We start from the raw sequence: 282,685 nt of genomic DNA on the forward strand, positions 1-282,685 counted from the left end.
GCAGCAGCCCAGTTTTAAGTGAGAGTTCCTTCAAGCCGACAGTCTGAAGTGGCTTAAAGGGAGGGAGGGCTACCACCCCCAGCACCAGAGCCAGATCCCAGGATGGCACTCTAGGGGGGCGGGGGGTTTTTAGTCTTCTCGCGCCTCTCAAAAATCTGATCACTATATTGTGTTTTCCCACTGAGCGCCCGTCAATAGCAGCGTGAAAGGCTGAGATAGCTGCAACATAAACCTTAAGCGTGGAGGGCATACTGCCGATGTCCATTCGTTGTTGCAGACAATTCAGAATGTCAGACACGGGGCAGTTTCCCGCAGTTTCCCAGGTTCGGTTCATTCCATCTCTCAAACACTGTCCATTTACAAGCGTACAGGCATCTCGTAGAAGGGGCTTGCGCCTCCGAAATCTTGTCCATCACACGGTGAGACAATGAACCCAGGTCTACCGGTTCCTGCACACCATCCACAGCTGAAGCTTCCACCATTCTGGGTTGGGGTGCCATATTGAGCCATCCGCCTGAGACAGGAGATCTCGTCTCAGCGGGATCGGCCACGGGGGAGCTGTTAGTATTTCCAGCAGATCAGGAAACCAAGGCCTGTTCAGCCAGTATGGAGCGACTAATAACACTGACGCCTTCTCCTCTCTGATTTTGTGCAACACTTGTGACAAAATCTTCAGCGGGGGAACGCATACAGACAGGCATTTGGCAACGGCATTGTGTGTGCGTCCCCACCTAGGGGAGAGCGTGACAGAGAGAAGAACAGAGGGCAATGTCGCGAACAGGTCTACCTCTGCTTTCCCGAACCGTTCCCAGATCAGCCTCACCGCCAAGCTTATTGGAGAGCCGGGGGGGCTGGGGGGTTGAATTGCACCACACTGCATGGTCGCCCACGTGCGGCTGTTGTCCCACCAGCGGCTCGCTGGAGGCTGTGGGACATTGCCCAGAGAAATCACAGAGGGCGATGTTCCTCTGGGCCCTAAGTGAATTCCTCGCAGTCCGGGCAGTCTGACCCGGTGAGTGCTGCCTCTGCATGGGACGAGGCTGTGGGACATTGCCCAGAGAAATCACAGAGGGCGATGTTCCTCCGGGCCCTAAGTGAATTCCTCGCAGTCCGGGCAGTCTGACCCGGTGAGTGCTGCCTCTGCATGGGACGAGACCGAGCGGCAACCTCCAGCTCTCTCTCGTGAAGCAAACAAGGAAGTGACTAAAACCACAATTCATCGACTGGCCGCTTGAGGCTGGCTGCAATAAATGCCCAACAAAAATGTTTAACACAACTTTACAGCGCCTGGTTCAAAAAATGATTTTGGTCTATATAGCTAATTTTGCCCTTCATGACAACTGTGAGGGGGGTGAATTTTTTTTTATAAATCATCCGTTTAAATTATATTAAGCCTTAAAGTTCTGCATAATTAAGGGCGTGGCCACATGAGTGACAGGTGGATTGCCGCTGCTGACACTGCTGCCGAGCTAGGTGGGCGTGGCTTCAGCAACCAGCTCTCGCCTTTTTGCCCCTTTTCGATTATCTGGGAGAGTCGCGCGGTGACGGACTACCAAGATGGCGACGGCCCGCTCTACACTCTTTGAGATTCCAAAATGCTCTTCAGGAGTCTACGGGTGACGTCACGGACACTACATCCATGTTTTTATACAGTCTATGGACGAGACCCAGGCAACGGATGCAGAACTCGTGGGTGTCCGGGGCCTCAATGGGTCCCGAACACAACGTGCAAACGTTTGACATGCTGGAACTCCGAGAGGGAAATCTGTCTTCTTGTGTCTTCTCTACAGCTGTCTTCAGTAGTATACGTGAAAGAGGAAGATTCTGAGTTTATGCTGCCAATACGGTGCATTATATAGTGGCGGGGCCCCGCCCCCATCTTGGCTGGCACTGGCCAGTGAGAGTTGCAACTTCACTGGCATTGTACATTTATTAGGTATTTATTTATTTTATGCACTAATCGGGTTATGTTAACAAGATACTTTTTGTAATGTATTGGCAAAAAAAAAAAGATTATTAAAAAAATTATAAATTTAAAATTTTATTATTAAAAATTATAATTTAAAAAACTAATGCAGCATATGTACAGCGTTAATATAGTAGGCAACATATGACCAAGAATGAAAAGCAGCAATTTTATATATTATATATATATATATATATATATATATATATATATATATATATATATATATATATATATATATATATATATAAAAGGAAGAAATAAACATTTTAAAAACAGAGGCAGAATGTTTTATTTGTCTTTACATCTTACATCTTTACATCTTGGTAAAAAAAAAAATACACCTTTATTAATTTTATTTCATTTCTTCTCGCTGGGTTAATTAAGCCTATATATAATATGCAATGCACAAAGTTTATATATATTTTATTTCATTTCTTCTCATATATATATATATATATATATATATAAACAAATACAGTTTCACACATGTTGTGGACGGCCACATTTCAGAGCAGGATCGATTGACTTCCGCTGCCTGATATTATTTCCAGGTCGTCGCTGCGTCATTTCCTTCTCTTCTTCAGGACTGTCTTCGGTAGAGGCAGGCCCAACGGTGAGCGGAGTAAAATCTCAATTCATCCTTTAACATTTCTATCGAAATACACTTTTCTCATTCCATGGCGATATATTAGTGTTCACTCTATTTAAATGCGCTGATATTGTGGCTCGTGGAGCGAAAAAAGAAGTGATATTTATTTATACCATCACACGGGGTCTGTACACGGCGGCCATTGGTGTGATGTGTGTGTGAAACTGAAGACAAATGTGTATTAAATACCACTCTGCTCGCTTTAACATTACAAAATAGACCTTTTATACTTAAACTAGACGATTTAGACTTTCAGACGCTTAATATAGCATTTTGTGTTGGGTGCTAGTTGCATGCGTTTTCCTTGATGCGCCGGTTAGTGTATGTTAACTTTAGATTTCTGCTGTAAGTTAAACGATAAAAGTGTATTATTTTTTGTTTTATCGCATGCTGTAATTAGCTCGTTTTTGTTGACATAATAGCTCTTTGGACAAGAGTTTAGCGCTGGCTAACATTGCTAATGTAACGTTATATGCTACATGTCAAAGTAGATTGCTTTGGTGTAAGATGCGAGTCATCTTGACTGTAACGTTACATAGAATGACTTCTTAGACTTTCTTAAATGTGGAAATGTGTATTATTTTAACCTCCGTTTCTTTCATCTGTGCATGTTGACTCTGTAGGCATCATGGTTCAACTCCGACCCCTCACCAAACCTAAAATCCTCAAGAAAAGGACCAAGAAGTTCATCCGACATCAGTCCGACCGCTATGTCAAGATCAAGGTAAGAATAGCAAGACGTTTTCTGAAGTCATGGTTTACAGGCTTTGAAAAGATGAGGAAGATAACATATGTTATTAGTTAATGTCGGAATTAAATAAAAAATCTCTCTATTTTCTAAAGCAAGTCATTCCAAGTTTTTAATGTTAGATGTTAGGATCACAAGTGTGTTTGTCTTATAAAAATCACTTATTTCTAAAACCTGTTTAACCAGGTTGTGCTGGGTTCAACTCTGTGAAAAACCTTTTTATTCAGTTATTTATAGCAGTTAAACCAAGTGTGATTTTCATTGTTTTTAGCAAAAATGCATTTAAATATATTTAAAATAGCAACAGAAGCTGGTATGCTGATAAAGTGCATGCTACAGATCTTGTGAAAAAATTTTCATGCATGTTTAATTTTGACCTCCTAATAATTTCTTGCCAACTTATTTATTTTTACTCAAATGTGCAGTAATTAGGAATGCCTGATTTTAGTTTGGTTTCACTGTGACTTCAAGTTGTACGGTATTTTGTGCTTTCAGCCACAAGTTGCCTTTTTATGAGTAGGCTACAGTGCGTTATCACTAATTATTTTCCATAATTGCTGGACAAATCATTGAAAGTCATCGACCAGAAAGCACACTTGTAGCACGTTCTCAGATCTTCTTGTATGGTTGTCAAATCCAACAACACTGCAAAACGTTTATTCATTATAAGAGATCAGATAAAGTAGTTCAATATTCTTTCCAACAAAGCACTCAGTCAATGTAGCTTTCAATTAAATCCGTGATCTAATATGAATGATCTCTCGGCAGAAAAACTGGAGGAAACCCAGAGGTATTGACAACAGAGTGCGCAGGCGCTTCAAGGGTCAGATGTTGATGCCCAACATCGGTTATGGAAGTAACAAGAAGACCAAACACATGCTGCCCTCTGGATTCAGGAAGTTCTTGGTCCACAATGTCAAGGAACTTGAAGTCCTCATGATGAGCAACAAGTAAGGCTTTTATATGTTGCCAGTTTTATACCTATAAATCCTTTGTATGTTTTAATGTGGTGGTTCTTCGTGGTCTTAGTAACATGTCACTAGTAGATTGTATTTGTTTAAAGCGGTTTGGACTGTCTGTATCTCTCTGATCATACCTGCTGAATTGCCCGTATTCATCTCAGGTGTTGAATTCAGAGAAATAGCATGGCGGAGGAAATACCCATTCCACCTCTAGCTCTTGTCATAGCCAGCAGGTGGAAGATATTCTGCGACAAGTGACTAGCGCTTGTATTTGGGTCTCCTCTTCTGATTCGAAGTCTGTGTAAATGGATAACTGGAGTTTTAATGCTCATTTAATATTGTTTTTGAATTAAGAATGCGATTTAATCTTGAGGTTGTTCTTTCTCTGTAGGTCCCATTGTGCAGAGATCGCCCACAATGTGTCTTCAAAGAACAGGAAGATCATTGTAGAGAGGGCCGCTCAGTTGGCCATTAAGGTCACAAACCCCAACGCCAGACTTCGCAGCGAGGAGAACGAATAATCTGGTTATCTTCTTGTCTTTTCAATAAAGTGAAAAAAGTGTTAACTACTCTTGTGTTTTGTGTGTCATTTATAGTGTAGATATGAGATTTGCAACCCTGTTAACTGCTCGCTTTGAATATCTCCATTCTATCACAGAGCTGTTTCAGAGCTGCATCCAAAAGCTGAAAATGTCTCTGCGGGCACGTGTGAATACACTGACTGTGTCACATCCTGTCTGCTGAGATATCTGATTGATTTTAAAGGCAGCTTCAGTGTATATCACAAAATCCTATGTGTTTGTGTGACAATTGAGTGAAAAATAAAAAACGGCATCTGAAAGCTGCAGTTGGTGAACAGTATTGTGGGAGTGAAAAATAAAAACGGCATCTGGAAGCTGCAGTTGGTTGAGAGTTTAGTATTGCAGTAAAAAAATATTCTCTTGGTTATCACCAAAGTTTTGTTGATCATTAAACTGTTATGCTGCCTTGAAGCTCATTTGAAATGTTTTTGGATATTCTTTGGTGTGCAAATGCTGCCTGATAATCGCATACACTCCCCCTGAGTAGGTACTTAACAGCCATTCATAAATCCTCTCCAGTTACCATGGAAATCATACTTTACAATCTTTTAGTGAGCTCCTCCCCCTTAGTGGGAGGTGTCATATTTCAAATGTATTATGGTCTTTTAGAATCAAAACTTTCATAATCTTGACAAAAAAACATATCGTTGGAAGGGTCTGAGTCTCAAGATTGCATGTTTGGATTGGTTATTTTTTCATAGACGTAATATTGAAAGAGAAATTGATACATTTGTGAATTCAGTGGGGTTTGGGTATAATGCCTAAACAAAATTGCATAGGAACCTCTTTTTTTTTTTTTTTTTTTTTTTTTATAATCTTAAGATTTGGTGCTGTAGACATATGGCTTTAATTTTATAGCAATTTTGGATTAAAACATTTGATAAAATATTTATTGTATATAAAATGAAGTACAGTACATTTTCTTTACAGTAAATTTAAACGTGTGTGTGTGTGTATGTATATGTGTATATATATATATATATATATATATATATATATATATATTAATCCCATGTAATGTATTGGACAGTTAATCATAATGTAATCCTTTCTAACATAACCTCACTGAAAATGCACTTAAATGTTATAGTGATCTTTCAGCCCTTCTTCAACATGGTTCAGAAATCCAAAGATGTCCAAACAGTCCAGGCAGCTGTCCAGCAGCAGGGTGTACATACATTCAAAAGCTGCCTTGCGGACGTCCCACCCATCATCTACTGTGTGCTTGAAGGGGCCCATCGTGATTAAACGCTCCATAATTTCAGTTTGTCAAATTTCACAAAGAATTTGAATTTTTTACTGTTTTTTTTTTTGTTTTTCATCAGTTTCCAATATTTTACACACAACAATTGTTTTATATAGCATTTTCTTGTGATTTTACCGCTCATAATTTGTATCTCTCTGACAAGGTCTTTTCTGATTTGTGTCTCGTATAGATGTGTGAGTCAGAAGTGATGTCAGAAGTCCACAGATCAGGGAGGGTTTGTTGTGGGCGGCTGAATTAAACATGACCAAAGCCACTCGCCGAACATTGAGGTCAGGATCCTGGAGTGTTTTCAGGAAGTCACCTAATAGCAGAATTACAAACTAGGCCATTAGTTCAAGGATTTAAGATAGTATCTACCATGCATTTACCTTTATATAAGTAAAAACATGCAGGTTACCAATGCATCCTTTGAGAAGTGAGTCTATGGGCATGGCGTGGTCTACGATGGTGAACTTCACTGCAGTTACAACTTCACTACGAGAAAAAGGAGACCCTGGAAGAACAATAAATATTGTTTATTGTTTTGATTTGCACAATTACACTGAACAAAATTATAAACGCAACCCTTTTGTTTTTGCCCCCATTTTTCATGAGCTGAACTCAAAGATCTAAGACTTTTTATATGTACACAAAAGGCCTATTTCTCTCAAATATTGTCCACAAATCTGTCTAAATCTGTTTTAGTGAGCACTCCTCCTTTGCCGAGATAATCCATCCACCTCACAGGTGTGGCATATCAAGATGCTGATTAGACAACATGATTATTACACAGGTGTGCCTTAGGCTGGCCACAATAAAATACCACTCTAAAATGTGCCACTCTTTGCTACATTTTAAGACTATATGTTTGAAACTAGCCCATTATCAAGTGAGTAAATTCAAGATAACATTTAATCGCTTATTACCCGAGGACAGTTGTTTTTTTTAGCCTTGGTAGGAGTTCAGATGGACTGACCAATGTGAGTTTCCCCAAACATTCGGCTACAATATTACTTTCACAGCGCTTGAACAGCAAAGCCCAGATGTTCTCCACATGAGGCTTGAGAGTGTCGGCTGACAGAGTGCTGATCATTTCTTTGAGGGAGTGTAGAAGCAGATTCTGTCTCTTCGGCTGGCTGATGATCTCCTTGAGCATGAATGGCAGATACTCCCCCAAAGCAAGAGATGCGGCAGACTTGACTTCCTCATTAGGAGAACCGAAGGCTCCCATTATGACTCCCTTCAGTTCCTTCTGCCCCTCAAAGTTCATTAACCTTCCAATTTCTTCAAGGCACAGCAATGAGAGAATTCTCACCGACTCGGAGGGTTTGGGGTTCTTAACCTCCTGAATACTGCACTTTATGGCGATGTAAAAATTAATACAGAAAGCTGAGCTTGATGAAGATCATAGTGCCTGGCTGGACACTGGAGAGGCTGGAACATATGACCTTTTTGTACAGTTTATAAATAGAGACGAGCGATATGTTTTTAATTTAACTTGCTTTGCTGTCATCTGCTGGACTCGATGTGAAATGCAGGGCGCGGATGGGAAACATTAAGCGGAACCTTTATTTCGTTCCACTCGGAGCGTTTAGCAGCGGGGACGCAGTCCGAACCGAGCGCTGTCTGCCACGTCGGAAATATTATCAGTAAATTCATTTCTGGAGCCCTGAAGAGCAACCCGGACACTTTCTGAAGATTTCAGTGGTGAAGGTGCTTGTTGGAGTGACATAATCAAATATGGTGAGCGGTGCATTATTGACTGGGCTTCGATTGTTCTCAGATATTTGTTTAAACCCGGTAGTTCTTGAGCTGATGAATGGAAAAATCTAAACAAATCCCCATTCTATAGTTTTACAGTAAATTAAGTGACCTGATGGAAATAAAACGCATTTTTAGTTATCAAAACTGTTTCTGAGATTAAAAGCAACTTTTTGTTGTGTAGTTGTGATTAGATTATCTTTATAAAACAGCTCTGATAATATAAAATTATTCGAGTTTATTCTGTCAAATATCTGAGTTACAGTATCTATGTGGCAGTATATGCAGAAAAATAAGACTTATTTTTGCAATCTATTTAAATATATATTATAAAATGTTCTAAATATTGAATGAGTCATGGCATATATTAGTATTTGTCAATTGAGTAAAATATTCAGTTTAGTTAACTACATGATTAAGAATTAAATAATAATAATAATGAAATTTAAAAAGTGATTAGTTGCATATACCTTTATACATGACTGTGTTTATTGAAATGTGTGGGTATTCAGATAAAATGCATGATAATATCACAAATTCTACTGATGTCAGTTAAATCTGACGCATAACTTTTCAAGCACGTCTGTGGTCTTGTGTCTTTCATTTTTGTTTCATTAATAAAGTGGGTGGCTCACATGAGGTGAGGATATGATCGTGAGTGTCTCCATCCGTTCTGTCTCCTTTCCCTCTACTGCATCTGTCCTAGCATTTTAACTCTGGTTTATCGTTGTGTTGCATCTTTTCCGGCGTTATGGATTTTTTTTGTTGTTGTCTGGCCACCTGCTCCTCTGATCGCTCTGTGAAGATCTTTGACGTCAAAAACGGAGGGCAGATCCTCGTGGCTGATCTGAGGGGGTGAGTAAAAGTTAATCTTGGGTGGTCTGTGGGTGTGAGTTGTTAATATTATGTGTTCAAATGTACAATTTTTTAAATTAAATATTAAAATATGTAAATATAGAGATGCATTAAAACAATGAAATGTGTTCTGTAATTATTTTTTCTTAAAGTAATTGCTTAAGTAAAAAAAAGTTGAAATAGATAAACAATTATACAGTTTTAAAGAAATATTTATATTTATGGATCTAAAAACTTAAGTAATTGTTTTTTAATTATTTTTTAAACCTACTTGTGCAGTTTTAGATTATACCAGTTTTATATCTACCAGTTGATTAAAATATTTAGTCTAGTTTATTATGTGATAAATAATTGTAAAATAAACTGATAGAATTTTGTTGAATTTTGATATTGAAAAAATAGTGTTCTCTGTTCTCTAACATCCTCCAAAAATTTTACTGTAAACAAATATGCATTACAACTGTTAAATATATTAAGTATTTTTCAATGAAGTATATGTTTTTTATTATTAAGTAGTTTTTCAAGTAAAAAAAAAACTAAATAGTTTGAAAAAAAAATAAAAATAAAAACAGTGGAATAATTATGTAAACACAGTTCAAAGTTTTTTCATTTAAAACAACCAAAAAGTGAAACAAACAATCAGTCAATAAATCTGCTTAAATTTATGTATTATATTTAGTGTTGTCAATCGATTAAAATATTGAACCCAGTAAATTAAATGATAAATAATTATTAAATAATAAATTGAAAAAATGTTTGCATGTTTCAGTGTTGTCAGAAAAAGTATATAAAATAAATTAACATAACAAAACTGTCTAATTCTGCTGTACATCAAAGGAATGGGAATGGGCATAGACATAAAACAAATACACATCTAATGATTAATTGCCCGAGGAATTCAAAGCCATTGTTTATAAATGAGCTTATAACAGAAATTTTAATCTAGAAAAACAACACATATATTTGTATTGGCTAAAAAAAAAAAAAAAAAAAAAAAAAAAAAAAAAAACTATTCAAAGATATGGCTGACAAAAGCATTTTTAGGGCATTAAAGAGAGTGTTTTTTTTCTGGTATCATTACAATACAATACAAAAAAAAAAAAAAATTTGACCTATCATAAATTAAAACTCTAGTTTAATGATGACTTATGATTAATAATTAATGTCTTCTTAGTTCTTCTTAGATTATTTTTAGTTCTTTTATTTGAATTCATTCGATCTCTTTGGGCAGTCATGAGGGTCCGGTGTGGCAGGGTGGTGTCGTGGTCTCACCATGTGTGGGGAAATATTGTGGTCTTGTTCTTATGAGAGGGGGGTGTTATTATGTGGGGGGGGGAGAGGGGCATGTGGGAAGATGTGTGTGTATACAGGGGACGAGTCTTCTCCGGTATTTTCGCTTTTAACTCTCGCATCAAACACTGTGACACAGAAGTGCATCCCGCTGTGGACAATCACACGTTTGTTCTCCTGTAGTGAACTCTGTTTGCTGGGGACCGTATGACTTCGGCTTGTTTCTGGCCTGTGGCAGCTCAGACGGTGCCATTTCAGTGTTGACCTGCTCTGGAGATGGACACTGGGATATTAAGAAGATCAACAATGCACATACAGTGAGTTTAGCCTTTATATGCCACCATAATATCTTAAAATACACCTCTACAGGGCTCTAATAATTATTTGATTATTACTATTACTACTATATACACAAGTTGTAGATTTTATATAAATGTGTATGTAATTTAATTTATTGTCGTTGTTATTATTATTATTACTGGTATTATTATTTTGAATAACCTCCCAAATGCATTCTAATAGCTTGTATAACAGTAATAGATTTTTTTTAAAACTAAAACCAGATTGTATCTGATCATTCATTAATGTGTAAAAGTGCAAAGATTTAAAGTTTTTGTATGTTTTTAATATGTTATTACTATATTTAACAAAATAACTTAAAAATAAATATGAATTTTGCTTAAAGTGTATATATACATGCATTCCCGGGTCCATTTTGACCCGTTGGAATGTGAGCTTATAAAACAGTCGTAGCTTAAACTGAAACCATATTGTATCAGATTAAAAAGTTCTCAATAATAAATGTTCAGAAATTTGCAGTTTTGGTGTTATTACTATGTTATTACCATGTATTTACTATGTTGTTATTACTATATTTAACCCCTTTTTAATTGAAACAGGTAAGGTTTTTGCACACTGAGTCTGTGATATTAGCATGTTTTTAATATGTTTTTATTATGTTGTTTTTTCTATATTTAAAAAAATTATTATTATTATTTTGCTTCTGTAATTTTTAGTCCGTTTTTCACATCCGTTGCGAGCATTTTGACTCTTGTGTGCAAGGTTTCTGTGAGTGTTGATGATGAATGTGAAAGCATACGAAAAATTCAGACTCAGTGTGCAAAGACCTTCAGAACTTAAACTTTCTGATTTTACAGTGAAATCTCGATGGTTAAAACTTTTGGTTACACTTTATTTTAAAGTATCCTTGTCACAGTGTAATTATACATTTAAGTACTGGGTAATATTAATTAACTACAAGGGGTGTGAAGAGTTATAGGGAGATGGTAAGTGTAAGGATTTAGTTGTGAGGTAATTTTTGGTTTTTTTGCATTACACTGGCCCTTTCACCAGTGGTATGTAATGTGATGTAAGGTATGTAAGATATTATGTTCACATCAGGCAAGTGGCCGCATAATAAGCGGGAAAATTACGCAGTGGTTTATTTATGGAGTGTTGAAGAATGATTTGAGGGTTTAACGCAGAATGTCACGGAATTTCTTATATTTTGAATTAATTAACCAAAAGTAGGTCATTACACTTAAATCAAATCACGATATGAACTAGTATCTGTAAATATAAAGCCGCAAAAGTTGTTTTAAATATGAATTCTGCATGTTCTGCCTGTCTCTGTTAATGAATGGCGCAGACATGCAGTTTACACACACACACACACTGAAGTGCGCATGACGGTCGCATGAAGATGTAAACACATGAACAACATCTACAGAACTGCTCTGAGAGTCACTTCATGAGCTTTTTACCATTTGATTTGAGTAAAACTAGCATCATATCACACAGAACTGTAAAGGTATTCATGGCAACCTGTCAAAATAAGTCCGGTTTGAAATGACGACAATAAAATGTACACAGCCTATTATTACTACTATGACGACGACTACTACTACTACTAAAACAAAACAAACATTATTTTAAAGGAATAATCACACAACATTTCTTCCATGTTTTCTTTTAATAGCAAATCCCCTTTGTTTGCCAAAGAATAAAGTTTTCTTAATTTGCAATAATTAAATGATGAAATTAATGTTATATGCCTTCATTTGATAACCACAAAAATGTAAACACACAACACAGAATTTCTGAGGGAAAAAAATGTCCAGTAAGGCTACTTTAAGAAAAAATAAAATGAATAAATTAAGTTGTGTTATGCATTCAAATAGTTATACATGCTAAAACACAGAATTTGGTAACAATAAAAAATATAAATAATATGCTAAGAAAAAAATAAAACATTTCATAGGGCCCTAAACTTGTAATTTTTGTTAAACTTTTAATAAATTGATGTGAAAATATATATATATATATGCTAAAATATATATATATATATATATATATATATATATATATACTATTAAAAAGGAGTTGAGAAAAATTAAATGGAAAAAAACTTATTTTTTTTTAACATGAATATCAGTATACTAAATAATAAACTTGACTGACTGCTACTTTAAATATTATTTGTGTTTTTTATTATTTATTTTTATGCATACTATATAATTTTGTGCAATTACTTGCCTGTCAGTTGAGTTTGTGGCAAAACCTTTTGCAGTGTTTACAAGTTTATACCTGCATAAAATGTATTAAAATAGATGTTTAATTTTATAAAGTAGAATCTGATTTCAAAATGCACCTACATTTTTTTGCATTTTGTGTTTTTCAGTTGAATAAAAGACAAATTTTCCCTATATATTTCATCTTGTCTCGTCTCTTGGGATAAGTGTCTCGTCACACCCCTATTAACTACATGTACTTACTATAAGGTTAGGGTTTGGCTTAGGGTTACTTGCATGTATTTATGCATAATTTCTTGTTATCATAATAGTAAGTACATGTAACGTGTAACAAAGACACCTAAAAATAAAGTGGTACCAATTTTTTTTTTTTTTTTTTTTTTTTCTCTTCAATATTTATCAGTGCTGATTGGACAATAAGGCTTTATAGACATGCAATATAGAGGCTTCAGCCAAGTGTAGTAGATGTCATACAAGACTGGCCCAGTTTGTTGTACTGCATCCTGTTATTTGAGTTTTTTTTTTAATGGTTTCTCTCTTCTCTGGCAGATCGGCTGTAACGCTGTGAGTTGGGCCCCAGCTGTTGTCCCAGGGAGTCTTATTGAGCAGCCAACAGGACAGAAGCCCAACTACATCAAGAGATTTGTGTCTGGGGGCTGTGACAATCTGGTCAAGCTGTGGAAGTGAGTGCAGCTCTTGTTTTATAGAGTACAGTGACGAGCACCTGCTGTCAGTTTTTACTGTCACACTTGGGCACCAATAGACCCATACAGAATTAAATAGAAAAAAATAAATGAAAATCAAATGTTATATTTACTCTGGATAATGTTAGTTTTTTATGTAATTATTTGGAAATAATTGAATAATGATCTCAAACTGTCCTTAAATGCTCTAAAACCCTCCAGTGTGGCTGAATTAAAACAATTCTACAAAGAAGAGTGGGCCAAAATTCCTCCACAGCGATGTGAAAGACTCATTGCAAGTTATCACAAACGCTTGATTGCAGTTGTTGCTGTGAAGGGTTGAACAACAAGTTATAAGAGTTAGGGGGCAAATACTTTTTCACGTAGGGCCAGGTAAGTTTGGACAGCTTTTTGCCCTTAATAAATTAAATCATCATTTCAAAACTGCTATTTGAATATATTCTAAAATGTATTCCTGTGATTAAAGCTGAATTTTCAGCATCATTACTCCAGTCTCTAGTGTCACATGGTCCTTCAGAAATCATTCTAATATGATGATTTAATGCTGAAGAAATATTTCTAAAAAAAAACATTATCCTAATCATTCCATACTTTGGGTTGTGTGTGTGTTCTCCATTTCCAAATATGATAAAATGCTAGATTCTTATTGAGCCAGTTATATTTGAAGTAATAAATCACCCTAAAGTCTACAAATATCTTTGAATTAAAACAGTGTTCTGACAATCCTGTTTTTCTTCACAGAGAAGAGGACGGCCAGTGGAAAGAGGATCAGAAGCTGGAGGCGCACAGTGATTGGGTGAGAGATGTTGGCTGGGCTCCTTCCATAGGTCTGCCGACCAGCACAATCGCCAGCTGCTCACAGGTGATCACAGCCAAATGCTTTACTCTAAATATTGTACCGTATGTCAATGTGAACAATAATTAATACATTCTAGTTTAATTAAATGAAATTGAATAAGTTTATTTTTCTTCTAAACTAAAAATGATATACATTCCTGGCAAACCCATGAGTTTGATTCCTTAGGAATGCTTTAACTATTAAAATGTATACCTTTTAATGTTATGGAAGTTGGATAAAAGTATATGGAATATGCATAAATGACTTATATTATATTGTTGTATTCCACTACAGGATGGTCGTGTGTTTATCTGGACGTGTGATGACCCAGCCGGCAACACCTGGACGGCCAAACTTCTGCACAAATTCAATGATGTGGTGTGGCACGTGAGCTGGTCCATCACAGGAAACATCCTGGCTGTGTCAGGAGGAGACAACAAAGTATGTGCTCTGTTATACCTTTCCAATGCCACCCTTGAGTCTGGATTTACCCTCAAACTACTTAAAATGGCTTTATTTAATTGTTAAATACAAATTCAGTCTTACTAAAAATATTTTATGACATCTATATGCTACTTGAAATGTAAGATATAATGTGTAGTTAATAGATCACACTAACATTAGGCTGCTTTTTGCCATACTTTGAGGTTGGTTCACTCTCCGGCTATGAAGCCGAGGAAGTAAATAATTAAATAAATTAGCACAATGTATCAGCAGTCTCACAGGCTGACAATAGGATGATATGACTACAGAGCATATTCCCCAACACTACTGGTAATAATAAGAAATGTTTCTTAATCAACATATTAGAAAGATTTCTGAAGGATCATGTGACACTGAAGACTGAAAATTCAGCTTTGCCATCACAGGAATAATTTACATTTTAAAATATATTCAAATAGAGAAGTTATTTTTAAACAGTGAAAATATTTCACAATATTATTGTACTGTAATTTCGATCAAATTAAAGCAACCTTGGTGAGCAGAGGAGACATCTGTCTAAAATATGGAAAGATTTTTTTTTTTTACTGTCCCCAAACTTTTGAATGGCAGTTTATATATAAATAAGAATATTTTATCATTTTATTTATCCACCAATATATTGTAATAATGAGCAATATTTACCTGAATATATTTTACGTGCTTGGTATTTTTACCTTTTATTACATGTTTATTACGTATTTTTAATGTAACGTTTTAAGTTAAAAAAAATGGTTAAACAGAACTAAAACTGCTTAAAAAAACAAAAAAACAATTTCCTTACTTGAATTTTAAAATAAACTTTAACTGAGAGAAAAGAAACTTCTTTCATCTAGTTGCCAAGGCAAACTTTCTCATTTTTGTTTAGGTTCAATGTAATATACTAAAATTAAAACTAAAAACTCATAAAAACTAAATAGACAAAAATGAAAAAAAGGACAAAAACATGTTACTAAATTAATTTACTATAGCTACTAAAATTTACAAAAAAATTTAAACTTTAATAAAATTTTAGCTAACTTACTAAAACTAGCTACTAAAATTTACTAAAAAAATACTAAAACTTCACTAAAATTGTAGCTCATTTACTAAAAGTAATGTAAAATAATAAAAACCGTAATAGTTTCTCAATAGTACTGAAATAACATTTTCTTATTAATGCTAACAAATGCTCTCATACTAAAGGCTGGATGTCCTCCAGAACGCTGTGCGCCAAACATGATTCATCCCGTCACCAACTAAAGGACAGGCCGTGAATGTTCTCTGACAAATTCATTGTGATTCATTCACTTTTCACCATGAAACTTATGTTGACAGTCTTTGGCTCTCGTCCCGTGGGATTACGGAGTGAAGATGCTCCGCTGAAGCATGTGGGCAGCTTACAGCACTGCATTTACCCAGCATCATTACTCATTTTACTGTGCCTGACTATTAAAGCACTCTCGGGTTCAGGAATTAATGACTGAGGTTAAGTCACCCAGCGCTCGGCCCAGCGCGAGGGAATCGGTCCTCGACGTCGCCGTTATTTAAATGAAGACTCTGGGCTGTTGCGCTTTCAGTGAGACGCTGTGCCTTGTAATTATTCACGATGGCGAGCGGCGGGTCGAGCCATTTACTCTCCGATGAAGGTGCCATTATCTGATGCATTTATAAAACAGACAGCTAAATGATGCAAAAGGGCTTTGAAAATAAGCGCAGGTTAAATACAGTCCTGACTAGGTGGTTCTAGGCAGCTAAAGCAGGCATGTTTTTTTTTTGTACTAATGATGTGTACACAGTCGCTCTTGAAGGTGTTTTCATTACCTTGTTTGCTTGCCAAAATTATCTGACCCCACCAAGATGAGCAAGATTGCGTCGCTGTCCCTGGAACAGGAAGACATGTTTGCTTTTTCCTAATGGCCTCTAACCTGACTAACCAGTCAGTTTAACACATCCTTTCTGAATAAAAGTATTTCTTTAAAAAAACATCCGAACAATAATGTATGCATTTACTCTGAAACTGCTTAAAATGGCTTTTCAAATCAACTTCTGTAGCAAATTTAATTAAAAATGCTTAAAGATCTAAATAAAGTATAGTAAAAATATATATTAAATATTGAAAAAAGATTATTCATATCCCCCAATATATTGTAATAACAAGTAGTTTACCCACAATTATTTTGATTGCATATTATTTTGGCTTTTTGTATATATGAAGTTTTCAATTAATTGATTCAAATTGACAGTTTGAACTCTTATTTTTTGAACTGAAGTTCAAAGCACTAATAGACAGTTTTAAAGAAATGGTTAACCTAAAAATGTAAATTTGCTGAAAATGTACTCGCCTTCAGACCATCCAAGATGTAGATGAGTTTGTTTCTTAATGGGAATGGATTTGGAGAAGTTCAGCATTTCATCACTTTCTCACCAATGGATGCTCTGCAGTGAATGGGTGCCGTCAGAATGAGAGTCCAAACAGCTGATAAATACATCACAATAATCCACACCACTCCAGTCCATCTTTTAAATCTAAAATATACATGTTTGTTAAGAAATGATGGACTGGAGCGGTGTGGAATATTATGATGTTTTGATCAGCTGTTTGGACTCTCATTCTGACGGCACCCATTCACTGCAGAGCATCCATTTCTAAGCAAGCAATGTAATGCTAAATTTCTCCAAATCTGTTCTGACGAAGAAACAAATTCGTCTACATCTTGGATGGCCTGAGGGTGAGTACATTTAAGCAAATTTTCTTTTTTGAGTGAACTATTTCAATAATAGATAATCAAATTTTAGTTAAAGTTTAATAACAAATAAAACTTTCACTTAAATTACTGTGATATTAACTGTAAATTTGACGTCTAACCTGCTGGTGTTTTTATAGGGATTGTTCAACCAAAATTGAAAAGCACGTCATTTACTATGCTTCCAAATGACTTTTGCGCATAGGTGACCCTGTGGAAGGAGTCAGTGGACGGACAGTGGGCTTGTATCAGTGACGTCAACAAAGGCCAGGGGGCCGTGACCTCCATCACAGACAACCAACAGAACGAGCAGTGAAGTCTGTCTCCGCTCTCACACCTTCAATCAGACATCTTTCTGCCCTCAAAGACTTTTCTTGAATGTTAAAAGTGCATCTCACCCCCAGACGGCGGAGCGGATATGAAATTTTGTTTTGGTTTTCAACCTTACCCTGATTTTTTTTTTTACATTGGTTCATTTCCAAACAGGATGTTTGAGCTGATTTGTAATATTTTTAATTCTCAACATGTCAATTATGTTGAGAAATGATTCATGGAGAAGTAAAAAAAAAGTTGATAAATGAAAGATGGTTTGATTATTTTTGGCTGGATGGACTTTAGTGTGTTTCAAGACCAACACTACCATCGAAGAATAAAGTTTTATATATTAAACTGTTGAGAAATGATTCTGAAGAATAAAGTTTTATATATTAAACTATAACTATATTTATTTTTTTTTTTTCTTATTTTTATTTTATTTTGTTGTGTATTTTACGAGGTGTCCAATTCGTACGACTTTGCTTGTACGTTTTTGTGTGATTTGTGGGGTAGGTTTAGGGGCGGAGTTAGGGGTGGTCCTTCGTATGAATTCCAATGAATTTGGCACCTCGTAAAATAAAATGCAAATTCGTACAATTTAAAAAAAAAAAAAAAAAATCAATCCACTCCTAAACCTAACCATAAAAGGTTGTATGGAAATATATAAATAAAAATTGTACAAATCCATACGAATTATCCACCAATTTGCCAAAACATAAAATAGCTACAAATTTGCATGAGAGCACTGGAATAAATGGTTGCAAACAGCGTTTCATGTGGACTTTGCAACATATTTCAAATTGCAATACCTGTAAAACAACCAAACCATGAGTGAAACGGTTGGCATCACCTGCAAAATCTGTCAAATAAACATGCCATCTAAACATCCAGTGTGAACGTGCTATGGCAGTTGTTTCCATTACTGTCATATTAAATTATGCCTCTGTTACAGATTTGGCAGAGTTGCCCAAGGGTTCAGGAGATCAGTACAGAGGCCTGCCAACCCTCCCTCAGCCTCCAGTTACGAGTTTGAATCTGGAATGGAGGGGAAATAAACTCCAAATGTGTTCCAGCCTCTCACAAGCGCAAGTGAAGTGTCACTTAGAATAATAGGTTGATTTATTGTTTTGAGAAATGCGTATTTTCACACATTGGGTTACACATCAGTTTAGCACTATTGGTTTGCAGTTCTGACAAGTTTCTTACTCGTTCTACAGGAGCCAAATCACTCATCTTCAGTACATTTCACCATTTTTTCATTACACAGTTCCCATTTTTCTTTTAGATTTTGTTGCTTCAATTACCAAATCAAAATTTGCCGTTAAAAGCCTAAAGTTTAAACCCTGTATTTTTTATACCATATTTTACATAACCGTAAATGAAGCACTGAACTTTTTTTTTGCATTGTGACATTATGTGTGTATTTATTAAGTTTTTTACTTCTAATTCTCATTCCTTTAATATTATTTTTTTATGTTAATAATGACAAAAAATTAATTAGCAATTTTTAAATAATAAAAATAATAAAAATATTTTAGATATACAATTTAATTAAATTATATTTAAAAAAGAATGAATTATATAATTAAAATTTCAAAAAGTTTGGGCAAGATGATTTCCACTTTTACTTTATTACATTAGGTCATGTGCTTCATTATCATTAAATCTGTATCATAATATATAACACATATTTTAAAATATATAAATTAATTGTTGATTAAAATGTATTATATAATTAAATTGTTCATAATTTATTTGTAACATTTGTTGTGCTACCTTTAAAGTGATATTAATTTTAAAAAGTAGTATTTTTAACTGTCTTAAGATGATGATAAAAAAAAATGCAAAGATGATTCTCACTTTTACTAGGAATGTGCTTCATGGTCATTAAAATGATATCACAATATATAACAAACACAATTTTCTTTATGCAGCAAAAATATATTATATATATAAAATATCTAATATTAATATTACAAGACAAATGTTTTATATAAATAGTTTTCAAATAAAACTAAATCATTAAAACATTTATTTTTAAATGTATTGCATTTAAACTGAAATTAGTACAAATATGTTGAAGACAGTAGGGGGTGTGCTTCATTCATTATATCACAATATATAACAAATAAAATGTATGCAAAATATAGTTTTATAATTTTAAAAAGTATTTCTCTTAAAATTTAAGAAAATTAATGTTTATCCAACTAAAACGTCAAAGGATCAAGGTACCATCTACACACCATACAGTACCGTGGAGTAAAATATGAAAACTAACTCGTGGTGTATGAATGTGCTATTTATTCAAGTAGCGTCTTAAACTGTTGGATGTGTACTTTTCCGAGCCCATCAGAAGGTAAGGGTTAATGTGTTTGCTGTGGCATATTGCGTGGATCTGAGCGCGTTCCGGCGGTCCACGCGTTCACACACTTTGGTGAGGCGGTGACACTCGTGAGTCATTTGCGCTCCGCTCTCAGGAGTGACAGCTGATGCCCGCTCATGGACCACTGCATGAACACCACAGGATCTGTCCACGATACACCTGACCACCGACACATCTCCGGCCGCGTACTCCCTATCCATCATCACCACAAACGAGCGTCTGTTTCCGGCTCTCTCCGAATAACGCATCACTCTTAGTTATTTGCCATGCCAAGCTGGAGGAGAAACCTGACTTTTTGCCTGCAGAGAATGCACGACGAAGGTAAGTGAATGGATTTCAGACTTATAAATCGAGTTGAGTGCGAATACGCTTATCGGTTCTAATGGTAAATGCGCAAATGAAGCTAATAGACGTCAGCTCTTTGAATTCACCACGAGTGACTGCGTTTGCTGCTCTGAACCCACGTGTTAATCAAGTGCTGTGTGTTTCCATGCTTTGTGTCTGTAATTATGTCTAAAATTATGTCTCAAGCAAAATCAGTTGTGCCCCAGGACATAGAGGTTCTCATCAATAAATGCTAGGTTCCTATTATGCAATACTTAATATACTGGATAAATGTTATATATATCTATCTATCTATCTATCTATATATCTTCTATGTTTTTTTCCTTGTAAAATATTTTCACAGTGAATTTTAAATAATTAAATTATTTTGATTTATGTGGATATTGCCCTTTTTGACAAAGCTATGTAAATTGTGTTGCATTGTCATATTACTTTATTAAAAAGTTTTTTTTTTAAACTTTTTATCCAATTTTTATTTCTGTAATGCCAGAAACTTTCTCATTCTTATTGTGGTAATGCCTCGATGAATCACAGCATCACACTAAAATGAGCACGTTGTGAATTTATATAATTTAACTATTATTTATATTGTCATTTGTCAGCCTCTAACATAAAAAACTGGCAATTTATAAAGAAATGTGTACGTTTTTTTTTTTCAAAGATATTTCAAACAAAACATATGCTATATTTACAGAATACAGATGTAATATTATTTCAAATTATTATTTTAATTGTTAATGTTTTCATAAATTATGAAGTTACTGATGAAGTCATAATTAATAATAAAGTTGAGTTTCAGGTTGACCAGAACCTTTTTATAAGTCTTGTATACTCTTTTTTTTTAAGTATAGTCTGACTTTAATTACAACACATTTATTTATTTATAAATTATAGAATTCACAAGGTATTGCATAACAGGAATGGCCCCCTTACATAATCTTGAGGTATTCCCGAGCTCCTATCTACTTTATAATGAGGTCCAAGGCAAAATGAGATGTGCCCCAGTACATAGCCTCGAGGTACTCACCTCAACACTTGGGTAAAATGATGTCAAATGAAAATTGATTTGTGCCCCAGTACATAACCCTGTGGAACTCCTCTGCATCTTGATCTACAGTGATGTTTAAGATATTGTAATACAGTTGCTGATGTGTTTTGAGTATTTTGAGAATGACTGAATGTTCATTGCCCAGGGAAGAAATTCTCGCTTAACTTGCCTCAACTTTTTCATCTTTTGTGCATAGAAGATCTCATGAATTGGTCATGCAGAGAGGTGAGAATGTCACATTCTAAAAAGAGGCGTTGTGTGAAGATTAAAACAGACTTTTAAAACAGAAGTTACTCACAATCAGTAAATTACATATATAGTTAATTAGCAACTCCATTATTCAGTGCTGACCAAACATGTTGCTGAAACACTCAGAAGAACAAGGAGAAAAATTGCATTTTTATTCTGTTTGTCTCTCATTCAGGAGCTAATCCTCTTTCCTTATCTGAATTTGAATTCCAAGACGTGAGATCCCATTAATCATAAGAACCGAGTTAAATTAGAATAGCGAGGATGAATTTGCAGTTTGCAGACAGTGTGTGTGTGCATTTGGAAGAAAGTTATAGCACTGATAGAGCATTGCCTGATCATATCTCGTAGTGGCTGCAGCAGTATATCTGGACAGATTCCCGTGTTTAGCTCAAGCAGAATTGATCGTAGCTGGATGAATGCTCAAGACCTTGAACTGAGTTCTGCACCCGGTTTTAGTCCTGTTGCTTTTTTAAAAAAAATATATTGTTGATCAGTTCTTCTGATCAATTATAATGCTTTATTACTTATGGTGTTGGACCATATGTAACGATCAGCCTTATCGGCCGAATTACCTGAATTTAAAATGGGGTCAGATTAAACTGTGCGAGGGATTTGAGTGTTTAAAAAGATGAGTCAAACATAAATAGTAAAAGTGAAAATCAAATATGTATTTTCAATGTTCATAAGAGACTTAAAACAACGCAATAAAACTAGTAATCCTAGGTTGTTAAAAGCAGCCGATAAGGCTGATCGTTACAGTTTTATTTTAAGTTATTTTATGTTAATATTATTATTATTTTTTAATTAATGTGGCTGTGTATGCTGTTGCCATTTGAAATGGCATTTCAGAAATATTCCCTCTGCCTCGTGTCTCAGAGCAGGATGAGGTCAGAGAGCAGAATGTTTATTTGCCCTCCGCTATAGAGCTGTCATCTTCCTCCTCCTATTTTTAGAAGGCTCTGGAATTGCATGTATGTTAAATATCAAAGGGTTGCCCCCTTTTGCTGAAGTTAGGTCCTAGCAAACATTGTTTGACAAATTAAAGAAAGATTGTATCGACAATAGTTTCTTGTACTGGCCGGATGTGAAAATGTGATTGTGAGGTTATACAGGGGCATCTAAAAAAAAAAATAGAATTTCGTGAAAAAGTTCATTTTTTTTCTTGTAACTTATTTCAAAAAGTGAAATTTTCATATATTCTAGATTCATTACATGTAAATTAAAACATTTCAAAGGTTTTTTTTTTTTTTTTTTTTTTTTTTGATTATTAGAGCTTACAGCTCATGGAAGTCAAAAATACAGTATCTCAAAATATTAGAATATTTATATTTGAGTTTCATTGAAGGAACATCCTCACAGTTTAAATTCCGGCTATCTCTTGTTTTTTAAAACCACAATAATGGGGAAGACTGCTGACTTGGCAGTGGTCCAGAAGACAATCATTGACACCCTCCACAAAGAGGGTAAGTCACAGAAGGTCTTTACTGAAAGGGGTGGCTGTTCACAGAGTGCTGTATCAAAGCATATTAAATGCAAAGTTGACTGGATAGAAGAAAATTGGGTAGGAAAAGGTGCACAAGCAACAGGGATGACTGCAAGCTTGCGAATACTGTCAAGCAAAACCACGCTTAGATGCCTTTAGGAGAAGGGCTACCAAGCCACTTCTGAAATGGAAACAACGTCAGAAGCATCTTACCTTGGCTAAGAAGAAAAAGAACTGGACTGTTACTAAGTGGTCCAAAGTCCTCTTTTCGGATAAAAGTAAATTTTGCATTTCATTTGGAAATCATGGTCTGGAGTCTGGAGGAAGACTGGAGAGGCACAGAATCCAAGCTGCTTGAAGTCCAGTGTGAAGTTTCCCAAGTCAGTGATGATTTGGGGTGCTGTGACGTCTATTGGTGTTGGTTCGTTTTGTTTTATCAAGTCCAAAGTCAACGCACCCATCTACCAGGAGATTTTGGAGCACTTTATGCTTCCATCTGCTGACAAGCTTTTTGGAGATTCTGATTTCATTTTCCAGCAGGACTTAGTACCTGCCCACAATACCAAAACCACTTCCAAGTGGTTTGCTGACCATGATATTACTTGATTGGCCAGCCAACATGCCTGACCTGAACCTCACAGTGAATCTATGGGATATTTTCAAGAGAAAGATGAGAAACAGTCGATCTAACAATCCAGACAAGCTGAAGGCTCAATAGTGACTCAGCAGTGCCACAGGCTGATCGCTTCCATTCCACACCTCACTGATGCTGGAGTTTGTGTTTAAGGAGGCCCGACTAAGTCCTGAGTGCATAAATGAACATACTTTAAAGAACTTGAACTTTTCTGTTTTGCAAATCCTTTTTGTGGTTTATCTTAGGAAATATTATAATATTTTGAGAGACTGGATTTTTGACTTTCATGAGCTGTAAGCTCTAATCATCAAAAAAAACAAAAAAAAAACCTTTTGAATATTTTTTACAAATTTACATAAGGAAAGATAAATTCACTTTGATTTCACACTTTACAAACCCCTCTATGAGTTCTGGAAAATATACTCATAAATCTTTGAAAAAATCATTTTAAGGTTTTTTTTTTTTTTTTATTGCATGAAATTCAATGCATGTAATGCAGTATACATAAGGCAAATGAACAAAATCTTAATTATCTTAACAAATAAGAGTATCCATGATGAAAAAAACGGAAAAATCCTTTAAAAATCTAATCTACAACACACGTCAAGTTCTTAGAAATGTACTCTTATTCATGTTGGTTTAGGTTTAGAAAAACTTTTATACCATTTTTAAGAAAAGTTTAAATTTAATGTAAAATATGTTTGTTCATTATTATTATTATTATTAAAATATGATGTTTTAATAGATAATACAAGAATAATTAATATATTGTGTAAATATATTAATATATTGTGTGCATTGTGTGCATCATATGGCTAACAAAAGATAACAAAGTTTTTTAAATAATAATAACAATAATATTTATTTATTTATTAATTTCAAACAAAAGTTATCTTTTTCAAATATTACAAATATTTTACCAAAACTGCTTTTATTATAAATAATAATAATAATAATAATAATGATGATGATGTTACATGTTTAATGTTTTGTTTTGTTTTTATTCAGCATTATATCAGTATAGGGCATTTTTACATTATGCTGCCCAAAATATCAAAATTCATTTTAGTTCAGAAACTTCAGCTCATCGTAGCAGAGGTGTATTCAGGTCATTTTACAGTGACCTATATGTGAATTTAATTAAAAAAACTGAATCATAGTCAAACCCCTGTATACAGTATATCTGCAAAACTGTTAAGTCTTGTGTAAATCTAGCTCCTGGTGAATCAAACCTGTATCACTGATTTAATTAACTTAATTATTAAAGTATCAAAAAGACTGAGGCCTTCAATCCACTACACACTCCAAACACACACCCCAAACTCCACTCAGGTTCATTTTAAGTTCTTCGTTTTTTTTTTTTTTTTTTTTTTTTATTTTCATCTTCTTTTTTGAGTATATATAGATATAGTGTTTTATTTTTGTATTATATTTTTTATACTTTTTAAATATCTCTGGGTTTTATATCCCACTCCTGTCAATTCACTGGTTTTACAAACGACACTAGCAGCAGCAGGCCTTCATCACATTAAAGTCCATGCTCAAACTGAAAACGCGTGCGCGGTCTTTAGAGGTTAAAAACTGCCCTCACGACACGGCACAACAAACCCACAACATCTCTTCAGCTCTCATCCTCAGAAGCACTTGATATTTCATTATAATCATATTCAGAGCTTCGGGAACGTTGCAGACTCTGGGGTATCATGGGAACAAGCAGATGCGTTAAAGAAGAGAGGTGTGGTTCGCTATCTTGTGAATGAAAATGACTAAATGCAATGAGTGATAGCTTGGCTCAGTACGCCTATTACGGTTAGCTGTTGACAAAACATTCCCAACAATGTTTAGATCATGTTCAAAATAGTTTTTGACAAATCTTCTACGATATATATTACCGAAGTGATTAAAATAAACTGTAACCCTACCTTAACCCTCATTCTTGATTTTGTTGGTCTTGTATTAAATCTAAGGATGCTGCTATTCTCATTAGACATGCTCATCCATGAAGCTCTCAAAGACTCAAATCTTTTATGCAGTTCACATAATCAGTTTGGCTGAACTAATAAACTGTAATGAGAATGTTTATGGTTCATTTTCTTTCCATGGGTGAAATATATTCATTTGGATAAAATGAGATCATTTCATGCATGTAAGCAAGAAACAAAACATCTTTTTATGACTTTTACCCTAAGGACTAAGAATTTCAAGCTTCAAAATGAAAAACAAAAATGAATATAAAGTAGTCCACATGATTTGTGCTTTAAATACGCTATAAGTGTTTTGAAGCTATACAAAAACTTTGTGTGAAAAAAAAAAACAGACCAAAATTAACATTATTATTGACCAAATAATTTTTTGAATCTGTATATTTTTTTTGTGAATCTGTTTATGCATTACACAAAACTGAATGATTCATTAACAAATCCAGTATTTAGGTATATATTCAAAAGAGAACCATTAAAGATAACTTTGTATTCTAAGTCTTTTGAAGGTACAAAAAACCTTGTGTGAAAGAACAGACCAAAATTAATGTAAAATCTAAAATTTATTTTTTTGAATCTGTATTTTTCTGTGAATCAGTTTATGCAGTTAACAAAACTGAATGATTCATTAATGAATCAGATTTATGACTATATTCCAAGTCTTTTAAAGCTATACAAAAATGTTGTGCAAAAGAAAAGGCCAACATTAAGGTCATTATTCACAAAAAATCATGACCAAATAATTTTTAATGTGTACTTTTAAGTGAATCAGTTTATGGATTTCACAAAATTGAATGAATCAACGAGTCTTGTTTTTAAAGATATATTCCAAGTCTTTTAAAGCTGAAAGATCAGACTGAAAGAACAAAATGAATGTCATTACTCACAGAAAAATTTGACTGAAGTGTTTTTGGAATCTGCATTTGTCATTTAATCATTTTATGCAGTTCACAAACCTAAATTATTCTTAAATGAATCTGCTTCTTGCAGATTTAACTCATTGAATCAGTCATCCAGTCCCAGTAGTTAATAGCTGACTGAATTAAATTCAGATCAATTCTAATTTAAATTACACTTTGCCTTCCATGGAAGAAAGACATGAGGATTAGTAAATGATCTTCATGAATTTTTTCGCATTGATGTTGGCCAGATTCTTCCTAATCATGGCTTTGTTTCAGCATGTGGCAAAGTGTTTTAGCTTGGCTGGTTTTTCCTGAGTGCAACATTTTGCCAGACTGTCCCACCGGCTTGTGTGCTTATGAAGCGTGTAACAGATCATCAAACAATTATTATTCCACATTAATTAATGTCACTTCCTTTTGTCATATGTTCATACTTCCCTTTAAGAGCATCATGGGAAGTGAGGGATATGTAAGACTCTAACCTCCAAACAGACTGTCTTGAATGTGGTTTTTGCCGTGTTAAGTGACATGCGTTCTAGCATCATTAGCCAGTCTTCATCTAGGTCACTCATTGGAATTGTGGGTAATGTAATTTGATGACTTACCCAAGCAGATAAATACAGCTTAGTTTTGAATCCGTTATGAAGTATAATATACAATGTCAGGAATGTTTATTTCCTGTCCTGATTCCCATGAGTGGTTTGGTGTGGTACTGTCAGTGTTTTGTGACAGTGAATGTGGCTCACTGTGACTCAACCTGCTTGGACTTGACATTGTGATGAGCGACACCGATGGCTGATCTACTGTGCCTTCATACGCACACTACCGGGCTTCCTTGGTTTTGCGCAGTAAAGCCTGCTGGGGCCTGTTTGCTCTGAGAGGCAGTGGCCTGTAAACGCAGCTGGCCAATGGGAGGGCATCTCCCGTGAAAGACAGTCTGCCGTTCATCACTTAGTGAGAGATGTGGGGTTCAGCTAGTTCACAAACATATGGCGGTGCTCTTTTACGATGACATCTGCAGCCGTTTATGATGAGTTGCAGCATTTAACCTTTAAAACGTTCTCACTGACAATTTGTTGCTTGCATTCTCTTCAGAAATAGATTGTTCTGTGATTTACAGTTAAACATCTTTTTATAAACTAGAATAATATCGTTCATAACTCCATGGGACATTTATTGCTGTATGGTGTCGAAGCCATGCAGAAAAACACAATTTCCTAACAGAGAGTTGAGATTAGCACATTAGCAGCTGTTGGTATATGCAGACATAGATATACATACATAGATGACTCATTAGCAGCTGTTTTTATGGGTGGCTATATATATGTTGTCCGTCATTCTGGAATGGTCAAAGACTGTCAAATATACATATATATATGCAAAAGACTTTGCTTAACTAACACAATACAACAAAACAAAGTCGTTAGATAATGCAACATTAAAAAGTTACCATTTTATAAATATTGAGTTAATAAATATAAGGTTAGCTTTAGTAGTACATTTTAACAGTAGCCTACTGTACATTGGACCATGTTTTTTTTATTTTGAGAAGTCATATTTTTGTGGACTTATGTTATAGATGCTATCTTTAAATGTAAATGGATTCAAGACGTCCTTAAATATAATTCGTTTTACTTTTATTGCATTAGTTTAAGTTCTAAGTTAAGTAAAAGTAGCCAAGTTCACAACACACACTCTCTCTCTGCAAAACCCCCACTCTACCTGAAAAAAAAATCACTTTCACAATCTTTAATTACAAGAAACTGTCTGATAGTTGACACAGATACTAAAGCTTGACACTTCCTACAGCTCAATACATTGGCCTCGGTTCATTTATCTGTGGAGATAAATGAAATAACTGGGAGAGTGTCTGCAATGACCAAAACCAATGTCAGGCTCAGACAATAAATGTCTACAAAACTAAATTTATGGACAGGCTATCTCCTCTAACTTTCGCTGGCACTATCACACTCTTAATCTTTCCTGCATTGGTCTGAGTGTGTACTTACAAAGGTAAGTTATTACCAACAAACTCTACATTTTTGGAAAACTTCACTCAGTTTTATCTTTAGTATAACTTTCAGATTTAAAGTTATGCTGTGCAATCTTTTGCACTGGAAAAAAGGCATTATTTCTTGTGTTGTATGAAAACAGTTTAATTTTTTAGTGGATTTGTTTAGAAGTTACATCGTCACGCCAGTATGTGGCGACAAATTACTGTCTAATGAATCATTGAATCATTCATTGAACTGATTAGTTAAAAATTTGCTGGACGGAAACATTTTATGGCACTGTTTACACTAGTGCGTTTTCATTTAAAAATGCTGGTTCTCGTCTACACTACGTTTCAGAAACAATCTCAGGCCACACTACACAACGAAAATCCATGTCACATGACTATTCATGCAGGTACAACCATAGAAATGTATAGATAGATTCCATATTGTTTAGATGGCGGACACATCTACGTGCATGGATCGGTCAAATGGGAAATCTACCTATACATATCTATGGGTACAACTAGGGTTGGGCGATGTCTACAAATTTGACATCGGACGATGTCTACAGTGAAACATCGCGATGGACAATAGGGGGAATCCTTATTAAGGGAAAACAACTAATGATTCCTTACACCGTGTCTATGATGCCGGCGCAACATTGTGTCTATCAGCCATTGGTCATTGTCTATTGCCCCAATCCTAGGTAACAATGAGCATAATGTTATTATTTACACGGTCATCAAGGATACACAAAGCAAATTTGGGCAGTCATGGCATCATTTTCAAAAGTCTCAGTTTTGTTTGGTTTACTCTAAAACGCAAACCCGAAGTTTTCAAACTAAAACGTTTTTAAAAGTCTCCATTTTTGAGTAGTGGAAACGACAGGCATAACCGTAGAGAAAGTTATGCGTTTTAAAATGAAAACACACTAGTGTAAACTAGCCTATGTGGTAAACTTTGAATTATTCTCTACACTGATTTGTTCAGAAAGCAGGTGACTGATTTAAAGGCACAGTATGTAATTTTTTTCACTGCTAGCGGGCACGTATTCAAAATAAACAAAGACCAGGTAGTGTAGTTCGATGACGCCATGACTGTGTGTGGAATCATGGGAGTTGTGGTCTTCATCCCCACAGCCGATGTTATAATGCTACTCTGTGTGGTTGTCACGGGTCTATTAAAATGCATAACATATTAAAGTGGCTTTGATGTTTCCATATCTTTTCTACAAAACAAAACTGGAACTCGAGGGTGTGTGACATCTTTGGCAGGCGACACAATGACACTATGCACACGGTCCGTGTCATTAGTTAAAATTGATTATTTCTCTGGATTTAAATATTCTTCGAAACATTTGAGATAAAGTACACAAGTCAGCTAAATATATAACACTGTTCTAGTGGTTTTTGGATACTTAATAAAAAAATCTTACATATTGTGCCTTTAAGCGAATCATTCACTGACACTGAACTGATTGAGTCGTTCAAAAACCCTGAAGACTTTTTTTTTTTTTTGTCTGCAAAACAAAATGACACATAACTGGCAACATTTTATCTAAAGTGTAAGTTACTCAGAATTTTATTGTATTTATTGGAGTTTTGTGTAAATTATTGCTTGATGAACATTGTTTGCATTAAGCGGAAAGTTTGGCTAAGCTACTCTTTTATTGTTATTTGTAAAACACTTTACACTGTTCATAGTCTTGTTCTTTTCAGAAACTCGCTGTGCTCATCTTCCTATCTCAACCCAAGGTCTACAGTGCTATTTAAATTTTGTTAAAGTAATTAATAAATGAAGTTGAAAGCTATCATTCACAGGGGGGTTTCCAATGCATTTATGAGGGTTTAACCCTCAATTGTCATTTGGGACAAATTTAGGTAAAATCACTTTTTTTTTCATAGTTTTCTTAATCTGAGAAGTTCAAGACTTGGCTACTTTTCGTAAGTTTGCCACCTGAACACACACACAAAAAAGAGGACTCAACTCAACAAAGTTAAGTGGTTGAAAAAAAAAAAAAAAATCCTTAATTTTTTTTTCTTTTTTTTTTGTTGTCCAATAAAAATCAATAAATCCAACACAATGCAGATCATACATACACTTAAATGAAGGTTCACTAGCTAGGACCACGCCACAAACAAGCTATGAACAAGTTAAGTTGAGTGTTGGGGAAGAGTAGAAAGAGGACAAAGGGGTAGAGGGAATGGGATGGTCAGGTTGATCAGGGCATCTAGAATTGATAGCTCAGAGAGACTCAGGGTGGGGGTACCGTCTCTATCATATATTTAGGCCTGATCGTTTGGGGTGTGGCCCTTAGGGTTTTTGATGTTTGGGGTTTAGTGTATTGTTTTATTTTTTTGTATGTTTTTTTTGGGTTTTGAGATGTTTTTGATATAACATAAAAGTATATGTTACTTTTAGAGTTAAAAAAAAAAAAACCTGCATAAATTGATAGTTGTTATTTTATCAAAGACAGTGAAATGACAAAAAAACAAACAAACAAACAAAAAAAAAGGGATCACAGCTGTGACCCTTCGTGCCCAAATTTGTCCACGAAGGACAAATTAAAGGCTGCCATACGAAGGATGCTTGAGGGTTAAGTAAAGGATGAAGATAAAGAGGACACTATAAATGTACACACTGTATCAGGAACAAATCGTGTAATTAGTGTTAACTACAGGAGATGCAAAGAGGGCAGACTGGACCTGAATGTTTCCAGTGCTACACTGCACTGTTAATGGCAGAGAATATTTGTGACCTTTATATTTTAATTTGCATGGGACATAGCTTATATAAATTTTAGATTTGCTTGTCTTTAATTAGCAGTTTAGTAATAGACTGTTATATTGCAAAGACTGATTAATGGTCCGACATTGTGTAAAACATGCATTTACACAACAAATATATAAAATTGTTGTATATCTTTATCAATATTAAATTGACTGGCAGCTTTGTGCTGTATATGTTGATTTGTTGTTGTTTATTGCATTTAAAGATATTATTTGTTTATTGACTGTTGAAGGTGGACGGGACCAAAAGTCTTTAAAAGCTATTACTGGCTTATTGACTGTTGTAGGTGCTATTTGTCCACATTAACGTGTCAATTTTGAATGCATTTCTTTTTTTTTTTTTTTTTTTTTTATGGAGACCTGCACATTGTGGCCATGTTAACGTGCCAGTTTTTGCAGCATTTCTGTGTATGGATTTTTTTTTTTTGCATGTTATGACAACAAATTTGAATGTGTCTCATTCTGGCCATTTTCAAACATGTTTTACATTATAACGCAGATTCATGTCTAGATTTAATTTAGACGTGGCTTTCTTTAATTTATTGTGGCATTGCTTTACTGATATCTACTGTGCTAAGTAAATTAATTAATGTTACAGTGTAAATTAAGACTTTTCTATCTGAGAAAACACGTTGAACTAAACAATTAAAAAGGACATGACACATCATGACATAAGACTGACATCACACACAATTACCTGCTACACATTTTCTGAAATGAACAAATATAATGTCTGATGTTTACATGCATGTATACCATCCGTCATAAATAAACATGACATCTGATGTGTTATATACATATATACCAGCTTACCTTTGCATCACATATGCAAATATAGTCTCAAATACAGCAGTTTCATTGGCTGCTAATGTCTAATGTATTTGGTCTTGGTGCAATAGATCTGCTACACTGCTGCTGCGGAAGAGCAAGTACCGAGACTTACTGCTGCCAATACATCGACAACACGCTGCTGTGAGCATGTACCAAATATTGCTGCTGCATTTTTGGGTGAACTATCCCTTTAAGTAAGAAATACTGCTTCTGTGGTAGCAGATCTATACAAGTGGAGCTGGGGAAAGTGAAGGGTTTCTGAAATGCGCTGCTACTGCTACCACAAACACTAGCCAAGTATTTGAATGTTTAGCAGCGAGCTTATTGTCTACCAATACAGGAGAGAACCAATCAGCTGTTCCATGTGATAATAATGTCATTATTTCATATTGAGTTAGATCTATCAGACTGCGCCATATATATATATATATATTACATATATAATTTTTTTTCATATATTTGAGTGAATTTCTAGAGAATGCTGTATTTAAAAATGTTGATCGAGTATTGTTATCAGCTTTTTGCTGTACAGGAAAATACACTCTGTTTAATAATAACTAATCAAACTTGTTGAAATTTTGTCTTTATTCAAGGTTTGTTTCTACTTGTGAAAAGTTTCCCACTTTTTTTAGTGCAATGGCAACCGTGTGTATAGGCTTTAGAACAATTGATACTTCCTTCTTATTCTGAAAAATGAGGCAGATGGCCATTAAGCAGTACAAAACTGCATGAACATGTCTTCAGCAGTTAGCAGTAGCTGTTTTAGTTTTCTAAAGCTAAACCTTGTGACTATTGTGGGTAATTCCACATATTTATTGCCATCATCTGGTTTCAAAGCATTTTTGCGGTCTGCCAACAGATGTTTTATGTAACCTGTTATTGTTAGCGTAGTCTGTTAGCTTAAACAGCCTTTTTAATAAACTGATTTGCAATTCTGTTTACGTGAATAAAATTTGTAAGATAAAGCAGTGTCAATAATAAAAAAATACTTTCAACTTTTAGGACTACACTAGAATACAGCCTCAATTCTAACAGAAAAAACAAAACACTTTGATTTAATTGTGTCTTTAGGAGGCATATTTCAGTGAATCCGATTAAAATAGCTTTTACTAAGATGTTAACCTCGGCTCTCAGTGCAGTAGTTTGAGTTCAGCAGTCTCATTATTGTGCCTTTTTGCCGTTTACTTCCCGCGTAATGGCCATTATTCAGTGTAATTCTGCCTTTCTAGATGACTTGCTTTGTGGCTCCAAGATACAAGATCAAGAAGAGGACCCACGACGCGTTCTGTCATTCTGGCTGCAGGGGCCTGTCGCTTTGAGTTTGAGGTCTGCGTATCATTTAAAAGAACATCCAACCTATTCTCATCTCTTCAGCACAAACCTTCAGTTTTCATACAGTCAAAGTCTTACACCTGACCCTCAAAAAAGACTCTGTGTGTAAGTCATATTTTATTGTTGCTGAAGATTATCTAACATTTAGATGTTTCAAACCAGTTTTATTCATTATGATGTCACAATATGCAGTGGTGTTTATATGAATTTTCAAGATACTCAAAAGAATACCTTCAGATAACTATGGTAACAGTGACTTCAAATATGTTAGATGTCCAAAAACACTACAGAATCCAAAAACCTCCACAGTATTACCATGGTCCAAAAATGATAAAACATGGTATCACCATTGTTCATGTATGGAAAACTATGGTAAAACCATGACAGATGTGCAAAAAAGTACTTTAAAATGTACTGAATGGTACTGAACTTCATGTACAATGGTATTTATGCAGTACTTCCAAAAATACTGTGATTATACCATGGTATATTTCCAAATTAATGTGGTAGTAGTAGAACAGTGGTGCAATGTCCAAAAATTCATTGTTGTACAGTGGTACTTTGTAGTAAGTGATGATATTTTCCAAAATAATAAAAAAAAAACACCATGGTATTACTATAGTAATATATTAAAGAAACCATGGTATCACCATGGTATATTTTGTAATTGTCTCAGTTGGCGAAATGTAGTAGATTTAGGATCTAACACAAATCATCCCATTTTATTCATGATGATGTCACCATGACTGAATCAATACTGTATCCATGTATGGTAAATAATGGTATTTATATGGTATTTTAAAATTACTATGGTACTACCATGGTAGATAAAAAAAGAAAAAAAAATATATATATGGTACAACAACCCCCCCCCCAACCTCCAAAAAAAAAAAAAAAAAAAAATATTACCATGGTACATGTCCAAAAATCATTGTAATACAATAGTATGTAATACATGTGGTATCACTATGGTAATGTATGAAAAACTATGGTAAAACCATGGTAGATGTGTTATTGTACCATAAATGATAATACTATGGTACTTCAAAATATACAATAGTGCTGAAATTCATGTACCATTGTGTTTATATGGTACTTCCAAATTTACCATAATTCTACCATGGTACATTTCCCAAACAATAGTGGTGGTACCATAGTGCATATTGTATGTGCCATGGTATTACCATCCAATAACACAATAATACTATGGTAATTTTTGGTTGTGTTTAATCTATGACACACATGTGTAAGTAATATTATTAGTCAAAATGTGATCATGTAGTGAATTCTGATGAGATTTAGAGGCCGAGCAGGTGTTTCCAGAAGACCACAGCACTCATGATTTTAAGTGTTCGTGATGGGTGCAAAGCTTCCATGCGGCCCAGTCGAGTGCGAAAGGATCTTTTCCCTCTCAACCTTTGACTCGAACTGGCAGATCTGTCTCATGTGTGCACTCACGCTTTCTTGATCTGCCCCTACGCCACACAAGTGGAACATGAGGAATCTGAATTATCGGTGTGATGATGTTTAAGAGAGATGTCTGTGGGGAGCTTTTCTCTTTTTTTGCGTGATGGTGGGCGGATGCTAAAGAGAGCTCTAGGGCAGGAGTAGCAGAGTCTCCACTCGCTGAGATGAAGAATATAATCCAAGATGAAAGCTTGTGTTGAGACTGCAAGCGTCTAACCCCATTCACTGTGCTGTGAAACTGGCAGGAGGCCACGGAAACTGCAGCAAAAGCATCTTTCTGTCTACGTAGCTTTCTTAGCTTAGCTGAAATGCACCGCTAGGCATTAGCATACTTTTGTGAAAGATGCAAGAGCATTTAGGGAGAGAAAAACCTGAGTTTTTAGCCTGATTACAGAGGTTTTTGTTTGCCACAGTCCAAAATGAAAACTCACAATGTGCAAATGCTAATAAATTAGCCTTTAGCAAGTACAAAACAGTTAGCATACTCTGCGCAAATACATAAATACAAATTCTTGCTACACAAGTTAATTTTTATGTTGTTGCTTTCCAAAACGTCAGACCGCAGTTCACAATCAACGCAAGTATGCGCTACTTCCTCAGTGTTACCACAAGGGGCATTATAACTTTAGCATAAAGTGTGTTTTTCTTTCTGTCATCTTTCATTTAAAGGCTGAGCAACATTCAACAGGATTTACGAAAATGTATGAATTAGATTGTAAATGTTCATACACCAATTTAGCAAAATGTAAAATAGTTTCGAATTTTCATGAATTTCTGTTGCAAGTTAAAGTTAAAGTTGACACAGAAGAGCGTAAGCTGTTTGCATTCAGTGGATATTCTCCTAAATGGCGCTACGGTGATGTGGAGAGACACAGAGGAGACAAATTGTTGAATAAAGTCGACTGAAGCTTTTACAGGTTTGGGACAACATGGGGGTAAGTGATTAATGACAAAATTTTCATTTTGGGGTGGAGTACCCCTTTAATGGCATAAGCATTTGAAGGGAACTTTATTGCCCCCTTGAGGCTATTTATTGCCACAATGGTACAACATTTTTTTATTTTGGAATTATTTATATTTTATTATAGAATTTATTAAAATGTTGAATTGTCTTTTTATTAATTTTTACGTGCTTTGTAATTTTTATTTCTATTTTGCATTTAATATAGTTTTATTTTATTTATTTTTTAGCAAATTCAGTACTTCATCTTAATTTTTTTCAGTTTATTTCTAATTTTTAAGTTTTGAATCTAATATTCATTTTATTTTATTTCCAAATATTTTATTTATTAGCTATTATAGTGTTAATTAACACTTGAAATCAGCTTTCTAGTAATTTTGTTCCATGCTATGATTTTTGTTCATTGTCAATATTTCTATTTTATTTTAAATATGTTTTTATTTCAGTTTTAGCAATTTTACTTCAACCTAAATAGATTTTTTTGGGGTGGTTTATTTGGAATTTTTAAGTTTTTAATCTAATATTTATTCATAATCGAGAATTTATAACATTTTATTTAAATTTATTTCAGTTAATTTTATTTAAGTTTATTTCTAATTTTTAAGTGTGTAATCTAATATTTATTTAATATTATTTCAGTTAACAAAAAAATAAATTTTTTTTTAGTAGTTTTAGTTAACAGTTACAACACTAGTAGTAACTTACCAGTAAAAATTGACACCCACCAATCGATCCAATCAATTTTTGATAATATTATAAAACATTATTTTTTTCATCACATTTGAGAAGTAAAACGGCTTGTGGATGGTTTCATGTTGACTTTCAGCCTCCAGAATGAAAATATATAATACTTATGTAATGACACAGTATCTTCCCCATAATTCCCATGATTACAGAGCCATCTCTCACCACGCCATATTAGACCTCTGGAAGATGGCAGATGATTGCTGTGAAGCATTCAGCTCTTTATGTGACCAATAGTGCTTGTCTGAGAAATCTATTTACTGTTACATCGATCACACTGAATTAAAGCTCCCGTCGTTTTCCTCACTCGTGGAAGTTTTTCCCAGCAGCAGTTTTTGCCCTGGATTGAGACAAACTGCAAGACAGAAAGGATTGGATTTCACTTGAGCCTTTCATAAATTATATTCTTTTATGTCTTTGCCTTTTTTTATACACTTCCCTTTTTTTCAACCAACAAAAGCTGCTTGACTATCTCCTCAGGGTTTAGCTGTGAGGGACTTGGCCTTCATGCCTATTGTTGCTTTTATCTCCCATCCCTTTGAATATGATAACCACACCCCAGTATAAAAAACTAGAAACACCTCACTGGGGAAATTTCTCACAGTTGGTAACTGCATTCAGTGCTGGTAGCAGTGTTTTATTTTTATTTTTTCATTTGTTTTATTTATTTATTTATTATTATTTTAATAACCCATAGAAAGACAGCTGTTTTTATGTCTGTAGTCTGGCACAGACCTTGTGAGGAAATGGTGTGAAAATTTTTATTTTATTTTTTAAATAAATTATTTTTCAAAGATGGCTTGTAGTATGACATTATATTTTATATAGTAAATAAATATTTACTATAAACTATTTACTATTTTAATATAAAATATTACTATATTTGATATGCCAAAACTAATATTCTTCTAAAAATGTATTATAATATTATAGGTGAATAGGACTATAATAAACGTACATATTAATTTGAATTATATTGTATATATAAAAATTGTACATATAAAAACAAATTATTAATATTATAAATGATTAATATTATAACAATGTTTGTAAACATTATAACAATGTTTTTATATGTTTATAATAAACATTTTTCATTTGTAATTTAAATATTTATAATTGTATTATCTAATTATCTGTAAATCACTGTAAACTGGTAAATATTTATCCCAGTAAGTAAAACATTAATATTATAAATGACAAATATTAAATAAATACTATATTTATAATATAATTATTAATATTTATAAATGTAACTTATAAAATACAGACGTAAGATATAACACCATAATGTAACAAAACATTCTAGAATATGCCTTTAATTTATAATTTAAATATTTGAAGTTTTATTATATATTGGCAATATATAAAATGTAAATTATTATACAATATAATTTTTTCTTTTAAATTATGATATAAAATAATGAAAATAAATGTTATAATATAATAGTAAAATATTTATTTAAATAATTAATTAAAAATATAAAAATATGTAATATTTAAAATATATCCTAACAATATCATTAATAATTATAATCTATTATAATTATGAGCTTTTCAAAAGAAACCTTTATAGTTGGTTTCAAAGGTGTTGCCATGCAGTAAACCTACCAAAGACCAAACAGCTCACACATTTTGCTCAGTCAGTAAGCTGAGGTTTGCCAGTGTCCTGCGTTTGAGATCAGATCTGATTGGCGTTATTGTCAGCTGTACCTGTGGTACCTTCAGCTCCAGTGGTGCTCGTGTGAACTCCGCTGGCCCACAGCTGCACAAACACGCATGACTGACGCCGGCCAGTGATTCACAGCGAGCATGTTAAACCAGATCTTCAGAGATCCGCCTCCACGAGGAGATCAGGCCGCTGTAGAAATAATGACCGTCTGTCAGGTTGATTATGGAAAGTGTTTGAGTGTGTTTTACAAGTGCACTCACATTATTTGTACAGAGTGATCATGAGTTCTCTGTGTGATACAGTGCAATTCACAGACAACATTAGCTACTAGAGCAATGCTATGCTGTTACTAGGTTTGGTTATACTAGAAGCGTGTACAAATTATAGCAAAAAATTCTTATTTAAAGGTGAATTTAACTATAAATAAGGTTCCTGGTGTATTTGCCGGATCTGGATTGGGTCTGTTCCAGCACAAATGAAGCCCTGCCTGCAGCTATATATATATATAGTTTTATAATCGTAAATATAATTGGTTTATAATTTTTTACGTTTTTTTTATAATGAACATGTTTTAAAAGTATGCATAATATTTATATTTATAATATTTAAGAATTAATAATCTATTGTATATTTACAATATATAACATATATTACTATTTATGTAATTACTATATGTCATGTGAAAGTACGTACATATGGCGATATTAAACTTGCACATTTCTATATATATTTTTATAGTTGTAAATGAAAAATGATAAAAATAGTAATGTACTTCAAACACACTACTACTATTAATATTATTATACATATATGATCACCGTTTACAAAGTATAAATAAATTTAAATAACATGTAAATGTACATAACATGTAATATAACATGCTATATATATATATATATATATATATATATATATATATATATATATATATATATATATATATATGATACTGATACCGATTATTAAGAATGATGATCAATATCTGCCGATATTGAATATCAAAATATTGCTGATATTGATAACAATAGTTTACTTAAGAAAAAATCTCTCCCAACTAATTTTAGAAACGATTCAGTAAGATCTACAAAAACTGTTATATTCGACTGCGATTCATTTTCAGATATAATAATCAACACTTAAATAAAAACTGAAATATCGGTATACAACTACAGCTGGACATCAGGTAGTTTTGTGTGTGTGTGTGTGTGTGTGTGTGTGTGTTTTATTCTGAGTGTAACACATTAAAACACATTAAAAACAGACAAGTCTGCTTTTAAATCCACATTCAATCCAGCAACCAACAGAGATAAAGCGCTCTCACTATCAGCTCCTAATGAAATTTCAAGAGGTGCGAGTGAAAAATAAAAGAAAGCTGCTTTTCTCTGGACAGCGGTGAACGGCTGCCGGCTCCTGATAGCGCTGACCAAACACTTATCAGCGTCTGCTGCATTATATCTCATACTTTCAATACAAATCCATACTAAAGTGTCACTTTAACAGACACAAGAACTAAGGCTGTGTTTCTCCTGTGAGAAATGAACAACGCGATTGATTTAAAGCTTCAGTGTGTGTCATTCATCCAACTATCAACAGCTTTCAGAAGTTTCTTCTTGCTTTCTAGAAGAAACAGCTGAAACCTTGTACCTCAATTATTCTGTAAACACTTCTGACTGGTGCTTAAGTGACTGCGTAGAATATTTATGTCATGTTAGTGATATTATTTTATTCATTGATTTTTAATGAGTTGTCATGTTGTACTAACAGTAGGTTGTGTATGTGATTCTTTCTCTAGGCTGAACTGTGTTCAAAGCATGTTTGACCTTTTAAAAGACTGAATTACAGACTTTGTTTTTACTGCGGCTCGTGTGTAAAATGGCAAGTCTGTCTTGCATGGCTGATTTTTTCTCTGCTTTTTTTAGGGTTGCTAAAACAAGCTGATTATTCGCCGGCTCGTTGTGAGATCAAATGATTCTGCTCATTCTCCAAGTGTGAAATTTACGTTCAACCTTTATACATCTAATTTTATCAGTCAGTTTTTTTTTTTTTACACATCCTGCAGCATTTCAATTCACATTGTTAGACACCATTAACATGTTTTTAGTTTTAGTTTTAGTTTTAGTTTTAGTTTATTTAGTTAAGTACATCAAGTAAAAAAAAAAAAAAAAAAACATTTAAATTAAAATTATTAGATTTTAATAAATATTTTTATAAGGAATTTTTTTTTTTTATTTATTTTTTTGTTTTATTTTAGAAAGGGTTTTGTAATTTTGTATTATTATTTTGAAATCATAATTTATTTATTTGTTTGTTTGTTTCTTGAGTAAACATTATGTAAAATGACCTAAAAAGGAATTTGGAATGGCTATTTATTTATTTATTTATTATTCTATTTCAAATAATACAAATATTTTTAATGATTTTAGAATTTGCTTAAAAATAATAACACTTCAATTCACTTATATAAATGAAATAATTAGTTTTATATATATGTATGTATTATATAAGCATCTTTCCTGAATCTGTTTATGTCATGTGATCATATCATCATATGTCAATCTGTTTTTCCTCACAGTCAATTCCAGCTTTATATTCTATCATCATTTCCCTCCTGATGTTATTTCCTCAGCCGAGCAACAGCCAATTATCTGTTTGCCAGTTTGCCGGGCCTCACAATTATTTTATTCAACTAATTGTTTGCATAATTTGGAAAGGCAATAAAAGCAATTTTCTCTCCCCCACTCCAGCTGTGATTTACACACTACAATCAGATCCAGCATTATCTGCTTTTGGCCTCAACTGATATCTCTGAATATTTAAAAGAGTGTGGTGTATATATGTCAAACTCTGTTCTGTGTATTGTGTTTGTTTCCCTCCCTCTTGTGACCATATTTGGATTTCCTGTTCCTGTCCTTGTTTAGTTCTAAGAGTTAAGCCCAGGAAGGCTCCTTTAATAATCTAGTTTACTCCTCGTTTAGTTCTAGTACTTAAGCCCTGTGTTTCCCTGTCTTTGGGGTCCGGTCTTGAATGTCATTCTGTGTTCCCAGCGTTCCCTGTGTTTGGAGCAATAAAGTCTGTGTTATTTAAAGAATTCCTTGTCTCCTCGTTCCCTGCTCAAGAGAAGCGTGACAGAAGACCGCACCAAACTGAAAGTGAGCGCCACCCCAACCAACCCCCCCAACCCACCCCCCCCCCATTTTGTTTTTCGTTTTTGAAAGTTTTTTGTCTTCCTGTGTCTCCCCGTGGCCATTGAGTTGGCCGCCACCCGATTTCTCGCCCTAGCCCACAGAGATCTCCCCTTGCTGGGGAGTTCTGTAAGCTCGGTAATGGATGACGCCATCCTTAATCAGCTGTTCTGGCTCGGGGCCAACTGCCATCACCCCGTGGACCTCCCAGACGCCACTGGGCTAAGTTGGAGGGAAGGTGTCTTCCGGTGTCTGGAAAGTGTCCGGTCCCTAGCCAGAACCAGCCTGCTGTCGTCCGCAGCTCACCCAAGCTCACCACCTGCTCATATGGCAAGACCAAAGGACGTTAATGTGGCAAGCCCAAAGGACGTTAATGTGGAAAGCCTAAATGACGTTAATGTGGCAAGCCTTCCAGCCCCAAAGCTCACTCCAGTGTCCGCTCCTCGAAAGCGCCTTCCAGAGTTCCCTCAAGTGTCCGCTCCTCCAGAGCTCACTCCAGTGTTGGCTCCAGTGTCGGCTCCAGCCCCAGAGCTTGCTCCAGTGTCAGCTCCAGCCCCAGAGTCTGCTCCAGTGTCGGCTCCAGCCCCAGAGCTCGCTCCAGTGTCGGCTCCAGCCCCAGAGCTCGCTCCAGTATCGGCTCCAGCCCCAGAGCCTGCTCCAGTGTCGGCTCCAGCCCCAAAGCTCGCTCCAGTGTCGGCTCCAGCCCCAAAGCTCGCTCCAGTGTCGGCTCCAGCCCCAGAGCTCGCTCCAGTGTCGGCTCCAGCCCCAGAGCCTGCTCCAGTGTCGGCTCCAGCCCCAGAGCTCGCTCCAGTGTCAGCTCCAGCCCCAGAGCTCGCTCCAGTGTCGGCTCCAGCCCCAGAGCCTGCTCCAGTGTCGGCCCCAGAGCTCGCTCCAGTGTCAGCTCCAGCCCCAGAGCTCGCTCCAGTGTCGGCTCCAGCCCCAGAGCCTGCTCCAGTGTCGGCCCCAGAGCTCGCTCCAGTGTCGGCTCCAGCCCCAGAGCCTGCTCCAGTGTCGGCCCCAGAGCTCGCTCCAGTGTTGGCTCCAGCCCCAGAGCTCGCTCCAGTGTCGGCTCCAGCCCCAGAGCCTGCTCCAGTGTCGGCTCCAGCTCCAAAAATTACTCCAATGCCAGCTCCTTGAAGGCGCCTTGCTGTGCCTGCTCCTCCAAAGCACCCTCCAGGACCAGCACTATGAAAGTGCTATCCTGATCCCCAGTTCAGCCCAGGAAGGGCTCCTGTTCCTGAGTTAAGCCCAGGGAGGGCTCCAGGCCCCGAGTACAGCCCCGTAAAATTCCCCCTGTATTTTCTCTTATGGGGTAGTAAGGCTCCAGCCATAGAGGCCGAGGCGGGGGCTGGGGCCGTGGACTTGGAGGCTCCTGCCGTAGAGGCTGAGGTGGGGGCTGGGGCCGTGGCCCAGGAGGCTGCTTTGCCATGGCTTCCCGAGTTCCCTGCTTCATCATGGCCTCCCTAGTCCATGGCCTCCTGAGTCCCCTGCTCCGCCATGGCGCCCCGAACGGGTTCCGCTCTAGAAGCCACTGTCCCGTGTCTGTCCTGATGGACCTCCAGGGCGCCCACCCCCCCTCCCCATTGGATGTTGTGAGGACACGCCTTCTGGAGGCGTGACAATATATGAAATAAAACAATCTATTACATTTTTCTTTCTTTTTTCCTCTTTACACTTTTTAAAAAGATGTTCCATAATTTATTTTTTTTCCTGTGGTGCAGCCAGTGAAAATGTCAGGAAAACTAAAGCTAGTAGAAAAAAATCTGTATATTTAACATGCATTATTATATGTCCAAACCATAGTGTCTAATTGGCTGGTTCTCATTTAAATGCAGTGACTCATTTCTCAGGTTTTGCGGTTGTAAAATCAGTTAATTAACATAAACATTAGCCGTGTTCTCAGATCAAACAGAAGGAAACGGCTGTGGAAAATCTATGCTAATGAATGAAATGACTTTGGGCAGGCTGCTTTCGCTTCTGTCATCATGTGTTCATGCCTTATGAATGCTGCTCAGGATCACTGTCCTGTTGCTCAACAAACTCTGAGCACAGCTTCATCTTTCCTTGTGAACTGCGTTCTGTTCACTGTCCTGCCAGCAGAGCTTCCAGTCCCAGGTCACAGGTCACTGACAGCTGTGCGATATTCAACATACATGCAGGATGTGTTAAAATAGTACAGCTCCGGTCCAAACACTGCTTTCAGTTCGCAACCTTTTTTTTGACCAACTTTTCAGTTTCCAAATTCTTACAATGACTTAAGAAGGGTCTCAAGGATTACTTTTACAAGTTAACATGTTTGATTAGGAATAGAATGCTAAACTCTAAAACTCTAAAATGATCTTGTATTTCAAGAAGTGTTGACCTTGACATCCATTCAGTAATCCTTTTTTTCTTCATATATCAAAATGAATTTTGAGATCAGCTGCTAATTGAGTCTACTTCATTAGAATTTTTACAATTGTTGTTTTGAAATCTGTTTAAAACACCAAGCTCATCAAAAAAGTTATTTATTTATTTTTTTGTTTGTTTGTTTGTTTGCTTGGTTGTTTGAGTAAACATTGTGTAAAATTATTTTAAAAGAAGTTTCAAGGACCATTCGCTCATTCATTCTCGTTCATTCATTCATTCAATCATTCGTTCATTCGTCCGTTCATTTGTTCGTTCGTTTGCTGAGTAAACGTGTAAAATACTTCGCTTATCAAAAAGAATATGGTAATGGCCATTTATTGTTATTATTATTTTTTATTGTTGTAGGCTTGCTTATTTGCTTGGTTGTTTATTGTTTAAACATTGTGCAAAATTATTTAAAAAGGAATTGGGAATGGCCATTTGTTTATTTATTTATTTGAGTATACATTGAATAAAATAGCAATCTTATTAAAAAGAGATTTGTAATGGTCCTTTATTTATTTGTTTGTTTGGTTGTTTATTGAGGAAACATTATGTAAAATTATTTAAAAGGGAATCTGTAATTAATCAATTTAATTATTTATTTATTTAACGGAGTATAAACATTGCATAAAACACTTACAGTAGCTTATAAAAAATGGAATGGCTTTTTAGTTAGTTTGTTAGTGAATTGAGTAAACATTGTGTAAAATAATAAACTTACTAACTAATTTACTAACTAAATAGTTATTGCCCTTTGCACTCAGGGCAGTTATGAAATGCTATCTAGGTAGGTGACTAACTAGGTTTTGAAAGATTTAGTGTACAAAAATGAGACATTGATTTGCATGCTTGCTAAATACTCTGGAGCAGCGAGGTCTAAAATATGTGATTATAAATGAAGGCATGTGATGAATTGAAAGATTCAATTCACCGTTAATGAACAGCTGATGGTCTTTTTTCACAGCAGACACTGCAAAATAAAATCAATTTCCCCTCCTTGTGTTATGGAGTATTACAACACCTTTATATATATATATATATATATATTAGCAGACACTGCAAAATAAAATCAATTTCCTATATATATATATATATATAATGGAGTATTACAACACCTTTATATATATATATATGTATATATTCACTGATGTTTTGTTCTTTCTCAAATCTTTAGATTGTGTTGATCTTTCTGAAGGTCTCGCTTATTTCACATGGATTGCATGAGCTTGGGTGTCTCTTATTGTGGACACTGATGTCCTCTAGTAGTTTTCTGTCCCCTTGAGGATGTTATGAGTGTAGATTGGATTTCCCATCAGCCTTAAATCTGTCAAACCAATCTCAAACCCCTTTTCACTCTTGTTCTCCCGTCTCTTGTTTCATGAATGGTTTAATCAATAAAGCTGCCCAACACAATGCCACATGGACTGTGTTATATTGCAATAGTTAGTTGGGTCATTATTTGTCCTGAATGAGGTGGAGCGCTGAAATTATAGGGTCACAAACGTCCCATTTACCATTGTTAGAGAAATGCAGGACTCTGCATGCATTAAATAAATTTCTAGACTCTAGACTGACTCTAGCACAAAAAAGGCCAAAAATGCATTTAATTTTATGCATTTGAAAGGTGGAACAATTGGCAAATTAATGTGTCCAAGATAAGAAAAAAAAAACATTACATTTTCAACAGAATAGTTACATTTTTGTTATTTTAAAAGTGTTGTGGCGTATCCATCAAACAAAAAGTCATATCACATATTCCCTGCAACTTGAACACATGCGAGTGAACATCTTAATCGCTATTGTGAATTTTTTTAAATAAATAATAATATGAAAAATATCATTTTAAATGTAAAATATTTTCAAGCTATTTACTGTATATACAAAATATAAAAATATATATTTTAAATATTGTAGATATAGATGTAAAGTATACAAAATATAACAAATTATTATTTACAAAGTATTTACAAGCTATTTATATTCAAAAATATTTTTTAAATATATATTTTCATGTATCTACAATATGTTAAGTATTTTAGAAAGAAATCATGAACTGTTATTTGCCAAATAATTCTAAGTTATTTATTTACAAATGTATATAGTATTTACAAAAATAAATAAAAATAAATAAAGACCAGAACTGTTTACAAAATATTTACAAGCTACTGTTTTTATATACAAATATATATTTTTAAATATATATTTTTATATATATACAATATGTGAAGTATTTTATTAAAAATAGCAAGGAAAATTATTTACAAAACAATTGCAAGCTATTTATAAAGAACTATAGATTTGTAAATATTAAAAAAAAAAAATTATATATCTACAATGTGTAAAGTATTTTATACAACATTTCACAAATTATTAAATGAGTATCATTGGTTTTTGGGACCACATGATAATTTACAACCTGAAATAATAATCTTGGCTTGTTATACAAAAGTGATATAAATATGATACTATGATTTCATTTCTTTCTTTTTTTTCATGTTTCTTCACTTTACTGCTTTTTTTTCTGAAAAATAATAAAAAAATATATAACTAAGCCAAACTATTTAACTATGTTTTCTTCTTTTTGTTCTTTTCATGATTTCTTTTACGGATTCTCCTCATTCTAATATCAGTTATACCACCCTGACACAATACTAACTTCAAGTCACCGTATGTATTGCATTTTAATGTATTTTCGAATGAATTAACAGATCTGGACAAAATTGTCATTGACCCAGTCAATTTTATTCATAGCAACCAACTATAAAGTTCATTTAAACGCATAGACTTATCAGAATGTGGTCCCTGGGAATCAAACCCATGACCTTTTGCGAACACAGTGTTCTATCAGAAAACTAACTATGGACACATGTTTAGATTTAGTTCTTAACCAGAAGACTGCAAATCCCTGGTTCAGATGTAAACTGTGTCTCTGGGCATCATCCGGTTTAGTCCAGCTTCTCACATTTTGCTGAACTCTCCTCAGTCTTTGGCTGCTTGCAGGTTTATACTGCTATTTTTGCCCACTGAGAGGATGTCTGGGTAATCCCTGCGTGCAAATACACACTTTGCGCTTTCAGTTTGTGAAATTAAATGCTGCTCTATGTGGAATTGTTCAGCTGGGAACAAACACACTCAGTCTGCCGTGTATTGAATGTTATTGTACAGCAGGGCCTGTCATTTAACCTAAAACAACATTTGCCCTCCAGGAGGAATCGCAAGAAATGCTGGGGGAAAAAAGCATACAGAACAAATACTACAAGGTTGCACCGAGTTCAAGGTGTTGTTTCTTTTTATATGCATCCACTGAAGTTTTTTCTTCCATACATTAGTGTTCACTGAGGTTTGCTCACCGCTGCTTGTCAGGATCCAGCTCGTCGCAGCAGATATGAAAGCGTTTGGACAGCAGCAGTGTCAGATCTGCTGAAGAAGGAAGACATCAGCCTGGGTTTTCACACTTTTCTCAGCAGAGCCACTGGAGCGCTTCTGTGCTGTATAGATCAGCATGACAGATTCAGCCTCCACCTACTGTTTCATTCAGTCTTGGTTTAGTATTAAATATATATACATACAGTAAACATACAAATTGTATTATATAATATACACAGAGTGGTGCTTGCAATAGCAGTTGCAGGGCACTTCAGAAACCCTTCTCCCTCCCCAGCTCCACCTGTCTAGATCTGATAGGGGTATATTGGATTTTTGTTGTTTGTTGTGGGTTGTTTTTTTTTTGTTTTTTTTGTATGTGCAGTATATGATTATTGTTCATGTTCACAGCAGCATGTCTGTGGTTATATTAGCATGTATTAGCAGCAGCAAAGCAGATATATTCTGCCAAGAGCAAACACATTAACATTTCCATGTATATTACCATGCTTATATATAAATGAGTATATGCATTAACCTCTGTACAATGCACACCTCTGACACTTTTTTTGAATGAAAACATTTTTCAACAAATATGACTTTTAGATAAGGAGGAAGTTTGTTTTATTTCTGATGTATTTCTTAGAAAACTGGAATTTAACTTTTTAAAACAGCTAGTTAGCGTTTAGCTTATGTCCTAGCCTGACAGGTACTGCCTATTGCTAGTCAGTTTCAAGTGTTATAAGGAGTATTACTTTTTAGCATTAGCTATATAATGGTTAATAATTTGTATCCATTGCTATGAACTTCATGAGACATATATTTCTTTAAAGTAAACATGTTTTTTTTGTAATTGGTTTGGATAATAGTATATTGTATTATTATCATAGATGATGAATTTGTTTTCTTTTTTTTTCATTTCATGAGGAGACTATAAACATTGACAGGTTAGCTGATGTGTTCACAGGAATAGAAAATAGATTCAAACACTGTCCAGCTAGCTACTCTAGTAAAAGTTAGCATGTTTATGCTATGCTAGTACTAGCACATGAAAAATTTGCATCTTCGCTGTGTCCTCATCTGTTTAATTTTAAGTCATGTACACATTTTTGGGGAGTGTAAGACAGCAGTGTGTTTGCAGAGCAGACAAGCGCATCTGATTGATTTATTTTGTCAAATCTGATGTGGATCAGCATTTTGTGTTTTTTAAATGCGAAAAATGCATTGTGTGTGAATGGCCCATAAATCTGTTTTAAAGGTGACAGCGGTCATATCTTAGACGACGTTTCCTTTCTTTCTCCCTGTAGGAATCCACCTAGCTGCTGAATTCCTCTCTCAGGACCTAAATAACCAAAATTGCTTGTATTTCTAACGTGAAATGTTGCTTTTGTAGGGCTGCTAATACCCTTAACCCTGCAGCCAGGCTTCTATTGCTGTATTTTACCTCATGTCTTTGAGGTGGTGAGCACTTATCACAGACGCTCACTGCTCCCCACCAAGTGTAATGGATTCTGCCTTCAGGATTAGACTCGGAAATATCTCAACAATACCTGGTAGGAGGCTGGTGCTTGGGCACAATTTTCTGTCCCCCCCATACAGTATATATATATATATATATATATATATATATTTGGGCACATATATATATATATATATATATATATATATATATATATATATATATATATATACAGCTATTTAAGTTACTTTAAGATGCATTAGTAAAAATGACATTTTTAGGGAAAGTCGTCTGGTAAAATGACAACTGAATTTTATTCACAAGGATTGGGGGCCAAAACAGCTAAATTATTTGCCACTTGTCTAATCTAATCATTTCATTTAATTAATTAATTCTTATTGCATACATGCTTCTTTTCAAATGAATCACATATGTGTTCTGATATTGATTCCATGTATGAATTATCCTTGAAATGCCTCACACTTATGCATACTCATATTCCCATATCTGCTTTAAATATGTTCAATATGACATGCTTTATTTAGAGACTTTTTATTAAATAGAAATTTGAATGCTAAAATAAGTCCAGGATGTTACTTCAACAGGCTAATTAATTTTTAATGAGCTGGGGTCCATTGTGAGTTCAGGTCAGTCCCGGAGGCCGTTTGTGTTACGCAAAACCCTGTCAGTCAACAGAAGCACCACCCCGACTGGCCAACAGAGGGAGCTCTTATGCTACACATGACATTAATCGTAGTGCTTTGAAATCATATGCATAAGTAATCATGAAGGTTACAGAGAAGGTTATATTAGTCTGTTTAGAGGCACGGATTAAAAAAGCAATTCAGAAATTGCTGCATTCACCTTTGTGAGTGAATCAAGGAGACTCTCCGGAATGAGATGTGCATCTGAACGCCAAGATTAATAGCACCTTTGAACCGTTACATTACAGCACCCAAAATAATCACGGCCGCGCGGCTAATCTCCAGTTTGATGAGTTCCTTTCTTAGCGGGAGAGAGAGAAACACAGATTACTCCACACTTGACTGCTCAGACACTCACTGCGGAGTGTACCAGCTGCTCGGCGTGTTTGTTTTCCTTGCTTTTATTGTTTGTTTCTGCTTTACCTGCAGTTGCAGTTTTGTTTGGTGCCACAGTGCATTATTTCCATTGCTATTTCTAATCTAATCATTTTATAGCTTCAAATGAGTGGACTTTTATTGCTTGCATTTGAGATCTCCATTGGTGCTTTTCAAGTTATAGTCTGTGATTGGATTCTTAGAAAGGACATAATAAGGTGCCAAAAGCTTCTGCATTAGATCAGATCTCTCTTTATATGATTATATTTAATTACTGAGCGCGTCTGTGTGATGGACCACTGAGCACGTCTGTGCGCAGGACACATGCATTCCTCTCGATTACAAAGCCCAGCAATCATTGCCATTACTTGCAGATGATACGGTCAGAAACAAGCTCTTCGATTGAAGCAGCTGATGGATTCCAGGGCCTTTTGGGCCTGTTCAAATTCCATTGCAATTTATTGGCATGACCACAAACAATTCAATAAAATAATAGAAAAAACATTATAACATAACTTAAACAGTGTAAACAGTGAAACAAATCTATTTCTTGGCATACATTTACTATAGTACATTTCAGCAATGATTCCTGTATTCTGTAAACACAAGGAACATTAATTAAGGGGATTTACAGCTGTCCCTCTAAAAACTTTTTAACCATATAATCCATATTATTTTAGCAGAATGTGCAGATGTGTATTTGTATACACATTTCAGAATTTACACTGGGTAACATCTGTTTTTCCTCCCAGCTGGATTTGAAATGTCATCTGTACTGATTAACCCAGAGAGAAAGTGTGTGTGTGTGTGTATAAATGTTTGAGGCTGTGACATTGTCCAGTGCATCAAGAGTCAGTGACCACAGAGTGGCGCTGTGCTCATATAAAAAGTAGCGTTTTCTATTGAGACACGTTTTATGACGTTTTTCTCTCATTATCTGTATGTTTGCACCCTCATTAAATGCTTCACTGGTTTCTGGGTCTGTTTCCATTGAGAGTATGTCAAATATATCTGATGGATTTAGAAAGCTGAATGATTCTGTTGGCTACAAAAGCCTCTACAGAATCTGTGTAATTTGTTTGGTAGCACAGGGTTTGCTGTGGCCTATTTCTTGCAAAAAAAAAAAAAAACCCTTTGTAATATTTGTTTTCATTAGTGATTATTTTGCCACAGTAAATGTTATGTTGGAATCTTTTCTTTGGAAAGAGAGACTAAATGCAGTTTGAAACTCACCCTTCAAATTGAGTTTGCTGTCTGCTGATCATTTTGGTGAATAAGGGTTTAGATTTTTATTTATTTATTTTTTAAAAAGTGTGGTTCTTTCAGATGTTTGCTAGAGGACATCGTTGAAAACTGGAGTCAGTCTTAATCCTCCTCATGTCCCACACGCCCTTGAAATGATGCATAACTTTTACTGATCTTAAAGTTTGATGTACAGATAGTGAAAAAAAAATATTCAGCTTGGTATGTGGTTAGTTTTGATCATATAAAAGGTATATATAATAATATGAATACATATTAATTAATAAATATTAATTAAGTTTGATGTTTTTAATAATTATTATTTTTTGTTTTTGTTTTGTTTTTATGATTTTTTTAAGTGGAATGCATGAAATTTGACCATATCAACACTCACAGTTTGTTTTTGTTAATGTGAAAGGTATATATGATGATATTAATATTTATTTATTTGTGAATATTTTTTAATATGTAATGCAAGAGTACCTTGGTATAAATTTATACTAACATCAGATGTCATGTTTATTCGTGATGTCCTAATGGTACACTGGTATGCACGTATGCAGACATTTGTTTATGAGGGAAAATACATCGGTACATTGCATGTGATGTAAGTCTAAGTTTAACATTCTTTCTCAGGTAGAAAAGTATGGAAGCCCTTTTCTGTCACTGAATAAAACTATTTCAAAAAGGTAATTGCGACTTTTTATCTCACAAATTGAGAGATATAAACTTACAATTGCTAGTTATAAAGTCAGAATTGCAAGATATGAACTCATAACTCTGATAAATGAAGCCAGAACATAGAGATATAAACTCACAATTCTGACTTTCTTTTCTTAGGATTGAATGATATAAAAGTTATAAAGTTGTTCATGAGTGAGATAAACTCAGAACTGCGAGAAAAAAACTCAGAATTTGAATGATATAAAAGTTATAAGTCATTCATGACCTCAGAATTATGAAACATAAACTTGCATTTCTGAGGGGGAAAAAGACATATGGGATATGTTCTCAGAGACAACTGATTTATTCTCAGGATTTTGTGAAAAAAAAAAAGCCAGAATTGCAAGTTTAAATTTCACAATCTCACTCATGCTGACTTTATAACTCGCAACTGTGAGTTTATATTACGTATTTCTGAGAAGAAAGAAATCTGAACTGTGAGTTTATCGCTCACAATTCTGAGAAAAAAATGTCAGAAGCCACCTTTTTTATTTTTTATTCAGTGGTGGAAATGGGCTTCCATTGAAAAGTCTCAATTTACATTTACATTAATTACATCAGCTACATTAATTAATTTAGTCTAGCACAGTAAAGCAATGCCGCAATAAACTAAATATATATATATATATATATATATATATATATATATAAAAAGTATTGTGAAAGAAACCCACAAAAAGAAACCCACAAAAAGGTGTACAACAGATAACAAAGAAATTCGCAGAATCCAAACTGATTTCAGTGATATTTCTAGTGATGTATAGCACCACCTGGATATATATATATAGCACCATATATATATATATATATATATATATATATATATATATATTATATGTTCAAACATGGCCACGTTTGACACGTTCAAATTAGTTTTGGCCCAGTCTGCCTTCCATAGTTCGACAATAAATTATGGCGAGTTAACACTGCACAATTTTAAAAGTCGTTGTATCACCGTTGTTTTCACATTGCACAACTATCTGGGGTATCATTCAGTTGCTGCTGTGTTCACATTTGCATGATGGATCGGCGACAGCAGGTTACACACTGCATGACTTTACAATAAGAAGAATCGCCAACAACTCTGTCTGGTCTGCAAACTACGTTTCACAACCAAATGCACGCGAGAAGTGATACGAAAATCATGCAAGATCACACTTATACTGTGGTCTATAACTCCTCTTGCTCTCTCATTGGCTATACTGTAGGTCATCGCCGATGTATTTTTCAGTCTGAACTCATTTCTCACAGCAGGAATTAGAATCACAGTTAGGTCCAGATATTTAGCATGGCAAATATTTCACAGGCATTGTCTATTCTCTCAGATAGCTTCTTTGATAATTCACAATGCGTGATTGTGACTCGCATGAACGAGCACTAATTTGCCTTCGATTTCGGGTACTTGTCGGAGATTTCGTAAAACCTGTTGGTAAGTGAAAATCAGGGCTAATATCATGCAGTGTGAACTTGGCTTTGGAATAATAAAACTGTAAAATTGTAAAACAACACTAATTTAAACAATCTTAAATTTACAGTAACAGAAGTTAAATTGATCTAATTATATTTCATGATTTCCCCACTCAGATGAAACTGTAAGAAAGCATCTAACATTGGGCTAATGAAATATAAGGTAATTAAATAAATTGACGCCAAGTAATGCAAGACAAGACTCAAGTCTCAAAATCTTACTTTGCATAGAGGCATCTGCTAAATGATTGCTGGCTTGCTTGTGTGAAATTAATCCTTTCAGACTTGACATTTCTATAATAATTTGACAGTCTGATGTTCAAATGTCTGGCATTATAAGCATTTCAGAAGTCCTGGCTTCCCTCACGTACAGGGAACGTCAATGTCCTTCAATATCCTGGTCCAATATTAGTCTGTTTAAAATAGCTCCATATTCATTTCCTGTTTATAACCCACAAATCTCCACTCCAAACAGCCGATATTAGAGACTCCATCCAGGTGGTGGTTTACATCACTAGAAATATCACTGAAATCGGTTTGGATTCTGCCAATTTCTTTGTTATCTGTTGTACACCTTTTTGTGGGTTTCTTTGCCATTATTCAAATAATCTAGCACTTTGCTACATGCTAGTCTGTTATTACACATCTGTGAGCACTTGGATAGAATATTTTAGTAAATGCACCAGACTTTATGTAGATAATCATAAGTCTGGACTGCAATCTAGCTGACTTCACCTCTTCAGCACTTTACTTTCGTGGGATATCACTGTGTAAATGCAATGATTAATTTATGAATCTCTAGTAAAGCCAGTGTCGTCTGTGCTGTGATGGAGTTCATATTAGAGGTCAGGCAAAAGCTCTTAAACCAGCACGGATCTATACAAAGGACAGCTGACTGGAATACTCACATCATTTAATAAACCTCATCCGGATGGATAGAGTACATTTGTTCCCGCTCACAGGCCACAGGAGTTGGAGTCTCGCTCATGCCGTTTTATGGTTCTGTTGCTTCTTTTTATTTTTTTCTTGGTTGCGCTCGTAATGGATTTCGGATTATTAATGAACCAGTATATACATTTACAGTACATTTACATTTATTCATTTATCAGACGATTTTTCCAAAGCGACTTACAAATGAGGAATACAAGCAATTCATCATAAAAAGGCAATAACACGAGAAGTGCTAGCAACAAAAAAGTTTCAAACATCCTTTAGAAGAGTACAGCTAGAACAAGGAGCAAATAGTAAAATAATAGGAAATTATTTTTTTATATACAATTATACTATATTATATATATATAAATGAAGAGTTCAGATGCAATAGCCTCTAAGTGCTGTTTGATTTTCTTCTAAAATAAGCATTTTTATCAGGCTCCTATGCTTATGTTCAGCTATTTCTCTTTAATTACATAGAAAATGACCTATATATTACCATTAGAGTAAAATTACTGAACCAAAACATGGAAGCCTGATAAAAATCCTAAATTTAGATGAAAATTTCAGATGGCACTTAGAGGCTTTTGCATCTGAACTTATTTACTGAACTGCTGTATAAAATCACATTTAAACTCTTGATATTCAGGACAAAATCAGCACTTGTGTGATATTGCTCTCTCGTTATTGCTCTCGCTGCTCATGTGATATCGCTTATGGCATGATATAAATATGAGACAAAAACACATACAGGGGCATTTTTGAACCAGTATATTGAATTTTAGGACATAATTGCATTTATGGAGTTGTTGCCCTGTATCATACTTGTTGTACAGGTTCTTGGGGGGACGATGCGTTAACTGCGTTAAAATATTTTATCACGTTATTTTTGTTATAACTAATTAATTAATGTGTTAAACTGACAGCCCTAGTAAAAAATTATTAGGCAATAATAAATGTTGTTGTCACATGACTTTTAGAAAATTATTTATCTTTAGATGTGTTTGATACTATTGTAGAAATGTTGGTGGAAGTTTGTTTATTTATTTATATTTAAGAAAAAAATCCTAATTTTACAACTAGAGTTTGATGTATCCAAAATGTAAAAATTATGATAAAATGTCTAATCATGATTATGATCATGAAGTCAAAATTACAAGATAAATTCTCATTATGAGATAAAAAAGTCAATATTTTGAGATACAAATTCATAGTTAGGATGAAAGTAAAAATAATGTTGTTTTTATGTAATAATTTAGACTTTTGATTGAATATAATTTTGACTGAATAATTTTGAACAGAATTTTTTTGATTTTTGCATATTTTTGCATATTTTCATGGATAAATTTGAGGTTTAAAATTTGAGAAGTTTAAATTTTGAATGTTAGTTTTTTTGAAATTAGTAATTTAATTATGTTATAAAAGTCAAAATCATAAGATAACGTCATTAAACAAGTTCAAATTACTATATATATATATTTTTAATGTAGTAATTATGACACTAATCTTTGACAAGAATTTGACTTCAAAACTTCACAATATAGAAGTTTATTTGGACTAGAATCCAAATAAAAAGCCATGATTAGGACAAAAAGTCATATGAGATAAAAAAAAATAATAATAAAAAAAATCATGAGATAAAAAGTCAAAATTATGAGACACAATGTCATATTTATGACAGAAGTTGAACTTCAGAATTAACTTTCTGTATTAACTGACTTCAATCTTATAATTTTTACTAGAATTAACACAATAAAATACACAATAAAATAATATTTTAACACTTTTTGCAAGACTAAAGCTTATGATACACAATAAAAATTGTTTTGTAATTTTGAAACCGTAATTTTGAAACAATAGTTCTCCTTACTGATGTTTCCTTGTTAAAAAAAACAAAACAAAAATATAAATTTTTTTCTAATTTTTAAAAAGTAATTTTTTTATTTGGCCAACTTTATTTGGTTGTGATGGAGCAGTCGTAATTAGTATAAAAATTTATATCACTTAAGAATATTGCAGTGGTTCATGATTAGTTCGCTCTTGGTTTATAATGGACTGAACAATGTCATTATTAAATATTTTCTATGTTGAATTTTGTTATTCTGAGGCTGACAGTCCAGGATGAAGGTAAAACAACAAAATACAGACACATGAAAAGTAGTGAAAATAAATAGTGAAGGCATATCAAAAAGTTTATAACAACAAAAAGTTTAATTGGTTTTATAAAATAAGCCCCAACAAGTAAACACATGTTAATAAAAAACATACACTTTTCTAGTCAGTTTAAATCCGGAACCCCTTTAATGTTAAGCAGGTTAAAGTTTGTCATTGTTTTTGCCTGAGCGATGCTATCAGACATAACTGAAGATGTCCTCTCAGCCGTGTCTCCTCATGGCAGTGACTCTGTGGGGAATAGTGTGTGGTTGAAGTCTCTTTGATTTAATGACAGTGCAACACTTGTGCAGTTCATAAACAGCTTTTTTTTTTCATGTGTCTGTTTATGTGTGTTGTCTGAGAGGTTAATTAGAATTTCCTCAGCCTACAGTTTCATCTCCAGGGTTTTACTCTTTAGCACAAAAACAAGACTCTTCTCAATAATTATGAGCACCATCAAAACAGGAACTAACACGGGAGAGGTTTGCCGGGTTTCCGAGCTTCCCATTAACAGTCTGTATTTTAAGTTTGTTTTTAAAAACCTTGTCATACACTCCGTAATTGCTGCTGAGGAAACTGAGATCAGTAGCTTGTCTTAACATTTCTGATACCTTCATTTTCCTTTATTTATGGGTCAATGATGTGCGGAGTCTAAATCTATTAATTTATTCGCTCATACATTATTCATACATCAAAAATAGAAGACATGAACTTGAATGTGTCTCTTGAATGATGCACATGTTTTTAATGTCTGATGTAGAGTACATTTTTGATATCTTTTGTGGGATATGCAGTAGTCAGAAACGTCAAGGTGGTGTAACCATAAAAAAAAGACAAGAAACTGTTTTAAGTAATCTACCATAATTATTTCTGATAATATTAATAGTTACTATTACTACTTCTACTACAAAATATTAAGAATATCATTAAATTAAATGTAAATAAATAAATAAATAAATAAATAACATTCTATTAACATATTGATCAAACTTAAATATATTTTCTATGTACAAATCTAAATATTTTTTAAAATATATATTTGGAATATATTTATATGATTTTTTGTAAATTGATTTAATCTGTTGTTGTTCTGATAATGATGATGATAATAATAATAATAATAATAATAATAATAATAATAATAATAATAATAATATGCAATAATGCATTAAATAAAAATTGTATTGAACATTTTATAATGGTTATTTAAAAAATGAATGACACTAATGTTAAGTTGCTACAACTTAATTGGAAATCACAAATTTCCATCAATAACTCACTCACTCGCTCGCTCACTTACTCAAATAAATAAAGAAATATCATTCTATTAGAATACTGAAATTGATTGAAATATATTTTCTAATTAATATTTACAGTAGAAACTGTGAGAAGTTTCAAAACAAACAAATAATAACAAAACATAAAACAAGTATAAAATAAATAAATAAATTGCAGAGTTGCATTGATATTTATATTTAAATATTTTGCTGGTTATCAACACCAAAGTAAAATTACATTTTAAGAAAATATTACAAATATAAAGCTAATATTGCATTTCCAAGATTTTTGCTGGTTACTCCAAAACCAAAGTAAACATTACATTTTAAGCAAATATTACACATTAAGGGCTAATATTGCATTCCCAAAATCTTGGCAAATGCATTTAAAACTAGCTTACTACATTTCTTTATTATATCACTATACATATTTGGCCCCCATAAAGTTCAAGCTAAATATCTGTGATCCTGATCTCGCAGTGCTGCAGACAGAGCGATTCCTGACAGATTGTTCAGCTGTGTGTGGCTTACAGAAGATTAACTCTCCTCACTGGCTCAAATCAATGTGTTTGCGCCCAAGTGGGTAATCTGTTGAACGCTATCATTCATATGCTGTGTGACAGCGCTTTTTTGTCAGCTCGATTTAGCTCTCCGCAGGGTTCAGGATCTGACACGATAGTTCCTCACATGGCACGTAAATCACAAAAAGCCAAATGACTTAAATTAACATGATGTAAAATCGATTTTGTCATCTATTTATGAAATGTTCGATGTTCTGCACTGTTAGTTTGAGATATGACTTGGTTGTTTGCAGGTTTCATGAGAGAATGGAAAGAAAATATGGATTAAACTGTTGCAGTAGTCTGGAGTAATATGTGTGTGTGTGTGTTTTAATTTTGGTGTTAAGCAGCAAGAGATTCTAAAGCACAGAAACACTGGGCCTGTTTCCCAGAGCAGATTCAAATGTTTCCACTGGAGGACTGCCATTAGTTTAGTCTAGGTCTAGGCTTAATCTCTGTCTCGAAAATTACTGTTAATTAAATCTGCTTCTGGGCAGAACAATTTTTAGACAAAAAATCATGTAAACCTCCCACTTGTCCAATTTTTCAGAAGGGAGTAATAATGAAGCATGTGGCATTTTCTGGTGCTCTCAGCCTTATCTTGGCAACAGCGTTCCTTGTGGAGTATTTGGGAGATGAATGTGGTGTATGCTATCTAGCTGACTCAGAAATTAAAACTTTATCATCATTTACTCACTTTTATGTTGTTACAAATCTGTATGACTTAGTTATTCCGCTGAAGACAAAAGGAGATATCTAGCAGATTGTCATAGCTGCTCTTTTCCATAAAATAAAAGTGGCTGTCAAGCTCAAAAAATGACAAAAGCACATCCAAATTTTGGCATGATGGGTTGAGTTACATTTATTGGATTTTTATTTTCCTCACAGGGATGGTTGGGTAACTATTGCAACCAGAATTTGTATGCCCCCTCATAAGTGGGCAGGGATGCCCTGCCAGCTGTAGCCTATCTATAGAAACGAGGAACTTGAACATTTTTTCAAAAACTTTCCTTTTGTGTTCAACAGAAGAAAGTAAGTCATACAGGTTTAGAAAGACACAAGGGTATGAAAAGACCATTTTTGCTGCATAAGGAAAAAAAGGTTTTGGTAAATCACATTTATGACATAAACCCCGAAATCATGAGATAAATCCCAGAAATTATGAGCTAAAACCCCAAAATTATGAGTTAAAACAGGAAATTATGAGATGAAACCCCAAAATTAAGAGATAAAAATGTGAAATTATGAGAGAAAAAATGAAATTATGAGATAAAACCCTCAAATTGAGTTGACAACCTGAAATGATGAGGTAACTAGAAACTGAAATCATTTATATTTACAGAGTCATACAAGTCTATAGAAGTATATACAAGTCAAAATGGTGGCAGAAATGTTGATTTTGTAATTATGACATTTATGAAAGTCAAAATTATAGGATAAAGGCATAATCATGACAATCAAATTTTTTAAACACATTTTGACTTTTTATGTAATAATTATGCCTTTTAATCTCAAAAATTTACTTTTTTATGCCATATAAATACACAATTATGAGATAAAAAGTCTGTTATGACAAAGTCGTAATTGTAACAAAATTTTGATAAAATATGTCATGTCAGCTCTTAAACTCTTATAGATTAAGACCTGGTATCTCATAATTTCTAGTTTTATAATTATTACATAAACCCCAAAATCAAGAGATAAAACACGGAAATTATGAGTTAAAAATTAGAAATTATGAGATAAACCCCCCCCCCCCAATTATGAGATACAAATATGAAATTATACGAGAGAAAAAGGGAAATTATGAGATAAAATCCCCAAATTTAGTTAAAAACCTGAAATTATGAGAATTGAGATCATTCATAGTTATGACATAATCAAAATGGTGACAGAAATGTTGATTATGTAATTATGAAGTTTAAATCAAAAGCCCTCTTTTTAAACAGTCCAAACTATAACAGTCAAAATTATAAGATAAAAAAGTCACAATTATTACAGTCGAAATTGACACATTTTGACTTTTATGTGACAATTATGCCTTTTAATCTAAAAAAAGAAAGACCTTTTATGGCATACAAAGACAAAATTATTAGATAAATAGTCTTTTATGACAAAGTTGACAGTCTAAATTGACACAATTTTTCAAACTAATTTTTTAAGTGTTGGTTTATGATTTTTTATATTTTTATTTTTATTTTTGTTTTCATAATTGTGACTTTCTCATCAACTTATTATTTGTTAATTATTTCTTAAAAAGACTTACTGTAATGTGTCATAGTTTCAACTTTTTTATCTCATAATTATGATTTCAAATCATGCTTTTTCTTACATGTTGAAAATGGGTTTCCATACAAGGCTGAGTAACTAAATTTTCTCTTAAAATTAAGTTCAAAACTTAAACACTTTGTTTCAGTTAAATTTAAGCTCAGTTGTGACACAAGTTTGATTACCAAATAAATAAATAAAAATCATGTATCATGGGATAAATCTGTAAATGCTAAAGTTCTCAGTTTTTTAGTATATTTTACTAAGATTTTACTATGAATAAATGGTTTCTATTTTAAGTCATATCCAAATTTTTAACTTTGTCATCATTAAAACAGAACACCATAAACTCTAAAACTAATTAAAATTATTATTTTAACATCCTTATAGCTCAGATAATACACCAATTTTAACAGGAGAATTCATCTAAATGCTTTTAAAATTCATTTTATAATTTTTGCATTTCTGCTTTTAAATACTCCAAAAATGAGCCCCATTCACTTCCAATATAAGCTTCTCTCTCTGAAAATACAAAATTAATTATTTTTATTATTTTTGTAATCAGCATTATACAACAAATGCTCTCAACTGAACTGAACCTGGAATATTCCTTAAAGCCCATCAGCAACATTTTTTTTCCTACTTGCAACGCCAGTTGTCCACCTCCGATCACAGAAACTTCATGCTTCTCTGATTACAGCTTCACTTTTAACTCTACCCATGTCCCATGCCAGCACGAGTCGCCCGTGTCTCTGCAGTGAAGCTGTTTAAAGTGACGCCCAGCTCCACAGCAAGGACACGGGCAAAGATGAGCGGCCCTTTCTGCAATTACCTAAGGAGGCTAACAGGAGCCAGCTGGAGGAACATCAAAGAGTGCTTGATCAGAGAAAGTGAGCTGCGTCGAGGTATCGAGGCTCTCAGCAGCCTTCACACTGCGCTAACATGAATAGAGCAAGTACTCATGGCCTCAAATATCTAGTCCCCACCTCCCAAGTGCACTAAATCAAAGTGCACACTTGTTCGCTCACTGTAGGATATGAGAGATTCGAGAGGACGGGAACCATCACACCGATGGTTTTAAACAGGAATATTTTAGTTTCGATGTCAGTGGAGTCATTGTAGCCTCTGGCTTATCTTAAGTTAGCATAGCAGGAACATGATGCTAATGAACGTTTTTTCTTGTTGGTGCTGATGTGTGTAATTTTTTTAGATGTTAAAACACTTTCTCCTAGGCTAGCTTAATGTACTGAGACAACTATAAATAAGACATGCATTAGGTTTACGTATGTAGTTCACTCTGGTTCTGTGCATTTTGGACTTATTGCGAAAATTAACACGCAAAATAAACTTAGTGGGGAAAAGTGAACTAACAGCTCTTGTTGAAACTGAGAAAGTTCATATTGTGACAGAATCACTATACTGTATATCACGTATCACTATGAAAGTTGTATTTTCTGATGTTCTGCAACAGTTAACAGGAAAAAATGACGTCTTTAAATTCTACTATAATGTTGACTGATTATATTTACTCATTTTATTCCAGAAATTGAAAAAAAAAATTCTATTTATAAAATCATTTATCACTTATTCTAAATTTAGTAACAGAGGCATCAGTGTCAGTATTGGTACTGATGTTACTTGCCTTCATTAGTAAAAAAAGATGCCATTAAACAAATATGTACAATACCATTTTTTATGTTCTTTCTACATTAATTCAGAGATTTAGTGTGACAATATATTTTGGATTACAAATTTTTAATGTTAGGTGTGATTAATTGTGGTTATAAAAGAAAAATGTGTCATTAGTTTATTGGCAGTGCTAAAATATAATGTATTATTAATTGAAAAATAAAGTGGGTGGTGCCTCCTTGCCAGTTGTAACTATGGAAAAGAGCATCCTGAACATTTTTCAAAAGTTCTCCTATTGTGTTCCACAGAAGATAAAAAGTCCAGGTTCCAGGTTTGGAATGAAACACAAAAAGAAAATGTCTTAGGTAAATCATATTTATGACATAAAAATACATATTTATTAGATAAAAATAACAAAAAACTTGAAGTTTAAGATCAAGTAGACTTCCTCAAGCCAGCCCCTTACAGGTAAGTTCCCTAAGAATGGAATGAGACACTGCGTCCTCTAGTCTCCTCGCCATGCTTCGGATGTAAGCTTTAGACGAAGAAGCGGATGACATGTTCTCCCGGTGCCCTTTTATACTGTGGTTGTGCCAGTAATGATGTTATAGGCTGTCGGCTGGCCAATGTCATTGTTGTGTTTAGATGTATGCTTCAGACACCGGTCTCATCGAAGGCGTTCCCCAAAGCTAACTATAGAGAATGCAGTTTGAGTTTCACCTTCTCAGGGAACCATGGTTACATATTTAATTGCAGTTAATTACAGAAAAATATGTGATTAATTAGTTAATGTCATTTTTGAGAACATAAAGTTTGGCACCTCAAAAAATGAAAATGATCTCTGTGATATGTGTGTGTGTGTATGGATCATATATATATATAGTATTTTATAAGCGTGTTCACAACTTTAAGAGATTCTGGCTAAAAAACATTGTTTATATCTTTGCACAACTCATAATTACCACTTGTAAACTCTGACTTTTATTACTTGGATTACACAGATTTATTTTGCTGTCAGTAATATTTAATAGAAGTTAATAGAAACATAATTAAGAAAAGCTAGAATGTCTGGGTTTTCATCTAGTAATTACAGTTACATGGAATGAACGCATGATTTGAATTGTGACAAATGTCTTTGTGTATGCAGTAGTTATAAAATATATTTAGTTTTATGATAAATATTCTTTATATAATAACAGTAATAATACAAAAAACTTAGCCAAACTCGTTTTTTATTAAATACATGTTATCATAGTTCATCATAGAAGAGGTGCATATAGTGTGTTTGTCATGAAAATAAAGCCTTTTTTTCTTTATATATATATATATATATATATATATATATATATATATATATATGTATATAGTTGAATAGATATGGATTAAAGAAAACAGTGTTATATAATATAAAACCTCCATTCAAACTTTTGAGCTGTTCATTCTGAGATTTACTGCCACCATTAGGAGACCATACTTGACCAGTTGGGATTTTCATCAACCTGATATTTAATTGTTGCATTCATTATTAAGTCAGTGCCTTCATTGTAGAGGTATTGCTGACCTTAAATCGTTTTCATAATCAAGTATTTGCCATAATTACCTCATTATCTCATTCGCACCTTCATCTGTTTTTGGATACATAAGCACTTATGGATGTAAGTGATATACTCATGTGACATTTTGGGTATTGCCGATATAGCATTCAAAATGTAATGTCGACACGAGTCATCAATGGTCCAGACATAAAATGCGTTGCAGTCTTATAACTCTTTGACATCTTACCCAGGAGGCACAGCAAATTAAAGCTTCTTCGTCTATGTGGATTAATTATTAATCCACTAGCATTATAACTTGTATCTGTACAAGAGGAGTATTGGGAGTGATTCTTAGTCAGTAATGCGTGATTGTAGAAAAGTTGCCTTAGCCTATTTTGTATTTTTTTTTTTTTTTTTTATCTGACTTTAAAAACAAGTGTTGTTTTCTTTTTTGAGAGAGTTTATACATACTAAGTGTACAAAACCATATGAATCATTCACAACAGACTTCAAACAACATCTCCTCTCGCACAAAAATTCAACAAACTTTCAAGTGTAAGTTGACAGACCGGGGCTGAATTTTCTACTGCTCCTAAAAACAACGATTTTGATTTCACCACCCAGTGCTTTATATATTTATTTTGTTTTAAAACTTGGAGTCGTAGCAATGCTAAAATATTTCTGTGTTGCACCACATTTCTGCAAGTGTAACTCCTGTAGTGCTAATGAGATGGTACAGACTAATGTATCTGTGTATTTGTGGATTCTCTTGTTCCTTTTAGTGTGAGTAAGTACTTTAGTCTGATAACGGCCACATACACACTGTAAAGCTTCAGGAATGACAACCACATTTAAATATGGGAGTGAATCCTCTAAATTATTGTTTCACAAAACTCATTCTTTTGCGATAAATTTTGCGTATTAGCGGTAACTACTATTTTTAATCAAAGTAACATTACAGTGATCAGTGTCTGGTTATTATTTAATCAAAGTAACATTACAGTGATCAGTGTCTGGTTATTGTTTTTTTTTTTTCTGGAAAGTTTCTTTGCTTTTCAGACTGTCGTAGGATTGTTATGTAGACTTATTATAAGTGATCCTTATGAAAGGGATAGTTGGCTTAATAAAGGCCTTCTGAAATGAAGCGATGTGTTTTTGTAAGAAAAATATCCATATTTAAAACTTCATTTTTGCAACCTGCATTTTTGGGCTTATAAAACGATCCAGCTTAGGGAGTTAATGAAGTTGGCATATTTTGGTATGTGGCTTATTCTCAAGATAACACATTTGGATTTAAGTTTATTATGAGCATGTTCTTATTTTATGCTGTTTTATAACAAGATCTGGCAACAATAATAAGTCAAAACGTGCCTTATTTGCTTTAATAGTTTGCACTGTGCATAAAGAAGATAGCGACAACTCCAATACGAGTTAAAATACGTCATTTACAATTTCTTGTTCAGTTTGGTTCTGTACACACTGCATAGAATTTTTCAGGACTCAATTCAGTTGTAGAATGTGGTTGTCACTCATGTAAATTACAGAACTGTGTGTGTACAGAATTATCAACCAAATTTAGCCATTGTGTGCATGTGGCCAATGTTGCACCTCAGAAAACAAATTAGATAAACAGAGCTGCTTTATATTAAGGAACGGGCAGTCTTGCAAGGGATCGCCATGTTTGAGGGTCCATGACAAAATTTCGAAAACCTCTTGAATAAGATGAGATGAGTTACATCCAGAGGTTTAAAGCTTGGTGTTTGCTCAGCTCCTTTCCCTGAAAGGAAAAGCAACAGTGATATTTGCCCCACTGTGGGCGCCACATTGGGATGCATGACCAGCCACTGGACAGGTGACCTTACATATTTTTATAACTGAATAAACAGCTTTACAGTGATATTTATTGTAATTGGAGCTCTTTCTTGGTTGCTCAACAGGCATATTTTGGTGTACCAGGTGGGAAGTACCTGTAAAATAATGCATTATTTTTTAATCAGCACTGTGACACTGAAGATCTGTATGTAAATGTAACTTGCCTGCCTTAATCAGAGGTCAGTATTTACATATAAATAGAATATGCAAAAGTAAATGTGGCTTGACATTATGCGGAGGCACAGATTTAATAGCATAATAAACAACTCGCACAATGAGGGAACAGAAACAGGCCTCAAACACCAGAGTGCTTCAGGACCGCAGATTAAAGGCTATTTGTACATGCCAAACCTTGTTTTCAAAGTTTTTTATACTATCTTAATCTCTTAAATTGAACTGTCCGTGACTCTATATGTAGCTACATCAACTTCTAAAATATGTTTATTATCTAAAGCTGCAGTCCGTAAGTTTTGCCTCTGTTTGAAACCTGCAATTGCAGTTATTTGCGGAATTATCATCTTTATGTGGGTTGTGCATCTGCACGGCTTCTCAGTGTGGATGAATCAAATGTTTTGAGAAGTATGTGTGGCTGCCAGTCTCTGCACCATGTGGATATTCACTGTACTTGGAAGTATGACCCAAATAAGAATTTTCACCAGAAAATTTCATCTGAACAAGTAAGTAACATGTCTGCCACTTTTGTTCTGACCAACTGAGAAAAAAAAAAACACATTACAATACTGTACATTGCGCTATGGTGATTAAATCTAATGATCGCTTAGCTCATATCATATCAAACCATGCAAATTATTACTACTCTTATACTTTGTTCTCAAAATCTTAACGTTAACAACATCATCATTGCTTGTATTTAGTGTGTATTAGCGTTACCTGTAGACTACTGGTGACCACAGGTGAATCTCAAGTTGTCACTGATGATTGTCATATTGATTTTTCTGGATTACAATATGCCATCAAAATGATGAGTTTATTTATTCTAGCTGCTGTGAGAAAAGGCCATTAGATTGATTCTCAACAGTAAGCTTGTAATAATGTTTTCTAATTTGAGTGGTTTTCGCAGGAAATACAATCATGCCATCTTTCGTCTTAGCGTCATTACGGCATATGTGTAAACATAAAGAAAGAGTCCCGGCTAGTAGGCTGTATCGCACGTGAGGATGCTGCAGGTGGAGGATCACTAAGATATGAAAATAGTTTTGAACACTTGCTGGTTATGTACTTTACATTGAGTTTATTTTGGTTATTTTTTCTAATGATAGATTTTATAGTATGATGCTTTAAGCTACTGTGTTGTGTTTTAAGCCCCAAAACATGCTCTATCCCAAACTTTTCTAGCTATGCAAGCTTGATTTCATGTCTTGTTGCTTTCCAAGTATTTCAGACAACAATTAATAAGTGATGTAAGTATGAGCTGCAATCTTAACATTCTTGCTACTATAGCTTTAGTGGTTTTATGTAAACTGTTTTCTTTTAGAGTCAATTTTAGGTTTCAGGTCAAGTACTGTCATGCAGGGGCAACATTTTGAAGAAATCTTACATGGTAAGATATAACACACTGAATAACACACTTTGTGTGCAATGTGCATTAAACAGTTAGTAAACTGACTGTGGGTGGGAATACTGTTCATACATTTATCTCTATTTATTTGATAGCCTGTTTAATTGTTTATTATGTATGGTTTCTGCTTTCTTGCTACCCAGCAGCCTCATTAAATCATCCTTCTGTGACATTATCTGCAACATGTATCATACAAAGGTCAAAGCGGGACACAACGCTTATATTAAAAGGGGTTCATTTGAAGCCATGATGATTAAATTTGATTTAGTACACTAGCTAGTCATTTAAACGGCCTTTAACATCAGGTTATAAAGGAAGAAGACACTGCACGAGATCCTCATGGGAACTTCATCCTAATTCCTGCTGTGCAGTGCAGGAAGCAAAGAAATGTAGCATAGGGGAAAATGCTCTTTGCCATGGTGAATGACTTCTAGTGGATTAGTGCGACTTCAGCACTGAATAACAAGTCAGCAAGTTTACAGAGCTGGTGGCAACAAGAAACACATTTGACATTAAAAATTAACTTTCATTTGAATTGCATAGAAGCACTGTGGTGATTTTATGCAGCATTTTATTTCCATGAATTTATCTCCACAGATAAAACCCTATGAGCATTATTGTCGGATTAATGATGTTGCCTTCATCCAAAATGCAGGGACTGGAAACATCTCCACTGGAACAATAACTCCAGATTTCAAAACTCAAGACAGTGGCGGTTAAATTATCCTAAACATACATGTTAAGTTATCAGTGTCTTTTTTCTTGTTTTTTTTTTTTTTTAATCAGAGCATTTAAAAAAAATTGACTTGAGGATACAGCTTTTTTTCCACACTTGATTCCTGTAGAGTTTGCATTAGCATGTTGCTAAGTTAATAATGTAAATTAGTGTCAGCCAATATTAAGATTGTAAATCAATCTTTTCCTATAAATTGAAACTTTTAAGTATGTTAATATTGACTGGGAGTAGTTTCCCATACTAAAGCACGGCTAAAGATATATCTGTCTATCTTTAAGCCTAAATTAAACAGAAAACCTGATTTGAACAATAACATTACCTTTCCTTTGGAAAAGCCTTTGAGCCTTGAGCATGTCTATCATGCCTTGAAATTGGTTTGGGACGGAGTCTATATATCAGTGTGGATTTTGTGTCAAAATCTATGTCAGGTTTACACAAAGATTTAGAAACTCTGAGAAAGACAAATATACCACAAGCTGTACTTTTTATTACAAGTTACAAGCAGATGGGGAGTTGTTATCTGAATCATGATGGAAGAAGTTCATTATGAAAAAGTTCTTCAGGGAATTGCCCACCTAGACAACATTTTAGGCACCATGGGCGTAGTGTTCTCCATCACAAAGGCTGCTCTAAACAACAAAGAGACCAATTATATTGCTACATTTTACCCAAAATCAAAGGCGTAATTACATGTATTCTTTGTGGAATGGCAATCCCAGAATGCATTGCAACAAGTTCATTGAACAGTCCAAAATGATTGACGGATTGAAGGGTATGAATAAAATAAATTTGATGTAATTAAAAGTTAATTATTTTATACAATATTTATGTTTTTGGTGCTTACTTGCATATTCAGCTATTAGCATAGCAATAGGCTATCATTAGATTAGTGTGGTTGGTGGAAAAGCACAATTTATGCATGAAAATGACTACAAACATTAGAGTACTGAGCTGGTAGATCAGCAATTGCAAACATACTGTAATTCAATCAGTTAAATGGATTCAGCTTTCCAGTTATATGGATAGTTCACCCAAAAATGAAAATTCTGTCATTAATTACTCACTCTCATGTCGTTCTAAACCCGTAAGACCTTCGTTCTTCTTCAGAACACAAATTAAGATATTTTTAATGGATTTTTTTTTTTTTTTTTAGGTTTTTAAGGTTGAACCACTGATGTCACATTGACTATTTTAACAATGTCCTTACTTCCTTTCTGGGCCTTGAACATTTGCATCAGTTGCGTTGTTGTCTATGCAGGGTCAGAAAGCTCTTGGATTTCATCAAAAAATATCTTAAATTGTGTTATGAAGATGAACTAAAGTCTTATGGGTTTGGAACGACATGAGGGTGAATAATTAATGACAGAATTTTTATTTTTGGGTGAACTATCCCTTTAACCTTGCTAAATGGTGGATTATTGGGCTCAGACTATTGAAATCAATTGTGAGTGTTAGCTCCATGTTAACATGACAATTAATTCTACTCTAATTAATTGTGAATGGTAGTTCATCTTGTTGCATGAAGTGTGTGGATGAGGATGACTTAACTTTGCTTAACAATAAGTATTGAGCTGTTAGCTTAGCAAAAAGCTAACCAGACATTCTATTGGAATTACTTGTAACTGTTAGTCGATCGTGTGGTTGCATGAAGAGTGCCATTTATGTGTGCATGAGAATGACTGTCAAGGTTACTGAACGTTAGAGTATTAAACTTTTAGCTTAGCAGCAAGCTAACATTATTTTAGTGAATTTTTTCCGAAATCAGCTAGTTGATCATGTGCGAGAGAATAGCTGTTAATGTTATTTCCTAAGAAGAGCTTTTTAAATCAGTTGCTTATAGGTTAAATTATACGCTATGTGGACAGTAGACATTCACACAGTTTACTAGGATTTGGAATGACATGAGGGTGAGTTTTTAATGACAGAAATTTCATTTTTGAGTGAACTATCCCTTTAACATTGCTTAATGGTGGAGTATTGGGCTGTTAGCTTAGCAACATGCTAAAAACTTACTATTAAAATAAACTGTGAATGTTAGTCGTGTTGTTACACCATTTTAGTTAGCACCATTCATGTATGAATGAGAATGGCTGTTGAGTTTACTTAATGTTAGAGTGCTGAACTTAGCTTAGCTACATGCTAACATGAGATTCTACAGGAATTGTGGAACTTTTAGCTTCACAGAAAGCTAACATTAGATTCTTCTGAAATCAATTGTGAATGCTAGGCAATCATGTGCAAGAGAATAACCATTAACACTGTTTCCTAAAAAAGAGCTTTCTAAATCAGTTGTTTATAAGGATACATTGGATGCTTCAAATGTAGACAGTAGACATTGGTGTGGTTTACTAGGGTTTGGAACAGACATGTTTTGAGTTTTGCCTTTTAGAGAAGCTTTTATTTATCTGGGTTGTGGGGTGACATGGACCTAATCAGAGATAGTCTTGGGGGAATTTGATGATCAAACACACACACACACACACACACACACACACACACACACACACACACACACACACACACACACACACACACACACTTCCACAACTCTATATCTTACTCCTCCAATATGCCAAAGGGAATCACTTTGACTGGTCTTCTTTAGTTTGGTGCTAGTTATGTGTGTGTGTGCGGGCTGACTGACTGATCCCATTTTTACCCAGCTCAGATGTAGCCATACAGACGCTCTCTCTCTTTCTCGCTTCCATTTCTTCTCCATCTCTCTCTGTCAGGGATGAAAAGGAACCACATTATCTTTCCTCAGCACACAGTTGACCCAGTTAAAACTCTGAAAGTATGACAATTTAAGAAAACTGTTGAACTCCATTCCCCTCCTTACTTTAGCGAGCATATGGGAACTCCACAGGAACATGGCAACTATTTAAAGGTAGTTTATGACTGAAATGACACATATCAGATGATATTTTCAAGGACTGGTTGACTGTGTTGTCCCTGGGTGTACTGTCTGCATTGAGCAACTCCTTATAGAATATTGACCTAGAAATAGATTCGGTCAAAAAATACAAAATACAAAACGATCTGTCTTCATTTACTCACCTTCATAATATTCTAAACCCATATTATTTAACATTTTCTATGGAAGAATGTTCATGCTGCTCTTTTCCTTGTAGTGGAAGTGAATAGGGACTGATGTTGTAAAATAGGACAATAAATCTCCATAAACGCATTAACTATAATGGGAAAATAAAATAGAATAAAAAATAATAATAATAAAAAAAGAGTTTAAAACACACCCTAAGTTCTCGGAAAAGTAGTTTTGTTTTAACACATTAAAAAAGAGACATGATTAAAAATGTCCTGCTGGTTTAACCGTTAAATAATTTTCCTTAAAATTAAAATACATGTGAGTGTTCAAATCTTTTTTATTACCTACATATATTTTTAAAGGTATGATTCTCAAGGATTTTTTTGGTGAATTATTAATTCCACATATATCATTTGCAAATATGTTTTTGGGGAGTTGCACCACATGACATTTTATAGCCAGAAATAATCTCCCCAAAAAAATGATAAAAATGTCTTGTATTTTAAGGGATTTTCTATAATGTATTTCTTATGTGTGCGTTTTTTTTTATATATATTTGAACATTACTTTTTTATTGAGGCTCTACACAGTGGTTGGACCACGTGACTGATTTTGTGGACAAAAAGAATATTCAGATATGAAGCGGTGAAAAGGTTTGGTTAAGAATTTCTGTTTCAGGAATAACATTTTAATCTTTTAATGAGGCTTTTGTCTTCATTTTGATATTAGGACACTTTTATCATCCTGACATTTCTGACTTTATGCAAAATACTCAGGTGCTTGTATCTATCTTAATTTTTTCCTTTACAATATCAGTAAACCCAATGAACTCCCATTTTCCATGCATGCAAACTGTTTCATTTGATGAACACGGCTGCTCATGTCCTAGATTTCCAGATCAGTCCTTCTTGCCGAGAAAGAACTCCGTGAGACAGGTGAACTCAAAGGAAACAGTTGCTCAGCAGAATGGAGTTTTAAAAAGTGATTTTCAAGCATTTAATCAGTGTTCCACTTTTCAAACCGATTTCAGCTGCCACGCTTAGCAGTCGTGTTAAAACGTTCACAGTTTCCAGCGTCTGAGCCAATGTCTGGGTTAGTGCTGCAGTAATTAGCCTAAGGACACAGAGGAAATAGATTTAAAGGGATAGTTCACTCAGAAATAATGATAAAGTCATCATATTCTCACCCTAGTGTCACTCTGTGCGATATTTTGTCCCTCTTCTAATGAACACAAGGGAGAAGGCAGCATATTCAGGGTACTCTTTTTGAAAGAAACTTTGACAATACAATTAGATGGGAATTCTGGAAGTTAAGCTCTAACAGGGACAAAAAAAGTACCATAAAAGTTATCCATATGATAAATTTAACAAGCTTGACAAGCTACTCATTTAAAGCAGTTAAACTGTAGACATATACCTAAAATAGTTATCTAGAAGCTAACAAAATCAGATAACAGCTATTTAATGGGGCAATGGATTTTAAACACAACTGTGAAATGTGATCATTTATATCAGAGCAGTATTTGTGGTGTAAAAACTTTGAGAGTTTTTTGAATGATTCTTGAAAAAATCAGAATAAGAATATAACTTATATTAACAAATAGCGATGAACAGAAGCTTACAACTAAATATTTTGCTCTAGAAAGCAACAAAATGGCAGCATTTTTCAATTCAAACTAAATCAAATGAATTGATTCACTAAAAAGAATCAGCTTTTTCCTACTACACAAGTTAGAAATTTTTTGGAAGATATACTTAATTGTGTTTTGTAAAGATGTATTTATAATACGATGTAGTACTTGTAGTATGATGTAGTTAGCCGAAGTACTGTCACACTACTAAAAATGTATACAGAGCATTGCTACCTTTGGTTGGTTACTTCCCAGCACTACTACTGTATCTATGCATGAGTGTGTGTGAGTCTTCATAATCAGGCTTGTTGAGGTTTTCGCCTCATGTTAGCAGTTTGAGATGCTATTTGCTAGCTGTGTCATCTCTTCATTAAGTGCAGAGGGAAATGTTATTCTCTATGAAGTTGATTCCTCAACAAAATTTCTTCTTTGTGAATAATTTATCAAAAACTTGAGTTTCAGCTAACAGTTCTGAAAAGTTTTAACTACTGTATGTAAGGCAGAGTTCGCCAAGCAAATGTAAGCCCAGTTGAAAAAAACAGCATATGCTAGTAAGGTATGTTTTGAAACATGATTGCTGGTTTCAGCTGGTCATGAGCTGGTTTAAGTTGGTCCTTAGCTGGTTGTGTGCTGGTCATAAGCTGGTTCTAAGCAACTAGCTCCTGCTCAGGACCAGCTTAGGACCAGCACATGACCATCTTAAACTAGCTCATGACCAGCACTTGACCAGCATAAACTAGCTCATGACCAGCACTTGACCAGCATAAACCAGCTCATGACCAGCTAAGGACCAGCTTGAACTAGCTCAAACCAGCAGCCATGCTTCAAAACATACCTAACCAGCATATGCTGTTTTTTTTCAACACAAGATGTTTAGAAAACCGACAGTAACATAGAAACTTCTACAATATGTTTGGTGTGTTTTCTCTTTCAGGTAATCATGTGATATAACACCTACAGAAATAAAAGAGTACACTTTGAATGTAGTTAAGTTGTACTATAGTAATGGAGGTAAAAATCTTCATTACTCTAGTACTTTACCTTCAAAAACCTGTCTTGCCAAGGTCATCTAAACTCTCAAGAACCGTTTGAACAGACATCAACAAGTAAATTTGATAAAATATGATTTTGAAAGTGGACAATGACAAAAAACCTAGATATAATCCATTTTAAAAGTGTCCATCTGGTTTTCGACTCCTCAACAGGATGTAATTTCCTGACCGATTTGATTTTTGTTCCCCGCTATGTTTTATTTTTGAAGGAAAGTAGGTAATGAACTCTTCCTGTACATGTGCAGCCTCTTTGTCGGATTAGCGCAATGTCCTGTGGGTGTTTCCACGGCCTCTGGAGAACATAATGATGTTAATACTTAATTTAAAGAGCTTTCTTTTCTCCTTTCCTTCTTCTTCTGTGTGGGAGGGATGCAGAGCGAACAGCTGTGTAGAGACTCGCAATGTGGCATTTCCTTGAGAGAAGATTTTCCCAAAAAGTCTTAAAGGGAATTACGAGGAGATTAACGCCTTCTCGGGCAACATCAACAAACATTTGTTTGTTAGGGCAGCTGCCAACATCATTGCGTTTCTTGGCAATCAGCAACACCATTTTGTGGGTAGTTAATTTTACACTCAATGGTATGAGTTTGAGGAAGGAACTTTCTGTTTGACCAAGCAATGGAGGACAGCGATATCATCAACCCGACCCTTTTTTGTCTGTTTTAAAAACCTTAACTATAAAGCGTATTGTAAATGATGGATGGCAGGTGTGCTACAACAGATCAACAGAAAATAGCAACTGAAAAATTGAGTTTGAGATTAATCTAGTGTCCACTAGGTGTGGGTGATATACCGGTAGACATGATTAACCGGCAGAAATTTGTCAACCGGTAGAGATTTTGGACTATCGTCTATATGGTGGTTACACAGTCATGTGACATTGCTGTGCTATATGGTCTCAAAAACATATAGTTTGCATGCATTTTTTAAGCATTGTGTATTAAAAACAAGTGATTTTAAGCCATTGAAACACAATCAGTAGCAAAAGAGAACTCATTTCACTAAATGCATGCATTTTCTGAGAGTGTCTTAGTGTTACTGAGTGCTGTCAAAAGAGATGTGCGAGGTCATAGAAGATCTATGGAGTTATTTTTGCCACTTTATTGGCCTTGAACGATTCAGTATACACACTTGTCTATGTCCGAAGGCCAGTATCGGCAAGTATACTTGTAAGCACAGTAATTTTGGTTTTAAGTGAACGCAAACAGCTGAGAAAGAAAACATGTGAAACAGTATGTTGGATCCGGGCAGCTCCTAAAGTGACAGCAGTCTAATATTCCTGCTCTCTGCCATTTATGTAGAAATGCTAATTAAATGTCACTGTTACGGTCAGTGATTTTTGCCCTCCAAATTATGGCGTATAATTAACTTAACATACTGTTTTTCACCTACTATATAGTAGGGAAGTATGCATAATTAAATGCAGGGCCTGTTTCTTTTTAACATAGCCAGCAGACCAACAAAATCATAATATGCTACTTGATAATGCTACCTACTGTTATGTAGCAGCAGGTGACAGAGTGATGTTCTCACTCTAGACAGCATTTGATTGGCTGATGATCCACTTCATCATTGATATTTGTCTTTTTTTCCCAAGACAATGACCTCTGTCAACTTTTAGCTGTACGTTAGCACATATAGATGGCATCAAAGCTAACAGACACAGTCTAAAATATAAAAAAAACTCCAATTAGATCTCTTCAAGTAGTCAAGGTGGATCTACCTTTATGTGTGGCCACCTCACAGCTCTCAGTCCACCCTCCATCCTAAGGTTAACCCTCCCCAATTTTTCCCAATTCTAATGAGGTATTATTAGCTGATTAGAGAGGACCCTCGTGAAAAAGATGAAAGGTAGAGTGAGCGAGTCGGAGAGAGCAAGCTGGATAGAGGGAGGGAGGTAAAAAAAGATCAACTCACTGCTAGTTGTGCTGTGGAAGCAGTGGGATAAAGCTTAACAGTGAGAGAGACAGGCAAACTGGGATATATTTCTATTTATTTCCCCCCTCTGTTCCCGTTCCTTGGCTTGTTGCAAAGAAGCAAGAAAAAAAAAAAATCATACGAAAACAGATGTAAATTTAGCATCCTAGCAGCCAGAGTGTCTCCTCTACGCGCTCGTTCAGAAGACTCTCCGTGTCTAATGTGACACATTGGGGTGGAATCGTGGGACACTCGGTCACGCAGAACTAAGGGAAGGATGGATAGAGTGAACCGGGTTTTAAACATCGTAAGACAGATGTCTCCCAGGAAAAGGGAAAGAGGGTCTCATTGGGAGGCGGAGAGCCCGGAGACCTGCGAGGAGAGTCTGTGCTCTCTCAGCCTTTGCATCAGCGGTAAGACCACCCCTGGCAAACTTTCTCTCTCGCTCTGTCTCTCGCTCCGTCTCCCCCTCCTCCCACTCTAATCCTTTTTTCATTACTGCTTTGTGGGTTTGATATTAACTTTGACCTGTGGTGTTCGCCACATACACTGAGGAGAACAAAATGCTCTCTCTCTCTTTTTTCCGTCAGTGTGGCTTCAGTTATCATCTTGTTTCCTCTGAGGGGAAGAGCGATTGAATTAATGGTGAAACTCTTGAACTTAATGTGGAGGACGCAGTTTCTCAATCCTAATGTTGTTCTTGAAGAATTGATTTTGTATTAGGCTTTTAAATATTTGATGAAATGGATGTTTCCGTGAGGCACAATCGCAATTTTCGACTTTCATTTATCGGCTCAACTGATCATCCTTCATTCTACAGCTTTGATTTGGTAGGGGCTTCAGAGATCAGTGAAGCTTCACCAATATTAATTGAGTAAAGATCATAACTCTTCATTGAGTTATGACTAGCATGAGTAATGTCTGTTTTAACAGGAGCACTGACCGGTGCATTATTATCTACAGGTATTTAGAGGACACTTAAGTTTGTACAGTTGATTTTGTGTTAGAAATTGATTGGAGAACTGAATCTTTCCTTCTACATCACCTTTTATCTCATGTGATGAAAGTTTCAATTGGGTTTCAATTCATAGACATGATTGTAACATCTCTCTTGTTGTTGTTGTTTTTTTATGTTAATTTTAAAGTTTTTAACATCTGGTTAAAAGCATTTTTCTTCCAAAAATAAAGATTCTATCCTTTACTCATGTTATTTCCACACCTGTATGACTTACCTTTTTTTCTGTAAAACATAAATGTAGATATTTTGAAAAGTATTTTTTTCTTCTTTGTGCATACAATGAAAGTTAATGGAGTCCACTCAATGTTGTTTTGGACCCCACTGACTTTCATTACTTAGACAAAAACAGCCAAAACATTCTTCCAAATATCTTCTTATGTGTTAGACAGTAGAAAGAAAGTCAAACAGGATTAGAACAACATGAGGGTGATTAAATGATGATGGAAATTTCGTTTTAGGTGAACAATTCCTTTAACTAGGACTACCAATGGTTTGCAAATAAAATGTAAGGGGATTTTTTCTAAGAAGGAATGTATTTGCATGCTTTTTTTCTGTTGTATTAGCACCCTATTCATTAAAATAATTGTAAAATTATACAAAATATATATATATATATATATATATATATATATATATATATATATATATATATATATATTGTTTAGTTATATGGTAACAGCAAAATAATGTAATAGCAAACAATTCACCCACAAAAAAAGTTCAGAATTGAGAGATTTAAATAGAGTATTACTGTACATGATGTAATGTCAGAAAACTCATAATTGCAAGAAAAAGTCAGAATTGTGAGATATAAACTCAGATTTACTAGATATATACTCAGAATTTTGCAAGATATAGGCCTAAACTCAGGACTGTAAAAAAGACAACAACAAAAAAAGTCAGATGTAAATTCAGAATTGTGAGGAAAAAAAAAAAAGAGTAAAAACTACGAGATATAAACTCATAATTACAAAATGTAAACTCAGAATTATTAGAAAGTAGAATGGCATGATGTAAACTAAGAAATGCAAGATAAAAAAATCAGAATTTTGAGATATAAGCTCAGAATTACTAGATATAAACTCAGAATTGAAGAAAAAAGTCTGATGTAAACTCAGAATTGATCACATGTAAAATGAGATATAAACTCAGAATTGCGAGATATAAACTCAGATCTGCAAAATGTAAATTCAGAATTGTGAGAAAGAAGAATTGTAAGATATAAATTCAAAATTAAATGAAAACAGTCAGAAATTTGAAATATAAACTCAGAATTACGAGATATTTTTTCAGGATTGCGAGAAAAATTGTGAGATGTAAACTTAAAATTACATGACAAAGTCAGAATTGCGATATGTAAACTCAGAATTGCAGGATATAAATTCAGAATTGTGAAATGTAAACTCAGAACTGCAAAAAAGTAGAGAAAAAGTAGAGAAAAAATGTAATTGTAATACAAACTCAGAATTGTGAAAAAGCAGAATTGCAAAATACAAACTCAGAATTGCATGAACAAAGTAAATATTGAAAAATAAAAATCTTGCGAGAAAGTTTAGAACTGTGAGAAAATCAAAATTGCGAGATTTAAACTCAGAATTCTATTTCTCACAATATTTATCTTGCAATTCAGTTTATTTATTTATTTATTTATTTTTTCTTAGAATTATGAGAAACAGTCTGAATTGTGAAATAAAAAGTTGCAGTTACCTTTGTGTTATTTTTATTCTGTGGCAGAAATGGACCTCCATACTTTTTTGTTTTTAAAGCACAGTCTATTATAGGCCTAATTATAGGCCCATTAAAAATAAATTGTTTGTATCTCTTTTTGTTTTTAACTCTTGTTGCATATTCCAACACAATCCCAAGAATTGCAAATGCTCCAGATGATGCAATCTCGCGTTTCTTCAGACAACATCAGATATGTTACATCTCGAGCAGTTTTTAAATATTTCATCTTCCATTCACTGCAGGAAGACTACATTGCTTTACATGTGATATATTATTTAAAACCTGGCAGAATATACTCTCAGATGCATTCGCGAGAAGCCCTACGTCTTTAATGAGGCATCTCACGTTTACACACAGGGGAGGCTGTCTCGCGCCCTGCGACACTCTGTAATTACAAGCAAAACTGTATTATTAGGTATCACTATTATATCATTGCTCAGTGTTACACTGTGTCTGTTCCAGAGTCACAGCATCCTGAAATAGCAGTGAATTATTCCGATGAGAATTATGTATCAAACTGGAACGCATTTTAATGCCTTGTGTACAAGCTTCCAGTCAGGCCTGCTTTGATTCGATGCTGATTATGTTGTTGCTGTTCTGCGCTATAGCTGTAAATGTTGGTGTGTCGTAGCACTGTGTTTTAAAAAGCCTCCAGTGTGCCAGTCGATGTGCCGATCGGCTCAGACTATGTTAAAATATATTGTGTTACAGGCAGCCAAAGTGACTCGATTTCTTGTAACTTGGATGATGTCGGTGTGACAAGAAAGAACGAACGATGGGCTCCAGCTTGGGTGCTAAATATACTCCATCTCTCTGAACAAACACCGAGTGCACCTGGGAACTGTTCCCTAACCGTAGAAAAGGAGAGCCGTGAGAGGTAGAGAGACTCGCAAAGAGAGCCTTTGTTCTGCTTTTGTGTTCAGAGTCTTCTGGATTTACATTTTTGATGTTAGCTGAGCCCTTAAGCCCCGCCTTAAAATGTTACTGACCAATCCTGAATTAGCAACTGTTGCGTTCCGCCATTTAATGATCAAACAGAATGCAGAATTAGAATTTAACCAGGAGAATGCATAATTGAATGAAATTCACAAAAATCCCTGTAACTAATACAGACATTCACAAGTTTACAATATATATAAAAAACATGAGATTATAAAAATGTGTTTAAATTATGTGATATACTTTCATAAATGTATTAATAGTAACTGATAAACAAATATTGTGAAATATTGTTGCAGTTTTAAATAAATGCTTACTATTTGAATATATTTTTAAACTGTCATTTATTCCTGTGATATAAGCTGAATTTTCAGCATCATTACTCCAGTCTTCAGTGTCACATGATCCTTCAGAAATCATTCTAATATGCTGACTTGCTGCTCAAGAAACATTTATTTTTATTATTATTATTATCAATTTTCAAAACAGTTGATGCTTCATTTTTATTTATTTATTTTTTTTCAGAAAATGTGATCAATTATTTTCAGGATCTGTGAATAGAAAGTTGAAAAGGATAGTATTTATTTGAAATAGTAATCTTTTGTAACATTAGAAATGTATTTACTGCAACTTTTGATTAATTTAATGCACCCTAGCTGAATAAAAGTATTAATTTCTTTAAAAAAAGAAAGAAAAGAAAGATATTTATTAATAAAGGACTTAATAATATTAAAGATGCTATTTCAAATTTTCCTTTCTCGTTGGAGTGTTACAAGCTCTTGGTGCATAAAAAGTTGCAAAGACTAAAGTCTTAAATCCAAAGAGATATTCTTTATAAAAGTTAACACTCGTCCACGCCCTCCTAAAATGCCTCGTTCTAATACGCCCCCACATCTCTACGTCACTGTGTGGGAAGATTTGCATAACGCCACCCAGATGTTCACGCAAAGAAAGAAAGCATACCTTTTATTCTCCACCTGCCGCACTGTTCTCAAGCCGCCCGCCCGCAAATACACAAAATAATGTTCTTTTTAGCAGCATCATATGACCCCTTTAACAGCAGTTATATGGTGAAAGAACACTTTATTTCCCAGAATTCTCTAATTTACAATAATGTCAAAATGCAGCCAGTGAACATGAAGCAGCTTATTAGATGGAAATGTAAGATTATGTGGGTTGTTTAATGATTTTATTGATTGAATGCGTATTGTTGTTGTGTTGGACTGCTTTTGCTCCAAGGTAAGTTTATTTTACTAACTTAACATATACAGTATATTGATTCAGGTTATTATGTGAAAACGTTCACAGCACCATAATGAAAGTGTTAGGAACAGCTCTGTTATCTTACAGTAATACAGTAATGTTATCAACCGTAATAACGGTCAAATGAGGCTTGTCTCTTTTCAGTCGACTTTGAGGAGCGTTTGATACTAATTTGCAGCCTCCACAGTTTTTAATCTCGTTACTGAGTAATTTAACAGTTCCTGTAGAGAAATGGCAGATAAAAATGCTTTGGCAATGTCACACTTCATTCCAGCCTGTCTTACAGCTTTTTTTTATTAACACCGTATTAGTTTATTTTATAGAAAATCTCCAGTTCATTCCTGTATGTGTTTATTTTTTTATTTTTTTATTTTTTGGTGCATGATGATGTATGGTGCTTAAAACTGAACTGTATTTTAACTTTTATATTTTAAAAACATTCAAATATGTTACATTACATTAGTAAAATAATGATTATTGTTATTAAAAGATGATATAAAAAAACTACATTCATATATGTTACGTTACTTCAGTTAAATTATTAAAAGATGTTTTAAAAATATTTCCAGTGTGTTCTGAAGGCAAACTTTATGTTTTCTTGCACTGCAGTGGATTTGTGTTCCTTTTGTTCATGGTCTCAGCTGTACATTTGACTAGTTCTTCAGGTCAATGATCCTGTGAATTCATGCAGCAAAGAAAACAATATGAGACCAGGGACTCTTGGGAAGCCAGAGGCCGATATGACATGAATCCAATGTCGCCTTTTGACCTTTGAAGTTTTTGAATTTGTGTCAGTGTGACTTTGTACCCTCGTAGTGGGTGACCATGTGTTTTTTTTCCTCTCATATAGCCACAAAAACACAATGTATAATACAATCCACTCCACACAGTATCCTGAATATTTTATGAGCGCTACACATCGAGAAAAGACAACACTGCTTCTGTAGCCTCATCTTTCAGGCATGTCATTGTATCCATCACACAGCACAGAACATCCACATTCTGCAAAAAAAAAAAAAAAAAAAAAAAAAAAAAAAAAAAACAGCAGGATTCTGATGCATCATGGGAATGGCGAAGGCGTCTGAAAGATTTGTGGGAAGAAATCAGAACAAATTTGATTTTACAGCAAATGTAGAAAGATGAATGCTAGTTGCAATTTAGAGCTGCAGGAAAATAAGTAATCCTGTTTTATATAGCTCTGCTGTATTATAATATTATATTAGATCTGATTTATTTTACAGGTAAGGAGGTTTTGATCAGGTTTAAGATGAGGCAAGATGTTTCTTTATTGCTAGGAGGTTGCTCTTTCATACCTCAGGAGACTCTGAATTCTCAGTTATTGAAATTTCATCTACGACTCAGGACTTTCTCCTGAAATGCCTGTCTAGGAGAAACTAAAATGGAACTTGAATAGGAAATATTTGTGTTTAAATGGAAATCTGTGGCGTTTAATTCCAGATTTTGGAATTTGAGCGCAGTTTGAGAGACCTCTTGATTAAAAACCTCAGGAATTGTGCCACCTCAGTTGCCTTTGTGCCCAAAATGGAGCCAAAAATGGCAAGAATGTGTCATCTCTTACCAACCGTGAATAGACCTTCATTTGCAAGTACTTAACTTAATTCAATCCTAACCAGTCATATCCAGCTTGTGTCGACTGAAATTAGGTCAGGGTACATGTGTTTTTTTTTCACTCTTCCTTTCTCTCTAGCTTTGATTCACGTATTTCAACCATAATTTTGTATATTCCGTGGCCTTGAGTTCCTCGTTTTATAAAAAGTGAATGCATCAGCTGCTTAATGAAATCCGCAGAAGTGCGATAATGGAATGTTCGCCATATTTAATGAAGCCACTTTTGAATATTCATAGCTTGCAGAATTATTCTCCTGTTCCCCTGTGCTTTTTATGTTGCTTATCCATTAAATTATAAAACTTAAAAGAACGAAAATCAATGGACTTAATGTCTGTTGGATTTTTGGTCATCTGTACTTCTCAGATATAAAAATATAGTGTTATAGCCATTGAGATATATATATATATATAGATATATATTGATATATATATACACAGTTTATAGGAAAATATGCATGCACTGACACATTATTTAGTTGATTACTGCTCTTCTTTGTTTTCCAAGATACATCTTTAGGCCAATAGGGGGCGCCAAACGACTATTATAAAGTGATTCATTGAGTCATTCATTCAAGCTATTTCTTCAAAACGCTGATCAATTAAGGGATTAAACATTATGTGACTGTCTTTATGATTGATTCATTAAATCATTCACTTAAATGTCAAAAACATGGATTCATTCAGGGACGCTTTCTGTGTTGCCCTGAGATGCACTACAGACCCAATTTTTTTTTATTTTTTATTTATTATTTTCATGAAGCAAAAGTAAAATTGCATTAAAAAAAAAAACTTAAAAAACAACAACAACAATATATTAAAAGTTTATAGCAAAATATTTATACACTGACACATTATTTAGTTGATAAATGCTCTTCTTTGCTTGCATGCTTTTCTGAGGTACATCTTTATGCCAATAGGTGGCGCCAAGCGACTGTCTTTATAAGTCATTATAAAGTTATTCATTGAGTCATTCATTTTCAAACCATTAGTTCAAATCACTGATTCATTCGGGGATTAAACATTAGGCTATGTGACAGTCTTTATGAATGATTCTTTGAATTTACTTAAATGTTCAAAAACACTGATTCATTCAGGAACGCTTACTGTGTGTTGCTCTGAGATGCACTACAGACCCAGTTGTGACTTTGTTTGAAAATATTTTCATCAGTGAAGCAAAAGTAATAATGCATATAAAAATATAACTTGAAAAAACAATATATTAGAAGTTTATAACCAAATATTCATACACTGACACATTATTTAGATGATAAATGCTCTTCTTTGTTTGCGCGTTTAAGCTTTTCTAAGGTACATTTTTATGCCAATAGGTGGCACCAAGCGACTGCCTTTATAAGTCATTATACAGTTACTCATTGAGTCATTAATTTTCAATCCTTTGTCTTTGTTGTCTTTATTGTCTTTATGAATGATTCATTGAATCATTTACTTAAATGTTCAAAAACACTGATTCATTCAGGAAAGCTTACAGTGTGTTGCCCTGAGATGCGCTAAAGACCTGTTGTGACTTTGGAAAATGTTTGGAAATAGTTTCGTCGGTGGAGCAATAGTAATATTGCATACGAATGTAATTCAATCAGCAATAACTTCTTGTGGTGTTTACGGAAGCATATGCCCTGTAGTCATTAATACTGTCTTGAAATTTGTTTGTGTAGTGATATTTGTATATTTACCTCAGGAACCCTAAAATTGATTTGTGTTCACCTCAGAAACTATTGATTTGTATGTTTACTTCAAGAGCTCGAATGCTGTGCCCTATAAATTTATTATTCCTTCCATTTGAGATACAATTCTTATATATATATATATATATATATATATATATATATATATATATATATATATATAATTATTTTAATATAGGATATTTAGATGTGTCCCTGCGTTTCAGAGATGTCAACATTGACAACCAACAAATGACACCCATTTTCATTTTATACATTAGTTGTATATTTCTTCATAGAATTAACAGATTAAAACTAGCTTATGTGACCACTTTTTTTTAAACTAATCTGAAAATCTGCACCGTTGCTACTTTTGAAAGTTTGTTGGAGGAACACAGCGGCTTCGTTCTTCTACTTACAACTTGTTCCCTGAGCGATAAGTGTGAGCTGCGGGAAGTGCGAAACAGGATTACAGGTTCCTGCTAGTAAAAGAAGCCTCCTGTCATCTCTCCTCTTTCACTCTTGAATAAAATGCCACAAAGCTGCAAGGACTCGATGAAAAGGCAGCTCGAGAAGCTTGGAAATCGAATGTCCTTTGTCATTTGCCATGTTGCGTAGCAGTTCTTTTTAATCACTTTTGATTTCTTTAGGTTTTGAGGTTTGAGGCCTTAAAAAGAATGCAGTGTGCATTCGGTTCTTGTAACAACTCTCTGACCTTAATTGTCTCTTGTGATGCAATATAAGAAGATATCAGCACTTTAAATCTAGAGTTTAGTGCCCTGATATGCAGAGATAAATCACTGAAGTGATATTATTGTAGCTTTGAAATGAACCCTATTCGTATGTCATGGCTCATTTGCGGCAGTCTTGAGCGTTGACTTTAATATCACTTTTTTTTCTGTGATATTTTGAGTTAATTTATACACAATGGCATAATCAGTGGCTTAAAAAATAATTAAACTTTGAGCACGTTTATGTTCCTTTTACGGTACAGTATGTTTATTAAATTAAACATGTATTATTATTATTACAATTCATTACAATATTTTAATGTAAAAAAAAAAAAAAAATTGGCCACAATTAAAACTGGAAAACATTCTCCCAAGCCTGTTTATAATCATGTTCCTGTATTTTACTTCACTGTAGGCATGTTTGTTGAGGTGTGGGCAATGTTGGAGTTGTGCCACACTTATTGATTTGAATTTTGAGATTAACTGTATGTTTACCGTATGAGTACTAGCTTCTTTTGTATCATTCTTCAGTGTTAGTGCAGAGTTATTGCTAAGGTTTACTGGTGCAGATTTATTCCGTTCTCATCTACTGAACTTCATAGCTCCTTTAAAGAGATCCTCTGTGGTTTCATTCCCAAGTTTCCTTATTCCCACAGAATTTTAAATTGATGACCTTTACGAATAACTTTTTTTTTTTTTTATAATTGTACCAAAAGTACAAGTAGAGACACTACATTTCTCAGTTTTTAATGGTTAGTAGTTAGCGATTAGTGCAAACAAATTCTACAGGGCTATTTTAATGTCACACTGTTTATAGTATTTGAAAGTCTGATTCATTCTAGTGAATCAGTTTATCCTAAACTACTCTCTGATGTGCAGTATTGGAAAGTTTGATTCATTCTAGTGAATCAGTTTGTTTTAAACTACTCTCTCGTTTATGTATTACTGGAAAGTTTGATTCATTTTGGTTGGTTTGTTCAGTTGGTTAATTTAGATAAACTAGGATATTCAAAAGGAAATCACTGATTCAGAGGCTTTTTGTTATCATCTACTGAACTTTGTAGCCATTTCAAAGTGTCTTGGTGTAATATAACTTCCCTTTCCTAATAATTGAACCAGCTGTGTTCTATCACAACACTTGCAGTGTTGGAAGTAATTAAAAGTATAGAGACAATACAGTTTTTTTTTACTAGCTTTACCAGTAATGAGCTACTTTTGCAAGGACTACTGTTTAGTGCAACATCACTATTTTATTATCTTTTTGAATATAGTGTTTCAGTGTCTGATTCATTCTAGTGAATCGTTTTTTGTGATTTTGTGTTTTTGGAAAGTTTGAGTTTCAGTGTTTGATCTGTTTATATTGAATAAGTTTATATTAATTGTTTTAAAGTTTGATTTGTTTCAGTTGATTCTTCTGGATATTTCAACTGTCTGATTCATAGCTGGTTTATCTTAAATGGCTCTCTTATGTGTAGTATTGGAGATTTTGATTAATTCTATTGCATCGGTTCAGCGTTCCCCTATGTGTTGTTGGAAAGTTAGATTCATTTTGATTGACCAGTTTGTTCAGTAGGTTTGTTTGGATAGTTGTAAATTAACAGATTCAAAAAGGAATCACTGATTCAGTGACATTTCAGGTCTTCATTTATATTAAAATACTTAGTTCATTTTATTTTTCTTGTAGTTAGTGTAAAATGTATTAATATATCAATGGAATTAATTGGTTTAAAACTCTCTTTGTTTTTGTGCAAAAAATGGTTTTTATTTTATATTTGAAAAGATATTGCTACCTTAAGTAGCTTCGCTGTTAGTTACTCTTTGTTAGCAGCTTGCAGTGTTGCTAACTAATAGCTTGATGATAGTTTAACTGACACCTTTATCTACCCACATGAATGAACTTTCTTTTTTTATTAGCAGTTACACAATACGCCCATCAGCCTCTAAAATGCACCCAAGAAGATGAAGATGCGACTTGCGCTTCTTCTAGTTGTCAAATTCCTTGTGATCCAGTCTCAAAGTGTTGTTTGTATGAAATACGTTTTGACACTTTCAAAGCTTCAAAGTCTTCTTCGCTGAAGCTTTGTTGCACTATCCAAAAAAATGCCAAAACAGTTTCTCATAATCATTCCTGTCATAAATATTGTAGCATCTTGGTGCTCTGTTGGACAGACAGATGTTGACTTCATTCCCCATTCATTCTTTTATGTTTTTCTTCTCAATCTTTTGAATACTCTTTGCAAAAAGGATCACTTTCAAAGAAGCGCCTGTACAAAACACTGGGATCTTCCTTTAGGCTCCAGGTCTCTGTTTGTCTTTCTGTGGTGTAAAGTACAGAATCCCACAAGTCTCTTTTGTCGTGGCTGCAGGGAGCGAGTAGCCAGAAGCTCGGATCAAAGAGTCATGATTCACCCACCGCGAGAGAGATCCAGCTCTTGTACATGACTGATCTCTGCTCAGATGTTCAACTTTTGTGAAGGGAATTCAATAAAACAGCCGACAGCATGAACAAACAGAGTCTGAATGGGCGGCAATGTGTTGATCAGTTGGAGGCGGTTGAAGTCTCCCTTTTTAATTATTTTCTGATGTTCCTTAGGATTCCTCACTTCCAGTTGTTAATGACGGCAGTTCGGAGTGTATCAATAATTCTCGCATTTCCAGAATGTATTATAGAAGCAACAGATTGGTGTCTAATTGCAGTTTCATGGAGTTGCGTCAGAGCTTTTAGCTCAAGGATAAATGAAGATGGGAATTTGAACAAATGAGTGGAGAACCTGAATATGAATCGAGTGAAGAGAAGAATGGAGCTTCCTGATTGACAGCTTTACAGAAAAAAAGCAGTGCCATCATCCAGCTTAATTTAGTTCAAGTTTTTCTCAATCGATGGTGTCAGTCAATGTGGTCTTATCAACAATTTACTGAAAGTTTTGTCATGACAACTCTCAAAGAGAGTTTAGCATGGTAATGTACATGGTAAAGTTAATGTGTTTGGTCTTGGCAGAATAGATCTGCTACTCTGCTGCTGCTACTATTACACCCATAGACATGCTGCTGTGAGCATTTAGAAAATACTGCTGCTGCACATATGACATATATGAAACAACCCCCATATATAACAAACATGAAATCACCCTGTAGCAGATCTAGACAGGTGGAGCTGGGGCGGAGGAGCGTTTCTGAAGCGTGCTTCAATTGAATTTTGTTTTAAACCAAGACACTACAGGCAGAAACTTGTTTGGCCTTTCATAATCTGTTGTTTCAGATTAGTTGAAAGAAATAAACTTTTAAGTGTTTATTTTGTTTTACTTTATCTGTATTGTAAGGCCCATTTTCTCAAAATGAGTTATTTTTTTTCTCCTACACTGAACCAGCAATCTCCACTTTAGTAGAACTTACAAACACCAACCTCTATCTCTCTCTCTCTCTGACTGGTGACAGTATTTTCTGATCTATGGAGTAATAAAAATCCAATCTGTAAAAACAACAACAACAACAAAAAACCTTTGACTAATATGTCAACAAAATAAAAAAGTTTTGAACCTGGAGTTATACAATATTAAGATTTCTGTTCTGAAAATGTATGCAAATTAGTGCATAGTTAAATAACGTCTTAGAAAACGTTTAGAACATATGTATGTATGTGTGTGTGTGTGTGTGTATATATATATATATATATATATATATATATATATATATAGGTGTAATTGATTTATTAACTATTATTTTATATAACATTTAGTTAATTCATCAAAATATTCTAAGTGCAGTATCTAATACTTATTATGCTTGTTTATACATAATTAACTCTATGAAACCGATCAATTGTGGCCAGACTGAAAATAAGCTTCTTTTTTAAACTTCCCCACACAACTTTCCCCCAAAATCAGCTTTGGCCAATCATAGATCAATGTCAGGAAGCCACAGTGACATTCACCTTAGCTCCTCCATATCATTACCAAACAGACTTTCTCCATTAGGTCTGATAGCCGATAGTCTCAGCACTGAAGCAAGACCTGTAGCAGCATGACGGTCCTCCTACCACTGCATCCTTGCTGCAGAGACGTGGGCTGAACTGCCATCCTCATTATCCAAATGATGCTGCATCTGTTTCAGGATCTGGAGTAAAGTATTGTTTCTTGTGTTCTTATTGTTTATTGTGTACAGTGTGATGGTTTGAACATAGTGTACAAGACCAGTGCCTCAAGAAAAGTGGAAGAGATAAAGCAAGTGTAAAAGTTGGGAAGCAGACAAAGAGAAATATGCACAAAAGGACTAACAACACTGTGATTATTGCAATTGCAAACACTTTATTTTTTGGTCATTAAGTTCCTAAATACATGATCTTTTATTGTCTGACAGTGCTCACATTTTAAAGGGGTCATATGATGCTGCTAAAAAGAACATTATTTTGTGTATTTGGTGTAATGGAATGTTTTTATGCAGTTTAAGGTTCAAAAAACACATTATTTTCCACATACTGTACATTATTGTTTCTCCTCTTTGCCCCGCCTTCTGAAACACATAGTTTTCTTTTGTTTTTTTTACAAAGCTCAACGTTCTGAAAAGTGAGGTGTGCTCTGATTGGCCAGCTATCCAGTGCATTGTGTGCATTGTGTCGAATGCCTCAAGTGTGTGACCATACTGTGATGTGTGTCCCAGTCAGAACACCCGGTGAGACAAGACAAAAACAATAAAAACCCATTTCAAAAGAGCCATTTGTTGCATCCAGTGGTGACATAATTATGGATTATAATGGCTTATACTGTGTTTTTAAGCATAAAACCACATCTGCATTTGTGATCGGAGAAACGACAAACAACAAGTGCTACTCTTCACCAGCGGTTCTATTTTTAAGTTTTTTTGCAATAAAGTTCTGCATATTTTGCACGTCTCTCTTTGTTAACACACCTGATTCCAATAATCAGTTCCCATTGACATGGTCCCTACACAGTGTTCATTGCTCCCTACTCCCTGAGCAGGGGAAATCTGTTGAAGTTTACTTCACTCCGGAACATTCATTCACGGATTTGCGCTGCGCAACGTCTTCACACCTGGACAAGTGTGACATCATATACCTCTGTAAATAAATACAATTTACTGTAAATTCACATCCCGCACATTTCAATGCACTTTGAATGGAACATATACGCTTGCTTCAAACTGGAATCATGGCAGAATATCCTGTGATGTCCACTTCGCAGAGCACTTGCGTTCAAATAGAACAAACGTCTGAAGTCATAAGAGAAACATTTGAAATGTGCAGAGCGGGGGGCGCGAGGACTGGAATTGAGAACTGCTGCTCTACACTGCCCAAAACTCACGTTTGAATCATCAGTGGCAAAACCTTTACATATGTAAACGTACTTACAGACTGTGAGTCAGAACAGCCGGCATTGTAGTTTACTCTCCCAGGATCGGGAAACAAGGTTACGCCTTCTTTTGTTTGCGTGAACATGACATGTGGGGGCGTGTTAGAATGAGCCATTTTATGGGGGTGTGGTTGACTTAACTTTTATAAAGAATATCTCTTTGGGTTTGAGACTTTAGTCTTTGCAACTTTACAGATCTTCTTTATGCACCAAGAGCTTGTAACACTCCAAAGAGAAAGAAAAACTTGAAATCGCATCATATGACCCCTTTAATAGCACAATTTAAACTAACACAAATAGAGTAGTTTTAGAGTTTAAAAATAGTTCATTTAAATGATTCCTGTGAATCAGTTCAAACTCTCCTTTTAACAGAACCAGAATCTTCCTTCACATTTAAGTGAAACAAAGAAAAGGCACAAATATTTCAATGTTAGAGACAATCATGGTTACCTTAAAACAAAAAACTTTGTTTTCTACAATTCATGAATCTTTCTAGTGTAAAAAATTATAGTGTAAATGTTTAGTTTTATTATGTTTTTTTTTTTTTTTATGCCATTTCAGAAAAAAATAAATATTGAGATATACTGTATCGCTTAGGTCTACTGTAATTCAGACAGAGAAGAAATGTTCAAATACCAGGAAAGCATACACATGCTTTATTAGTGGTTGAATCATTTTCTATTTGGCAACTTTATTATGTAGCACAGAATAGGCCTGAATGCTGCTATTCTGGAAATGGCCTAGTTTTTGGTCTGTTTTTTTTTTTCTTACGGTGGGCAGTAAGTATGCATTTTAATCAGTTTACAAGTAAATTACACAGCGAGCCCAGAGATCCAAATGTTCGCATTTCTTTGAGCAAAAAGAAGAAAGAGCAGAAATCGTTAAATTTTAGAGGGCAAAACGGGTTAACACAGACCTGTGGAAACAGGTGAAATCTGTGAAACAATAGTATTAAAAAAAAGTATATCTTATTAGCAGGAAAACTTATCAGCAGTTAACGCACTTACAGATGGAAATGTGATGCATTTACCTTACAGTTAAAACAAAAACATGATTATTAATGTATCACAGCTTGTATGTAATACCTCTTGTTGAAATGATTATGAAAATAATTTACATGGTTTACATTTCATACAAGTGATTAATTTACTTTTCTTTCATTTATATTGTTTGTCAAGTATTGCACTCGCAGGAGAGGTATAATTAATTATTAACTGAAGGACTGTGTTATATAATGGTTTATTTTTTTTTTTTTCATAAAGTGATATAAACAGGGCCATCACTTTCATAAAACAGTGAGAGAAGTGGGTGTACTGACAGCAAAATCTTTCAAAGACAATTTGCTTTCATAACTGACGTACGACACTTATTCTTTTTCTCATTCAATTGCACTTTCTAAAGAACAACTTCAGGAATTGTCTGATGTAATCTGCCTTAAATTCATCTTTGGTTTGCTGTTGTGAATTGTTGCTCTACAAGATCTTATCTTATCTTATCTTATCTTCTTATCTTATCTTATCTTATCTTATCTTATCTTATCTTATCTTATCTTATCTTATCTTATCTTATCTGGGTCACACATCCAGATCTGAGGGAATAAATTTCATCTAAATAATTTTGTATATTATGCTTGGATAATCAAACGTATTTTAACATCAGCTTTATATAAGAGGGCTGTACATGCATTATATTTCAATTCATTGGCCAAGCATTTGCATCTGCATTTACGTACTTGTGGGAAGTACTATGCTTTTGTATTGCCTGAAGCTTTTAACTGACTGGAAGTGCATCATAGGCAATGATGTTTTTAACTCTTTGCAGCATCTAGATGAAGCAGATCCAGTTTTCCTTAATAATGAGGCACAAGAGAAGTCTTAGTGTCTGGAATGGTAATGGTTTTGCTCAGAACATCCCATTGCAAATAATGGCTGTGGTCAAGTTGATTGATTAGCTGCTGTTTGTAGAGAAGTGCAATGGCTTAACTGTGGTAGTCTGTGAACTTAAGCTTTTATCTTAAAAATAAATATTTGGGCATTTGTGTTGATGAGCATAATGGAATTAAGTGTGCTGCCTTAAGATGATAGAACATATCTACTGACATCCACCATTTAGTTCTCACTTCTCAGTTTAGCATATGGTGTAAAAATTTAAACCAACTCTACATTACAAATCAATAGTAATGCAACATTAAAACTGAATGTCTGAGCTTGATGCGATGAAATATCAATTAATCATTATTTTTAATGTCTCATAAGCCATGGCTTTATTGCTTTACATTATGCATGAGTATGCAAATGAAATGTGTTTGATATATTGCATGAAAATGTGTATCTGGACTTGTAATGTGTAAGGTTTCAGGTAGGCACCGTACATCAAAAGGCAATGTGAATATGGGGTTCCATAGCCAGCTCATTAATGTTTTATTAAGAAGCACCAAAAAATGTACATTCATTAAATATGAAGAACTGTGTGGTGTGTTTTATGTGTACTGTAGTTGCTTAGAATGAGGAAACAATGAAAGGAAATTCTGAAAATTAAAGGTGAGAAACTTTAGTAATAAGCACTATAGTATCACAATATGTAGTTAATATACAATATGGAGTTAATTAACGTGTCACTGAATACACCATGCTACATGAACTCATGTTGTTTGATTAGTTTATTTTGCCAGTTAATCTTGGTGATCATTGTCTCTTCTAAATTTGAAGTACGTCCTGTGTGAAATCTATGTAAATCCCAAATCATACCTTCCGTGCTCCAGAATTTAATTGGGCCAAGTACAGAGCCCAGGGGAACTCCTTAAATCATGATTAAAAGTCATGCGTCTCTGGGTAGCATTTTATTTTAGAACCTGTCAGTATTCAGAAATATCACTCTACTAATAAAGGGAGATTCTGGTTTACAACAATTGTAGTTAGCAACTTGTATGCCGTGCTTATATTTAGCACAGTGCAAGGAAGTGTACGTTTGTGTATCCACAAAGTGCAGTTACTTTCAGCCCTACCCCATACATCTATACCGCACTGCTTCACTTATTAGGAGTATTATGAAGTTGATGCATTGTGTGGAGTATTGTGATCATCCCTTAACCACAACTGTATTACATAGAGCGATAAACTCAGCTCTGCTGTGATTAATTATAGCGGAATTCCAATAAGGGAAAAGAAAGGAGTAATTCTATTCAATTCCCAAAAGCTTTTCATGGTTACCAGCTGAGCTAGAAAGACAAAATGATAGAGACATATAAAGAGTGATCAAGAGTGCAAAAAAAACGATGATGGGCAAGCAGTGCACTGGAGGAATTGAGTGGAAAAAAAGGAGAAGAATACTGCAAAAGGAGGGAGTGATGCCGGGAAAGGTGAGGAGTTATAAATATTGATTACCGTTCTTGTACCGATCCAAAGACATGACAAGGTAGCACTCAGGTGCAAGGTGTTCTTTGGCAAGAACGCGAAACAACTCGTTTGTTCCCAGGCTCGTTTTTTTACTCCCTCACTCGCTCTGTCATTCTGACAGATGCCGCCTTGCCTGAGAGCGCCACAACTTTCCTCAGCTAGGATGGGGATGTAACGTGTAGAGAGGTAGAGAATGAGAAATTGCCTTTTCTTGTTTCGTCTCCCAGCCTTTGTGGAGTGGCGGACTGCTCCTGAGAGTGCCATGTGACTACTTCCACAGTGCTTTGGAGCTATTTTCCCCCTCTCCCTCTCTTTTTTCCTTCCAACGATGAGTCGCTGAAGAGGAGAGGAGGTGGAAAGAGGAGGATATGTTTTCCGTTTCGCTCAAGTGCCGGATGGGGGTCATCAGACGCAGGATCAAGGGTATTGTGCAATGCACCACTTTCACACAAGTTTTTGGGATGGGGGTCGAAACCTTTCCAAGTGTTGGGAGGGGGGTGAGTCTCGGGATTAGTGTGTAATTAGGATGTGTGATTAACTCTGTGTTGTGTATGTAATCTTGCCTTGTCCACTGATTTTTGAAACTTGATAAGGAAAGGTCAGGCTTGTCTAGAATGCTTTGTTTTTGAGAACCTGGAAAGCCAGGCTGTTTGCTAAAGTCGAATGTGAACATCCTTTTAAAATCCAAGGAAGGGGATGTTGGTACTGTATGTGCTTGAGTTGCGTTTGCCGTATTGATAAACCTCTCTAAGGTTTATTTTTTATTTTTTTCTAAATGAGTGGCTTATTTTTTTTATTATCTCGTTAAATTATTATTACATTCTGAACATCAAGTGTGGCAAAATGTTTATCATTGCTTTTCATTAATGTTTCATTACAGCAAGTGATATTTTTAGACTAGAATTAAAAGGCCATCACACTTCTTTAAAGTGACATTAGTGGCACAATTTTGCAGATGGGTGTGATTTACTGCATATATTTGACTGCAAAACTTGAAAGTGTTTTGATAAAATTGTATCTTTTTTTAGTTTTGTTGTACTCATCCACTTTATATTTGCCTTCACTGCAACACATATATACTATTTATATATAGTTGGCTATGTACAGTTCACTTATAGTTCTTCAAAATGCATAGATGTGATCTTAAATTTACCAGGCCTGTTAAAAACTCGAAATAATCTTAGTTTTGTGGTAAAATTGTCTCTTTTATTACCTCATCAATCACTTATTTTGACAGAACTGCAAAAATACTCATATATAGTTGGCTATATAATTGTGAAGTTCACTTTGTTGTGATCTTAAATTTACCAGGCCTATTAAAAACTAGGAAGCATCTTAGTGCTGTGATTTAAAAAAGAAAAAGAAAAAAGATACTAGGAAGCATCTTAGTGTTGTGATTTAAATATATATATATATATATATATTGTTGTTGTTGTACTCATTAACTCATCAACCATGTTATTTTGGCAGAGCTGCAGCAAATACATACTTTTTATTTATAGCTGCCTATATAGCTGTGTACGGATCACTTATAGTACTCAAAAAGGCATAAACAACTCATGGTTGTGATCTTAAATTTAACAGGCCCAGGCAGATATCAAGCCGATAAGTTTGACACTTCTTCTAAACCAACCGTTTAGAAGAGCTCGTTTTTATGCATCTCGGGATCTCTAGCCTTAAGCTAGTTTGCAAGAAATCAATAAAGCATTGCCTACAAAAGTTCAAGACTGTAGAAGCAACATCAGCCGTTGATGGCAAGCTTGTGTGTGGGGGTGCTGATAGTTTCAGTGCTCTGGTCCTTGGCGGAAGTTCAAGTTTACATGTTCAAGTATCAATGGTGGGTGATACACATGAGGTTTCCTATTCTTTCCTTGGGCCTTCAGCATTTTTTTTTCTGCTTTGCATAATCCATTGTTTCTTCGAAAATGTGTCTTAGAGATATTTTATTCTCAAGTTGCAGTCATTCCTCCAACTGACACAACATACAGTATCTTTATTCAAAAGAATCCCACTTGGCCATCTAGTCATATATAGAGAAACAGATTTGGAAAGCTGGGAAGAGTACACCTTGAATATACAATTATAATGTGACTAATGATGTAATGGCAACAAAAAAGGTGGGAAAGTCTTTACATTAAAGGTGCCATAGAATGCATTGATACAATATTTTAAATTGTACTCTGATGTCCCCAGAGTGTGTATGTGAAGTTTTATCTCAAAATACCACACAGATTATTTTTTATAGCTTGTTGAAATTGCCACTTTCAGGGTATGAGCCAAAATGCTCTGTTTTTTGTGTTGTTCCCTTTAAATAAAAATGAGCTGGTTCTCCCGCCTCCCTTTTCAGAAGAGTGTGGAACTTCAAGAGTTCATGCTCGCGGACATACAGGTGTTACGGTTTAACTGGTGGTGACCATGTTACTGACCTCACATTGCTTCCAAACACAATTTTTAACTACCGCATTCCTATTCACGATCATTCTGGTAGCACGTGAAGGCAGCATTAGAGAAAACAGGCAGAGACAACGGTAGCTTTAGCAACATTAGCCTTAAAGAGAGCCAAGAAGCTCTTTTGGAAAGCAAAATATGATGCGGGATGCTTACTTTGTCTGGAGTCTGGACGTTTGCGCACGAAGCGTTAGTATCGATCCCTCTTTCAGAAGCAATCTTTGCACAACTCCAGCGCTGAACTGACCCTTGTTTGTGAGGCAGTCCAGTGTAAAATGTAAGCACAAACTTATAGGACTTTTCCGTTTTTTTCCGGGACATTTCCTTCAAAAAATTAAATGTAACCACCGTGTCCTCAGCGGCCTATGGAGACTCCTATGTTCGTTGGTGCATCCCAACACAGGACACTTTTAATGGCTCTTTGGCGCTGATATTGTACCTCCAGCAGCTACAGCAAGAAAACAGTAATGGCGGACCCCTGCTTCTCACTCAGGGCTGTGTATATGCTAATAGGTCAGAGACCGTCACAAATGGGCGGGACTTTCCCGAGTATGACATCATAGTAGTGAGAAACCTGGAACTGCTCATGTGGAGGGACTGTTTATGATTTATTGGGATTATAAAACAATGAGTGGCTGGATTTTTACCATTATAGGCTGGTTATTTTCACACATTGCAGCCACACAACTGTGTTCAAACAACTTATAAAAGTGATTTTTGCATTCTATGGCACCTTTAAACCAAAATAACGAATCTGTTTCCAGTGTTCAAGTGGACGAATGATTGTTGAAGGGAATTTCATGTATTGGAACCAATTGGGCCTTTATTTCTCATATGATTTGTTGTGACAACATCTCTTTCCTATGCTTTGTATATACATGCTTTGTCCAAGCTTATGGAAATCGTACAACTTTGCAGTAGATTATTCTAGGTTTATATGTCAATTTATATCTACTAGCTTCATAAAGACTATCTAGAGAAGACTGGAAGTTTAATATGAGAGGACTGATCAGCTGTGACAGCTTTATTGGATTTATATATGGAGGGGTGGGCTCAGGAAAAGCTTGATAAAAATGCTGAGACTAGACTGACTGCACTGGAGATTTCAAGCTGAAAATCAACTTCTCACTCAGTTTAACTATGCAACCAAGATAGTAACTGAAAGCAGCAGGCCGTAGACTTGCAATTATATTAGAGTGGCTTTTTTTTAGCTTTGTGTAACTGATATCCTATTCACATTCTTTGAGCAGATACTCGTCACATTGATTATATTATGGCTTTATTTTTCAATATAGAAACCGTTGTAACTGTTTAGACATTTAAAAAAATAAATCTAATTACTTAATGACCACACAGTAATCTATTTAACCACATTTTTTTTGGGGGGGGGGTGTGGGGGGGTGTCTTTTATCACACAGGAAATCAGCTAGGACTTCTGGGCGAATGCAAGATCACACTGCTAATTTTCTATCCTTCTTTCTTTCTTTCTTTCTTTGTCTTTTCCATTTAAAACATGAACATTTCTTAAAGTTTAACTGAAGCAGAATTGTGTATGGTGACATTGCATATTTTAAAACACATTATTTTAATAACATGTATTTCTTGTTTTATGCAAAAATTTAAATGTAACAAATTTTGTTAGATTAATGCTTCAAATAAGAAACTTTGTTTGTGGGGTGACATCTTTCAAGATATATTCTTTGAAAATTTGAAATTAAACATAATTTTTCATTTACATTTTTAATTCTCAAATGAATATGTCTTGTTTTAAACTTTTGTGCTGTGCTGAAAAATGCCTTAACCTAATTTAGTGTTCCTAGTCAAAAATGACTGACCTTTTAAAAATTGATTGCAAATCTCACATTATGCTATATTATAATCAAACATTGATTTCAATCTTTTTGTCAACTTTTTGTTTTCTTTCAGGTAGCACAGGTTTTGTATTTATTTTTGGAACTGACTGATCGTAGGCCTCACTGATCTGAACTTATGCACTTTGAGTTTTTGAGTGAAAAATGATTTTCAATCATCATTATTTTTTGTAGCATTATGATTATGATCAAAAACAAATATAAAACTTGTGCTAATTCAAAGAAAACAAGTTAATAATTCAATATTTGGTAAGAAAATAGCATAAAGATAAATTAATAAACTTTTTTTTGTAGGCCACTCATTGAAAGATAGATAGATAGATAGATAGATAGATAGATAGATAGATAGAGATGACTTACCGTATGACTTAATTTATAACTTTTTTAATTTGTTTTTGCGCCAGTTTTTCATATCAAATTTTTGCCTTTATTAGCAAAAGCTCTATGAGGCAAAGAAGAACAGATCAAAGAAAAGCATGGTTGTGAAAAGAATTGAACATGGCCTCCGTCCCGACTGACTGACCTCTCATCCCAATAATATGAGAATGGAGGATGAAAGTACATTTAAAGTTTGAAATTGTAAAGATTTACATGGCTATGTTGTTAGTGCTAGAATTCTGAGCAGCGACTGATTGAAGAAGATGGAATAAGAGGCAGATTAAAGCGAGGAGATGAAAGATGGACGTGACATTGTGTTGGATGTTCATTTCTAAGTGGTTCACAAGAGACATTACATCTTTTCCACAAAAGGACGTATATGTTTAGGGTGTTTGCTTGGCAAGGTGCTTTGAGAAAATGAAAGCTACAAGGCCCCGGCTAATGAGTACAAACAAAAGTTCTTCCTTTTGATCCATGTCACAAGTCGCTAGGATAGAGGATGTTGCCAGATGGGGGTGATTTAATGCTTTCTCGCACATGCATTATTTGACTACCTGGAATGCTTTAGGGACCTCGCTCACTTTTATTCACTCACCACTGTGCAAGTTTTTCTGCTAAGGGAGTGTATGCAGGGCAAAAAGATTGCAGAGCATTGTTTGAAGATGTTATTGTTTACATTAATCACAAGGTGCATTTGACTTTGACATTGGTTTGTTGTGTCTACCTAAAGTTTGTGGATTGGAAAGTTTGAAAACAAAGTCTTGGACTGTGAAAGAGCTCAAAAGATTTATGCTTTTCGTTATAAGTCATAAGCGTAACAAATCCTTTGACTGCAAGTTTAATTGTCTGTAGTCACAGAGAGTCTATATTCAAAGGATCTTTTGTATTTTGTAGTTCTAAGTTAATATGAAAACATTTCAGTGAATTAAATCATGTCCCAGACCTTTTTTTTAAATACTTAGTCAAGAGTTGAGATAGTGTTTTCATTAAATTGCAAATGGGAGTTGTAAATATGTTTTCCTTATGGCTAGAAGCCAACAGCTGGGCTCTTTTATGTGTTTATCAAAGTAAATGATTTTAGCACAGAAAACGTATTTAGCACAGAGAAGTACTATTTGCTGTAGCAATTATTTTTAATGATATTGTTGTCAGTGTGGCAATGGTGTTGGCCCAGGGCAAGGCTTAACAAGAGTAAGGAAATTACTCTTTTTGGTGGCAAAAGTGTAAAAAGCTCACATGCTAGCAAGCCTTTTTCAGAGCAGAACTTTTTTGCATTTTTTAACCAAATGAAATGGTAACACGAGATTAAATGTGCAACACAGAATATACTGTAGATAGTAAACCAGAGACAATGTGAGGAGGAAACAGATCATTAAAAAAAAAAGTATATTGAGTCTAAATATATTGGCAGGCAACAGGACATTTTATCTCGTCCATGTAAAATTATGTTGTTGTTTTTTTAGTGTGAATTTAGCTAAAGAAGCAGTCAATTTGCCATTTTTGTCTGTTTATTGGTGATTTGAAGTGAATTATGAATGAATGTGATCTAAAATACATTTTATAATATATTTAATCACAATTAACATGCAATTAAGTGTCTGAAAACATTCCATTAAGTTTGTACTTAATGGGAAGGGATAGTTTACCTTAAAATTTTAATTCTGTCATGTCCATCCAAACCAGTATTCATAATTCTACTGTGGAACACAATAAAAGATATTTACAGTAGAAAAAATGTTTTGGTTACCACAGACTTCCATTGTATGTACAAGTATATATTTGAGAAAGAAGTACAATTTAGCATGTATTACAGAAATAATATATTTTGTTGAAGTCTTAAAGTATATCCTTTAATATAATATTTTCGTAAGAAGTGCTAAATTGTACTTTTTTTCACAATGGTTAAAGGGTTAAATTTCACGCAAAAATAATTTACTCACCCTCATGTTCTTCCAAACATCTGTGACTTTCTTTTTCCATAAGGGACAAGGACAAATTCTGACACTAGATCTTGTCACTGAATTTGTTCACAGCAGAGTTCACAACTGATCTGATTCTCAAGTTCAAATCACTGACCCAGTGATTTGTTTGCAGCGACAAACACAGTCATCCAAATTCTCATTTTGTGTTCCACAGAAGAAAGAAAGGTTTGGAATGATATGAGTAAATTATGCCAAAAGTTTCGTTTTAGGGTGACTTATACTTAAGTTCCTTCGTAAACTATTCCTAAGTCTTTGATTTGTGTTCTGAGAGGACAAGGTTGGCGGTCATTACGGAATCACGACTTCATAATTAGGAATATTAATTGGATTTAAATGAAGATAATGAAATCGCCTTCCTTACAGGATCATAATTCATTCCACGGTGGCCCACAATGCTAACAACCTGAGCTGCCTCGTGTTGTCCCTTTCGGCTTTTAAATTATGCCTCTACTTGGCAGCCTTTCAGAGAAGTCTCCCTATTTTGCTTCCCTCATTTTAAAACACCCCTTAGTCCGATCAGTTTCTTCATGCTCATTTGCTATGTCCATCCCTTTTCTGGTGCAGCCCACTTGTCTGCTCTCAAGAGGCCATGATGGTGCATTCAGTTAATCAGCGCTGTGTCTGGGCTGCTCACTGGCGCTGAATACTGAGAGGATGGTGGCATGTGTCCCGTGTGCTGATATGAGCTCCAGCATTCGAGAGATACGAAGCGAGAGCATGCCATATCTCAACATGCTGAGATGCCTATCAGACCTCCTCTCTGTGCTGAGGTTCATTTGAAGCTCTGCTTGGCATCCTGAGGCGGATCTGTATTGATCTGGCTTTGTTTGGCTCCATTTGAGAGGCAGGAAAGTGAATGAGGTTTGGCAGAGTAGCAGAGTCTGCCGATCTGATAGACTGAGGAAACTGATGAGGTTTGCATATTGCAGTGACCAGGTGCCAGGATTCTAAACCCTTACCATGTTTTATTATCTTCCATATTTGGAAACTTTACATTTAGCCTAGACCACAGGTCTCCAGTCCTGGTCCTGAAGGGCCACTGTACTGAAGAGTTTTGCACTAACCACAATTAAACAAACATGAACCAACATATTCAAGGTCTTCAAGGTTACTAAAAGGTATGTTGGGACAAATTGGAGCTAAACCCTGCATAACTTTGGCCCTCCAGGACCAGGATTGGACATCCCTGGCCTATACCAAGCTGTTACTAAAGGCAACATACTGTACCTTGGGGTCTCAAATCTACCTCAGACAGATTGAGAAACTCGATTACAAAATGGATAGCTGTGGACTGTAGGCTAGTCATCGCATTATGTTCAGTGACATAGAAAAAGGAAAATATATGGACTTCTAAAGCCACATTGGTGACCAAATGTATTTTTAATTCTTTACTTGTCTCAGCAATTGAAAAAAATATTCAAGCACTGTAAAAGGTTTTGCCTCAAACTCAACCGACTGGCTTCTCTCCTGTATGAGTGACATGAGTCTCTTCAGACCTTAAAACCAGTGCTTAATTTGAGCCGGATCCTGTTCCAGAAAAAGATTTTGGATTTTTGCTTTCTGTATTTGTTTGTATAGATCCGGCATTAACAAGTGCATTAGATCATGACAGTGCGTGCGTTATGTATTGGTCCTCTACATATTCAGTGTAATAATACTAGAAAATACCAAATAAAGTGGAATATTAAAATGTATAAACATTATAAATAATATATTCATAGCTATACGTTAGTTCCCCTCATTCCAGAACAGGTCATTTAAATGTAACGGTATTCAGAACAGGACAAGAATGAAAAAAAAAATATATATATGTAAAGCTAAATAAATCAAAACAAAGCGAAACAAAGTACCAGGTGTTCGCTCACGTAGCTCATTTGGCACAAATCGAAATGTTTCCATATTCCTATTCATTTGAATGTTAAACTTTTATTTTTATTTATAATATAGACTAGACTTTGTACTTCACGCGCATTCCTATATCGATGGAAAAATTATCCTCTTCACATGAGCTATTTGCCTGGCATAACAGCAGAGTGTTCTATTTAAATTGACCAGTGTTACATTGTATATGTTTGGTTGACTGTATTTTATTTTGATCATGAACAGACTGCAATGTCAAGTTTGAATTGCTAGAATATGTGGTGTGTGAGTGTGTGTTTGTGTGCGCGCACACAAGGTGCTGGCGCGATCGAACAGCTGAAAGCAAAATTTTTTGTTTTTTGTATTAGAGTTAGGAGTAGGTTGTGTGTTTGTGTTAGAGAAAGAAGGTTTGTGGTTTTGTAGAATAGATGTTTGTGTGAACCTGTTTTAAATCTGTTAATTATAAGTCAGATGTAGTCCGCATATTTATATAGTGTAGTTATCTATATATATATATATATTATATATATATATATATATATATATATATATTTTAAATAATGCTGGTGACAGAAAACCTGTGCCCTGGTTTGTAGTTATGTCCATGCTGAAACATGTGAACAATGCTCTTATCGTTGAGGCATCACCGATTAGTGACGCCATTTTCAGTGTTGGTCACAGCTCCTTTTAACTGCTGTTTTGGACCCGGCAATTATTAATTTACAAATTAAGCACTGCTTAACACTATACATGAATTATAAGCTTCTAGAACTTCTGTGTGACCTCCTAACTGAACCCCTTTCCAGAAATTGAACATAGAAATAAAAACAGTTTAATGAAAAAAAAAAAAAAATAATAATAATAATAATAATTCTTAGTTTTAAGTACAAACAATGAGAGCAAAAAAAACAGCATATCATTTAATCATACCCATAATATTTTTAAACTAATAACAGGCCTGCTTTAAAAAATAGGAATGATGAGAATAAATATTTTGTTTGTTAATTTACGGTTTTGGACAAAATCGTTTCAGTGCACTGAAATCTCTAACCAAAGTGCCCAAATTCAGGGTACATTTTCTCTTTGTGTTTTTGAGAAATTTTGTGTAGAGATGACAACGTTGTCAAAAAGATCCCTATTCACACAGATCTTGGAAAGCAACTAAAAATGCTGTAATATCCATGTCAGGCCAGTAGTTGGTGGTGACTTGTAAAGAAATGCAATAATGGTATTGTTTTCGAAAAATTGCACTTTGAAATCAGTTTTCAGAAGTTTGCAGTTTCAGGCCCCCAAAATGCTGCTGTCATGAACATAAACAGGTCAAATGCATACAAAGTTTTTAGTAAAATGCTCTTGTGTAAAAAGCCACTTTTACAGAATTACTTAAATTTTAGTTTCTTTTTTTCTTTTAACAAAACCTAAAGTTAAATGAAAGCTAAAGCTATATTAAAATGTATAATTTTGCCGTTCTGTAAAGATGTCTGTTGGTTCATCACAGTTTTTGTTCGGCACTTATGGAACAGGATTTCCTAGCAGTCTTGGGGAGAAACAGTGCAATGGTACTAACTATTTTTTTAATTTTTTAATCGTTTGATGGATTTATTTTAAATTTATATTTGAGTTTTCTTTTTTTTGTTATTTAATGTAACAGAAATGAATTCTCTGGATAAAAAGTTTTTGGCTGTACTTCCTCCAGTGACTTTCCCTCCCTCTGCGCATGCAGTCAATCATATAAATGGATCGGTATTCAAATTAGCCTAGCTTATCATTTTAAAAGACAGGTTTATGCCTTTTCATTATAGCCATGAATGTCATTTCAAATATATTGCTGGAGTAAATTCAAGCCCTCATTTTAGGGATGGCACCTCAAATACACACATCAAATGTCTCATTTTTATTATTCATAATTCAGGGCTGCTGAGTTTCTCCTGACATGTGTGCACTCTTACTGCCCTCTACTGATTAATACCTGTCATACAATATTTATGGCTCTTCCTCAAAGACTTATTTCTGGAAAGACTGCATCAAATTTGGGTCAAAATAGTCTCAAAATTAATATACTGACAAAATAGGATTCACAAATGCATAATGGGATTCATAAATGCCTATTTGTGTATTGCTTTGATGTTTTGAGACTTTTCTGACAGGTTTTTTGATATAAGGTAAATGCGGATAGCATTTAGACAGCTACATTCTCCATTTAATCTCATTGTTATCTAAAATTGAGATATTTAATATCTCTTTTTTCAGGTTAAGACACGGTAGCTGCTTATTTATTCATAGACCACATAACACAATGGTTCTCCCGCACCATTTAGAGGGTAAATGAAAGTTCTTTAACCTGTTTGATGGTTGTTGAACCGCGATTATATGTCAGTGACAGACGCAGGAGGTTAAGTGTGTCACGAATCACTGAACAAACAATATCAAAGTGGCTGAAGTTGAAGGCAAACTGAGAGCGAATTCGAACGGGTTATAAAAACACTGTGCTGTCAAAGATCCAAAATACATCAGCTTTTATGATTGTCCTCTCATCTAGCTGAAGCAATAATGCTATCATGCAAGGTTGATGCTAATAAACATCAGCATATTACTGTGGCTTCCAGGTCCAAATGACCAAAGTGGCTGTTGATGGGCCTGCCAGACCTGAATCTGTTTGCTCTTGCAGTGCCATTACAAGCCATTACGACAGATTTACCTTCCCTCTGGTGCTCTTACAATAGATCTGTATAAAACTTTACATAGATTTCATCCTAAATGTGTGCATAGGCACAAAAGCTAGATTTTGGGTATGTATAAAAGTTTTTAGATTTATAAAGCCATGCGTGCACCAGAAACTGCGCAAAATTCCCTTTCACGAGTTCGCCTTGCAGATAATAATGCGAGAAGAATAGTATGAGTATTTGGCGTGCTGTCTGGGAAGAGGGCTCCGAGGTTGGTAATTCTTGCCCAAACACAGAGTGCTCCCCCGGTAGGAATGGGTCGACGGTGAGGAGTCGGGGTGGTGGAGGGATGCTGAAAGACTAAAGAGAATGGTATGGCTGCTATGATTACAGTATTTATAGTGGTTCTCTCTCTCTTGGTGGTTGGATAGATAATGTAATTACTGATAGTGAACTGACCGGATGGATTATCTCCACATGCTCCTCCTGAAATTTGTTAAACATAACTTGTAATACCCAGTCAGCGGAAGATTGTGCGTACATGAATCTCCACCCCGTCTCCTCCCCGAAATAGCCATTTAGGGAGCATACAACGCTTAGTTTTAATATGCATAACTTCATCTGCATATCATTTCCATGCATATTCCCATCCACGTGACACAATGTTTAACACAGTTACATTACATTACATAAATTAGGAAAATATGAGATACGGATTATAAATGCGTTTTGAGACATCAGCATTCTAATTTCTGCAATTTTCCTATAAGTTAAACATATTTTAGAATGTTTATAGCCTATATTTTTATTGAAAGAGATAGGCCTTATTTTTTTGCAGTGTAAATGCTGTCTGACTCGTCAGTAACAAAATATTTTGAAAATAAAACGCCTATATCTTACAGTTTCCTTCAAATTTGATCTTTTTTTTTTTTTTTAGAGAAGGCAATATTTCAGTACTTTGCGATGAGTTCAGTGAAGCAATTACATCAAGGACATTGACTACAATATACTAGATTTCATTTAATACTAAGTATATTTGCTGATAATAATTTATCTAACCTAAAATGTGACTATTTTAGTTAATATTGGTGTGCGCTTTTGTAAGTTTACTACTTATTGAATTAGCAACACGCTAACATCATTGTTAGGTTGGAAACATGGCAATATTATTCTATTAAAATCACCTTTTGACCAAGCGTTTTGTGCATTTTGGATTGTCAGGATTATGTTTACATCCAACTTAAATATCTAAAGTTCTCCCTACAGAAGAAAATCAAATAAAACCAGTCTAAGCTTTATGAGTCTTTATGGTCTTTATGTGGACTTTGAGACTGGTCATAGCTAGTTTTTCTTTAGCTGATCAGGCTAAGAGACCAGCTGACTAACTAGCTAAACCCAGCTGAACAGTTTAGTCAGGCTTGGAATACTTTGGTATTTATGGTATTAGCTGTTTTTAATATTTTTGATGTCATTTCTGCAAGCTGTTTTTAATCTTTATGCTATCATTTCTGCACAACATGCTAACAGACTTTTGAATTACGCTTGAATCGAGTGTTGCAGTTTTTGTTGGTAGAAACATGCTAAAATCAGACATTTTGAACCAGGTTTGAATCAAGACTTCTGTGTTTTTCACATATCTTAGTAAAGTTAACATCAATTTTTATTCAAATTAGTTTGTCAAACGAGTTTTGCATTGCTATCTTAGCAAAATGCTAACATCTAACTTTACTGAAATTGCTTTTGAAATGAGTGTTTTGTGCATTTTGTGTTAGCTTAGCAGCTGACAAAACTATTAATCACCCTTGATCTGACAAACAAATAATCACCCTTCTATTCCAGTTTTAACATCTAACATCAAACTTTACTTTAGCTTAGCAGCTGACGAAATTTTTGATCATTTTTTATTTGTTGGGCAACATGCTATCACTTCCCTTCTTCACTTTCAAATCATCAGCTGTGCATTTTGCATTTTTAAAATTTGTGTGTTTTGTTTTAACATTTAGCATCTGTTTAACAGTTTTGACATCATGCAATCAAGTGTTCTCTGCACTTTGCATTTGGGTGGACAGAGTTCAGGGAGTGAATTTTGAGGGAGGATGGCATTTCATTTCCAATTGGTTAGGTTTATTAAGAAATTAAAGTGATTTCTATATTTTATCCATTTAAAAGACTATGAAAGCGATCCCAGTTCTGCATATAAACCTAGCGCGATATATTAGTGTCTATGGTTAGCTGCGCAATGCCGTCTTTTGTGATTGGTCATAATGTCTGCATTATAACAAACAAAGTGTAGAGACGATGTAAATAATAGATTCAGTGTGCAGTGTGGAGAACTTCATTAATTAAAATGGACAGCTTGTGTGATCATGATGAACTAAGACAAGTGACCGCTTTTAATGATTATAAAGGGAGTTTGCAAATGTGAACTTACAGTTTTATACATTTTTTATTTTATACAGAAGTAAATATTAAGTGACTTTTAGGAACACTGCTGTCTGATTGTGCTTTATTCCATCAACAAATATAGTTTCAAACAAAGTCACAGATGATCCGCTGCACATGTCCAAGCAAACACAGCAGTGTTTCGTTTATGAATGAATCTGCGTTTTTGAGCAAATCTAGTGAGTCAATGATTCAATGACCCATTCATAAAGAGAGTCACTTGCTTCGTTCCTAAATGAATCAGCCGTTTGAACAAATCAACTGAATGAATGATTCAGTGATAAAGACAGTGACTTGCTGCCACCTACTGGCAGTTTCAGTTTTATTTTTAAAGTATAAATGGAGTCATTTAAATTGTTTAATATTTCTATATTTAAAACATTAATTTCATAACATTGTTATTATGAAATGCATCAATGCCACCTCCGAGTCTTGTCAAAAAGTCTCTAAATAGTCCATAATGCCACATTTTGTGCTCTTCTGTGCCGTGCAAAGATGATGCTGATTTCATTTGACTAGTAACTTATTCTTCCTGAATGTAGCTTAATATTTTAATTTAATTTATTAATTAAAATTTTTGATAAAAGTTTATCAATCTAATATTTTTAGCACAAAAGATGACATTTAATAAAATTAGAGTCATTACAATGGTAAAAAAATAAATAAAATACTTTAAGGAGTCAAATATTGCCTGTATTAGGAAGGATAATTTCTGTTATTGATTAGAAGGTGTTCCCTTAATTTATTTTAAGTAAGAACACAAGTGCTCCTGAAAAGAAATGTAAGCGTAGAGCCCTTAAGAATATAATGTTACCTTTCAAAAACTAATTGCAAACAAGAGTTATCTAATAAATACATTCTACAAACGTTCATGCAAATGATAAAACTGTGCTTGATTGAGTTTTTCATAAAAAGTGAGCTCCTTTCTGAAAACAGATGGCTTATGATTACTATTAGTGATTTTGAAGATGAAATTGTGTATAACTCATTATAAAAATATTTATTTTAGTTGCATATGTTGAGTTTTGATATTTGGATGGGTCATCGCATGGGCTTGTTTTTGGGATATTTTTGATTGGCCTTTGGATTGGTTTTGTTACATAGACCCAGTAGGGTGTACTGGGATATATTCCACCAGGATTCTCCAGCAAAGCAAACAGTATTTAAATCACATCTGAATCTTCTGTGCACTTCCTGTGAGGAGTGCTATTGTGTGGCGTGTGCTTCCTATGTAGAGTGTTTTAATTAATTTACTTAAGGTTTTCGTTAGCATGTACCTGCCTATGTACAGTAGGTATCTCATTTGATTTTAGAACAAAGCTTGTCCAAACTGTAGCTTATTCTGACCAACCCTAATGAAAATGCCAGCACTGTCGCCAGTGTTGTACTGTATTTTAGCATCCATATCAGGTTTCTAAACTAGCAAACCTCCTGTGGTCCCTTTGAAGTTCAATCACAAAACCTTTAGAAATCCAGTAATAAGTTTTTATTGTAGCAAACAACAGATTTAGATTAGCCATTTTGCAAAAGCCTTTGCCACTTTTGTCTGCATTGCACATCAAGTGGTCCATGAACAATCCTTGGGAAGCTTGTTAAGCTGGGTCTGAAGCATAGGCTACAATAGATCTGAAACTTTTTGTTCAGTTTCTTCTCGTTGCAGAGGTGACATAAAACAAGAGACAATTCCACCTTGAGCGTGTGGCCATGTGATGTGTGAAGCTCAACACAGCCCAGGTTTTTCTCTATGTGAAAGCGATATGCTTGTGTCCCGGTGGATGGGAGCAATCAGGATGTTGCAGGAACAAGTGAGCGCTCCAGAGAGGAGCTGATCAAAGCGCCTTCTCTTTCCCCGCCGCCGTCTTGTTGACTCGCGATGACACAAGCACAGACTGATGAATATTTGATCCCATCCGGGGTTGCACTTGACACAACTAGCGCAAACCCAAAGAGCAGTTCGCGACTATCGGTGACCGCATTTGTTAATATCTGTTTTAATGGGGGGTTCAGCGAGGGAAAGCAAGGGGGATACGAAAATGTCCTATTTGTTTATTGATGCCTTCTGCACCATATTCAGGCTTTACAAAGCAAGATCTATATTTTAGAGCCACAGTGTTGTATGCTAACAATGCTGCATTAGTAAAACATGCAACTAGAGTTGTGGCCTTATTCCTTAGAATTCTTCCTTAATGCAGAATGAAATGTTGTTCTTTTTAGTGTGGCGCATATGTTATAATGCAGCAAAAAATAAAAATAGCTTTGGTGTGTGGGCGAAACAATTTTGAATTCAGATCGTGTCTTATATTATGAGCCCTGCACATTTTATGCAGAAGAAACATATGAGATTTTGTGGACATTAATTGATAATTAGTACCCACCACTTTGTTACGAATTCCCTAGTTTTAGGTCAATTCTAACTATGTTGTACTAATTTGTTTCCTCATTTTTGGCCACGATTTCCAAAAACAAGGGAACAAATCAATACAATGTGGCCACAATTTACAAAAACGAGGGAATTAATCAGTACATCGTGGCCACAATTTACTAACATGAGGGAACGAATTAGTACAACGTGGCCACGATTTACAAAAACAAGGAAATTCATTACTACAACGTGGCCACGATTTACTTAAACATGGAAAAAAATCAGTAAAATGTGGAAAAAATTTGTTAAATGTGGGGAGTGTTTCAGTAGAACATGGTCACTATTTAATAAAATGAGGGAACAAATCAGTAAAACAACTAGGATTAACAAAAATGAGGGAACGGATCAGTACAATGTTACAAGGAATTTAAAAAATGAGCGAATGAATCAGTACAATGTGGCCATGATTTACAAAAAATAGGAAACGATTCAGTTCGTGTGGCCACAATTTACTAAAACAAAGGAGTGAATCAGTAGAACATGGTCACTATTTAATAAAATGAGGGAACAAATCAGTAAAACATGACTAGGATTAACAAAAATGAGGGAACAGATCAGTACAATGTTACAAGTAATTTCAAAAATGAGCGAATGAATCAGTACAATGTGGCCATGATTTACAAAAATGAGTTACAAATTCAGTGCAACGTGGCCACAATTTACAAAAACGAGGTAACGAATCAATACAATGTGACCGTGATTTACAAAAACAAGGGAACAAATCAATACAACGTGGCCACAATTAACTAAAACAAAGGAGTGAATCAGTAGCGTCTACTTCATACAATGTAGAAATAGTTTTGTCTAAAATATTGAGGGGCTTGACTAGTTTCATTTTTAAAAGGAGAACACCCTGACCATCATACGTTTTCAAAATTTTATTTGCAATGAGGTGTTTTTCACAGCATTTCCTACATAATTTCTCAAAATTTGTAAAACTAAAATGAATTGAAAGTCGGCTCCTTTCATCATATATTATTATAACCATTTGCCAGTGATTTGCACAGTACAGCAATTTTACAGCACACCCATTTATAGCAGAAAGACAATAGCCTTTCAATGGACCTCTATCACTCTCAAGTATTAGCACTCATTTCGTCTCTCAGCAATCTTCTCACAGCAGTGCAGGGCTATTGCCTTTAGTGCTCTATATCCTCAGGGTGGATTAGACAAATTTAATTCCCCCATACTGTTCCCACGAGGAAGCTTTCAGCTCCGGCCAGAGGAAGACCAATAAAGCGTGGGTATGAGAGTTCAGAGGTAATGTCTGCTAGAATGGACAGAGCTGTTAAAAAGCAAATACAAATGCGTTCACATCTCTAGCTGTAAGTATAAGCAACAGTGATAGTGACACTCGCTTTAGCACTGCTAATAATGGTGATCTGATTTTACAATCAAAGTTGCTTTTTTGCAATCATTTATTTGACACAAATAGTCAGAAATGCATTAATGTGCATAATAGTATCTACAGTGAATAAAATGAAAAATCTAGTGTCAGGTTCTTAATGCAGTGTTTGTGTTAATGTTGAATTCTTTTATGGGTTTGAAAAAGATAATGTAAGAAAAGATTTAGTTTAATGTCTAAATGATATAATGTGAATGTAATGTGGTGTCACCATCAGTAAATAAGTACACACAGCTTAGTCATTGTTTTATATATAAACTCATTATTATGTAATCCGTAAAGATGCATTTCTTTCAAACGCGCATCCAATGATGAGATGGTGAGTCAGGATCATCAACATGTCATAGTCATGGTAATTTTTGCGGCAAGCTTTAGGCCTATTTAGCACGCTCATGTCACGTTGCTGTGCGCCATGGTCACGAAAACTCATCATTTGCGTGTGTTTTTAAGCATTGTGGTTTAAAAACAAGTGATTTAAGCCATTGAAACACAAAAAACAGCACTATGTGCACTAGCTGTCTGTTTCTGAGAATAACTTTCATGATTTGCCTGCTTCAGTTTTCTCGACATCAATACAGCAGGGTTAAGATCTGGACTTACAGTAACTTGGCTTTTCCACAACCCTCCATTTCTCAGGTCATTGTCTTATTTCAAGCTTGACTTAAGGCTCAACCATCATAACAAATGCTCTTGGATTCAAATTGGCCAAAAGCTGACCTTTTTGATCAAAAGTTTACAATAAAAGTGGAACTTTTGACTTTGACCAGTACACAGCCACTCATATTCCCATCAGGAAGCCAGTTTTCTATATTGTAAAGAAGTTTTGACACTGATACTCTGTCATTACGTTCCAAACAGAACTGGTTGAGGCGGACGGAGTGAGAGTGTGTTAGTGATGAACAGATGCAGTAATGCTATTAATTCACAAACACGTCCACCCTGTGGCTTCTCTCTTTGGCTGTGAGCTGAATTAATAGTTTTGTCATGTAATTTTCCACACACATAATAGCTCGCTGAAGATCACACGCACGCTGCTCCCCATTGCTTCAGAGTCCCGAGGCTGTGAAATGACGCTGTGCTGTATCAGTATTATTGGCTGTGTATGAAGTCTCTGTATCACACTGACACTTTGATGTCTTTTAAATATCTCACTACATCTCTCCCACTGGAAATCCTTCTGGATATGATGCATGTGAACTTCCTGCTTAATACAAACTTTTGTTTTTATTTACTACCATCTGTTTAATAACACTCAACACGTGTTCTTATATAACGTGTCTGAAAAATACTAGAATGCTTGAACCTAATACAAGTTAGAAGCGTAGCAAAAAACAAACAAAAAAAAAGTTTTATATCTTAGTAATGTAATATATGTACACACTGATATATAAAAGCTTGGTGTATGTAAGATTTCTTGTTGTCAATAAATGTGACACATTACAAGTAACATGAGTAACGTAATCAGATTACTTTTTAAAGTAACTAGTAAAGTAATGCATTACTTTATCGAAATATCAGAGTTACTTTTTTCAAATAAGTAATGCAAGTTACTTTGTTTTCCCATTTATTCACGGATACCTCTCCTGTCGCCATGTTGAGAGAAATTGGGAGTGAGTGCAAAGGCATTTCCTTCACCCTGACGCTTATTAATTTCACTTTTAGTGTGAAAGAGTACTTAGAGTTGCCAAAAATATAACTTTCGGGGTTTTAATATAAAAAAGCATGCCAAACATGCGATGCATTACTTGAAAAAGGTAACTAAGTATCGAAATTAGTAACTTTTTTTATGGAGTAAGGCGATATTGTAGTGCACTGATACTCAAAAAGGCTTCATTTGTTTGTTATAAAATACAGTACTATTGTGAAATATTATTGCAATTCACAATATAGTTTTTGTTTTGATAAATCTTAAAATGTAATTTATTCATGTGATGGTAAAGCTGAATTTTCAGCATCAATACTCCAGTTTTCAGTGTCACATGATCCTTCAGAAATTATTCTAATATGCTAATTAGGTACTCAAGAAACAGTTCTGATTATTATTTTTAATATAATTATCAATTTTAGAAAACCGTGATCCAATTTTTCCCTCAGGATTCTTTGATGAATGGAAAGTTCAAAAGAGCAGAATTTATCTGAAGGGTTTCTAACATTATACATTATAACAAACAAACAAACAAACAATAAATAAATACATACATGCATAAATAAATTTAAAATAAATAAAATTAAAATTAATAAATAAGTAGTAGTGTTTAGTAAAATAAATGAATAAATGTATTAAAATAAGTAAATTAACTATTATTGTTGTTGTTTTTGTTTACATCTTTTTTGTTGTTTTTACATACATTTTTTCATCACTAGAGAAAATCAAATTCAGATTTAGAGCCTAAGTCTGATCATAACATTATGTAAACTATTCATTGTGAACTCCGATCCCCAGCTCCAAATGTTTGCTGAGTGTGTCCCAGTGAATACAGCAGTGTTAACAGATCAGACACTGTTTGTCTAAATAAAGTGCCTCTCTCTGGAGATCTACAGATGCTCTCATACTGTCTTACTGCAAACCTGGAGCTGCTGGGAGTTGTTGTTGCTCTTAGCTTTATGGTAGCATGTTATTGAATGTTTTACAGTATGCACATTTTGATGCCTGTGATGCACAAAATTACCATTAAAATTTGAATATCTTTGTTATGTATTTATTAAAAATCTTTAAATATTATATACATTCGTTTATTTTTAAGTATTCATTTGTTTTCCATCATATTTCCCCTGGAGTTCACAGAATCAATTAAGTTAAGGTTTCCTGCACTAAACAATGTGACCATTTTCTAGTCTCTTTCTGCCCCATAATGAAAAAGACCTGTAACTTTCAATTCTTATTAAAGTGAAGTGAAAGCTGTGCAAGTGGCTCTTCTCTCTAGAGTCAAACATTTGCTCGACTTAAACTCTTTAACTTCTCAAACCACTTATTTCTGAATCACATTTGGACTACTGATGAAATTAAAGTCATCATATCAGAGACCCCGGCTTGCGGGATAAAAGCCTCAGTCTATCCATGATCCTCTTGTTTCATATTATAAAGAGACTGGCGCTGCATGTTAAAACGCTGACACAGTAACTTGTAATGATTCTTGGCTTCTCTGGGAATAATTGTTTCTGCACAGGAAACTACAAGAGCCTGATTCAGGAAGAAAATGACAGGCCTATTGTATTTAAAGCAGTGTCTTATAGTAATAATTCAAATTTAACTTTGTTACTATCTATCTATCTATCTATCTATCTATCTGCCTGATTCAGGAAAAAAATGACAGACCTATTGTATCACTATAATAATAATAATAATAATAATAATAATAATAGTATAATAATTGTAGTAGTATATTTAAGTATTTATATTTTTTTTAATTGTGATATATTTGTTTATTTTATAAGTAATTTTATTTTTTATAACAACAATAATAATGATAATAGAAACTACAGTTGCAGTATTTATAAAATATGAAAAATACAAAAATAAATTCTTATTTAGAAATTTAGTTATTCTTAAAATATATACTTTTTTATACATATTTTTTCTAATATTATATTTTTTTTATTATTTTGTTGTTTTTTTTTATTTTTATATTATATATAATAAAATCATTAATATGTAATTTTTATTTTTTTTGTTTTTTTTTATTTTTTAAATTTTTATTTATTTATTATTATTATTATTATTATTATTATTATTATTATTATTATTAGTGTTATTATTATTGTTACTACAACTACTACTTCTACTACTACAACTACTACTACTACTGGATAATAAGTAATAAGCAGTTTGAATTTGAAAAGCGTGACTTGTATAGTATACATCATCCACTGTTCATATAAGGGTTGTGTGGGTGATTCATTAAAGTGCTGAGGTGGTTTCACTAGGGTCTTTGTGCTTAGATTGGATTGTTCACAGAAATCGGTGCAGTTTTACAATTTCATAACAGCAGAAATCCCCTCATGTGTCTGAATAGCCCAGCACGATTTCTGCAAGGAGATTACAAAATGATATAGCAGTCTGTACATCCACACATTTCAGACCACGACTGTTAGACATGGTAGACGAAATGTGTCTTTCTTTGAATGACTGTCTGAGAGTCATGAAACTAAAAGATTAATTTAATAAAAGTTTAATTTTTGATATTTGAGGTTTTGTTTTTTGTTGGGTAATGTGATGTTGTTTTGTGTATTTTTTTTTTTTGTATTTGTTTTTTTGTTTAACTGTTCCTCCTCTATGCCTCGCCTTTATGAAACGCATAGATTTTCACAAAGCGAGATTGGCCAGCTATCCAGTGTGTTGTGATTGGCTGAATACCTCAAGTGAGTGACGGAAATGTTACACCCCTTACTGTACTGTGATGGTGTGTGTTCCATGTTATTTATGTTACTCCAGTAAAACTTATTACAAATGAGGCATTTGTTTCATCCAGTGGAGTCTACTCTCCCAGGACATAAAATATGCTGCACACATCTGAATATTTGGGTTGAACTATTCTTGAAAAGTGTTGTAAAAAGCACCGATTTCCACTTTTGGAAGGCCAAACAAATTAGTTTCATTTTCACAACGAAACACAGCGTCTCCACGACATGGCGGCAGCAACAATACTACAGCGAGAATAAAAGTACTGTCTTCTTTCTTTGCGTGAACATTTGGGCGGCATTATGCAAATCTTCCCACACAGTGACATAGAGATGTGGGGCGTGTTAGAACGATGAGTTTTAGGAGGGTGTGGATGAGTTTTAACTTTTATAAAGAATATTTTTTTTGGGGTTTGAGACTTTAGTCTTTGCAACTTTAGGGATCTTATCTATTCACGAACAGCTTGTAACACTCCAAAGAGAAAGGAAAACTTGAAATAGCATCATATGACCCCTTTAATTGTAATGCTGACATTGCCAATTTTGCCCACACCACTTTTTGAAATAAACAGGTGTGAATCTACAGTTGTGATGATGTTGTTGCCAATTTTGCCCACACCACTTTTTGAATATATATTAGGGATTAGGGCTGTCAATTATCTAATTAATCACACCCATTTTCTGTGATTAATCACACACTTCATGAAATTACGCACAGACCATTTATCTTGTTTCAAATGTTTATTTTGTCATCATTTGCTATATCCAGCAAAGTAAACCAAAAGATTAAAGGGTGATTCTCAAAAATCTGTGTTTTCTGAAACAGAGACAATCATTATGACAGAGCTCTGCAATCTCTGATGTAATCAGCCTGGTTTCCTTTTTATTAGCACTGTTTTGGACGGACTGTTTGAGCGCATTCGCTTTCTGGATCATTGGACTGAAAACTTACCCGGAGTTTAGGGGCTTAAAATGATCTGATCGAAAGCAGAGAAGCAAAATTGGGTTAAGGGTTAGAACAGAAATTGTGCTTCAGTAATTTTGCTTTAACTGCGTTAAATTATTTTAACGTTTTAGGTATTGTTTGTTTAATTGCATGGGATGATATATTTTATGTATTTGGTTTGTTATTGTTTTATCTTTGTATTTTTAATTTAGTAATAGTTTTCATTTATATTGTAATTGAAATAGTTACACTACACTCTTAAAAATAAAGGTGCTTCAAAAGGTTCTTCAAGCGATGCCATAGAAGAACCATTTTTAGTTCCACAAAGAACCTTTTGTGAAACAGAAATTTTCTTCAGATGTTAAAGGTTCTTTATGGAACCATTTAGACAAAAAGGTTCTTCTATTGCATCGTGAAGCACCTTTATTTTTAAGAGTGTATTTATTACATTTTAAATACGGTAACTTGTTATCTGTAACCTATTACATTTCCAAAGTAACCTTCCCAACACTGAGTTGTTGTTTTTACTTTTTTTGCTTAAACATTACTCCATGTACAGCATTTCAGATGTGTTGAATACCTCAAAAGATAAAAGGAGAAAAAAATGACTCCATTCAAAGTTGCAAGTCAACAATTCCAATACCACTCAAGTAAACCGTTTACACAACACTATTTTCAACTATAAATGGAAAACATGTTATGTGTTTTGGCCATTCATTTTCACGACAGTGGAGATTTGGGTCCTTAAAAAACACAAACTTTTGGGTTTCAAAGTGAAAGTTTTTCATAAAGATACTATTATCATCTCGGTGGAAACAACAAAAACGGTGATATTGTTTATGCGCATTAAATGTTAATTTTATAGCTGTATCTAGTATTACTTTACAAACTGACATCGCCAACTACTGGCCTGGCATGAATAATGCAGCATTTTAAGTTATTTTCAGTGAACGGTGTGCACTGGAATTTTTGACAAAGCCTGTAAGCAAAATTTTTCAAAAACGCAACAGGACAAAAACTGTTTTTAGTACACAGTTGTCATGCCAACACCCAGTACCCAGGAGTAAAGTTTAAACTATTTTCAAATTTAAATTTCTTGCACGATTTTAAAGTTCATAATGATGTAATTATGTATACAGATGCATCACTTTATCATAATCTTTGTGCTTACATTTTCTTAACTTTTCAGATAACATTTTTTGTTTGTTTTTGCTTTAATTGTATCTGATTAAGCAAAATCATTTATATGCACAAGATTGTATGTAGCCAACACACACACACACCCTAAAACATCACCATATAAATCAGTTTAGCAAAAAGCCACCATGAATCATTTTTACAGTAAATTGTATCAATATTAAAACTTTCATAAAAACCATCTTCATTGTGCTAATTACATTTATTTGCAGATTTGCTCAAATGAACTCATTTTTCATCAGCCCTGATGCAATGCTGGTCCAAAAATCTATCAGACGTCTGTAGACGAGACACTGTTTTTGTGTGTAGGTGCAAAAGAGCAGTCAAAACCCAAAACCGACACTTGTGTAAACCCCTTATCTTCAGGTTTATTCAGGAAGGCAGCAGTTTGAGGGCAGAGAGAAAAAAGGGGGAGAAAAAACTAGGGCATCAAAAGTCCCGAAGGCTTTGAGCATACATTTTGCATTTATTAATCACAGCGAGTGTGAGCGGAGGAGAGAGAGAGATGGAGAGATGGTGACTTCACATAAAATTACGGTTAATAACGACTAATGATTACTGCTCAGATGAGTAATTTAAAAAGACAAAGGCCGAAACGTCTAGCAGTATCATCGCATGTCACGCTCACGGATATAGGGTCGTTATTTATCCCAGATCTTTGATTTTGACATTGATTGACAGCAAAAAGTACCTTGTTGGCTCACAGACGAGACGGAGCTGGGAAGACGCACTAGATACGGAGCAAAGCAGCAGTCAGGGAATATTTCCCGAGCCGAAGGAAAGGAGAAGGACTATGCTCTTCCTACAGGCTATCCTGAGGAAAAGGATACTCAGAGGTACCCAGATTCTTTTAAAGTGTTAATTGCAATCAAAGACTTTCTTTCATCACCATCTAATGTTCGATTCAGGCATTGCATGGTAGTAGCCTTCTCAAAAAAATGCAGTTTAAAGCGTGAAGTTGATGTCTTGGGTCATTTTAATATGTTTATGCACAGGTCTTCAAGTGCGTGTCCGTTTCGGATGCTTGTGCTTGTTGTAAATGTGATTATGAGTTTATGATAATACAATCTGGCAACCACAAATAAGGCATATCCCTCCTGCGGAGGGCTGGGATTTCTCTGGAGTCGGGTGGACATTGGATGCACCTTGGATTGGGATATTTAGAGATGAGTTTATGTAAATAGCTAGTTAAAATCCTGATATGTAATTAGTATGTATACTCATCCTATTTATGTATTTGTATGAATGTGTAGATTGTGTTTGTCTTGGAGAATGTGCGTTCATTTGTTTGTTTGGTCTTTGTGGGAAGGTTTGTTTTTCTTCTTAGTCACTCAGCCCAGATCTGTGTTTATTGTCACATTCACGCTACTGTTAGTCTTATGGATGAAATGTGATGAAATATTTATGAGACACTGATCACAGCTTTAAAATGCGTGTGAGGTTCAGTCAACAGGAGGAATCTGCCACCTGTTGGCGGACAAACAAATGGACACGCTGTATGAAGTCCTCGTGTGTCCTGTCTTGAGCTGTCAGTCTTCATGATCTTGAAGAGTGAAGGTTTATCTTTGTTGTTTTGATTTAATTTTGTTATTTTATATTGTGTTTTATGTTGTTTTGCTTTCATTTTGTTGTTTTATATTGTGTTATATGTTCTTTTGCTTTCATTTTGTTGTTTTATATTATGTTTTATGCTGTTTTGTGCTTTATTTTGTTGTTTTATATTGTTTTGTTTTATGTTTTATTTTGTTGTTTTCTGTTTGGTTTTATATTGCAATTGTGAAAGGAATTTTTGAAAGTTTTTTTTTATGCACTTGGCACTTTTAATGGCACTTGGTTTCATATATTGTAGTCTAAGGCATTCACACATTTTAGTTTAAATGTCTGATCTTTCTTTCTCTCTGAAAATATCCTAAATTGTTCTTGTTTTGTTTTAATTTTGTTATTTTATATTGTGTTTTATGTTGTTTTGCTTTCATTTTGTTGTTTTATATTGAGTTTTATGTTTTGCTTTAATTTTGTTTAATATTGTGTTATATGCTGTTTTGTGCTTTATTTTGTTGTTTTATATTGTTTTTTTATTTATTTTTTTCTGTTTGGCTTTATATTGTTTGTTTTTCTATTTCAATTGTCAAATGTATCTGTGAAAGGTTTTCTATGCACTTGGCACTTTTAATGGCACTTGGTTTCATATATTGTAGTCTAAGGCATTCAGACATTTTAGTTTATACTGTATGTATGATCTTTCTTTCTCTCTGAAAACATCCTATATTGTTCATGCATAGTATGCAGTATTTACAATATTTTGACATTAGCACTTAATTTGGTTTTGTTTTTACTTGTTCATTTTTGTTTTGCAATTGTAAACCCAAACAAACATGTTTTTGATAAAGGTTGTTTTTTAAAACCACTTGGCGCTTTTAATGAAATTAAAAAGCATGTTTATAGTATAATGTTCATGGTTACTACATATTGGAATGATACCTAAAAAATAAAAATGGACAAAACCATTTTCAGTAAAATATTTTGACATTTATTTATTTGCTTGTTTGTTGTTTTGTTTTATATATTTATCTTTATTTGTATTTATTTATTTATTTTATTTTTTTGTGTGTTTTTACTTTTTGTTTTGCAATTCTAAAACCAAACCAAAGTCTTTTTTTTTTTTTTTTTTTTTTTTTTTTTTTATATTACTGGCCACTTTTAATTGCATTATATGCATGCATACTATATTATTCATGCATAGTATGTACAATATATGTGCATATTGGAATGACACCTAAATGAAAAACCTTTCAATTAAATATATGAGACCAAAAATATTTTCAGTAAAATATTTTTTTACATTAGTGCTTCAGTTTGTTTTGTTTGATGTAATTATTTAGTGTTTTTGTTTGTTTTGTTTTTGTTTTTATATGTTTTACATGTTTGTTTTCTTTTCTTTTCTTTTGCAACTCTGAAACCAAACACACTTTTTTGTAAAAGGTTTTTTTTTTTTTTTTTTTTTTTTTTTAAGACACTGGATGCTTTTAATGGCATTACTTGTATATATACTACATCGTTAATGGCTAGTATATACATGTCCATACTGAAACAAAGCTTATATGAAAACCCCTTAAAAAACGGCATCTAAAACACTTTCAGTAAAATATTTTGACATAGTGCTTTGTTTGAATTATCACCTACGTTCAGGTGGTTGATGATGACAACCTGCCGACTACAGCAGACAATTTATCATAATCCTAAAATGACTTTGACCTGTTTTTGAAGACAGCGTCTGTCATGATTTATATTGTTTTACTGTCACATTTATAGCGGAGCACAAAGCATCTTTTGTTCTGCAACATTTAATACATTGTCAGTTATTTGCTTAAGTTTATGGAATATTAGTAGCAATATGTGTTAATTTAGTTATATTTTAAGTTAATTTTAGGTTCAATTTGTCAATTCACAAGACAGAAACTGCATTTTGGCTCAGTGCTACACTACAGAAAGGCAGAAAGATATGCTCTGCTTTTATCTTCCACATTCACAAGCTCCAGATGCCTTGTATTCTCCACACACATTTTCTCTTTGTTAGCTAAGGCTTCGACTGCATCCTGCTTTAATTTGCACGGATATGTGACGGCACCTGCTACTGTCACGTAGCTGCAAGAGGGCAGCGTATGCGTCTTTGTTCACGCTAGATGTTCACGCTTTTTTCCCTAAGAGCAATGAAAAGAAATAATGAACTCCCATTTGTGAGTCAGGTGTGCATGCAATTGTTTCAGAAGTGCAAGAACTGTCAAGAGCAGCATGGTTATGATTAATTAGAAAATGCATAGGATTGCACTTCTGTAGATATGCTGCTGCTTCGGAGTATAAATCTCCTGTCGTGGAGTATTTCATATGGGAATACAGTGCGATATAGTTAATGCCCATCAGCTACACTTTGTATGCACATCTTTCCTTTTCGTACAAGATGCTGAAGCAGCATCTCTCTTTCTCTCTCTCTCTTGCTTTGATGCCGCTTTCGAAATGAAAACAGCGGCTGATTTGTGGAAAATACTTGGAAAATTAATTTGTTTCCCTGGTTTTGTCATTAAAACCAGCCTGTGGGGCATTCGTTTTTAATTAGTTAATTTTTCATTGTTTGAGTTTCTGTTTACCCTCGTAAGGCCCCCCGTCCTGAGATGCGGTTTATGCACACAGTTCTTTACAGCTTTAACATCTGTACTATCTGTGCCTAAATACTAGAAAAACTCTGTCTAGCATTTGATGGATAGGAGTATAAGGCTCTATTTCCTTGCAATAGCTCATCTCCCTCTGAGCCCAAAGAGATATTTGTTGACTGTTGAATGTGTAAATATGATAATTAGTGACAAAATATGACAAATAATGTATGTTAAATTGTCACATAAATTATATAATCAAAGCTGCTCTTTTGTAAAAGTACACTACAACATACTTATAATGTATGTGTGTGCGTGCATGAAGCATTTTTTTAAGAACAGTAAAAAAGATTTTTAGCTGAATCCATGGTCCTTGGTCATTTGTGATAGCAAGCCAATAGCTGCTGTTTTTTAAGAATACAAAAAACATAAACAGGCAATACAAAATTTATACCCATGGGTCCTGACAATATACTGAGGTCTTATGGAGTGAAATGATCAGTCTGTGCAAGAATCTGAACATTATTTACACACCTATTAAAGGGATAGTTCACCCAAAAATGAAAATTCTGTCATTAATTATTTACCCTCATGTGGTTCCAAACTATGTCCGGTAGGGCTGCCCAATATTGAAAAAAACTCACATTGTAATATTTTGTTTTTCTGCCATATATACTGCGATATGAGAAAAAAAAGAAAAAATCTCTATTTGAATAATAATAATATTAATAATAATAAAAATAATCAATGATTGGGTTGATTTTGTAGGTGAGTAAATCAGCATTGAAAGTAAACACATTGCAAGCATAGATAGATATAATAGTACAAAGATACAAATCGAATAAGCAGTGCTTTATATTTTTTTTTTCAGGCAAGTCTAACAGTATTCAGGTACAGAAATTGAATAATCAAATGTAAAATAACACTGCATAGTCTTCACTGTATAAATTAAATCTATTAAAACTGTGTTAAAGCTACAAAAGTGATTCTGTGTGTTTTGTTGTTTGATTAACATTCATGACAAAGAAAGCAACAGGAACATTAAACTGCTGTGAACCAACACACTGTTACACGGCCATTTTCTTTCTCAATTGTTTACCTTGTGAACAACTGGGTTTACAAGAATACTTGCAGACACATGCATTTTGACAATTTTGCATGTATGTATCATTTCAGGCACAAATAGGAATTTAGATTCAGATTCAGAATGATGGTCAAAACATACAGTAGATGGGCAGACAAATGTTTTTTGGTAATTTTGCATTTCCTGGATTATCATTTCATTTGGTAAAGTTAAGCAATTTTAATTTATATAATGATTAATGTTTGATACGTTATTTTACATATGCATCTGCTTACACATGCGATTGCTTTTTTCTGTGTCTTCTTTGCCGTGTTTTGATCCTGACATTCAATGCTCTTTCACAAGATGCCTAATAGCGCTTCCTACTGTACGCGAAAACATGGAAAGTCAGAAAATTCCATCAATGGCGGGGAAAGAGTTAAGGATAACCATGTTTTGATTATCTAGAAGACATTGTGTGATATGCTTTTGAAACTGCAATACAAACAAATATATGTATGTGATCATGTGAAAACAGAGTTTTACCACACTCAAACAGTGAGGGATTTGCACAACACCATTTTCAACTAAAAACCAAAAACGTTTTTTTTTTTTTCTATTTAATTACACGAAAATGGTGTTTTGGGGACCTGAATACTTTCGAAAACCGGTTTCAAAGAGCATGTTTTTTGAAAACAATACCATTATCGTCTCCATGTAAATTATGAAAACACAAATTTGTGAAAATGGTGATGTCATGCGCATGCTTAAAACTGTTCACCAAGCTTACGATAAAATTTCATATTTGAAATCACCAATGAAATTTGACAACAACTGTCTCATAAATTTTTTTTATTTTGCTCAAATAGTGTTAAAAAACTTCTGACGTCACTTATCAGAACGCTGACTGTTTCTATAGCAATCGGGACTTCTAACAGCAGCTGCAGTGATGCGCTGACTTTACTGATTAGCGATTGGCTCTTTTATTTAGAGGGCGTGGCTTCTTTCGATAGAGCGGTCTTATTGAGTGTTGCATTTTCCCCATTCAAAACTATATGAGTGACACGTCTTTTTTTTACAAAGAGATCGCCAACTGTCATACTAATACTCCATTTTTAGTTGTTTTCGCGGATCCATGTGAACAGTGATAGTTTTGAGAATGTTTTCTTCTGTATGCAAAACTTTACAAAAACTCAAAGGAAAACTTGCTAGTTTTTTTTTTATGTTACCTGAGTTTAGTAGTACAGATGTCTGAAGGGAACTCTATCGCCCCCTTGACTATGGAGGTTTGTTGGTGCCACAGTAAGGCAAAAACTGTAACATACTTAAAGTGCGGTAACATTTGTGTTTTAATTTGCATATGGCTAGCTTTAATCCTGTCAAAGATGAAACAAGCAGGGTAAATAACTCTCACAAAGCCTGTGGCATGAATTAACCTGATATGGTCATTGTGTGTTTTGTTGTATTTGTTAGGGTTATTTATTTACTTATATAAGTAATTAATTTATTACTAGCCCTATTTAGCTCTTTGGTGAAAGAAGAGCATTTGCAGAGCAGCAGGTTTGCTAACACAGTGAATCTGTAGTAAGCACTGCCTTTGATCCTGAAAGCTGTAGGTTGTAGCTGTAGTCTTTTAAAAATGCTTGTATTGTAGAAAAGAGACACGCTCGGGGTCTAAATTACCCGTTAGATACGTTAAATTGGAGGAAAAGGTATTGATCTCTGAAATGCCTACAAGAACAAATTTCTAATACAGTAGCCTGCACTCTGTCATTAAATTGGCCTCGAGGAGTGACCTAGATTGATGAATCATTATGTTTTAGATGCAGTGTTGTACTTTTCATATTTAGGGCTTGGGGTGTTGTGTAATACTGAAACTTTTCCAGACTAGCATAACATTCACAAGACTTTTAAAAGCCTTACAGTGTATTCATGGTAATCACTTTATTATTATGCACTCTTTTTTTTTCAGTTCAGCTGACAATTGAAGTCAACATAAAATTAAAATAGAATATATTTACAGTATTTTAAAGTTAATCCCTGTCCTACACTTTCCCCTCACACAGTACTCAAAAGTAAAAGGTTACAGGTTACTTTGTCTAAGTTTGCTTTGCTTTGTGTGCACGCATTTTTATTTTTACTTATTAACCAACTTATTATTTTGTTTTGTCTTTTGTTTGGTTTGCTTTTGTTTTGTTTTGTCCAAGCACGTTGCTTCTGTCCTTTTTTATTTTTTTAGTTTTTTTTTGTTTGGTTCTGTTCTGCGTTTTGTTATTAATTTGACTAAGCACATTGTCCCATCTTATTATTTAGTTTTGTCTTATTTGGTTTGTATCATTCTGTTTTATTTTATTTTTATCTTGTTTTTACTTAGATTAAGCAAATTGCCCCCACTTAGATTTGTATTTTGTTTGGTTTGCTTTGTTTAGTTTAGTTTACTTTGACTAAGCACATTGCCCCACCCTATTATTTATTTATTTAGGAGGGGTGGGGTGTTTTTTACTTTGATTATGCAGTGTCTTATTATTATTATTTAATCTTTTGTTTTATATATTTAGTTAGTTAGTATTTAAATGTTTAAGTATGCACATAGTGTGTGCTGTGAATGTTTGTGGATAAGGTTCAAGTACTCATCCCTCAGGTGGTTTCACAGCAGGCTTCATCTGCCAAACTTCAGTTGCTCTGATATGCAGCTTTAAAAAGCCAGATTTCATGAGCTCACATCTGAAGTCTTTCCCTCACCGCATGTGATTGTGGTCAATCACTCCAAAAGGAATAGCAAATGTCTGGAAGCACTGGTGAGAGCAAGACCTTGAAAATACAAAGTTCAGTTAAGGTTTCATAGTAGCAGAATACACAGATGCACTGCTGAGATTCATCATTGTTCAGTATTTATTAGGGCCGTTGAGCAATTAAAACATTTGAATCAGTTTAATTACATGTTTTTCTGATAAATTAAATCACATTACTTCTACATGATTGGGGGATGTTGTTTTTGTGAGAATTTTTTATATTTTGGGATTTTTTTTATATATTTTTTAAAAAATGTGGGGAGTTTTAGATATTCATTTCAGATTTGATTAGAGTTCTATAGAGTGAATAGGTATCCTATATATTGTATAGAACATAGTATTCAGATTTTGCTTTAGATGCTATGCCAGCTTCTATTTTTTAACCTAAAAATATACATCTGGGAAATTAACTAAACAAGTGGCACTGTCATGACACACCTGAAAGGATTCTTGCACTTAAGAGATCAAAATGCTTATTACACAGTATGCTGCCAAGAGTCAAACTAAATTAGCTCACATTAGTGGAAATTAGGGTTTCATTTTGTTTCTGAACATGAAGTCTGGTGTGAACGCAAGAGTTAGAAAAATATGAGTCAATTGTTCGAATAATTTATAATCAGTTCATGCATCATTAACTTACTCCTTTTGGCCACAGTATTAAATCTTGTAATTAACATCTGTTATATATAGCAGTTGTAGCTCTTCCCTGCACTGGTTGCCGTGCTAATTAATTTTTGCCCGATTCCGCAGGAGATTAATTAAAATTTTATTGGTGATCATTCTTGCATGCTGGAAGAGCCGCATCGATGTGAGAATCTTTTATGAACTCCACGAGTTTCAGGAAGGGAATGTGAGTTTCAGTATAACTGTGACACATGACTAATGGAGAGAAGGTTGCACTTAGTTGTTTTAAAGTATCTGTTCATCCAAAAACTAATATTCTGTCATAATTTACTCACTCTCATGTAGGCCCAAACCTGTATAACTTACTTTCTTCTCTTCTTCACTGATGTCACATGGGCTATTTTATCAAAGACCTTGCTACGTTTCTGAATCTGGGAACATTTCAGTTGTGTTGCTCTCTATGCAGGATCAGAAAGCTCTCAGATTTCATCAAAAATATCTTATTTTGTGTTCTGAAGATGAACGAAGGGCTTACGGGTTTGGAAGGACATGAGGGTGAGTAATTAATGACAGAATTTTCATTTTTGGGTGAACTAACCCTTTAAGTTAGAGAGAAGTTAACCTCAACATGTGAACAGCAACACACATTGCATTGTGGTGTTTTCTGGTGTTGGAGCTAACTGTTGTTTAATGCACTCAGTATCCAAAATTGTTTGTTATTGGCAGCTAGATTCTTACTGCAGCATATTACTGCAATCATTGAGTTCCAGCAGCCTTCAGGGACCTAATATCTGGAAGAGCTTTCAAGCTAATGCCTTCGTACAGGTTAGTGGCTATGTTTAGCATTGACAGAAATTTAGGATTGGCACTAAGTTTTCTAAAAAAAAAAAAAAAAAATATGTGTTACCTCCTGTTGACCTCCTGAACAGCTTTGCCCTACATGTAGTTTGCTGATGTGAAGCTCATTTCCCCAAAGAGCAAAGATACTAAAGCCCTTTAGCTGTTTTCTAGCTAAAAATGCTAAGCAACAAGGTTTAGTCATTGCCTATTTTTTTTATTTTCAGGGAGAGACGTACAAAACAACATGGAGAAGGAAAGTGAAAATGTTTAAAGCTGTGGAGACGCGTGTGCTGCCTGCCCTCAATGTGTCAGGTTGTTGTATGATATCAGCACAGAGGCGAGAGATTCAACAACAGCTTTAATTTAACGGAATAAGAGGGAAACATGGGAAAAAGAGCGTAGCAGCTTTTGGGGATACATTTGCATTTCAAGTGCAGGTTTGAAACGTAGTAACATGCTGCTTGTCTTAATGGCTGATTCTTCATTCTCAAATGTGTAAAGTTATTAAACCACAGGACTCACGATTGTGGTGTACACTTAGGAACAAGTGCAACTGAATAGATAAATATCCCATGATGCTTTGCTGCCTTTCTTTTGTGAAAATGTCGTGAAACCCATGAAATTATTTGGTCTGTTTTCCAGGAAGACAAAGATTGTAAATTTCCTCTCAGTTTTAAATAAAGTTTATTAGAATACGTTTTACAAGAAAATACTTCTTCAGTTTAATGTGACTTGCCATTTTTCACATTTTTCTTTACAGACAGAAAAAAAAACTTTTAACAGACCACACCAAAATGAAATTAAGCAAAAATGTAGCAAATTCAAGTCTTGATAACCAAATCACTGTCAAATCTGTCTCTTTGATAAACAAATTGCTGTTTATGGGACTGCCTTAAACTGTTAATTTACCAATTTATCAAATAGCTTTTGTAAAAATCCTTTGTTATTGCATCATTAACATTCAGCATGCTAATTTATTCAAACCTAAACCAGAAAGGTTGACATAATTTGTACGTTTTTCTGCAGGGCCCAGAATTGATCTCTACGGCACTTCAAAGTGAATCCACTAATCAAGTTTGACTGTATTAATTGCCATTTAATTATCTTTTGCATCATCAAAGAGCCTCAAATAGGAGTCATTATCAAAGATGTAATAAACTAGTTCATTTAACAGTCTCTAAGTTACAGCAGCCATTTCATTTGAGAAAAAAAAAAAAAAGCCTGATAGCAAACACAGACACTCATGTCCCTGATGTAACATGCTTCAAACGCCGCCTCAAAAAGACTGTCAGAAAGTTAGCTAACATGCCATGAGTAATTAAACAGCACAGCCACTGAGTAATTATACAGTACATTATGTAGCAATTCAACTGATGTTCTCTATTACAAATCATTTTTAAGAGGTTATTAAAAAATCGTAAGTGCATTGACACTTTTATGAGCTTTATATAAGCAATGTGTGGTGAAAAAGCAATCTGTATCACCCACTTCTAGTTTATCTTGTATTCTGCCCCACTTCTCTATATCCTGTATGTTTTTCTGCTATTCTTTGATGGATGGCAGACCATCTGATGATAATCCTCAGCCACATCAAACGTTTGCATCGAGGTGAAGGAATTGTGCCAGGAGAGATATTCATCGCATTAGATCTAAAAACTGAATTTGGCACACCAATAAATCAAAATAAAATCTCGACTTCCCAGATAACGTAGTATTTCAGGAGTGTTGTGTAACCGATTGAGGAACCTAGATTGTTTTAGACTAGAATTCAGTCTTAATAATCGAAAACCGGGATGCAAGAGGAATTTAATGATACTCTGCTGATAAAGAGGTTTGTTTGTATGGTTGTTTTAGTGGTTGTGCGAATTTATGGACTTGCATTTTAAATCCCTTTAAAGACCCATTAAATGGTTGGACAAACTCATTTTCTTTATGAAAAAGGACATTAATAATAAACGCTCTAATTGCAGTAAACCAATGTGCAAATCATTTTATGTTCATGCTACAGAAAATAACCAATAAATTTGCCTTTGTAGAAAAAAAAATGTATTTAAAAATGAAACAAAATAAATATAAATAATATATTTTAATGAAACGTGTGTAAAATTAGTTTGTGATAAAACGTGAACATTTTTAGTTAGCTTGCAAACCATTCATCATACTACTGTAGCTTAGCATACTGTTAGCATAGTATTCTAGCTTAGCCTGTATCAATGTGCTATTTTGATGAGGTCTTTAAAAAATGCATGCATCCTGTTTTGGAGTCATTATCAGTGTACTCCAAGGCATCATGGGATAGTGATTGCCAGTTTGTCACAGAAGTATTGCCTGAAATATTTAGACGTTCACCAACCCAAGGCTGGAGCATAATCCGAGACCACCTGGAACAAAAACCCCATTCACATTCCGATTGGGACTTGATGTTCTCCATGGAGCGAGTTTGGGCACAATGCAGTTTTGATTTGGTATTAAATTTTAAAAGCACCATTTCAGAAGAATGGTAAGACTGAGAACATAACCTTTCCTGATTACTTAGAGTAAAATCCTACTGGCATTTTAACTGTGGTTTTACCACAAACAAATTACATACATACAATGAACTTTTTTGTATGCTCTGATAGACACCGATACCCCCAAGAAGTTTCCAGCAATTTCATTCCTGACCATCCTCTGTTGTTAGAGGTTTTTACCTCTGTTTAATGTAAATTTGTTCATGGATACAAGGTTTTAATTTTATATGCTGCCAGTATTGTACAATTCTGCTTCAGTTAATTCCTGAAATGCAAAAGAGACTGATATACATGGGCAGATGGAGAAAAATTGAGTTTATTAGTCATTGGTGTCAGAGGGGCATGATAGGTCGTGGGGTGCAAAGAGGAAAGAGGGGCAGAGCGCTGATTCAGCGTCACTTTGGGAAGCGACTGAAAAGGACGGAGTAGCGGTTTGTAGCTGGAGCTGCTTGGTGTCATTGTTGGTATCCGTCTAAAAGGGGTCCCGAGGGAGACGGAGAGGGAAATAATGCCCACTTCTTTTTTTTAAAAAACTTGTTTTCAGGCACATAACTGTTGAGTGTCCCCATCAGTTGTTTTACACTGTTTTATACTTTGATTTGAAATCACATAGGCTACTTTAAAAGGTTTTTTTATTTGGTTGTTTTTAACTGTTATATACTTTTTTTGTTTTTTTGTTTTACACTGTTTATACTTTGATTTGAAATCACATAGGCTACTTTAAAAGTCTCTTTTTTTGAGAGTGGGGTCTTTTAAATTATACTGAAGGGTAGTTTCTGGAAATGGTGTTGTGTTCTCGTGACTTATGGTAAATTAACTTAAAGGTAAATAAATCTTAGTAATATTATTTGATATATCTTACAATGTTAAGTGTGTAATTCCTTGGATATATATATATATATATATATATATATATATATATATATATATATATATATATATATATCACACATTATATATATAATAATCCACTATTTTCCATAATTCATATTACTTTAAACTGCTGTTCCATTGCTGAACTTTTCCATTGTTTTTGGATATAAACGTGCTAGACAGACACGTTTGACTGTTGCGCTCAAGTCTTGAGTTTGCAGGGTTTTTTTCATTCTGCTGCCCTGCATCTTGAGTTTTTAAACACAAAAACGTGTTGTGTGATATGCTACTTAGTAGTGTTTTCTAACATGTTCTATCCATTTTCAGAGAAAATGTATTGTGGTTCAACCCTGTTATCCTGTAATATTTATCCCTTTTAAAATAATTATTTGATCTTTCTGAAATTGTGCGTCTTTTTGATCACATGGTTTAAATAGATGATGTTTTATTTTGCAGTCTTCGTTTTTGCAGTCTTTATTAATATTTAGGTACGGTTACACTTATGCACTCAAGAGTTCAACTCTTTTATGGCAAAAAATAAAAATAAAATAAATAATAATAAATAATAAAATTAGATAAATACACAAAAATAAACTGTAAATGTGATGTGATATAATGCGATAAAGTAATTTTTAATACATTTATTAAACGTTATTACACTGATGTTCAACCCTGTAATACAACTGAAAAGTTATTTATTCAATTAAATAAATAAACTTGGCTGAGAGCCATAGGTAATTGGATTTTTATAATATTGGGTGTTATTTGGCGGCTACGAGTGTGATATTACGTTTATACAACAGTTCGATGGAATGAGTTAAAGAGTGTTAAATACATAAAAAATAACAACGGAGTGTCTTTAAAAGCCCTATTCTGTGTAAATACTTCCTTCTGCCACGGATTCAAATCTAAAGTTTGACAGTTTAACAGTTGAGCCCAAGCCTCCATTACTAATTTGAAAATGTCACTTTAGAACTAGTAATGAAGGATCATTGAGTTGTTTCATTAAAAGCTTATTGTATTAGTAAAAGCAGTGTATTATGTGTAGTAGAGTTTTATAAGAGACAGATTGACTGAGTAAGTTTGATTACCTGCATCTGATCCAGCATTCATTCTTCATATCAATCTCATATTCACAATTAATTTGAATGTCTGATAGGCTTGTACTATCCTTTCATCTGCTCAGGGTGATTCCTGCACTGCTCTGTGCATTTGTTGGCTGCATAAAAGTTGATTTTGAAATAAATAAATTCATAAATAACTTCCTTGCTCAAAACTGTGCTTTAGTATTTTTCAATTTAAATGTCTTTACTGACGACTCGCAAAACAGTCTCTTGTCGCCATCTAATAGTAGAACAAAGTAACTAAAATCACCATCATGAACACACATACACAGTTTTCTAATACTAAATACTACAATTATAAAATATTTATGTATTTATTCATTTCCCACATTCTATAGTTATTTAGATAACAATCAAAAACATATATTCACATATCAGCACAACTAACAACACAACATGCATACAGACATTGTGCTTTTACACTTTGTACATATAAACAAAAACAAGAAACAGAAAATAACATCAGTAAATCACAAGCAAAACCTGACACCTGACATATATATATATGTATATATATATATATATATATATATATATATATATATATATATATATATATATATATATATATATATGTGACCAAAACATAGGCTAATGTAGTAGGGGACTGCTTACATCTTGTACAGGTGGGGTCAACAGAGGGATACATCATTGCCAGCTTGGTCTTGGAAAGATGAAGTCTATGTAAAACTTTATATTGAATAAGGCTGTGTCTAAATGATCCATGGATTCTATATATAGCCTCATTCCTCTCCTCGTCCGTCAGGCAGATATTAAGGTCCAGTTGCCAGGAGTCTCTTTGTGCAGTTATAGAAGTGGATAATAATGATACAAGTTTTGTATATAAGCCAGAGATGGTTCCTCTTTGTTCTGGCTCGTCAGGAAAAAGTTGATCAAAAGTCTAGATTGAGAGTCTGGACCCATCGGCAAGGGTGAAAATAGAAGAGCTGAAAGCGAGGAAGGAAGGCAGGCTGAGGATTCCCTCTAGACCCAATCCGGTACATGATTTATGTAATGTGAACCTTGCCAATAAGTCAGAGCTCTTAAGTTACAAGCTACTGCAGGTCATCTGCATATAGTGATAGTTTGTGCTCTCTGTCCCCCCTAGATATACCCTGGATATCTGAGGCTGACCTCAGCAAAATGGCTGAAGGTTCAATCGCCACTGCAAATAATAAGGGGGACAGAGGGCAACCCTGTCTAGTTTTCGTATACAAAGGAAAATATTGTGAACTAGTGTTGTCTGTAATAACAGAAGAGAAGGGAGAAGCATAAGAGTTTTACCCAAGTCAAAAAAATTGGACCAAACACCAAATCTCTCTGAAAAGATAGCTCCACTCCACTCTGTCAAAGGCTTTTTCCAGCGACTAGAGATATAAAAAATTCCAGTATATACTTATTTGAGTCAGGAGAATAAATAATATCAAATACTCTGCGTAAATTCAAGATATTTAATAAACAAAAACAACAGCCATCATTAAAGTTGCTAGGTGATTCAGTGAAAAGTACAAAGGCAGCGCTCTGATATGCAGCACTGAAATTTTGCCAAAACTATTTGCTCTGGAACAAATAATAAATTAATGAGACCAAAGACTGCCCATTAGATTTACCCAAAACGAAATATATCTCATGTTTAACCACTATAGAGACACCAGAGCCAGCAGTTAATTCCATAAGATCTGGCCGGGGTGAGGTGCTCTCTGGCGGCTTCATGAGCGCTGAACGACTGCTGACATCCTGGAGCTTATGTCTCTGTAAACGTCGAAACAAAATTTCAAATAGACTTTATCTTTAATAACAAGCTGCGTATTTGAACTCCAAACAAGTACATTCTTGCCTAAAATTCTCTTAAAACTGTTGTATATATTATATTATATTATATTATATTATATTATATTATATTATATATGGCTATTCAAAATGTATTGTTATAGGGTTGAAATAAATTGGGCTTCAAAATGTATGGATGCATTTTTTTATTTTTTTTTTTTTATTTGTTGTTACAGGGTTGAAATAATGTAGGTTTCAGTTACATTTTGGTTATTTATCAACTCCACAAGTATATAAACTTTATAAGTATGGAAATTCAAGTTGTATGGTAACAGGGTTGAAATAATGTAGTTAGGACTTAGTTGCATGTGCTAAAATATTGGTAACTATGGGGTAATTAGATTTTATTAGGTTCCAGCAACGTTAGTGTTTTGTAATCAGTAGAATTACTTATCAAACAACTGCACATATTCATATTTTATAATGTACTTTGCAAGACATTTTAAGATTGAAAAAAAAATCGAGTAACTGTTTCCTGATACTACAAGCCTGAGGTGGGCAAACAATTTTTTTTTTTTTTTTTTGAAAGCTCAGCAGTAACCTTCTCATGTGAAATTAAAATAATTGACATTCGAATCTGCGTTTTTTATTTCTTCTTAAAAACGACCCAGAGACAATACCCAGAAGATAACAGAGAAGACGTCCGCTCGTTTCTCCTTCAAGCCGAGCATTTTTAGCTGTCTTTTACATCCAGCAGAATGAATTGCTCTCATTCAGCTCAGAGATTTACAGCCATGTGAAGCAAATCAAAGGGGAAACCAAAAATCTGTAGGGGAGGAGGAACCGTACAGCCCCGCATGGCAAAAAGACAGCTTGCATAGAGTTAGAAGAGAGAGAGAGTGTGTGTGTGTATCTTCACACACACACAAACACACACACAGAGTCGAAGTGTGTGACCAGACAGGGGGGGCGCTTGCTTCTGTTGCTCTCAGAGCTGCGCTTCTGTCTCTCGGTTGGAGTGTATGTGTGTGTTTGAATCAAGCACGCCAACATGCTCTGTGGGCTACGGAGAGAAGTCAAGACCAGTTTTGGTGAGAATAGCTCTTTATTGGATTTAGGATTGGTTGATTAAAAGTGGATCTTTTAGTTTTATAATGGAGAGATGTGTTTGATTCTCTGCGTAGGGAAATCTGACAGACGTGACGTGAAGTTCAGCCAAAGTTTGCTTGTCAAGATGTTCGGTTTGATCTTGTTATTTGGACTGGGTTGGTTTTTCTTCAGTGTCTTAAAGTTTAATGGCTGTTTGTGTTGTAAGAACTAATGAATGACATTCAGGAATTGTGAGACTGAAGCTGAATATATGATGTGTTGTATATTGTGTTTTTGGAGATATTGTCAGTTTTATACATGCTGTTATTTTTTTTTCCATTTACTGTAATGGTATAACTTACATATTTTATCTTTTAAGTAATGTGTGCTATAACAAAGTACTGTAGTATTACCATGTTTTTTTGGATATGGTACAATGGTAAACACCATGGAACCTGTTTAAACATTTTCAGGTCATTCCATTCCAAAGTTGAAAGAAAGACATAAACATGTTTTCCCCTCTCCCAAATTAGCATTACAAATACAAATACAAAAAAAAAAAACAAGATTTTTAAAGTACAAAAAAAAAAAAAAAAAAATTGGTTGCTTTTAATAAAAATATATCTAATTTAATTATTTTTAAGCATTAAATATTATTATAATTTTAATTAATGTAGCATTTGATAAACAAACAAGCAAATAAATACATAAATTTTAATATTATTTTTTAAAGAAATATATGATCATATTACAGCCATAATCATCATCATGGTAGTAATTATTGTAAATTATGCTTTTAATGTATGCAGATTTTAATGAAATACATTTTTATAAATTTTAAAATAATAATAATAATAATAATTATTATTATTATTATTATTATATCATGATCATCATCATCATAAGATCATCATAATCATTGTTGTGTTTGTTGTGTTTGCATTTACTGTATGCCTTATTTAATTCAATAATTTTATACATTAATTATTATAATTATTATTAATGTAGCATTTAATTAAAAATCAAATACATAAACAAATACATTTAAAAATAATTATGCTTTTAATATATGCAGATTTTAATAAAATATTTTCTTAATTAAAAAAAATGTATAATTATAAGAATAGTATTATTATAATTATTATTAATAATTAATGTCAAAGAAGTAAAATATTAACATTGGGAGAAAAAAATATTGTTGCAAAAATAGTCACTAAAATAATGAAATAATTTTCTTTCTTTTCTTGCAAAATATAAGTTTTTTATCTTTTAATTTAGTTTTGGAGTGAAATTAAATTGAACATATAATTTTACATATAAATTTGAACATTTTTTTCTTTGAAGTACTTGCAGTGCCATGTAAATTCCCTGGTATTTGAACTCTGTAATCATCTAGTACCATGGTATTTCTATTTGTCACATCACTGTACCACATTACCACCAAAGCACTTTATGTAAAAAGTGTATAATGTGTGTGACTTCTTTCCTAAAGCTGCTGTTACTATGGCAATGAGAGGTCATAAATATCGAATGCATAAAGCGGTCTGACTCAGTCTCCATATGTTATAATTGCTGTTTCATGCGTTTAAATCGACATACAGTAACATGTATGTAGATACCCACTGTGATATTTTTTTGCTGCTTGTGAATGACACAGTGTTTGAAGATGAAAACCGTATTTATGGGCTTCACTGAGTGAGTCAGGGACTCTGATCTAATGAAGAGGAGCAGAGGAAGCCGTCACGCAACAGAGCTCAGTCTAATGTTCTCCCAGCGGGGGCCACGACTGTGTGTGTGTGTGTGTGTGTGTGTGTGTGTGTGTGTGTGTTAGTAATGATGCTCAGACACTAGCTGAGATTGAGAGATCTTATCATCTATAAGCATGCTTTGCTTTACTTGCTACTATTATGTACTACGCAACAGTTTTTCAGTTCTACACACACACACACACACACACACACTACAGCCAGGTTATGTTCTCCCATAATCCTGTCAACAATTACAATCCTGTAAAACACCTCGACATCATTCAGTCTGACACCATCTGCATGTTTTATGGGCTTAAGCTATTTATCTTCGCATTTTTTTTTCTTTGAGCGCAAAGTTTCAGAATGTGTTGATGGTAAAATTTATAAAATTAATATTTTTTTTTTTTTTTTTTTTTTTTTTTGCAATTAACTTGCTAAATAGTTTGTATAAGTGATCAAATCCAATAGCATTACCATACTTTTTTTTTGTTAAATATTGTGATTTGTCTTTTAGCACCTTCTCAAATTGAATAGAAACATAAAGCAAAGCAAATTCAGTGCATCTAAAAGCAAGCAAGTTTAAAAAGCCCAACCAAATTACAATGTACAATAATAATAATAATAATAATAATAATAATAATTATAATAATAATAATAATAATAATAATAATTTAATTGTTTAATAAATTTAACTTAATATTTAATGAATTATTATTTAAATGAATATATTTATAATAAATAAATATATTTAATGGTTTGGCTCACAGCACCTTTATAAATTATAATAATAATAATAATAAAAAAAACATCTGATGCACATTTTTTATTCATCATTTTGTCGAAGTAAAAGTAAAAATTATTGTTGGTGCCAATAGCCTTGTGGGCAGAGCACTGTTGTGCTTCGGCTGTCCTGAGTTTGAGTCCCAGCTCGGGACTACTGTTCTATCAAATAAAGGCAAAAAAAAAAAAAAAAAAAAAAAAAAAAACTTGCTCCATCTCCTCAACTTACTGTATACAATCGTAAATATTGTACAAACATCCCAATCATTTATAAAATATATTTTGAGTAGTGCTGTCAAATGATTAATCGCGATTAATCGCATCTAAAAAAAATAAAAATAAATTGTTTACATATATATATGTGTGTGTGTGTGTGTATACTGTGTATATTTATTAAATATATGTAAATACAAACACATCTATGCATATATTTAAGAAAAATATGTTGTTTACATATTAAATGTATTTATATATCATATAAATGATATGAATATAAATATATAAATGCATATACATATTTTCAAAATATATAGTGTATGTGTGTGTATTTATATATACATAAATATACACAGTACACTCACATACATTATATAAACAAAAAAAAACTTTTATTTTGGATGTGATTAATCATGATTAATCGTTTGACTAGAAGGTGAGAAAATGATGTGGGGTAAAAAAAAAAAATATTTTTTTATTTTTATTTTACCAAATTTTGGCAATCTCAAAATGGCCACTTCCATGAGGAGACCCACTATATGTTAAACAAAACATTTTTAAAGCTATTTCTGATACAAGTTCAATCTGTGTATTGTGAATATGTTGTATGTATGATCAAGTCATGATCCATTAAATTCTATAATAAAAGATGTTGTAATAGCAGGCGTTAGCGAGATAAAACAATTAATTTTTGGCTTGTCATGTGATCTCAAAATGGCCACCACCATGAGGAGACCCACTATGTGTAAAACAAAAAAACTTTAATTTAAGCTTTTTCTGATAAAACTTGAATCTTGAAACCAAGGTACTCTTTATTTCTATACTTTCAATCAAACGGAACCCAAAATCACACCATTCGTTGAAAATAATCAACCTTCATCAGTAACAACACGTTTAAGTTGTAAAAACACAATTAATGTACTTGCTTCTTACTGTTATTATTTATCAAACATTTTCCTTTTCTGAAAAGTGCATCCAAACGGCAAGCAAGTTTTTCAAACATATACAGCCAGACATTTGATTGTGCCCAATAACGCTGAATATACATGATAACTTCAATCAAATAATCCATATTTAAGCGTCTCAGTCCACTTGAACAAACAAAGATTACGCCAACAGCCACCTTTCTCTGCCGCCCACACAACACGACTTCTAATGTGTAGGAGCACAGCGTCCTCCTTTGCTGTCTTTCCTGTGACTAATCTTCCATTTACATCGCTGGCATTTTCAAACCGCTCATTATACTAATTGTGCCTTGTTTGTCCAGATGCTGCATTGCTTGTTGCGTTGAGTTATTCAGGGGAAAGTGAGTTATGGCCATTGAAGGTGGAATAGGTGTAATTATATGTTTTCGAAGTATAGCTCTTTAAATAATAATGGGCGTAATCATTGCATATTTGTAGCGCTGTGAATTGCTTTGCAACTTTGGCAAGTAATGACAAGTTTGATGTGAAAAGATGAAGCAAGTGTTAAACGTGCCTTGAATTAGAATGCTTTGTCTCACAAGAAACCTCAGGGAGAATGATCTATAATTTGTTGCTCAATTAATAGTCTAAGAAACTCCCGGTGAACATGAAATGAGCTTTGTGACAAGAAGACAGTGTTCTTGGATTAGAAAAGCTCTGTGATTTTCAGGAATTAATACATTTGTTACTAGCAATGAGTCATTGTAATGTAATTCTACTATAATTACAAGTCTTTTGAGCTACAGTACATAATAGTGTCTCACCAATATATTAATATAATACTAAAATATAATAAATAAAACACTAATGTATTGTTTTAAAATTTGAGTTTCGTTCTCCATTCTAAACAATGGTCGGAAATCATAAGATTAATCACAAATTCTATTTAATTCTTAATTAATTCTATTCTAAGTTAATCAATATTTTTATATAGTATTTTACACATTTTACATGCACGGATCACCCAAAATCAATTCATCTTAGTCATTTAATTTCCATTGTTATTTTTCTTCTTTTACTTTTATACATACTAAAATATGGATATAAATAGAAATTTATTCATATAATGATAGAATTTTATTTATTTTATTTTTTTATTATTTGGTTTTTTATATCATCTTTGTTGTAATAAATGAGATTGGTCAAAAGTAATCCAAAAGTAGTCTGATGATATTACCTATAATGTATAATGTAATGGATTACGTTACTAACTACAATTTTTGTCATGTAATTTGGAATCAGTAACAGACTTTAATTTTCAAGTAAACCCAGCTATGTATATATATATATATATATATATATATATATATATATATATATATGTATATATATATATATATATATATGTGTGTGTATGTATGTATGTATATATATATTGTATATATATATATATATATATATATATATATATATATATATGCTGTATATATGTGTGTGTATATATATATATATATATATATATATATATTATATATATGTGTATATATATGTATATATATATATATATATATATATATATATATAAATCAATTGATCTATACAAGCATGATCTCTTCAGCTTAGTCTTTTCAATATCACAAAATATAAAATAGGAGAACTGGACAGATGTTGTTAACACCACAGGGGTTTGCTTGTACCTCTCTGGCCATCCACTATGTCCTGATGACAGGTTGTTAGTCTGTCCGTTTAAATTTGCTGTGAATTATTTGTCATGTCTCGAGGGTGGGAATGCATTACATCTCCTGTGGTGAGCGGGAGACAGCCAGAAGGAAGGTTCAGGGGTTAACATGCTGAAATTTGTTCCCTGTTAGACTTCCTACACCCATGTTGTCAAACGAATAGCGCGAGCTGTCTGACATGACATTATACCAGTCTAGGAAGGGGAAAAACATGCATCTACCTTTTTGCCAGGGCAATTTAGCCTGTTCTCTTGGAGATTTACAACAGCATTACATCCTGTCACATCAAATAGGTCCTACCAATTCTTGAAGTATGGGAGAAAACATGTCCCGAAATGTTACCTTTTTGTTAGTTTTGAGGATAGTAACTTTCCCATTTGATCTCCAGAATGTAAATTTGAATAATAATTAGAATACTGATTTAATTATTACAAAATATGAAGCTGTAACAAGGTACTATAATAGACTTGCAATTAATACCGGTAGACTTTGATGGTAATATGTTGCTAAGCAAATCACTCTAAGATGCACTAATAAGCAAAGCATGCACACATATTGGGCAAACTTTGACTCCCAGTTTCTAAATCGACTCCAAAAGAGAATGATGTTCATAACTCCCTGATAATAAAACAAAAATACATACATAGCACACATGAATATGAAATGTGATGTTAGCATATTGCTATGCTAACAGTGTAGTATTCTTAGTATGTAGCGCACAAATTTTGGATAAATATCGAGTCATAGTCTACATGTAGAATTTCTCTTGAAGCGCACAGGAGATTCAACTTTCAATTGATTCTAATATGGTTAGCATGTTGCTATGTTAACAATGTGATATTATAAACATCATAGCACACATAAATATTATTAATTGATTCCAGTGGAGTTTAAAGTTAGCATGTTGCTAAGCTAACGATGCATTACATAGCCTAATATGTAGCACACACAAATATCTATCATGAAGCACACAATAACTGCAGCTCTTTACTGATCCAGTATTGCGTGATGTTAGCATGTTGCTAAACTAATGACTCAGTGCTCTAATATACAACAAAAATATTTATGTTAGCATCTTGCTAAGATAATGACACTCTAATATGCTGGATACACGAATTTCAGGTAAATACTGAGACATTCTAAAAGTTCCGCTCATTCATCTCTTAATTGTTTACAATTTGGTTTGCTGTTAGAATGTTGCTAAGCTAACAACATAGTACTCTAGAGAGCATATAAATTTACAAATTACAGAAATATCAGGTAAAATGGTCTATATGCTGCTATTTTTCAGTATTGTGATGTCCACTATATTAAATGTATGTTTTCACTGAACTTGTTGCAGTGCATCATGGGATACACTATAATAAACACAAGCAATGCTCTTTTGTAGATTGGCAAAAACAAAACATGAGGTTGAAAAAGCGAGCTGTCAAATGTTATCTTTGTAGGCAGCACCATCAAATCTTCACTTTTCACTCTTGCAATGCTAATTAGCATGTTTGCGTTGAAAGCCATCCTATTTGTTTAGTCTAAAGCACGTCCGGTGCATATTTAAAAGCAACAGCTGTGCACACATGAAAGAACGTGATTGGCAGCTGTGAGGCTTAATGGTGTACTTTAAAGTACCGGTTTGGGTTAATGTACCTGCAAATATTGCTAAATGCTATTGCATTGCATTAAACAAATGGATATTTACAAAAAAAAAAAAAAAAAAACAGTGGCGGGTTGAGTGCTTTCAAAGGCAATTAACCCTTTTACCAAGTAGCCTTCCATCAAGATTTTGGTTTTCAGAAAGCTTCAAGAGTATAATAATCACAAGGTTTGGATCATTACCTACTTGTGACTAAATATACTAGAAGTACTGTTATTCAAGGAACATCTCTCTGAACTTAAAATGACCCAACTCCCTAAACCCAAATCGGTCCGGAAAACTTCCAGTCCCATTACATTCATGCCTGGAAACCCTGAAAAATCCTTTTAACACATCGCCCCACAGTGTCAATGCACATAATGACAATGCCCCATGGTGCCGCTCGCAGGGCAAACTGCATTGGTGTTTGTGCAGATGTGCTTTGATCTAAAATGCTGGTTTCTACTCACCTCCACATGGTTTCAAAGAACATTAATTTCGGAGGCCAAGACATAAGTGCAGTACCTTGCTGCCGTGATGTTCCTGAACACACGCGCCCCCGCCAGTACAGTTTCAGCTCCCTGAGAGCGTCGCTGAACGAGACCCTGGATGATTACGGTGGTTACCCATGACAGTGATTTAAAAGCCTTTTCTAGTGTTTAAACAACCAAGTGCTGCTATTTCATAGTCATTTCATAGCTTTTTTCTTTTCTTTTTTAAATTATATTGTTGGCCTTTGAGTGTAGTCAGCTATAATATGAACTTTATGCTTATGTCTGGTGTAGGTATGGTGTTCTGTGGGTTGTTTACGGTTGCCAAGCAATCTTGAAAACCATGCCACATTTATATGTGGAAGAAAAGATCTAAGGGAATGTTAAATATAAATATTGCACTTACAAGAAATAGAGTTTAAGACTGAACTTGCATCTTATGTCACCACGTCATGTGCATGACATGGCATTGTTTTTATTCAGTTAAGTGCAAAAATGCATTCTGTGTGAATGGCTTCTTGTGTTTGTTTTGCAGTGTACAGTTGCCTTGCATCACTGATGCCACATTTATACATGGTTCAAAGGATCTAAAGAAATGTGAATTATAATGTCGCAATTACAAACAGTTTAACACTTTAATGGGATAGTTTGCCCAGAAATGAAAATTTGCAGTTCATTTACTCACCCTCAGGCCATCCAAGATGTAGGTGACGTTTTCTTAATTAAAACAGAAAATAAGTTTTTAGCTGAAACTGTGGTCCTTGGTGATTCATAAAATGCATGTAAAAGACTACCGTCACTTTGAGAGTCAAAAAAAGCAACACAAGTAAAACAAAATGAACACCCGTGATTAATACAAAATTATATGTTGAGGACTTATAAAGTGAAACAATTGGTCTGTGCAAGAAACTGGACATTAGTTACAACATCATTACCTTTAAATTCAGAGCCTAAGGAAAATGGGGCAATCTGATTTTTTCAGGAAAATGATTTTTTTTTTGTTTATTTATTTTTTTTGTTTATTTTAGTTATTTGTTTGTTATCTATCTAAAGTATATAAAGTGAATGAACTAGTCTTAATCAACTCACCTTTTTACATAAACCATAAGAAACCATAAAAACTTTCATTTTGTCCCTTCAATCGAGTGCTTGGTTCACGCATGCACATATACCCGGCTCAGTGGTCCAATGGTCTTTGGTCCAAGTTGGAACTGTTTCCTCAGTTCAGTGACTGTTGGAAAAACCATAGCACTGAATGAGTCTGCAAAAACCAGCATCATTGGATTATATACACCATATTGGCTCATTTCAAGTCACAGTGACTGTCAGGCATATGAAAATGCGTTTTGATTGAGTAAATTGTACATATGTGCTGCTTAAAGGGTTACTCCACCGCAAAATGGAAATTTTGTCATTAATCACTTTCCCCCATTTTGTTCCAAATCCATAAAAGCTTCGTTCGTCTTCGGAACACAATTTAAGATATTTTGGATGAAAACCGGTAGGCTTGAGAATGTCCCATAGTCTGCCAAATAAATAACAGTGTCAAGGTCCAGAAAAGTATGAAAAGCATCATCAGAATAGTCCATCTGTCATCAGTGATTCAACTGTAACGTTATGAAGCAACAAGAATACTTTTGTACACGAAGAGAACAAAAATAATGACTTTATTCAACAATTTGTCTCCTCTGTGTCTCTCCAAATCAGCGTAGCGCCATTTTGGCAATTCTGAGCAGTACGCAGCCACCTGCGTATGGGACAAATTCTATTGGACAGTCTATGGGACAGTCCCAAGCCTACCGGTTTTCATCCAAAATATCTTTAATTGTTTTTTCGAAGACGAACAAAGCTTTTACGGGTTTGGAACGACATGGGGGTAAGCGAATAATGACAAAATTTTCATTTTGCGATGGAATATCCCTTTAAGCTGCAAACTGTTTCAGACACTTCAGTCTGATTTGATGTACTTGTTCATCCAGTTCACTAAAAAGAACCGGTTCAAAAAATTATTTGTTTATGAACCAGACATCACTCTGAACCATTTGCCTGAGGCTCAAATTACAGATAATAATGTTGCAAATAATGTTCAATTTCTTGCACAGACTGATCGTTTTGCTTCATAAGACCTCAATATGTCATCAAGAGCCATGGGTAGTGATTTTGTGTTATTTGGTTTGCTTTTTTGACGTTCAATGTGACAGTAGTTGCTGACTTGTATTTTATGAATCACTACGGATATGTTTGACCATCAACATTCTAAAAAGCAGTGCTCAAGTTAACTTAAAAAAAATTATGTATACTTTCTTAATGATGTCATGTGATCGATTGTACCCTCTACAAGAGAAGCCTTTGTATGTAAATGTATTTGTAGATTTGCATTAAGTTTGCAAGATTAGCTACAATTGTGTGTGTGTGTGCGTTTTGTTGCCGTTTCTTGGGAAGTTTAAGAGTGTGAAGTGTGTGTGTGTTTGCAATCAGTCCGTCTTGCCCATATCCCAATTTGCAGGTTCCTTTTACTTGTAAAGCTTTTGGCTGTTTGGTGCTGATAATGGGTAGTAATTACTGGAGGACATGTGCTGGAGACTCGCGCTCTCTCAGATTATAGCAACTGTATCTTCAGCTTAATTAGAGCCATTCATTTGAGCAGTTTGCCTTACAAAAAAAAAAAAAGAGTGGCTAAAGGTGTTTGTGCTGAATAGCCTGCATTCACAATAGTCTTTGAATAGAAAATGTTCTGGTCTATCATGATCTGCATATTGTTATAGAAATGTAGTATTGTGTTCTATAATGTGCATTTATTAGTTGTGCTAGTTGAGTGACTATTATTATTATTATTATTATTATATTATTATTTACTTATTTATTTCCTATGTTATCACTGCCAACTGTAGTATTTTTTTATTTATTTAAAGCTTCAGTTTCCTTCCAGGCCCTTGAGGTGAAGCTAGGATTATTTTTTTATTTTATTTTATTTACCTATTTTTGTGCAGTGGCACTTCGGTGCATGACAAAAACAGATGATTCTGTGCTTTGCTAGTTAGGTACCCGTCACAGCTAAATCGCTTCCTTTGATAGGTGACTCGTGAAGGTTTCCAAAACCCTCGAGCAAGCGGATTAGACGAATGCTGCTCATCACAGTGAATGCCGATATGCTGGAGTTTTCTGCCAGCTGGGAGGGAGTTTCGTTGGTTTGGTCTTGTGCTAGAGCTGGAGGCTAATCCCACCGTTGAGCCCTGTCAGTAATAGCTTTCAAAAACACAACAATAAACACTTTAGATTGCTCCCTGCAGACTGTCCTCGCATTCTCACGAAGGCATGCTCATTTTTTAGCACTTGTCTGCTCTCATTCTGTCCTCCCTTAGCGAGTGGCAAAAGGTATTTTATTCTGTTTTTATTTGGTTTGGTCACACGACATGTCACATCAGGGAATTTATGATTGCAGGAGCTTGAATATATTACTGCATTGTCCTAGTGATGTTGTGTTTTGAAGCATGCATTTCACGAACAAACAGTCAAAACAGAACAGACTTTAGTTTGAATTGTATTTACTGGTTTTTGCTAAGGCTTATGGATTTGAATAAGCATGTAATTTAGGTACAGAAACGATTTGTGAAAGATATACAACAGACTTAAGTTACAGGAGGGAATACAACAATCTAGAGACCTAATTGAGATTTGAGTTTTGGCTTCTTTGACATGGACCATTAATTAAGCAAAAAAAGCAGTGTAGTGTTGTGCTAATCATGCTAAAAACTCATCGGAAACCAATAAAAGCAATATAATAAAGTGTTAATCATGCTAGAACTCTTCAGAGACATAAAAAATGTATGGTGCATAGTAATGTGTGCTTTAATGTTATAAGAAAATCATAAAAATATTATATGTGCTGATTTTTATTGTGATTATTATGATTAAAAGAATTGATATTTGTTTTTAATTCTAAAAGCCATCAGTAACCCATAAAATCATTATAGTAATGTGCTAATCATGTTAAAAATATATCAGAACGAAGCCCATAAAAACAGTTATTTGCTAATCATGCTAACACCTCAGAAACACACAGTATAGTAATAGTAATATGCTAATCATGTATAGTATAGTAATATGCTCATGTTAGAAACTCCTTATAAACCTGTTAACTCAATATAATAATGTGTTAAAGTCTGTGTGAACCGGAAGTTTGGGACCGATTTTACTTCCGTATTTTGACGTACTTCCGAGAGAAACGGAATATTGAATGAGGAAAGCAGAGGGCATGTTTTTTCCTCAACGCACTGTCAACGCTCACAGGGCACTGACAGTTGGAGGGGCGTGCTTATGCTTATGCCTTAGGTCAGACTGATGTCATCACAGAGGGTCCGTCGTTTTAGAGGGGAGGAGCATTCTCAGATTTCTATTAAAGATTATGAAGGCAAACTATTTTTTTTGTGGGTTGACTTGCACGGATGAATTGTTCACCACAAAAATAGCAATGTGCGCTAACAAAATAAATATAGTCAATTTTAATTCAAGTGTACTTTAATCATGCTAAAACTCCTCAGAAACACATAAAAAGTTACATGCTAATTATGCTAAAAATACTCAGAAAACAGTATAGTAATGTGCTAATCATGCTAAAATGCCTCAGAAAACCATAAAATCAGTACTAATGTGCCAGTCATGCTAAAAACTCCTCAGAAACCCATAAAAGCATTATAGTAATGTGCTAATCATGCTAACATTTAATCAGAAACCCATAAAAGCTGAATAGTATTGTGCTAATTATGCTAAAATCTACTCAGAAACCCATAAAAACATTATAGTAATTTGATGATGTATATGCTGTAATTTGATAATAATGCTATAAAAGTTATTTAGTATTGTGCTAATCATGCTAAAATCTCCTCAGAATCCCATAAAAGCATTATAGTAATGTGCTAATCATGCTAAAAATCTCCTCAGAAACACATAAAATCAGTATAGTAATGTGCTAATCATGCTGAAAACAATTCAGGAAAAAAAGCATTTTTGTTATGTGCTAATCATGCTAAAATTTCATCAGAAACCCATAAAAGCCATATAGTATTGTGCTAATCATGCTAAAATCTCCTCAGAATCCCATAAAAGCATTATAGTAATGTGTTAATCATGCTGAAAACAACTTAGAAAAAAAAAAAATTTAGTTATGTGCTAATCATAAAATGCCTCAGAGAACGATAAAATCAGTTATTAAGGCCTATGCATATAGTCTCAGAAAACTCATAAAAAAAAAACCCATCAGAACACCTTAACAATATAACTACATGCTAAACATGCTAAATGAGTAATCAGTTCCTGAGAACATTATTGTCATAATATACAGTTGTTCCAGCTGTAGTGTTGCAGAAATAGAAACAGTTTCTTAAATGGAGTCACCTGTCGCTCATCACGTATTGTCATTGCAGCTAGTTACCCTGCTGAAAAAAAAACAACTAAAACCAGCCTAAGCTGGTGGGCTGGTCTTAGCTGGTTTAAGCTGGAAGTAGCTGGCTAGGCTGGTCAAGTTGGTGGCGTTGCATCTGATTAGGACATGGTGTAATGGTGTAAAAAAAAAATATGTTATTTTAATTTATATTTTATGTTATCTTGTCATGAACCCTCCGAAAATAACAACATGAAAAATATGCTAAACATGCTAAAGCTCCTCAGAACGCCCATAACAACATGCTAAAACCAGAACACACAGACAACCATATAGCAATGTGCTAATCATGCTAAGAGCACACGTCTCTCTTCACACATTCATAAATTCTTTAGAAAAAGTTAGCGTCTATATTTTAACATGGTAACAAGCTGATATCGTTAAGGGTAAATATGTTACAAGTAAGGTTGTAGTTAAATCAGTATCAGGTTCAGTTGAAAAGTAGACAGGAAGTTTCTGGCTTTCGTATCAGCTCGCACTATGTACAGCATTATGGGCAAGTTGTATCTGCTATAAGAAAATATCCTCATAACTGCTGCTGGAAGACTCTTATCTCCTCACCGCCTAACATAGCATAACCTCAGTCAGGTGATGGTATCTTTAGAGCCATCACTCTTACCTGCTGCCAGATCCTTCATTCACTGCAGGTTCTCTTCATCATAATGTGTTTCGGTTTGTACAATACTCAATATATTGTATAATCCATACCACTCAGCCTACTCAGTTAAAAAAGTATCTAATATAAACATGTGATTTCATTCCCAGATGTTTACTTTCACAAACATAACCGACTGTGTTTTTGTAACTTGTGCGTGTTTTTAACATAAACTCGCGTGTGAAAGAGAACTTAGTACTCACGTGCCATGTGCAGCCACTTTCCATATACGTGCGACAGATGTTTGCACTCAGAAAACTGTCTATCAGAAGTTTAAACTAATATGGCTTCAAAAACACACGATTTCAACGCGATAGACATGGTAATCAAAACCAAACAGATGTTTAGTTACGAGCTGTAATGGCGCAGCTCTATTCTTGAAAAGGGGGCGGGGAGCAGCAGCTCATTTGCATTTAAAGAGACATGCTCAAATACAGCATGTTTCTGCTTCCACTCAAAATAGGCAATTTCAAAATGATATAATAAATGATCTGTGGGGTATTTTGAGCTGAGACTTCACAGACACATTCTGGGGACACCTTAGAATTATATTACATATTGTAAAAAGGGACATTATAGGTCCCCTTTAAGTAAGATTTTGTGGATGATGAACCAAACTTTTCCACTCGATGATATACGATATACAGGGACTCTTGATTTCCATTTATTGTTTAAGTATTCTGAACTATATATATATATATAGTTTTATATATATATATATTAATATATATATATATATATATATATATATATATAAGATATATATATATATATATATATATATATATACACATGTGTGTATGTATGTATGTATGTATTTATGAAATAGACATCCTATTCAGAAATAGTTTGAGCAGCAACTTTAATATTTGATTTGAATTCAATTTCTAAAACACATAAAAACATACATATAGAATATGAGTTTGTTTGGCACCACATCACAAATGGAGAATTTATCATATTTGAATATATAAATTTGTCTTTTCTTTTAAAAACTGTCCCCAAATATAAAAACTAGAGTCGGAAACCTTTCAAATGATATATAGTTTGTCAAGATTACTTTAGGTTTAGACCAAGATATTATCATAAAAATAAGGTTTAATCTCAAACATTCCACATGTGTGGGGGAGGGGCAGTCAAAAATATTGGTTAAAAACATAACGTTTTATTTTTAGATGAACTAATCCTTAAAGACTTTTCTTTGATTTAAAGGAAACACAAGCAGAAGTTTATGAGCTTATTAGTATAATAACAATGGCAGCAACAGGTGTTACCTTCTTTTGGCTGAATACATTAATAGTGTTTGTCCTGCTGGCGTGAAAAGATGAAGTGAATTGTGCCAAGCGTAAGGAAGCTCCAGAGACGCTTAGTGCTGATGAGCCCAGTGCACATGGGAAAAATCCTAATTTATGTAGAAACTTTGAGGAAATGAAACTATGCTGCTCATGAATATTTTATCCGCTCCAAATGAAGCATATGCACTCAGTCATCTAGCTTGACAGAAAACAATCCGAAAGACGTTTGTCACCCAAACGTTTTCTATAAAGAATGATGGTGTTTCTGTGATTATTACTGTCAATAGATGACAAATCCTCATTAGCATGTCTCTCTGGATGCTAATACTCTCTGCACTCAATGACACAGTTCATCTGTCTATGAATACAGAGGTGATAGAGGTGTAATACAATCTATTTAATAAGAATAAATGCGTTTATGCTATATTTTTGTTATTTAATAATATATAAAGAAAGAAAGAAAGATATAATATAATACAATATAAATAAGGAGAATGTGCTTATATATTTAATGATTTTTATGATTACCATATGATTATCTATCTATCTATCTATCTATCTGATACAATGTATTGCCCTGTAATGTTATATATTGTATTTTTTTTATTATTAAACTGTATGCAAGTTTAATAGTTTATAGATTAAATGTTATTTCATGGCATTTTAATAATAATAATAATAATAATAATAATAATAATAATAATAATAATGAAATATATCAGCACATATTTATTTATATTGTATTAAATTAGTATTTCACAGTAATAGTCTTTTTTTTTTTTTTTAGTTTTGTTTTGTTTTTAGTTTTTTTTTTTTTATTATTATAGTACAATTCGTATTTAAATTTGCTAATATTAAAGCCAGTTCAAAAATATTAACATAATATACAGTACACTTTACATTTTTTAATTATATTTTACTGTCAATGCAATTATTTATTTATTACAATTTTTATTGATGTGTTTTTCTATAAATGTAGTAAAAATTAGGGTGTATGTGTATAATATTAATTTTCACAATGCAAAAATAATGGTTCCAAAAATAAGCATCCTTCAAGTTTGTTTATTTATTAATTTTTTTATTATTATTATTTGTGTGTGTGTGTCCAAGCCCACTCTTGACAGGTTTTGTGGGACTCACTCACCAGTAGTGTTTTATGTGAAAGTACATAATTTGACTACAGCTGACATCGCGATTAGGTTGGACTGCTTTCTCTAAGGTCTTTTTATTGTTTCTCTTGTCCTGCAGATGATGGGCCGTACTCTAAGGGGAACAAGGATTCAATGGGGCCAGACAACTCCCTCACATCCAGAAGACAAAGCATCCCAGGTACGCTGACTCTCTTTCTATGTTGTCTGTTTGTGCCCACACAAATCCTCCCAGCTCTGCTCCTTCAGTGTCTTTTGATCTGGGGGATCGTGTCTGTCTTTCCCCATTGGGGATGTTTGAGTTCTTCTTGCCACATTGGTTTGGATGGCTGTTTGAGATGGAGAACGCTGGGGGTTTGTGGGTGTTGTTACAGCTTTATCCAGATGTTTCCAGCGGTTCTCGAGAAGTGTCTGTCTGAGTCATTCTGCTAGCTGGAGGCGCTTGCTGATCCAAGACCTCTTTCTTCTTTAAATCTAATTGGATTAGCTGAGTCAACTCAAAGTGTGACTTTGGAAAAGTTTCAAAATGACGTCTTAAAGCAGAACAGACATTTTCAAAGGTTATTTTACATTTGACTTGTGTTTCAGTTTCATTAAACTATTTTTTTAATGCAGCTTATTTGATACATGAATCTTCTTAATACAAAACTAATGCTATGTGTATATTTTTAACTCTATATGTGTGTTTTGATGTGTATTTGTTTATATGTGTCACGGTGTCTGTTCTGTGTCTCCCTGGGTGGCCACTAGAGGTCTCACTTCCCCTTATCGTCACCCCACCTTAGAACTGCATTTCCCATAGTCTTGTCTGTTTCATCACTGCTCATTGCACTCAGCTGTCCGTGGTTATTAATCATTGCACTCAGCCTATTCCCCGTTAGCATTGTCATTTCCCTGTGTATAAATACCCCGGTTGTTCTGTCATTGTCACGGAGTCCTTGTTGAATGTCACCCTGTGTTTTCCTGGTTCCCTGGTTTCTCGTGTTTCTGGATGTTGTTGTCTATGTTTCTTGTTTTGGACGGATTACCTGGATTTTGACCTTTGCCTGGATGTTTTCTGATTTTGGATCACCCCAATAAACATACTGCTTTTGGATCTACCTGTCTGTGTGCGTGTCGTGACATTATTTATATGTATTTTATTTGTTTTTTTTTATCTCTATATGTGTGTTTTGATGTGTATTTGTTTTGGAGAAAGTAATCTCTTATGCTCATCAAAACTGCATTCATTTCCTCAAAACTACAGTAAAAATATTGTGAAATATTAACATAAAAATGAATAAAAACTTTAAAATAACTGCATTTATTTGAAACATTTTGAAACATTATTCATTTAATTAATTATCAATTTAATTTATCCTTGCTGAATAAAAGTATTAATTTTCTTTAGAAAAAAATAGTTATCTTTAATTTACTTAAATCAAGTTAAGATGTTATCTGCATATATATATATATATATATATATATATATATATATATATATATATATATATAGCCATTTTTAAATTAAACTAGCCAGAGCATTTATATAAAGAAACATACAAGAGTTTCTGTTTCAATATAATATAATATAATATAATATAATATAATTCTTTCATAGAAAATGTTAGTAAAACTGAATTGGCAGATTGAGGCATTTTCAGAATTGATTTTATGGGAATTATTATAAAAGTTTGAAAAGACGGAGTTGATTGTGTGCGTTCGGTCCATTACATTTTTACTTGTGGAAAACATTTTAGTTCCAAGCTGTTCACATTTAAACCCACACAGACATTGGCATGATTAGATTAGACTCTGTGAGAGATTTCGTGACACAGCTGGATTCCAGAAGAAAGTGTAGCATCACAATTTCTGCTGCACTACTGGTGTGTGATAGATGTTTTCTTTCATGTGCCTCTTGGTTTGGATTTTATGTTTAAGAATTCATATAATAACAGCATGAATCGAAGATTAGATGTGGTGTAGCATTTATAAGCAATTTTCAGCTTTCGTAAGATAGAGAATTCATAAAATTTCTCATCTTTAGTTAGATGGGAGTAAGTTTAGCTCATTTGCATATCCAATATAATATCTGAGACCATCTGAGTGATGGAGGTTGAGTGCCATAATAACATGCTGCCGACTTCTGTCTCTTGTGTGTGTGCGTGTGTGTGTGTGTGTGTTTGTCGGTTGTGTTATGGCCTGGAACTGCGTGGGGTTACATTGGTTGAGCTGATTAAGAAGGAAGGAAGCACTTTAGGTCTCACCATCTCGGGCGGAACAGACAAGGACGGCAAACCACGCGTCTCCAACCTGCGGCCGGGTGGACTGGCGGCTAGGTGAGGACTGGAGCTGAAGTCATCAATGCAACCTCACAAATTCATAACTCATTAGCTGTATCAGACAATCAGAGAATGACAAAGTTGTCACCTGACATCTCAGAAAAATCTAAGAAACAAACAAAGTAGGTTAGGTTGGGTTTTGTGTTTAAATTTTGGATGTGATAATCTTTGCTAAATGTGGAATTTTGTGGGTGTGTTGTTTTTTAATGATGAAGTACAACTTAAAATTGTTTAATTAACTTAAATTATTTTACAAACATGTTTTTGAGCATTGTTTGCATTAGCTAAAATGCAGGTAGAAGAAAACTGACAGACATACTTGACCTGAAAAAAAAACAAAAAAACTTACCTTAGCAGATAGTTTATGTTAATGCTCACTAATGTGGCAATGCGTACTTGTTGAGTTTTGTTGCAAACTTAACATTAGTGTTTAGCATTAGCATTTTTGAGTTACTGTAGCAGTAACAAGCCTAAATACTTAAGTTGTTGACAGAATTGTTAATTTGGTTAGCTAACTTACCCAACAAGATTCAGACTGTTATTCTGCAATTACATTAGCTGACCTGAAAGAGAAAACTGACCACAGAAGCAGCTAATTTATGCTAATGCTCTCTAATGCAGTAATGTTTTTCGCACTAGTTTTTCGCATTATCGTTTTTTTGTGTGTGTTAGTGCTGCAGTAACAAGCCTCAATACTTGTTGTCAATAGAATGACTTTCAAATATCTCCCTTGTGAAAATTAACCATGGTTTTAATACAGTAAAAGTGTAGTAACTTTGTATTTTGTTGTATTGATTACCATTTGTATAATCACAATTTTACCGCAAATACCATGGTTAGTGTAGCAAAACCATGGTTAATTTGTGGTTATCATTGTTTATATAGTTTATATAGTAGCCATGTTTTTTGGTTTTATTTGTAGTAAAACTATGGTTAATTTTTATAAGGGCTGTGATACTTAGCGATACCCATTAAGGTAGCTAGCTATAAGATAAAATATGGTTGTGGCTAGAAGGGATATAGCTATGGCTGGAAGCAGTGCAATATCTCGCCAGATGGACAGGAAGAAAGTGAAAGAAAAATTAAAATAAATTTAATGAACAGACAGCTAGCGAACTAATCAGCCTACGTTGTGGCAAAATCCTTTGAACCAATCTCTTAAAATCTCGCCGGATGGACAGGAAAAAATTAAACGGACAGTGAAGAAGACAATTAGTGAACTAGATTTTGCAAGACTTGCTTTTATTTTTATAGCGGTATCCATTCTAGCTATAACCCTTCAACGATTTAACTAGCTAGCGAATTTCTTCAGCAAGATTTAAACAGTTGTTCTGCCATTACAATCGCTGACCTAAAGAGAAAACTGACCATAGAGGCATCTCATTTATGCTAATGTTTACTTATGTAACATCCTGTACTTGTTGAGTTATGTTACATACTTAATGTTTTGTTAAATTACTAATTTTGTGTTACTGTGGTGGTAACAAACCTTAACATTCAAGTGGTCGATAGAATTCAATTATTTATGTACAGTGTACCTTCAAATATTTATGCTATTAGTTAGCTTTAAGTTAAACATTGCAATAATTGAACTAGCTATAGCTAACATGCTTAGCAAGATTCAAACTGTTCTTCTGCTATTACAGTTGAATAGAGAGAAAACTGACCATAGAAACACTTAATTCATGCTAATGGTGTGTGCACAAAATTTGCGTCACGTTACTTGTCGCGAATAAAAACATAAAAACAAAAAAATCCATTATCTGATACAACCGGATGTGTCAATAAGCTTTTTGCTGATTTTTGCCGACAACACATCATTAAAATTTTCTGCTCAAGTTTAAATTTTTTGGTTTGCGTGGAAGACACGATTGAGGTAAATATAATGTGTTTGCGTTGAACACATCACACAATTTACGCCATTCGTGTCACTGATTGCAAATTTGCATCTTTGCATTCAATTTATATGCAATCTACTCACTCAAATAATTAAATTTGCTTTTGGTGTGCACACACCATAATGCTAGTGAATGTAGCAACACATATATGTTGCTTTACGTTACTTAGCATTGGCATTACTGTTTTTGTGCTACTTTGGTAGTAACAAAGCATCAATGCTCAAGTGGTCAATAGAATTACCTTAAAACATTTGTGTTATATTTAATTTGCTGTACTGCCTTTACAGTAGTTGAACAAAAAAAAAATATTCACATTAGAAACAGCTAATTTATGCAACACATTCTGTTGCATTATAACATTCTGGATTGCAACAGTGCATAAAACACTGTTTGTAGGTACAGTAAGTTGTGAGCCTTAGAAATCTGATAAATTGTCGTTAAATTTATTTTTCCTCATACTCACTTTTGATTAAACTAATTTCTGTGATGTGAAAGTTTTACCATCTTCAGTTGTTTCTTCTTTCCTTGTGGCTGGTATGAGGATGTTATGGAGCGCATCTGGGCTGATGACATATTTTTGTCAGGCATCATTGTGCTAGCTCATGTACGCCCAGAGGACAAAAGGAAATAAATAGCATTCATTTGTCTAATTAGCATCTAAATGAGCATATTTATACTCCCTGTGGGGTGTTCAACAACAGAAAAGGAGTTCTCTCTTTGCATTTACTTTCCATTCAAAATATAATTATGTTTTCTATGTTTTTGACCATTGATGGAATTCTTCTCTGGACCTTCATATGTTATCTTGTTATTTTCTCTACATTAAATGTTGAATGCCAAAAAAAACGAATTTCATTAAACATTGGAAAAGCCAACTTTTACATTGTTCCAAAAATATAGTGTGCCAGATATTAGCTAAACTGTTTAATTACTCTAATTTCAGTAATTACATGATTGAGTTACATTTCAATGTGTCTCAGGAGCGATCAGCTCAACGTGGGCGACTACATCAAGTCAGTCAATGGGATCAACCTGACCAAGCTGCGTCACGACGAGATCATCAGTCTGCTAAAAAACGTAGGCGAGCGTGTCGTGCTGGAAGTGGAGTATGAACTGCCTTCACCTGGTAGGAAGTTGAGTATTATGACTTTTGCCTGTCTTGTGGCATGTTCCTGTCAGTGTAACCCCAGTCTGAGCCAATCTCAGACCTCATGAGTGAATATCATCGTGAAAATGTCTTTTCGTCAGTAAGTCCACTTCAGTTTGTGTACTGTTTATAAAATTATACACAGTAATGGAGAATGCATGAATGCATGTTGAAAGCTGCTGTGTATCATTTTGGGATGTTTAAAGGGGTCATATGATGCGATTTCAATTTCTCCTTTCTCTTTGGAGTGTTAAAAGCTCTTGGTGCAGGAAGAAGATCTGTAAAGCTGCAAAGAGTGAAGTCACAAATCCAAAGAGATATTCTTTATCAAAGTTAAGACTCTGTCACGCCCCCCTAAAACGACTCATTCAAACACACCCCCACATATCTACGTCACTATGTTGAAATATCTGCGTAATGCCGCCCAAATGTTCACGCAAAGAAAGAAGGCATGAATTCAGTAAACCCAGTTAGCTGTGTGTATCTAGTCAAAAGCATGAAGCTCACGATTATAGAAAGGGGCATTACATTTCCGATGAGTGCTTGTGGTGTTCCGCCAATCACAATGCACTGGGTCAGTTGGCCAATAAGAGCAGACTGCGCTTGTCAGAAGGAGGGACTTTGTAGAAAACGACACATTTGAGAGAGGCGGGCATAGAGGACCTACAATAATGTACAGTATTTAAAAAAATAATGGGTATTTTTGTATTCTGTTACACCAAATACACAAAATAATGATCTTTAAAAAAGCATCATATGACCCCTTTAAAATACTTTCTCCGATTTCAACAGAGACATCTAAAAGTAAGCCAGTCGGTTATTTTGCAAAGTTGTTAAAGTATTACTCTTGGTTTGAGTGGCAGACATATAAACATTAGCTTTACCAATTTACCAACATGTGATCCTTAAAAACCTCTTGCAATAGTTTTGATGAATGCAACACCATGATATCAGCAATGTGTTTCACATTCTCATAAGCAATTTGCTGCTTAACTACTATGGTGTGTGTTTCCTAAAAGTTTTGTTAGCTAACTGGTCACAATTCTAATTGAACTCTATTGGTAACAATGGAATTAACTAGCTAGTCACATTTGTTTTCCAAAACCATAGTATCTTAACCACAGGTCAAGAGCTGTTGTATCAATCACACAGCTTGTTTCTGAATGTTATTTGGAACACCAAATCTTTATACTATGTTGGTAATGATGTAACTTGCAACCGTAGTTGGCTAATACTAACAAGAAACTATGCTTCTAACCGCAGTTCTAGAATTGTAGTTCAATCCAAACAACTTTGCGAATGTTTGTTGAAACTGTTAATTTCGGGAATCAGTGAATTGTTGAACTATGTAGGTAACAACTACATTTGCGCCCATAGTTGGCTAATAATAACAAGAAACTATGCTTCTAAACACAGTTCAAGAGCTCACCATACAAGTTTTCGAAGTTCATGTCGATGTTGCATCTATGATATTGAAAAATAGCAATTTGTAAAACTATGCTGGTAATGTCCATATTTGTGACCATAGTTAGCTAATACTAACGAGAAACTCAGCTTCTAACCACAGGTTGAGAGCTGTACCTTCAACCGCACAACTTTATGATGCTGTTTACGAATGTTTGATGGAACTATGATTACGGAAAACAGCAAATCATAAAACTATGTTGGTAATGACCGAATTTGCGACCATAGTTAGCTAACATTAACAAGAAACTCTGCTTATAACCACAGGTCGAGACGTAGTTCCAACCTCAAAGCTTTGCAATGCTGTTTGTGAATGTTCTTTGGAGCTATGATTTCAGGAAACATCAAATCATAGAGCTATGTTGGTAATGACCAAATGTGCAATCGTTGTTAGCCAATACCAACAAGAACCTATGCTTCCAATAACAGGACCAGAGCTGTAGTTCCAACCACACAACTTTATGATGCTGTTTACGAATGTTCGTTGGAACTATGGTTACTGAAACAGCAAATGATAGAAATATGTTGGAAACTACTGAATTTGTGATTGTATACTAATAGAGCTGTAGCTCCAACAACACAGCTTTGCGACGCTGTTTGCGAGTGTTCATTGGAACTATGTTTTTTGTAACAGAATAATTTAGTATGGTAGTAATGATGGAAGTTGTGACCATAGTTAGCTAATACTAACAAGAGAATATGCTTCTAACCAGAGGTCAAGAGCTGTAGTTCCAACCACGCAGCTTTGTGATGCTGTTTGCAAATGTTTGTTGGAACTATGATTTTGGGAAATAGCAAATCATGCAACTTTATGGATAACAACCAAACTTTTGACCAACTTTTGGGAAACTCACCCCAGGCTGAATTATTGGCAGATGTTTGGTCAGTTGCAAATTGTTGTCACTTTACCAGCTGGTACTCTTTAAAGCTTGTATGAAATCATCCAAAATTGTAAACCTTGTAAACAAATAAGCATTTTTTTTTTTTTTTTTATACATTTTACAAAATGTGTTGAACATTTTCCAGACATTTCTAGATATCACATTGCCATTGACCAAAAAAAAAAAAAAAAAGAATTGACCTCTATAAAATTGACATCCGCACTCTCTGATTATAATGGATCGAGGTGATTGTCTCTCATTGGCTCAGTTTGGCATTGTGATATATTGCAATCGTTAGCCAATCTATCTTGTGCATGGCAGATAAATTGTCTGTTTTATAAGCTCAGTGTTTCTGGCTGACCTTCTGCTGAATGTCAGTTTGCATCTGGGTTTATTTATCTGATTGTCCACCAGAACTGGCCACTCGCCCAGTAAAAGGTGCTGATTTAGAGATGCTATTGCCTCTCTCCTGTCTCTGTTGTCCCTCTTAGCGCCAGACAGTACCTCAGGTGTTATTTCCAAGACAATCGAGATCTGTTTGCAGAAAGAGGGCAACAGCTTCGGCTTTGTTATGCGAGGTGAGTTTGAGTTTGTTGCCACTCATTTTATTTTATTCATTTATTTTACTTGTATTTGCAATATTTCTAAAATCAAATGGTTGCAGATTTAACTACAGACTACAGCATTTTAAATATGTGTTATAATATAGGTGGATCCCATGAGGACTGGCACAGATCTCGTCCTTTGGTGGTCACACATGTCCGACCTGGTGGTCCTGCTGACAGGTAATGCAGAACTCAAAATGAAGCACTTTAAGTTTCCCTCTCAGCTTAGATGGCTAGCTAATATTCTTAGTTTTAGGATTCTCCGTGCCTTTCTTACCAACCACTGTTCCCTACTTATATCAGCATCACACAACCTGTCTGGAGAGAGAACATTTTCAATAAAACCCCTTTGATGTTAGAGACAAAGGCTGCCTTGATTGATGGGTGGAAATTGTATACATTGTCTTTCTTGAAGGCCCCCATACGTTTCATGAAGAAAATATATTGCTCTCAAACAGGTCCTCTTACATGTAACATTAATCATTAGTGTGGAATATCAAGAGTATTTTAAAGAAGCTGACTACCTAGGCAGAATATTAAGGCATCAACCATGTTGCCTTAAAAATACCAAAAATTCATCCAGTATGGTGGATGAAGTGAGATTGTTGTTTAATGCAGTGGACTAAATGCACAAACATATTTTGAAAGCTTAAACATATTAATTTAAAATTATTTACAAAGTTACTCTATAAGAAGGTAACATTTTACAAAAATAAGTTTAATTTGTTCAAATTAGTTAACTGCTTTGTTAACATGTACTATCAATGCACTATCAAAATACTTCTAAAATGTTTATTAATAATAATGTTGATTTCAACATCTGCAAAACATTTAAGTTAAAAAGTACTTTTAACATACTTTAGTGCAATGTGAACTAGCTTTAACATTTTTACTTACATTAACAAAGGATCATAAATACTGTAAAAACGTATTGCTCATCGTTAGTTCATGTTTGTTAAAGGATTATTTAATGCTAATAAATGAGACCTTATTGTGAAATGTTACTGAAATGGTAGTGTAAATTCTGTTGAAAATATGTCTGTAATTTTGTCGTGACAAATGTGGTTTTCCAATTCATACTCGATTTCTAGATGTGCTATACATAAGTCACATTTATATAGAACATTTTGAAAAAATAAAAGGTCGTTAAGATTTGTAAAAATGTTTTTGAAAGAAGTTTACATTTTTTAAATGTAAAGAAATTTTAATATTTTAAAATGTCATTTATTCCTGTGATGGAAAAGCTGAATTCTAATTATTAAAGAAACATTCCCTATTATCACAGTAGAAAACAGCTGTTCTGTTTAATATTTTTGTGGAAACTAAAATACTTTTTAGGATTCTTTGATGAAAAGAAAATTCCATCTTTACTGTCACTTCTGATCAATTTAATGAATAATTTCTGAATAAAAGTATTAAATTTATAAATTGTACTATTGTGTGATCTTGTGCAGGGAAGGGACCCTAAAAGCAGGCGATCGGATCTTAAGTGTGGATGGTGTGGTTTTACACAGTGCCCCTCTGAGCGATGCTCTTACAGTACTGACTCAGTGTGGCCAGGAGGCCCTGTTCCAGATCGAGTACGATGTCTCCATCATGGGTGAGTTACTTCAGTTGCACCTGTTTCATATGTTGACAGTATGAAAATTCCACATGTCCCAGTGGATTAACATGCCATTTGTTTTGTATGATGCGATTTGAAAGGAAATGATGAATTAACCCTCATAATGCCTTCTAAATCTGTATACAGTTTTCACATTCTAGGTCTGTTGGTATCTGAACAATCGTTATTTTATAAAACAGTCCAAAAGGTTTTTTTTTTTTTTTTTTTTGCATCAGATCAGTGATTTCAAATGAATGAATGAAAGTGAAACAACATTTTTATTACATTTTTATTAAATACAAAATGTGAAATTATTTAACTACACATGAACCACACACACACAAAAAGCTAAATATTCTAAACACTTATGTTTTCAGTGTTGATGAGAAATTTTATTTAAATATATCATTGTATGTATTTTATAACAACATATGCTCTGAGAATTACCCGTATTAATTCTATTGGAATGAATAAAATTAAATTCCTTTGAATTTATAACTCATAATTGATTGAAAACAGTCCAAATTTGTGAAACATATATAAATCATATATTTTAAGCGCATAATTTTTACTCTGAAAAGTAAAATTTACTTGACTCGCATAAGCTTTTTTATTGGAAGTAAAAAAAAAAAAAAAAAAAACTTGATGCATTTTTCATGTTGCAATAGTTCGTCAGTAAGCCTTTATATTCATGCTTATCAGCAAGGTTAAATATATTTTATAACGTTTTTTGACACTGAGTAACTCCGTAGATAATTTTACAAAAATATTTTTGACACCAATTGTATTCCATACATACCCGGGTAATAACCAAGTAAAATACTGTAAAAAATCTGAAAATGAATAAGTAAATAAAATAATTAAGTGTATTTTGAGGGTCTTATACAAAGCATTTACAAAGTTTCGATTTCATTTCTGAAAACTATTTTTCAGTAGAATTTTTTTATGTATCTTTTCTAGGGGATAATCAAATTACTTAAGCATTTATAGAGTGCTTGTCCATTTGTAGAAATTCTCCAGAAACACAGCGCTTCTCTTCTGAGATCTCTGCTATGTTTAACCATCTTCACTGTTTCATCTGGATGAACAGCAGGTTGTTGACCTTCAAGAGTGGAGAAACTACTCTCACGCATTTACCAATGCTGTTAAGCTAATTTATGCTAGCTACGATTAGCATAACGCCCACTGTTGTTCTCCTTGTAGAGTTAACGAGGTTGTATCCTAAGAAAAAAGAGGTTTGAAATAAACTTTTAATGCACAAAACGTCCAAAAAGACTCTTTATTGAATGTACTGTAAGCTGCAGAAAGGATCCATTTAGAAATCACAGCGTAACAATGCTATGCTTGTCTGTCCTTATCACCTGCCCTCAGACTCGGTGACAAACGCTTCAGGTCCTCTGCTGGTAGAGATTGCCAAGGCGCCCGGAGCCAGTCTAGGAATCACTCTGACCACTGCCATGCACAGGAACAAACAGGCCATCGTCATCGACAAGATCAAGCCCGCCAGTGTGGTGGACAGGTACACACTCAATGAGCCTCTGTCATCAAACACCAGCACAACAGTACAATTGTGAAACAACAATTTTCTCACACAAACTGCTTGGAAAAACAACCAAAATTGCATATTTTCATGAAAAATATCACAAATTATTGAGCATTTTCATAGGATTTCTGCAAAAACAAACGTTTTGTCACTGATACCATTTTGTAAAATGACTTTGTTATATTTGACACGTCCCACCTTTATGACAGTTCTAGCAGTTCTCTGTTTGTGTCTCAGGTCTGGAGCGTTACACGTGGGTGATCATATCCTGTCTATAGATGGCACCAGCACAGAGCACTGCTCCGTCCTGGAGGCCACGCAGCTGCTGGCCAGCACTACTGATCAGACCAAACTAGAGATCCTCCCCGCACACCAAACACGCCTGCCCGGGAAACCCCAGGACACTGGTGAGAAACACCAACATGTGGAGACTGCTGCGCTTTTCCAGACATGGATTAGGCTTAATCTGAGACATCAGATGGTTGAATCTGATCTTGGAACGGATCTAAGTGTCTGGAAAAGCTCCTGTGTCTGGAAAGCTGTCTGTGAATTATTATTATTATTTTATTTATTGTTTTATACAAGGGTGATACAGAGTCATACAAGTGTCCTGGTCTCATAGTGTACTAAAGCATAATTTGGCATAAAGTAAAAAATATATTAAATACTATTTAATTAAATGTTTTTAAAAATATATAGTTTATATAAAAAAAAATACTATGAACCAGTGTTAATTTCGTTGTATTGTTGTATTTCGCCGTAATTTTGGTCAACAACATTTTTTTTCACCAACGAACACCAGATGATAACAAACTAAAACTCGTTCTGAATGACAAATACTATGACGAAAATCTATTGACATTTTTGTCAACGAATAAAATGAGATGAAAATGTTAGGGAGGGATGATTTGGGAAGAGATTCATTCAGAACGAATATCTGCTGTGTAGTTAGGAGGTTAGATGCGGACATATGAACCGGCGAGACATAAGCTAAAATACACTTGCTGCACGTCGCATAAAACTTTTTAAAAATGTCAATATGTGGGAGTAAGAGAAGAGCAGACATATGGATAAATTTGACAAAGCATGAGAGAACTCTTTTGTGTTGAATGAATGGAAAAATTGTGATACACACAAAAACTCTTTTGTGTTGAGTGTTTTGAGTTTTTACAAATATTATTATGTCGAGTAAACAGCAGGGAGAACATGTATCAGTACATTGCAACCTAGGGGTGTCGAAATTAACCGTTTCTTCGATGCATCGCGATGCAGATGAGGATGATTCGGTATTGGTTTAGTAATAGACCATAACTGATTATAACGTACTGACGCTTTTCTGATGTTATTTGTTGCATACGTGCTTTGTCGCGGCAGCATACTTTAGGCGTGTTCACACACACTCAAATACGCAGAGGGGTAGTTATGGGCAAATGAACTCTCGTGAAGGAATGAGGCTTTCCTCTGACTGTTTCGAAACATTTAAATCTTAGAGTGTCTCGAATACAGCGCCATGTGGTGGTTAATAAAAAAATAAATCAGCCAAAAGCCTGTGAAAGACGCTCAGTAGAATGAAGCTTCTACCACATATTCCACAGATCGATTCAAGTTACGTGCACAAATAAAAGCCTAACAGTGTGTGTGTTTGTGTTTGTTGAATTTCTGTCTCTGATAAATTAATTTGCCTATTAAACTGTGCAATTTAATACCAGTGCGAATATCAATTTGATGAATTAGAAGAATAATGTACACATGAATTGCGTATGACAAAATATTGAATTTTTCTGAAATAATTTGTATTCTTCATATATCTGACTGCTTGTATTTATTGACAAAATTGTATAAATGTGAAGTAAAAGGATGCAGTGCATCATCAATGCATTATGATGCATCGTGATATCGAATTGAACTGAATCGATGACATGATAATCGTAACCGAACCGAACCATGAGACCAGTGTAGGTTCACACCCCTTTTGCAACCATTGCATCCGTGCATTCGGTTTTAAAGGGATAGCAGCCTAATTTAGTTGCTATTGTCCGAGAGATTGATGTTAATCAAGAAACAAAAGAAAGACAGAAAATCACTTTCACACCCCTATTGCAACCATTTAGTAGCCCTGAAGATTAATCTAAATTTATTTATAGAAATAAATATGTCTGCTTGAAAGAATTAAGAATATGGTAAACAAATTGTTATAAAGAATGCATAATTAGTCTATACAACCATTGGTATTTCATTGAAAAGAGACCATGTTTTTGTTCTTTATAAGAATTGGTTTTATTTAATTTTAACATAAAGGCATGTTGTGTGTCACCACAGTTAAATTGGTGTCCATCATGATAAAACATTAATATTAAACCTATATAATGAGTTTGGAAATTTTAGAGAAATGCTTACTAAATGCATTACACTGTTACTTAACCCATTAGATTTAGTCGACTAAAATCTTATGATATTTAATCGACTAAAACTAAATATCATTTTAGTCAAAAGACCATTACTAAAACAAATTCAAAATTTGCTGTCAAAATGAACACTGCTATGAACATCTAAGAAACTTTCATCAAAATCATGGCCAATTGTAAAATATGTCATGTGGTACAACTGCCTAATATACCATATTTCTATTTATCAATTAATAATTCATGATGTTTAAAAATAATGATTAAGATCTTTATATGTTTTCAGGGTGTGAAAAAAACTAAACCTTTTTGCTGTTTATTTGTTGGTTACATTACAGTATTTTAAGAGTCAGTTCATTTGTTGAGAATTTCTTGAATTGTTTTTTTATATAAAAATATAATAGAAAATATTACATAATGTTATAAGATGTATTCAAGGTGTAAATAATTTTATCACCTTTTTACTTGATGGTTACACCATATGATATGAGTCATTTCAATTCATCGTTGAAAATTTGTTGATCTTGGTACATGCACTTTAATTTTTAATTTTTTTTTTATGAATCTTAAAAACAGTATTATTTCACTGCAAATAAGTAAGAAAAAAATGAATAAATAAAATAATAATAAATTATAATCAGTAGGGCTGCCCCCTAATAGTCGACTAATCGTTGGTCAACCAAAATATTATTAGTCGCTTAGTCACAGAAAAAAAAATTAAAAATTATAATAAATAAATCCACAGGCGAAGTCACGCAGTGCGTAACGGACAGATCATTAACGGTTAGTCTTTCGTAATACAGTACAATGGGCAGGAGGTCATAAGAGCTCTCGTATATTTTTTTTAGATCTAATATGTGTTTTATTATGTGATATGTGTGTGTGGTATTTTAGAATTTTTATGTGGGCTCAATCTAATGTTAACCTTGAAAATATGCACTATTCTGTGTCTGTGTGGAGTTTGGAGCTGAACAGTTGTGTGGAGGCGCCATTGTGCTCTCTTACTCCTAAAATACTCTGCGCTTTTGTAAAATAATGAAAGTAAACAGGATGCGCTTTTTACCGTCTCGGTCTCTGTGAACTTGGGCACAAAACTCTGTGTATATTGTGTATGCCTTACAGACATAAAAAATATATCTATAGAGAGTGAAATGTCTACTTTCAAATGAATCAATTCAAATGGAAAACAAATATTCTCAGATTCTATAATCCGTATGAAACAAGGTGCATCACTACTGCGGAGATGACGAGTCAGTGTCGCCGACTTCATCTCTTAAGCCAAAAATAAAGAAAGCACTTGTTTATCAAATTATTAAAATGTTAATGTAGTCTCCTTACTATTTTTCCCTGATACCTTCATAATCATTAGCTTCTGCCGGTGTGCTGTGGCAAGCTTTATGCGTGTGCTTTAGCACTTATAGGCTATGTATGCTATTAAAGGCCCATTATAATTATTTCAATGGTTTATTAACAAGTCGACTAATACTTAAAATGAATAACTGCTAGTTGACCAGAAAAATCCTTAGTCGAGGGCAGCCCTAATAATCATCAAGTGAGTTTATTCTTAAAACAAGAGCATCTATTTATCATGTTGGGTTGGGTAAGTTAGTTATGATTTATTTTTTTTTTAATTTTGTTTATTGTTAATTGTTTTTTTTTTTATTATGCATAAACTCACTTGATTTTGAACATTTTTTCAGAAAACAAGTCTTAATGAGTGCCATTTTACTTTATTTTATCTTGATTTAATAATGTTTAAATACTTGTACTGTAAAACAAGACAAGAGTACTGAAGAAGAAAATCACTTTTTTGCAATGTTGTCCTTGAGCAAATCAGTTCATTATGGTTGTGGAGTACCATGTAAATCCAAAGGAGGTCATAATGATCTCTCTCTAATTATAGCGACATAAACTTCACATGTATCCTCTTCGGATGCACAAATGAGGACGAAAAAACATGGATGGCGAGACTGCTCTGTCATCTCATCTGCTGTCATCTCATTTAATTAGCTTCTCGTTCTGCTTGATGTCGCCCCAGGAGCTTTAGACCACAGGACAGATTTAATCACGGAGACCTGCTCACCCTAGAAAACCATCAGACAGCGGCTTGATATCAAACCGAGACGTGGTGGACGCAGACCCAGATTGGTTATTTTCAGCCCCGTTTATATGCAAATGCAGGAGATGAACAGATGTCCGACCGTGCAGAGCGCATTGCACTAAAAGCCTAAATTAGTAGCCTGCATGAGCTCTCGGACTGTTTGCAGCGAGAATCTAATCAATAGCTTATTATCATCGAGCGTATAAACATTTTCTATAATTGCATGACTTTATGGATACACCCAATGATTGGGCGACTCCAATTATAGAAGATGCTGAAACTTTAAATGGTTGTTTTTAACTTGACTTTGAAGTTGTTACATGTGAGTGTACACATCTGAATTTAGGCCATTTATGATGTAGATGAGTTTCTCTCTTCATCAGATTTGGAGAAATGTAGCATTGCATCAATTGCTCACTGATAGATCCTTTTCAGTGAATGGGTGCCGTCAGAATGAGAGTCCAAACAGCTGATTAAAACATCACAGTAATCCACTCCAGTCCATCAATTAATGGAGTTTTTATGAAGTGAAATGCTGTGTATTTGTAAAACATCCATCCAAGACTATAATTTCTGGCCAAAATATGAGGTATAATCCATAATAACGCCTCATCCAGTGATTAAGTCCATCCCCAGTTGTTCTCTCACATCAAAATTCACCATAATATTTTTGTTTAAAGCTGTTTTGAACTGTTTTTGCTTGATCTGTACATATTTCACCCCGGATTCAGTCAAAACGACTTTTCCACTTGAGGAAGCAATAATATGGACTATGAAGTTGAAACTGAAGGTAAAACGACTAAATTAAGTTTTTTTTTTTTTTTTTTTTTTTTTTTACTAACATGCATATTTTCACTTTAGAATATGTTAATTGATGGACTGGAGTGGATTACTTGTGGATTATTGTGATGTTTTTATCAGCTGTTTGGACTCTCATTCTGACGGCACCCATTCACTGCAGAGGATTCTTTAGTGAGCAAGTGATGGAATGCTACATTCCTTCAAATCTGTTCTGATAAAGAATTAAACCCATCTTTTGAATGGCCTGAGGGTGAATTTTCAGAAAATTTGCATTTTTGGGATTTTATATTGCACATCCCACTTTGGATAGAACACAGAATCTAATCACTAGCGTATTATCATTAGTTATGTTTCCATCACCCTGTTTTTATGCACATTTTGAAGTATCACAGCAGAAACGAGTTAAGAAATCTCAAAAAAAAAAAAAAAAAACAATACAAAAAGAGTTTTTATGCTTGTTTGAAATGGTTTTTCACATTTGTGAAAAAAGGGTTCATGCGAATAATGGGAGATATGCAAAATATTTCTGTCTAATAATTATTTCCAAATGTTTTATCTGATATTCCAATTTTGCACTTTAGTTAAATTGGTAGCTTTGGATGGAAATCCAGCTATTGAGCATATAAACATTCTCTTCATGGATGCACTCAATGACTGGGCAACTCCAATTATAGAAGGCATTGAAACTTCAGATGGATGTTTTTATGTTGACTTTGAAGTTCTTGCTATTTCTGGTTCTGCAATCAACCAGAACCCTAGATGCCCATCAATTTCTATCTAGTCCAATTTTTGCTCCACTTCTGTCACCATGACTGTGCCTGTGGAATTAAATTATGTGTACCAAAACTTTAAACCCGACAAGATGGCCTCTTGAATTCCATGCATTGCTCGCATACATCGTAAACAGAGTTTATGATGCCATTAAAGCCCTGACACCCAGATTTTTGGGCATAGGAACAAACGTCCCTAATGGATACGGACAAGTGAAGTGGTTTAGTTTTTCAGCATCTGAGCTGTCCTGCTGAAATATCACATGGCACTATATAGGTCATTCCCTGCCGCGCTGAGAACCCGAGAGAGGAGGTGGAAGGCTGTAATGATAGAAAAACATATTTGCGAGTGTGAACTTTCAGCCCCGGCAGGACCTCAATCAAGAATTGACACCCACTCGCGGTGCCGTGTCAATAATACATAGAAACTTCACCCAGGAAATAAATGGAGTTTGATATTTTGCTATATGACTCCTACATTTTTGATTTAGATTTTCTATATGCAAATGTTGTAGCTGACCTTGTTAGGGAAAGAAAAGAAAGTATGTCTGGTAACAAGCTCATTTGGGATTGCCGTCTTTGAGATCCAGGGATTTAAAGTGAGGAAGAACAGAACATGTACATTTTATTATATTTGCATATTTGGTAGATATTTTTATCCAAAGCAACACTGATATCACATAACAAGTTTGAAGTTAGCACTTAGATTTGTGCTTGCCATTTATTGTGTGCATTATGACCTGAAAAAAAGGGTTTTGTGACAGTTTCTTAGAAATGGAATAACTGCATTCACAATGGCTTTACATGGTTTTGAAAAACAACAAAAAGTTTGCATTTAAACACTTTTTAAAGTGCACATTTTTTATATGTTTCAAGAAGTTTTTTTTTTTTAACCTATGATGTAACAACCTGAAATGACTTTGCCTTTTTCATACAGAAGACAATTTATAATATTTTAATAGATATATTTACCTCTGTTAGACATAATTTCCTGTTTTATAGAAATTATGTGAAAAAAAGACACAATTATGTGATATATTCACACTTACAAGAAATAACTTTTTACAAGAAAAGACACAATTATGAGAAATAATTGCAATATTATTTTGAAAAAAATGCTGCAGTTATGAAATATAGTTGCAATTACAACAATAATGTCATAATTATGAGATATAGTTGCAATTATGAGAAATAAAGTCTCATCTATGGGAAATGAAGTCACAGTTACAAGAGACTGTATTTAAAATTGCAATAAATTAATTACAGTTATAACAACTGCAGCATTGTTTCTTATGATTAAGACTTTTTTCTCATAGTTGCGACTTTATGGGAAAAGTCACAGAAATCTCTAAGACATAATTTCCTTTTTATATTTTTCCAAACTTTTACGATATTTCGTCAAAATTTCACTGCATACATTTTTTTAAATATATATTTGTATACAAATATTTACTGTATATACAAATATTTGTAATATTTTATTAGAATTTCTGTAGCTCAAACAATAGAGCATGTATTTTTTTTAATAATAAAATAATAGTAATACAAGTTTATGTCGTTTTACTTTTAATCAGTCTATGTAGGAAATGAATTTTTAATGTATTTCTGAATACATTAATCATTTTATGTCACTGACCCATGTTCCACATCCAACATCGGATGGAACACGGCAAGATGGTAGTCTAGATTTTTTAAGATGATTTATTTATTTGTATAGTATGTATTCTGCGATACAGAATTAAACTACATAAAATTTATTACCAAATTAGCCCAAACCACTGCAAATAACCTTAGCGTCAGTCACCTGCTGGTTCAGTAAATGACGTGGTCTTAAAAAAGCAGTATTGTAATCTCCTTACTCAAATTAAGCTCCCGTCACATCAGCCTGTGTGGGAGACTTTACCGTCATCGTTCCTGGTGTTCTCAATTCCTACATCAAGAGACAGAGTTGTGTTTCTTAGAGACATAGCAGACGAGCTTAGCATAAGCCACGAGAAAGAGGGATTTAGCACTCAAACGTTAGAAGATGCCTCATTGGTGCTCAGACGAACAGATAGTAGTATTTAACCTGGCTTGTGAAAATCTGTCTGAAAGTGGCATTTCTTAACATCTTGTCACATTCTGTGTGGCAAAAATACAAACATAACGCTAATAGAATGCTAATATGTGCAGAAGTTTAAAGGTTTGTTTAGTAATGTACCAAAGATTAAAAAAGTAGTCAGTAGACTTCATTAAAACCTTAAAGTGTAACCACACACTCTCGGAGTGTTTTAAAGCTTCTTATGGTTTTCCAGAGATGGGGGAGGGTAAAGCTAAGCTACGTTAAAGCTAAGTTGTTGAATGTCATATTACTTAGTTAGGGCATTTCACATTTTTAATACCCTGCTGGAAAATCCCAAGTTGGTCCTAATATGTGGAACATGGCAGCTGGTTGTTGATGGTCTACACAGGTAAACCACCTTGGACCATCAACAAACCAGATTGGCAGTTTTTGGAAAGTGGTAACTGGTTAACCAGCTAATGACCAACTTGGACCAGCTAGAATCTAGTTTCAAGCTTGAGGGTTTTCCAGCAAGGTAAAGAATTGCATCTGTCTTATATGCTAAGCTTGTTAGTTCCAGTGATAAGCTCAAACATCTTTATTATTATCTGTAGAGACTTTGTGTTTTATGTATTTTATGTATACAGTTGTATGAATTGTATAGAAATATGTTTCCGATTCAGATAAACAAATAAAAAGATGATAAAATTAAAGATAATATATTAAAATAAGAATAGTCACACATTACAAAAAAAATTAGCATGCAGTTGTAAGAAATGACAATTATGTATGAGATCTAAAATCACAATTGTTAAATATAAAACCTGTAATCACGAGAAATTAAGAGGTCTTTACGAGATTTGAGATTTAAATCATATTTAAATGAGATGTAGTCACAATTGAGAAATAAAGTCGCAATTACGAGAAATAATGTTGCAATTGTCATAAATAATGTTGTAATTATGAGATGGTTGCAATTATGAGAAATAATTTCAGAATTATTAGAAATCATGTTGCAATTATGAGAAATAATGAAGTTATAAGATGTAGTCGCTATTATGAGAAATTATGAGCAATTATGAGATAGTTGAAATTATGAGAAATAATGTTGCAATTATGAGCATTACGAAATACGTTACTCACAATTACAAGAAATATAACAGTTGTAATAAGAACGCAATTACAAAGAATGGGGGGGGGGGTGTTCAGCTTGTTCAGCTTGTTCTGTTAAAAACAGTAGAAATTAAGTCACTGTTACAAAATAGTTGCAGTTACAAGAAATGGTGACGAAATTATGAGAAATGAAGCCACACTTACAAGATACTGTAGTCACAAAGATGTCATTATGACAAATGAAGTCAGCCACAAGATGAAGTTGCAATTACAGCAAATAAAGTCACAGTTACAAAATAGTCGCAAATTACGAGAAAATAAATACAGTTAATACTATTCCCAATTATGTGAAGAAAAAAAAATCCTATTACGTGAATAAAAGTCTCAATTACAAGTAATGAGATATAAAATTACAGTTTTGTATTGCATTTGTGAGACAAAGTCAGAATTATAATATTCAACCTATGTTTTGTTAATAATGTCGCAGTTTATGGTAATATTAATAGATTTCATATTTGTTTTTCTATTACTATTGCCTGATAAACAATTTTGACCTTGCATTGCGTCAACCCTTGATGTCCAGAATCTGCTTCCTAAAGCAAAACCAGTAGCGAACCACTACCCTGTAATGAATTACTTGTTTTAAGTGTGCTTGTTTAATTTATTAAAATAGTTTTACTGTCTTTTAAATTCAGTCTTTTGCTCCTGTCAGACCTACTGCATTATGAGTGCTTGGAGATACTGCAGAACAAATGAGAACAAGCACTTGCACGCACACAGAGGCACTCAATTATACGGCCTGCCTCTAGCAGCAGGACTTCATTAGCCTGTTTGCTGATGAGCTTCCTCGTTGTTTTGCATGCACAATCATTTTCCATAGACCAGTATTAGAGACGGATATTATCACTCGAATGTGACTTCAACAGACCCTCAAGACTCCAAATGATGGATTTTCAGTGTTTAAATGAGGATTAATGTGAACAATATAGAGAGAAAGCCACACAGAGAGAGAGAGAGAGAGAGAGAGAGAGAGTCTCTCTCTCTGTGTGTGTGTGTGTGTGTGTGTGTGTGTGTGTGTGTGTGTATTTTATATAAAAATGTATAGGTCTTTTGCATTTTGTTATTTATTCTGAGAGGCATGTAATTAATATCTCAATTTAGTAATTAATTTTCTGTGTTTAGTGAAAATTCAGAAAAGTGACCACCCGCACTGCTGGGACCCCTGTGTGAACTACTGCCATTCTCAACATCCTGGTCACTGTAAGACATCGACATGGACCTCTACTTCCAGTAACCCATCCAGCTCTCAGGATTACTGCAAATGTACATACAGTTCATAATTTTTACACTATTAGCATGCTATATATATATATAACTATATATATATATAGTTTCATGACTGGGCATTTCACATCAGGAAGAAAATGTTCCTCATGAAGATTTTGTTCATTTTTAAGTTGATTGTAAAAATTCAAGCAAATTGTCCATGATGATATCCAGTCATTAAAATTGGACTACACATATTTACATGAGGACAAAAAGAGTTTGCCAAATTTTGCTTGTGTTCAAGTTGGTCATGCAAATTCGCACAAATATTGCAAACAATATTTAGTATTTTAAATATGACTCTACACAATTGGGAGTTTTGCATAAGGGAGAAAATGTTCACATTGAAATATTGCAACTGCTATCATTTAAATGTCATTTAAATAGGAGTGTGCATGATTAGGAGTTTAGCATGAGGCCGAAAAAGTTTCCCTTGTAGATTTTGCCTGTGTTGAAGTTGGTCAAGCAAAATTTCACCTGTGCGTCATACATCACTACAGTATTGACAATAGTACTGACCTTTTTTTGCACTGAAATTTCAATAAATATCACTTATATGACCCCAATTTTATTCTACCCTTTTTTAGCATTTTTCTTATCCTGGGTTTCCTGCACCAAAATGCCGTTTTTACTGACCAAGTCCCATTTTCTTCAGATAATCTAACTCTCTAGTTGAAGTCATCCATCTTCATTTACAAGTAAAATAGCATTATGTTAATATGGAATATTGTTCTTAATCCAGACATCCACCTCCCAGGGGTTGCCTCCAAATCCAATATAACGTCCACTTAAATAACAAATGCTTAGTGCATAGATCTGCAAAGACTAGCAAGGGACCAACAGAATATGGATCATTAACCTGCAGTGAGCCACTCAGTCTTTTGGACCATTGCCATCTCTTTGATTTAGATTTTTTTTTAAATGCAGTTACACTGCCTGACTTTCTCTCTCCTTTCCTCTATTCTCTCTAGCGGTAGTCTGCACTAACTTCTCTCCTGGGTCCACTACCACATCAGGCATGACCAGCCAGGGTTCGAGCACGCTGCCCCGGGCCGCTCCTCCCATGAGCCCACGGAACTCCATGCTAAAGAGACGACAAAGGAAAAAAGAGCACAAAAGCTCCTGTAGGTGACTGGATGGGTTTTCAGTTTGACATGGTCTAAAAGCATCTTAATGCATTTCATGACATATCATAAGTGACGGATTTAATGGTTCATTAAATGAAGTTCCAAATGTAGGATTGGGAAGAGCCTAATCATTCAGTCATGTCATCATAACAAGTAAGAGGCAATCATTGCTCCATCCCATGGACAATTCTTTCAGCATCTTTCCACCTCCCTATCGATCCTCTATCGCTGTTATTCTCCCTCTGTGTAGTACCACAATGGGGGGTTGAACTCGGAGCTCAAGCCGAGGCTCGGGTTCGAGCTTCTGTTGAGGAAAGCAAGCCAAGTTTATTAAAAATTAACTATTAAGTCTGGATGGGCGCGCAAACTTGTGAAAGTGACGTTGGGGAGATCATACTGATGACGGCACCACAAAGTTGTAATTAGTTGAAGATGCATAGCTAATGTTGCATTGTATTATTCGTTTTTTTTTTCTTTCTTTTTTTACCTAAACCAATTTATTTATTATCTTCAGAGTTAGGTGTTAGCATGTTTTCTTGGATTTTTTATAGGTTTTGGGAAAAAGTTTCACTTTTAGGGGCCATTCACACAGAATTTGTTTGACCGTTGCCATCACATCTTGTGTCTTTTGCAGCATCTCACACATAATGTGGAGTTCAAAACAAACAAACAAATAACACTTTCTTTGTGAACAGGCCTTTAATGGATTAAAAAAAAAACCAGTTTTATACATTTCTGATATCTCTGTGGTGATTTTTCTCTCTGTTTAGCTGTGTCTTTAGCCTCAAGTTCTGTGGGCCCTGGTGGTCAGATCATCCACACAGAGTCCAGTGAGGTCACTCTGAGAGGAGACCCTCTAAATGGGTTTGGGGTTCAGCTGCAAGGTGGAATATTTGCGACAGAGACCCTCTCTGCACCCCCTCTTATCCGCTTCATAGAGCCGGACAGCTCGGCCGAAAGGTACGTCCCAAATGTTAACTCAACCATGTACACAAAACACAGCCATCCATGCTCACTCAAGCACATATAAACACTATAAGGTGCCACAATGGACAGAAATTCCATTGAAAATGCAAGCAGATCTTGTAACGATATCAGTATTTTTTTTTAATTTATGCCTTATGACAGAGTCAGCGTACACTCACACTTGAAAATGATCAAGCTGGATGTGATACTACCTCCGAATCTGGGTCAACGCTCAGCAGAAAAATCACGCCTTTTATCAGTGAGGTTTAAGAAAGAGACTTTCATTTTTAATTTAAGAGGTTGAAATGTGTCTTTGTCTCACTTTGTGCTCTTAAAGGGAGGGGAATGTTTAGAAAGGGTCTCCGAAACAAAAGTCAGTCTGCTGGAAAGACAAATGAAAAAAAGAATCTCTTTAACATCTCAAATGCTTTTTCCTAGACAGCAATGAGATTAAATGGAAAGCAGATGGATCCTAATTGTTTTTATTTTTTATTTATTTTTTTCTGTGATAATTGTTTTTGTTATTTTTTTTCCCATCTAGAGTTTCACAAGAGCTCTCAATAATGTCTGAAAGTGCTCTTGCCAAGATACCAAAGATAACTATAGCGTTAAACTTTCATGTCAAAAATGGTCTCATTTTTGTCTCTTTTTTGGGAGAATTGTAGAAGAACCAACTGAAACTAAGTTGTCACGTCAGTTGCTTTGCTAACTTTGCTAACATTTGGTAGTACAGCTCTAACTGTCTCATTTGGGTCTCGTTTTCTTTGTCCAAAATGGAAGTTGATACAAAAGTGCTACATCAGCTGTTTGGCACACTTTGTTAACATTTGTTTTTTTTTTTTACTATAGCTCTAAACTCTTACTGTACAGTTTGTCAACGATTTTCTCATGGGTCTTTTTGCATTTGTCCAAATAAATTGTAGGAAGCTAAATTGCTAAGGTGTCATTTCAGTTGTTTTGCTAACATTTGGCTAGCATTTTGCTAACTATAGCTGTTCTTACTGTATGTCATCAGCTGGGTCTCTTTTTATTTGAGATTCTTTTTATTTTTATCTTAAACATCTGAGACTAAGTTGGTCCAGTCACACACTCTTTCCTATCTGTGTTGAGCTGTGTTGTACTGTGGCAGTGTGTGACATTTGTGGTGTTTGGGCATGTCAGGTCAGTTTTTCTCTTTCATACACACATGGTTTCCCACAGTGACACTGGGCTTGCGTATAGAAAGTTTGTGAAGTTTTTGGTTTTTTGTAATTTATGTTCTTTTTTTGTTGTTGTGTTTGATAAAAATCAGTTTTCAGTCAGACTTTTGACTATTGGCGTGAAGTCTGGTCCACTTTGCACATTATTTTGGCCAGGAACAGCACATTTAAAAGCACTGTACACCTGAAAATTTAAATTATGTCATCATTTATGAATGTTGGAAACCAAACTGTTGATGATTGCTATTGGCTTCCATATTATGGAAATAAATAATATGGAAGTCAATGGCTAATGTCAACTGTTTGGTTACCAACATTCTTCAAAATATCTTCTGCAAAAAGAAATTCATACAGATGTGAAACAACTTGGTGAGTAAATGATGACAAGTTTCATCTTTGGCGGAACTATCCATTTAAGGGGTGTTTGGACTGACAGTGATTTAGTCGCTGGATGAAGGGAGTTTTTTAGTCCTTCTGTCTTGTTTTGATCGACAGGTGTGGGCTTCTCCAGGTTGGAGACAGAGTCTTATCCATCAACGGAATTCCTACAGAAGACGGAACGCTGGAAGAGGCCAATCAGCTGCTCCGGGATGCTGCTCTGGCCAATAAGGTCACGCTAGAGATTGAGTTTGATGTAGCAGGTTAGTGAGATTTCACGTTCACCACCAAGCTCTTAAAGCACAAAATTCTGTGTTTTCCACCAGGAGTTCCTAAGACATGAATTTGTCATGGTATTTTAAGGTTTTATAAGTATTTAATTAAAAAGCTGTTGCAGTTGTGTTTGTACTCGATCATAATGTTGTTTTTGTTGCATGGCCAGAATCTGTTGTGCCTAGCAGTGGAACATTCCATGTGAAGCTGCAGAAGAAACGAGGAGTGGAACTGGGCATCACAATCAGTGGTAAGACCTCGCTGTTAATTTGCAGTGGCTTAGTTTTGACATCAAGGGTCTGGGGATCATCTTCATTTAGTTTAGTCAACATTACAACATATTTTGGTAAGAACTGCCCTATCTAAAAAAAAAAAAAAAACCTATCTACTCAGGCATAACAACTCACAATAACCTGCAAATGACTTTAACCTGCAAAACACTTTGACTTTACAAATGACTTTTTTTTTTTGCTAATAAATTTAATGTTAACATCCGCACTTGCCACCATCACACATAATGTTTCCTGGTGATTTGGACAATAATCTGATTCATTAATCATAATTATAGCCAAGCAATGGTTTGTGGTAATAGATTAAAGGTATGCAAGGTAATCTTGTATTATTGTAATATTTACAAATATATCTTAAAAATAATGTTCAAAAATAAAACTGTTCAAAGTTAAACCAAGTCACTTTGATGCTACTTTGTTTTAATAATAATAATAATGATAATGATAATAATATGCATACACACTGCTGATCAAAAGTTTGAAAAAATAAATAAATAATTGTTTTTATGTTTATAAATGGTTGTTTTTGTTTTTTTGAAAGTATCTTATGAATCAGTAATATTGTTGCATTTGCTTAATTATTAGTATTTTAAATAACTGTTTATATGTAATTAATAAATAATTGATATATATATATATATATATATATAATATATATATATATATATATATGTATGAAAAAATACTATATATAATATAAATGTGCAAGATAAATTAATAACAGTAATATAAGCAAAGTGTTACAGTTTTGATGGCTTGTGTCATTTAAGGTAAATGTATGCAAGTTCACTTTAGGATTACTCATTTGCATTTATGTTTAATGGGTAGTCGTATCACGTATTGGAAAAACTGCAGGATTTTTACTTTTGCTTTCCTGATCTGTTATCATCCCCCCAAAAAACATTTAAGCCATTCCATCTGAATGTTTTTTGGGGGAGATTTTAATATCCCTCTCTCCCTGGCCTATTTTACCATTCTCGGTTTCGCTTCTCGAACCTGCCAAGATGCAGTTAAACTTTATATCCCCAAATGCACGGAAAATAAACCAACACAAATGTTTTGACATCCACTCAGGTCATTAAACACATCTGCGTATGGGTTTTCCTGACGGAGCATGTCCGTATGCAGACCACCCGATACGGGGCGTCCCATCTCGTGCGTGTCATAGAGTTAACATTAGCCCTGATCAACACAGCCTCATTTTTCTGAGGAAGTGTTTACGCGGCTCTGGCAGGCTTTCCGTGGGCGTGTTTACTTGAGCTCTTGGGCCTGTCTGGCTTCTTTCCATCTGACGTTCCTCTAAAGCTTCTTTGTGGCATAAACACTGAGGGATCATGGGCCATTAAACTTGTATTAGACTTGCATGAGGGCTGATATGAATCACAGGCTTTGGATTTGTACCACATTCACTCCATCCATCAGTGAAAAGACTCTTGACCATTTCTGTAAGATTCACTGCTTGAGTGTTTGAGAACAGTTCTTAACTTATCCTTCAGACGTCTGAAACATCTTAAAATGCTCTGCTTGGTGTGTACTAATGTGTACAAGAAACTTTGAGTGGAAGAAAAAGAGCTGAAATCAGATTTGAACTAAATCTCATGCAGCAGCAACAAAGCTCAACTGTTCTGACAGTATATTAATTGAAATTTTATATATTTATTATACTATATTCATAAATATATATATATTTTTTTCAGTTTAACACATTAAAATTATTAGTTTTTCAGTTTAACACATTAAAATTATTTAATGTCTTTTTTTTTTGTTTGGAGGATTTGGATTTATTTTCAGTCGCAGAACGTCTTTATGACCACATCAAACCAGAGACGTTTCAGACGCGCGGTGTCGTTTCAGACGCGCGCTCCACTTCACTTTACAGTTGCACGCACGTGCTACTTATTAGATTGTGCTACCAGCATCAAATTTTGAGGTTTAAGGCTTTGTCCATAACTACCCTTAAATCAATGCAAATATATTTTTGGTAGCACATTCTGATAGGTAGCATGTTCCATCGGCATATATAAACGTTATGTTATGTGGGATTAATTGTGATTAATTTCAATTTTTTTATCGATTGACAACACTAATATATATATATATACTTATAAAAGACACACTGCCACTGGATGCTGGGAGTTTTTACACTTGTTATTGAATTCTACTCTTAAAATGTTTTATTCCATCTGCGCAAAATATTCTCTCTGAACGTCTGGCTCACGCTCTTGCTGGATCCAGATAAGAGTTTCCATTTTTCCCTTGAAACCGTGTTTGTGGGGGTGTGTTTTAGTGTGTGTGTTTGTGTGTGTGTGTGTGTGATATGCTGAAACACTTTACTCTTGATGTGTTTTCCCATCTTTCTACAGCCAGTAAGAAACCAGGAGAGCCTCTTATCATATCTGACATTAAAAAAGGCAGCATAGCACACAGGTATGAACAAACACTTAACAACACTGGCACAAACACTTAGGAATGCAAAGGTTTATGAGCCTATTAATATGCTTTCTTTATTTTAAAATATTTCAAATCTTTTACTAACCTTTTTATATTATTATTATTCATTTTTGCATTACATATAAAATGTTTTTACTCTTAGAAATACAAATTCTTATATTTATTTGTATACAATTATTTTGCCCCTTAGTAATACAAATATTCATTTTATTTTACTTTACTGTTTTGCCTTTTAAAATATAAATTCTATTTTCTGTATGTTAATGTTTTTGCTGATCTAAATATAAATCCTTTATATATATATATATATATATATATATATATATATATATATATATATATATATATATATATATATATATATATATATATATATACTATATCATAACAACTTTTATTTTTTATTATATTATTTTATTTCTAAAATAAATCTGTTTATTGTATTTGTTAAATATACAATTTTATATTTTGCATTATTTTACTACATTTATCTGTATATAATTTTTTTTATGTTGTTTATAATTTATTATATTTCAATTTTTTTTCCTAACCCTAAAATCCCATGTTTGTTATCCTCCTATATATATATATAATATATATATATATATATATATATATATATATATATATATATATATATATATATATATATATATATATATATAATTTTTTATTATTTTATTCATTTTTCTATTTTCTGTATGTTGATGTTTTTGCTGATCGAAATATAAATATGAGTTTTTTAATTTTTTAATTTTGTTTTTTATATTTTGTTTTTTTTTTTTTTTTACTTTTAATGGTTATATATTTATGATTTTTGTTTTTGTAATATAATGTAGGGTGTGTGTTTGTAATTTTATGTTTTGGTGTATAGCTAAGTAGATATGTGCTTTCTTTTTGCGCTTTTTCTTTTAATATAAAATCAATATTTTATAACCAAAACTATATATATATAAATATTCTAGAATACGCTTATATTCTTGTTTTTGTCTTTTAGAAATATAAATACCTTTTCTTGTTTGTTGAATAACCTATTTGCAGCTTTGTGTTGCAGAAAGTCAAGGACACACTTAGTTGTAGGCTCACTCTACAGATGTGTTCAGTGTTTGTATGTGAGACTGAAGCGCGTTTCATGCTTTCTTCCTGCAGAACAGGAACTCTGGAGCCTGGAGACAAGCTGCTGGCCATAGATAACATCCGTCTGGAGAACTGCTCCATGGAGGACGCCGTCCAGATCCTCCAGCAGAGCGAAGACCTGCTCAAACTCAAAATCCGCAAGGATGAGGACAACTCAGGTGTGTGTGTGTGTGTGTGTGTGTGTGTGTGTGTGTGTGTGTGTGTGTGTGTGTGTGTGTGTGACCTGCAGTCCAGCTTCAGAACATGTCAAGAACTTGTGAAGGTCCTGTTTCATATTCAAAAGGAAAAAAAAAGAAACAGGACATTGTATCATATAGGGGGCATTATTTTGCATTGTGATATTATTTTCCTCCCATTATTTGCTCAATTCTTATTACTGTAATCCATTCGTATGTTTTGGAGTTTTGAGTCTCTGTCGATATCTCAATATTCTCTAATGATCTTCATTTGAGATTCATGCTGTTATAATTCATTAATGAATCTTTTTAAATAATATAGTACATTATTATCCTGATTACATACATTGCATAGAAAATGTTCACCGTTTCTATAAATAGGTTTCTTTATGCAAAATACTGTTTTAGAGTAGCTTTGATTTATTTATCTTTATATATGGTTATTTTAGACATATAAATCCTTTTTTATTTTAGAATTTATCATCATAAAGTTTTAACATGTTTTGCATACATCATTACATTTTTAGAAATTATAATTCCAAATGATAAAGATTAAAACAAGATTTAATATATATAATCATATCAAAATCAATCAGTCAATGTTTCAATCTAAATTGAAAATCATATTGAAAGCATGTCAGTGTGTAATTCAGCATCTGACCGCCAGGTGTCAGTATATTACAGCATATCTACTGCAAATGCCAAACGCAACCATAATGACAAATAAATCCTGTCAATCAAACAATGGCCACACCTACTCATTCTTTATTATTACTATTTTCCACATTGAGAACAATAGTAAACCATTAAAAACTATAAAAAATAAAAAAAAATACACAAAATGAGAATTACATAGTAACTATTTTATTTAATTTTTTTCTGTTTTTCTGTTATGAGGGTAAAACACAGTCTGAGGTCAGAGCAGCAGATGAATCGAAGCGTCTTATCGTTGCTTTGAAATGAAAAGGTCTTTGTTTTACCTGTTTTGCAGCTCCAAGAGCGAATCAAGAGAAGATGTAAACACTGAGCTCTTCTGTTCGCAATGTTAAATTATTCATTGGATATTCATAATATGTTGAAATGAATGCGTGTCAGTTGAATCTAGTGTCCTCAGGATGACGTGTGACAGCAGAAGTGTGTCCTCTGTCCAGACGAGCAGGAGTCATCCGGCTCCATCATCTACACGGTGGAGCTGAAGCGCTACGGCGGCCCGCTAGGCATCACCATCTCCGGCACCGAGGAGCCCTTTGACCCCATCATCATCTCAGGCCTGACCAAGAGGGGTCTCGCTGAGAGGTGAGCCACGGGTCACACTGATGGACCCTAAACCTCCCCATACGGGACGCCAAACACACCAGAAGTTACAGAGCTCAATCAACCTAATCTCACCAGCACGGCTCAGAGCACTCTTCCTGATTCATCACTGCTCGGCAGTGACATTTTTGCACTGTTTTGTCTACATTTAGTGTGTTTGGCCTCCCATACCCACATGTGTCCTCCTCAGCTGCCCTCAAACTAGATACACACATGCTGCCCTCTCTCTTTCTGTCTCTTAGAATTAATTACATAATTAACAATGGCAATAACAACAACAACAATAACAACAACAATAATAATAATAATAATAAGGGTAATTCAGATATATTAAATATTTTTATGTGAATAAAACCCAGTCTATTTGGAATTATTGATTACTCATAATTAACAGTGGTATATAATAATAATAATAATAATAATTATTATTATTATTATTATTATGTAAAATAAAAATAATAATCAGGGTATTTAAGCTACATTTATTTTTTATGTTAATAAAATCAGTCAATTTGGAATTATTGATTACGCATAATTAACAGTAGTAGTAGTAATAATAATAATAATAATAATAATAATAATAATAATAATAATAATAATAATGGTATTTATGATCATTTTCATATTTTTTTTTGTGTATATTTGAAGTTTTTATGTGATTATTGGTTGTTAATATTTTATTGTTGTTTTTATTATTAATAGTTCTTTATCTTAAACTTTACTTTCACTTATTATTATATTATTATTATTATTATTATTATTATTATTATTATTATTATTATTATTATTATTATTAAGGTAATTAAGTCATACTAAATATTTTCATTTGAATAGAATACTTAAATTTAGATGAAATTATTATTATTAATAATAATGTTTGTGTAATAGCATGTTATTATCATTGTTATGCTTAATTAAATATTGTTATAACTAGTTATTATAAATATTGCTATAAATAGTTCAAAGGATAATAGTTTAGTCAGTCATATTAAATATTTTTGCTTAAAAACATTATTATTATTATTATTATTATTATTATTATATAGCACACAGGTCATAATGGTTTTATGAATGGTTTTTGTCAGTAGTTGATGTTGAGAGCCCTGCTGGAGATTTATACTCATAACTGTGTCCAGTTTGGTTTGCAAAGAAAAGCGGCGTCTGTGATTCTAAAATTATATGCCAGGTTCTCATAAGTGGGTTATTACATTTATTTGCTGATCCTGATAAAAGGAGGTCTTCTGTATGATTTTTAAATTAGGTATTCTGTATGAATTGAACATTAAAGAATATATGCAAAAAAAAAAAAAACCACTGAGGCCAAACATGCAAGCTCCAAATACACAATCCTTCAAAGTGCACTCAGAAATACACAGTTGTTTCTTCAGTTACGGACACTCTGTGTCTTCGGTGTCGATTTTGAAAGTCTGCTTTAAGAAGGTTTTTTTTCCACAGCTGAAGAAGCACCGAAGAGTTTATGATTGTGTGGTTGTTGTCTGTTCTCACAGGACTGGAGCCATTCATGTTGGCGATCGTATTCTGGCCATCAACAGTGTCAGTCTGAAGGGGAAGCCGCTCAGTGAAGCCATACACCTGCTGCAGATGGCAGGAGAAACCGTCACCCTCAAGATCAAGAAACAGACCGACAGTACGTCTCACCATACACTACTGTACACACCTGATGCTCTTACAACAGCCCTGCTTGTCTTTAGGGGTTATGCAAACAATAATTATAAGTTAACTATTTTTATTTAATATATTTTAATATATTTAATGTTTGAATGTTTTTATATAGTTTAATATAATGGATTTTTTAATTTAATTTTATTTTTTTGGGGTCTTCTGGTTGTTTAATAAGATAAATTAAGATATAAGGTAAATAATATAAATGAATTTTAATAAATATAATTAGAAAATCATTAAGTAGATTAGTAGTAGTATTAGTAGTAGTGTTGTTATTACCATTCATATTATTATTGTTATAAAAATATTAATTGATTACTAAAAGTAGGACTACTATTTGATAAAATACTGTATTAGTGAAAGTATTTGGTCCCCATAATTTTTAATAACTATAATTAAAAATTCAGGTTTTATTAAAATAGAAATTGTTTGACTACTTATAATTATCAGTAGTAATAAACAAACAAACAAACAAAAAAACAAGTGTGTGTGTGTGTGTATATTATATTAGTGTATTATATTATATTATATTATATTATATTAGTGAACAGTTTCACCCAATAAATTGTAATAAATATAACGAAATATAGTTTAGATAATTTCTATACATTTTCTGTACATTGATATTAATTATAATTAATAATATAATTAATTATAAGTAATTATATGAATTGGGGCAAAATGTTTTTACTAATAGAGTAGCTTTCAATCATCAAAATATCAAAGTATTTATTTAGTCATCATAATCATAAGAAGTTTTAATTAATCAAAAAAAACAACAACAAAAAAAAAAAACCCTGACTTATTGCCTAAATGATCTGTATTAACAATATAATCAAGACATTTACCATTTTACACATTATACTTTTTTTTTATGCATGCAAATTTGTGTAACACTTTATTTTAAGGTGTTCTTCTTACAGTGTAATTATACATTTATGTACTGAGTAATAAACTACATGTACAGTACACTATTGTTAGGATTAGGGTTACTAGCATGTAATTATGCATAACTAATTGTTGCTATAATAGTAAGTACATGTAACATGTAACAAGGACACCTTAAAATAAAGTGTTACCCTAATCTGTTTCCACATGAACCTGTTGTTATTCTGTGAACATCATATTTGATTCCCCTCCAGCAGCAGATGATAAGAACGATCTGGATAATGAGCTCAGCGATAACGAGGACGACATGACCGACTCGCAGAAGACCAATAAACTGTCGGACATTTATTCCACCACTATCCCCAGTGTGGATTCGGCCATGGAGTCGTGGGACGGCTCGGGAATCGACGGCGGTTACAGCAGCCAAGGTGAGTTCAGTCTTCTCACGCCGGGCCGATATTCGTTTCATCTGCTGACAGACTCAGAGTCAAACATGTGACCTGATGCTCCTCCGGGTGCCTACACCCATCAGGCCGCTGGGATTGCGCTACACCCTCACGAGTGGCGTAACAGCAAGCAGAGGAACAGCACGCCTCCTCCGTCCCGCCGCAAGAACTACCCCTTCAGTGACGGAGGATTCAGTGAGGACGACTGGGACAAAGCTGCCGGGTGAGACGGGCGCTGCACACAAGCCTGAAACCTGAAGCGTTTTCAGTGTTCTTCTTGGACATTACAACTATTAAAAATTTTCGATGATCGAAATGAAGCTGAAAAAAAATAAAAATATTTGATGAAAAACTTAAAGTTAATTGAACTTTTATAAATAATAAAAAATATATATTTTTTAATACAGTTTTTATTTTATTTTTTGGTCAAGAAAAAAATTCAAGGTCAAAGTATTATACTAAAATGACCAAAACTTTGAAAGCTAATTGAAATATTTAAGAAATTATGAAAAATTATTAAAAACTACACATAAAAATTGCTAAAACTTAAATATTTTAGCGTAAATATATTTTTACAATTTTGTATATTCTAGTCATATAAAGAAATATTTGGTGTTAATCTTTTTTTTTCTTTTCTTTTTTTTATTCACACTAAATCAGTTTTATAAATAGTTGATTAAAAGCAGAGTCAATTATTGGTGTATATAATTTTCTTAGTTCCTCTTCCAATCTTTAGTTTAACATAATTAATCTAACATTCTTATTTTTCTTTCATCAACAAATTTGTGATTCATAAAATATCTATGTAGCACATCTTGGTCACATACAAGAAAAACTTTTATAGAAAAGTCCAGCTGTTTGCTTAGTGATAGGAAGCAAAAAAAAAAAAAAAAAATGATATATATATATATATAAATACAGTATATACATATATGTATGTATGAGTGTGTGTGTGTATATATGTGTATATTATTTAACATTGTCATCAAAGGAATAAGTTACATTTTAAAATATATTCAATTAGTATTTTGCTGTATTTAGGATCAAATAAATGCAGGCTTGGTGAGCAGAAGAGACAAACTTTAGACTGGTAGTATATATATATATATACTGTTAATTATGCTAAAAAAATTGTTAATAACAATTCAGATTATCAATAAATAATATAATAGTATATGAATAATACTAAATCAACACTGATTGTTATATTTAAATGACTGTGGTAACTGCTTACAGCTTTTACAGTTTAACGCTCAAATTTTCTGTCTGTATGTACAGCTTTGTAGATCCTAGCAGTCTTTCAAAACACCAGCAACCAACAGCAACGGCTGTTTGAATAAAATGTGACATTATTATTATTTTTTTTAAATGCATTATTTGAATTAATACTTGATAAATCACCACTCATGAGTCTTAATGTAATAGCAGTTCCTCAGGCCTTCAGTTTCTGTCAGGATGCTCCTCTCCCAGCTGAAGTGCCTCAGGCCTCACTGGCTGTAATGTGTGCGTCTGCTGCAGATACAGCAGCCAGCCGCATGCAGACGGCCTCATGATGGAGCAGGAGGACAGTTTCTGGTGCCAGGCCCTGGAAGACCTGGAGACCTGCGGCCAGTCCGAGCTCCTGCGCGAGATCGAGGTAAACCGCTGCGATGACGAGAACATCTTCAATCATCTCACGGGTTAGATAGAAGTGAACAAATAAGAGGAATGATAGCGTTTCTCTGTAGAAAAAGGTTGAAAGTTTGCACTTGCAGTGTGATGATGATGTCAATATCAGTTATGTAAGAAACATTTGATGCTTTAAACACAATCACAAATTTATTAAATATCATGCATTTATATGTTAATGGACCTTTTTTACATTTCAAGAAGTGGAAGTCGTGAGACTTGGGCAAACTTCTGTAGTTATGAATGGAAACTACTGCAAATATTGGTTTTGAGTTCCTGTTTGATCCGATAGCAATAGATAAAATCCACAATAGCATTTCTATGACCTTCTAAATCAAGAAATATATATATACGTATAGTATATATGCATATATATATATATATATATATATATATATTTATAATATTTATACGACTATTCTTTGTTATTTTACTTTATTTGTTATATATATATATATATATATATATATATATATATATAACAAATAAAATATTTAAAAAACATATAAATATTAATTAAATAATGAAAAACTTAAACTTATTTCAAACTTATTTCATATTTTTGTTTGTTGAAGTACTAAAATTCTGGGGGAAAAATAAAGCTAGGCAGAAATATTTCAAAGTAACTAAAACTAATAAAAATGATAAAGCTCATAACAAAATTACTAAAAAAATAAAATTAAAATGAAATCTATATATATATATATATATATATATATATATATATATATATATATATATAAAGTTTGATTTTATATCAATATTTTAATGTATGTTTTATATACATTTTTTACATGTCTGTATATCTAGTCAAATAAATTCTATTTGAATTATTGGTATTGGCAGAACTTTTTGTAAAAAAAAAATTTCTTTTCTTCCATTTATTCTAAAACAATCTCATTTATGTTTAAACATTTTAATTTAGAAAACAAACAATTAATTATTATGTTTTAATTCCATCTCCATCATACTTATATATCTCAAAGTTGATCTGTCATTTTAAATGAAAAGAATAAAGAAAAAGTGTATAAAATTGTTATACCGTATCAGTCACCAACAATAGAAAAAAAGGTAACATATTTTTGTACTTTTTATAGAAAAGTCTTGTTGTTTGCTTAAAGGAAGGATGAAAATTTAAAAACATTGTTTTTTTATAATTAAACTTGAGATGATGTATTTTTTGTCTTAAGATCTGTTAATTAAAACAATAATAATAATAACAAATAAATAAAATGCACGTGCTTAATAGAATGACTCAAAAGCTCTTTGGAGTTCAGCGGTTGAGCAATGCTGTACAGTCCCAGTAAATAATGGCAGATTGTGTTAGTCTGCCGCATCCTCCACAACCAAGCACTCAAATCTGGCCTGCAAGTTGAGGAATTGTTCCGTGAAAGTACAGCCTGTGTTTGTACCCTTACCTTATTTACATAATTCCTGTAGTGAGTCAAGTGCTAAAACACCACAGACAGCGAATGCAAATACACACCACCACCAGCATTCGCAGGTCGTTCTTGTGAATTCCCTTTTTTAAGTTGGAAATCCCAAATCACCAATCACTACACTCACACCACAAAATCACATAAAAAGTTTCTGCATACTGACTGATGGCTCATTTCACGCCTGCTTGCTCAAAACAATGAGCTCTGTTCTTACACAACCAACCGAGGAGAGTTACGAAAGCACGGGGAAGTGTTTTTATCAGATGTTTGATGACACTGTCTAGCGAGGTCAGCCATGGATGACATGTTTCTTCATCGATACTTGACTTTCTGTTTTCCGTGGAACACAAAAGGATATGTTTTGCCTCCTTTCAGTAGTGAATGACAGTATTATAGCAGTGAATCGGGTTTTCTGAAGCCGCAAGGTAGCTTTATGGGTGCAGCTTACTGAAATTGAAATATAATTGTCATGTTTCCACACTTCACTTCCACGTTTATTCAGATATGCAGTGGTTAAACAAGTCGTTACAGGTTCCATGTCAGTATTTTCGTACAAATAAATAAATATAAATATAAATAAACCCCCAATATAAATATTTTAAAGTATTCATATTCATATAAATTCTATTTGAAATATTTGGTATTTTTTGTCATTTTTATGGAAAAGAGCAGCCAGGACATTCTACACAATGTCTCTTTTTGTGCTGTACAGAATAAAGCGAGTCATACAGGCTTGGGACGACACGAACACTATATTAAAAGATTATTGGAGTATATTTTACAAGAAAAACACAATTTTAGTCTTTCTACTTATAAAATTTACAGTTCAATTTTTCCATGTGTTTCTTACCATTTCTTTGTAATAGTGAAATTTACACTCAGTTTCTAAATGAAAAGTAGTTTCCACACATCTTTTTTTCAGTGAAGGTGAACTTATTTAAATATATTTTACATTTTTTATTAAAATTTTTATTAAACTTGCAGTAGTTTTTGACATTTGTAGTATTTTGCTTGTTTTGTAGTTTTTATGGTTTTTCCATTTATTTCAATTTTAGTGTATTGTAGCACTTAAATTGTACCCTATCAACTAACCAAAGTTTAGCTAACTAGTTTATATATATTTGCCACAAAAAAAAAGAAAAGAAAAAAAAAAGAAAATGCTTTTTCACTCAAAAACAGAGGTGTTGCAATGCTGGGAGGACAAAGGCGAGATAAGGCGGATTCAAAGGGAGTATAAAGTTTAATAACTAAAAGCAAAGTAAACACTGGTAAATCAGGAAACACACGTAAGCTCAGATCAATGAGGCCTATGGTCAACCAGTTCCAAAAAGAAACACAAAGCCTGTGCTAATTCGAAGAAGTGACAAAAAGACTAAATTAAAAAGTTGGTGATAATATACTGTAGCTTAATGAGAGATTTACAAGCAATATTTAAAAGACCAGTCATTTTTGACTGGGAACAATAAATCATGTAAACAATGTTCAGCACAACACAAAGGTTAAGAGACTTGCTACTTTGTGGTTTTTGAGGGACTTTACAGTAGTATCTGTTGTAGTTACGTTCCCAAAGTCACGTATTACTGTAAGTACAAGCCAGTACAAATCTCAAATTATGTCACAAGGTGTAATTGTCTGCAGCTTTCCAAGTAATCTGCAATTTCTTCTATACTAAGTGTGGTTTGAAAGTAATTTCGTAAGTGTTGATCCACGCTGATCCTATGTGTATTGGATTGAGTTAGCAAAACCCATTGAATTACAGCTTCAAAGAGTCACAGATGCCAGAACTCACAATTAACACACATTTCAGTCGCAGCTCATTGGAAATAAATGGATCTTGAGCTCATTAAAGGTAAATGAGGATGGGCTTCACGTCTTCTGGTTAATAGGGTTTTATTAAATAGGACAATTACTTAATGGGAGCCCAATCAGAGGCTCCCTATTAAAACAACATGGCCTAAAGGCCCTTTCCATGACAGGAGTTCAACGCACTGGGGAACACTGGCTTGTGAGAAGGCAGGAATCAATGTTTGTGGTTGTTTTCCTCCTGTAGGCATCGATAATGACCGGCAGTGCCCTGAGTTTGGGTGTAGAGGGTGGAAAGGCCCACGGCGAGACGGTCAACCAACCTCACCTCAGCCCTCTGAGAAAAGCCCCGCATCTCGTCAACGAAACCAAGAACAAGAGCACGCTCCGTATGTCCGAGAAGACCTGGGAGTCACGGAGGATCAAAGAAGAGATCCAGGACATCCTGTCGCCCACACCGTTAGAGCTGCACAAGGTGGGCGAACTCACAGCATAAGTTGAACACACAGTTGAACAGTATGTGGATCAAGTGTTGGTCAGCATGGTTGGTATTAGTAACCACTGGGAGTATCTATCGTTTCTGAAAATGTCCCTGGGAAAGGGCAGGGAGATTCATCTTTCACTCCTCATTGGATAATTCTGTTGGTGCTTTTTATGTGGTTTAGCATGCATTTTCGCTTTCATGCTAAGAATGTTATTTTTCCCTGTAGATGCTTCATGAAGTTTATTTTGTAGTTTTTGCTTTTTATTGTTTTGTTTTGCTTTGCTTTTGTTTTGCTTTGCTTTGTTTATTTCAGATAGCTACTGACGTCCTGGGAATTGCTTTGAAAATTTTGTTTTGGAGTTTTCTTTCTTAGTTTTGTTTTGAGTCATGTTTTGTTTTGTTTTGTTTTGTTTGTTTTGTTCTGGAGTTTTGCTTTTTTTGTTTTGCTTAATTGTTTTATTTCAGTTTATTTATTTATTGTTTTTCTTTGTGTTTTTTAATTGCTTTGATTTTTTATTTGTTTTTACATATTTTAATTTTTTGTTTTGTTTTTTTGTTTGTTTTCCTTTAGTTTTTGTTTCACTTGGTTTGATTATTTTAGAAGAAAATCGACATGTCCTAGGAGTTGCTTTAAAGATTTTTTTTTTTTTTTTTTTTTTTTTTTGGAGTTTTGTTTTTAGTTCAGTTTTGATTTTGTTTATGTATTTATTTATTGTTTTAGGTGTTTTTTTTTTTTTTTTTGGTTTTTTTCTTTATTTTTTTTTGTTTTTTTTTATTTTTTTTTTTTTTTTTTGTATATTTTTAAATGCATACAGTTTTGTTAAATGATCTTTAAAATAAGATTAATTTACTTGAAAATATGTTGCATCAGATTTTAAGAATATAATATTCTGCATATTTGTTTCTCATGATTTTTTTTACAGGACAACATGACAAAAAATAAGAAATTATTAAATTAAACTATTTAATGGCATTTTAAATTTAAGATAGATAGATGGATAGATATAGTGTTTATTTTTATGTGAACTGTTCAAGACTTCAACATCATCTGCTGAATATATTTAGAATAAATTAGCTCATAGTTGAATTGTTCAAATAATTTTGTGTCACACAATTACAGGTGACTGTGATGAAAGACCCAGAGAGCGATGACTTTGGATTCAGCGTATCGGACGGTTTCTTGGAAAAGGGTGTTTACGTGAACATGATCAGACCTGAAGGTCCAGCGGATCGTGCTGGACTCAAACCCTACGACAGGATCCTTCAGGTGCCTCTTCTCAGATCACCACACACTGGTTTCCCAGCATCCCCTCCCTTTCCCCAGCTATATGATCTGCCCAGCTTGGTTAAATATAAACTCACTCTTAGAGGGCCAGAATGAGGTATGAGAGCGTCAGTAGGTGTTTGACTCTGGGAGGACTTGAGTTAAAAAGTGATTTGACTGGATCTTCTGGGTGGCTACACAGCATTTGTGGTCAAATCTTAGAGAGCGTCCCCCTCTCGCTAATCTGACACACTTCACTGTCTGTGGAAATGATTAAATCTGTGTAAAGATTATACTTAACAGCTGTGGTGTGTTAACCACAGTTGCAACCATAGCTGTAGGTGCTTGCTTTATGGTGTCTGGTTTTGTATTTCATATTTATTTGTTTTCATATTTAATAATGGGTTGAACATTTCTGAACAAATTCTGGTTCAGAAAATTATTTTAAGTTGCTAAAAAGATAAAGTCTAAAAAATCATAAATAAAATTCTGCAGAACATTGAAACCATTAAGTCAGTATTTTAGAAAATGAATAAATAAATAAAATCATTCGAAGTATTTCATCATTAAATCGTCGTCTGTTAATACTGTAGGTGCTTTTTTCCGCTGTTTCAAACTTATAAAGGAGTATTCCTCTGAAAATACTTTATTTTATTTAAAGTCAAAACCAAGAAGTTATGATACTCATGACATATTTTCAAGAAAAACTGACATATCCTGGGAGTTGCTTTGTGATTTGTTTGTTTGTTTGCTTCCTTGCATTTCTCTTTTGTTGGCACTTTTTTGAATTATTTAAGAAAAAAGTTAGATTTAAAAAAAAAAATTGTCCTAAAAATCACTAAATTCTGTTGATTAGCATATGCTAATGATATTCTAGCATCAGTGTTATTTATTTACAATTACAGTATTTATTCATCTTTTGAATTTATTTCTTTTTTTGTTATTTTCAGTTTTCATTTCAATTTTAGTATTAGTCATTTTATGTGCTTTTCTCATTTTTTTCTCATTTTTAAATATATTTCGTTTTAGCTTTATTTTTATTCCAGGTTTTAGTTTTAGTAATTTTGTTACTTATTTTATTTCACTTAGTTGTTAAGAGAATTCAAAATGTAATTTTTAGACTCAATCATACTAAACAAAGGAGGCCCTTCATAAAGATGTTGCCATTTATAATCATGAAATTAATCTTCATTTTTTTTCTGCATAAGTGTACTGAATTTCAATGTCTAAATATTGAAATATTTTTCCACCAGGTGAACCACGTGCGGACGCGAGAATTCGACTGCTGCTTAGCTGTGCCCCTCATCACAGAGGCCGGAGACAAACTTGAGCTGGTGATTAGCCGAAACCCATTAGCACAGCCGGGTGTTGCCCAGCCCCACGACTGCCATCCACACTTCAACCCTGTAGGCCATTCCCGTGAGCACCAGACCAGCACGCTGGACCTGTGACCACTGGGTAACTCAGACTATGACCACCCCGGCCATTTGTTGCAATCAGAAGGAGCCATGATTCACTGTATTCATTACAAAACTCAAATAAACTGAAATGTCCAGATTATAAAGAGTGATCGTGGAAACGAAACAACAAAAGAGTTGAGCCAGTTTTCAGTACAAAACTCGAAAGGATCTGAGCCAGTTTTTTGTTCTGAGACAGAACAAAACAAAACAAAAAAGTGTTGGACTACTACATTGCATACACCATACATGCCCATCAAAACATTCTTTTTTTTCTTTACTATGGAGCCTAGCACATGATACGGGGAGAAATATTAATATAATGGCCACAAAATAAGAATTCATTCTCATGACTTAATTATTCTCCAAGTTTTTGTAAATCATGGCCACGTTGTACTGACTCATTCCCTCATTCCCATTTTCATAAATCATGGTCACGTACTGATTGTACTGATTTCCTCATTTTAGTAAATTGTGGCCATGCTCTACTGATTCATTCCCATGTTTTAGTAAATTGTGGCCACATTGTACTGATTCGTTCCTTCGTTTTTGTAAATCGTAGTCACATTGTACTGATTTGTTTCCTTGTTTTAGTAAATTGTACTAATTCATTCCCTTGTTTTGGTAAACCGTGGTCTAAACAAAGGTACGAATTAGTGTAATGTGACTGCATTCAGCTAAAATGAAGAAACATTTAATTTAATTCTTAATTTGTGGCCAAGATGTAGATGTGTTTTTTTTCCCCGTACAGTGTTTTTTTTTTTGGTTTTATTTTCTTGAAATGTTTTATTTATTTATTTATTTTGGATAAAAACATACTGTGTCCAAATGTTTACAAAAAAGAAAAAGAATTCTGCTTTTGAAGTAGATCGCCATTAGACGTAAACATTTTTTAAATGTTTCTTATGTTTTCAGTAGCAAGTGTTTTTACTTCCAAAACAAACTACAAATTAAGCTTTATTTTTGTTTTAGTCCTGGATGAGTCACTGAAGGAATACCTTCAGGCACACATTGTCCTTTCTCACAAACACATACACTACTACTATAAACAGACAAAACACAGCCATTGTTCCCTAAACGCATAAACATTATAGACTCCCTACAAATAAACTTAAATTTGCCTCTGTGTCAGACACAAACATACACACAAGCGCTTCAGGCCACGAGTGCCATGACAACAATGCGCATGGTGACTGCCTGCTGCTCTAACACTAAAGTTGCTGTTTGATATTGCCAACAAAGACTTCACAGCCTCTCTGTCAACAAAACATTTCTTATTTCCCAGGAGTATGATGCATTTTCCATGAATAGGGTATATTTAAGTGTGCCATTACTTTTTTATTGCAATAAACACAAAATTACATGATATATATCATGTTGTTATTTTGCACAATATGCTAAATTTAATTAATTTTCAATTAACTGTAGTCGAAATAATTTTTAATATTAACACATTTTATCCATCAGAATTAATATGTACAGTAGCTTTGTCCTGCATTTTGTGTGCAACCCTGTTACTTTATGAATTCCCCCCAAAATTTAATTTCCTTAAAATATTAGAACATGAAATTATTGGACACCTTTGACAAGGCAGAAAAAGAAAAGAAAAAAGTAAATAATATTTACATAAATACTAGTGTTAATCAAGTTTAATCGTTCGACTATATTATTGTAACAAAAATGATCAAACAAATATGATATTTTGAATTAAAATTATTTGTCAAATATGGTTATCAATGACTACAAACCAACATTTGATCCCAAACTAGTAGGCCTCTACTGAGTGATGGCATAATTTTGGCTAAATTTTAAAAACAGGGTTGAAATAATTGCAGACCTGATATAAAATGGCTAGAAAAGAAAGCATGATAATTTGACTGAAATTAATAATCAACATTTTCTGAAGGAAAGTGACTTATTTTGTATGTAATTTTACCCTATTTGTGCAAAGTGCATTTGCTCAAGATTCTTTCATGAGAAACAAGAAGGTGTGATAATGATATGCACACACTTAATTTGTGACACATTTTTAGTTAGCAGTATGTACTTCCATTACCTACACCCTCAAACGGCAACATGTACTCTCATGCAGCAATAAAATGGGGGTTTGACATGGCCTGGCTTCATTGACATGTCATTGACTTCTTGAAAAGAAAATACTGTGGTAGCCCTACCTTTTCTCTCCACATACCTCTCTTGATCTTTCAACACCAAACTGCTGCCGCAACGTAGCATTCGCTCCAGTCCCCACAAACATCCAGGCCTCAAGGGCACGTTCTTTCACGGTAGACTGTCGCCAGGCTGCCATTTGCCACCACTGGCCAAATAATTACAAATGTTTCCGCCACAGGCTATTTCAGACACATCAGTTCAGGGGTGTTTGTAAAGCTGTCACATCGTTAACTCATGTTCCGCACTTGTGGGGCACCTAGGTTTTACAAAGTCACGTCTCTGTGGACATGTGCGGCCCCACGATCTATTAACCTCCACTAAACATTTATCTAGTGTTTCACAAATGTGCGATTCATGGACTCCATTGGGCCGTGGTTGAATTTCTCCTGACAGCTGAAAGGGGAACTGAGGACATTTAGTGTCGTCTGTTGTGTTGCGTGTTTGTATCATGGAATATTCTGCTGCTATGAGAACCGTTTCACCCCACAAGACAATTCTTTTGTGGAACATTTGACGTGAACAACTGGTTAAAGCGGCTAAAGTAAACTTGTTGAGGGTGTGTTTTATCCCTTTGTGTGTGTTCGTGGGCTTGAGATATATGGAATCTAATGTCTTTGAAGTTTCTCAGAAACCACCGTTAGGATGCCTCCTGACTAGGTTTGGGAATCAATAACCGGTTTTATTCTGGGAACTGATTCCATTTTTTTTTTTTTTTTCATATGCAAAGTGAACACTGTGTTCTAAATACTCTTAAAAAATGTATTTAATTAGGTTTCTCAAAGACCACTGTTAAGATGCTTCCTGGCTAGATTTGGGGATCAAGAAGCGTTTTTATTCTGGCAAATGGTTCCACTTTTTGCATGGGAACACTGTGTTCTAAATACTCTTTTAATTGGGTTACGTTTCCAATATACATAGTTGGGACAGACCCTACAGAGTATTTTTATCCTGGATGAAGAAATGTATCATTTTTCTAATCCAACTTATTAAGAGAAGAAAATTTCTAGCTCATCCAAATTCTGTCATTATTTACTTTACTAAAATTATTGCCAAATTTTTAGCGCAGAGCTATTATATGTGCTTTTTGCAACCTGATGGACAAGGACACTATGATGTTGGTTTTCTTCCATTATTTTTTTTTTTTTTTTTTTTTTTTTTAGACCTAAATAACATTTTTCCACTGTAAAGAACCTTTTATGGAATGGAACATTTCCGTGGATGTTACAGTTTCCTTATGGAACCATCAATGTTAATAAAGAACCTTTATTTTTAAGAGTGTGAGTAAATAATGACTCCAATAATTTTCATTTTGTGGTAAAGTACTCCTGTCAACACTAAAAAGTTACCCACTTGGACTGTTGAAAGCTACATTTGTCCCTGTATAGGTTGCAGACTTAAATGTTTCTCGGTTCACCTAATAACCATAAGCAATGCTCAGCTCAGCTATATCCTGTTTTTCCCCTCATTCAGGACTTCCTCCCTTGTGTGATTCAAGCAGTTTTCCCACACTTAAAAGTCTGATTTTGGGGGTTATTTCTCCTTCAGTGTGGTCCTGTCCACACCAAAACACTTATACCCTGTAATTATTTGTGGATTAGGTGAATTTATTTCCTCACCCTGCAGTCTTTACTACCATGTTGAAAGCACAAGCAAAATCTATTTGCAGTAAAGTAGAAAGCACTTATTGTTCTACAAGACTTTGGTGAACAATCAGAGTCTCTGTTCAGGCCCATCGCATTAGGAGTCTACCCAGGGCTTGCTCCTAGGCCCCTTTAAGTTTTCGTTTTTTCTCCCCACTACCTTCTAGTTGGTTGCAGAATTCCAGTAACTGCCTCCAAAAGCTGACTACAAAAAAGAAGACCTTTATTTTATGTAAAATTTCTTTTTTGGGTCTACTTTGTGGTAGACCACATTTTGTCTGCAGGTCATCACAATGCAGGCAAGTAAGTGAAGTCTCAAAGAAGGGACAGTTTAATTTCTGAGACGTTTAACAATGGTATTGTTTAGTGTAAGTATTTTAACATGTTGTATGTACTATTCCAGGAGAAAAGACAATGGGGTTCCTTTTATACGTGCAATATTGAGACCAGAGAAGGCTTTTAAAGGATTTTACATAAGCTTTATAAAGCTCCAAACATGTTCATCCCTATGCATTTTGAATTCCTAATTAATGTATGCATTGATATTTATGTGTATTTTTGAATGTGTAATATGAAAGTTCTATTCTCTGTACAGTATTTTTGTATGAACTCTAAATCTTGCTGTTTCCACAGCGTATTTGAAGCACAATGGAGAAAGAGAACCAATAATCAAGTCTATTCTGGTTTGGCTAGACTGGTTTGGTGTTGAGACCCATTCCTAATCGATACGGGAATGTGCTAATGATATCCTTTTCTAAAAACAACTGAATAAAAGAGGTAAAATGCACAACTCTGAGTCAAATTCAATGTGTTTGAGCACTTTAAATGGAAATTTATGAGAGGCCACTGATCATTAAATTTCTTAAAACACTCTTGCGTAAAATGATGCATTCAATTTCACTCAAGTTCAGAAGAAATTATTTACATAATTTGTTCCAACAGGCGATTAAAAAAAAAAAAAACTTTCATAAAACCATTGTTACAGAAATTGTTTCTTGCAACATTGTATGTAAGAATGCTTTTGCAAAGAAACAGATTTATGACAAATTCTTCTGCTGAGGCTTATGCAAACAAATTTCTATCCTTTTGTTCCAAGTTCGAAGTTCGATATTAAGGGCTTTCTCATTTTTTTTTTTTTTAAGCAAAGGCTGCAAGTGAGATCACACGCCTGCTGAATCAACACTGTGCCCTTGCAAAAGTTGCTCTGAGAGGCTCTGAAATGAGTGAATAAGTCATTGAAAGACTTTCAACAAAGGTTTCACCTGTCACATACTGCAGGCGTCACACTTTACGGTGAAGTCATCATGTCCAACTAGCGCAGAGGTAAGCTGGGTTAAAATGTACTCTGCTCTCTCCTGATTTAACCCGTGTCCCTGTGGGTGATTTACTGGTGACATTATTCTACTGGTGAGTTGTTAAACAGCCAGTGCCTTTTCCTTCTCTAAACATGCTTTTCAACACCTGAGGAAACATACAGGGCTATTTTTGAAAGTGAATTGTAGGTGTTGAGCTACAAGCACATAGGATCACTTTTGCTCATTATGTGAATTATACAACCACTTTCAAAGGGGTCTAAAGGTAATGTTGTGGCACTTGTGTTGCATAACCAGAATTGATTTTCAGTGCCGCTATAGCCAGTTGTAAAACATATATATTTGAGACTTGTGCATGTAAATATATGAGAAAAATGATCCAATGTTAGAAATACTGACAGCATTTATGTTGCCGTTATACCTGATTCTGAACCAATCAGAGCTGTTGCTTTGGTGATGTCCTCATGCCAACACAACTTAAGTTCATGAGTGTTGCTGAGGTTCCAGGTGAAAATAAGCGTTCTGACTTTTGCATTGACTTTCATGGATGCGCTGCATTTGTTGTTTTTTCATGAAATAGAGATGTTTGTTTATAGGTTAAAGAACACATTTTACATGTCATATGAAGAGATTAGATGGATGAATGGGTGGATGGATGTAGACAAATAGATGTAGATTAGGAGTAGGCAAGTTCAGTCCTAGAGCTGCTGTCCTGCAGAGTTCAGCTCTAACCTGACGGGTGGAAATAGACAGATATAGCTGATATAGATGGATAAATATTCAGCTGGATGGATGATAGATGTTCAGATGGATGTTTTATTTCTGCTAATTGGAGTAATAAATATAACTTAAGTGTCACTGTGGCTGATGAGTTTGACTGTGGGTATTGATGTTCTGGCAATTTTACAGGATTGTCACAGGATGCTAATCCTGTTTAAAATGATGAAAAAAAGAATCACTTTAGAGGGATGATTAGAGTCATGTGGCGAAACCACTGAAATGATGGCGTCCAGAAAAGCCCAGATGAATCTGTTTTTGTCGTCTTGAGATAATTTGTTCCTCTAAGAACAAACAGTCCCATAACAATTAATCATTCCTTCCATTCACCAGTAGTTTGCCTATGCACTGTTTATTTATTTTATTTTTTTGTAGGTTATGGTAGGCAGCCAAAAATTCAGTATTTACTGTGGTTAAAGATACTGAGGTCTGGAGAGAAATGCATGGGGAGTTTATACTCAGAATTTAAGCCAAACAAAGCATTACCTTGATATAACTTAAAAGCAAACACTGTAATAGTACAATGGTGTACAATGGTGTAAAGCTGTTTTACAAATTCTGAATGTCAACCACAATCAGAAGGGTTTTTAAAAGATAAATGTTTATTAAGAGATAAAAACTTTTTTTTTCCATTTTTCCTTTTTTTTTCTTTTTTTGGGTACTGTAAATTCTTTTACCAATATACATGCTTTTTTTACACACATCCTCGAAATAAAAAAATAAAACATTTCTAATCATTACTTTAAAAAGGTTCTCTCTTGCATTTATAAACACTGCCCCCTTTAGCTGTTCTTCAAAACTGGAAGGGTTTCAATAGATGCACAACAGCGGGAAACCAGTCTCTGCACATTAATCTCTGTATTGCTAAAAAAATTGTGCCTCTTTCAACATTAACATTTACAATTATTTTTCTGTAATGAAGCATCCCAAAGATACCAAAGTAGAAGCTGTTGAGATCAACTGAGCATCTCCCTTTGCGACTGGCTACCGTTTTAACTTGGCCAAGTCAAAAATAAATTGAATCCATTACATTGGCGTAATCCTTAGAATTAAGCTTTACTTGCTAATTAAAAAAGTATAAATTGTCACAGTAAGTAGATCTGCATTGAGTTTTTGGTGTTAATTCAGCATACCATTTACGGTAGCTTAGATTGGCCCCTGTTCAATGTTTCTGAAATATAACAACAGCTTAAAAATCATACGCAATTCCACACTTCCAAGTACCAACTTTCTGAAAGACAGGTGAAGATACAATGCATATCGTTCTACAAAGTATTGCACATTACAGTTCGCAGCAAGCTTTTTTCTTTTTTGTCGATTAACAGTTGTGGATGAGATCTATTGGTAATTGCTGAACAGAACAGTCAAATACAGTGATATTTTTGAATACAAAAGGCAAATGTGATTAGAAATAAAAACAAACAGATTTATACAAAATGTACGAAACTACCCTGAATCTACGTGGTTTTTAAACCTTTCCAGGCAGCTTTACATTCTGACATTCCAAAATCAGAATGTGTTCGGTGACCATGAATCAATGTGGGCGACTTACGAATAGCATAGTGGATATTCTTTGAAATCAGGCCCGGATTTATTTAGCACAAACTCTAAATTTGCATTTTCTTTTTTTTGTTAATTGCGCAAATAGAATGGACACACCTATTGTCTCTGCTACAAAAGTCGCTCACTGTGAATGCATCTTTAGAAGTGGGATGAGACTGCTAAGAATTAGTGTGCTGCATATTTCCAAAGTCGTGCGCCGTTTCCAACTTGCGACGTCGGAAAATTTACAAAACAGACTTAAAGGGACAGTTCGTGCAAAAATTTAATTCTCTTAATTACTCACTCTCACGTTGTTCCTTTCTGTTGCGGAACTTATTCGAAAATTGGATCTGCAAAGCCAACTAAAAATGCTTTATTATGTATGCCAGGCTAGTAGTTGCCGATGCCACTTTGTAAAGAAACAATACGCGCTTACAAGTGCATGATGTCACCGCTTTCACAAAGTTTACGCGGAGATGATAATGGTATTGTTATAAAAAACGAACTTTGAAACAAGTCTGTATTTTCAAACGTCTAAAATGCAGTTGTCGTGACAATTCTCATTCTTTCTTAAAAAGAGTGTCGTGTAAATGTTTTGGACCACTTCGACTTTTAATGTATGGAAAAAACCATTGAATCATTCTTTACACCTGTTCCACATAAAAACTAAAGTCATACAGGTTTGGAACGACTTGAGGGTGAGTTAATGATGTCAACTTTAATTTTTTTTTTTTTTCAAACTATCCATTTAAATGGTGCAACAGTATGGAGAATGTAGTGTCCTTAGTGGTATAGTGCATTGAAAACAAGCAGTGCTAACGGCTCGATTCTTCCGGACAGCACAATCTCCAGTCTAAACAGTTTGTTGGGACACAATAATGCATAACGACTTCTATCCCTAAAAAGATGACATTTTCACGTTTGGGGAGGACGAGATCTTTGTACACCAACGTGTACTTTTCGCAATTCACGTTTACGGAGCCCTTTGTGTTTTTTTTTTCCCCCCATGATTCTTGATTCTTTAAAAATTTTAACACAGCTTAGTTTGATTTCGATATGTACAAGATAAAAGTTACAAAAATAGAACGGGCATGGTTCTATGTTCAGGACACTGCTGTTTGCGATCTGTTCTCTGTCTAATAACAGCGACAATAATAGTAATATAATAGTATTATGATAAAAATATTAAAAATACAGACAGAAAAATGTAACTTCCTCTGTAGAAAAACAAAACAAAACAAGGACTCCTAGTGCAGATGCGTAGCAATGTAAACCTGGTCCTACGACTATGTCAAAAGTTACAGAGTATATTTTTAGTATATGTATATAGAATCACATATATATATACACATATATATGTAATGGAAAAGCAGGTCATTGAATCCTCTCACAGAGAGCGTTTCACATCATAGTTTCTACTATGGTGTGGGTGGGCTTCATCAAGCCTCCGTTCCAGTTGGGGTCCAGCGGCTGTGCCAGCTCATTGGATTTGGGTTGGTAGTCTCGGGGGCAAGAACTGGCTCCTCCCCTCACCGGTGCCGCCACTGCTTTGATCCTCTGGAGGGAAACGTAAAAGTAACATTATTGGCTTTTTCTTTTTTGATGGTGAGTTTTCTTTTTGTCGTTGATGACTCACCTCTATGAGGGGTCCATCTGATTGAATGATTTTGATCACAACCACCATTGGTATGCAGATCATGGACGTGAGGGCGAGGGTCCAACCGACTCCAATGGACCAGTCCGGGTACTCATAGACTTTGTTGTATCTCAAGGGCGTGTACTTAACCAATGAGAAGATAAAGCATCCCTGCAGCAAAAGAAGAAAGCAGGGGTCACAACAGGACACTCAATCCATTTCTAATACACAATCTCCCATTACTGTGCCTGACATATGTAATTGCTCACAGACTAATCAAAATGACAGATTATTGAAAAACTCTTAAATAGGTGAATCTCATCAATAAATGTATAATAAAAAAGTAAAAAAAAAAAAAGTCAACAAAAATGTACAAATCATATTAGGCTTTGAAATAAACAAATAACACTGTATAATAATAATAATAATAACACTGTTTATTATAATGATTTTAATTTATTGTTAATATATACTATTTATTTGCTATATATTTGTTTTAACAACAGCAACAATGATAAATATCACTATTATTGATTTAAACAAATCAATGGCATTGTTTATTATTGTAATTTAGTTGTTTAAAACTACATCATTTTGCTATTTATTTGTTTTTGCTTTATTTAACACTAAATTTAACCTGTGGCTGTTTTTCAGATGTACATAACAGATTTTCAATAAAACATCCAAGTCTCCCAGTCATTGACTTTTACTAAAATTGTGTAATTTACAACCCCCTGTTGTTAAAAATTGTTTAGATAAAACCAGATCAAAATACAGGGCAACAAGACAAAAATATAGCTAATGACTAGACAATCATTTGATGAATCTAGACACTTCTTTGTGAAGACAGTAGCATAATACAGTGAAATAATATGTTCTTTAGCCATATAAAAACAGTTGTAATGTGCATGGGTGAAATTTACCTGCTGGCGGTTTTAGGTATACAGTGACCCCTGGTGGTTCTACTGTTAATAATACATGGTTCCAAAAAAGCTATATTTGCTACTTTATAATTAAAATAACAATAATAATAATAATAATAATAATTGTATTTATTATTGAATAAATATATAGCATGATTTTACTTTAGCTATTTATTGTTTATTAAAAATTGAAGAGTTTTTTTGTTGCGTTTTTCATGTACAGATGACAAAGTTGTCAAATTGCCCATTAACAGGATCCGCAAAACCACTAAAAATGATGTATTATGTATGCCAGGCCAGTAGTTGGCGATGTCACTTTGTAAAGAAACACTACACGCTTTCAGACTGAACACGTACAGTAATACGCAAGTGCATGACGTCACAGTTTTTATAGTTTACACGGAGATGATTATGGTATTCTTATCAAAAACTTGAACTTTGAAACATGTTTCTAAAAGTCTGCATTTTCATCAGCCAAAATGATGTTTATAATAATAATAATAATAATAATAATAATAATAATAATAATAATAATAATGCTATTTATTATTGTATAAATAAATAGCATAATTTTACTTTAGCTATTTATCTTTAATTCAATAAAACAATATTTTTGGCTAATTCTTTGTTTAATAATGATATATGAAAACAAAAAAAAAATAAGTAGATAAATTTATTTCCTATTTAACGACATTATCAATAATACATTATTATTTGTATTATTATTAAATGTAAATAATAAATATCATTGTTGATCATTAATGTAGTTATTTGTAAACAAATCAATAATGTGTACTATTTATTTAATAATAATGCCTGATAACAATTATTTGCTATTTAATAATAATAATAATAATAATAAAGATACATGTCTTAAAATAGGCTTCAGTTGTCTTTATAAAATTATTTATATTTATATATATATATATATATATATATATATATATATATATATATATATATATATATATATATATATATATATATATATATTTTTTTTTTTTTTTTTTTTTTTTTTTTTTTTTTTTTGTGAATTAAGATGTAGGCTTCTCTTTGTGTGAATCACCCTTTAAAGAGGTAAAACCACATTTCCAAATTGACTAAACCGGTTAATCACTGCAAAAGAGCCATCTATTTTAAAGAAAGATAAAAGTCTCCTCAGTTTTTAAAAGCTGTATGGCTGTACATACGGAAGGGATTTCTTTTTTTCCCCATAGTCCTATGATGTTCACAGAAAAACGACATTCATGATCTCATGGAAACTAATCCTGCACTCATCCAGAGCTCCTTCCATTCATTCTGTTGGCCAGGCAGATGGTCACCCCATCTGGAGCTCTGTTACAGTGAGATGGGAGCCGGATTTTTGCAGCAAATCCAAAGCGGAAAAGCGGCATTTGAATTTATAGCCATGGGGGAGGGTAGAGAAGCACAATCTCAAACTGAACTGTGTAAAATACTCTTTCATAGGACCTCAATGTGTCAACTTAGGAAACGTACTGTGTAGCAGGCCTAAGAAGATCTGTGGACAAGCACATCTCTTTTGTTTTTTTAAACACAATGCATCTATAAATAAGCAAACTACTAATTTAACCTGTTTTAGGGACTCTTTCTTCACCTAAAATGAACTTACCACACACAGAAAAGGTGTGACTACAGTCCAACTCCACTTCATCCAGGGATTTGGTCTGTAACCAATCATCTCTTCAATCGCATCATAGAAATTATCAGCGCCTGTGAAGAGGAGGAATGTGATCAAGTATGAAATTCACAAATATTATGACATGATACTACAGTGCAGATAGACGGAAACATAGTTACTGCATTGTATAAGAAGATAATTACATTAGCAGTTTATTAATTTGGTGTCCTGTTTGGGGTTGACAGGGAAAAACAATTACAAGGTGTTGTGTTGCAACGTTTGTTTATTGTGCAAACAGTGCAGTATGTTATCAGGAAAATCTCCTGTAGTAAAGAATATTAGTGCTTTAACCTGACTCTACCTGCATGCAGGGTTTAAACCACCCCAGCAGCAGCTCTATTAACAAGAAAAGTTGGCATATTCTGACATATTCATGAAGCATTTAGGTTTACAAATCATGGTCATGACAGTAGGGAACAAAGACGTTATGTACGCTTTCAGAACTAGGTTGATTCATACAGTAGAAACCTTGATTTGTGCACTAAATCATTCGAAATGACCTACACTCTGTGCAAACACTGAACCACACCTGAGAATCTCTCACAAATATTCCTTTCATAACAAGTAATTTGCCAGCAATAAGCGCTCGTTTAATCTCCCAAGATTTTAAGTAAAACGTTCTAATATAATAAAAACAATGGGTAACAGGGTTGCAGATTTAGCCTAAATTAGCCAACTTGCTAATTATTTAAGGGTCAAATTTTGAAAAAAAAAAAACATTTAACATTTGTTTTATTTTATTATTTTAGTATAGTAGTTGAATTGGTTGAATGGTTTTGTAATCACTTCAATATTTGTTTTATGTTTGGAAATTATGTAGTAACAGGGTTGCAGATTTAGCCTAAATTACTCTGTTGCTTGTTGCTTAGTAGCAGGGCTAGTTAAGGTTTTTTTTTTTTTTAAATCATATATACAATAAATAAAAGACACATATTTGCTTGATTTTTTTCATGCAATCATTTTGGTAACAGGGTGGATTGGTGTAACAAACAAAGATGATATTCAATTTCTGTGAAAAAATAAATAAAATATTAAAATACAAATCTGGGAAAGTGCAAATGAGCTAATTTTGCAAATGGGTCCAAATTTGTTTTACTTCTATGGTACATCACTTTTGAATATTATTAATAATAGTTGGATAATCATGCAGTAACATGGTTGCAGATTTAGTCTAAATTACCCTGTTACTCAGCAGGGATGAGCTAGTTAGAGGTCAGATATTGATTACAGTATGTAGTTAAGGCTAAGGATTAACTCATATTTCCAATAAATAAGACATACATTATTGTTTGATCTCTTTTTCTTACACCAATTTCAGTAACAGTGTTGAATGGCTAACTTTTAAAGTCAACACACTGAGAAAAACCTTTTTGTAATTTTCAAGCAATCCTACCAAGATTGCATTTTTTAAGGTGTGTTTGATTATTGAGCTAAACTCTGCAGGACAGTGACCATCTCTACTTAAGGTTATCACAGTTACAAGGATTATAATTTGTTATGATGGGGAAATCACGAAGTAACAGGGATGAACTCAAAATGCTATATCTTGCATTTTTACTGTTGAAAACAGTAACAGGGTTTTGTTTTAAAGTACTGACACACCAAATTTGTACCCTATTCACGAAAAGTGCCTGTTCCAGTACACCATTATCAATAGAAGTCACATTTTCTGTTTACTACAGTACTTATACTTACCATAAACCCAGGCTACAGCAATACATTCAAAGAATGCAACCCATAAAAGGCACACGCCACTGGCTGCATAGTAGTCAAAGAGTTGAAACACATACATGCCACCCTGAAAAACAGACACAAATAACTATTGAAAAAAGGGAGTAGGCTCTGGTACATGCTGACAGACACAATAGAGGACTGTTATGAGCAAGGGTTGGCTAAACACTTGACTAGTTTTCTTTTGGTAACAAAAACATTTGTTGCACAATGCATTCAGGGGTGACATAAGACATTATGTCACGGAAAAAAATGGGACACTGTGTGGCTCAGGCCACAGAATAGCATTCCCAGTTTATCACTGTTCCAGGGGCTTAGCGATCAGGGGCCGAGATTTGAAGGGGGCCAAAAGAATCTCATTGTCGGACCAGGCCGGATCTCCTAGTATAGCAGTGTGATTCCTCTGTGGAATTCTCACTGCTCAAAGCAGGTCAGAACTTCCATAAAAAGACATAGAACCGGGAGCGATAAGGCACTGCTGGGAGTGAAAGCCTCTTCCTTATGGGAGAGAGCTTGGGCAGTAGATCTGGCATGAGTGTGGCGTTCTTGATTACAGGAACTGTGGGTTTGGTTGAGGGCCACACACTATCAAATGACGATGTCAATTAAAATCCTAAAAGGAAAACATATGGTGCCTGACCATTCAACTAAGCTGCATTTGATACGCTTTTTTAATTTAGCCAGAGAAACCAGCTGGTCCAATTCTAAAGACTAGAATTAGTATGGATTTGGAAGGGAAATGCTTGATTTGGGTGTGTTATGCTTTTTAAAATTGTATCTGTGACCATGGTGAGTCCCAACAGGTAGCTCACAAAACAGACTATAGCTATGAAGATTTCACGCCGATAACCCTTCCTTAGGAAGGATGGATACAGATCCACTAGGGATGTGATCTGCCCTTCCACTTCGACAAACTGGGAAGAGAAAAAGCAACACTGTCATCCCAAACTGGATTTATGAAGGATTTCATATTTTGAGTGAATATTATACAGTATAAAACGACAAAGAAAGAATGAAGCTCATGGAACTGAGTTGGTGGCTTTTTGTTCAGGACTATTAGCTTTGAGGCCAGTCAATGGGAAATAGGTCAGTACAGTCCAGCATCAGTTTGATAGGTCTATAAAGTTGTAACATACTGTAATGAAATGTATCTATTACTGCAAGTAGTACTGTACATAGACCCCCTTTAATGTTATCTAGCAGAGCTGCATGAATATTATTTTAGATAATTAATTTAACAGTCCAAGCACCACACCCTAGTTTAGTGGACCCTCTGGATGTGGATGGACACTGATTTAGCAGAGAGTTCATTTTCACTGGGACCGAGAAATATGATAGTACAGGACTGCTGCATGGGCGATTAGCTGCCAACAAAGGTTTGTTACCATGTTTTCTTGTGTACTGTGGCTTAATTTGCTACACTGATATGTTGTTGGATTAACAGAGCTTTTTAATTGTATTTAATCTACTGCACTGTAATTGTTAGCTAAGAAATTAGCTTTAGCCATTAGCTGTTTAATTCCAAAAATGTTTTCTGTAAGGTCCACAGACTGGGTTGAACAACAACATCTGGCTGTATGCAATTACTACTCTGTAAACGAATGGTACTCAAGCTGTTTGGCATAACAGTTTTTCATACGAGCCTTACCTGACTGTCGAGACCCAACAGCAGAAGCATAATGAAGAAAAGAATTGCCCAAAATGTAGGAAGTGGCATCATGGACACAGCTTTAGGGTAAGCAATAAAGGCCAAGCCAGGACCTATTGGGAAGAGAACAGAGGGGGTGGGGAAGTGGAGAAAGTACAATTAGCAATGCTAGCAATTTGCACAGTTTGATCTATGCCACTGTGGTGCGTTTCGTTGTCGGCACAGACCAAAAGGAGATGTGAAAGGAAAAAGGAGCGAGTATCTACATGACAAAGCGATCAAGCCAGGCAAAATTACTGCCAGTGGTTCGTTGATAAACAGTCCAATGACTGTTTCACTCCATCTTCTTGCGAAATTAGCATCTTGGGGTTAGTTTCGAAATCTAGAAAGTGTTTCATGAGCGGTGTGATATTTCCCTTGCGTAACTACAGGTTCCATACTCAACATTACAAAGAACAACTTCAGAGGTAACATACAAACACCTCCATTTGCTACTGCAACGTAAAATATAGGATCCAAACTGAGGTTAGATGCAAAAACAAGCACAACACATACAGTATATAATAAAACCAAAGACCAAATTGAAACAATGACCCACATAGCATAATGTCAAAGTACAATAAAATGCACTTTCCGCAGAGTCAGGTTGATGCACCTATGACTGAACGCCCCAAAAAATGTACTTCTCTTTTCCAAAAAGCGCCTTTTAGCTTCTTGCCATTTGAAATGTTTAGAAATGAATCCAACCAAATAATCCTGAAAGACTCCCTGATAAGGATCCTGTCTCCATACAAACATAATTGTGCTGATACGCACGGAAGTTCAAGTAAAGTTTAGGTTTGTGTGTCTTATAAACAAAGTGATAAAGATGTATGTTTTGTGCACCTCTCTTGAGCCAGACATACTTAGACCGAGTCTCCACAGAGAAGGGCCAAAGCATGAACAGTGCAGAAGACTAGACATTTGGAAAAACTTGAGCTTAAAAAGCAGTCGTTACATCAACTGATCTCTTTCACCATGAGACTTACTAAAGATGAACCTGAACCAAAGGTCTAAAAGCAGCGTGAAAGACGAAGAGCCATTTTGAGAAACATTTGATATGCACTAGATGGTCAAAAGTATGTAGACACCAGAACATCTCATCCATGTGCTTGTTGAACATTTACTTTCAAAACCATGAGCATTAACACCCTTCTGGTGTGTCCAAGCTCCCACCCTTCTGGGGAGGCGTTCCAGTAGATGTTTGACTGAGGTCTGGCTCACAGTTGATGTTTCAGTACATCCAAAAAGTGCTCAATGTTGTTCAGGTCTGAGCTTTTTCCACACGAATCTCAGAGTAAACCATTCTGTCTTAAGAAGACTGCATGGTTGTATACTTCATTGTAGGCACCTGCTTGTAAGTAAAGGGTGTAGCTGAAATAGCCAAACCCACCAAATAGACAAGTGTCAACATACTTTTGGCCATGTAGTGTGCCCAGGGTAGAAAAAGGAACCAATAGGAACTGACTTGGCGACCTTAGTCAAACTGCACAGAGTTCTCGAGGACTTAAACCCAAACTCTCCTAAAGCATGTTGCAAATTGCCTCTATCCTGAACTTGGCACAAGATGCTTCTTGATTAGGGTCACCAGTGGAAACTGTCTCGAACAGCAGTCAATGCTGTTTCACACAAAAGTTGATTCTTCGCCATTAGTGGACTAGGACTTAATGTTCCCAGTGGCTCCAAGAATGCACTCTCCGTACAGTTCTACAGTCGATTCCAATCGAATTCCGCTTTCCACCAAGAGACCTTCTACATTTCATTTTGGTTTTTATCTGATGAATGATGACGAAGGTTCCGAATTTTTGGCTTTCTTTTTAGTCCTAGGTCCAGGAACTAGTTTTATTGGCTCCGAATTGTCTACAGGCGTCGATTTTTGCCGCTGTTTTCACTACAGGGTTGACCAAACTTTTTTCGTATTGTTATTTGCAGCAGCAGTGCCCACCATCACTGCTGCTTGACCCTCGTACCTGACTCTGCCACATCGGCTATGTCCACCCCTTGCTCTTGTGCCATGAAGCCCAGGACGGAAAATATTGCGAAGCCAGACACAAAACTGGTAGCGCTGTTCAGGCCTCCCAGCAGCAAACAGTCCCTATGTCACACATATGTCATGGAGTTCGTTAATTAACACAAAGGTACCCTACGTTCCCACTTTGCCCGTTCACTGGACTAAGCCCCCCTCCCGCCCCCGGGACATCGAAACACACCTGTAGCAGTTGTATTTGTACTTGTTGTAGCTCCCCAGTGACGTCATGGCTCCAAGACAGATGGCGTAAGAGAAGAAAATCTGTGTCCCTGCATCGATCCACACCTAGACACAAGACGCCAAACCATTTGCTGACTGACAACATGAATTAAGCTAACTCAAATATTTGCATGAGTTTGGCCTCTTGTAGGTCCTCCAAAACTGGATACATCATGAAGGACTAATATAAATTCTTTTAACAACTTCATGTCATGTTTAGATTTGTAGCTTTCAGACTGAGACCATCGTGAGCTTTTTTATAGAGACTCTTTTGCATATCTTGGGTTTCTCTTTGTAAACTGTACAGCCAAAGTTTATTCTGGGTTTAAGTTGCAGAGGGTCACTGGTGTATATTATGTCAACAAGTGTAAACAGCACTTTTCCTGCTGAAAAGGCCATCTTAGATGGCTGATTTATATTAGTTAGTGCTGATTTAGTAGCTAGACAGCTGGAGGACTAGCACAGTCATGTTGTTCACTAGCAAAACCTAGTTTGGAACTACGTCAACCTAGAGCTGGTCTTTCTATTGCAGCTAGCTATGGTTGTCTTGCTGGTTAAGCTTGTTAAGCCTGATAGAGACCAGCAACCAAAACATAACATATTCTAGGAACCAATTATGTTGGTCTTTTCAGCAAAGTTGATAGCCATAGAGACCAAAGTGATGTGGAATCATGTTTTGGTGTGTGTAGGCAGTGGTGGACGAAGTACACAAATCAAGTACTTGAGTAAAAGTACAGATACGTATAATCAAAATAATACTCCAGTAAAAGTAAAAGTATTCTTTTTTCAATTTTACTTGAGTGAAAGTACAAAAGTACTCGATTTTTTTATGTACTTAAGTAAAAAAGTACTGATAGATAGATTTATTTTGCAATTTTATATAGGCTACTTAATTTAATTTTATATTAGCACTTTTTCTTTTTTTATAATCCTACTGCTCAAAATACATGAAATTTTCTCAAAATAACCACTACAGTATATGGAGTCAAGATATATTTTTGTTGTTGATATGGACTACGCTGACAAGAGTGATGTAGTATTGTTTACTGTGAAGCTTACACTGTGATGTACCTGACAGAAAACAAATTTGTGACCCTGGACCACAAAACCAGTCATAAGGGTCGATTTTTCAAAATTGAGATTTATGCATCATCCGAAAGCTGAATTAATAAACTGTTAGGAAAGGATGATATTTGGCTGAGATACAACTATTTGAAAATCTGGAATCTGAGGGTGCAAAAAAATCAAAACACTGAGAAAATTAACTTTAAATGTGTCTAAATTAAGTTCTTAATGCATATTACTAAACAAAAATTAAGTTTTGATATATTTACAGTAGGAAATTTACAAAATATCTTCATGGAACATGATCTTTACTTAATATCCTAATAATTTTTGCCATAATTTTTTTTTTTGTAATTTTGACACATACATTGTATTTTTGGCTTTTGCTACAAATATACCCCAGCGACTTAAGACTGGTTTTGTGCTCCAGGGTCACATCTGACCATCAGATTTTCACCAGTAAGAAAAAAAGTATTTTAAAATTTGTTTTGCAGAACATTACAGTTATATATGACACGAGAATAAGGCCTGAAGTTATTACATTTACATTTTAGGGAAAAAATAATATTTTCATAACGATTTTTTTCTTCTCAAACCTTGTCTGTGGTGTAAAAACACCCCTGGCCAAATGCCCCCAGAGGGCATCACTTCCCACTTTGATAATTACTGTAGTTACCATGTTCTGAACATCACATGCTTTATTTTTCCCCCAGATGTAATCTATCTAGGTGGTTGAATAAAAATATTTGGACTTTATTTTTTAAAAATGACCTCAAAACATAAACATTAATATCTGTCTACTTGGCTAGTTAATTCAAACAATATAAAAATTTACACTTGATAAACAATATTACAACAGACGTCACATAGGGCTAAATGCATAGCATTTTAATAGAACTGTTAAGGTTATGGCAGCAGGAATTTGAACGTGCATTAGTTATTTTATTTAAACCGTGTTATTTTTTTGTTTTTTTGTTTTGTTTTTTGACCTAAGAGGCACTGATGGTGATGTGTCTGCATTCAAGCATTTCAGTGGGTTTAAACAGATCACTCTTTACAGCAGATTTAGTTCACAAACAAAATGACAGTTTTGACCTAAATATAATTTTCAGTTACAATAATTAATCCTAAAATTCGACCTTAGTAACTTACTTTTAGCAGCATCAGTCACGCGCGCGCTCACAAGATCTCCCGGTTCTTACTTGTGAATTCAGTTCACTGGAGACTCGCACTAAACGGTTCATTTGAATCAGTGAGTTGTTGACTCTAGAACAGCTGCAATCGGATCATTCTAATTCGTGAATGAATCGTTTGGTGCGATTTGCGTGCCGATTTAAAAGGTTCATTGAAAAGAATCAGTTTGTTCTTGAATCAGAAACCGCTTCTGCATGTCAGAGTACGTGATATAGCCTATTATAAGGAGTAACGATATGTTTTATGAAATGTAGTGAAGTAAAAATTATGATCTTATGCTTTGGAATGTAGTGACGTAAAAGTTACTAAAAATAAAACTACTCCAGTAAAGTTCAGATACTTGAAAAATGTACTTAAGTACAGTAACAAAGTAAAGCTACTCTGTTACTGACCACCACTGTGTGTAGGTGATATTATAAAGCCTTTTGATGTAAATAGCTATAAGATCTTACCTCTGGGTCTCCAAGGCGAGTCAAATTTGGGTACAGATAAAATTTGATGCCCTCGGCTGCCCCAGGAAGAGTGACACCCCGTACAAGCAGGACAATTAACATGACAAATGGGAATGTTGCCGTGACGTACACAACCTAAGCAGAAAAGCCAAGAACACTGAGGTTAAATTTAATGCTACGGTTGTATGAAAACCCACAAACTTAGTAGGTTATTTGACAATTTAGAAAACTAAAGCAGAGCTTTTACACTGTGTGAAAAAGACTTGTCATACTTTCCAGCATTCTAAGATGACATTCTGTCAAAAACGTTTCAAAGGCTAATATGCAATTTACAGCTTAACGTCACTGACAGTTTTATATTGTCTTTAGTGGATATACTTTCTGGTCAGTTGTTTTCCTCCCATCATGTAATGTTTGGCTTGGCTAGCAATGTTATTTTGACCACAATGCCGGTGAAAACTACAAAAGTAGATTTTAAAATTGCATTGTAAATTTAAAATTGCATGACAAATATGCAGACTGTCACAAAAATAAAATAAAAATAAACAGATAATGGAAAGTAATCTTTCATATGCCAACTTTAATGGAGCTCAATCACGTGTTTTCAAGTCAAAATGGCTTCAAGTGAAGAGCAAAATTAGCCTTTTAAAGACTTTTTTATAATCAATTTCCTAACATACTAAAATCCAAACAGCAACTTGAAAATTTTGTTTATAAAGCAGCATGAACCAGCCTTTATTGAATAAAGAAGTCCGTCCTAAAGTAGCTATTGCTATAATTGCTATACAGCAATCTATTCTGACAGTGTCTTGGCTGGAAGATGATAAGATAAGATGATACCATGATAAGATTCACAAGTGCATGCTCAAGGGGAACTTTAGCCCTAGTCAAGAGGTGGTGTCTGATGACTGACTTTACGGTCTCTATTAGGAAGGAGGTGTGCTATACTTACTATTGCTGCCAATAACCAGGGAACTGCTGGTATGTTTATGTTCACAACACTGACTAATGTAACATTCGAATCTCCCTAGCTACTTATAACTCCAACGACAATGTAAAAACTATTATTAGTAGCTCTTAAATTAACTGACTAAAGTTGAAAGGATTTGTGTAATGTAACCAAGCTCACCTTCCCAGTGGACTTAACCCCTTTCCAGATGCAGAAGAAACAGATGACCCACACAGCGAGCAGACACAGAGCCAGGTCCCATTTAACATGACCCACATGCTCAATACCATCGGAGATGCTGAGGACATTTCGCCTGTGGTGGAAAGAATGTTTGCTGGTGAGACACTCTAAAGCCCTTGAGGGTATTAAACATTAGAACTACCAAGGCAGTCATTTTGACCATTTTTAAATGAGTATTTCTACCTTGAATGGCCATAGAGGTCAAATTGACCGTTTGCATTACAGACGGCGTATAATTTCAGCTTTTGCGACTTTTTCCTACAGCTGAAGATGCATGTCACTGTTGCCTAGCAACTTTTGTTCTAGTTGTTTTTATATTCTATTCCTAAGCTAAAATTCCATTTGTAAAAAAGCCGGGTGGACTCCTCCAATTCAACAACTGCTGTCATTCAATCTGCCACGGTTCCAGGTATGTTAGCCTGATCCTTGAAAGACTAGCCTGGCTGTTATCAATAATAGCCTACTTACTTCAATGTTATGACAAAATAACCATCATTATTATAAATGTTATTATTATGCTAGCATAATGCTATAGCTAATGCATATAGGCTATGCTAATTTTAATCCTGACAAGACTGACAAATTGTGAAAAAAAAAAACTAATTAGGATATATGTTTTAGAGACAGTGACAATGTTTATTATTACCTGTACTATCATACCACATCCATTTATTGATGGATTATGTTTCCAGTGGTGGCTACATAGAATTGTTTCCAAATCGTGTGATCCAAACACTTCCAATAACTCCAGAGCATTGTAAAGCACAATAGTCAAAATGTATTGAAAATATCCAAAATTCACAACGTTTTATCGACTGAAATATTCTGCTTCATTTCATATTTGACGGCATTTAAAATTTCAAATGCAACATTTTCACTGCGGTGAAAAGCCTTTGCTCTCCCGCTTGCTGGACACAGAGCAAGGAACGCACATTTGGGAGCGGTCTAGTAGCTCTTATTAGATTAGATTAGATTCAACTTTATTGTCATTGCACATTATACAATTATATATTACAAAAAATATCATATTTTTTAGGGTGATGACATCATTCAGACATTCAGAGCTTCATTGTAAAACCTCAATAGAAGCATTGAATGTAAATATGATATGACAAAAAAATTGCATTCAGTTCAGTCTAGAATGAACGAACGGTCAGAATGATCGCTTTGGCCATTCTAGTAGATATAGAATACTGGTAGTTCTAGTGTTAAGGAGCTACCATTCAAATAATCAGAGAAGTTGTTTAATCTGCTATGACAGAAGAGTTCTTTGTAGAGCAGGGGTGTCCAAACTCGGTCCTGGAGGGCTGGTGTCCTACAGAAATTAGTTTCTTGTCTTGCCTCAACACACCTGCCTGGAAGCTTCTAGTATGCCTAGTAAGACCTTAATTAGCTGGTTCAGGTGTGTTTGACTAGATTGTTAGCTAAATTCTGCAGGACACTGGCCCTCTAGGACTTTGTTTGCACAGCCCTGCTATAGACGAACAAGTGTTTAAGTACAAATAATTACAAAAAGCCAGTCATCATAGAGCAGGTGTAGACAACTCGCTTCTGGAGTTCTACCTTCCTGCAGATTTCCATTCCAACCCTGCTCCATACCTGCCTGTACATTTCAAGTAACCTCGAAGAGCTTGATTTTGGTAGCTCAGGTGTGTTTGATTAGGCTTGGTGCTAAACTCTGCAGGATAGTAGTCCTCCAGTAGCATGGTTAGATACACCTGGGGGGTATTCCAGAAAGCAAGTTCTGAGGCATACCCAGGTGAGTTTGCAAAGGCTGCGTTTACACTTGGCATTAACATGCGATCACCTTCATCCGATCAAGCAGATCGGATCATCAGTCAATCAGAACATGTCCCGTTTACACTTGGCAACATCAACTGACATTTCTATCTGGATAACTGATCGGATCAGTCTTTCCCACGCAGTATTTGAGTAAGTTTGCAGAAAATGGCCTGGTGCAAAGTCAACCTGAAGTGGTGGGTTTTCTTTTTGGAAAGCATTTTCAGTCATGGGACATTTTGCAAATCAAAAAGAAGTGTAGGAGTCTCATTAACGCTTTCACACAGGTGTTCTCCATCTTTTTTTCTGATAGTTCGCAAGAGAGGGGACGGTATTTTGCGTGATGTCGACCTGCGAATGCAGACACTATGGCTGGATTGCATTTATATTACACTGAGATCCAATCACAATGCATCCTCGACTACCTCTGGACCAGGACATGCTGATCGGATAAAATTCCGATCAGAAGTGCGTTTACACTTGTCTTTTCAATGTGTATGTGGACAAGATCCTGATCCAGGTTGCATGTTAATGCCAAGTGTAAATGCAGCCAAAGTTAACAGAAAACCTAAACTTTTGGTTCCAAAGGCATAAATAACTTTCAGGGTGTGTAATTAGCCTTTGCAACTTATGCTCTGAGCATAACCTTCTGCAGAGCAGGTTGTCTTGTTGTTCACCGTGAACATACTCTGGGTTGACTCTACCTCCTTGCAGTCATGGTTTTGGAACCAGCTTACCTCAAGTAAGCAAGTTTTGGGTTAATCAACCAAGAGTTCAGGATGTGTGTGATAGTAAGTTAACATTGCTATTGTGAGTTTAGCTTTAACCTGCTCTATCACACCTTCTTGAAAGTTTCTTGAAGACCTTAAAGCGGGGTCTCAAGCTCAGTTCCTGGAGGGCCGCAGCCCTACAGAGTTTAGTTCCATCCCTGCTCCAACACACATACCATATAGTTTTCAAACAAGCCTAAAGGACCTGATTAGCTGGATCAGGTGTTTAATTAAGGTTTGAGCTCAATTCTGCAGGGCTGCGGACCTCTAGGAATCAAGTTTGACACCCCTGTCTTAAGGTCTATTTAATTAGGGGTGGAGCTAAACTCTGTGGCAATATTGGTCTTTAGAAGACAATTTGGAGATCTAAACCAGGGATAGACAACTGGAGGGCTACTGTCCTGCAGACTTTGGCTCCATCTCTAATCAAACACACCTGTAAAATCTAACCTTAGTCTTCAGGATTGGTTGAAAATTACCAGGAGGTGGATGGAGCTAAACTCTGCAGCACAGTGACCTTCCAGGGCCAAAGTTGCCCATCCCTGCTCCAGACCCTTCGGTTTAAAGCAGTAGCAATGTTGGAACTGCTCCGCGGGACTCATTGTTCTACCAGGTTTAGTCAAAATAGACCTAAACCAGCTAACTGAAGTCTGGGGGATTACTTTGGGATAAGATTACAGCCAGGAGAGTTGGATCAGGATTGAATCTAAACTCTGCAGAACTATGGATCTCATGAATACCCTTAATCTATAGCATTGAGTATGTTGAAGGCTCCATAAGACATGACAACATCACTAATAGAGTAAACAAGCTCCAGAGTCTTTGGGAATGATTGAGGACAACTGTACAGATAAATAAGGCGATGTATTTGCTTCATAACCCCACAACTTCTCAACTAAATGCTCATAGCTCGATTTGGATAGAGTTTAAAGTAGACAAGAAAATTGTACTCAAGTAAAGAGTACTTACTCCCAGAACTCAGTGACGGGGGAAGTGAAGTTAGTGGCATTCGCAGCCCCCCAGAGTGTCTTGTTCTTGCGGAGGGTATCCTCCACACAATTTTCTGTGTTCCATTTGTTGTTGCAGCTTGCCCAGGGAAGCTCTGGCTGAAAGCACTGGAACAGGTAGTACAAGCCCCAGGCCAGAATCACAATGTAGTAGATGTTCAGCAGAGAAACGATCACTATGGACGCATAGCCGATACCTGTACAAAGAGAGGAATGGTGAGATTAAGCCAATGGCCCTCTGGACTGACTCAGCACATTGTAGATGTTCAAAGTGTTTGCGATTTGTTATTATAACCTTAATGAACACAACGAAAGGAGTTGTGCTCCAGTGGAGCATGAGAATGGATAAATAAATGACAAACTTCTATGCAACCTTCTTGTGCTTTCTGTATAAACATGAAATAAACTTGTCCATAGTTAGAGGCAAGTGATCCAAGACATTGGTTCAGAGTTTGAACTGTGTAAATCAATGTTGGCCAGGTTGACTGGAAAGCAAAACAGACCAAAGCTGTCACCTCATTCACTGGAAGAGGGATATGGGTAATTCAACAGTTTGCATGTAATGATTGCTCACTGGTAAACTGTTTAAATAAGTAATGAACTTGTGGTCAGAAGACATTTTTATGAGGTTGGATATACTCTTTGTTATATAAGAGATTTTTTATGGTGGAAATCTTTTTTTTTTTTCCAAAGTAGTCATTTAATCTGGGTTTTGATTCCTTTTTAGGGTACAATGGTGATTGCTCTTTGTTGGGCTCGAACCAGCAACCTCCTGATCCCTAGATCTAGCTTTAGCCACGACACCACACAAGAAGAAGATGCATCCAATTATACAAGCTACTGTTCATGAGCAGCTGCCCTTATTAGCCAATACATAAATTGACAGCTGCTGATATTACCTTGTTTCTGCTACTAGCCAAGCTGAAAATGAAACTACTACAAGTCCCTAGAGTAGCAAGAAGACAGACTGCAATTAACTGACTGCTGACATTAAAATACACCAACAGTGACTACTTAAGGACTATTCAAGATGTGGACATGTTTATCCATGTAGAAATAATCTATTACATATAACTCTTTAAGAGCAATGTCAAGGTTTTCATACAGTTTACTAATCTTTTAGATATATGTTTATAATTTCATATTGTTTATTTCTTTTGACTTATTTTCTATTGTTTACTTAACATGAAACCTGTATGTCTTGCACAGCCTATCTTCAGATACAGCTGGTGGTATCTGTGACACACCTCCCACTCTGTGTCCTTATCAAGGGGTCAGAGTGGTTGGCATGGCCCCATTTGCCCCTGCTGGTAGATACCGTAACTACACCAACTGGCAACAAAAAGCATTGATCTCCATTGATGGCCATTATATTCTATTTTAATCTCTGGTGAAGTAAATACTAGATCAAAAAACTCACCTGTAAAAATTGGGCAAAGTTTCCCCCAACAGGTGATTCCTCCCTCAGAGGTGAACTGACCGAGTGCCACCTCCAGGAAGAATACAGGCAGTCCTCCACCAAACAGGAAGATGAAGTATGGGATGAGAAAAGCACCTAAATGGAGCCAAGAGAAATTTTGCTTTATTCTGTCAATTATTATATGCTATTAACTGCTGGATTAGTGTTTAACTCATATTCTTCAAGGAGTTCATCCAGTACACTGTAAGGCTTTGACACTTTCTCTCATTCTCTTTCTGTATCTCTGTTGTGTGAAGAAAGTTAGTGATATGACAATTATTGCTGTTGACTAAATGTAAGGGAAAATCTAAGGGTACTTTTACAGAAGATATTATAAAGGAAATGTCTTTAATGTGTTATCTAATCCCCAAAGTTAGCGCATGGTTGTTGTTGATCTGAGGGTGAAGAGAAATGTTGTTCCAAATGTTTTACATTATTCTGTGAATATTTTTTTATCTTTCAAACTTAAAAAAAAGCAAACAGACCAAAATAAGTCATTCTCTCTCAAATCGTATTTGCATGTGCATTTAATTGAAAATGCATTGTAATCAGCCATGAGACACATGAAAACTCATAAAGAATAACATGATATGAGTTTTCACATGCCTTTGAAAAACTTTATGGTGCTTTTTAAACATTTATGAAGTTTGACAATTTAATCAATCTTTTGTGTTCTATGGAAAAAGTGTAGCTTCTAAACATCTCCATGCGTGTCCTACAGAACAAGATGATCATTTGTGTTTGAAACAACACGATGGTGAGTAAATGATGGAAATTTTATTTTTGAATGAATTTATCCAATTGATGATCTTTGGAGTAGATTCAAGAAATGAGGTCAAGAAATTAAGTTTTTATGACTCACATTGGTGTACAAAGTCCAAAAGTATCAACAAATAAGCTCACCTCCGCCATTTTTGTAGCAGAGGTACGGGAAACGCCAGACGTTGCCTAAACCAACGAAGCCCCCGGCGACTGACAGAAGAAAGTCAATCTTGCTAGCCCACTTTTCCCTTTGGGGGTGATTCCCCTCGGCTTCATCCTCTGGCCTTGTGCCTGGGCTCTTTCCCGGGGAGGGTTTCAGAATGTCTTTGTGGAAGTCCTTTAGACACTGAAGTTTCTCCTTCTGGGCCATGCTAAAAAAGAAAACAAGGTGTCAGAACTCTTGACAAAACCCCAACAGCCTTAGGTTCAGACATCAAAAAGTTCCTATTTAGTTTTCGAAATCATTTATGATTAGGTCAAACATAAACAGTTAATTTAGAACAGCAGGTGTGAGAAATCTTCACACAAGAATATAACATGATGGCTATATATTTATTCAAAAAATTTATAAGTTGGTTAACTTTATTTGTTTGTATAAAATCAAAATGGACCTTTTTTTTTACTTTCCTAAAACATTCTCCTGGTCTTGTTTTAAATGATTTTTACACTATAAACCTATTAACACATTATAAAGTTTGTCAAAGTAAATTCATACTTGCACTATAAATTGTACTTAATATTATTGGAAATCAATTCAAAAGAAAGTGTAAGAAAATCATTTTTGCCATTTTCACAATCCATTCACTTGCTGATGGATAAAATACCATTTTAAAACCCAAACAAAATCACACACATAAATTAAATCCGATTTAATCATAATAAAACTCCTGCACTGTAGTTTCGATGCAGAACTGGGATGCGTTTATCTTGCCCATGTCCCTTTAAGTAACACAATGTTTACGCTGTCAGGATTCTATTCAAGGATGGAGTAATTATGTCAGGCTTGGCATCTTCTGTTTCAAAGCATGAGCAAAACTTGCCATGGAGCCCCTAAGATGAATCCCAGAGAGTAAGATACCAAAGTCAGCCCCAACATCCCTACCCGTTCCAGACTCTCTTACAGCCTGGCAACGCTTAAACAAACTATAGCCCCACTGTGAGGCCGGTTTCTTCAACACAAGCCTGCTTTTTTCCCTGCTCTCAAGGAGACGAAAGAAGAGGGGGGAAAAATCTACGGTGTATTTGACAAACAATAAATGCACATACATTCTCTTTTCCGTTGCTTTGCTAAACATACAACCTAATAAACATGCTAACTAGTGTGGCAGCATGCCAGGACTCAAGATCTTTAAAATTGATCTTCTGGAGGTTTCTCTGTCTTTTACAGTGAAAGAATTTGGATGTTAATTTTATAGTAGTTCCCGTTTAATTGGTGATTCTGTTATATTTTCAAATTTAGCACAAAATCATACACTTGACAATGCAAGACTGTAAAAAAGATCTAAAATTTTCAGGAAATTACGTTCATCCTCTTTAAGTAGGTTAAATCTGTATATTTCAAGGGCTCAGGAGCTCACCACAACTCCGACACGTTCTGTTACATAACTACACCGAAATCCTCCAGACACTTTCCATTTCCACTCAAAGCACTGTGGTGACAAACTTTACTGGCCGAGAGTCAAAGAAAGCAAACAAGTGGGTTAAGAAATGCAACTGGTTGGTGCCTTGTTGCAATGCCATTTTTGCCCACAAGTTAGCAATAATTTAATCATCAAAAAAATAAATTAAGTTTTAAAAACATCTCTGATCTAAGTTTTTAATATCCGACATGACAAACTCAATCATAGTTTAATCTTTAACCTTATTCCTCAAATTTGACCCCTTTCCCATTATCCACGAACACAAACATTCCCTCAAATTAACATGCTGCCTATCACTTACATTTCCTTCATGGCTGAATCCAATTGGTCTGTGTTGTTCTCTCAGCAGACACCATACCTCTGACCACACAGCCCCAATCTTTCCAGGGCTCAGTGTAAGCCGAGGTGACACCACGGCCCGCCCACAGACTAAGACAATTAAAAGCAATCAGTAGATTGGTCGCAGCTTTGGAGCAGTGGATAACCCGAGCGGCGGTCGGCTGGATGGTAAATTTCCACTCCCCAGAAGCATCAGAGATCTATCTGAAACTATTTATCTTTGCATGTGTGGCGTCCACTTGTGGCAACCCGAGCCGCAGACGCAACAAACAAGAGCATGTGGACGGCAATCCACACCCTCTGTTGCATTTCACTTGAACAGCTGATGGTTTCCAGGCTCCTGCCAGTAATAGCTTGTCTTTTTAAGACAAGTAGCTTAGCTTGACATACTTTGACATGTAGTCAAAGAACAATTATATACTTTTTGTTAAGTGGTTTGAAGACAGAGCACAATATTTGACTGACTGACAAGTCTGACTTAGATTCTGGTCAACAGTGAAGCAAAGACAAGGCCCAGCACATTTGCATAGGGCTACATGTGACGAGTAACAAAAGCCTATTGTACGACTTGTTTCCCTCAGCCTTTTGCATTTGGCAGCACAGCCACAATAAAGGGACAATGGCGATTTGTGCTCACATGACCATTTCTATGAATTTTGGATCATGCAATTTGTTCAAAAATACAGAACAAAGGATCCGCTGGCATTTTTGAGCCCTTTTAGTGCACAGTGCCGGGAATGCTGTGAAATTTGTGACACATGGCAGCCTACTTTGGGACACTGACTAGGTCTGTTTGAGTCCCAAGTTGAAACAATAGACTTCAATCGCACCTTCAAGGGAGAGATGGAGCAGCTTCACTCCGGAATCCGCAATCAGTCGCCTTCAAGAAGCTCCTAATTGGAAGTGATTTGTTCTTCCGCATCTATAGGCCACGTAGCCTGTGGCCATTAGGGATTTGTTGGGCCATGAACTTTGTCATCTCAGCTGAGCAGCAGGGTTGCTACATAGTCCCAACTATCGAAGGAAACTTCAGGTCTGGAGTCGGCACAAGCCACTTGGCTCATTACGTAATCATCCCTATTTTAGAACCATGTAAATTTCCTGAGTGCTCTCACATTAAATTCCTTCCTTTCCTCCATCACATAAACGGAGTCCGGAGTAATAGAAGCACACTCTTATCCATTTATGTAAACCTCACAATGTAGCAATGATGCGTCATGAACATTAAAGTCAAGCACTGACAGCAGAGTTTGATCCACTTGTACATAATCTATGACGTGATGCATTGTGCTCTCATGCACTGCCTATAGTGAACCAAATTGAATCACTAGAGATTATGACATTTGCATTTGCATTCTGCCGCAGTGCTGTGGTCATGGTGGGACATTGACTAGGTGGTCCCACTATAGGAATATAGTCCTATATTCCAATGCACTCGCTTAAGGTCTCATGGGGGTCCTTTGTCCTATTTGTAAACCCTTAGCTTTTTGTGCACATTGCAAAGAACAAATTTGGCCTAGTGCATTCAGGGTCAGTATGCCGGGCCATCAACTTTTGGATCTAAGTAATGGTGTCAACTCTTGGAGAAGAATTTAGAGTTAAGCACCAGTATAATTGAACAACCTAAGCTAGTGTTTAATAATTAAAGTTTGCACACTGTTGGTTCTTCATTGTTGCACTACATGCATTGAAGAAACAACACTGCTACATATTGACATTGTTACTGCACAAAGAAGGACTTCATGTGTTTCTAAAGCACATTATTGTTTCTTATCATAACCATTAATGTGGTCATATTGACTTTTGATTTCTCCTGTAAACAAAACACAAAAAACATAATTTATCTACTGAAGGTTTATGTCATAAATCAAGTAAACTGGTATGACTTGTTAGTATACAGTAGCCAGACCAGTTTTCTGTCATACGTCTCAAGTGTAAACAAAAACTTCTACCCTTGTATATTTATGATTCCACAAATGTCATGCTTATTCAAGGGGGATATTTTTCGTCTGACCAAAACAACAAGTTGATTGCTGAAGACACTATAATTTACTAGGGAAAAAAAAAGAAAGACAAATACATGCAAGATGCATTTTTATGGATGGCAAATTTGGGTATAGGGACTGTTGCATGTCAATAAAAAGTAAAGTGGTAAAAATTATATTTAAATGGTAACTGGGTCAGTGAACTGCATTCAGAAAGTGTGCTGTTCTGCTATCTGTCCTCTTTTTCATATTGTTGAATTTTTAGAAAACTGTACAAATACAGAAAACTGTAAAATACTAATTTTGGATTATTCAGTCTGCTCAATGTGAAATTTGCCTCAAAATACATATTTAAGAGACACAACTAAATCAAAACAAAAAAAGAAAAAAAGAAAAAAACATGCTGGAAAAGTTCAAAGTCTAAACTGTAAACTAAATTCTGGGCAGAACTGTTTGTTGGCAGTCATGACAGTATCGTCTTTGTTAACAAGTCTTACTTTTTATTGACATCAATTAAAAAGCAGCTGATAGGCTCATATATTTGCAGTTCTCTTTTATGACACACTAAGATATACAGACAACTCACTGAATAACTGTTAAGTTGATTTCGTCCTCTCTAAGAAAATGGCATCTGTTCCAAATGCATTGTGGCTGTTATCATCAGTGTGCTAGGTATGCAAGCTGGCAATGTGCATAGAAACCTAAACTCTGTATCCTGTATTGTGTTTGTTTGAGCAGGGACTGCAAGTAAGCTGCCTGACTTCCGCATAACCCAAAGTAGGCTTCAAGAGGAGGTGAACCTGTTTGCGAGACAACTTTAATTGCACAGTCAGTTAAAAGGATGCTGGTTCAGACGAAAATCTATTGTATTTGGCCGGTTCGCAGCATCGTTGCTTAGCATACCGTTTATAATACGACGTGTCAAGTTAAAAGCAATTTTGTCATGAGCCGTTCACACAGTGATTAGGCGTTTTTAGAACTGAGGAACTTAAAGCAAGACGCTGACAACATTCTAAGAATGTAAACGTTCTTGTCTATGTAAACGTCGCCTTAAAGTTGATTTCAGTTCCACTTCGTTTCGCTTTTAAACGCAGGAACGCGTCCTTGTGTGAACCGTCGCCAAAAACGCATCCAAGACCAACGACACCAAACCTACATCCGATTACTTTGAGGCGTGCGTATCATCGTTTTTCTTGAGAACGCATCCAACAGGTTGTTGACGCACCGTTCCGGTTGCATCTACACTCGCATCTTTGTGTGCGCAAAATGTTCATTTGTAACGTCAAACTTTATTTCGATCACTTGACCCTGTTGAGGTGAATATCTCGTGTTTTTAAAACCCTCAATGATACATGTTTTCATCGAGGGTACGTCAATCTGTCTATTCTTAACTCCATGCAGTCAGCACTCGGTTATATTTGTCTAGAGTGGGAGTGTAAGAAACTCACTGACAAGTGACAGCATCAACACAAACGCATTGAGCAGCACAGAATTGGTCCTTATGGACCAACAGTTTAAAAGCCTGTCAAATTAGCAATGAATTAAAAAAATATATTTATAATAAAAAAAAGTTAAAAAAAATTTTATTTTTTTATTTTATTATGTGTATATTTTATATTGTGGGTTTTTTTTTAATATACTAATAACATTAGACAAAATCTTCTAAATAAACTGTTAAAGTACTTCCTGGATCCCTAAACAAACTATCTTCAGCATGTGTGACAACTAAGACAAGCTGTTGAATTTTAAGTAATGTTGTGAAAAAGATTTTAAAAGATTCTGAAAACATCGTAAATTAAGGTTTAAAATAAAATAAAGCAAAAGTGGTCTCACATCCGTGCGTTATAATAAGTCCAAAGAGCAAACATGTGAAATAACGTTACCTTTAATGTTTATTTCCTTTAATTCCTTTGAAACGCTCTTGTCCCTTCTGTATTGTGCGGCGGCTCGGTGCTGAATAACAGCGGCAGCGGTAAATTTAGTTTATGAGCTTTTTTTTCTGACCTTTGTCTCTCAACATGGGTGACCATTAGACATCAGTTGTGGAAAAACACCGGCCTGCCTCCCGTGCGCAGCAGCAGCAGCGCGTCTTCTTAAAGCGCCCGCTTCCTGTGTTCAGAAAAGCGCGCCTCCAACGCGCATCACTGCTGCAGCTCCTCGTCTCGCTCTTCAACTGCGCCGCCACTGGCCAATGTCTGTAAAAAACACTGCTGTGTCAATACTTGTGCTTCGATACAGTAGTCTTAGTGTATGAATATGAAAGAAGCATGCGAAAGTTTAGTGAAATATGTTACTAGATGCCAAATGCTTCCAGTGATTTATTCAGAGTGATTCCTCTAGCTCATCTGGTAGATCACTTAACTTTTGCAGTGTGAACCCTGCCAAAGACGTGAGTGACATTGATAGGTAAGAGGAACCATCACAGCACCTCAGGCCCTTTGAGCTGGACAGCCTTTACCTGAACCTCAGACGAGAACATCTCTAATTTAATATCAGCTGTCTGAATAAGTAGGCCATTGGTAACCGTAAACCTCCAGAGAGTCTCATTAAAGGTGCAAGTCAGATTCAGCTGCATTTAAACAGGGAACGTGTCATGCAGAAAGAGTCAGTGTATACATTTTAATATTTGATGTACAGTAAGGACAGTACAGGTACATTTGTAAGCTAAACCGGTTTCCAAAGTTTTTGTTGCCTATAAAATAGGAGGATCATCTTGTGAGTCACCCCCTTTTTTAAAAAATATAAAGCAGCAATATAATTATGTTTAAAAGACTAATTTGCTGAATGTTTACTCTTTACCCTCAGGTCAAGATGTAGATGAGTTTGTTTCTTCATCAGATTTGGAGAAATGTCACATTACATTATTTGCTCACCAATGGATCCTCTGCAGTGAATGGGTGCCGTCAGGATGAGAGTCCAAGCATCACAATAATCCACAAGTAATCCACTCAACTCCAGTCCATTAACGTTTTGTGAAGTAAGAATTTGCATGTTTGAAAAGAAACACATCCATCACTAAGACATTTTTAACTTCTAACAAGCTTTTGGCTTAAAAAGCCATCTCATCTGAATCAGGAGGGAAATATGTAGAGATCAAACACCGTTTACAAGCAAAAACAGTCTAAAACTGTTCTAAATAAATGTGTTGGTGGACTTTGAGGTAAGAAAATAACATGGAGGTGTACCCTTCCACTGGAGGAAACATTATTATGGATTATAAACTCATATTTTGGCTAGAAGCAGTGGTTTAAAGTTAACATGCTTTAATGATATATAGGTTTCTTAAAAACATGCAGCTTCACGCTTCTCAAGATTCACTGGAGTGGATTATTATGATGTTTTTATTCGCTTTTTATCGGCTTTTTTTCATTCGGATCCAATAGTGAGCAATGGTGCTAAATTTCTCTAAATCCTTACTGATAAAGAAATAAACATCTTGGATGAACTGAGGGTGAGGGTGATGAATTTATTTTTATTTTTTAATGATTAAGTTATAATGTTATTGTATGGAATGTTTGTGAGTAAATTTTGTTCCAGAGCATTTTTACGGTTAAGTTCGAAAACCCTAAGAAAAAAAAGAAAAAAGAAAAGAAACCTAAACTAAACAGTTTCTCATACTGTGGCATGCTGGATCGCCACTTGTTGTGCAAAGTAAAAATCTGGATCCTGAAGAAAAAACATTTGAGAACCATTAATTCTCATTATCTGAAATGATTGAGGATGGAATTAAAGTAAACTATTACAGTATATAAAACTTGTAATTCTAAGATTTCACATTATAAATCACAATTTAGCTAAAAATGCACAGCCATGCCAAGTGGTTTTAATATTGTTTGTGTACATCTGCTTTTCAGGGGAAAAACACTAATACAACCCCAAATTGACAGTAAACAACTCGATGGTTGACTTGGTGTTCTGCCTCTGCATGTGCAGCGAGTCCTGCTGTGGTTGTTGTGATTACGGCCCTTGTTTTGGCCCACGTTTACATCAGCTTGACTGAATTAAGATGCTACCCACCCCGATACGAAGCATTACTTTTGCTGTGTATCAAAACAGCGTCTAGCCTCCGACTAAAGTTTCTGTAATTTTCCACCACTCCTCGCTTGTGCTTCACTTCTCTCATTTGATCACAAGATCACTTCTTTCCTTTCACAAATGTGTCACAACAGCAGTCTTGCGCAGCCCAGTGCCTCAGGTGATCAAAATAATGCAGCAGCTGTCAATCACCTCGAGTGCATCTGCTTGCAATGCAAACATGCTGTGTGAATGTTTTTGCATGATTTTAGTGCATTGCAGATCAAGTCAGAATCTCTTTAAGTCAATACACTCAGATGTTTTGGGAAATTAACAAAATGGCTGTCATTTCAGGTAATGGGCCAAAAAACAATAACTAATCATAATCTACAAAACCAGACATTACATATATTAGACAGACATATATATATAGATATAGATATATATATATATATATATATAGAGAGATATCAACATCTGGACATGGAAAATCATTTATAAACCAACTAAAAAGCAATGGACCTAAAATAGATCCTTGAGGTAAGCCCATTTTATTTCTTATAAACACCATAAAAACAGAACAGAAACAGAAAATCTAATGCAGGTTTTTACACACACAAACAAAAATGTTTACTGTCAAAACCTATGTAGTCTTGTTAAACAGAATATAGGTTTGTTGTCCCATTAAAATATAATTTATCACAATATATGGCAAAGTCACTTAGCATACTTAGCAACCTGTAGCATTTTTACATTCTTTGCTGAAACTTCTACAGCGAAAATCGAATAGATTTCTTGTGCCTTAAGACTTGACTGAAGTGAAAATCCTGCAGCAGTCGTGTATTGTGTGGAAAGAGGATCTCCACAGAGCGACGGTGTCTGAAACATGTGAACGCTTGTCTGTTTGGCTAAACTGCTCAGTAGTTTTCCACTCTCTGCAGAGGAAGTTGAAAAGAGGAAGTCAAACGCTTGTCATCAAACATGTTTACATGATAGTCATTTAGCAGTTTCGCTATTTTTTTTATCAACGTGGGCTTTCACACGTTCATTCTCCGAAGAACCTCTTAACGTTTCGACAGCTTTTCAGCAGAACACAGAACAATTCCTCATGTTTTCAGCCAAAAAAAAAAGACAAGGAAAGAAAAACAATGACAACAAAGAAAACATTTCCTATTCCAAAACAAATTTTCATTTCCTTTCTGACTGCTTTGTAGAAAGATGAAAGTGTTATGTGATAGCAGTATGTAAAAAACAGTTACGCCCACTGTTTCCTCACAAGTTGCTGCAACAGTAAAACCATCAGTTTTCAAGGCCTGATAATAACCCACTAGACTCAATACTGCGAAAAGATGCAGGTACGTCTCAAGCAGGATGCTGCATCATTTAGAAGTGAAATCTAACCACAATATGGCTGATGAAGGTTGCCCGATCTTTAAAAACTAAAACTGAAAAATGTGGTCTTGTTTACAGTGTGAACACTAACCACAACACAGCTGAACTGTCATTTGACACCATTCATGTGTCTCAAGTTGAAAGTATTTGTCCTTAAATGGTAATCTCAGTTTGGCCATCGTTTCTAAAATCATTCTTATGTAAATTACTGCAAATATGCTGTAATACTGTGTTGGTTTTCACAGACATTTCAGTGTGACGATTTATTTAGGAATGATTTGAGGAACAATTTGTTTAAGACTGAACAATACAACAATTTACATAAATATATAATTTATAATTTTAGACTGCTTTTACAAAAAATCTGTGCAACTGTTTATACAAAATGGTTTCATGAAATATTCAGTGCAACAATTTGTTTAAGATTGAACAATACAACAATTTACACAAACTTTTTTTTTTTTTTTTACGGAAATTGTATATAATTGAAAATTTATGCAAGGCTGTTTTTACCAAAAAAAGTGCAACGCTTTATACAAAATGGTTTTATGAAAAATTTAATGCAAGAATTTGTTTAAGACTGAACAATACAACAATTTACACATTTATTTATTTATTTATTTATTTTACATTTTTTATATTTTTTCTTTTTTATTTTTTATTTTTTTTTTTATGTTTTTATTAGAAATTTTATGCAAGAATTTTTTTTTTCATGTTTTTAACAAAAAAATAATAATTTTGTGTAATTTTGCGTTAACAATGGTTTTATGAATGATTTAATACTACATAAAAAAAAAAAAAAGTATTTACACAAAAATGGTTTGTTGATGGATTCAATGCAATAATTTATGCATGCATCATTTTTACCAAAAAAGCAAATTTTTGCAATACACATGCTACGTAATGTACAATTTTAGTTACAATTGTTTTTTGAATGATTCAATACCACAGTTTATGAAATAATGGTTTTACAATCTATTCACTGTAACAATTTATGATTTAAACACTTTTATAATAAATAATTTACATAAGATTGATTTTATGAAAAATTCAATGTATCTATTTTCACAAAATGGTTTTATGAGGGATTCAATGCCATTTATGCAAGCATGCTTTTTACAAATAAATAAATAAAAAAATAATAATAATAATAATAATAATAATAATAAAAATTAATGGTTTCATCAAAAGATGTTTTTGATTACATTGTTTTATGAATGATTCAGTACAACAACTTAAAGAATGGTTTTTGATTTTAACGAAAATTTCAATACAACTATTTACACAAAATGGTTTAACAAGGAATTCAATGCAGTTTATGCAAGCTTGATTTTTACAAATAAAATAATAATTTTGCATTACAATGTTTTCATGAAAAAAAATCCTTATATACTTATACTTATTCAAAAAAGGGTTTTATGAAAAATTCAGTGCGACAGTGTTATACAGGCATGATTGTTTTTTTTTTTTTTACAAAAAAAATGTAATCCTGTTACATTGCAATCTCATTATGCACTCTGCAGACACCATCATCCAAGTTTGCATCAGAATGATCCCAGGGTTGCTGGTGCATTTCATAAACTGCATTAAACATAGATTTCAACACCTCACTGGAGTAATTGAACTGTCAGCAGAAAAACAGGAAATAGGCGGTCCTGTTATTTTATGGTTTGACTAACAGATTAAGGTTATATTGAGTAATTTATGGATGTCATTAGCTAAGATAGGACACAAGAGAGGAAGTCAACATGAACTCACATGACTCTTAAAATAAGGAAGTTAAAGAAGATCTACAGTACAAAAGTGCTCTGTTTAAAGCACGCTTAGTTCAGTTTGTTCTGTTTTTTTGATGACCATAAATCATAACAATTTTATCCTTGACCCGAGTGCATTAGCTATTGGACAAATCCTTTATTTACCACAGAGATGCTTGACTTGAGTGAGTGTCCACAACGCAGGCTTATGACACTTTTTTTGTTCAGTATGTTGCATCAACGACCTACAGTACATAAACCTCGAATGACTAAATCGTTTATGATCATGATCATCAGCACTGTGCTTTTGTCTGTTATTTTCAATGATTCACCAAAGGCAGACACCTGTTTAAAGGAGCAGTTCAACCAAAAATAAAATATGGACTACAAATGCACCTTGAACATTCTGTGAAATGTCTCCTTTTGTGTTTTACAGAAAAAAAAAGAAAAAAAAAGTCATAAACGTTTTAGAATGACATTAAGGTGAGTGAATGAATGATGAGCAAATGTTAATTTTGGGGTGAATTGACCCTGTATCTTCTGTTATTGATACAACAGAACACTGTTCAGGGAAAATACAAAATCATGGAGGTGCTAAAGTAGTGATACACACCTGCAGTGACTCAAGTTTCTGTATAATACAATGAAGTGCAACATTCAGTGTTCCCAGTCCCACATGCAAACGGTCCTTGACCTTGGGCCCAATGTTAGGCCTGAAAAGGCACTTGGGCTTTTGGATGTAATCCTCTTTGCTGCTCACATGCAAACATGGTCAGACTGTCTCCTCTACGTTCTGGTTTGTCCCTCTACAGAACAACTCTACCAATGTAAATCCAAACCGCGTTCCCACAACATCACAGTATCCTGCTTCAATCAGAGCAAGTCCAAGGTTACACAAGCAGACTGACTTATCAGAAATTCAAGAACTGAAAAAAGAAAAAAAGAAAAAAAACCTGATATGCTAATAATTTAATTCACACATTTAATCACTGCAATATTATAGGATGAGAAAAAAATATTAATAAAACATAAATTGCTTTTTGTTACATGAAGGTCAGTTCAAAACAGCCAAATACTGCGAAAAGTGTCAAAATATCATTTAGAAGTGTGTGCTCAGGCTACATAAAATGCTAGCTATGAAGTTAGGCTACATATCATCTTATTAGCTTCTTGTTACATAAAGGACTCTTTAAAACTGTCAACAAAATATATTACTTGTGTGTATTTAAGATGTATAAGATACTAGCTTTGAAATTAGCCTTAGCTAACATACCAGCTAAGCTTATTAAAATTGTCAAAATACTACAAAAAATATGCTAGCTATGAAATTAGCCTTGCAAGACAAGGGAGTGGGCCATTACATACCAACTTATTGTTTTGTTACTGAAGTTCACTTTAAAATTGTTGAAATACTACAAAAGGTATGAAAATATAATTTAATTTTGTGTATTTAGGCTACATACCATGCTAAGTATGAAATTAGCCTTAGAAATGCAAGGGAGTTGGCCATTAAATACCAATTTTGCTATATGAAGGTCACCTTAAAACTGTCAAAAAAACTGAAAAGGTGTGGAAACATAATTTAAGTGTGTGTTTAGACTAAATAACATGCTAGCTATGAAATTAGCCTTTAGCTAACATACCAGCTTATTGGCTTTTTTGTTCGTTTTTGTTTGAAATTCTCTTCAAAACTGTCAAAATACTACAAAAATACTACTCTTTTTTTTGTTGTCACAATGCTGCAAATGTGAAAATATAATTGTGTGTATTTAGGCTACATAGCATTCTAGCTATAAAATTAGCCTGTAGTCGGCTGTAACATACCAGCTTAACTGCTTTTTGTGAAGATCTCTTCAAAACTGTCAAAATGTTACAAAAGTGTGAAAATGTATATTTATGCTACAGTATGTAACATGCTAGCTTTAGCAACAAAAGTGATTCTGCCATTTTTGTTTCACTGTAATTTACACAAGCATCATTTCAACTACAGAATGTGTGAACTTGCATGGTAATTGAAATTACCATTATGTTTCAGAAAAATTGACAATTCTCCTGTGATAAGCTATTTGTAAATTGTTGGATGAAGTTAAATCATTCTAATGGTTCCCACTACAAAAAAAAAAGCATTACAAATGTTACAAACCATCAACTTTTAACCATTAAAACCATTATAAAATGGTTTTCTGTAGTGTGTTTTGGGACATATTCCATTAGGATTTATTGGTTTTAACAAGCCACCAATAGAAGGTCACCAATCACCAGTAGAGACCTACAGGATCCAGTACAGTTTTCATTAAAACCAATACAAGTCCCATTATAGCCAGTAAAACCATTACAAATTTTGTGATGGTGTCTGTTGTTATTTTTTTCAGCAGTGTAAACAAGCATTAAAGTGTATATTCCAAAAAACACCCAAAAATAAGAAGTAAAATTACTATACTAAGATTCCATATGACTTAATCAAAGTTAAACACTATGTTTCACGGTTAAACAAACAGCTTAGCTGATAATGACTGAACCGTCACGATCCAAAACAACATGTGCGCGTATGAAATGTCTCCAGTTACCTAAGGCAATCCTCCATAAACAAATACATGCAAGGTAAAAGGACAGAAATGGCAGCCAACCAAATCCTTAAGGATGTTCCCTGATTCCAAGGTCAGTTAATACCACAGCAGAGATAAAAGAACACAGAGAAGACATGATTTAGGGATGTGGAACCTGGAATTAGCTTGCTTGCTAATGTCAGGTGACTGAGGAATGGACTTGTGTGTTATTAGCTTGCTCTTCTGACCCTGGACCGTTTGAAAGTGCTCTGTTTAATCCTATATAACCCAGGCAAAATCTGTTGTGTGAATTCTAAGTATCTGGCTTAGACTCCATTCAGACTTTAGCGAATTAAAACAGAAGTAACTTCCCAGTAAGGGACCAACTTTGAAAACAATACATGATTAGCGCTATAATTAGCATTCCGCTGAAAAGTGTGAGCACAGGTGTGGCATGCTTGTTAGCGAATTGTGATTTTGTAAAATTAACTAATTAGACCACTTGATTAAATAACATTTGTCTTGGGCTTTGTCTGAAATCACTTCCATATACTTAGTGCACTATTTGAGGGAACAGCCTTTTGTAGCACTTTGTTCCATAATGCAAATGAATAACAAGTATACTACCAGTGTACACTCAGATGGCGACCACAGCACTTCAGCCACACTCAGTACCCAAATTTGCTCAAAGTAACTATATTAGTAAGGCAATGTAAGAAATAGGGAGGCTATAGAAGGTGATTTCAGATTCGGCCTACAGCATTGATATGAATACTAGCCTGCAACTTACAAAGTGCTACAGTTGACAGCTGAGTTCGCACTATAGAATGAATACTGTTAGGCGAAATAGCAGGCATTATGCAATGCTAAGAGTAAAAATAGTAGTCCTGGTATTAAATTTTAACATGACCAGGGATGGGTCATGATGGATAGCTAGTTGATTAGTAATTTAATGACTTTTAAAAAATATATTTTAATAAAAGAAATATATGTGTGTGTGTGTGTGTGTGTGTGTGTGTGTGTGTTTATAAAATATATTTATAATATATAATGAATATTTTTACTATTGCTGTTTTTGTTTAATTTATTATTTTTTATGAATTGTTACTGAATTTAAATTATAATTATTGTTACATTTAAAATATTACATTTTAAACATTTAATTATGATGTTGGCAGTTAACTGTGCTTTAGCTGTTTGCATGGTAAAACTCTGTCAAGTTGTGTCTTTAAATTAATTTATTGTAAATAAAATTAAGGTACCAGCACAAAAACACAACATATTTTCTCTTCATTGCCAAAATAAAAATAATATTGAGATATAATTTTTGGTCAGTATCACACACCCCTGGACATCAAATGCTTAATAACTAAATCAAAATCTAAATTTGATTCAAAATCTTGCAAATTTTGGCAAATGTAATAAGTTATCCATGTATTTCTTAATGTGCAAAGTAAACATATTTTGAAAAAAAAACAAATGTAATTAAAAATAAAAATTAATTAAAAAAAAATTATATATATATATATAATATATATATATATATATATATATATATATATATATATATATAAATATATATTATATATATATATATATATAGTAAGTAGCCTTTTATCAAACTGCGTTTGACAAAACCACAGTACATTATGGGAAAATCAGGTTTACTTATACTCTTAGTTTCGTTCACATCACATACATTTAAACACATGGCACTCATTGACTGTTTCCCATGCTTCGGCAATTAATGTATTGACTGTTCAATCACGTGTCGCCCTGATTATGTGACATTGTGACATGCACGAGAAAGCACCTGCATTCTATTCCTGCTGCTTCTAGAAGAACAAAAAGTTCAAAGGTCACAGACTGAGTCGTCGTCTGAGAGAGTGCTATGTTTGGCTGATAAATCCACTTAAGGATTTCCTCTCCTCCACTGCCATACATAGACAATCACGTTATTATGTGTCTCCAGTGATCTCTTAGAGAACAAAACTTGATCCCTCTTAAAGGAACAGTTCACCCAAAAATGAAGACTCTATTATAGTTATTTTGTTTCTGTTGAGCATGAAAATATTTTTAACACTAAATAAATAGGTTTGGAAAAGTGAGTTTTTTATTTAGCAATATATATCAACAATCTATGCTAACCTTAACGTAACAAGATGGTTGTGGAATTGTAATGGTTATGAGCTGTTACTGTAAAGGTTGAAGGTTTTTTCCTGGTAGGGAACTAACACGTCATCGACCTCACAGTCCTTGTTGCATCACAATGGTGCCCTCGATCAAAGCCTGTCACTTTAAGATGACCCAGTAGTCTCTATAATTAGTGTACTGTATTATTTCGATCTGCTAAATTACACCTCAGAGTCCCCAATAAACTAATTTCTATCACTTTGAAAAATGGTTTTAACATTACTGCATGTAAATGTCTGTCTCACACAGGAAAATGAATGACATTTTGGGACAAATTCCATTAAGATTTAGTGGTTTTAACAAGACACCAATAAAAGGCAACAAATTACCAGTAGAGACCAACAGGTGCCATTACAGTTTACAAATAAAACAGTACAATTACATTTGTAACCAGTTAAACCATTACAAAAAACAAATTCTGTGATGGTTTCAAGGTGTTTTTTTAAATTTTTTATCAGTAGTGGTGTTGGAGATTCCAAGTGAATTAGTAATACACTACGGTTTAATGCTACCAATAAACATAGATCCCTATTTAGTTTCCAATTACAGTGGTTGTAGGTAAAGAATATATTAGACCTGCATTGCAAGGTCTATTAACATCTCCTCTACAAAGTATTAGCTTGCTAAGCTAAGCTCAATTCCCCCAAATCATATATTTCTCTCCTTACAGCTAAGCAGACAGAGATAAGCATGCTAAACCTCATTTCAGTGAATTTAAAGATTAAAGATTAAGTGATTTTGTGTTAATACCTCTCATAAAACTTAGTTATAGCCAATTAGAAACACTCTGTTTGTCGCATTCAGAGTTAATTGAAAGGTCTATAATATCAGTTTGAAAGCTAATCGGTTAGCGTTAGCATTCATGCCACTATACAACAAGTTGTTTTATGTTCATAATGTCTGGATGGATTTACTGTGATAACCAGCCAAACCTTGACCACTTGGCTTGTTGACCGACTTTTCTAGTGAGGGTGTATTGTTGATGTTAGCAAAATAACGGATGTTAGCAAAATGGCAGAAATGGCTAACAGCATCTTTAAATTCCCTGCTGAAAAAACTAGCATATGCTGGTTAGGTATGTTTTAACGCTGGGATGCTGGTTTATGCTGGTACTTTGCCTGTTTATGCTGGTCCTTTTATGGTTTATGCTGGTCCTTTTATGGTTTATGCTGGTCCTTTTGCTGGTTTATGCTGGTCATGTGCTGGCAAAGGACCAGCATATAAACCAGCAAAAGGACCAGCATAAACCAGTAAGCGCCTGCATAAACCAGCGAAGGACCAGCATAAACTAGCATCCCAGCACCAAAACATACCTAACCAGCATATGCTGTTTTTTTCAGCATTTATTTTTTAATTTAAGTAGTGTTTACTTATGCAGAACTCAATGGTAAGATGCTAAAATACTCCAAGCGAGTTACTATGTGGTTGCTAATGTGTTCTAATGGGTTTTAACCTCAGTGTTATCCACTTTTTAGCATGTTCTTGATGGGCTAGTAAACAAATAAACAAACAAACAAACAAAAAAAAAAATCACCTAGTAGTCCACCACTTCCTAGTCGCCCTGCTGAGCAGACCAGCTAAAACCAGTCTTAGCTTGCTGGCTTTAACCTGGAAGTAGCTAGTTGATCAGTTCGTCTCCCAGCCTAACCACATAAAGAAGTGGTTAAAACCAGCCTGCAAACCAGCTATGACCAGACTGGAAGACCAGCTGAAACTAGCCAACCAGCTTAGATTAGCTTTTTTTTTTTTTAGCAGGAGTATGATATTTTGGTCTCTAAATATGCCTTGGATTACTCCTCCAATAAAATTCTATTTGGTTTTTAAGTGAAAATCAATCAGCAGTAGTCGTAGGTGTGGACTGGGGGAATCTGTTAGGACATGCACCCATCACTGCCTACTGCGTAATGATGCACTGGTGGCGCCAATCTGTCATGGTTACCATAGCGGGCCAACTCCCTGTGGCCCAATCCAATTGGCAGTCTAGCACTTCACCAAGAGCCAGGTAAACCAGTGGAATAACAAGCATGTGTTTCACTGCATGATGCTATATGGGTTTGAACTCTGAAAATGAGCATGTGTTTGTCTTTTGAGGAAATCATTTGCCTAAAATCACAAAGGATGACCAAATGAAAAAAAATTTAACGTCTATGTATCACCGTGGTATATTGAGGGTTTAAATGCCCTTTAAAAAGGTACGTTTGAGCTTTTTAAAATAGAATTGTGACCTCAAAAGAACAAAGAAGGCTCAAAATGTACTAAAGGGATTTAATAAAAGCCTCTATGAAGACAGAAACAGAGTGGACAGAGTTTGCATTGACAATTGAATTGAAACCAGTATGAAAATGATCTACCGCAGTTTTCAAATCACCTCAAATTAATTTGTATCTCAGAGACAGATAGTTTGCTTTACAATTGAATGCTTTCAGTCTGTTTTCCTAACAATTCTCCAGCAACACTGGTTTGCATTGTAGATTATTCTCATTTCAAAATAAAAGGTTGCAAATATTGTCTTTCCATTCAGGATCAAATACTCAAAATCCCGCCAATGAATATCAAATGGTGTTAAAAAGAAAGACATCCTGAGCTGTTGGTCAGAAAGCTTTACATACAGTAGATATAAGACTGCACTATTGCTTATAATGAAGAAAATTACTGCACATATAATAAAATGCAAATATAATGGTTTTCTCCAATTGAAAGTTTAGAGCATTCATGCATGTATGACCTGTGACCTGTTTTGACTGTTTTGGGTCTTGCACATGTTGGCCAATTAATTTCCATGTTGTTTTTCATGATTACTGGATAAGGATTTTAAATATTACACAACTGGGCAAATTTCCAAGGAACCTCAGGAACCCAAGCTTGGAAATAATACATTTATGTAATCATACACATGGGTACAAAAGTTTCAGAACACATTAATGAAAATGCATAAGTTGCATTTTAACTGAAAATAAAAATAAAAATAAAAATAAGTATGAATTTGGTGATTTCAGAGCACTGAAGATGAACTCTACAAATGCAAAACATGATGATCATGTCCAACACGATTTGAGAAGAGCTTCTTGTGTTTGAGTAGAACACCTGACATTGCACAGGTCAGTGTCACAAATTTGTTTACATTTGATTAGGTTTTCTTAGTTTTTGGACCTCATTGTACTAGTATACACAAATCTGCAGTAAAACCGCCCATAGTACTCTACACAAGCACTCGCAACATCAAGCTGATGAAATACTTATAAGTACTAAAATGCCTTTTCAGTGTAAAAAATTTCTATGACCTTTTCATGTATGGATCTTTTTAAAGTTCCCTTATATGTTTTAAGGTTTTCCATGATCTTAGGTTGTCTTTAGAGCGGACGTGATGATGGAAGGGAGTGATAAAGAACAAAAACATGTTGACCGAAATGTCCATTCAGTATGGTGGTCATGTTTAGGGCCTGATGTACGTGCAGTGTGTGATCTAACGGGTGGCTGTAAGAGGAGAGGGCTTGACAGGTGTCATTTAGGGTAACAGCTGACATATTTTTATGTGTGAGCAGCAGTAAATAAAGTTAAGAATGTCATCAGATGCCAATGCCATCTTCAAATGAGTGGAATCCTATCCTTAGAACATCACAGAAAATCAACCCCTGAAACTATTAGGGTCACACTGGACAAGTGACCGCTGTAACAGTTCTCAATGTTTTAGATTTCAGTTGTACATTAGTTTAAGAACAACAGATTTTAGTTAGATGTAACAGATGGACAGATTAATTAAATATCTGAATTAAAAATAGATTGTCTGTCTATACAACATATATATCTCCATACATCCATCCATTTATCCATCCATACATCTCAGTCCATCCATCTGTCTATTTATTTATCCATCTGTCATCTGTCTGTTTGTGCATCTGTCTGTCTGTTCATTCATCCATCCATCTATGCATCCATCCACCAGTCCGTCAGTCCATCATCTGTCTATTTATTTATCCATCTGTCTGTTTTGCATCTGTCTGTATGTTCATCCATCCATCCTTTTGTCCATCTGTCTCTTCAGCCGTCCATCCATTCATCCATCCATCCATCCATCCACCAGTCCGTCAGTCCATCCATCTGTCTGGCCATCAGTTCATCCATCCAGCCATCCATCAGTCAGTCTGTCCATCCATCCATCCATCCATCCATCCATCCATCCATCCATCTATCAGTCTGTCCATCAGTCTATTCTTCAGTTCATCGTCCATCCATTTGTCTGTCCATACAACAATCCGTCCATCCGTTTATCATTCATCTATCTATCTATCTATCTATCTATCTATCTATCTATCTATCTATCTATCTATCTATCTATCTGTCTGTCTGTCTGTCTGTCTGTCTGTCTGTCTGTCTGTCTGTCTGTCTGTCCTTTTGTCCATCTATCTGTAAACCCATCTGTCTCCCTCACCGTCCATCCATCTGTCCATTAATCCATCCATCCAGCCATCCATCAGCCCATCAGTCCATCCATCCATATAACCATCCACCAGTCCAGCAGTCCATCCATCCATCCTTCCATCAGTCAGTCCATTCATCCATCCATCCGCCCATCAGTCCATCCATCCATCCATTCATCCATCCATCCATATATCCATCCATCTGTCCAGTCATTTCTTCATCCATCCACCAGTCCGGCAGTATATCCATTCGTCCATCAGTCCATACTGACATGAATATATCAATCGATCCATTTCATCTATCAGTCCATCCATCCATTTGTCCATCCATGCATCCATCCATCTGTCTGTTTGTCCATCCTATCTAGCATTTATTTTTAAGGTATATTCGTTGCATTTATTCAATGTATCTGGCATTGCTCCAGTATTCAGTCAAAATAAACTCCCAGATTTTTTTTTAATTTTTTCAGAAACAAATGTGTCACAGGGCATCATCATGTGCTAATCCTCTCTGCTATCAAATTCAATTTCATGTAACATTTCATTTTTTTTTTTTATTATTATTATTTATTTGTGTATTTCTGGACTCCAGTGGCTAAAACTAGATTATGATTCAGCAGAATGAAAGAAAAGCCGGGATTTTTGTACAGGAGAAAGCACAATTTAACAGAAGACCGGTGATCAGCCCGACGGCAGCACACGTGCCCCTGCATAACCAGTTACATAATGCAGTGACCCACTGCAGCTCGCGGCATACCTCCAACAGATGATAAATGCCTCAACATGCATCAACACATTTGCAGGATATGTCTGCGCATGCATTTCATAATATTTCATGGGATTTCTATACTGAATGATCAGTGTGAAAAGACTGAGCAGGTCAAACAGGGTCAAGTACAGAAACATTAATCATTTCCATGTAAGGGGTAAATTGTGACAGGGTTGTTGTGTTCTCCCTGATGTCTCTGGCTTGCAAATCAGTCTGTGAATCAGCAACTCTCCATGCAAATAGAAGAAAATTGTGCAGTAGTGTGCACTCTTGGTAGGGCCTCTGGTGTTACGCATTAATTTGTCTGGATTACATTGTTACAATTTTCATTGGTTCTGTTTGTTTATACTTTTGATTAATTCAGCACCTCTAAATGGAGTGAGAGTTACTATTGAAAGGAGATGTGAAGAGCACATCTTTTCAATGTCACAGTTAATGAAGGTGTGACCTCAAACTTTTTGTTTTGTTTTCTGCAAAGCTGTGCTCATTGTAAATTATGCACAGCTCCTCATCGTTTTTTTTAAGGATGTATTTTTTGATTATTAAAACATTAAATAGGTCAAATACTTTCTGCTATCATTGTGTAATATGTTTGTGTTAATATACCTTCTACTCCATTTTAATAGAGTGCTGCAGTTATGACGAATGTATGTAGGCCAAACCAGAAGTACTGCAGTTCCCTTAACAAAAACCCAAAAGGTTTTTCCAATGGTTTTTGGATTATTGCACAAAAAATAAGCTCTGTGACCAAAAAAAAAAAAAAAAAACCCTTGATACTTCTACAGTACATTTTGTTAATCATGATCATTTTCACAAATTAACTTATATTAATTTAAAGCCTAAATAAATATATAAAGCCTAAATATATTAATTTAAAGCCTAAATAAATATATAAAGCCTAAATATATTAATTTAAAGCCTTAATAAATTGGCAGAAGTAAAAAAAACAACAATATTAATTTAATTTCTATATGTATTGGTGGGTGTATGAGTTTAAATGTTTGTTAAACAACTTTCGATATGTAACAGTGAGTATATGTGTTTATATTTAACCACTTGTTAGCAGGTCTTTTTTAAGACAAGCAAAAGATAAAATAATAATTACAATAGCGTATTACTCATGTATTTTAAGCTGTAGAATAAAAGGTGAAAAACTTCACCACAGACCTTATTTCAGCAGTTTAACCTAAAACCCTCGATGGAACTAGAAATGCTAAAATGCAACTAATTTCAGAGTTTTGGCCTACATTAATACGTCATCCTTGCAGCACTCTATAAGCAGAGGCAACTACAGTACAAGCAACCAATTTTATATATAAGAGCTAAATGACAAATTACCTTATTTTTGTAATACCTTTAGTCAGTCACTAAGGGAACTTTACTCCCCAATATAAATGCAAGACAAATCTGATTTGGTTAAAGGACATAACCTAATCAGTTTAATGAATCAGAATTCCTCTCATGCCTCATCAGAGGACTAATTGGCTTAAAAAAAAACTTTCTGGAACATTCTGGACCCAATCAAACAAGCCACTGGGCACTTGTCCCAGCCGTCTGTCCAATTATTTGCTCAAATTAGTCCTAAACAGGTCACTGGAAGGTTTAACAAAATGTCCCACTGCTTGTTATAAGTAATATTCCCCTGTAGAATTAATAAAAGACAGAAACGTTCATAGTTATAACGTTGCATAAAATCAGGCCTGTGTTGATTTGATCACATACTTTAATCTGTGATAACTTCAAAAGGTATCTCATTTCTTTCAATATCTCTGTTCCTGTGGCTCAGTGGTAGAGCATTGCGCAAAAGGTTGTGGGTTCAATTCCCAGGAAACACACATACAGGTAAAAATGTAAAGCCTGAATGCACTGTAAATTGCTTTGGATGAAAGTATCGCGTAAATTCAAAATCCTCGCTGTTGAAAACATTTAGACCATATTTGAAAGCTCTGGAACAAAGATTGGTTCAGTAGTTTATACTGTACTAAATAGATACCAGCACTAAATAAAAATCACTTTAGATAACAGCATCTGTCTAACGTGTAAATATAAATGCTTCTCACACAAACAAGCAGTTGTCGCTGTGTGACATTTTCATGGGTTCGGTTTACACAGCTCTTAAGACTCCGTTTGCTATTTTTAGCGAGCTATCTTTAGTCCAACAACACTGTAAAAGAACAAAAGATCTTTATTGATTTGAGGATCGCGTTTAAGTGTTTTGATTTGTTGCTAATTGCAGGCTTATCTATCATGCAAGGGTCTGATCTTTCATACAAAAATCACACAATTTGCATCAATTCCTCTTGGAGCGTCCATTATTCTAGACAGACTGCTGCCTTAAGTCAACATTTGTACAATCAAATAGTTGTTTTTTGGAACGGCACCACTAGTGGTTTTCGCACAATACATTCCAGGCATTATTGTGGACGGAGCGTATGAACTGGAGAAGACCAACACTTCTGCTGACAGATGCTGGCTCCGTCGCTTGGCAAGCGGCCTCACATTCAAAACCTGTTGATAGCTGAATGGAATTTCCAGGTTGTTGGTTTTCCTTTGATGCTAAATTTAAATGTTCTTCTTGGTACAACTACCTTGTGGATGGGCCATATTTTAGGGCCAATAAATGCGAGGGCCCAAAATAGCCCTGCTTGTGCCTTTATTTCTCCTCAGCGTGAAATTAAACTTTGCATGCATGCCTACCATAAAATGAAATTATTAGACTTGGCGCGGCTTCTCTTCCCTGTGGGAGGGTATTTGAGAAATAAAACATGCTCTTATTCTTCTCTGCTCTGTAGAACGGGATCTGGAGGCCTGTTTTTGTAGGAACAATCATGGCCTTCTTACATTCCTGACAAGTGAAGGTTTCCTAGCGTCTCTTTATTACAGTGCTTAATAAATTTGTCTCCTTTAGTTTCTTCTGCATCATCTGAGGCCAAAAACTCCCATAAAGTAACCAATGCAATTTTCTCATTGATTAACATGCCTTCTTTTAGGGTATTTACTTAGCATTCAAACTTTATTTGAAAAACTTGCTTATTTATTCATTCATTCATTCAAATAATTTTTAATGGGCAAAGTCTCCAAAATGTTAAGTTGATATAAATGTCTGGATAGTAATATGAAATTTTGAAACCATAGTAGATGTAGACAATGTTTTATCATAATTTCAAATAAACAAATAAATAGATATTTTTTAAATTAATTATACATACATATATATGTGTGTGTGTGTGTGTGTCAAATCAAAGTCACATGGTGTTAAATAAATAAAAAAATAAATAAAAAATAAATAAATGTTAAGCACTAAACAAAACTGATGCACTTATTTTTGGAATAATTGAAAATCAAAGTCATGTCCTGCACAAACTAACAAACAAATACATAAATACATAAATGCATACATATGCATAGTATACATTAACAAAATATATTCAATCATTAATATTTTAAAGTTTTTTGTGGGCCAAATCAGTCATGTAAAACAACAACAACAATCAAACAAAAAACAACCAACCAACCAAACAAGAAAACAAACAAATGTTAAGCTCTAAACAAAATTGATGCACTTATTGTTTTTCAAATATTTTCGTGGGCCAAAATCTAAGTCATGTGGTGCAACCAACATTTAGAAACAAGCAAAAAAATACAAATAAAACAGGAAACGACATCACAGAGATAACTCTGCTGACCAGTGACAGTGTCTATACCAATAAATCACTAAAAAATATCTAATAATGGGACCTTCTTGAAAATGTCTCCATTTGCGTTCCTCGAAAGTCCGACAGGTTTGAAACAACATGAGGGTCAGTAAATGATGGCAGAATTTTCATTTTCAAGTGAGCAAACTCTTTAGGCTGTGGTTTGGTAGTTGGTTTAAGGCTTTGCATGATCCAAATAAGAGTTGGGACAAAATGCAAACAATTCCATTAAACCATGCAAGAAACCTGAAAACCAGACACTCATAGATCTCCGCACTTCATTGCACAATGCAAAGCCAGTCCTAGTGAAGGACTTCATACCAAGTGTCAAATTGCCAACCATCAGCATGCAGTCAAAAATGGCTTGTTTGCTTTCAGAAAGATCCCACAGTTACCTGAAGACTACACGCTGAAGTCAAAGCACTACTGACCCACATCTGTAATCTGTTATGCACCGATAAATGCTATTAAGTAGCATCTGAATGTTTTGACACAGTTCAATTGCCTTAGTGACCCTCTTCCAGTGTTTGACTTCAGCCAAAGCAATGGATAACTTGGATAACTTGAAGTTTAGGCCACAATATACTTTGAATTTGGGATTTTTTTTTTTTTTTGATTTGCAAAAGCACAAATAATTGGTCAGTAGCTTCAATATGTAAAAACCTTTCTATTTTTACAACACCACTATCATGTGACCTATTTTGATTGCACTTCCCTCAGATAAGGGCCCTTGCTGAGTGTGCTCTTATCGGCTCCGTTGCCTTTTACAGTGTTCACAGTCCTCTGTGATTGTGTGAGCACTTCACAAGCCCTGTGAGCTCACGCTGGTCACGTATCTCTGGACGGAGACCCGTGACCTCCGGTCATGCCACAGGACCCTTATAAGGTGACTCTGTGTGACGGCTAGTGTTACCTGCTGCTGGTCTCTGTGGGAAAGTAGGGAAGTGATTTCTGCTGACCAACAGGAAGGGAAATAAAAGAATGATTTAGGAAAAATCCCAAATGAGTTCTCAATAAAGGTCAGACCGTGAGGCAGTGAGATGAGATATGTTTTAGGAGGGATCTATGATGCATTGTGTGAACACAACAACAAAACACGTGGAAAATCCCTTTCATGCAAAAAGAAAAAAATAATAATAATAATAATAATTAAATCAAACAAACAAACAAACAAAAATTAAATACATATATACCTATTTTATTTATAAATATTAATAATTTAACAACAGGTTTCTTACCAAATGATCCTATTATATTATCATAAAATGTTAACTTATTAAAAAATAAAATAGTAAAAATATTTAAAGTATGTATACATGTTTAAAATTTAACAACAGACTTCTTTTTTATATAATTTTAAATTAAATTAAATATCAATCAATTAAAGTATGACTAAATTAAAAATTATTAAATTGTAATTATGAAACTGTTAATGATAATAGCAACAACATCATAAGAATATTTGTTATTAAATTGTAACTATTAAAATAATAGCATAACATGCATAACATAATAATAACAATAAGAATAAATAATATTAAATTATAATTATTACATTGTACCTGCTATTACCACTACTAATAATAACATAACTTTTTTTTATTAAATTGTATTTATTTATTTATTATTATTATAAAGAATATTTATCCTACCTTACATATATTTACATATTTTTAAACTTAACAGTTAAATGATGAATAATAATCATTTATAGAATTATAAATAAATTATATTAAATTATAAATATTATTATAGATATACAATAATATAATAATCATTATAATAACAAACCATTTAATAGGGGAACATTCAGGATACCTTTCTAAATGTAGATAATTAAATCATTAAAACAAAACCACAAGTTAGTTACTTGCATGGCTGCAAACCCTGTTTTCGATGATGAATGGCAGGTGCTGGAATTCAGATCTCTTACATAATCAGTCGCGCTTGCAGGCCAAGACACATTTAGCCAGTCATTTATCTGCACATTATTATAATCGCAGGCTCTTTACCGGCACACTCTTTCTGAAATCACTTCACAAAACACATGCATCTGTTAGTCTTCAGCCTGAGGAGTCACATGACAAATCACTTCACCATATTCTCCATGTTTTATACTTAGCTGGAAATAGATGAGGTTTCTCGTTTCCCCCTCATATTGTTGTTTCTTATCAGCTGCTGGGCGTCTCTATATCTCCCCTCTGGATCTGCTTCAACTTTCCATTTCAGTTCTCCATCCTCTCCTAGCTGAAGCCTCTAGATTTTCTCTAAAAACTCTGCCTGGAATAGGAATGAAGAGACAAAAACAATGACGAGCTGTCAAAAAATGGCTGCGGAGTGCCAAACGTACAGCACAAGGGAGGAAAAGTCTGGTTCAAACGACAGCTGAGACTTGTCAAAGCAAACTTACTCAGCCTTTAACACCATCATGATATTACACAGGATATTAACAGAAACCCTGACAAAGGACTCAGTTATTTGATTGAGGTTTCATGTTGTTACACTCAAAATGTTATACTTCACTCCAGTTTTAGGGAGTAACTAATTACATGTAACTACTAAATAATTACAAAATAAATGTAACTGTAATCCGTTACCAGTGATGGGAAGTAACTACATGTAACTAAAGTCCAACAAATTCAATGGTTTTGCAGCATTTGTGTGTATTTGAACCCTTTCCAACGATGACTGAATGATTTTGGTAGTATCTTCTGCAGCTTCTGAAGGCCAGTACTAAATGCAAAAAATAAATAAATGATATTTAGGCAAAATAAGAAAAATGTTCAAAAGTTTTCATCCCCTGGCTCTTAATGCATGTTTTTTTCCTTCTGGAGCATCAGCAAATGTTCGGACCTTCTGTAATAGTTGCACATGAGTCCCTCAGTTGTCCTCAGTGTGAAAAGATGGATCACAAAATCATACAGTCATTGTTTGAAAAGGTTCAAATATACAAAAAATGCTGGAAAACCAAAGAATTTGTGGGAGCTGAAGGATTTTTCTGAAGAACAGCAGGCAGACAGACAACTGTTCAGAACAAACAAGGGACTCATGAACAACTGTCACTAAACAAAGAACACAGCTGTGGATCATTCAGGTAACAACACAGTATTAAGAATCAAAGGGATGTAAACTTTTGAACTGGTAATTTTTATTACCAGTTTTAACTATTGTTTTCTCTTGTGGACTATATGTAAACATCTTTTATATGAAATATCTTATTCAGGTCAGGACTAAATAAACAATAAAATGCATTTTGTATGATCCCTCTTATTTTGGTAAAATAATTATCATTTTCTGCCTGTTGTTTTTGTAATTTTGTTATCTTTTTGTATGTTCCTAAAACAGTTTATTATGATAAATTAATTGGCATATCATGTCATGAACTGATTTGAATTGACTGACAGACCTAACTTTTTATGAAGAATGTCTTCTTCATCAACAAAAAAGCTGTACATTTCTTCGACCTAATAATTTGGAATATTATGTAGCTTTTATGAACGTAAAATGCAAGTAATTTATTAATTAAACAAATGAACCATATCATTATTTTCAGCTGAGATTAAGTGCGAGTGTGTGCCTGTGGCATTTCCTGCTCTTCATTAAGGGTTTTTGATGGTGTTTTGCTGTTCTTGTTCAGTCTCTCGGACATAATGACTGCAATAGTTTACCGCCGTTCCTCTGAATGTGTGCAGGATTGCGGTTAATAGGATACTTCTGTTTCCAGGTTCTCCTTGGACATATTAAGGGAACATTTTAGGTATGAGCACTTCAAACAGGCTGGACGGTCCAGGCCTGTCTGCTCTGAATCCTGGGAAATAAAGAAAACCCTCATTACTCCCCAGAGGTTTGGATGGGTCATTTGATCTGTCTCCTCCGCTTTGTACAGAACAGAAAGACATGGTTGTTACTGAAGCGGCGTCGAAAAATAACGATTATAATTCCAGGCACCATATATTTAACTATTTTTCCTTGTAATTCAAAGTGATGGACTTGCCATGCCATGAATAATAGAAGTGAAAGAGCCCGGCGCATTTCAGCATGAGAGCTCTTGAATATCTCCTTCAGGTTTCCTAGAAAAACCTTTGTGGAGTCTGCAGCGAGAGATGCGCTAATTGTCTTATCAGCGGGAGGCAAGCTATTGGTTTTGGCAGGCAGCGTTTTGGTTTTGTATTGTGCAAGAGCAGACGAGCGCTGGGCCTAAAGTCAAAGCCGCTAATAGAAAGAAAAGAGTTTAGGCAGTCGCTGCAGCCAAAACAGGAAGGAATGTTCATTTCAGATTCCAGAACTGGGTGTTGGACGCAAAGGCCTTGAAACCAGGACATAAAGTATTTTAGCACCGTTAACGCTAATACTGTCATTATTGGTTTCGGTAAATGTGTAAGCTTTTAATTCGATTAAAATTAGACTAAAAAATACCAAAAATGTTTGCATTCACCCTCAAGCTGTTCCAAATCCACATGACTTACTTTCTTCTGTTGAACACATAATGAGATGTTTAGCAGAAAGTGCATGCTGCTCTTTTCCACATAATGAAAGTTTAAGGTGTGAAGCAATAAATAAAAGGAAAATAGTTTAAACACTGCTTCATGTGGTTTTGAAAAACTTTTATACCACTTTAAATAAAACTTCAATTTAATGATCCTGTCATTTGGCGAAACCAAATAAAAGCAATATCATATTTTCTTTACACCCCGAAAACAGTATAACAACTTCATTATTTTCAAAAGTTTTACAAGTAACATTTTATAGCTTTTTTTTTTCCTCCAAATATCATTTTTTTTTATTATTATTACTAATTTAGGGGGTTGTACCACATGACATTGTATAACCTGTCCTAAAATAATTTTTGCCTTCAATATAAAGATTCAATAGACTTGCTGACCTTGGCACACAGTCTTGAGGGTCTGCAGGTCTCTTCTCTATGATATAATTTCCCCTGTATTTTGGTTGGACTACATGACTTCTACATGACACTAGAAATAATATACTCATATACTCATACGTTAACTAAATCTAATGTCTTTGAGCACTTTTTTAGCACGTTAATTTCAATTATACATTTATATTAAATGTATTATCTTAAGCTGAAATTTAGAGTGCAAGGACAGTTTTATTTTTTTATTTTTTTATTTTTATTTTTGGAGTTTAGGTTTTAAATACACCACAAGTACATTTAATACAATAAAGCACACTTCTTATTAAGGGTAAGATGTCATACAAATTAAAAAAAATAAAAAATAAAAATTGTAAAAGAATAAAGCTTGTTGTCTTGTATGCTGACCATTAAGAACAGAACATACAGAAACGGCCTTCCTGGACCAACTTGGTTTCGGATAACCTTGCTCAAGGGCGTATAGGTGACAGCAGGATTGCTATCTAAGTAACGTTATAGTTCCTAGGTCAGTTCCTAGGTCTCCCCCACTTGGAATTGGACATGCAGCCTTTGTGTTAGCATGCCAGAGCCTTCACCCTTACCCTGCCTCCACCTACAGCTTCTCAGCCTGTCATTCATAAGGTTCAAAAAGTCTTAATGGATCATATCTGCTAAGCTGACATTTATGTGTCAGTGGGCCAGCATAGGGTAGAGGTGGTCAAAGTCTGTACTAACTCACTATTAGGTCATCAACAGAAGCAGAGGTGAAATAAAAAACACCTTTTAGAGCAGAAATTCTTAGATTATACTTCAGGAAGACATGCTATTATCAGAAAAGTGTGGTATGTAGCCGTAAATGGTCATAAAATTGATAGTTTGCGGTCATAACTTCCTGCTTCAGTGAATGCAACCACTTTTGCATTGATGTTTGTTTGTTTACATGATTCATTTGAGCTTGCATTCCAATCTTTTCACAGAAACATGCTCACACAACACTTGCTGACTCCGAGTTAGCCTGTTTTAAAGGTGTATTAGAGTATTGGCTGTGACAGGAGTGGTGAATCATGTCTAGTGTCCTGTAATCTCCCTGAGAGGATCTCCTCATTAGGTAAGACAAGGTCGCTCCGCCGACACCCGGCAGAGGCACAGTCAACACGTGCAACGTGCCTTATCAGCTGTGGAAATTTACCCTCAGCATGCCTGTTGCCAAACAAACAGAGCTAAAAAGCTAGGCTCGATTGTAGCGGGTGTCAAAACAAACTGGAGCATGGTGGGCAAATCATGGACACAAGTTCACATCTGTGCTTGTTCATTTCATTCTTGATTCATGACAATAAGGAAATTTGTGCTGATAATTACGTAACAACAGTATTTGTATATTTGGAATGAAAACTGAAAGTGCTGTGAATATATTTAGTTAAGCCAGTGTAAACTAAAGTGTCAAGATAAAGCAGACAATTACATTTTAAAATCAACCATAACAATTCTCTAAGTATAAAGTTATAAGTTATGATCAAGTTAGTCTAGTCTCAAAAAAAAAAGTTTATGATCAAGTTAGTCTATTCTCAACAACAATTCTTCATATGAGTGAAAAGTTAGTCTAGTCTAAAGAGAGTTAGAAGTTAGACTAGTCTAAAGATATGTTATTTAGATGTTATTCTAGTCTCAAGATGTGTAAAAGTATTTTTTTTATTCAAATACAAACACTTATGAGTGAAATTTTAAGCTTGTCTAAAGATAGTGTAGTAATTTAAATAATTTTTGAAAGTATTTTTTTTTTAAATCAACCTCAAAAATTCTTTATATGAGTGAAAGTTAGGCTACTCTAAAGATAGTGTAGAGCAGACTAGTGTTAGTCTACTCTTAAAATAATGTTTGAAAGTATTTCTTTATTCAAATACAATGATCTCTTGATGAGTGAAATGTTAAGCTAAAGTTAGTCTAGTCTCAATATAAAGTTGACAAATATTTTATTCAAACACATTGATCTCTTCATGAGTGAAGTGTTGTTTAAAGTTAGTGTAGTCTTAAATTAGTCTAGTCTCAAGATAATGTTTAAAAGTATTTTTTAATCAACCACAACAATTCTTCATATGAGTGAAAAGTTAGTCTAGTCTAAAGAGAGTTAGAAGTTAGACTAGTCTAAAGATAGTGTAGTCTAATGTTATTCTTGTTTTATTTTATTATTGTTTTAAAGTTTTTATTGTATTTTTTATTCTTATGAGTGAATTGTGAGTGTTGTATTAAGATTGTGTAGTGTTATTTTAGTTTTTTTTTTTTAGTATTGTTTGAAAGTATTTTTTTTAAATCAACCTCAACAATTCTTTATATGAGTGAAAGTTAGGCTACCCTAAAGATAGTGTAGAGCAGACTAATGTTAGTCTACTCTTAAAATAATGTTTGAAAGTATTTCTTTATTCAAATACAATGATCTCTTGATGAATGAAATGTTAAGCTAAAGTTAGTCTAGTCTCAAGATAATGTTTAAATGTAGTTTTTTAATCAACCACAACAATTCTTCATATGAGCGAAAAGTTAGTCTACAACAATTCTCTTTAGGTGTAAAGTTATAAATTAGCCTAAAGTTACTCTAATATCAAGATAATATTGAAATTAAATTTTGAAAATCCAACCACTACAATTCTCTTCATGGGTGAAATGTTAAGTTATTTCAGAGTTAGTCTAAACTCAAATTAACATCTAATGTAAACTTGTAAAGTCAACCACAACAACTCTTTTTTCCAATATAAAGTTATGCTACTGTGAAATTAGTCTAGTCTCAAGATAATGTTGAAGTTAAACTTAAAACTAACCACAACATTTATATTCATTGGCGTAAAGTTTGTCTAGTCTTAAGTTATTGTCTAATGGAAACTAGTAAATCAGCCATTTTTTAGTGTAAATATAAAAAAGTCTAAAGTTAGTTTCAAGTTAAAGATTAAAGGCACAATATGTCATTTTTCGCCACTAAAGGGTGCATATTCAAAATAAACAGACCGGGTAGCGTAGTTTACACCGTGACTGGGTGTGGAATCATGGGAGTTGTGGTCTTCATCCCCACAGCTGAAGCAATCCGGTCGTGAGAATGTGGGGGGAAAAAGCAGTGCTGTTTTATCATACTAAATACGTTTGAAAGTTCTGTTATAATGCTACTCTGTGCGGTCGTCACTGGTCTATTAAAACGCACAACATAATGGATATCGAGGTGTTATGACATCATTGGCAGGCAACACAATGACACTATGCACACGGTCTGTGTCATTAGTTAAAATTGCTTATTTTCTGGATTTAAACATTCTTCGAAACATTTGGGATAATGTAAGTACACAAGTCAGCAAAATATATAACACTGTTCTAGTGGTTTTTGGATACTTAATAAAAAAATCTTACATATTGTGCCTTTAAGTAATGTTCTTAGTCACTGGGAACAGTAAATTAGACTTAAACTTAAATGTGAGGTGTATGTGCATATATATATGTATATATATATATACTGTATATTATTTATTTATTTATTTTTACCATACCAAACCAAATTGCATACTATAATAAAACATTTGCTCAAAAAATAGCATAAGATTGGGGCAGGACTATCTGTTTCTCTGAACAAATACAGATAAAAGCTTGTTTGAAAATATAGTAATTTTTGCAATTCTATTTGGTGCTATAAATACACACTTCTCCTTCAATCTAAATCTCCTTGTTCAGCAAACAAAAACAGCAATGACTTCCTACAGGTTGTGTTATAGCTTTGGGCCACTTACTCAACAGCAGAGCTTGGTGGAGAGACAGAGTAATGGCTAGCAACTTCTAATCTGGCAGTGTGCCGAAATGCAAGCGTGCAGAGTGAAGATATACTTACAAGAAAAAAAGAAGAAAAAAAAGAAAAAGGTCTCAGTTTCATATTAACTTAATGTTTTAAATTAACCGATAACACAAGAAGCAGTCCACGACTAGAGGATAAAAACATATTGCATTATATAATCAAAATACAAACCATACTTCTTTAGACACGCACACACACACACACACACACACACACACACACACACACACACACACACACACACGTGTAATATAATATATATATTATACAGAAAATATAATACTAATCAATATAATACAAAATCTGAATAATTAGCCAATGGGAAAACAACAACAACAACAAAGTAGAGGATGCGTCAAGTTAACGTTTGACAATAAATTTTATTTTAAACACTCATTCTATTTGTTTGTGAAATAATGTACTTGATTATGCTAATAAACACATTTGGTATAGCATGGAAATTGGTAATCCAAAAACAATGGGTTTATCCAACGCTCTTGTGTTTTTCACCTTTATCTATAGCAGTGGTCCCTCCCATGTTCCTGGAGGCCATCCAACAGCATATTTTGGATGTATCACTAATCAAACACATCTGCTCATTAGTACATTAAGACTTTAAATAGGTGTGTCATATGAAACACCTAAAACGTGTCCTGCTTGGGGGGTGGGGGGGTTCCAGGAACAGGGTTGGGAACCACTTATAGCTTCAGGTAGTTCCTTTATTTCTGAGAATATCTACTGAGGCTCTGACGTACATTTTCCTTTGTTAACTTGTTGTTACAGGCCTGTATCTTTATCTAAATAGCCAACGCAAGAAACAACTACTAGATTCAACGCCACAGACTATACAATCTGCCAAAAACATTCCACAAAACATCTTGTCTTCCATGGATGAGTGCAATGTCTACTAAAGAAATATCACCCCACAATGTAACCGAAACCTCAACACCCGCAGCGGCTGCTTGAGATTCATTCCACTCATTCATTTGCTGCATTCAGCCCATTTTTCACTTTTCAGGGAATGACAACAATGAGGAATAAAGAGGACTGGATTGGTATATGGTATGCAAAGAAAATCAGTTGGAGGAGTGTTGACATAGCGATACCAGGTTTTCTACCTCTCCTCCTCTAGGGTTTGAAATGAAGCCAACAGTTTGTGAAGACTTTATATAAACAGGTTTAATATTCCATTAGTGTCACAATAGGGGCTAAGCACATTTGCTGATACAGTAGTTCACAACAGGATACCAAAAGCATATAATAACCTACTCAGTAAGTAAGTGTATAAATAAATAAATAAATGGGCCTGTTCAGATGAAATTACTATAAAGAAATTTATCAGATTTTATAGACTAAACATTGTTTAGACATTAATAAAAATAATTTGTATTAAACAAACAAAATAATGAATGAATAATCAATCAATCAATGTAATGTACATTTTGCGTTGCACATTTAACTTTTAAGTATTATTTAATTTAGTATGCAGTTTGTCTATAATGCTATACTGTATGCATTTTCTTTTTCTTTTTTTTATTTTAAGTTTGTTCAACCCTGTTGTGCCATGACATCCTCTTTAAAAATAACAGTTCTGACATCAGACATTTTTTTTTTTTAACTACAAGGTTCAAACAAGTAGGTTTCTTAGTTTCTTAGTATTTAATGAGTTTTAGATTTATAATGGCCTTGTCAAGCTCAGTAGTTCAACTCTGTTATGGAAGAACATTCAAAAGCACATTATAATTTACTCTAAAATAATAATAATAATAATTAATCAATTAACTAAAATGAATAAATACCATTTAAATAATAATAATAATAACAATAATAAAAACATTCAGTTCTCTGGAAATTACTCCCTTACTAGAACAGAATTTGATTCCATTTTATAGACTAACCATTGTTTAGACTGTAATAAAAATAACTTTTTATAGAGGATATAAAATGGAATTAGCTACATTTTGCTTTGCCTGTTTAACATTTAAATATGATTTTAATTTATATGCAGTTTTTCTACAATGATTTATGCATTTCCTAAGAAAGTCCTTTACAAAAAAAAAGCTTGTTCTTGGATTTTGTTCAACCCTATTGTGCCATGAGACCCTTGTTTAAAACAACAGCTCTGATATCAGATATTTTTTGACTACAATGTTCAAATACTTAAGCGTCTTATGGTATATTGGCCTTGTGAAGCTCAATAGTTTAACTCTGTTATGGAGGAAAAACTTTTTACAGAGGAAAATATTGTTCTTGGCAAATAGCAATGTAAAGATAGTAATAGTAATAAAAAGTAATGATAAATAGAGATGCACGATAAATATCGGCACGATATTTAATGCGTATCTCGTCAGTAAAGCCGGTTCTGTAATCAGCGGTAAATCTCTACATGTGCGTGCTTTCATGTGGAGCAGCATTTACTACACAGAGCCTTTGTTCACTGACAAGCTGCGCAAAACATGCAAAAAATATGATTGTGGTTCTGCACAACTTGTCAGTGAACAATGGCTCTGTGTAGTAAATGCTGCTCCACATGAAAGCACGCACGTGTAGAGATATACTGCTGATTACAGAACTGGCATTACTGATGAGATGTGCATTAATATCGTGCTAAATTTATCTTGCATCCCTAATGATAAATATTTGACATATTGCATGACTATAACAACATTTTTAAGATTGGGGCCATTGAATATCAGCCACTGAAAAAAATGACATTTGTTGATCATTTATGGAGGGGGCCTCACAAGAGCTTCTTCAGTGTTTCACAAAACCAAAATCAAACTCCACATCAAACACCAGCAGGATATCACGAGTACATCTGTGCAGGGCAAAAGCTCTTTCATTTTTGCCTCTCGGAAAGCCATATTTTGGAAAGATTAGATTTTTATAACAACAATCCCATGATCAAGTCAGATGAGGGCTTATCAGGAAACAAAGCAACTAAATAGTGGATCCTTGTAAATCTGATCACATGCAGATCCTGAAACCAGTTTATTCTTACAAAACTCAACATTTTCATACAGTTTGAGCATAATTAGCACAAATGGTACATGGAGCCATAGTGCTCATATCATGTGGGAAATGCAAGTTCAGATCTGAATTGTCGGGATCTAAACCAGATTTTTATTTTTGAGTGAACTAGCCCTTTAAATTCCACACTGCTGAATGAACCCATGTGCACTGTACAGTCAGAATATATTTATTGCATATGTCTCTGACTCAGTGCTTTTCCTGCAGGCTATTAGCTGATGTTCAGGATTCTGACTGTCCCCAGATTTTCATGGTTAGCCATTTATTCATACAGTTTATTCCTCTAGATGTTGTGGTATTACACATTAAATGAATGTAAACTAAATGTTTCCATGGCTGGGTTTTGTATGGCAAATGTGTAACTGCCATTTTTGGCTTTGACACAAGCTATTTTGTGAGGTATTATGTTGAACAGGTTATCTGATCATCTCATGCAGCTGTATTATACAATGAAATGAGTCATGCTGTGTTACACGTCTGAATTGGGCAATCATGTGTTTTTTTTTTTTTTTAATAAAAGGGTGAGTCAGTGCTACAGATAAGATGGAAAAAAAACAAGCCGCCAGACTTAGGAAATTTCCACTCGCAAACTAAAGGCCTATTTCAGCAAAATTTCTATAGATAGTAGTGATGCAAAATTGAAGTTACTGTAACATTTACATGGACAAGATTTTAAAAGCAATTCATTGGTAAATGTATAATATAAAATATTATATATATTATAATAAAAAAATTTAATAATGTAAATATATGACTTCAAAGTTAATATGCAGGTCAACAGACATACAATACATCTAAAAATAATAAATAAATCTACCATTTTAAATTTATAGGGTCATTAAAAATCTCCAAGTCATCAGGTGAAAATACAAGAATGAAAAAATGCTTCGGCTTTTAACTACAGTGTACACATTGCTATGCTAGTCATAAAATCTTTCTAGCAGTTTAAGTCTTTGTCTGCTACATTTATGGGACTAATAAAAAAGAGGTTTATTTCAAACTGTACCTTTATGCAGACTTTTTGTTGAAATGAGCACAGTGAAATTGATAAACGTGGGACCCGCATATCAGCATGACTCAGGTTTTGAATGCTGTGATAAACTTATTACTCGAGGTCAGTAATAAAGATCTGTCCAATGTTTGCATTCCTGAACCCAGGAGGCTATGATATAATACTGCAACACTAGACTATACCAGGACTTAAAGTGCATAAATAAGTCAACAAAAGCACAGTATATTTGATAGCTTCATTTGGCAACCAATTTGTAATTCTACCTTACGTCGCAGTTAATGTAATTATTTGTTGAAATGTCCACCTCGTAGCTCACAGCAGAGAGAATCCCCTGTCTTTTTAGGTGTGATTTCTTAAGCACTTTTCTCTTTTTAAAACAAGTTTTACAGAAGAAAAAAAAACGAGTAGCAAAAAACGAATGTACATTTCACCACCAAAAAACAAATAAATATTGATTTTCATTCACATCAATAGGTGTCAGTATAAAGTACAAAACTTCTGTTGTATCCTTCAACAGAATATAAATGAGCCAAACAGCAGTGCTAAAAACGTTGAGAATATCCTAGCAATATACTAGATCACCTAAGTAAATGCACAGCAACACCCATGGGACCACCCAAATAAATGGTATTGCACTGTCCTACTGTAGTAACCAAAGAGCAACATGCTAATAACACTAAAGATCACCCTGCCAACCATCTACCATGACCATAGAAAGTATCAAGAACATCTTATTAGCTACATGGCACCACCCTGGCAACCAACCAAGCAAAATTCACCCTAGAAACATAGCAACATTTTAAAAACACTCAGAACACCTTAGCAATCACATTTTAAAGTCCTAGGAACCACACAGAATACCCTAGCAGCCACTTACAACATCCAAACAACCAATATAGGAACCACACATCAACATTAAAACACTCACAACACCTTAAAAACCACATGTCAGTGCCCTAGCAACCATCCAAAATACAGTAGCAACCACCTACCAATACCCTAGCAACCCCACAGAACAACTTATTAACTGCATAGCAATGCCTTGGTAGCCATCCAAAAAAACTCTAGCAACCACAAAGTTGTGTGCTGTAATACACTCTGAACACCTTAACATCCATTATAGCAACCACACAGCACCCCATTATAAACATTTAGAACACCTTAGTAACCACACAGCAATGTCTTGGCAACCACCCCAGAAACCACACATAAACTCATAAAAACACCTTGCAAACACAAATGAATGTCCTAGCAACCACCTATCAGTACCCTAGAAACCACCTAGAACATCTTATAAACTGCATAGCAATGCCTTGACAACCATCCCATAAGCTCTCTTGTGCATTAATACACTCTTAACACCTTAACAATCATTCTAGCATCCACACAGCAACATTAAACACTTACAACACCTTAACCACATATCAGTCCCCTAGTAACCAGCCAAACAAATTGGGCAACCATCCCAAAAACTCTTATATTCTGTAATATACTCAAACACCGAAACAACATCAAAACAATCAGAACACCTTAGCAACCAAATATTAATATCCTAGCAACCACCTACTAATACCCTAGCAACCAAAGTGATAAACTGAATAGCAATGCCTTTGAAACCATCTAGAAAACTCAACATGTTCATGTTCTGAAATACAACCAGAACATTATTTTGTGTATTTGGTGTAATGCAATGTGTTTATGTGGTTTAAAGGGGGTCATATGATGTTGCTATAAAGAACATTATGTTGTGCATTTTGTGTAATACAATGTGTTTATGCAGCTTAAGATTCAAAAAACACATTATTTTCCACATAATGTAAATTATTGTTTCTCCTCTATGCCTCGCCTTTCTGAGTCGATATTTACAAAGCTCATCGTTCTAAAAAACGAGTTGTATGCTGATTGGCCAGCTGTCCAGTGCATTGTGATTGGCCGAATACCTCAAGTGTGTGACAGAAATGTTACGCCCCTTACCATACTGCCATCTCCCGGGAGCACTGAGACAAAACCAATAAAACCCATTAAAAACGAGGCATTTGTTGAATCCAGTGGGGACATAATTACGGATGTAATGACTTATACTGTCTTTTTACACGTTGAGTTGCATCACGCCATGTAAACATAAAACCATGTCTGCATATGTGATAGGAGAAATGACAAACAAAGTATTTTCACTTTTGCAAGTATGAATCTCAACTTTTATAAAGAATATCTCTTTGGGATCTTATCTATTCAAGAACAGCTTGTTACACTCCAAAGAGAAAGTGAAAATTGAAATTGCATATAAAAGTTAAGATTCGTACACTCCCTCTTAAAATGCCTCATTTAAATACACCCCCACATGTCTACATCACGATGTGGGAAGATTTGCATAACGCCACCCAAATGTTCACGGAAGAGACATAATTACTAGTTATAATGACTTATACTGTCTTATTATGCATTGCATATCGTGCTGCGTAAACATAAAACCATGTCTGCATTTGTGATCATAGAAACAACAAACTACAAGCGCTACTCTACACTGCTCAAAACTCACATTTGAATCATCAGTGGCAAATTCTTTACATATGAAAACATTCCGGAACAGTGTTGTACATAAAATTTAACCACTGATTCTAGTTGTGTCCTCTTTTGGAAGGACAAACAAAGTAGTTTCACTTTCACAACGAAACATACAGCGTCTCCACAACATGGTGGTGGCAACAGTGAGAATAAAAGTTACGCCTTCTTTCATTGCGTGAACATTTGGGTGGCGTTATGCAAATCATCCCAAATCATGACGTAGACATGTGGGGGCGTGTTACAATGAGCCATTTTAGGTAGGCTTGGTTGGCTCTAAACTTTTATAAAGAATATCTCTTTGGATTTGAGACTTTAATCTTTGCAACTTTACAGATCTTCTTTATGCACCAAGAGCTTGTACCACTCCAAAGAGAAAGGAAAAATTGAAATCATATGACCCCTTTATCAATATGAAAACCACTTATACATAGTGAGAATATCTTAACAACCATATAAAATGTGTTAAAAACACTGACTATAGCTTAGCAACTACCTACAGCACCCTAGCAACCATCCACAACAAGCTAACTCAGTGCTGGCATTTTTTATATATTTATATTATATGTGTTTATATGTGAATGTGAAAGTGAAAAAAACGTGAAAGTGACGTGACATTCAGCCAAGTATGGTGACCCATACTCAGAATTTGTGCTCTGCATTTAACCCAACACACACACACTGTGAACACACACCCGGAGCAGTGGGCAGCCATTTTATGCTGCGGCGCCCGGGGAGCAGTTGGGGGTTCGATGCCTTGCTCAAGGGCACCTAAGTCATGGTATTGAAGGTGGAGAGAGAACTGTACATGCACTCCCCCCACCCACAATTCCTGCCGGCCTGAGACTTGAACTCACAACCCTTCGATTGGGAGTCCGACTCTCTAACCATTAGGCCACGACTTCCCACTTTGTAGGTGGTGGGAGAAATGAATCGCATCTTCTTCTAACAAACGTTAAAACTTTTTATTTAGAAAATGTAAACAATAATATCAAAATGTATCTAGTCACAGATTAGAGAATATTAACTTGGCAAGAAGTCTAGAAATGAAGAATTTGTGCTGGTCACACAAAGGTTGTCCGTCACCATTGTGCTCTTGAGCCCCGGAGGACTGTCTCTCTGATTACTGAGCTGCATACTGGATAAAGAGCATCTGCTAAATGCCAAATAACCAACACAAACTCCATGAGAATGAGTTTTGAGTTTCCAAATTTGGACCATATTTTATGACATATAATCCTGAGGGGATACACTGTTTCCATCCCTCTGAACCCAGTGACTCCAGCACATGAAAACAACTCAAGTTCAAGCACAGTGGATGTAATACAGCTAAACGCACCAGTTCAGCATTAGCATGCCCCTCACTAAAAGCAATACAGGGAACATGTGCTCAAGAGCCGACGGAAAAATAACATGTCATGTGCTGAACCACAACAGTTATTTCTGTACTTCAGTACATCGGTTAAACCACAGAACCAGACATGCGCTCTAACGATATTATGCTGGGAAACTCAATGCACCCTTGGAGGGGTTAAAAAGATTTTTTTTGGCCTTATGATACTCTATTGAGTGAAGACGATAAGATTATGTACACTAATGCAACACCCTAGGAACTACCCACAACACCCTAGGAACCTCTTAGCAATGGTGACACACCTTCTGACAACCAGCCAGAAAACCCTGGCTGCTACACAGTAATGTGCTTAAATCAAGCCGCACTTCAAATTGTGCAAACTGTATTTGGGAGTTGAAAATACGCCCAATGGAAACACATCAAATTCTAAAAACTCCCATATATCGCAAAAATGTTTGTTCAAGCAATTTGAAAAAGGAATATATTGCAAACCTGCAAGTGAAACTATAACCTCCAAGAAACACCTTATACGTGGTCACTCTCAATTAGGCTATAAGGGGCTTTTCTTGCCATTAATGCTTGGATAACCCTTTATTTATACACAATTATGGCTCTAACATGGCCACTGGAGCTGATCACGGCAACTTTAGTCAATTTTTGTGCTTATACCAGCCATACCACAGCACATTTCAGAAGCATCCCAGAACCATCTCTCCATGCTGCTATGCCTAAGATACACACTTACGTCTCCTTTGATTAAAAACAATGACTAGTGTGGTGGCTGCGATACCAATTCTGTCACCATGTAATCTGTAATGGAAACCCGGCTACAGACACTGCACCCTACAAAACACCCTAGCCACTACAACCTACAAAACTCTAGAAAGCTCTTAGCTGTCTGGAATATCTTGTCAACCACTTTATAAGGTTGTTTTTTTTTTTTTTTTTGCCATGCTGAATACTCTAGAAACAATACCACAAAACATTAAAATAAAACTTTCAAAAGACAGTTCCACATAGCAACTTACAATAGCAACAATAGCAATTACCTACACCACTACAGCTACCTCCTTGCAATGTTCCCAACATCTTGGAAACCACATTGCAATGCCATGTCAACCACCCGTAAACACCATAACAACTGCATAGCAACACACCAAAACGACTCTGAACAATAGTAATTCCCTAAAACAACACTCATTACAACATGGCAACCTAATAATCTTTCAGAAATGATTTAGCAAGCACCCAAAACAACTTATCAACAACATAGTAGTTGAAAAAAACTAGCAACCACACAATAATGCACTTTAAACATTCACTACACTCTACAAAACACCCCAGCAACTACCTACAAAACCCTAGCAAGCTTTTAGCAATGTCTGGAACATCTTGTCAATCACGCTGCAAACTTATCATCCTAGAAACAACATGGCAACAACACTCTCTAATGCATAGCAATATCCTAGAATCTACCTATAACACCAAAGCAATGCTCCCGATATTTTCAAAACCAAACCCCTAACAACCAGCAACACATTAAAAACATTCTGAACAGTAGCAATGCCCTCATTACACCATAGCAACTATCTACAGCACTCTAGCAACATTTAAGCAATGCATGAAACGTCTTGTCAATCATATTGCAATGCTTTGCCAACCACCTAGAACACCCTAAAAGGAACACAAGAAAACATTAACAAAACAATCCTTAGAAGACTATAGCAACCACATTGCAATGAACTTAAACACTCAATACACACCATAGTAAAACCCTAGCAACTACCAACAAAATTACAGCATCCTCCTAGCGATGTTTCCAGCTTTTTGAACATCAAAACTACATTGCAATGTCAACCACCCCTGAAAACCATAGTAACTGCAGAGAAACACATTTAAAATGACCCAAAAGAACACCTTTGGAACCACTTAACAATGCCCTGGCAACCAACCAGGATAAACCAAATCATGTTCTAGAAATGTAACAGCAATGTGAACATTCTTGTAGTCCTGTTTTTGTGTTGTACAATTCAAATATGTTATGTTAGCAAGACCAACCGAGTCATTATGGTATTCAGTCAAAGTTTCAACTTCTGCAGTAAGTAAATTGGGCATCATTAGTCAACATAACAATCCTATTGGCAAGAATAGAATAAATCCCAAAATATAAACATGTGAGACAAGATTAATGACAAAGCAAAGTGAATTTGTTCCCACATGTGTTTTTGGTAAAGACATTCATCAAAATCAAATCAGAAAAAATGCAAAACAAAAAACAGTAGGACTGGCCACAAAGGGGTTCCCAGGCATATCAAATTTCAACTTAATTTAAAAAAAACAAAAATGACTTCTTGGGCTGTGTTTATAAATTGTGCATCTTGAAAGATTGTAAAGAAAGGACTTGTCTGAATGCATTTGACAAGAATTGAATTTAAATCATATTTAATTAATTTAAATCAAATAATGCAACAAAAATAAAGTAAAATGACACATGCTAAACAATGTAAGCATATGTTGATGGTAGCCTTTGACTTCTACAGTATTTTTTTCCCCATATTATGGAAGTCAATGGTTACCGTCAACTATTTGGTTACCAGCACTCTTCAAAATTCTTCTACCAGCATTTTTTGGGTGAACTATGCCTTTAAGGCTCATTTAAATATAGCAGATTTGAAGAATCTATTCATGCTATGCGACCATCCGGCAACAACTCAATTCTGCTGTCAGACTTTTATTTTGACGCAATGGAACTGGGAGAGGTGAATCAAACGTTGTGAAGAATGGCAGGCATGCTTTCCACAGGGTTGCTGTGCCAAGTCAATTGCTTTTTTCCACATGATCCTGCTTTGGAGGACAGCCAGATGAGTGATTCAAGAGGTCCTTTAGTGACTATCAAAGGCTGGTGGGAGAGATACCATAAGTTCTCCGCTCTTCCCTAAGGCGTGTGGTCCACAGCTGATCCATTGTTGAGTATTACAGAGGAAATGCACTGTGAGGGGAAAGTCATGTATGCAAGGTCAAGATATCTGAACTGGTATGCAGAAGCTGGATATTTCCATTCCAGACTGTAACTTACTTTACCTTCTTTCTCTTTGCATTTACAGTCTTCCTTGAAATCATGGAGAAGTCAGTGATGTGCCTCCTAAGGCCAACATGTGAGGACAAAGACTATCTGCAGTTCCCAAACAAATCAATGTGTAATGACAGAGCAATATGGGTGTTGTCAGATGGAATGTACAGTTTTAAAGAATTAAGAAAGAGTTCTGATTGATCACGGTTTAGTCATCGACCACAGAGAGAAGTCGTTTGTTTGTGCAGACTGAATGTTACTGGTTACAATATTGGGCCTCAAACAAACAAATTGATGCAACTTAGTTTTTTTATACCTGTTTGACTCTACTGCCAATTAATTTTTTATAAGGACAGTTTTTCAAATAAGATGCATGCACAATAAAGTGCAGCAAGGATGACGTATTTATGTAGGCCTTGGGTGCCCAAACCTCTTCCTGGAATGCCAATGTCCTGCAGAGTTTAGCTTTAACAAACCTGAGCCAGCTAATCAATGTCTTCAGACTCATTAAAAACTTTTAGGCAAGTATGTTGGAGTTGGATTTACCTAAAATCTGCAGGGTGTTGGCTCTCCAGGAGCAGGACTCTTGTCTTAACTCTGGTTCTCGAGGTCCACTTTCCTGCAGAGTTTAGTTCAAACTAGGGGTGTAAGAAAATATCGATACACATAAGTATCTCAATATTTTGTTTGGCGATACTATATCGATTCTCAAAAACGGAATAACGATATTTAAAAAAAAAAGTTTCATGGCAGTTGTTTCGTTTTGAGTTCATATCCTGACCACTAGATGGCAGTCTTCTTATCTCTGAACTTAAACAGTAACAGGAAGTACTAGCACTTAATGCTAGCCTAGCATTAATACAGTTGTTCGTAATGGAGGGTGAAACAATTGTGCCAGCTCCGGCCTCAGTGTACAAGGCTGAATTGGGGGCGTCATTTCGGCTTTCGCTACAGACAAGGCACAAAAGAGATTGACAAAAGTCATGCGGTGTGTAAAATGTGCAATGCTAATGTCAAATATTCGAAGAACACAACAAATCTGAGAGAGTACATAACAAGGCACCATTCTGATGTACAGCTTCCAGAACAACAGCAGCAAACGGCTAACGGTAAAAGAGTGGATCCTCTTCAACTCACTTTTGAGCAAGTTCACACATCAAAGTTGCCACCAACTTCAATGCCTGCAAATAACTCAGTCAGTTCTTTATTTCATTTGTAAAGATATGCGCCCTCTCAGTGTAGTAGAGAATGAAGGCTTCCGTTATATGCTGTAAACTCTGGAGCCTTGCTACACAATACCATCGCGACATCACATTACGGACATCGCTGTGCCCAACTTTTACAAGGAAGTAAAAATGGGCGTACAAGAATCTCTTAGCTCAGCGGAGAAAGTCACTTTGACATGTGATGCTTGGACATCACGAGCCACTGAATCGTTCGTAACGATAACAGCGCACTACATAACAACTGAGTGGAATTTGGTCTCGTATGTACTACAGACAAGAGCGATGCATGAGAGCCACATGGGGGATAACATTGCAGAATTACTAAAGGAACCTGTCACTGAACGGGGTTTGGAAAAGAAGCATCTCGTGATCGTAACAGACAATGCATCAATATAAGTGCATTGGCTGGGCTTGCAGACATGACCCACATACGATGTTTCATGCATAGCCTGAATCTCGCCTCACAAAAAGCACTGAAATTGCCAGTTGTGGAGCGACTACTTGGCAGCATCAGACGTGTTACAAGCTTTTTCAGATGCAGCACCATAGCCAGCCACCAACTAAAACACAAACAAGCCCTGCTCCAGCTACCAAAACACAGGTTAATCACAAATGTTGTCACAAGGTGGAATAGCACTTATGACATGATAGAAAGATTTTTAGAACAACAACCAGCCATCTATGCAGCACTATTTTCAACAGAGGAGAAATAGTCGAAAGGATGTCTTCACACTGAATGAGGCTGACATCACATGTGCTGAGGAAGTGCTCAAGGCACTGAAGCCAATGAAGAATGCCACATTTGTAATATCAGAAGAGAGCATGTCCACTCTTTCTATCATTGCACCACTTTATTCAAAGCTTGTCACAGGCACAGAAGAACGCCTGGATGATACGAAGACAGCAAAGGACAGCAAGGCTGCCATAGCTCAAGATCTGGGAACGAGATATACCAATGAGAGGGAGCCACTGTGCATGGCATCAGCTCTGGATCCGAGATTTAAGGATCTACCCTTTCTCTCTGAAATGGAGATCAAAGTGACCTACTCCAAAATGACTGATGCTGTGGTGGCTGCCATAAGGAAGCAACAGGATGTAAGTAAATGAATACATTAATAACTAGGCTACTTGCTTACATTAACATTTTTAGGTAACTATAACTTCATATAGATAAAAATAAATACAAACATTCTTTGGTGTTAATTTAGTTTTAATAAATAGTTGTACTTCAATAATTTACAAAATAGAAATATGCAATAGGATGAATTTGGTATCAGATTGTGTTGTGATAGTTAATGCTATTTTACTGTAACAAATAATAGTTTGATTTCATGTCCTGATGTTTTTCAGCAGCAAGAGGAGTTACAGTTTCCAGTAATGTAGACTGACCAGTCAAAGGATGTTGAAGATCACCTACTTGACTGTGAGGAAGGCCCTGCCTCTACCTCCCTGCAACCCATAAAGAGACCAAGGAGATCATGTGCATTGGCTGACTTGCTTGGTACAGTGCCACTTCTGAAAACAACATGCCACCAAAATCTGCACATGAAACTGCTGCAGCTGAGATTAAGAGGTTTAGAGAAGAAAAACCTTTGCCTCTCCTAGAAAGCCCACTCAGTTGGTGGAAAGAACATGAGCATGCATACCCTGAGCTATCCAAACTAGCAAAGGGTTTCCTGTGCATTCCGGACACAAGTCTTTTCTCAACTGCAGGAGACATTTTAACTGCACATAGAAGTACCCTTAAATCTGAGCATGCTGACCAGCTGATCTTCCTTACAGAAAAACCTTGACATTACAAAATAAATAAAAACATAAATACAAGCTGAAAACCCTGTGAAATACAAGTTAAAACAGTTCTGAGAATGTTACATCTGTATTTATTTTATTGTTTACATTTGTTTTGTTTTCTTAAGGAATCCTGCAAGCACTTTATTTTCTTTTGATATTAAGCAGATGTAATTGTTTTGTTCAATCAAAATGTTCCGACTTTTGTTACAACTGTAAAAAACTGTGAACCTTTAAAATATATATTTGGTCTAAAAATATATTTGGTCTGTTTATAACAGCTTATACATTTTATACATTTAGTTTAACAGAATCCTGCAAGCACTTTATTTTGTACTGCACAAAAAATGGTTCAGTAACGTTGAATGTTACAGACAGATTCACGCAAATGCAGATCCTACTGTGTTCTGTTTAAATAAAAAATTATAATAAAATCTACGGTTTGCATGTGGTGGTGTGTTCTTAATGATAGCTTTATAAGAAATATCCCAATATATTGCCTTGCTTACAGTATCGCAATGTATCGCAACATATCGTATCGGAACGCCTGTATCGTGATACGTATCGTATCGCCAAATTCTTGCCGATACACAGCCCTGATTCAAACCCTAATCAAACATACCTGAACAAACTAACCAAGCTCTTCAGGATCACTAGAATGTTACTTGCAGGTAAGTTGGATCAAGGTTGGAGCTAAACTCTGCAGGAAAGTGGACCTCGAGGGCCAAAGTTGAGAACCCCATGTTCTATGACAATAAAGGTGTCTAAATGAGCCTACAGAGGCCTACAAAAAATTTGGTACAATTATAATTCCCCCCCAATTAAGAATATGGATCTTAATCAGAATATAATGTGCGTTCCAGAAATTCATGCTCGGAATTCACTTGAATTAATAATACCACCAACTGTCAACAAACAGTTATTCTAAAACTTTGTAAGTAAGCGTCGTGACATTAAGGCTATTACACCTGTCACACCACACTGCAAGAGCCCTAAAACACTTTCCCAAGACGCCCTAGACTCCTCATTCATGGGACAATAAGCTATCAAGAATATGACAACTAGGGCAGAATTTCACAAGATGGGAAATCTAAACAAGGAGAGCCAGTCGCGCCACCCCATATGTGGGACAAAGGAGCATTGATTGGTTTTGCTGGCCACAAATCCTCCCTTGACACAGTGCTGGAAGTGGAGTGAGTGGATTGCGTCGCTTCATGAGAAGCTCTAAACCATGAGTCATTCGTAACTGTGTTAAGCAGGGAATTAATGTAAGCCCCCCACAGGTCAGGGCTCACTCAGACCATTTTGCTGCAGATTATTTTACACTTGCATGACCTGTCGAGGAATAATCTTAGACTTCAAAAAATTATACAGAAGAACATAAAAGTTTTCTTTTTCCCCCACTTTAAGGGACCAGTATAACAGTACCAACAGACACTGAATTCAACATTATTTCAACTGTAACAATTTGGAATTCATATAAATCAGTTTATAATATGATTAGACTACTCTGTACAGTAAATGATGTTATTTCTCTGTGAAAAACATATAGTGTGCAACAACTGCTCACTCAGCCCTGTTCTATTCAAAATGTCTAACGATGAACAGGGCTGAAACTCGCTGCAAAAAAACTTGTTGGCAGAGGCTATTTACACTAACTCCAGCCACTAACATGTTGGTTGGACTTGACAACATTACAAAAGACTGCTGTTAAAAAAAAAAAAAACAGCTACAGTGGTGTAAGTGGTAAAGAACTTAGCGTAGGCTTTTTGACGCCAGTGACCTGAGTTCGAATCCACCTTTTGCCCAAATTCTTGGGCAAAACTTCTTGTCCCTTTTCACAACTCTCATGTTGGAAAGGCATTTATTTTCAATAAAGATGAAAGGACAATAATCGAAAAGTTTAAAATTATGTCTCAGGTAGGGTTAGGGTGGTTAGGGAGAGCTTTATTGTGCCAGTAAGTGAGCATCCATTTAAAATTTTTAATAAAACTGATCGTTTACACTCAATACAATATTATTGTATATTGTTTTATAATGTAATACTGTTTGATACAGAGGTGCAAATATTTGCCACTATTTGCAATAAGTAGTATAAATAGCAGACAATACTGCTATTTTTACATGGTGTAAATAGAAGCAATGGCTATTTGCACTTAGTATAAATAGCATATCGCTAAGAAAATACTATTACATATAATTTGGTAGTAAAATATTGTTGCATATTGTATTGCAGAGCTAACAGGGAATGTTCAGGCATGGTTCTCTCAAGGTTATGAGCAAATACTTTTCCATTAAGGAAATATGTCATGTAAGTAGACAAATGGTCAAGTGCAAAGATGGCAAGTATGAGTAAGTACTCCAAAAACACAGCAAGTAACATTCAAAAATAAAATGAAACAGTATTATCTTGTGAAACGTACTCCATTAACCTTTAAGTTTTATTCACAACTTTGACAAATCATCTTTTACAGTGTACATAAACAGTGAAAAGATTATTATTTTAAACTTCTATAAAATGTGTTTAAATTAAAGTATAAAGTAGAATTTGATTGTTTTAAATTCCGATTTACCCATAGAAATGCAAACTGGACAAAAAAATTGAGTACCTGTTGTTTTTTCAGTATTTTAAATCGGTGTTTAATTTCTATGCAACTAGCAGCACCAAACAGAACTGTAATAGTATTTACTTTGAGCAAAATGACAACATTGGCTCAACCATTGGCAATCATTTGGGGAAAGCCTACCTTTTTCCAAACAATGGATGACAGGGGAGTGTTTGAAACTTGTTTGTGTTTGGTGCCATCAGTGGTGCAGAAATGATTCGCTTCACCTTAATCTCCAGGACTTTCAGGTTTCCTATAAGAACTGACTTTTCGCATACTGTACAGTAAACATACATTTCAAGCAGAGCTCTGCATGCTGTGTCAACCATGTAGAAACTTGACTGTGACTTGAAGCAGAAGGAGACAACTGGGAAAGTCCCCAAACGCTGCCTTCAAACTACAAACCACATTCAGTTGACATGCAAAGCCCCCCTTCAAAACAATCTACCACAGCAGTTAACATGCTAAATCATGAAAACTCTAAGCCATGCTAACCATCTGCAGCTTGTTGTTTTCTATATGCGCAATGCAAACTGTAGCGCTTATAAACAAATGCATGCATGAGCTGACACCCAGTCAAATGCCTTTTATTTGGCTTGGACAGAGTTGCGTTCAGGATACTGGTATAAATCCCAGATCCTAGACAGAAGCTTGCTGGTAGGTGACAGATTTATTCAAATATTAACTCACAAGCTGGCAAACAGTCTCTTGGAGTGAGTTTGCACAGTCTCTGTTAGATGGAGGCAAATAACAGGGTTTTCACACCAGTGTCACTATAGAACTATCATTTACTGGAAAAATAACTATATTTATGGTCTCTGGACTTATACTGAATTCTAATATACTGAATAATAATACATACAGTACAATGACATATATAATGATATCTTCTGCATAAGAGTCTGACAATAAGTCTGAACTATGTTGGGTAAGCTACCATGCAAACGTTGGACAATCTTTGGAAGATTCATTATGGTAAATTTATTTATTTATTTTATTTTATTTTTTTTTTTTGTGATCCAGTAACCCTGTACATTTAATTGTCTCCTGGTGTTTAGAAAGCAATCAAACATGAAACTTGTATGTCCAACTGAACCTGTTGTTTCTGTATAACCAATGTATTTTGTGATACCTCCTGTATGTTGCAATAGTGTAATGTGTGTTGTAATCAATACAATTTGTGATTCCGAGTTTTGAAGTCAAACATGTAAAACATGAGCAAACACTGAGTGTTTACAGTATGTTAAACAAGAACATATTTTCAACACTGCATCACAGATCTTATTAAAGGAGGCACATTCTGTTATTGCTCACAATCATGTGCATTACATTAAATATGAGTCATTCAATTAAGTTAAATTAGTTTCATTTTTGTTTTGTTTTTGGTCAAGGACATCACTAAGATATCACATACGCTGTTCCACTGGCAGAAAAAGATTGGTATAAAAAATGAGAAAAAATAAAGAGTCAAATATTAAATATTTAATAAATTAATTAATAAATATAATTTATGCTGCTTTACATAATTAAATAATACAAACAAAAATATATAAACACTCATAATGCATAAACTAATATTAACTAACAATGAGCAATATATTTATTACAGAATTAGTTATATTTGTTAACCTAAAAACAAATGCCATTTACCACTGTTAAAACATTCATGAACACCATCCTGAAACTTGAAATTGACTAAGCTGAAATGATAAATGAGATAATCCACTGTTAATTCACATGGACTTGGAAGTCCACAAATGAAGGCCACAAGACTCCATGTCCACATCCACTTTGCTATTTGGGACAGGCACAATGTCACATCAGCTAACCACTGGGGCGCCTCAAGGTTCGGTGCTGAGCCCTATTAAATATTAAATAATTCCCAATAAAGCATTAATGATTTAACATTTATTTTTTATGATATAATGATAATATAGTCCACAGTGCATTAACTAGTGTTAAATGATACAAATTAAGACTTTAAATGTGTATTAGAAAATGTTGAAACTGAATAAAATGTCCTACAATATGCTAAATTTTCTATATACTGCACAAATCAATTTATTTTTTATTATGGATATGAAATCTTGTAGTAAGATCATTTAACCATATTTTACCACATACACATTTTTAAACCTGACTTAACATTACAATGTCCTTTTTTCTTTTTCTTTCTTTCTTTTTTTTTTTTTTGACATGAGGCTTTTTTGACTATGTATGCAACATGTTCCAAGTGGCATTTCTCACAATAACTAAAACATGTTACTAAGGATGCAAACTGAGCCACCCAAATTTCCCTCCTTTAGAAACCCATCTGGCCCCAACCCAAAACCAATAAGTCTGAGCTTAGGAAAAGAGCAAACAATATAGTTGCTCTGACCACCAATAGAAAGAGGACAACATGTTTTCTTGTATTGAATTAGGGCCTTTAGAAAGCAAATACAGTCCACAGAGAAAAACTAAGACAAGGCTAACTTAAGGGGGAAAGGAAGTACTTTCAATGCATGTCAACAAGCAGCGGAAGAGAGCTCCTAATGGGTCCAGAACTGCCACTGGTGTGCATGAGGAAAAACATGTCTCGTTGGAGTATGGCATGCAAACACACGCAGGCATCTTTCAAGCTAGTGTGGGCAGTGGCATGAACTCCTTAGCAAGTACGGGAAATGACACTTGCAGAGCACGCAGACCTTCTCCTAAACCTTTCCACTAGATGGGTTCCACATGGTCTGTAGATAGTAGTGGCATTATTATAGCAACCTCAGTGCATTTTTGTGTTTAGAGCATTGTGTCGTCCCAAAATCTGGGTAAAACCATTAAAGTGCCATGGCACCAGATGGGTTTGCACGTTTGTTGGTGCTGGTCTGTGGTTTGACTTAAATGACAGAATGTGACCAGGAGCTGTTATTGTGTTTATGGTTACTGTAAAGGGCTCGGCTCAGGCCCTTTTACCAGAAAAACAGGATGAGCGTGAGGCATTGTTAGAAACTACAACTTAAAAATATTTTCATTTTCCGCTGTTAAAGCATTTATACTCAAAAATGACAAATCTGAAAAGATAAATGGGACAATTTATGGTTACACTTTATTTTGATTGTTTAAGTTGTACATTTTAGTAATTATAATTAATTTTGGTAATTTTTTCTCATTAATATGCAGCTACATGTCTGCTAACTCTCAGGGTAGTAGACAGGTTAGGTTTAGGGTTAGTAGAATAAGTTGACATATACTTGCAAAGTTTCTCATAGTCAGTATGTTGTATGTTGTGGACCCATCAAAATAAAGTGTTAGAAGGTATTAAGCAGACATTGTACTAATACTCTAATGACTCCTAGTTGACACGTACTGTAGTTGCAAAGTTACTTACTGTTAGTAGAATGCCTAAAGTGGACTGTCAAAATAAAGTGTTACCCAATTTACTGTCACATGGACTTTATAAACAACAGCAAGTGAAGGCCACCAGACTCCACATCAATTTTACTATATTTGACAGGGCTTACCAATGGGGTGCCTCAGAGTTCAGTGCTTGGCCCTTTTTTTCGATATACAAAACCTCACTCAATCCAATTAAATAATGAAAATCCACTGTAAAGATATTATTATATCATATAAACACTGAAATGTTGTGGACATTAAATCATGTAAAATGAGAATTCTCCCATGATTCATGTATAAACTGTTGCTCATTGTTGGCAGACCAGTTAAATACATGGCATGAGATAATAGCAAGAGTTTATTTTCTTTAGTTTGTTAAGGAACAAAAGTGCCCATAATTGTCAAAACACCTGCTCATGTGCAGTAAATTTTCTTACAATTTTAATAATAATAATATTATGTAAATGAAAAGATAAATTCAAAATGCGGAAATTAAATGCATTTTGAAGCTAAAAGGCCCTATTACAGTCCAGTTCATTGACTGGCTAGTGTCAGTGTAAATAACAGCCCCACTCTCTTTTCCCCTCCCTTTTTAAATATCATTATCCACTGTTTACAGTGATGCTTACATAAACCGACCTTGGTACATTTTAACTGTCTGCCCCTACATCCAGGACTTCTTCCTGTCATTGAACGCCTGTTATCTAACTGAGGTTTGGTGAAGTATGCTTGGGATAAATTATCACATAGTCATTTGTTGCTGGCTACTTCGCAGAAGTCATTTAACCCATTTCCTCCTGGCAGATCCCATAAAGCTAATCCTCTCAGTGAGAAAACATGTGTGCCAACTTAAATGATAATCAATCTGTATATAAGCTGGGTTGGGGACTGGTACTACTTGTAGAGTTAAGGTAAGATGGGCTTTGACAGTTAAATCTGGCACAACAGAGCACTGTTCCAAAACCTAGTAAGCTGCCTACCAAGACACCAAGTATGCTCCCAACACAAAAAATGCTTCCAGTCAAGCAATATATAAGTCTGTTTTTGAAAATACCTCAGGTCTGTCCCAATACTCACACTTGCCATCTTGGCACTTGACCATTTGTCTACTTACATGACGTATTTCCTTAATGGAAAAGTATTTGCTCACAACCTTGAGAGAATCATGCTTGAACATTCCTTGTTAGCTCTGCAATACAATATGCAACAATATTTTACTACCAAATTATATGTAATATCTAATTAATTTAACTTACACGAGAAAGTGTACCTAGAAATCTTGCCATTTGGGACACTTGACTTCCTGAACATGATAAATAATAGGATACTTTTAGCTTCAAATACCACTCCAAAGTATTGGACACTTACTGTCGCAAGCCAGACTATAGGTGTGGGGATTTGGGACAGGGCCCTTCTTTTGGGGGCAAAATTCTACAGCAGCACTGTAAGTATGCAATCCCAGAATGCACTGCAGCATCCACAGTGAAAAACGAATATTCTAAATCAGTCACTGAATTTCAGCTAGTATGCTGCCTCAGATAGATGCCTATGTAGACAGCATGTTAAACCTAATCCAAGCTGTTGTGGTTTTGCGTAAACTGGAGGTTTTAGTTAGCACAACACATTGAAGGTACTCAGCGGCAAATCAAGATGAAGAGCACCAGACTCTGTGAGCTTGCTATAAATACCTTTTCAACACAAACATCAGTGAAAGCTATTTAAAGTTCACAGCTATTTTTTAAATGCGCTTGTAATATTGCCTGGACGCCTTTAAGTATATAAAAGATTTATTTTATAAGCAAAATAACCAAGCTGTTAATGAGCGTAACAAGAAGACAAAAATATCCAAGGTATGAGGTTCGCCTTGGGAACAAATTAATACTGAGCAGTACTTCAGGATGCATGACATGAATAGAAACCTAATAACACTTTTACTAGTTTCTACCACCAGGAATACACAAGTTTTGTGAGCCGATGGCTTTATTGTTGCATGAGCAATTGAGCTGTTGGTTTAATAGAGTTGTTGTTGATAGCAGGAGCGACTGGAATGTTTGCGTTTTGGCATTTCTTCACCTCCGTACAAGGGCAAATGGTGGCTATCCAAAGCTGTATATTGTTTTACAAGAGTTGGAATTACAATGTGTAATAACAAAACCAAACTAGATGAGTGGTGCTTACCCATGCACTACTTGAAGCCACAACGCAAATAGCCAGGACATTTCTATGCTGTTGCTAACGTCCTATGAGTGTTTTTTGTGTTAGTAGTGGTGGCCCCTGAGGGGTTTTATCCACCTTATTTTCTAATGTGGAAGTAAGCCATTTTCTTTGAATATGAGAGACTTCCGGTTCATTAGATGCTATATGTAAATAACTAGAAGAATAAGAAAAGTAAGTGCCGTAAATGGTAAAACAATTTACACTACAAACCTGTGTGATTATGATAATTAATTAAACTAATATGATAAATGCCAGAGTGCAATGTGCAGGTAAAATAACTGGAAATGGATGACACCAGAAGTCTCAAACATTCAAGTTACTAACGTCACTTTACCTCAAGAAACTAAATCAGTGTCCATAGCTTCGTTATCAATCATACATGCATTATTTTGACTTAACCTGATATTTATGTCTTAACAACCGTTAAAATGTTTGGGGTCAATTTTAAAACATTTCTTATTATTATCGATGTTGAAAACAGTTGTGATGCTTCATATTTTTTGTGGACACCATAACAAATTATTTTAGTGCTCTTTCACGAATAGAAAGTTTAAAAGAACAGCACTTTTTTTTGAAACAGAAATCTGAAAATAGCCAAAACTCTGAGTCAAACTCAAAACGATGGAGCGTGTCACATACACCCATGGAGTTAAGTAAACAAGCTTGGATATACAACACCTGAGTGGCTAATTCAGATCAGAAGTCCAACATTTCAGCACAATACACTTGAATACACTGGAAATCGTTTGTTATGTAGCCTAATACTGTTCAATGTTTACCCATTGTTCACAGATACAATATGGGTCCGCTGCCAGATGCAAAAACATCCTACAGGGAACAATTAATATTATACGAACAATGCTTTCGCTAGATTAACCCAACACAAAAGGTGCTGTCCACTGCCATACACATTCTAATGATTGGGACAAAGCCACCAGGAATACATTCAGTGAATTAGTCCAGCGCTGCTCTCGATTCTAAACTCCAAATATAACGTAGATGTAGGCTATTTGTGTTGCGTTCTGGCGTTTTGAATGGGATCTCTGACGCACGGTCCGTTCAAGGTCACCGGGGCCGTTTATTTTTCCCTTGGCTGCGAGCGCGGGCTTCTGCAGTCCGTCAGCGTGACTTTTAAAGGGAAGCGCAGCTGTCCATTGAGTCAGGCGAGAATTCACATGTGCCTGTATATCAAGCTCTGTGGACGTGGGCCTATTTCATCCATTGTGTCGTCACTAAACAGACAATCGCTCTATGAACTGTCCTGACAGATCGGCACGATGTGAAAGTATCTGATGTATTTGTAACAGAGCTGATTTCATCGTGCCACCTGCGACCGAAATAGGAAATTATATGTGACTTTCCTATTATTCCCGGTCAGAGTCTCCTCAAACCAAAATACAGTGGAAAATAACAAAACAAAAGAGGCTTCTGTTTTAATTGTGGTCGGTTTAAGTGCGGGCAAGACACTTCAAAGTCACCCATTCAAAGTCGTTGGAAACTAAAATTTACCGTAATATTCTCTGAGCAATGTAAATTGCTCTGTTTACTCCGAGCGTGGCCTCCAAATGACACTGCTGAACCCAAAACTCTCTGTAACATGTCTAGGAAAGTCATCAAATAAGGAATCCCTGGCAAACGTCCGCAGTCTCTCCAGACCCTTCTGGCAGCTGTGTGTAATAAAGTTGTGGAAAGGAGCTGTTTTCAAATTGTAAATTCCTTTCGGGTATTAGCTCAAATATGCCCATTTGAGGGTCAACAAAAATGCTGCTGGTGAACTGAGCACAGAAAAATGGGATGATTGGACTTAATTATATAAACAATTACATTTTTCCACATAAAATGGGATGTATGTATTTATTTATCTATTGCATGCCGAACACTTGAAAAAATAAAATATTAAAAATTAATTCCCATTATGCTATTTCCCAGGATGCTAATGTGTTGTTGCTGGTTGGCAGGTATTCTTGTGTTGATCTATTTATATTTTATATATTTGTATGCATAATGATCTATTAATGTACTATTAGCATATATTAATATACCTGGTAATATTTTACTTTTTAAATTTTGTTTACATTTTAGTAATTGTATTGTGCAGTTTTTTTATTAGCTTTTTTAATATATTTTATTCTTTATTTATTTAAGTTGCTTAGCAATTTTAGTACTTTAACTTAATTCACCATCATGATGCAAGGGTGTTATATTTTCAGTTTTCATTTAAATTTTAATTAGTTCAAACTATAGTAATTTTGTTTTTTTTTTTAGTTAGGCTAGCTTTATTTTGTAAATATTTATATTTATTTTTTATTTCATCCTTAGTTTTAGTCATTTTAGTACTTAAGCTAATAAAAAACTGATCCAAATGTTTTATTTTAGGTATTTTAATAATATTTCTGTTAATGCTTATTTTATTCCAGTTAACCTAAATGTTTGATTTAAAAACAAAAAAACTTTTAGTTAACAGTAACAACCCTGCTCAGTGGTTGCTAGGGTGCTCTGCATGGTTGCTAGGTGGCTTCTTTGTGAAATCTTATGGAAGTTGAAATGTGCATATTTTCTTTATGCTTTAAATCACATATCTCATATTCATAAAGTATTTTGTGAGTGAAGAATGAGAAACATTCATCTCCAGAAACTGTTATTGTCCTGGCCTGTTTCTTGTTTGTAACACCACCTCATCTCACTCAACTCAAAGCTGGTTTTCGTCAGAATCTTGTCTGAATACTGGCCAAGATGATAAATCTGACTGTAGGCCTGTCTGTTCATGGACAATTAAATCAAAGTTTGAAAATATACAGAGAAGCAACCAAACCATTCAAATAACAGCATGCCATAGTTTATCGGTTTTCCCGACAACTATTTTCAATAACAGCACAATTTTGATTTTATGTCTGCAATTTAAGAAGAAATAAAATCAAAGAAACTCAGAACGATTATATGTCGAGGAATCCATTTAAATTAGTTTTTATTGCAACTTTTTTTTTTTTGGAAGAGGAGAGTAAAAAACAAGCAGACCACAGAAGCTACTGTTGTTTGACACAGCAGAGATGTAAATCTCTGATTTTATGAGAAAATAATTTGTTTACTCCATTTCTTTGGATGCGACGCTGTCTGGATGCTTTAATGGTTCCACTCTGACATTTTATGAACATATTCATATTCAACAGATTCTGACAAATGAATAACACGTGGAAGCAGAAGATACTCTAAAAGCAACCACAGGTGTGTGATATTGATATGAATATTAATAAACAATTTAAAATTTTTTTTTAAAAATGCATAAAATAAATTAATTGTTTTTGTTTTGCATTGTTGCTTGTTTGATTATTTTAGATTTTTGCATTTTTTTTTTTTTTATCAGTCATGCCGAACAAAGAAATACAAACAAAAATATTAGGCTGTGCCCTTAGATTATTTGAGATAAAAATGGGTTTAACTATTTAATCATAAATAATTCTTAAAATCTGAAATCAAAATTGCTACTTTTAGAAGGTTTTACTACAAGATCAAAGAGAGTAAAACATGTTTGGTTGCTTTGAACACAAAAGAAGAATGTTGGTTTAAACAAAATTGTATCGCAAACGTTCATTGCTTAGACAAAAAACATTGTGACTTATTTCAAAATACCTTCTTTTGTGTTCCACAGAAGAAAGCAAGTCATAGAAGGACAAACAAAAACTTTTTTTTTCTTTTCTTTTTTCTCAATAAACAGCATTAAATACATCAAATGTGACTAAGTTCAGATTCATTAAAATGAAGTCAATAATAACACACGGACAGACTAGAATGCAAATGAATGATCCACCAATATCCATTTAATAATTGATTTCACTCAGTTCATGCAGAGATGAGAAATAATCTAAACTGACACACCTGTGCAAATTAATACTCATATAGCCAAAAACAGCTGGACTATGCACTGACTTGCCAACATCTTTCTTTGCACATTAGTATAACATCTTACAGTCCGTGTGTCTATGTTTAGCGCTGCTATTTCCAGCTCAAAAGGATTGCTGGACTCTCCAGCCAATCTAAGATTAGAGCCGCAGGTCTTTGATGTCACGTCCCTCACGGCCTTAAGCCATTCTCAACATCCCGAGACATGCTTTTTACATTAGTTAGTAGGAAAAACCAATCCTGAAAGGTGATGTGGATTCAAAGTTCTCAAGAGAAAGATGTGTATTAAAGAATGATTACAGGTTCAAAAAGTTAAGGTCAATCAGCAACACTTCTAATGCTGAGTAATGTTCACTTAATTTCTTTGTTTTATTTCTTTGGGTTACATTGAGGCACTTACAATGGAAGTGAATGGAGCCCATTTGTAAATGTTTTAAATACTCACTCTTTTATTATAAAACATATCCAAATATGAGTGTTAACATGATTTTACGACGAAAATCACTTTCTTTTTTTTTCTGTAAAATAATATCCAATTGTACCCATGCTTGCCATGATACAGCGTTACAGCTCAAATAATAGCCTACATAATAAATTGATTCAAATTGCTTTTATAAAATGATAAGCTTTAGCGTTTGATTGTTTTATTGTTCTGATTATTATGTGTTGCACTTTGTTGTCTCCCACTTTAAATGCTCAAGCTTTTCTAAGTCTGGTAGATTCTGATTGGCTGTCCGTATTTTTTTTTTATCATTCATCAGCTGAAAAAAAAAAAAAAATGAAATATATATATATATATATATATATAATATAATAATATAATATAATATATAATATATATATATATATATATATATATATATATATATATATATATATATAATATATATATATATATATATTATATATATATTTTTTTTTTTTTTTTTTTTCCCAGCTGTTGTTTTTATCAGCTGTTTGGACTCTCATTCTGACGGCACCCATTCACTGCAGAGGAGCCATTGGTGAGCAACTGATGTAATGCTATATTAATCTTTCTAATACTACAAGTAAGTTAATACCACTACTACAATGATAACAATACAGAGGAACGATATCAATGGAGATATATATGTCTATATAGTGAATGGGTGCCGTCAGAATGAGAATCCAAACAGCTGATAAAAACATCAAAATAATCCACAAGAAATCCACACCACACCACTCCAGTCCATCAGTTAACATCTGGTGAAGTGAAAAGCTGTGTTTGTGGGAAACAAATCCATCATAAAGTCTCTTTTTTTTTTTTTTGCTTCAAACTATTGCTTCTTGCCAAAATATGCATAACCCATAATAACGCTTCCTCTGGTGAAAAAGTTAATTTTAATTTTGTGTTTTATATCAAGTTTAGATTAATTATTTTTTTTGTTTTTTGTATTCTGCGTTTGATCGGTGCATATTTCTCTCCTGATTCAGACGAGACAACTTTTTCCCTGGAAAAGCAATGTTACGGATAGAGGACTCATTTTAAGTTCAAAACGTCTTAATAATGTATTTGTTTCTTACAAACATGCAGCTTTTCACTTCACAAGATGTTAACTGACAGACTGGAGATGGATTACTTGTGGATTATTGTGATGTTTTTAATCAGCTGTTTGGAGACTCTGACGGCACCCATTCACTGCAAATAATGTAATGCTAAATTTCTCCAAATCTGATGAAGAGACAATCTTATCTTATTACTTTAAAACTAAATTTAGTTACTGTTATCATTCTTGGTATGCGTTTATTTAATGTTACCAATTTTGGTATGCACAACCCTTTAAGATGACTTTTTTTTTTTTCATTCTTGTTGAATTGTTTCAGGTTCAGCTAACTGAACTGCTCCAGTGTTTATGTAATCAGTGCAAAGCCCAGGAACATGTTTGCAATATGAAAGAACACACTAATAAAGAGGAATGCAAACCGTCAGTCTTCCTTTCACGCAGAAATCTGAGTTTACTAACGGGATCAAATAAAGTTGGCCAAAGAGAGTGAATTGTCAAAGAGCAAAAATACACCACAAATTCCATTTTAAAAATGTATGCTCAAAAAATTATCCTGTGTTTCCAGTGCATATTCCAGCTAAATAAATTTAAGACGCATTTGGTAGAAGTTAGAAAAATATTTAAACCATCTAGAGGCCATGGTTATATTTTTATACAAATATTTGAACAGAATATTTGGTGGAGCAACTAGGCGTTCCTCAGTTCCTCCACAGAAAAACTCATATAAGCTCATCGATTAGTTTTTAATGTACAAATAACATTGTATCGGTAACATATAACATTTCATTGTATTAAAAAAAAATGTCTCTTTTTCATCATCTAGGATCTTATGTATCATTTTTGCACATGACCACCAGTCTGATGTTGCAATAGCACTATTCTGAGTTGCAGCCAGATTTTGATACATTTGTCAGCTGTTCAGAACAGTGTTCCCTTTGGTCCGGTCTCAAAACTAGCTATATTTGGTTATCAACCACCTCCAGGAGGCTATTTTAGGCTGTGGGAAAAGTTAGGCCCTCTTCATTGAGAACTCTGTGTCACTGTCTGCTAATGGGAAAGACCCATATCATGGGAAAGCGTTATTTTGGTGTTCTTCTCCAAACAACGGCTCTATTTTTGGAGTTGCACTTTTAGTTTTGACCCAGGAGACCGTTTAATACATCACTGAAATGGTAACTGAAATGTGAATTTGATGTTAATTGGAGGGAACGTTATTACACGAGATAAAACGCTTCCATGAGGAGTCACACAGAACAACAGCGCCTCCCACCGGAACAAAAGATCGTCGGGTTGACTGTAGCAGTGGCTCCATCTACTGGTCATATCCGAGTATTGCACATTCAATAGAAAATCTCTATGAATGAACTTAAATATTTCATTCAATATTTGTTAATGCATTTATTGTGACTTTAAGTTTAAATAAAATAAAATAAAATAATTATAAAAATTATTTATTTTACTCAAGTGGACTATGTTTATGATAAAGCGGGAGGGGGGGGTGGGGATTAAATGCTTTATATTAAATTATTTTTTTCTGGTATTTTCTAATCAATCAATAAATTAATCTCTAAATAAAAAGTTTTATATGACACGAGAGTGGGAAAAATAGTGACTGATTTTTCATTTTGGGTGGTGTTATGATACATCTTTAAAATAAAATTAATAAAATTAATCTTGATCTGACAAGAGTAACTACAGCCTGAATGAGTTTTCATTTATGTAATGATAATAGTGCCACACAGACATATACATGTATAATAATAAATATATTATAATAATGATAAATTTATAATAAAGTAAGAATAATCCATTAATAAACTAAAGAGAGACCCTTAAAAATATTATAAAATATTAAAGCACCTCTAA

At 34.6% G+C, this 282,685-nt stretch overlaps 5 protein-coding genes and 1 long non-coding RNA gene across 13 annotated transcripts; 3 read left to right on the forward strand and 3 right to left on the reverse strand.

Annotated features, from left to right (window-relative positions):
- The first annotated feature begins 2,448 nt into the window (after window positions 1-2,448).
- rpl32 (ribosomal protein L32) lies at window positions 2,449-4,897 on the forward strand. The gene is made up of 4 exons (XM_019081685.2): window positions 2,449-2,582; window positions 3,242-3,342; window positions 4,135-4,316; window positions 4,720-4,897. Exons 2-4 carry the CDS (start codon window positions 3,247-3,249, stop codon window positions 4,847-4,849), a joined length of 408 nt encoding a protein of 135 aa, XP_018937230.1. The 5' UTR covers window positions 2,449-2,582; window positions 3,242-3,246; the 3' UTR covers window positions 4,850-4,897.
- A 1,250-nt stretch (window positions 4,898-6,147) lies between these two features.
- LOC109064635 (cullin-associated NEDD8-dissociated protein 1-like) lies at window positions 6,148-7,962 on the reverse strand. Of its 2 annotated transcripts, XR_006158068.1 has the most exons (3): window positions 7,082-7,962; window positions 6,574-6,669; window positions 6,148-6,477 (listed from the first exon to the last, which is right to left on the reverse strand). XR_006158068.1 is itself a non-coding variant. In XM_019081677.2 (2 exons), the coding sequence occupies exons 1-2, from the start codon at window positions 7,423-7,425 to the stop codon at window positions 6,651-6,653; spliced, it is 363 nt and encodes a 120-aa protein (XP_018937222.1). In that variant the 5' UTR covers window positions 7,426-7,962; the 3' UTR covers window positions 6,565-6,650. The 2 variants fall into 2 exon arrangements, 1 of the variants encoding a protein (XP_018937222.1); XM_019081677.2 differs by lacking the exon at window positions 6,148-6,477 and having other exon boundaries at window positions 6,565-6,669.
- Window positions 7,963-8,667: 705 nt separating this feature from the next.
- Window positions 8,668-17,923, forward strand: LOC109064648 (protein SEC13 homolog). The gene is given in 8 exon segments (XM_019081684.2): window positions 8,668-8,771; window positions 10,003-10,024; window positions 10,026-10,158; window positions 10,245-10,378; window positions 13,142-13,275; window positions 14,038-14,158; window positions 14,429-14,575; window positions 17,546-17,923. Coding segments are annotated over 8 exon segments (906 nt in total). The 3' UTR covers window positions 17,657-17,923.
- Window positions 17,924-19,869: 1,946 nt separating this feature from the next.
- On the forward strand, window positions 19,870-197,269 carry LOC109064628 (glutamate receptor-interacting protein 2-like). Of its 6 annotated transcripts, none has more exons than XM_042748624.1 (24): window positions 19,870-20,359; window positions 150,312-150,392; window positions 152,397-152,529; window positions 155,411-155,556; window positions 158,414-158,500; window positions 158,632-158,707; window positions 159,982-160,127; window positions 161,502-161,649; window positions 161,911-162,080; window positions 172,084-172,224; window positions 173,199-173,351; window positions 174,125-174,314; window positions 176,015-176,160; window positions 176,340-176,420; window positions 178,824-178,887; window positions 180,061-180,206; window positions 181,376-181,520; window positions 183,047-183,186; window positions 184,364-184,537; window positions 184,625-184,778; window positions 186,074-186,191; window positions 189,713-189,940; window positions 191,070-191,216; window positions 192,467-197,269. In XM_042748624.1, the coding sequence occupies exons 1-24, from the start codon at window positions 20,305-20,307 to the stop codon at window positions 192,662-192,664; spliced, it is 3,267 nt and encodes a 1,088-aa protein (XP_042604558.1). In that variant the 5' UTR covers window positions 19,870-20,304; the 3' UTR covers window positions 192,665-197,269. The 6 variants fall into 6 exon arrangements, with proteins under 6 accessions (XP_042604558.1, XP_042604556.1, XP_042604555.1 ...); XM_042748622.1 differs by lacking the exon at window positions 19,870-20,359 and adding an exon at window positions 75,546-75,981 and having other exon boundaries at window positions 184,367-184,537; XM_042748621.1 differs by lacking the exon at window positions 19,870-20,359 and adding an exon at window positions 75,547-75,981.
- Window positions 160,801-161,986, reverse strand: LOC122141369. The gene is made up of 3 exons (XR_006157758.1): window positions 161,872-161,986; window positions 161,492-161,668; window positions 160,801-161,351 (listed from the first exon to the last, which is right to left on the reverse strand). It is a non-coding gene; the product is annotated as an uncharacterized LOC122141369 (long non-coding RNA).
- A 1,885-nt stretch (window positions 197,270-199,154) lies between the features above and the next one.
- On the reverse strand, window positions 199,155-225,799 carry LOC109064626 (sodium- and chloride-dependent taurine transporter-like). 2 transcript variants are annotated; one of them, XM_042748629.1, is made up of 14 exons: window positions 225,563-225,799; window positions 219,857-220,086; window positions 218,915-219,049; window positions 217,457-217,691; window positions 213,879-214,011; window positions 212,750-212,884; window positions 210,001-210,104; window positions 209,761-209,885; window positions 207,752-207,864; window positions 206,882-207,017; window positions 206,068-206,172; window positions 204,304-204,404; window positions 201,751-201,921; window positions 199,155-201,671 (listed from the first exon to the last, which is right to left on the reverse strand). In XM_042748629.1, the coding sequence occupies exons 2-14, from the start codon at window positions 220,083-220,085 to the stop codon at window positions 201,516-201,518; spliced, it is 1,878 nt and encodes a 625-aa protein (XP_042604563.1). In that variant the 5' UTR covers window position 220,086; window positions 225,563-225,799; the 3' UTR covers window positions 199,155-201,515. The 2 variants fall into 2 exon arrangements, with proteins under 2 accessions (XP_042604563.1, XP_042604561.1); XM_042748627.1 differs by lacking the exon at window positions 225,563-225,799 and adding an exon at window positions 221,657-222,090.
- Between the last annotated feature and the right edge of the window lie 56,886 nt (window positions 225,800-282,685).

Source organism: Cyprinus carpio, chromosome B22, assembly GCF_018340385.1.
Source record: "Cyprinus carpio isolate SPL01 chromosome B22, ASM1834038v1, whole genome shotgun sequence".
Classification (NCBI taxonomy): Eukaryota; Metazoa; Chordata; class Actinopteri; order Cypriniformes; family Cyprinidae; genus Cyprinus; species Cyprinus carpio.

Bases quoted from the DNA above. Each gene is read 5' to 3' on its own strand.
- rpl32 (XM_019081685.2), top strand. From the start codon at position 3,247: ATGGTTCAACTCCGACCCCTCACCAAACCTAAAATCCTCAAGAAAAGG. The intron at 3,343-4,134 runs GTAAGAATAGCA...ATCTCTCGGCAG, and splicing joins ACCGCTATGTCAAGATCAAG to AAAAACTGGAGGAAACCCAG. The intron at 4,317-4,719 runs GTAAGGCTTTTA...CTTTCTCTGTAG, and splicing joins GTCCTCATGATGAGCAACAA to GTCCCATTGTGCAGAGATCG.
- LOC109064635 (XM_019081677.2), bottom strand. From the start codon at position 7,425: ATGAACTTTGAGGGGCAGAAGGAACTGAAGGGAGTCATAATGGGAGCC.
- LOC109064628 (XM_042748621.1), top strand. From the start codon at position 75,846: ATGGATAGAGTGAACCGGGTTTTAAACATCGTAAGACAGATGTCTCCC. The intron at 158,501-158,631 runs GTGAGTTTGAGT...GTTATAATATAG, and splicing joins CTTCGGCTTTGTTATGCGAG to GTGGATCCCATGAGGACTGG. The intron at 176,421-178,823 runs GTAAGACCTCGC...ATCTTTCTACAG, and splicing joins ACTGGGCATCACAATCAGTG to CCAGTAAGAAACCAGGAGAG.
- LOC109064626 (XM_042748627.1), bottom strand. The intron at 209,886-210,000 runs GTGTGTTTCGAT...TGTGTGACATAG, and splicing joins TACAAATACAACTGCTACAG to GGACTGTTTGCTGCTGGGAG. The intron at 206,173-206,881 runs ATACAATTTTAA...TGTCTGTTTTTC, and splicing joins GGGACTCACCATGGTCACAG to AGGGTGGCATGTATGTGTTT.